This window comes from Ovis canadensis, chromosome 1 (genome assembly GCF_042477335.2).
Source record: "Ovis canadensis isolate MfBH-ARS-UI-01 breed Bighorn chromosome 1, ARS-UI_OviCan_v2, whole genome shotgun sequence".
Lineage (NCBI taxonomy): Eukaryota > Metazoa > Chordata > Mammalia > Artiodactyla > Bovidae > Ovis > Ovis canadensis.
The window spans coordinates 64,817,555-65,105,912 of NC_091245.1; the positions used below are offsets into that span (position 1 = coordinate 64,817,555).

At 38.6% G+C, this 288,358-nt stretch overlaps 2 protein-coding genes, 1 long non-coding RNA gene and 1 pseudogene across 5 annotated transcripts; 1 reads left to right on the plus strand and 3 right to left on the minus strand.

Moving 5' to 3' along the window:
* Positions 1–5,913: 5,913 nt before the first annotated feature.
* SELENOF (selenoprotein F) lies at positions 5,914–43,011 on the minus strand. Of its 2 annotated transcripts, XM_069596768.1 has the most exons (5): positions 41,755–43,011; positions 35,375–35,542; positions 20,681–20,744; positions 9,197–9,246; positions 5,914–6,772 (listed from the first exon to the last, which is right to left on the minus strand). In XM_069596768.1, the coding sequence occupies exons 1-5, from the start codon at positions 41,827–41,829 to the stop codon at positions 6,641–6,643; spliced, it is 489 nt and encodes a 162-aa protein (XP_069452869.1). In that variant the 5' UTR covers positions 41,830–43,011; the 3' UTR covers positions 5,914–6,640. The 2 variants fall into 2 exon arrangements, with proteins under 2 accessions (XP_069452869.1, XP_069452878.1); XM_069596777.1 differs by lacking the exon at positions 9,197–9,246 and having other exon boundaries at positions 41,755–42,284.
* On the plus strand, positions 42,368–227,137 carry HS2ST1 (heparan sulfate 2-O-sulfotransferase 1). Of its 2 annotated transcripts, none has more exons than XM_069596752.1 (7): positions 42,368–42,917; positions 189,981–190,219; positions 202,711–202,796; positions 214,365–214,503; positions 221,793–221,890; positions 224,264–224,421; positions 225,356–227,137. In XM_069596752.1, the coding sequence occupies exons 1-7, from the start codon at positions 42,794–42,796 to the stop codon at positions 225,580–225,582; spliced, it is 1,071 nt and encodes a 356-aa protein (XP_069452853.1). In that variant the 5' UTR covers positions 42,368–42,793; the 3' UTR covers positions 225,583–227,137. The 2 variants fall into 2 exon arrangements, with proteins under 2 accessions (XP_069452853.1, XP_069452844.1); XM_069596743.1 differs by having other exon boundaries at positions 225,353–226,276.
* LOC138443802 (uncharacterized) lies at positions 219,500–222,201 on the minus strand. Its single transcript, XR_011258308.1, has 3 exons — positions 222,055–222,201; positions 221,724–221,887; positions 219,500–220,615 (listed from the first exon to the last, which is right to left on the minus strand). It is a non-coding gene; the product is annotated as an uncharacterized lncRNA (long non-coding RNA).
* A 1,094-nt stretch (positions 227,138–228,231) lies between the features above and the next one.
* Positions 228,232–230,668, minus strand: LOC138428534 (POTE ankyrin domain family member A-like; annotated as a pseudogene).
* Positions 230,669–288,358: the final 57,690 nt, after the last annotated feature.

The following is a 288,358-nucleotide window of genomic DNA, read 5'->3' on the forward strand; positions in this document are numbered from 1 at the left end:
TTATACATAATGGAAACCTGAAGATGCCACTTGCTTTGCTCTACACTGATACTGAGCTATTGAAAATAATTCATAAGCAATACCTTCTCATTCTCAAATGCATCCACTTTAAAAAAAATGGAGGTATTAGATGATATTTCTCCTAGTTTACAAATAACTCTGTAAAGTTAGGATAAAATGCCTGGCTACACTGAGGACAGATTATACCCATCCCTGTCCTAACAGGCAAGTAACTCTGTAGAGAGATTACACTGATTTGACAAGAAGTATTTCTTCCAGAGCAGGCTAATTTACTACTCCCTAACTTTCCCTTCTGTTTGCACATCAGTTACAAAACATTTTTCCCACTATTGTTTTGCCTTTCAGAAACTTCTGTACCAACTGACATCACTGTTTACACTCAAAAGATGACTTTCTTCTTCCTGACATCTGTTAAGTCTTTTCCTGTAAACAGTGTTAAATGATTCATTTAATCAACTTTGATGGTATATCCTGTATACAGTCAAACATAAACACAATCTCATGTGTTACCGCTAATGAGGAAAACACCACCACTTTGACGAAGGCGCTTTGGCTATGAGGAGGAGCCTGTCAAAATTCTGTTAAAACTGAAACACTGTCAGTCGGACAATCTCTGAACATAGGTTGTATGTGCTTAATCGCTTCAGTTGTGTTCAGACTGTAGCCTTTCAGGCTTCTCTTGCCACGGGATTTTCCTGCTAGAATACTGGAATGGGTTGCCATGCCCTCCTCCAGGGGATCTTCTTGACCCAGGGATCGAACCTGAGTTTCCTGCGTTGCAGGAGGATTCTAAAGAGCCTGTGTAGTCTAGACTTATGTTGACCCTTTCCTTGCAAATCTTTCTAAGTGAAAGTTAATCATTAATGCACAGAGAATTGCAAGAGGTATATTAGATTTCTCTAGGGAAACAATCAATGGAATCTTTTCCCTTCTCTATTTGTTTATGCACAGATATACAAATATTTAAACCATTGAGTTCTGGGATGATTTGTAATGCAGCAATGGAAACTAGACCAAAAGAGCTTGGCTGGGATCTGGGCTGAGCTTTGGGATAAGATCGAGCTGATTCTGAGTGGATAGGCAAGGGGTATAGCTGGATAAAGATTTCACTCTATATGGAGAGAAACGGAAGAGTCCTGTATTGTTAGGCTACAATGAAGAGATATGAGTTTAAAGTAGATGAATTAGTCATTGTTCATAGGACTAGGTTAGGCAGGAAACACTGAGATCAGATCAGAGTCTGGGCTATAGGTCCAGATGTTCAAGCCAGGAAGGAAGAAATGGAAACATACTTCAGGCCAGGAGAATAGATTTCAGAATATGGAATGGCAGGTAAAACAGTCTTGTTGAGTCATATAGGTATTTATGATGTGGGAGATCAGGTGAAACAGGAGCCACGGACATGGGTCAAAAGCTTGAATGTAGGTGAAACCGGGCACAAGACCTCTGGTACTAGTTACAGTGGAGGTGGTGACAGAAAGACTGCTATGGATATAGAGTCACATAGTTTCGAGGCTGGAGCTCCGTGTTCCTTCCTTGGAGCTAGAATTGACTTTAATGCTCAATTTAGAGAGGCAAGGTAGAACGCTGGGTGTGGTGTGGACTAATAGGCCCCCCTATGAGTCTGAATAACTAGTGAATAGTCTAAGGATCCTTGAGTATAGATAACAAATAAAACATTGAAATCTCATAAAACTTAACATTTTAGCTTAGGGTTGTCTTTGTTGTTCTCAAAGCAAGTTGATGAGTGATTTTAAAGTGTAAATTATACACCAGATGCTCCTAAAGAGGCTATTAGTGCAGTAGGTAAAGCACTGAAGTGTTTACGCAGACATATTTTCTGAGTGTGCCCATGAGAGTTGATCTTACCGGATTTTGTCACTCCTGATTGAGGTGTTTTTCCTTTTCTGGTTTTATTCTAAAAGCAACTCAAGAGTGTGACCAAAGTCGTAAGACAGCACAGACCCTCCTTGCCTACCTTCCCAACCTCACTTCCTACTATCCTCCTCTCAGGATCACAAGTTTCCAGACGTTCTGACTTCTTGCATGTGTGTGGAAGTGCCTGACTTCCTACGAAGTCTGGGTCTTGGCACGTACTCTTCCCTCTAAATGTAAGGCATTTCAAAGTATTCTTTTCTTAAATAGCTTCCATTTATATTTCAGGCCTTGGTTTAAATATCACATCCTCCAGAGGTCTCTGAACTACTCGCTAGTCTCCTTTGTAATTCTGAGTAACTTTTTTCTTCATTGTTTGTACCATGATTGCAATGATATATCTGTACCTTTATTTAATGGTTGCCTCTCACACTAGAAGGTGATTTCTAATAGATATGGGAACAGTTAAGTTTTTTTCATGACTGCAACTGGGGAAGAGAAAAATAAGCTAAAATCCACTAAAGTGAGAGAAGGCACAAGAGGCAGGAAAAATTGAGAGATCGAAAGATTAAAAGAATTTCATTCTTCAATTCACTTTTAGTGGAGGGCATAGTGCTTATTAACACATCTTAATGTCCCCAGATGATAAGGGTGTAAAATGAGTACCCTTAATGAGAGATGAAGACTATAGATGTGCAATAATTAGAACTCTTGTACATTGCTGATGGGAATGTAAAATGGTGTAGCCACTTTAGAAGAGTTTGGCAGTTCCTCAAAAAGTTAAACATTGACAGTATATTACCCTACTCCCAGGTTATGTATCTAAGAAAAATGAAAACATCTCCACACAAAGTGATACATCAGTGTATAGAGCTGTTATTCATAATTACCACAAAGTGGAAACAACCCAGGTCTACCAAATAATGGATAAAATATGCTATATTCATATAAAGAACTATTATGCAGCCACAAAAAGAACTGAAGGACTGATACATGCTGTAATATGAATGAATCTTGAAGACATACTAAATGAAAGAAATCAGACACAAAAGGCACATATTGTGATTCTGTTTATACAAAATGTCCAGAATAGGCAAATTCATAGAGAAATCCAGAGACAACCTGGATAGGTGTCTAGGACTGAGGTTGTTTGGGTGTGGGATTGACTACAGACAGGTACAGAGTGATGAAAATCTTCTAAATTAGATTGTAGTGATGGCTGGATAATTCTGTAAATATACTAAAAAGCCAGTGAATTGCATACTCTAAGTAGGTGAATTTTAAATATGAAATGTCTCAATAAAAATGTTAAATTAGTTAATCCTCATTACTCACAGTAGTTATTATGTGCTATAAAGTCACTGCAAGCACTTAACTGGTGAACACAAAACTATTGCTTTTAGGGGATACAGAGGGTTAGAATCCTGGAAGCCTCTGGTCACATTTTTGCTAACTTATCAGTACATAACCTTGCTTTGTGTTTTTGTTTAAAGATACCTTATTTAAAATACATTGCTTATTTAAAATATATTACTAACAATGAACTCATGGCCAACAGCACTGTAACTCAAGCCTGAACAAAACTTACCTAAAACGAATTTTTTTCCCAGAAGGCACATCGCAGCTTTCTTGCACTTACTAGGAACACTAGACAGCACTTTAGTACTACGCTTGAGAGCCATTCTTAAGAGTGAAATCATCAACAAAAAGCCCAAAAATGCAAAATATGTGGCATTAAATCGACTGTGAAAAGGATGCTTGTTCACAGCATGAGCTGAAGCAAGGCAGAATGTCACTTTGTCTGACCTTGGCTGGGAATGTGTGCATTGGGGCACTCAAATTTTTCACTGCTTTCCACACATCCATGGCCGACTTCAGAAGTGCCAAGAGTATTGTGATTGGGTTACAATTAAATTTCAATGAGCAGGTGAATTTGCAAATACGGAATTTGTGAATAGGATCAAATTTAGCTTAGTCTTTCTACCAAAACGGTTTTTAAAAAACATTTTGAATTTTAAGGTCTAAACTTCAGTCTTCTCATAATACTAGATAAAATGTTATACGTATTCGTAGTCTGTTTCAAGACTAGCTAATAGAAAAGAACTAGTTTTAGAGGTCTCAGATCATTCTTCGTTTTATTCCTTTAGCATTTCTAGGTAATCATGTTTCATGCTACTGATTCCTGGGTTAAAGACCAGTTTGAAGGCAAAATGAAAATGTTTATTTTAATCAGCAAAAGTCTAATTTGAATTTATCACAAACACATGCGATCTTCTCCTAGAAAAAGTTGTCTGTCACCAGGATATAATTAGAATATACTTTCATTTTTAAGGAAAAGAAATACTTACCTAGTTGTGCTCCTATCTGTAATCTGTACTCCTACTTTCTATATATTTGTAGACACGCTTTCACATGGTAGCTACTGCCAATTTCCAAAGTTTTTCAGTTTGCTTTAAAAAATATTTTATGCATTTTATTAACTTTAATTTTAGATTGGCTTTCAAGTCTCAAATCCTCTTAAAACAGGAAATGTCAGCTTTTGCTCATAGCTCCTTAAGAGGCTTTTGCCAAATTCAGGAATTTAGAGACACATTTTAACTGCTTTACGTTATAAGTAACAAAATGTTGGCATGGGGAGCAAATTTATAAATATCAAGTGACTATTACATATCCATATCTGTGAACTTGAATAAGCTTAATCAAATGTCAAAATTTGGCTATAAAATGGTACTATTTTGGACCAGTATTTATATACCCTCTTCTTGGTAATCAAGATTTGTTTCTCTAAAAAGGTTTTAGCTGTTGATTGGAATTGGTGAAAAAGAGTTGGAACTGGCTAATTAACTCAAACTTCCCAATTAAAATAGTGGAGCTTGGTAGATAAAACATTTATTCATCAACTCAAGAACTTAAAAGTTTTTCAAAGTTTAAGGTTCTTCAGTCTCTTTTGATCTCTAATAACAACTTGGATACAATAGAGTTTTCAGGCTTCTCAATGCCAGATAACTCATTTGACTGGCTCCTCCTGCTCAGAGAACAGTCCGATTAGGTTTCTGTGCCAACCCCAGAAGTTCTGAAGTTTCACCCTTTCTATCCAGCTATTTTTCTGTATGTGGCAGCAACTCCTCTCTTACTGGTTTTTCCCCACTTTGCACGATTGGCTTCACTTCATTTTTGTTCTGAAGTAATAACCACCATTTGTTGTTATTTAGTTGTAAGTCATGTCCAACTCTTATGTGACCCCACAGACAGAAGCCCACCAGGCTCCTCTGTCCATGGGATTTCCCAGGCAACAATACTGGCGTGGGGTGCTATTTCATTCCCCAGGGCATCTTCCCGACCAGGGATTGAACTCCCGTCTCCCGCATTGGAAGACAGATTCTTTATCACTGAGCCACCAGGGAAGCCCAATAACCACCATTAGGGATTAGTATATTATCCAGAGCCTTGTACTATCAAAGTGATGGCTCTCTACATTACTATGGATGACCAAAAATAGACCACAGCTTGTATGCCAGGACTTACAGTATTTTTTCATTTTCTAGTTGGCTTTTAAAATGTCTTAAAACGACATGTCACAAAATGCCAGTAAAGATTAACAACTGACCTGTTAAATATTCTACAAACATTTCCTGGCAGAGCTGTCTTTAAAAGAATTTCAAATACCCTTCATTAAGACAGTTTAAGAATTTATTCTAAGATTGAGTTAATACAGTAAGATTTTAGACCACTTTAATTTAGTAAGAGGTGTAAGTGACCTAAAGTCATTTGGACGAATGCTGGTCTTAGTGAACCATCTTTAAGAAGTCACTTTAATCACACAAAAGACTAAGCAAAGTCATTTTTAATAGCTCATAAAAAAAGAGGTGGTATTTTAAGAGATATTCCTTATATAATAAGGTAATAATGAAAATGTGTTCGTTTTAAGTGTTTTTTGGATTGAAACAGATTTATATGAAAATAAAAATGTACTGAGAAATGTGTCATTTTTTAAACATGAAAGATTTCAAATTCAGATAGATTTTTGAAACTTTTTATTTATATTTTGGTCTTACAAATGATCATTTTTAAATTGACTTTTCCATAAGAATGTAAAGCACAAAAATCTGCTAAATATCAGGTCCACACAAATCCTCAGGAAGGTTTTCTGTGTAGGCTTCATTAATGCAAATCTTTGTGTGAATATTTCACTCTTACTGTAGATCTTGAATCTGTTTTACAATAATGCAGCCATAAAGTTTTTATGCAGTGCATTCATTATAAACTATACATTTCTATTAAAAGGAAGGCTGGGTGATACAAAAATATGAGAGGATCTGGGGAACAGGCAATCTGTTGAGGTTCGGTATGTCTTACTTGCTTTCAAGATTTTTGTCGTTACTCTCAGAGAGCACACAGCACACGAAGCACAACAATCATCTCATTAACCTCCCTAATTTAGAAATCTGCTGTTCATGAAACTGACCAATTATCACAAACTATCACCTGCACAATTAACCACAAGTCTACTACCAGGCATTCTGTTACTAGTGGTATCAACAAAGGAAGGATGGAAACTTATAAAAAAGGGTTTTGTTAACTTCTTACCTATCATGGGCTGTGCTGCTGCTTGAACTTTTAATTAGATGTTTAATGCCTCACAGTAAAAGACTGATCAATGGAAGAAAGCAAAACTAAATTATTTTCTAGGTGCTATAGTATTTCACTGGACAAGGTAACAGAAGGATAGGACAAAATTTAAGATTTATATGCGTTCCAACTTCTCACTCAGGAATTCTTCTACACTGTCTGTGTTCCATTTGAGGATGCTTAGTTCTTCAGCAATGTTCCCACTGTCGTCCAAAAGCTTTAACACAGGGTCTGAACCGCGAACATACTACAAAAGAGAGGAATATAATTTTCTGCTTAGGAGGAGTCTTTTCATGCTTCAACCAAAATCCAAACCAATTCAACCTAGCTTAACTAAATGTAATAATAATAAGCTTCTAAACTCTTTTAGGGATTTCATAAAAAATAGGGGAAAAAACCCCACACTTTACTTTGAAGAGAAACACTTGCTGGTATCGAGACAGTTTTACTTGGGGTTTAAGCTTACTTTTGAATATAACAAGTGTTTATTGCATACATGAAGAGAATGATAATTAAGAGCAATGTTAAAAAAGACTGTGCCTACCAATTATCAGATAATTCTGCACTGGACTTTCATTTGATTTCTTAAACCAGAAAAAATTAATTTTGTTGTAAATAGTTTATAATTTGGTTGAATTCCTAAAACTTCAGACCTACCTAAGTGGCGGGGTCCAATATTTCACCAGAAGGCTCTGAGGAATTCTTACTTTGGGTAAATGGGATAACAAACATGATCCCATTCATTAAGCGATCAATCTTCAATGCTAAATTAGGGACTACATAACTAGAATGTAGCAGTGATGATAAAGGGAGCTCTGAGAACTTAGCAATTATGCTTCAGTTTTTCTAGGTTTTCTAGGGTTGTGAACTCAGGAGATGAAGACAAGCTCTGATGTGATTATTAGCATTGGGTATATTCTCAACCCATTTGTGGCCCTCTAAGCTAATGAAGCAATAACATTACTACTAAAAACTTTTGGGTCAGGCTATCTACATAGACTGTGCTTAAAAACTTCATTTTTTAATTAAAAAAACCTCAGTCACAAAATTAGAAACTACATAGAACACAGCTGCAAAAATATTCAAATATTAAATCAAACCCAACAATGTATAAAGAATCATATGCCATGACCAATTTGGATTTGCTCCAAGTATACAAAGCTGGTGCAATATTTGAAAATGAATTAATGTAATCCACTATTACCAACAGGCTAAACAAGAAATCTTGTATCAACAGATGCACAGAGAGCATCCTGTCACATGCTACAACATGGATGAACCTAAAAGACATCACGCTAAAGTGAAATAAGCCAGTCATGAAAGGACAAATACTGTATGATTTCACTAATATGAAGTATCTAAAGCAGTCAAAATCATAGAAACAAAGTTGGTTGCCATGGGCTGGGGACAGGAGAGAGGGGAATTAGTATTTAATGGATACAGAGTTTCAGTTTGGCAAGACGAAAAAATTCTAGATCTACTGCACAACACTGTGAATATACTCAACACTACTGAACTGTACTCTTAACATTTAACTTACCATCTTAACTGCTTTTAAGTTTTTAATTTTTTGACTGAACAGCATGTGGGATCTCAGTTCCCTGACCAGAGACGAAACCTGTGTCCCCATGGGGTCTTAAGTGCTGGACCACCAGGGAAATTTCTTAAAAAAATTTTTTAACCGTAATTAAAATTTTAAACAGTGAGCAAAAGATCTCAGATTCACCACAGAAGATATACAGATGGCAAATAGCATGTGATATGATGCTCAATTAAGAAAATGCAAATGAAAATGAGATAACAACACACTTTTTAGAATGGCTAAAATTCAAACACTGACAATAACTAATGTTGATGAATGTGGATCAACAGGAACTCTCATCTATTATTAAGGGACTGCAGCATGATATAGCTACATTGGAAAACAGTTTAGCTTTGTAAGAAGTGCCCAAAAGTCTTACTATGATTCAGTAATTGTGCTTCTAGGCAATTACTCATGTAAGATAAACTTATGTCTACATAAAAATGTACACAGCACTGTTAACTTGCTAAAACCTGGAAGCGACCACCATGCCCTTCCATAGGTGAATAGAAAAACAAACCATGATATAACAGAATATTGTTCATGTTATTCAGCATTAAAAAGAAATGAGCTATCCAGCTACAGAAAAGACACAAAGGAAATGTAAATGTATATCAAGTGAAGTCTGAAAAAACTATCTACTGTATAATTCCAATTATATGATAATCCGGAAGAGCCAAGACTACAGAGACAGTCAAAACGTTAGTGGTTGTCAGGTGTTTGGCAGGGGGTGGGATGTGGAGCACCGGGGAATTTTGGGAACAGTGAAACTTCTGTATGATACTATAATGGTGGATATATGACATTATGCATTTGGTAAAACTCCTAGAACTGTACAAAGAATTAAGTCCTAATGCAAACTATGAAATTCACTTAATAATGTATTAATATTGGTTCATCTGCAAATGTACATCAATGCAGGATGTTAATAAGGTAACTGGAAGATGGGGATGGGAGTATATGAGAACTCTAGAATCAATTTTTCTATAAACTTAAGATTGTTCTAAAAAATAAAAGTTAATTTAAAATGAGTAATTTTTTAATTAAAAAAAATGCTGGGAAAAAAGGATCACATTAAAATTACATTACCTTGATTTGCAGTCCTTTGAATAGTTTGGGTTTATCACTCCTGACGAAAGCTTCAAAGAAAAGAAAAATAGATTCAAATTGTTCACTTTCAGATACAAGTGACTATAAAGATCAATATAGAAAGGAGAAATAAACGCAACAAATAAAAAAATTAGATTCTTTTCTATATGGGAAAACCAAGGAAGTTAAAACACCTACAAGTAGAAAGACATCCCATTTTCTTCAATGGAAAGACTAAATATTTTAAGATGTCATTTCAAGGTAATAAAAATCCCAAATTACAATAGGATTTTAAGGGCTTGACAAAAATGACAGCAAAACTCTGTGAGTATATAAGGGTAAATGTTTGAGAATAGAGCAGTTTAGAAAAAGTAAAATACGGGAGAATTTGTTCAACTGTTATTTAAGATACTATGTGATACTTATTATCAGAATGGATAAGACAAAGAAACAGATTAGGAAATCTAGAGAGTTAAAAACACCTCTATTTTTATATATGGTAAAGCTATCAAGCCAGACAGAAAGAAGAAAAAGATGATGTATGCATGCGTCTGGGAGTGTGTGTGTGTGTATTATGCAATAAATACTTTTGAATATCTATTGTATACCAGACAGCAGAGATAAAGCTATATAAAACAGACAGGACTCCTGCTCTTACGGAGTTTATAGTCTGGTGGGGAAGAAAGATGCTAAACAAGTAACCATATAACTGATAATCTGAATTGTGATTAAGTGTTTTAAAAAAAGATTCGTGTTATTACCATGACATTTAACACAGACAACCTGGATAAATAAAAAATTTTCCTACACATGATTCTAAAGAAAATGATTTATAGATGTGCCTCTATAAAAATGGAAACACATATAGCAAAACACCACTAGAAACAAAGTTAAAAAAGTAAAGATGACAAATTGGGAAAAATTATTTCTGACAGTATATAAGAGGGCTCCTATTAATAATAATAGAAAATACTAGGTACTAGAATGAACTAAGGACAGGAACATGTAATATACAAATACGCAAGTGGTCACTAAACATTTGAAATAAATGTTCAACCTCAGAAAATAATCCAAGAGCTGTCAAAACAATCAGGTAACCTTATTTGGAGTGGCAAAAATTAAAAAGAATATTTAAGGTTAGAGAGAGGGTAGAGAACATTTTGCAGAGGGTTAGCTGTGGGAGAAATATAAATGGATACGTCCTTCCTGAAGGGTTTTTAGCAAAAAGAACCAGTCTTAAAAATGTGCCTACTCTTTTAGACCTGTAAGTATCTTTCTCAGAATTTCTTTATACTGAGGAAACAATGACACTATATAAGGCAAACACAGATACGAGGTCCTGCTAACCAAGTCTGGATCTGAAAATAATCTAAGTGTGTAAAAGGCTATTGGTTAAATAAATTAACATGGACCTCACTCACATGTATATGTGTTTCATACACATCCAATCATTTAAAAATTGTATTAATCTATATTTAGTGATATAGACACAAATGCATATAAAGGTTTATAGATCAGTTTGTTTTCCATTGTTAAAAAAAAGACAGGTACATTGTTTTTATATATTTACATTAATGTATTTATATATTTATCTGTAAATATATATTTGCAAAGGAAAAAGCTTGGAAGCATTCAAGGAACTTAAAAAAAAAATTAAGTGAGAAAATACAAAATACTTAGCAGAATACACCTAATAGTTCAAAACAATAACTACTATTTTAATAGGAGTTATATCTAGAGCACAGGGTTTGGGGAAGTTTTTAAGTAAATATCTTCCTTTTTGGGTTACTGCTGATCTACATTTTACCAAGTCTTTAGTAATGATCATATCTTAACTGTCCAAGTTAGAAAATTTTACAATATATTAAAAAATATACAAGCAACCTGTTTCATTTAGATACCAGACAGTTCTTAATACCAGCTCTATAATGATTTGCATTAGTTTCCAATTAGATTTTATAGTGACAGGCATGCTTTTGAGAACTTATCTTTTTTTTTTTTTAACTTATTTGGCTGCACTGGGTCTTAGTTGTGGCATGTGGGATCTAGTTTCCCGACCAGGGATCAAATCTGGGCCCCCTGAATCGGGAGTGCAGTTAGCCACTGGAGCGCCAGGGGAGTCCCAATAACTTATTTTTTAAACTAAGAATCAACTAGCAATAGAACTGTAGACATGTTTCACTATGAAGATCTTTATATATGTGCATCTAGAACAACAAAACAAAAATTAATAAATACTTTTTCTTTTCAAGGTGTTGCAGAACTGTTGGAAGAGATTTAGATATCCCATCTGAATTTCCCCTACTGTATTTAGTTCAAAATAAAATTGATTCTACTATTCTGGCTTATTAGAATGTCTTCTCTATTACCTTCATCCTTTCAGATTTGTCCAAATACTCCTGACTCCCCAAATGAAAATGAGCTTATGATATCCTGTGGGTTTTATACCATTCCTTTGGCAAATGCTATAATGCACACCTGTGCAAAGCATTATTTAACACAGTTTGTTCACAACTACAAAAAAAATATCTCTAGAGAAAAGAACTACTCAAACATTTTTTCGTATTTATAACAAAAGGTATAACTTTGTCTTTAAGAAATTTTTAACAGGCTGGAATGAGGAATAAATTTAAAAGAAATATTAAGATGAGTCACTTAATGACCCATGGAGAGTGAAATAATGACTATTGTCATCTGTTCTTTTCTCTTCTCTCTGCTATGTATAAATCCACAAGCTCCTAATTTTGAACGAAGGAAATATCCGTTAAATACACCGTAGTGGCAAAACACATTTTACAGGTGGTAAACTGAACTTTAAAAAGATAGTTGAATATTCACTATATACACACAGCACTAGGACAGACTATGTGAGAATATGAGACTTGCAAAACACATTCCAGAGTAACTTATGTTTCTACTTTACTTATTTTTAAAATTTTTTCTTTTCTTTATTTTTGGCTGCACTGGGTCTCTGCTGCTATGTACAGGCTTTCTCTAGCTGTGGAAAGCAGGGGCTCCTCTCTCCCTGTGGTGTGTGGGTTTCTTATAGTGGTGGCTACTCTTGTTGTGGAGCAAAAGCTCTTGGGTGCACATCAGAGTAGTGGCGCGTGGGCTCAGTAGTTGCTGGTGCTTGGGCTCAGTAGCTGGGGTACATAGCCTTTGTTGGCCCTGCAGCATGTAGGATGTTTCCAGACCAGGGACTCAACTGGTGTCCCCTGCACTGCACATTGATTCTTAACTACTGCATCACCAGGGAAGCCCTCTGCTGTTCTAAAAATAACTAAATTATATCAGTTTGAAGATTCCTAGAGATTAATTCAGTCACTATTTCAAGAAAATGTTCTTATGCCATTTAACTATTTGTCAATTACCAAGGCAGATTTGTAAATAACAATTTAAAGTGATCAAATATACAGAAATGATTAGAAAACAGGTTAAATGATTCAGTTTTGTTAAGATTCTTATCAGCATGGCATTTGTGCAGCTGCTTAGAAGTCAGGGTAAATATCTGCTACATACACTGCTTAGAAAGTCATAGGACTCTTCTTATAATCCAGAAGCTCTTCAAAGTTAACTGAAGAGTATTAAAAAATAAAAATCTATCTTCCAAAAGAGGTTAAGTGGGGATGAGGGGTAATAGGAAGGATATGTCTAGAAATAAAAAAAAGTTTGAACTATTATTTTTGAAATCACAAACAAGTGAAAATATAGAAACAAAATATACTTTGCTAGATATAATGATGTACCTTTGATCACATTAGAAGCAGTCATACAATGTACTCTATTGGTTTAAATATTTAATAAATAAAGGCTTACAGGGGTACAATTAAGATTTGTGAAGTGCCATACAAAGTTACCAGAGAAGGTGATGGCACCCCACTCCAGTACTCTTGCCTGGAAAATCCCATGGACAGAGGAGCCTGGTAGGCTGCAGTCCATGGGGTCACAAAGAGTCGGACACGACTGAGCAACTTCCCTTTCACTTTTCACTTTCATGCATTGGAGAAGAAAATGGCAACCCATTCCAGTGTTCTTGCCTGGAGAATCCCAGGGACGGGGGAGCCTGGTGGGCTGCCGTCTATGGGGTCACACAGAGTCGGACACGACTGAAGTGACTTAGCAGATACAAAGTTACATGGAATGATAATTAGGTATTTTACTGTTGATTAGAAATAAGTACATTTGAATCAATATATATTCTAAATAAAAAAGTCATATCATATCCAGAAACAATAATACAAAGAGAAGAGCACCAGCAACAACAACAAGAGAACTGAATTCTCAAGTGCACTCAATGAGAACTACTGGGAATCCATGTATTTCTAAGATAAGAAAATTTACTATTGTATACAAACTATCTGGAGTGCAAAATCATGACTTATTTTGGACCTTCCAACAAGACAATTTAAAAGCATTTAAAAACATCCAGAGAATGGCAATTTAAATAATTAAAAGAATCTGAGAAGACTGGAGGTACAATAACGAAGGCAAGACAAACTAAAAAGATGATCACTTTTCAGATCAGAATAAAAAAGTCAGAAAAGGACTACTGAAGAATATATACTCATAAAAGGTATTTAACCAATGTAAACGTAGGCTTTTAACCAGATTTGCACTTGTCAAAAGTGGAACCTCCCTTGAATTGGATAACTTTAGTAAATACACTCATTCTTTCAATAAATATCTGAATTCCTCTTAATATGAGGTACAGTGTTAGGATGATTCGGAGTGTATTAGTGGTAAAAAGTTTAAAAATTGAACTTTACGGAATTCCTCCAGAAAAACCTCTATTTCTGCTTCACAGACTATGCTTAAAGCCTAGTGTGGATCACAACAAACTGAAAAATTCTTGAAGAGATGGGAATACCAGACCAACCTATTTTGCCTAGAGAAATACCAACAACCTCAGATATGCAGATGATACTACTCTAATGGCAGAAAGTGAAGAGGAACTAAAGAGCCTCTTGATGATGGTGAAATAGAAGAACAGAAAAGCTGGCTTGAAATTCAGCATTCAAAAAACGAAGATCATGGTATCTGGTCCCGTCATTTAAAGGCAAATAGAAGGGGAAAAAGTAGAAGCAGTGATGGATTTTATTTTCTTGGGCTCCAAAATCACTGTGGACAGTGACTGAGGCTATGAAATCCAAAGATGCTGATCCTTGGAAGGGAAGCTATGACAAACCTAGATAGTGTAATAAAAAGCACAGACATCAGTTTGCTGACAAAGGTCCGTATAGTCAAAGCTATGGCTTTTCCAGTAATTGTGTACGGATGTGAGAGTTGGACCATAAAGAAGGCTGAGTGTCGAAAAATGGATAGTTTTGAATTGTGGTGCTGGAGAAGACTCTTGAGAGTACCCTGGACTGCAAGGAGATCAAACCAGTCAAATCTAAAGGAAATCAACCCTGAACATTCACTGGAAGGACTGTTGCTAAAGCTGAGGCTCCAATACTTTGGCCACCTGATGTGAATAGCCAACTCACTAGACAGCTCCTGATGCTGGGAAAGACTGAAGACAAAAGGAGAAGGGGGTGGCAGAGGATGAAATGGCTAGATAGCATCACCGACTCAATGCGCATGAATTTGAGAAAACTCTGGGAGACAGTGGGAGATAGAGGAGCTGCAGTCCATGGGGTTGCAGAGAGTCAAACATGACTCAGTGACTGAACAACAAAGTTTGGCAGAGGCAGAAGACCAGCAAAGCAAATAAATACATTAAAATATTATGCGGGAAATGCTATGGAACACAATGCGGACAGTGAAAAATTCTGTGCAAAAGTAATCCCCAAATAATGTTTGAACTGACTTTTGAATGAATAGGGGTTCATCACAAGAATGGGCAAAAAGCATAAGTCAGGAAGAACATACAGTGTGTGCAAAGACTTAGAGGTCAGAGTTCAGAGAACTGCAAGAGTTCTGCATACAAACTAAAGACATAAACCTAGAAAAGACAGTCCATGTCATGATAGGTCTTGTTTATGATGCTGAGTTTGACATTTATTCTCTATGTGGTGGGGAACCACAGAGAATTTTAAATAAGAGGTTCACATAATCAAATCTGTCTTCTGGAAAAGGTCTTTTCAGTAGTTGTGTAGGAGAGAGAATAGAAGTAAGAAAAGGGAAAAAAACAGGTAGGCCAGATACCAGGTAACTAATTCTTTCAGATAAAGATGCTAAGGGCTGATTAAAATCACAGAATAGGCCAAAGGAGTAAGATATGAAGGTTAATAAGGAGGAGGAAGAGACACAACTTGGTGACTAGCTGGGTATAAAGTATGCAAGAAATATTAATCATGAGTCTTGGGTTTCATGCTAATACTTTTGCTTGATGATACTGCCATTTGTGGAAATAGTGAAGACGACAGTGTAGTTTTAGAGAAGAGGATTAATTTAATTTTTGAATATGCTGGGTTTAAGGCCTCTCTACTAAAAATATAAAAAGGCAAAACGACTGTCTGAGAAGGCCTTACAAATAGCTGAGAAAAGAAGACAAGAAAAAAGGCAAAGGAGAAAAGGAAAGATATATCCATTTAAATGCAGAGTTCCAAAGAATAGCACGGAGAGATAAGCAAGCCTTCCTCAGTAAACAATGTGGAAAAGACTAGGGATCTCTTTAAGGAAATTAGAGATAACCAAGGAAACACTTCATGCAAAGATGGGCACAATAAAGGACAGAAATGGTATGGATCTAAAAGAAGCAGAAGATATTAAGAAGAGGTGGCAAGAATACACAGAAGAGCTACAGAAAAAAGATCTTAACGACCCAGATAACCACGACGGTGTGATTACTCATCTAGTGCCAGACATCTTGGGAGTGTGAAGTCAAGTGGGCCTTAGGAAGCATCACTAGGAACAAAGTTAGTGGAGATGATGGATCTGCTGATCTATTTCAAATACTAAAAGATGATTCCGTGAAAGTGCTGTATTCAATATGCCAGCAAATATGGAAAACTCAGCAGTGGCCACAGGACTGGAAAAGGTCAGTTTTCATTCCAATCCCAAAGAAGGTCAATGCCAAAGATTGTTCAAACTACCACACAATTGCACTCATTTCACACACTCACAAAGTAAGGCTCAAAATTCTCCAAATGAGGCTTCAATAGTAGGTGAACTGAGAACTTTCAGATGTACAAGCTGGATTTAGAAAAGGCAGAGGAACCATAGATTAAATTGCCGACATCCAATGGACTACAGAAAAAGAAAGGGAATTCTAGAAAAACATCTACTTCTGCTAATTGACTACACTAAAGCCTTTGACTGTGTGGATCACAACAAACTGTGGAGAATTCCTCAAGAGATGGGAATACCAGACCACCTTACCTGCCTCCTGCAAAACCCACATGTAGGTGAAGAAGCAACAGAACTGGACATCGAACAGTAGACTGGTTGCCCCTTGGGAAAGGAGTATGTCAAGGCTGTATATTGTCACCTTGCTTTTTAACTTATACACAGAGCATACAGTGTTAGTCGCACCTCAGTCGTGTCCAACTCTTTGCGACCCCACGGACTATAGCCTACCAGGCTCCTCTGTCCATGGAGTTCTCCAGGCAAGAATACTGGAGTGGGTTGCCATTTCCTTCTCCAAGGGATCTACCTGACCCAGGGGTTGAACACAGCTCTCCTCCATTGCAGAAAGATTCTATACCATCTGAGCTACCAGGGAAGCCCCCAGGGTAACTGTATAATGGAATATTATTTAGCAATAAAAAGGAATTAAGTTCTGAAATACACTACAATATGATGAATCTTAAAAACACATTAAGTGAAAGAAGTCAGTTACAAAAGACCTCATATTATGATTCCATTTATCTGGAGTCAGAAAATCCACTGGAATAGAAAACAGGAATAGTGGAATAGTGGCCACCAGGGGCTGGGAAAGTGGAAATGAGAAATTAAAGTGTGTGTCCTTCAAACTGTGGGCAGGACTGAATGGAGCTATCTTTCCTTGTTGAGGTCAGGATCCCTGTCTCTTCCACATGGAAGCACAAGAAAATAAACTCAAAATTTCTAAGAAATTGATCATTCTAGACCTCAATTATAAAGTAAAAAGCAGTTCTATTGTCAGCCCAGTATCTGCACCCACCAATCAGGCAGTCCTTTTCTCAGGAACCCCTTTGGACCACTTCAGCCTCTAAGATAATGAGGCTTCCAAAATATGGATTTTTAACAAATTCAAACAGTTGTACATCATGTGAAATGCTGGGCTGGATGAAGCACAAAGTGGAATCAAGACTGCTGGGAGTAATATCAATAACCTCAGATATGCAGATGACACCACCCTTTTGGCAGAAAATGAAGAGGAACTAAAGAGCCTCTTGATGAAGGTAAAAGAGAAGAGTGAAAAGCCTGGCTTAAAACTCAACATTTATGAAATGAAGAACATGGCATCCAGTCCCATCACTTCATGGCAAATAGATGGGGAAACAATGGAAACAGTGAGAGACTTTATTTTCTTGGGCTCCAAAATCACTGCATATGGTGACTGCGGCCATGGAATTAAAAGATGCTTGCTCCTTGGAAGAAAAGCTATGACAAACCTAGATGATGTGTTAAAAAGCGGAGATGTTACTTTGCTGACAAGGTCTGTCTAGTCAAAGCTATGGTTTTTCCAGTGATCATGTATGGATGTTGACTATAAAGGAGGCTGAATGCTGAAGAATTGATGCTTTTGAGCTGGGGTGTTGGAGAAGACTCTTGAGAGTCCCTTGGACTGCAAGGAGATCCAACCAGTCAATCCTAAAGGAAATCAATCCTGAATATTCATTAGAAGGGCTGATGCTGAAGCGCCAATCCTTTGGCCACCTTATGTGAAGAGCCAATTCATTAGAAAGACCCTGATGCTGGGCAAGATTGAAGGCAGGAGAAGGGGATGACAGAGGACAAGATGGTTGGATGGAATCACTGACTCGATGGACGTGAATTTGAGCAAGCTCTGGGAGATGGTGAAGGACAGGGAAGCCTGGCATGGTGCAGTCCATTGGGGTGCAAAAAGTAGGACATGACTGAACAACTGAACAACAACTAAAAACGTAGGCCACAATCTATAGAACTGTTAGAAAAGCAGAATCTCGGGATACAAACCCAATTTACAGAATTATACTCTGCATTTTAACAAGACCCCCGGGTGACATATATGTATGTTGGTTTAAGATACTATGAGACCACCTAAGTGGAAATGTCAGTTCAGTCTGAAGTGTGTGATAAACAAAAGAACAGTTTGAGTTAAAGTCATAAATTGGGAGTCACCAGGTGAACACTGCAGCAGAAACCGAGGGAGTGGGACACTGTTTAAGAGAGTAAGAAAAAGGGAAAATAAGAACAAGACTGTGACTGACCCCAATATTTGAAGTTTGGGTGGTAGATGAGATGCCAAAAAAGGAGAATAAAAAAACTTGTTCACACAAGTGAAGGGAAGAGAGAGTCAAATGCTAGAAAGTCATTGTTATTCAATTCTCAAAACAGTCCAATAAGGTAGATATTAACTGATTTTATACCACCTATTAACCCATTTTATAAATGAGTAAATTGATGAAGCTAGTGCTAATCAATTGGTATTCCTTCCAGTAAAACTCAGAGGTAACATAATCCTAGGCATCACTCAAGAAGTGAAAATCTATTTGCTATCTCAGTTGTACATTATTTTAAAATTCCTTTCTGTATCCAAAGATTTATGATTCTAATATAGAGGCTGGCAAACTACAGTCCACAGGCCACAGTGGCCTTCCTGCTTTTATAAATAAGGTTTTACTGGTACACAGACATATGTATTCATTTAAATATTTTCTATGGCTGCTTCTGTACTACAAAAGCAAAGTTCAAAAGCTGCAATGGATATACCGTTGGCTTTAAAGCTGAAAAGTATTACTATCTGGTCTTTTAGAAAAAATGTTTGTTAAGACCTACAAAATCAGGGGAAATTTACATTTTTTGTTTTGGAGAGAGACAGACTGCAGACACATCCTTATCATGGTAAGACTCGTGTATAAGAAAGAAAACAGACTTAACATCATTGCTTTGATGCCACTTAAGTGATAAAACACAAGATCCAACATACAATGAGAAATTTTTATACATACAGACTTTCCTACTTAAACAACCATAACATGGAAAACCAGAGTATTTTAGGAAGTATATCTGGAATTAGCTAAGACATGATTTGGGACTTCTTTTCAGCCCACGAAACCTGAGCTGATTAATGTGGATAAGACATTTCAAATTTTTAATCCTTCTCTCTTCTAGAATAATTTAACATTATTTTTTCCTTCTGTTTCATGACATGGCTAATTAAAATTAAATAAACTTAAAAAATGTCCTAGTTTCTCATGGGCTCAGAAAATATTGATGATTAAATATGGCTATGGATTAAAGAATTATACAATCATTTTAATTTAAATTAGTCTGTACTAATTAAATATTTATACACAGAATTAAAAATTTAATGTTTCAAAAGGAAAAGACAGTATGACCACATATATCCACAAGTTTGATAATCTAACTATACATAAGAAATATATATATAATTAAGTTGTAATCCAAAGATTAATAAACTATACTCAATCTTTTAAAGACTGAACTAGCAGCTGTAGAAATTATTATCATGGACATGATAAAACCTGACATCACAAACAGAAGCGCTAACTGCAATCTACTCTTGACCTCATGAAAATCTGAGTCACAAAAAATTATTAATAAGACAAGTCAGTAAATATGAATAATCAATATAATTGAAAGTAAATGTCAAAATATTTTAGGAATAAGAATGATCACTTTATCATTCAGATAACTGATATTAAAAAAAGCTAAAACAACGCTGGTACAATTCTGAGTTTAAGTGTTTGAGGCAAGATTAATCCTAAGAGCAAGGAATTTTCTCCCCAAGTTGTTATATTCTGTGCTATATCAGAAGATGTTCTTATTCTAATAAAGAATGTATTTAATTAGATATGCATCTGCTCTGGGTCTCAAATAAAATATCCCCAAGTCAAATTGTTTGATTACATTTCTGTGCCAACAGGAACAATATTTTATTATAAATAATTCTAGGCCAGCAAGAAAGGGCATGTGTTAACATGGGCAATTTTACATAATACTAAACCCCCAAATTCTCTTGCTATTGAGTAAACAAGTCAAGAAACCGCAGGAAAGGCAGCAAAAACAAAAACAGAATGAGGTATACAAATATAGATAGCACTTATGCTTTCCATCAAAAAAAAAAAACAAAACTTCATTACCTTCATAAAACTGATTTTCAAGTGACATGCAAGGATGCAACAGAAAATGTCCAAGTCTTTTTGGAGATACAAATCTCCATTACTGTTTGCTGTCAACCAAAAGAATACACTTTCACAATTATCCTTTCACATACTTATCTTTAATTCCTATGAAGATACACTTGTATGATTTCCTTTCTTCTACACCTCAAGTTTTATGGTATTTAATTTTCTTCTTGATTATTTTTATACTAGAGTTAATTTTACACACCTTGGACTTGAGGGAACCTCCCCAATTTTCATCCACAGACTTCAAGAATAGCTCCTGCATATAGCTGCAAAAGAAAAAACAGAAGTTTAAAAGACCAGTAAAAATTTTTAAAATGTAGCTATAAAATAAATATAAAATTTCATAATATAAACATTCCAGTGAAGCAAATATATATATATCAAACAAACATCAGAAGAGAAAATGAAGGCCTAAGGGTATTAAGCAGTAGAGGTATTCAAGCCCTTCTTGGAGTACACTCAAACTTACTAAAAAAGACTGAGGAAGATATGAAGACTTGACAATGAACTTGAATAGGTAAGCTGTTCTAGGAAGTTTTTAACAGAATTTTAAAGATTTCCTAGTTTTTCTTTTAAGGATGCTAAGGTGAATCCAGCTTCCCTGGTGGCTCAGAGGATAAAGCGTCTGCCTACAATGCAGGAGACCAGGGTTTTATCCCCGGGTTGGGAAGATCCCCTGGAGAAGGAAAAGGCAACCCGCTCCAGTATTCTTGCCTGGAGAATCCCACGGACGGAGGAGCCTGGCGGGCTACAGTCCACAGGGTTGCAAAGAGTCAGACACTACTGAGCGACTTCAGACCCCCAGACACATGCACGCACGCACACGGTGAATCCAGGTATGTATCCATCATCTATTCAACAAAAATATTTAATGAGAATTCCTTTTGGTTGTCTTTAAAATTAAGTGAACAATGTTTTAAAATTAAATAATACAAAACCCCAATCAATACCTTTAAAAAGTAATTAGAGTACTATGTAAAGATATTACTGAAAATTCAGTAAAATCTCATTACAAAGAACTTAAATGCAAATATTTCCCTTAATGAAATTCAGCTGAAATGAATTCAAAGGTAAATGTTGCTTTATTATCTACACATTCTCTTTATAATAAAAAGCTTATTATAAAAAACTCAAATGCAATGATTTTATTGCAATGAATTCAGTTGAAATGAATTTAATAGTAAATATCACTTTTTTGTAGCTGTAGAGCATTGTCCATTCTTCTGGTAGTGACTTGGGAATGCTGTGACTCTAAGACAGGCAATTATAAGAACATACTACATCCATTTTACTTCTTAGCTTTTAGTCATTTTTTTTAGTTGTAGGTCCAAGAGCTAAAGATAAATTTTACTTTTCAAGTTCTAAAACAGCACAGAAATCATGTGCGCTATAAATTCTTTTTTCAGACACTAAAAAATAAAAGCACAGAACAGAAATTTAAAAAAATCACCTTAATTCCAACTCCTCCTAACATAATGACTTCAAAAAAACATTCTGGTGATTCTGGGTTGGATCAATAAAGTTCTTAAGTTTTTGAGAGGCACAGCTACCTGAATTTGTTTTCATTCACACTACTCATGGACTGTCTGAAACACTGATGGATTTCAGATTAAGAACTCTGATGATCTCTAAGATTCTTAAACAAGATTTAGTTAATCTTGGTTAGCTAATCCCATACCCCAAATCTTTAAAAGTATAAGGCCATATTACCAATGAGATTGTAAGAAGATTCTAACACCACTAATCAATAAAGAAATTAAACGAAAACCACAGTAAGATACCACTTCACACTCATTAGAAGCTATTATAAAAAAGGCAAAACAAGTGATTGAGCAGGATGTGGAGAAAATGGAATCCTTGTGCACTGCTGTTGGGAATGTAAAGTGGTACAGCCACTATGGAAAACAGAATGGTGGTTCCTTTAAAACTTAAAAATAGAATTATATGATCCAGCAATTTCACTTCTAGGTATATACCCAAAAGAATTGAAAGCAGGGGCTGGAATAGTTACTGTGTTATTATTCACAACAACCAAAAGGTGGAAGCAACCTAAGTATCTACTGACAGATGAATGGCTAACCAAAATGCAGTATACATACATACAAAGGAAGGAAATCACGACACGTGCTGCAACAGGGATGAAAACGGAAAGCATTATCCGATGATAAGGCCGCCACAAAGGTATAAATACTATAGGACTGCACTTTTATGAGGTACTTTGAATAGTCAAATTCAGAGACAGAGAGTAGAATGGTGGTTCTCAGAGGTTGGTGGGTGGTGGTACGGAGGAATTATTATTTAATAACTATGTTTCATGTTGGGAAGATGAAAAAGTTTTGGTGATAGATGGTGATGAAGCTTGGACAACAACATGAATGCACTTGATGTCACTGAATCGAACACTTAAAAACAGTTAAAATACTTAATTTTATGTACACTTTACCATAATTTAAAAAATAAGGCTATATACAAAATTGGTTATTAGATTTATCTTCTGTTTCCAAGTTTATGATCTCTTGGAAACTCTAAGTGGAGATTCCATTACCTTATATGATGGCATTCCTCTATACCATTGTTTCCCTAAATTCTTCGTATCATTACACAGCGAAAACAGTAACAACTGTTTGGAGCACTGGGGTAAAAGGAAGTTGCTGCTTAGAATTGGAGATGACTAGCCAGAGAAGCCGGTGGCACCCCATTCTAGTACTCTTGCCTGGAAAATCCCAAGGACAAAGGAGCCTGGTAGGCTGTAGTCCATGGGGTCGCAAACAGTCGGACATGACTGACCGACTTCAGTTTCCCTTTTCACTTTCATGCACTGGAGAAGGAAATGGCAACCCACTCCAGTGTTCTTGCCTGGAGAATCCCAGGGACGGGGAGCCTGGTGGGCTGCCGTCTATGGGGTCCAAGAGTCGCACACGACTGAAGTGACTCAGTTGAGTTCCCATTTGGTTGTCCCAAACGACTGAAGGATCCTAGCACTCTTGTAATCCATTTTCTGCACCACAAAACATGAACTGATTAATGAAAAATATTAGAAACATATTTTTAAATGACTACACAAGCTCAGATGTGAGCTTCTCAAGGAACATTTCAAATGCTTAAAGCATTAATTTGTGATGCTAGTTTGGCATTTTAAGGATTTGCAGTGTTCATAGGAACATATGTTTTTAGTGGCGAATAAATGCAGTAAATCAACTACAAATTGTGGTAAATTTTCAATGCCTTATCATCATAAGAATCTTTGGCAACACATACATTCACATACAAGGAAATACATGCTACTCAGAGTTTATCAAGGGTACGAAGTATGAAAGGGTTAAAAAAAAGTTAAAATTTGAAACTTCCTGAATTTCACCTTTAGCATTTTTACTTTTTAAAGTAACATAAACATATAAAAACTGACGTTCAAACATTTGTGGAAAAATACCAGTTGAAGAAAAATCAAAGAAGCAAGTTATATAACTTCTATATAGCAAGTTTTTATTTTGCTTATATTACCAACACCAAGTTGGTAGGCCTCTCTTCTATATGCACTAAAGAGAAGCCTTATTTGCACAGATAACCTAACTCTAGACACTATTCCATTAGGATTATATTACTCTGGCCCTAATAATTTAAATGGAAATATACAGCCACCTTTAGAAAAATATGAAAATGATGCACAAAACTGCATTTCCCCTTTTGGCATCCATACCTATTTCCATATTACTTATTGCCACTTTTCCTAAATTTCTGATAGCATCCTCCAAATGGGAAGTGGAAATATCTAACTACTTCAGCCCTATAACTAATTCACCTTATTTGTAACAGGATTTTTGAATATTCCAATTTCCCTTTCATTTAAAAAATAACTGATTTTTATTATTCTTAAAATAAATTTCAGCTTTGCAGTTAAATAATTTTTTGCAATTTAAATATATTTTGAGCATTACCAAGACTATTATTGATAAGCTACCAGTTTAAGTTCTGTACATTTCATATATTTTCCTAATATTTTGAGACAATGTACTTCCTTCACTGTTCAAAGACTTCCCTGGTAATTTATTTACTGTTGTAATATACTGATTTCTTTCCTACCTGACCAACCTCTTGTTACAAAATTTTAGTTAGAGCCTATAATGAGGTTTCTCATATAAAAAAACAGCCTAAATATTTGTGGTGATAACTTTGCCACAATTAAAGTTTTACTATGTAGCTATAAAATGGATCAGATTAATAGTAAGACAAAAAAATCAATCTACGCTATTTTCTACCAGATAGCTAGATTCCTAGGTAAGTTAAGGCAACATATGTGAGTTTTGTAAAATTTCCAAAGAATTTTTAAAAAGTATTACATTAACTTTTACTGCCACCATCATACCACCACCAACCATTACAACAAATCTATAAACCTTGTCCAAGTCAGAAATATTTTGCTACTTCTCAACACTAAATAAATACTTTTGTTGGTGATGGTATCAATGGCTCTGAAGAAACATTACAGTGAGAAACAAGTTATTAAAAATAAGTCAGACTACCAAATTTTCATACAGCATGGTATTGTTAAATTAAACAAGGAGGCTATCACACAGAGGTAGTTCTAGGACATGAGTGACTTATGTAACCAAAACAAAACCTAAGCCTATAAATGCTTTAAACTTAAGAAATAAAACCTAAAATTCAGTTCAGTTCAGTTGCTCAGTCGTGTCCGACTATGCAACCCCATGAATCGCAGCACACCAGGCCTCCCTGTCCATCACCAACTCCCGGAGTTCACTCAAACTCATGTCCATTGAGTCAGTGATGCCATCCAGCCATCTCATCCTCTGTCGTCTCCTTCTCCTCCTGCACCCAATCCCTCCCAGCATCAGGGTCTTTTCCAATGAGTCAACTCTTTGCAACAGGTGGCCAAAGTATTGAAATTTCAGCTTTAGCATCAGTCCTTCCAAAGAAATCCCAGGGCTGATCTCCTTCAGAATGGACTGGTTGGATCTCCTTGCAGTCCAAGGGACTCTCAAGAGTCTTCTCCAACACCTCAGTTCAAAAGCATCAATTCTTTGGCACTCAGCTTTCTTTATAGTCCAACTCTCACATCCATACATGACTACTGGAAAAACCATAGCCTTGATTACATGGACCTTTGTTGACAAAGTAATGTCTCTACTATTTAATATGCTATCTATGTTGGTTGGAAGAATCATTGGCGGCCATACATTTTTATTTTTGAAATCCTCTTTTATTTAAAGCAGAACTTTAGAAAAAAACTGAAAGTAGCACTGATGAAAATGACTTAATGTTAGGTTAGCCAAAGGAAAAGCTTTGACTGCTAAACAGAATTCAGATCTGAGCAGCAACTATTTCATTGGTCTTGTGAAGCCCTGAAAGAAAGTATAAGTGAAAGTGTTAGTTGCTCAGTCCTGTCCACCTCTTTGTGACCCCAGAGACTGTAGCCCACCAGGCTCCTCTATCCATGTGGATTCCCCAGGCAAGAATACTAGCAGTAGGTTGCCACTCCCTTTTCCAGGGGATCTTCTTGACCCAGGGATGGAACCCAAGTCTCCCGCATTGCAGGTGGCAGATCCTTTACTGTCTTGAGCCACCAGGGAAGTCTCTTCTGAAGAGGAGTTTAAAAATAAGGAAGCATGGCTATAAAATGATGAAATCTAAGTATTATAATATTTGGAGATCTTAAATGAAAAAACTATTATGATAACATCTAAGTATATGCGACCCACTCTTAATTACATCACTAGTGGTAAAGAACCTCCCTGCCAATGCAGGAGATGAAAGAGATGTGAGTTCAATCCTTGGGTCAGGAAGATCCCCTAGAGAAGGGCACTGCAACCCACTCCAGTATTCTTGTCTGGAGAATCCCATGGACAGAGGAGCCTGGTGGGCTACAGTCCATAGGGTCACACACAGTCAGACATGACTGAAGCAACCTAGTAAACACAAATGTTGTTTCTTAAAGTCAACTTTACTCATTTCACATACATCTGGAGAGGAAAAATATATTAAGCAGAAGTTATTTTTTTTTTAAAGCAAAATTTAGTCAGTTAATTCTCAGAGAAAATGTTTACAACTAAAACTATGTCTAGGGATCTGCTGATGTTATGAATTTTAATTCATTATTTATCAAAGTCATTCCTATATTTTCTAATATTTTTTAAAGTGCCTGTAATGCTAGAAACAAAAAGCTACAACTACACATGAGCAAATAACTAGAGTACTAAATATTTGTGATCTTATATAAGCTTTTGTCAAGATATCAGTTTAAGTTACCTTAAGTGTATAAGGCAAACGGTATATTTATTAACACTTTCATACACACTCTGACTGATGGCATTCTTGTACAGGAACAATGAACGAATACAAAGGATTAGGGAAATAAGTTGGGTTTTACAATTTTATCAAACCAACCTGGTAAATATAATGCTCTAAAATCATTTGCCTGAGATCAAACTATTCATTTTTAGGTGCTTTCTACCAAACTCCGCAAAAATATAAAACAATGACTGTGTCTAAGGAAGCTTCCCCTAAGTTAAAAACAAGCTAGGTAACATCTACCTTAAATTAGGCTCTGAAGAAAATAAGAGTATGCCGAGGGAGTCTTTTCATAAAGATACAATCACTGTTCCACTAAAAAGCTCAACGAAAATGTACAAAAAAAAAAAAAGTTTCTCTGACATCACCACAATCTAAATTAGACCATTCTAACTATGAAATCTGAGGAAAAGAACAAGGCTTCTTTCAATATTGTGATTAAGAAACCAAATTTGCATATACACCTAAAACAAGGAGGATTTCATCACCAAGAAGTTGAGACTGTAACGATCAGATTTCCACCTAGAAGTAAATATATTCACAGATACAGAGCACACACATTCCCTTGCACACTTCAGCTATAAGTATGAATAATTCAGGGTATAGTTTGGGAACAATATATTCAATTCTAATACCTAGGGAATATCACACAATGTAAAGAATAATGACACAATGCCACTATATTTCCTGAGGCCAAAATATCCAGAGAATGGTAAAAATGACCCTAAGCTTGAATATCTTAAAGGTAAACAGTTTTAAAAACAAAACCAACTAGCTCCTTGGTAATATGTATAAATAAAGAAAATGGCAAACAATTTAGTGTAAGTACTCAATTAAAAAAAATCAATGTTATGTATAAAAAAATTCAATAATAATAAAAAATTAATTTTTGCTCCTGTTTGCAAAGTATAACCTATATTTCTGTTAATCTGAAAATCTGAGATTGAGATCCTGTTAAAAACAGTTCAATATCCATTCAATAGTCTCAAAAAATGAACATAAATGTGCCAAAATGACTCTGAGGTAGTTATGTCTAGGAATGTGGCTCTAAGACAGCCTGGAGATAGATTATCAATTACTTTAAGGATTTATTTCCCTTTTAAATATTACAATCTGCAAATGTGACAGAATGTTTTAACATGCTTAGAAGCAGATCCTGATGTGTAAATATCTAAAAAAAAAATTAACTACACTTATTTTTCATATTAAAGATAAAGCAGGAAAAGCTGCTTTTCAAAAGAAAATTCAATTCTTTGTGTGTTTCCATTACCATCCAACAGTGAACACCACTGTCATAAAAAAGGAGGCAATTATTATCATGTGCAAGAAAGATTACAATTATATGAAATAAAAAATAAGAGCAGCTCAAATGAAATGATTTCTATTAAAATTAATCACCTAATGTATTTTCACTTTAAAAACAGATACCAAAACAGCTGCAATAATTCAAAAGTTAAACAGTATACAAAAATGAAGAGCAACAATGTGAAATTAGAACAAAAGAAACTAGGCCAGTCTACACATTTTTACTTTTTGCTTACTCTCTGAAGAGTATACTATCTATCTATTTTAGAACTTATTATGGTAGCGAGATAAAATTCATGGCCTGCTACAGTACAACTTAACACATCTATCTCCAAAAAGAAAACTGAAAAGGCAGTTTGCAACTAAGGGATGTATACTTTACTAAAAATTATCCTCTGTCACTGTCTCTTTTCCCATCCACCATCATTGCCTTTAGGGGCTACCTTGTTCAGTTCAGTTGCTGAGTCGTGTCCGACTCTTTGCGACCCCATGAATCACAGCATGCCAGGTATCCCTGTCCATCACCAACACCCGGAGTTCACTCAGACTCACGTCCATCGAGTCAGTGATGCCATCCAGCTATCTCATCCTCTGTCGTCCCCTTCTCCTCCTGCCTCCAATCCCTCCCAGCATCAGTCTTTTCAAATGAGTCAACTCTTTGCATGAGGTGGCCCAAGTACTGGAGTTTCAGCTTTAGCATCATTCCTTCCAAAGAAATCCCAGGGCTGATCTCCTTCAGAATGGACTGGTTGGATCTCCTTGCAGTCCAAGGGGCTCTCAAGAGTCTTCTCCAACACCATAGTTCAAAAGCATCAATTCGTCGGCGCTCAGACTTCTTCACAGTCCAACTCTCACATCCATACATGACCACTGGAAAAACCATAGCTCGATGGAATTCTTTCGTAGCCTTGTGTTGAGGTTAGCAGTTTCTGAGATTAAAAACACTGGAAAGTCTCCTCACTCTTCCCTTCCACATTTCAATCCAGTTAGTCAATAAATCCTGTATTTATTGCCTAAATCTATTTCAGATCTGTCCCTTCTCCATTTTTACTACAGTGTGTTAGCTTAAGCTCCTTCCTGCACCTTTCCTTTGGAAGCTGGCATCCTAAGTTCTTTCTCTGCCAATAGTACTCCTTTCTGCTCTGTCAACTATCATTCACAACACCAACAAAAGTTATTAAAACACAAATCTGATGTCAATTTACTGTTTATAGTCCTTAACTGTCATCAACTGCCTATAGGGTAGAGTTCAAACTTCTTATCAAGACACACAGGCCCTACTTACGCACCTATTGTTCTCTCTTTTCATAATAAGCTCTCTGATTCATCTTAGATGGCCATCTCTCTCATGATGACTCTGTTCCTTTTCAAATACTTTTCCTTCTGCCAGAGATGACCTTCTCCTAATCACTTTCCAACTTATCGTAAGCATCAGCTTCTACATAAGCAAGGGGTAATGTTTACCCGACCTGGCAAATGGTTATATCCTTTCTTCTGTGGTGCTTTTATACCATTTGTTTACAGAACTTATCTCTGTGAATTCTTACTGTTTTTAGTTCTTCTGTTGGTCACTTCCATAGTGATTAACATGGTTGTATTTATAGTTCTTGATTATGCCAATTTTAAGAAATTTATTGATTCCCCTCCTCCTCCTGATTTTTAATTTCTAATTTTTTTTTAGCAGTTACATTATTGGATATTATGTTTTATCCCAACAGAATATCCTGCCAAACGCATTCCAGCAGTCCAATTTCTAAGTCTATTTCTTCGAGTCCTCTAGGACAGTGACTATTGTCTTATTTTGGCAAAATATCTTATTTTGTCTCATTCTCAGAGCCTACAGTATGAAGTAATATTTAGTATATAAACAAAGTTTATTTTGACTCTAAAGTAGGTATGTCTAAAAGAAATGCAGTTATAAGACAGCCTGGAAATTGATTATGATTATCTTAAGGGTTTATTTTCCCTATAAATATTACAATCTGTAAATGTGACAGAATGTTTTAACATGCTTAGACAGAAGCTGATTCTGATTTGTAAATAACTAAGAAAACTGACCACATTTATTTTTCGTATTAAAGGCAGATGAAATGCCCCATATAGAAAATATAAAAAATAAATTTAAACTATTTTCAGTTTAACTGAATAACTGCACAAAAGAAACTTTTAAACTTTTCTTACACAAATATATGACATACATGTTTATTGTCACTTGTTAGCTGTATGACTTTAGGCAAGATCTCCTTGTCTCAAACCTAGCTATGAAATGGAGATGATAATGATACTTACCTCATTGAGTTGTTGTAAGGATTATATTAAGTTACTTCATATAAAGGCTTTGAAGAGCACCTTCATATAATAAGAACTTAATGAATGTCTGAAGCTATTATTAATTACTGATTTCTTACACTCAATTTGAACCGTTGCTAAACAGTTTAAAAAAAAAAGAAAAGAAAACTGTCTGAACAGTGTTTTTATATTAGAATAACCTGTTGAATTTGTTTCCTTTGAAGAAATCAGTTCATAGATTTGATGCTACACACACTACGAAAGTGAATCTATTTTAAGCAACGGTGAAATCTCTTTAGTGACTACAATTTTACACAGTTAGCTTAACCTCCATTTCATCCTTCTATGCTTTACACATCAGTAGCATTCAGCTTCTGATAGGCTAAAGCTTAAAATTTGCGACTGTTTTGAATAATGCTGTTTAAGCTGACTTCTAAATTACTCTAAAGTTGGCTACAGAATTTCATGTATTATTTCTTAGTAAAAAGAGCCTTATTCAAGGGTGAAAAGTTATGAAATATTGTAAGCTAAAGGCTGAGGATTCAGAAACATAAAAAAAATAGTACTGAACTTCAAAAAGCATAAAACACTGGGAGAAAGAAAGTCAGACATCAGATACAATATAATGGAGTTAACTGCAAATCACAGGCATGGTTAAGTGCTTTGGAAATGCAGTGGTGGTTGGTGGTTTAGTTGCTAAGTCATGTCTGTCTCTTGCAACTCCATGGACTGTAGCCCGCCAGGCTCCTCTGTCCATGGGATTCTCCAGGCAAGAATACTGGAGTGGGTTGCCATTTCCTTCTCCAGGGGATCTTCCTGACCCAGGAATCGAAACCAGGTCTCCTGCACTGCAGGCAAATTCTTTATTGACAGAGCTTTGAGGGAAGACCTAGGTGTAGCTTAATGTAACTTGGAAGTGGCAATGGTGGTGGCTAAAGAGGAGAAATTGGGTAACACTTCCCAGCAAAGGGGACACTTGAGCTAAATCTTTAAAACAGCTTAAGTAGAAGTGGTTTACTCTAGTAATTGAGGGGAAAAACCAGTCTGTTCTTTACCTAAGAGCACCTCATCCATCTGCTCCCTGGTGTAACTTCTCACATGGCTACTGTGGCAGATTCTGTGGCAGTTCTTACATTATTCCATAATCCTGGCTAATAACTGGTTAGTGACCCAACCTGAGCTAGTAACAACCCTTGTCTAAAATACTTCAAAAACGTAACAGGAGAAGAATTAGTCCTTTTCTTGTGGGAAAAGTTGTAAAATACAACAAGCAAGAACTGGCAGTTGTATGTTTTCCACCACAAGCAAAGAGTCAGTCAGTAGTAAACAGTTCCTTCCATTCCATTAAGATTCTATGTACTAAAAGCAGAAGTCACTTACACTACTTAGTAAATGTTAACAGCACCAAGATTTAAACATTTTTCTTTCATTAGTTTACCGTTTTTTTACTTCAAGTTACAAATTAGTATACAGGCTTTCCTGGTGGCTCAGCGGTAAAGAATCCACCTGCCAATGCAGGAGACAGGGGTTCGATCCCTGGAGAAGAAAAATGGCAACCCTCCCCAGTCTTCTTGCCTGGGAAATCTTGTGGACAGAGGGGCCTGACGGGCTACAGTCCATGGGATTGCAAAAGAGTTGAATATGACTTAGTGACTAAACAACAACAAATTAGTATGCTCTTAATAATTCAGTCAATATCCTTATGAGTGTTTATAAATCGTACTTAAGTACACAGTTATGAGCAAAAGTAGTTAAAACAGTAGTAAACGAGCTAACCAAAAAATCTTGTTCTAGTCATATTTGTGATGTTTACCTAGGTCCTTTACGATCAAAAGTGAGGGAGAAACAAGACCAAACACAAACAATATATAGGAATATCTACTTGCAGAATAAGGCATTTAGAAGCTATTTTCTGCATTTATTGGGAATACATTTTTTAAAAGCAAATTTTATGTTTTTGCCTATCAAAGGCTAAATTTAGCTTGACTGAGTGTATGCATTTGAAAAATGATTAGCTTTATCCCTGAACAGACCTATAAAGCACGCAACTAAGACAGAACCAAAATGAGTATTCAGGTAACATTTATTTATTATAAACTGCCAAGACAGTCTTGCAAATAAACTACAAATTTCCTCTTCTACAAAATTTATATTCCCAATGATTTACACACAGCCATGTTTAATTATTTCTAATATTTTTGACATAAGGTACTAGTCTATAATGCAAATTCAATCCCCAAATCTAGAATATCTCCTGGAAAAGGAAACAGCAACCCACTTCAGCAACCTTGCCTAGGAAACCTCTTGGACAGAGGAGCCTGGTGGGCTACAGTCAATGGGGTCTCAAGAGTCAGACATGACTTATATAGACAAACTAGTCTATATATTGCATATTTTTACTTTTGTTAAAGTAGAACTAAATTAAACTATAATTTCAAAATTAAGCCTTAAGCCAGAGTTGAATGAGACAGAAAAGCTATTGCTTATATTGTTACCTATGATTCAGTTCAGCTCAGTATAGTCACTCAGTTGTGTCCAACTCTTTGCGACCCCATGGATAGCAGCATGCCAGGCCTCCCTGTCCATCACCAACTCCTAGAGTTTACTCAAACTCATGTCCATTGAGTCAGTGACGCCATCTAACCATCTCATCCTCTGTCATCCCCTTCTCCCACCTTCAATCTTTCCCAGCATCAGGGTCTTTTCAAATGGGTCAGTTCTTCGCATCAGGTGGCCAAAGTACTGGGAGTTTCAGCTTCAACATCAGTCCTTCCAATGAATATCAGGACTGATTTCCTTTAGGATGGACTGGTTGGATCTCCTTGCAGTCCAAGGGACTCTCAAGAGTCTTCTCCAACACCACAGTTCAAAAGCATTAATTCTTTGGCACTCAGCTTTCTTTATAGTCTAATTCTCACATCCATACATGACTACCTATGATTATGTACCAATAATCCAGAGAGCAGTACTGCACAGATTAAATTAAGCATACCACTTTTATATAAGAATATGGTTTATATCTACATGGAGGCTTGCCTGACCTGCCATACTTTTATATTTATACTACTATTTTAAGTGTTTTGGTTTCACCAGGCCTCTTAAAGAAAATCATTCACTGATTTTGTGAAACACTGTCCTAGCAAATACTTAATGAGAGTACATCTTATAGATTACAGGCAAGGAGTTGAGAAAAAGCAAGTACAGTATAAAAGGTATATTAGGATACAGGCTCACTTGCACTTATATATAATAAACATTTCAGTTTGTGTGATTAGTTAGGCATGTATTAAACAGTGGCCTATTTCCCCACGGATAATGCTGAGCTGTAACTGCTGCAAAATGTCAAGATATCAAACACAGCTCAATTAATAATGAAAACTGAACAGGAATATGATTAATTTGAGAAGTGTGTGACTGAAGTTTGGTTCTACTAAAATTATATCACAGGGACTTCCCTGGCAGTTCAGTGATTAAGATTTTGCACTTCCCTTACAGGGGGCATGGGTTTGATCTCTGGCTGAGGAACTAAAATTTTGTATGTGGCACGGTGTGGCTTAAAACAAAAAACAACAAACTCACAAAATTTGTGAGAAGAATTACTGAGAAAGGACAATTAAGTAAAAACAGCTTTTATATGCACTTAGTTTATAGTTTAGGCATATTTGATATCAGTCAAAGGCTAGACTTTCTTAGCTTACCCTTGATTACAAAGGGGGTGTGCGATAAAGATTTCTTTTAAAACACCCCTTGTTGTTCAACCCATCTCAGTTTGGTGTCTCAGGAAATAATTATTGTTGGCTGAGTGGCTGTACAGACCATAGAATAACAGCTTAAAGATGAGAGGATGAGTCACACTGTAGCCACTTGTCTCATGTGAATGTATCACTGAAGACACAGAACAGAAAACAAGGAAGGAGCCTACTAATTAGGTCCTATGTCTTAAGTCTATTTAAAATCAAGTTTTAAAAATCTGTTTAGATTTTACTTACTTGCAATAAAGACTAACTTTTATATATGGGAATCTTCTAAACATTAAAATATATTATGGGTATATGTGAACCAAGAAAATGAAAGCCACTGTAGACATGGAAGCCACATCTGGGACACAGGAACTTCAGGTTTTTAGCTGAGAAATCAAGCTTAACTTTCGGTTGAACACTGACATTAAAGCGTGTCTGCTTGTTTTTCTTACAAACCTATAAAACTGTACTCATTGTTAGAAATAAACCTTTACTATCTAATAATGAGAAGATACTATTTGAAAGCTTTACAAACCATAGTGCCTCAAACAGGATTCAATAAGTAAAACTGAAAGAATATTAAAAGGAAACAAAGCAAAGAGATGTTGACATTTTTTCTCAAACACAGGGACTTCGTTAATTCAGCTTGATTTGGATGATATAAGTGACCTTTTCATGATAATTTTTAAATTAATCTACAGGTCTAAGGAAAAGATTTAAAAATTGAGCAAGTTTACTGTTAATTTGAATAGTGGGTAAAACCATAGCAGATTTTACTGGATACCTAGTCTTGGTTGTCTTTAGGTGTTAAAGGTGAGAGTAGGTATCAGGAAATATTAGTAACAGGTGTGCAAATTAATAGACCATATTCTTTAGTTAACCATACAACTTACTGTTGACAATTATGTGCATGTAATAGGTGCTTTACTTTCATCTCAAATTTCATTGTAAGACTGGGTTCTTATTGTGACTGAATAAAAACATCTAGTTAATTATTCTTTGGCTTCATGTGGCCAAAAGGAAGGAAGACTGGACAGCACAGCCACGGTAGGATGGTCTGTTGGTCTACAACCATACTTTTCCACCTCATTTGCTTTGACTGATCTAATGCCCCAAGCAAGAAATCAGTTGAGTTTCTAAAACTACAAAATGTAGAAGCTAATGACTTCTTTGTAGTTAGGTTCATTAAGCAATTTAACATTTTACCTCATCTCAACTAAATCATCTTATGGAAGAGAGATACTAGAAAGCAGTACCTTTTTAGTTTCAAATTGTGCTTCTTCCTGACAGCACCCTCTACAGTCAGGATCCAGCTGCAGAAGGTTGAACTGTCCAAGCAAATCACAGGAGCTGCAGAGCAAGTTGCTGGAGAAACCTAACTCTCTGCAAGACTCTGAGGAAAACTCTGCTCCCAATGCAGAGACCTGAAAAGAAAAAATAAGGGGGAAATTCATTTTTACGTTACAAAGCTTCCAAAAAGAACAAGCTAGAGTTGTCAAAATCTAACACACATACTAGAGACTTACTGAACGCCTCATTTGGAGACAATTGTTAAATTATTTTTAAACTCTATAACCTTATGAGTCTTTGGTTCTTCCCATCTCCCATTTTTTTTTTTTCTTAAAAACTTGTCATATTGCAGCTTGGCTTAAACATGGATTCACAAAAAAGATCATATATTATTTCTTTGTGATATACATATAGATATATCTTGCAGAAAAATGAATTTTCATTTCAAGAACTTAGGATCTGCTTGCCCTCTCCTCCTTCTGCTATGCATCTCCTAAGTGTTCCCCATTTCTATTTTTAGTTCTCTCTTTGCATATTTTCCATGGAGAACTATGTCTTTTCCATGGCTTCAAATATCCATTTATTAAAAACTCTCATCTTTTTTCTTAAGTGTCAAGCTTCCAACATCTTCTCATTTAGATATATAGACACTGCAAATTCAAATTCTCCAACAGTGAAACATCTTTTAAAAATCTATTCCTTCTAATGTATTCATATTCAGAATATCTTAGCAAAATGGTCCCATTTTCCCTGACTACCCACTTGTCCAGGTCAGTCAACCTAGACTGCACATTCTTCACCATTCTTAGAACCAAAAAAAGCAGAGACATTACTTTGTCAATAAAGGTCCATCTAGTCAAGGCTATGGTTTTTCCTGTGGTCATGTATGGTTGTGAGAGTTGGACTGTGAAGAAAGCTGAGCACCGAAGAATTGATGCTTTTGAACTGTGGTGTTGGAGAAGACTCTTGAGAGTCCCTTGGACTGCAAGGAGATCCAACCAGTCCATCCTAAGGGAAATCAGCCCTGGGTGTTCTGGAAGGACTGATGTTGAAGCTGAAACTCCAATACTTTGGTCACCTGATATGAAGAGTTGACTCATTGGAAAAGACCCTGATGCTAGGGAAGATTGAGGGCCAGAGGAGGGGACAACAGAGGATGAGATGGCTGGATAGCATCACTGACTTGATGGACATGGGTTTGGGTGAACTCCGGGAGTTGATGATGGACAGGGAGGCCTGGCGTGCTGCGGTTCATGGGGTCGCAAAGAGTTGGACATGACTGAGTGACTGAACTGAACTGAGAACCAATCAATTAAGTTTTGACAATTCAAAGAGCTCTCAAGCCTCAAGTCTCTCAAAGAACTCTCGAATCTTTTCCTGCCTCGGTGGCTTAAATGGTCAGCTAGTCCTACTTCTCATTACACCTCCAATCCCATTCTACTTTTCAGCTATAATGGATTCCTATAGTACCTAAAAATACAAAACCCTTACACAGACATACATTTATTTGCTCACATTTTTTTTTTGCTAGGCTCTTTTATACCTTTCCACCTTGTTAAATTCTACTTAATCCAAGAACTTGATCAGTATCAGTTTTCTTAGGAAGCCTTCTCTGAGAAAAAGCAGATTTCAATCTTTAGCCACTATCTTTTCTAAGAAATTTATGCATAGCTATAAAACAGCACACTCATGACACTGTAAACCTATGATTGTTTGATTCCCCAATAATACTGTGAACTCTCTTAAGGGCAAGCATTAAGTTATTTCTTTGTATTTCCAGCACTTGGCTTTCCAGGTGGCACTAGCGGTAAAGAATTTGCCTGCCAATGTAGGAGACTTAAGAGATGGGAGTTTGATCCCAGCGTCAAAGATCCCCTGGAGGACGGCATGGCAACACACTCCGGTATTCTTGCCTGGAGAATACCATGGACAGAGGAGTCTGGTAAGCTACGGTCCATAATGTTGCAAAGAGTCAGACATGACTAAAGCGACTTAGCATGCAGGCACATGCTAGTTCTCAGATGTTTTAAGCAGATGAATTGGTCAAAACCACAGACTCAAATAGGGGGAATTTCAGATTGACTGTAACGCATTGATCTCCTAGACAAAGAGTCTGCAAATTTTATGTAAAGGGTCCCATAGTAATTGTGTTAGGCTTGGGTGGCTATTGGAGAAGGAAATGGCAACCCACTCCAGTATTCCTGCCTGGAGAATTCCACGGCCAGAGGAGCCTGGTGGGCTATAGTCCACGCGGTCACAAAGAGTGGGACATGACTGAGCAACTTCACTTTCACTTGGGTGGCTATATAGTTTCTGTTGGAACTAGTCAACTCAGCTACTGTAGCACAAAATCAGTCACAGTAATAAATGAATGTATGTCTGTGTTCCAATAAAACTTCACTTACAAAAACAAGAATTGCTGGATTTGGCCCACCAGCTAACTAAACAAGTTGATAAAACCAAATGGCATATCTCATTGTAAAAAAACTTTAACTACTGCTGGCATACTCCTCCAAAATGCTAATCATCCCACTGGCCTTACATTAAGTCAACATCCTAATTTGATACCTTATACAAACATCCTTTACCTTATGTAAGTAATAGGGGACAGTATATATCATAATGTATCAAAATAGATCAAGTGTACCAGTCTAGCCAGAGGGACCTAAGACCCTTGCTCCTATACTAATACTTTGAATAGTTTCTTTACTTGTAAAGTGATCTGCTTGATCTATTTCACAGGTTAATTTCTATTTCTCCAAAGATGGCCACACCAAAATATACACATCATCCCAAATGTGACTGGCAGGGGCTTGTGACTATTCTGACAAACATGGTGTCAAGAAGTGATAATTATGTGATTTCTGAAGGTAGGCCATAAAAAAGGAAGCCATCTCTGCTTGATTAGGGCTTGCAGGTGCTGCGTCTCTGTTTCTCTAAAATACTCACCTTTTAGCCACCATGCTGTAAGATAGCCTAAACTATAGAGAGAATGTGGAGAGGCCCATGCAGAGAACAGCTGAGGCCTCCAGCTGACAAAGAGCACCAACTACTAGATGTGTGAGTAAAAAGCCTTCATACTTTAGTCTCAGGCTGAGGTCTGAGACACGGTGGAACACAGTCACGCTGTCGTGCCTGTCTGAATTGCTAACCCAAAGAATCTGGGTTAAAATGAACAGGTGATCTGTTTTGTAGCCATGGTAACTAAAACAGGCAATAAAAGCGGAATCATTTTGAAACAGTGAACTGCTAAACAAATGTAAGAAACTGTTACCAAAGCATGTTTTACAAAACAAGCATCTCTAATGAAAACTCATGGGATCGTAATGCTTGGTTTTATTCTGGCATTGACTGAGCACTACTGACAGGTAGAGTGAACATGCGAAACGTACTTGAGTCTGATGACATCCTGATTCAAATAGCAACTCAGAGCAACCTTACTCCTGAACAGGATTAATTACCACTTACTTCACTTCCCAGAGTTTGGCTTCCCTGGCAGCTCAGAGGTTAAAGCGCCTGCCTGCAATGCGGGAGATGTGGGTTCGATTCCTGGGTCGGGAAGATCCCCTGGAGAAGGAAATGGCAACCCACTCCAGTATTCTTGCCTGGAGAATCCCATGGATGGAGGAGCCCGGTGGGCTACAATCTACAGGGTTGCAAAGAGTCGGATACGACTCAGCGACTTCACTTCACTGCACAGAGTTTGGAGGATTAAAGGAGAAAAAGTACTGAAAGCATGTAGTATCCTGTCCAGTACACAGTGAGTACTTAATAAATGTTAGAATTATTCCTTCCACTGTGAAAACAAAAACACTCTATATTTAAATCATTATAATAGACATGGGTTAGAGGTAAGTGTAGGGGAGATAGAAGGTATCGTTAATTTCATGAATGAATCTTTTTTTCTACCATAATTCATTTTTTCCAGACTTGAGGCTTTGACTCAAATAAGAACATCAGAACATATTTTAAAGCACTTTATGACAAAAGGCTAAATAATAGAGGAGAGTTCAACTACAAATTACACCCACCCATCTTTTTATTACATAAAACTAACTGAATAGCATTTAAACGTACACAGTAAGGTCAAATATTACATTTTATTTTTTGTTTTACTGTTATTATTACTATTTTTGGCTCTGCCACAGTGCTTATGGAATCTTAGTTCTCCAACCAAGGACTGAACAGCGCCCTTGGCAGTGAAAGCACGGAGGCCTGGATGACCAGGGAATTCCCCTAAATTTTATAATAATTAGCCACTCTTGTAAGAAAGACATGGATTTTAAGGACAGGGTGGGATAACCCTGACTGGGTAACTACTTAACAGTTTACAACTTTCTCCAATTTTAAGTAGGATTGACAGGCTGAGAGACTATGCGTTATTCATTTATTTTTCTGGTGTTATTGAGTTCTTTAAAAACATGAGGGTTGTTGGTGGAGAAGCTGTAATAACTATAATGCAACATTACCCCTTTGGGCAAAAGTCTGGTATTGCTATACATTTTACTACACTTACACATTCACATGATTAGTTGTCTCTTTACTCAGAAAACTCACAGGGTTCTCACATAGTAATTCTGAAAAGAATAGTAATATCTCAAATCTGAGATAAAAGTAAATACATGGGTTTACAGACTAGCCCCAAGAAAACAAGTATCAGAAACATTATGACAAGCCGTAATGACAAGCTCTTACAAGGCACCAGATACTTTGTAAAGTGTTGCTAAACACTTCACATCATTATTTCATTTAATCTTATCCTCCTATGAAAGAGGAGGTATTATCCTTACCTTATAAAAGAAAAGAAAGTAAAGTCCCTCAGTCGTGTCTGACTCTTTGCGACTCCATGGACAGTAGCCTGCACCAGGCTCCTCCATCCATGGGATTTTCTAGGCAAGAGTACTGGAGTGGGTTGCTATTTTCTTCTCCAGGCAATCTTCCCAACCCACGACCCAGGGATTGAACCCAGGTTTCCCACATTGTACACAGACGCGAAAGGCACCAGCGAAGGTATAAATGAGACCAAAAGAAATCAACAACAGAAACTGCTCAACAGACACATAGAATCATGAGAAATCATTATTTTAAGCCACTATAGGGGGTGCTTACACAGCCACAGATAATCAAACAGTTAAAGAGCTAATGAGATCGGAAGAAGTCAACTTGAAATGTTACTCTATCTTTTCATGGTGGTGAATACAAATTATCTAAGACTGACAAAAAATTCTTGAGTACAAAGTTTAGACAGGGGTCTTCCAATAATTTCTAAGGCACCAAATGACTGAATAATGAAGTATTATAAAGTTAATGAGAAGAATCCACCTTTTATATAAGGCTGTAAAAGTAAACAGGCAAGATCTTTAAACTCCTTAATGAAAGAAAAGCCCAGGTGTTTGCGGAGGCCTTCCGTATAGACCCTCAATCCTCCAAACCTTGAATAAATTAATCAAACCAGATTTCTAGGAGAATACTCAGCAGACTCAATACAGAGAACACTTGAAAAATTAGGCTGATAAAAGACACTTGTAAAAACTCCAAGTATGATGCCTATTAAAAAGTTTTATTATTCACAGTTGAACGAACTAAAAACTTATAATAAGTCGTTTGTGAGTGAATAGGAAAATAAGTCGAAACTAGCCTCTTCCCATTCAAATATAAAGAAGGTATCTCTTCTGTTAATGGATAAAAACGAAAAAAAAAAAAAAACTTGGTTAGACAACGATCGATTTTAAGCGAGATGAAAGCTATCATTTTAGAAAATCAATTTCAAGAATAAATTATGTTTTAGTATGGCGTAGTTCCTTTTATTGCAACAGAGTTGTTTAAAAACCACAAATGATACTGAGGTGTACCCAGCGGCCTGTGAGTGCCAGAGAACAGAGGTAAAAGACTAAGAGTGACTTACAGGGACCACAAACAAATGACAAAAAGAAGTAAAAAGGAAGTGTACCCTGGACCAAAGACTTGAGGGCTTTCCTCTAAGACTTGAAAGGAAGCTTTGTCATAAAGACGACAGTTCCTTGCATTTCTGCTAATTTAAAAACAATCTTCATTTCTTTGCAAAACTTAGTGCCTTTCCCGCCCCTCACCCCTCGCTTTTACGGTGTGTCTTACAGACTGTATTCAAGAAAGTCTCAGGTCAGAAGAAGGAACTGCTAGAAACCCAGGGTGGGGAAAGATAATCTTCAAACGCGGAATAAAGCCACGTCGCACGCCAGCAGCAGCAACCGCTGGGGGAGCCCACCCGTTTCAGCTGTGTTTCCCAAAAGCGACCGAATATTCCCTCTTCCTTAGCGCAATCCCTGTCGCTCGCCCTGGGGCTGCAGCAGAGGTGACCTCCACTCACCGTTTGAAGCACGGTCGCCAGCAGCAGTCGCAGCCCAAACGCCGGGCCAAGCCATCCATCCGGCCGGCCCGCCATCTCCGCCACCTTCCGTAGGTCTCCGGCTGCCCAGAAGACCCCTCTGCTAGGGGCGTCTACTCCAGTGCCTGATCCAAAACAGGCAGCTAAAGGCCGCTGCCATCAAGTCTCTTATTCTGAGGAGACGGGCATTAACTACGGGCATATGTAAGCTTAAAGGTGAGCAAAAACTTTACACTTGATGTAAATATGAAGTCACTGGGTCCTTTCGCTAACTCACATCAGGCATCTCCCTAAACTCCTCAAATCTGTGCTTCCCGGGCTCCTTCTTTTCATTCACGACATTTCCTTAAGCAGTCAAGAAGCCCCGCCTTCGCCAGTTTCGGCCTGCCTCCTTCTCCAAGTTTACCCAATCGAGTGCCGATTTGGTTGACACCTACGGCAAAGGAAACCAACCGTGACACGCACCAAGAGCGAAGCGCTGGAGTTCTTCGGCCCAATAAGCTCAACCGAAAGGGAGTAGAGGGCGGAGCCTCTGGTTGCCGAGCAGCGTACGTGGAGGCGTGCGCGTGGAGGCGGAGAGGGATGGGTAAGGGGCGGGGCCGAGGGCGGCGCAGCCGCAGCCGCAGCGCTGGCGGAGAAGCGCGCGTCCGCGAGCGAAGGAGGGAGGGAAGGAAGGAAGAGAAGGAGGCGGTTAGGCAGGCGGGCGCGGGGGTCGGGGACTGAGGCAGTAAAAGGAGGCGAGAGCCCGGCAGCTGCTTCGCTCTGTGTTTGCTGCACGGGCTTTTGGAGGGAGTCGGCCGTGGAGTCGGTCGAGGAGAAGCGGGCACCGGCGGTGTTGCTGCTGGCGCCTGGGGGCGGGGGACTGGGGACGCGAGAAGGGGGGTCGCTGCGGTGGTTCTCTCGCTGTCGCGCTCTTCTTGCCTTTCTCCCGGCTCCGTGGGCTCCTCCCGGGGTCTCCCTCGCCCCCGGGGCCCCGATCCCCGCCCCCCGCGGTATGTCTTGATCCCGAGCAGCGGGTTTCATGGGGCTCCTCAGGATTATGATGCCGCCCAAGTTGCAGCTGCTGGCGGTGGTGGCCTTCGCGGTGGCGATGCTCTTCTTGGAGAACCAGATCCAGAAACTGGAGGAGTCCCGGTCGAAGCTAGGTGAGGAGCCGGGTCACTCCGGGCTGAGTGGTGTGTGGAAGGGGCCAGGCTGGGGAGGCACTGCAAGCCAAGCAAGTGGGCGTTTATCTAACCTGATATCTGGCTTGGAGGCTGGAGGCTGAAAGAGAACACAAGCCGAATTCATTTGGTGTGAATTAAGCTTGGGTGGTATGCTGGGCTCACGAGGTCAAGGGGCAGAGGTTGCAAGGTTGGACTTTCCCGAGCCAAAGGGATACCCTGAACTAGGCATTTCACGGGGAGAAAGCAAGAGAATATCGAATTCGTTGGGGAGTCAGTACCGACAGTTGGAGGAGACCGTAACGGTCAGGCTTGCCTGTTCTCTTGGAAGTCAAACGGAAAGCTCCAGCAGTGTCAGGCAAGGGGTTTTCTAATTTGAGATGTGGGCACCTGGATACTGAATCTTTTGGGAATGGGGAGGTTCGCGAAGGGACAGATGGGCTGAAATGGAGGGGAGATACTGGAATGATGGTGTGTAAAAGAAATACATTGTAGTGAGTTGCACTCGTGCTGGGGGCAGCAAGGGACCGCGCAACTGACGAGAGAAATAGACTGTCCAGGTAGGACAGAAAAGCAAATAAAAAGCTCCCAAGAGGTTCTGAAACGAGGTAACCAGGCATTTAAATTCTTTTTTAGTGGCGCTAAACTGGTATTTTGAGCTTAAGAAAGGAGTTGTATGTGCATGTTGCTTCGCGGCAATGTTGGTGTAGTGAATTTAGAAGGGGAGGAAACGTTGAGGTGGAATTGCTATAATGAAATTTAAAGTTAACGAAAGGAAGAGTGCAGCAAGTTTACCGTATGGCTAAGTACCTTAAAGAGTTAAAAGATGTTACTTTAATTGGGGGGTGATCTGAAGTACAAAATGTTGGAGTGTGCTGTTGTGAAAGACCAGACGAATGCACAGACAAGTACTTTCAGAGCAGTAAGGAACTGTGGCATTTGGGAAGAGTGAATGGGGAGGGAGTGTTAAAAGAATGTCAGCAATACATTTTGATTTTAAAATGTACATGGCGCTTAAAAATCAGCCCAAGAGGCTGTAATTTGGATATGGAAAATAATGTTTAGTAAGTGTATTTTATACACTTTAACTGCCGCATCATTTAAAATAAGTTTCGAAATGCAAAGGATAAAATAGAAGCTTTATAATTTAGACTCAGAAGTAACGTATGCTGCTGTGATGATTAATGTTTTGGAAAAATCTATCAGAAAATAAGTGTAATATTACAAATAGTAGCTAGCCATTTGCAATTTTGATACTTTGAAAAAAGCACTGGAGACAATTTTAAAGTGCAGTTTATCAGAGAACAGCAAATAAATTAACAAGTGCAAATAAATTTGAAGATAGGGACAATTCCACTCTTCAACTCTAAGGTAAAACTTGCCCTGTATAATTTTGAACAGATATCAAATTTATTTTCTATGATTTTATTAATATGTATAGTATACGATGGAAAAATATTCACTTTAAATTTTCAAGGTTGGCCAGTATACTCTTTTTGTTTGTACCCGATTAGCAGCATTCATGGTCATATTCTAGTCTGGATAATGATCCAGCTTTACAGAAAGAAAAGACTCCTCCTCAAGAAAGTTGAAAGTTATATTAAATTAAAATTTATATTTATTCTTTGTTGTATTGCTCTTTGAATTTCTTATACATATTATGGTGGTTGGGATAACTTCAAATTTTAATTTTCCTTCCTTGTCTAACATTTTTTCCCATAATAATTTAAATTGTTTTCTATAGGCACAACCTGAATGATTTTTAAAATGTAGGAAGCCAGAGGTAGTGGCTCGGTAGATAACATGTTTCTTTAAGACTTTTTACAAGAAAGAAACTCTTACATTTTGTTAGAAATAGTAAATATGGAATAAATGAAATAATTCTTGAAAAGGAGTCTCGTACAAAAAGCTGCTGCTGCTGCTAAGTCTCTTCAGTCGTGTCCAACTCTGTGTGACCCCATAGACGGCAGCCGAGTAGGCTCCTCTGTCCCTGGGATTCTCCAGGCAAGAATACTGGAGTGGGTTGCCATTTCCTTCTCCAATGTACAAAAAGCTAGAAGGAGCTAATAATAGAGATGTGGAATTGAGTGAGTGATAGTTGCTAAGTCATATTTGACTCTTTGAGACCCCATGGACTGTAAACCTGCCACACTCTTCTGTCCATGGAATGCTCCAAGCAAGAGTACTGGAGTGGTTGCCATCTTCTTTTCCAGATGTAAAATTATGACAAATAAAATGTATAGCTTCACATCAGCAGTCTTTTGACTTAAAAAAAGTCTTATGAAACGGCCTGTATTAAAGCAGATGTCAGTAATCTTCCTTAGGAAAGGAACATAGAAGGAGACATATTTTGACAATCAGACTCTGTACTAGACCCTTTCATATTTGCTATTCTTATTTGATCTTCCAAGAACACCATAAAAAAGCCATTTTTACAGATGTGGGAACAAGTTCAAAAGTTATATAAGTTGACTACATACCTAATAAGTGGCAAAGTCAGTATTGGAACCCAGGTATGTCTGATTTCAAATCAAGTTCCCCTTTAATTATACCAGGCTGCATGGGACTTTATATTGACATTACACTAAGATGTAGTGGTTTGAATAGAATTTTTAAACTAGCACCAATGTTTAATTGCATTTATTGCTAAGGATGAATATCATTCTTAGAAAATTCAATTTCTGACACAAAGGAATTAGGTTAGTGTAATGTCTGTTGCTTGTTTATACCCATGTAATGAACATAATTGTATTATCTAATGAAAGGACTGAAATAGATAGCTTACTTTTGCTACGGGGGGGAAAAAAGATTGTCGTTTTCTGTACGTGTAAAATCACAAACAATAAAAGCATTTTTATTTTGCCATCAGAAAAACTTACACAGTTTTCACTTTTCAGAAACTTTAGTCGTGTCATCTGTCACACAGAATTTTGACTTAAAGTGTTGTCAAATTTATTACATTTTGCATTTATGGCTTAAAAAAACCCTTAAACATCATTAAGTATATCAATAGGAATTCCTAAAAACCAGTGTCTCATAATAGAGTTATTTTTTTTTCCAATGAATATTAAATGACAGTATACGTAATACTGGCTTTGCATCTTGCTTTTTTCATTTAATGTCACAGAACATCTTTCCAGGTCAAAAAATATAAATTTGACTTACTCATTCTAATAGCTGTATAACATTCCACAGTATGCATGAGTCATAAATTCTTAAGCCATTATGTCAATAATGAACACTCAGTTTATCCCCCTTAAACGCTTTTTTTTTAAACTGTTTTATTTCTTGGTATTATAAAAGTGTTACAAGAAACATGCTTATATTAGTTTATTTAATTCTTTATTTGTTGGTACTATTTTCAGTAGGATAAATTCTAATAAGGGATTACTGAGACAAAAGATATATATATATATATTGTAGTTTAACAGATTTTAAAATCTGTTACTTCCCTGAAAATTTATTTCCCAAGGGTTATAATAATCTGTACTGTCAGCATACACACAAGTGCAGGATATTGTCAGCTTTTAATTTTTGCTAGCTTTTAATTTTTTTCTAAAGCTGTGAAATGGTATGTTGTTGTATCAATTTATGTTTCCTTGACTTCTAATTAAGTTGAACATAATTTACTGGTTCATTTTCATGTCTGTTGGGTAGTATTTCATCTTACCAATTTTAGGGTTTGAAAAGGATGTTAGGTGTAGTAATCATTTATCTGTCGTGTCTTGCATCTATTTTTCTCCAGGTCTGTCATTTGTCCCTTGACTTTATGGTGTATGGAGGTTAAAAATTTTATGCAGTCAAATCTCTCAGTTTAGGCAAGTAGGTGCCTTGCATTGCTTGAGGAGTCTTCCCCCAATCAAGATTATGTTATTATTCTCTATATTTTGTTAGTGTTCTACAGCTTATATTTTTATGTTTAGCTCTTTAAAGCATCATATGTTTATTGTAATTTCTCTCAGTGAATGGCCACTTATGGCAAATATTATATTAATAATTCATCTTTTTTTCCCTCCTTTCTATGTTACAGTTCTTGTTTTAGTCACATATTAAGTTTTCATATTTCTTGGATAAATTTTGGACTCCATTATTTTCCACTAATCAGAGATTCTTTTGGTCTTAGGGACTCATATATAGGCTTCAAGGCATCTATGAATTCCCTGAAATTATATACATATCTTTTATCAGATTTGCAAAGGATTACACAATCCCCTTAATGGTAAGAATCACTGAATTGCAGTAAATGGTTTATATTTAATGGAGTGAGTGTGTTTTTTGTTTTAATATTAACTTATTACAACCTGCAACTCGTGAGTTAAATTTAGGATGCAAGCATATTAATATTAATGTGGGTGTTATATTACAAACTTATTAATGTGGGTATTACATTGAGAAAAGTATTAAAATCTATACAAACTTAATTTTTCTAATGAGGTATAGAAAATAACATGGAGTCAAAATGAAAATTTGCTTAGGTTACTGCTTAGTTACTTAGCTGTTAGAACTCTGGTTGTCAGAATTTGTTGCTTTTTCTCAGTAGTTATTTCTGAATGTCAAGAGCACACTACTGTTAATTTTGACTGATGGAACAGTCAATGAAATTTTTGTTATATAAATGTCAGAATTATGTGGTTGATAACTTTATTTTTTATAGGACCTAAGCATTTAAAATAATATTTTTTGTTCATATGCTTGTAAGACCACTAAATAAATGAATGCTTTAGGACCTAATGTTTTCAATGAAGACAGTAACTCAGAATGGATTATGTAGCTGTCTTCATTGGTCAAAAGTATGTTAATCTTTTATGTTCTTGAAACTCTCCTTAACTAATGAACCAGCTTTCAGGGCCAAGCTTTGGACTTATCTCTTTGGAATTTGGTAGGTTTTACAAGTGCCACTGTTTTTTTTTGTTTAGTCGCTAAGTTGTGTCTGACGCTTTGTAACCCCATGGGCTATAGCCTACCGGGCTCCTCTGTCCATGGAATTTCCCAAGCAAGAATACTGGAGTGGGTTGCCATTTTCTTCTCCAGGGGATCTTCCCGATCCAGGCACTGAAACCATGTCTCCTAATTGGCAGGCAGGTTCTTTACCACTGAGCCATCAGGAAAGCCCACCTGAAACCATACATACTTATAAAATGTTCCCAAGAATGATAGATTTCTCTACTTATAAAATTGTTTGCAAAGTTTACAGTAGTTACTGTTTAGAGGACTTAACAGTTTAATTGGAATGCCGTTATTCTAGAATTGCTAATTGGTGTCTCACTTATTAGTCCCAGATAGGATATCTAGTGCCATAGAGTAGTCAGTCAACTGAAATGGTTGATTTCAATTAAAGTGATACTAGGCTGTCTCTCTACCTCTCTAAGCCTTCTAAGAGCTTTTTGGGCACTTAGTGAAATTGAAATAATAAATATTCAAACACTGCACTCCAGAATGAGTACTTTTGAGAGATGTTTCTATAGATGGACTTTATAATCATGGTTCACTATAGTCCAGTTATTTATAATTATCTGGCCAACTATTAGTAACTGTGTTTATGTACTTTGCCATTCTGCCTATTAATTATAGATTAACTGCCTATTGGACCACTTGTGCACCTGATCCTGTTTCCTCATCTACTTAAAGGTGTGGTTCCAGAAGTTTTCCCTCATTCTCCTGTAGTCATCATTTCCTCCCTTTCTGCTGGATTCTTCTCATTAGCATGTAAACATGCTATTATTTCTCCCAACCAAAAACAAAATGATATTTTTCTCTTGATTCCTCTTGCTCAGCCAACGTCTGTTTCATATTTCAGCTTCCCTTAGCAGTAAAACTTAAAAATTGTCTATTTTCACTGTTGCTAATTGCCACAATCACCAGTGACTTCCCTAAGTCCTACAGTTTTTGGTCTTCATCTTACTTGACCAGTCAGCAGAATTTGACAGTTGATCACTTCCTCCTTTTGAGCAATTTTCTTCACTTGGCTTCCAGTATATCATACTCTCGGCTTTCTTCCCCCCTCAGTGGGTCATTTCTCTGTCTCTTGTGTTAGCTTCTTTTTTAGCATTCTCTTCAACCCCTTTGACATAAGAATACCAAAGGGCTGAGTCCTTGAAACTCCTCTTTACTCTTCCTTAGTTGGTGACCTATGTGTTGACAACTTATGTATTTCTGGTTGAGACTTGTTTCCTAAACATTAGATTTGTGTAGATTCATGTAATTGAGTTGCCCACTTGAACAATTAATAGACTTAAATTCAGTGTGGTCAAAATGAATCTTCTGATGTTTCTGTTCAGTGCCTCAGTACCCCCTATACCCCCCAATAATTTTATCTGACCTTTATTTCAGTTGATAGCAGCTCTATCCTTCCATTTGCTAGTTAACTTGACTTTTTCTTCTCACACTCTACATCTAATCTTTCAGAAATATCTTGTTAGCTTTACCTTCAAAATATTTCTAGAATATGACTACTACTCAGCACTTACACTCTTATCACCTAATTCAGGATACTGTAGTCTCTTCCCTGGATTACTGCCGTGTCTTAACTAGTCTGTTTGATTCTGCACTTGGCCTCCCTACAGACTATTCTTAATATAACAGCTTGGTGAGCCTTTTGAAATGTAAAAAAATCATGTCATTCCTCTGCATAAAGCTCTTTAGAAGCTTCTTGAATTAGAGTAATGATAGCTGTTTTTAAAACAAAGTCCACAATTTTATTGGCTAAACATAGTAAATGACTCTTTTCTCCATCATGTTTTAGGTGATCATTTTGGTGGATGGTTTTCCTCTTCATGAGTTATTCAAGGTCTTGGGTACTTTCTGTTATTAGTTATGCCATCCTCTGGTTTGGAGTTCTCTGCTGTCAGCCTGGGGAAGAAGCAAGAGAAAGGTGAGGCGGTGCCCCTTTCTCAACTTTTTTGACCTCTTTTACCCTCAGTCTATTGATGAGGTTTTGTTGTTGTTTTAGTTGCTGAGTCTTGTCCGACTCTGTTATGACCCCATGGACTGGCCCACCAGGCTCCTCAGTCCATGGGATTTCCCAGGCAAGAATGCTGGAGTGGGTTGCCATTTCCTTCTCCGAGGGATCTTTGCACACCAGGGATGGAACCTGTATCTCCTGCACTGGCAGGCGGCTTCTTTCCCACAGAGCCACCAGGGAAGCCATGGGTGAGGACTAGTTATAATCTCCATGCAAAGGTGGTAGGGGGAATGGAAAATGGGTTTTTCAGTTGGCAGTCACTTTAACATTTGTGGCTATGTACTATGGAAGATGGGGGCGCACAGTTGAATCCTTTGAATCCTTTCAAGTATTTTGTGACTCAGAATATAAACTGCCTTGAGTAATGTTCTTTGTGAACATGAGAAATGTATATTCCGTTGTTACAGGGTGGAGTATGCTATAACTATCAGGTCGAGTAGTTCCAGTCTTCCATATCTTCTGTATCCTTGATTGTCTTTCTGCCTACTCCTTTCATCAGTTATATAGAGAGGGATTTTGAAGTCTCTGGTGGTGACTGTGGGTTTATTTGTCTTTAGAGTTCTGTTACTTTTTGCTTCATGTGTTTTGAACTACTGTGAGTAGTTGCATGAATGTTAGGACTGTCATATCTTCTTGATTAATTAACCCCTTTTTCATTATGAGATGATGCTCTTTATCCTTAGTGATATTCTTTGCTCTGAAACCTACTTGGTCTGTTATTGGTCACTTCAGTTTTGATTAGTTTTAGCATAGTGTATCTTTCCCATTCTTTTAGTATAATATTAATCTGTTTGTGTCTTTTTCCGCCCTTCATGGATCCCTCCTTGTGATGAAGAGGCTTACATAACTCCGTGAGGCTATGAACCATGCCAAGCAGGGCCACCCAAGATGGATGGGTCATGGTACAGTGTTCTGACTAAATATGATCTACTGGAGGAGGGAATAACAAACCACCCCAGTATACTTGCCATGAGAACCGCATGAACTGTATAAAAGGCCAGAAAGATATGACACCAAAAGAAGAATCCCCCAGGTCTGAATTTGTCCAGTAAACTACTGGGGAAGAGCGAAGGAGAATTACCAATAGCCCCAGAATGAATGAAGCGGCTGGGCCAAAGCAGATACGACACTCAGTTGTGGATGTGTCTGGTGATGAAAGTAAAATCCTATGCTGCAAAGAACAGTATTGTATAGGAACCTGGAATGTTAGGTCCATGACTCAAGGAAAATTGGACATGGTCAAACAGATGATAAGAATAAACATCAGCATCCTAGGAATCAGCAAACTAAAGTGGATAGGAATGGTCGAATTTAATTCAGATGACCATTATATCTACTACTGTGGGCAAGAATCCCATAAATGAAATAGAGTAGCTCTCATAAGCAACAAGAGTCCAAAATAAACAGTACTTGGTTCAACCTCAGAAATAACAGAATGATCTTAGTTCATTTCCAAGGCAAGCCATTCAATATCACAGTAATCCAAGTCTGTGCCCATACCACTGATGCCAGAGAAGCTGAAGTTGATCAGTTTTGTGAAGACCTAGAAGACCTCCTAGAACTAACACCTAAAAAAGATGTTCTGTTCATCTTTGGGGACTAGAATGCACAAGTACGAAGTCAAGATACACCTGGAGTAACAGGCAAGTTTGTCCTTGGAGAACAAAATGAAGCAGGGCAAGGTTTAACTGAATTCTGCCAAGAGAATGTACTAGTCATAGCAAATACCCTTTTTCATACAACACAAGAGATGACTGTACACATGGACATCACCAAATGGTCAATACAGAAATAAAATTGATTATGTTCTTTGTAGCCTAAGACGGAGAAGTTTTATACTAGTCAGCAAAAACAAAACCTGGAGCTGACTGTAGCTCAGATCATCAGCTTGTCATGGCAAAATTCAAGCTTAAACTAAAGAAAACCAGGAAAAACACTAGGCCAGCCAGGTATGACTTCTATCAAATTCCAGATGAATTTGTAGTAGCAGTAATGAATAGATTCAAGGGACTAGATCTGATTAATAATGTGCTGAGGAACTATAAACAGAGGTCCATAATATTGTGTAGCAGGTGGCTAACAAAACCATCCCAAAGAAACGCACAAAGGCAAAGTGGTTATCTGAGGAGGCTTTACAAGTAGCTGAAGAATGAAGAGAAGTGAAAAGCAAGGGAGAGAGGGAAAGGCACATCCAATTAAATGCAGAGTTCCAGAAAAAAGCTGGAAGAGACAAGAGGGGCTTCTTCAATGAACAGTGCTTAATAATAAAACAACAAAGGGGAAAGACTAGATATCTCTTCAGGAAAATTGAAAACCTCAGGGGAGAATTCTGCCCAAAGATGGGCACAATAAAGGATCAAAATGGTAGAGACCTAGTAGACGCTGAAGAAATCAAGAAGAGATGGAAAGAATACACAAAAGAACTATATAAAAAAAGATCTTAATGATCCGAATTATTATGATGGTGTGGTTAGTTACCCAAAGCCAGACAGTGTGGAGTACAAACTCAAGTGGGCCTTAAGAAGCACTGCTGTTAATGAAGCTAGTGCATGTGATGAAATTCCTGCAGAACAGTTCAGATCCCTAAAGGATAATGCCATCAAAGTTTTGCATTCCTTATGTCAGCAAATCTGGAAGACCCAGCAGTGGCCACAGAACTGGAAAATGTTGATCCTCATCCCAGTCCCCAAGAAGGGTAGTACCAAAGAATGTGCTAACCATCGGACAGTTGTACTCATCTCCCATGCTAGTAAGGTCATGCTTAAAATCTTGCATGCTAGGTTTCAGCGTTATGTGAACTGAGAACTTCCAGATGTCCAAGCTGGGTTTAGGAAAGGAAGAGGAACTAGAGATCAAATTGCCAACATTCACTGGATTATAGAGAAAATGGAAATTTCAGAAAAATACCTGTCTTTGTTTCTGACTGTGCTAAAGCCTTTGACTATGTGGATCATGACAAACTGTGGAAAGCTCTTAGATGGGAATACGAGACCATTTTACCTGTCTACTGAGAAACCTGTGTGTGGGTAAAGAAGCAGCAGTTAGAACCTAGTATGGAACAACTAATTGGTTCAAGATTGAGAAAGGAGTATGACAGGGCTATCTGCTGTCACCGTGTTTGTTTATATGCTGGGCACATCATGAGAAATGCTAGGCTGAAAGAGTTACAAGCTGGAATCAAAATAGGTGGGAGAAAAATCAGCAACCTCAGATAATGCTGGTGATACCACTCTTAATAGAAAGAGAAGAGGAACTAAAGAGCCTCTTGATGAAAGTGAAAGAGGAGAGTGAAAGAGCTGGCTTAAGACTAAATATTAAAAAAAAACTAAGATCATGCATCTGGCCCCTTTTGCTTAGTCACTCAGTTGTGTCCAACTCTTTGCGACTCCATGGACTGTAGCCTGCCAGGCGCCTCTGTCCATGGGGATTCTCCAGGCAAGAAGACTGGAGTGGGTTGCCATGCCCTCCTCCAGGTAATCTTCCTAACCCAGGGATTGAACCCAGCTCTCCCTCATTGCAGGCAGATTCTTTACTGATTGAACCACCAGGGAAACCCGCTGGCCCCATTACTACATGGCAGATAGAAGGGGAAGAGGTGGAAGTAGTGACAGAAAGGTGGAAGATTTCCTCTTCTTGGGCTCCAAAATGATTGCAGATGGTGACTGCTGCCATGAAATCAGAAGATGATTGCTTCTTGTTGGGAAAGTGATGACAAACCTAGACAGTGTGTTGAAAAGCAGTGGTATTACTCTGCTAAGGTCCATGTAGTCAAGGCTATGGTCTTCCCAGTGGTCACGTATGGTTGTGAGAACTGGACCATAAAGGCAGAATGCCAAAAAATTGATGCCTTTGAACTGTGGTGCTGGAGAAGACTCCTCCTGAAAGTCCCTTGGACAGCAAGGGGTTCAAACCTGTTAATCTTAAGGGAGATCAACCCTGAATATTCACTGGAAGGACTGATGCTGAAGCACCAGTATTTTGTCTGAGGCTCTAGTATTTTGGTCATCTGATGTGAACAGATGACTCATTGGAAAAGTCCCTGATGCTGGGAAAGATTGAGGGCAGGAGGAGAAGAGGGCGTCAGAGGATGAGATGGCTGGATGGCATCACTGATGCAGTGAATGTGAACTTGGGCAAACTCCAGAGGGTCAGGGATACCTGACATGCTGCAGTCCATGGGGTCACAAAGAGTTGGACATGCCTGGGCAACTGAACAACAACAAAGCATGATACATTGTTATTTTTAAGCAATCAGTTATCTTTTAAAAAGATTAAAACATTTTTTAGAGAACTTACTCATACATGCGTCATTCCTGATGCTTTCTGTTCCTTTGTGGAGGTGCAGATTTCCATCTGGTACTCTTTTCCTTCATCCTCAAGGGTGTCATTTGAAATTACTTGTACTGAAAGTCTGCTTGGTGATGAACTCTTTTTGCTTTTGTATGTCTAAAAGGTATGTATTTACCGTAATGTTTATAAGAAATTTTTGTTAGGTATAGAATTGTAGGTTGACATTTTTTTCTTTCAGTACTTTAAAGCTGTTGCTCCATTGTCTTTTGGCCTGCATTCTGTGTGATGAGAAGTCTGTCATTGTTCTTATCTTTGTTCAGCTGTTCATAATATCTTTTCTTTTGACTGCCTGTAAGATTTTCACTCGGTTTTAAGTAATTATGGTAAGCCTTGATGTAGTTTCTTGATTTTTTTCTTGTGCTTTGGGTTTGTTGAGCTTATTGGACTTGTGCGTTTATAATTTTCATTAAATTTGGAAAAATTTGGCCATAACTATTAAATACTTCATATAATTTTTATGTACTTCTTTTCCTTCAAAAATTCAAGTCACATATATATATATAGTCTACATTTAGTTGTCAATGTTTGATGACATTTTACTTATTTTTCCCAGTCTTTCTGCTTTTTGGTATTTTTTAATTACTTTGTCTTCAATCCACCAATCCTTTCTTCTGTGTATGTAATTCTGCTTTTAATTCCATTCAGTGTATTTTTCATTTCAGTTATTTTTTCCGTTTCTAGAAGTTCATTTTGGATCTTTAAAAACAACAGCAACAAAGAACTTCTGTTTGTCTCTTTAACATGCTTTTTACTTTATTTTGTTGAACACATGATATATTGTTATAATGACTCTTTTGATGTTGTTTACTGATTCTATCATCTGTGTTTTTTCTCGATATTTTTCTGTTGGTTTGCTTTTTTCTTCATTGTGGACCATATTTTCCTTTTTTATATGCTTGGTATTTAGGTGTTGGATATCTTCAGATTCTTAAACATACTCTAAGCCTTGATTTGGGACACATTCAAGTTTCCTAGAAACAAACAGTTTGATCTTTCTAGGGTTGCTTTTGTGTTTGTTAGATGGGATCAGAATATATGATTAACTTTGCCCTACCACTGAGGCAGTAACCTTGCAGTTCCTTTCAGAGTACTCCACCCAGTACCCTGTGTATTTTATTTCCCCACTCTGGCTAGTGGGAATGCTGCTTGAGTGAACCCCAGAAAATTTTCCACCTGTGTCTTTTGGGTGGCCTCGGTTAGTTTCTTCACGCATATGCACTGATTGGTACTTGGCTGAAAATTCTCTTCTTGCAGCTTTGTCGTCTTTAGTATTCTGCCCAGCATAAGCCAGCTGCCTTGGCCTCCCTGGACTCCCAATCCTGGCCCCTTAACTCAGGGAGACTTTTGGGCTCTGCGGTCCCCTTCTCTGTACTCTAGCCTGGAAACTCTCTTTGGAGAGGCATATGACTCACTTCATTTCCTTTCTCTCTCGCAGTGACCCCCATCCTGTACAGATTTCCTGTCCAGTGACCAGCGTCTGAAAGCCTTTTGTTATATATTTTATGTATTTCAGTTGTTTCAGGTGGGAGGATAAATCCCCTGTTACTCCATCTTGGCTGGAAATGGAAGCCAGGTGGCCTAGTTATCTCTGATTGTGTGTCCCTAGGTTGACTTAGGGGAAAGTAATAAAGTTGGATAAATTGAATTATATTTGACAACTAAAACTAATATTATAAATTTAAGGGTGAAATAATGTTTTATTTTTTCTCTATTTCCTCAATTTCTAGCATGGTATTGCACACAGGCCCTTAGTAAATTGTTTGTTCCAAGTTAGAGGCAAGTCTTATTCACAATGGCTGGATCTCGTCACATCCCCATTGAAGTTTCAAGTGGATGTCAGTTAATTCTTTTGCTTGTTATCAATTTTACTCTAACTTCAAGAAACCAGTTCTTACTGCATCCCTTTAGATACAGCTGAGTCCAGTGGAGGCTCTTTCAAACTGGGCAGTGAAGTCTCTGACTCTGGAAGAGCTTTCTATTTTTCCTGTCAGTATGCTTCTGGAACTAATTGGTCATATCCTTGCTGGGGTGGGTGGATGTATAGTCCTCTTCACAGGCTTCTTTTTTGTATTCCTGTTGTAATACCCCGATTGCAAGCAAAACAGTAGAGAAGGAAATTTTAAGGGACGTTGATGCCAGTAGTAACTGTAATCATTGTGTGTGCTCAGTTGCTCAATCATGTCTCTTTGTGACCCCAGGAACTATAGCGCCCCCAGGCTCCACTGTTGATGGGATTACCCAGGCAAGAATATTGAAGTGGGTTGCCATTCCTTCTCCAGGGGATCTTCCTGACCCAGGGATCAAACCCACATCTCCTGCATTGGCAGGATTCTTTACCACTAGCACCACTTGGGAAGCCTGGTCATTATGTTGCATCAACAGAAAATGGACCTAGTTTACCTTAAGATGAACATTATTATTATAGTTACCAGATTTTCAACTTTGCATGAAATAATTCTTGCTAAAGGTAGTTAGGTTGTACGAAATCCCTATGGGTACTATAAAATATCAGGGACAACCATTTTTTTTTAAACTGGAGAAAAATTGCTTCATTGTTTTGTTATTATTACGTTAGTTTCTGCTGTACAACAGTGTGAATCAGTTGTAAGGATACATAAATCCCCTCCCTCTTGAGCCTCTCTTCCACCCCTCCACCCCCAGTCCCCCCCATCATCACAGAGCACCAAGCTGAGCTCCCTGCACTATATGACAGCTTCCCACCAGCTATCTGTTTTACCCATGGTAGCATATATGTGTCAGTGCTACCTTCTCAGTTCCTCCCAAGCTCTCCTTCCCCTGCTGTGAGGAGCAACCACTTTTAATTGAAATTGTTGGATTCTCCTTTTGGGAGATAGTGGTTTGAAAATTTGAAAGTCAATTTGGTACTTATGTAGCAATTTAAAACTGGCTTTAGAGGGAAAGAAATGCCCATTTTTCTAAATTCCAGTAGAATTTAGAAGTCATCCATTGTCACCTTATCACATAGCACCTTATATATTTCCATTATTTATTTCTTAAGTTTGTAACATAGCTGAAAATAAGTGACTTGTACAGTTAAGCACACAGAAATGAATTTAGAGACTCATCATATGTTGTCTAAGTTGGAAAATACCTTAAAATTTTGCTCAGTATGGTTATGGAATGAAGCAAAGGGGCTATGCAGGTGTAGACTAGCTCTTGGCATATTTATTTCTAATTATATATTATGCTTGAGTTGGTTAATGAATGTAATTTAGGACTGTTATTGGTTCATTGATAACATCCTCCTGTTATATATTCTCTTTACGCTTTGAAGCAAAAGAGTATAGGAAATGAACTGATCAATGTAGTTCTTTTTTGTGGTAAATAAGTCAAAAGGTTAGTATCCCAGTCACCATACTTGTCTTTAAACAATGACTCTTGTATTAAGGTTTCTGTTGCTATTGTGCTTTCAAAATAATACCTTGTTACAGTATACTTTTAGTTAATGGTAACTTTAAAAAAATAAAGTCTTAAAAAAAAAAAAAGCTAGTTGCACAGCATAAACATTGTAACTAAAATCATAATTCAAAAAATTCTTCAATAAAGAGAGTTGTGGGACTTCACTGATGGTCCAATGGTTAAGACCTCGCCTTCCAATGCAGCTGGTATGAGTTCAGTCCCTTGTTGGGGAACTAAGATTCCACATTTTGGGGGGCCAAAAATCTAAAACATAAAAAACAGAAGCAGTATTGTAACAAATTCAATAAAGACTTTAAAAATGGTCCACATCAAAAAAACAAACCAGAGTTGTAAATTCTCTCTATTGTTTTTTTTTTTTAATTTCCCAAACAGCTTGGTGATTAATTAGGACTATTTATGGTTCTTTAGATTTCTAAGATATGTAACGTAAAGGGACAATATCTTAAAAATTTAGTGATAAATATATTTTGGGTATTTAGAGGAATATTGGAGCTTTGAGTAAATTAAGTTGTTGGAGTTAAATAAAATCAATAAAATCTTCCTTCAACCTTGTATTTGTTAGTAATTTCAGCTTTGCCTGTGTCTTACTGAAACTAGTTCAGCAATCAGTTTTGACACAGTGGTTCTTAAATATGACTGAGAAATTCGTGATTATTTTGTATTTGAATGTTAGAAAGCTGCTTCCAGTTGCCAGCATTTTTTAATTTCATCATATACACGCATATCTGTAATACAATGTTGCATGTTCCCAATCTGGCGAAAAACCAACTCGGTTCAATTGTTTCCTCCAAAGAAGAGCTGATTAGAAAGACTGACTTGATGTATCTTACGGTATGTTTTTGTAGACAACTTCTTCATTTTGTTGAAGAGGAAAGAATAAAAACCATTCATTTTTGTCCTCTAGAACATAAATGTCTTCTTTTCATGTTTTGAAGGTTAAAACAGAAAGAAAGCAAACTTGCGATGCTATTTTAGTGTCTCAAAATAGGTTTCCCAGCGAGGAAAATTAGGGGTATGTATGACTTTTGCTTCTGAACCTGGGAGTTGTTAGTGATGATAGTTTTATTTGGCTCAGGATGAATCTGTCCAGGAACCTGTCTGATCCATGAGATGTCATTATGTGCTGTTTTTCTTTTGCCCTTGGTTGGAACTCTGTGACTAATTAAGCCTGTGACTAGTTATAATCTAGTCTTGAACATGACCACTTCCCTTTGGTCTTTTTTTTTTTTACTTGTTTAGATCTTTCCCTGCTTTGCCCTTGAACCAGTGTTTCTTATATGGTTTTCTCCCTTTCCCTATCAATGGCAAGTCATCATGATCTCTAAACCTACTGTATCGGACTGTGTACTGAGCATATTTTAAGTGTTTTATAAATATAGAACTTACTTAATATGAAGGATGCTTATTCTACTATCCTCAGAGTTACTAGGAAGAACAGTTAATCCTCAAAGGGTGTAAAGAATATGAAAAGGTTTGTAAACTATAAAAACTACAATTTAAGTTGTTATTAATAGTGATAATAATACATTTGCTTGCTCTTTGATGTTGTCTTTTGGTTGAATGTAGTTTCGACTTTACATTTCTTCGTGCTGTAGGCTTATCTCAAAGGATTACACTTGTCTGATAATGGTTCAGATAAATGATGATGTTACATGAGTTATAAATTTGACATTCAGTTTAGCTGTTCATTTCTTTTCTCTCTTAGGATGAAGTAAAAATCACCAGCAGTTCATATCATTATTTTCTCTTAAAGGTATAAGTCTGTTTACTTTCATATAAATTATAGAAAAGCCCTGGCCTTTTAACATGACCAGACTTTCTTCCCTCTTTCTTACTGATCCTTGCCAACTTTGCTGTTTAAAGGTACTTTTTTAAAAAGAATGTTAATTAAATTTGGATTGTGAGAGGAATTTCAGTGTGTGTGTGTGTGTGTGTGTATGCACATATATGTATAAAATTACCCCTTAGATTCTAAGTACTTTTCTTTTTGAAAAGCGTTAATGATCAAACTAGTGAAGGAAAAAAAATGTATTTTTCCACTGTGGGAGAAGTTTTTTGTGGTATTTCTTTTATTGTCAGTTTTCCCACAGTGATTCATTGTCATCTTCTCAAATAGAGGGAAAACACCTGTTTTGTATCCCTAATTTTAACTTAGGAATTTCAATTTTTTCTTTTTTCTTTTCATTCAGATGTAGAATAGAATAGAAAAGGTTGTAGTTTTCTACTAATTGCTGGGATTATGAGAATCAATTCTTGGCTCCTACACAGCTTCAAAGGTTTTTTTTTTCCTTAACTCAGGTCAACATTATTTGCCACTCTGTGATCAGAAAATCTTGTAGGCCTTTGTGATAGAGGTTGTGAGAAACAAACTCTAGTGCAATCACCTCTTTGATCATATATTATTGCTTTTTCTTTTTTTCTTGCATTAGCATGCTATTCTTAAGTATTGGTCAACATTGCTGAAGGTTTGATATAAAATTGTGATATACAAGTTCATGAATAAGCAGTGATTTTTGATTTGCATATTATAGTAGCTTTTATGTTTATGAAACATAAGACTTTTAATTTTGCTAATTGGCAGTGAAAATATTTTGACCAAGATGCTGCATTTGTTAGGGGCTCTATTTACTTACATTTTAGCTGTACCTTTAAGACTTAATTTATTTCTTAGTGAGGTTGCCAATCCCGAATTGAGGATGATAGAATTGAAGAACTCCGTAAACCTTTTGCATTTCACCTAACCTTCCCCTATCCTCATATGGTGTTACTCTCTTTTAAAAATGTTCTTTGAGAAGAGAGGTAATTCTAAATAAGAATACTAAGTCTTACTTAAATAGTGTTGAATATAGTTAAATGTTTGCAGTTGATTTTCTAAATTTGAGTTATATTATACACTTTTTCCACATTTATTATTCATTGATCTTGTCCTGAAAAATTGTTGAGGAGATTTCCAGATGTATATGTAATACAGAATGAGGGAAGAGGGCAGAATGAAGTAGGAGAGGTATTTGTGTAAATATTAACTGCCATTTTAGGTTTCTTAGCCCATTTTCTTTTGGACAGTTTGGGAAAATTAGGAGTCTAGTCATGAGAACTGAGACCAGGATATTGTAGCAGAAATTATTTGTAATAATGCTGTTCTTACTGGGAAGCTCCAACTACAATTTAAGTTTGTTTCCAGTGTAAAATCCATCAAGGTAGAACTTTACATATTGATTATTAATTACATTTTGACAGAGAATTTGAAACCATGTAATAATTTGAAGAGAAGTTTGTTTATGATATATAAGTAATCTTTTTCTTTGATGGTTTTTAATTTAAGAAAATCTGATAAAAGTTGTTTATGGCTGATTAATGTAGCTGCTTAAATAAGAAAAATGTGGATTGAGTTGACATTTCTGAACTACAGCATTCATGTGTGATTTAAATTAAGTGCTGTTAGATTAATATTAAAGTCTAATGTGAAATTGCCAGAGCTTAAATTAAAGATAGTTTTGAAGAGAGCTGGTATCTTTTTTTCCCCCCAAGCATTCTTCTGGTAGTCCATGGTATAGTACATAAAATTAAACCCATTTATTTTATATTCAAAGCAATCGATCCTTCATGCTCTCCTTAGATGCTTTGTTATAAAAAATGTAATACGACTATTTTCATAATTTTCCCTAGATAGTAGTTGGCTTTTTAATTTGCTTCATAGTATTTTTATGTATGCAATAACTTTTGTTTTGAGATAGTCAGAATCATTTATCTTTTGGGTTTTTTGCCTTTAGTTATATGTCTTAAATGAAAATGACCCGTGTGTGAGTGGAAATCTAAAAACCATTGTTAATTTTCAGTTTGTTCAGATTTTTCCCTATTGTGAGAATGGTGGTAATGATTTATAAGCACTTACATGTCAGACCAGAAACCCTTAGTAATATTTTATAAATTGTGACGTAATTTTATTCAGTTATTTGTTGGCTTTTATTTTTCAGTCCATTCTTTTTGGATTTTAAGTTTGTAAGGGTGTAAGGAATATGGTATGCTTCCGGGCCATCGTTACACTGCTTTATCTTAATAATTTTTGTGTTAGGGTTATACTACTTTCAGTTCTTAACAGCCTTTTAGTTTTTAGGGTTAATCCTTCCTTTATGGTTCTTTATTTTATATGTCTATTTATTATTCCAGTTGAACCTCTGAATCATGTTATTAAGTAAAAGAAATAAGCAAAACTGCTTACGATTAATAATATGATTAGAATGATAGAATTATGTTTGGACTTCCCCATCTGGAAAGTTATTTCTTTGTTTAGTCAGGTCTTCTTTAACATTTTGGAAGTTTCTACATTTTTTTAGCATGTTATTTCTTGGAAAGGGGTTACATTTTTAACCATGGTTGCAGTCTTCAGCAGTTTTCTTAATTCTGTGTCATTCTTATATTTGTCCTTGTCAGGTTGTCTTTCCTGTTAGCTTGTGCCTATGTATCCCTTTCAAATCTGAGCTGATCAGTTAGTTTTAGTAGCTGCATTGCTTTCTTTGGGCACTTTTGTCTACTGCTTTAGCATTCACTGATACCTTCTCTTCTGTCTTTCTCTATTTATTTCAGATACTTCATTAGGTAGAAGCTGTGAATACCACACTTGTGCTTCTAGATCTTAATGTGGTAAATCCTTTAAGAATGCATTTTGTTTTTGTCGTTAACCTCTTCTACATGTATACTCAAACAGCAGTCATTCTCTGACATATACCTAGGTCACTTGTTAAATGATTTTAGCTTTGTATTCCTTATACGGAGCTGTTGCTCAGTAATCTTCTGTTACTCTGAAATCTTCTGGAAGGAAAGGTGAGATTGTATGTTAATTTCTTCTAGTCAGATGAAAGGTACATTGGTGGAACAGTGTGTCTAAAGTGTTTTCTGTTTTATTTTTAAAGATAGACTGTATGTACAGACATCTTTTTTTCAGAAGTTCTGCACTAAGTTAATAAGAAACTGGGTGTGCTTATTTACTTGTAAACAGCTTGAAAATTTGAAATTAAAGTGTATATAGACTTGTATGGGAATGGGATATCTTCTAGATTTGATTAGTGCACTGTTGCTTAATTTTTTAATGAGAATCTTTTTTCTTAATAGTTAAAATATCAATCATTTTCAGTTAAGTTGCTGTGAATAATTCTTGTCCATTTCTCTTCAGTTTTTCGTTCTCTTCCCTATTGAGTTCTTTATACTTGCTCTCTTTCAGCAGGGCTTTTTTTTTTTTTTTTGGAAAGCGACGACTCCCTGCAAAGCTTTTGTGGTACCCCAGTTATGAAAAACAGTGGGATAAATGTTCACATGTTATAACTTCCCTTTTTTTGGCTGAGGTGGGGTGGATTAGTAAGACAAAACAGAACAGCGGAACAGTGAATGTTGGCAAGTTTTCAGATTTGTTTTTTTTTGGTCTCAGTCACCTTGGCTCAGTTAAGTAACTGCTTATGAGTTAAGTTTTTCAGTCTTAGAAATAAGGAGTTGAGAATAATGTGTGGGTAACTGATTAGTTTCCATCTCACAAAGATGTTGGATGGCTTGATTCTTAGGGAGTCTAGGAAATGTCGAAACAGTATAAATGTGGTCTACCATACAACAAAGTAGAGGCTGGTAGAAGATACTTCTTTTAAAGAAGAAACTGTGTTTGAATTTCTATATGGTTTTTTCCTTCTAATACTAGTTGGTACCTGAATATATGTAAAACTTAAGTGTTGGTTTTTTAAATATATATATATATATATATATAATTGTGAAGTGTTTATGCAAGTAGATTCAATTGAAATTTCTTGCTGTTTAAAATGTGTAGGAGGGCTTCTTGAGGTTTGCTTTCAGATATGATGTTTTCTCACTGATAGGGATGGATTTTCATCATTATCGCTTGGACTTTTATTTTCGTTAAGGACAGGCGTGTATAAGCCTTAGGAAAAATACATGTTTCATCTCTCACTTATTTCAGGGTATAGACTAGTTGCAGGTGTGTGCAATCATCAGTTGTATAGAAAAGTGTTTTCATCCCACTTCTATGGCTTATCTCTTGTATTTGATGGATTTGCAGTGTTGGTTTTTGTGATGGAAAGTTCACTTGACCTCAAATACAGCAGGATCATATGCACAAAAGTTCCTGTCTGTTGTACCACAAAAAGCAGACTGCTTAGTTTTTTTTGCTCCCTATCATGTGTGTTTGTGATTTAGTGGGGTACCAAAATCAGGTTTATAATGTTAGAATCTTAGAGTTGTGGTTCTCAACTTTAATTACTTGTGGGAATTACCTTGGAAACATTAAAAAATGCTGATACCTGGGTGCCACCCTTCCAAGTTTCATTTGATTGGTTTGGGGTGTGGCCTGGGCCTCAGTTCCCTCAGTGATGTGATTCTCTTGTGCAAATGAGATTGATAAGGTTGAAAGACTGTATTCTAGGGACTCATTCTGAACCTACTCAGTTCAAATATATAATAGCTTTTTGTCATTTTTTTAAGCTCCTCAGAATTCTTGTCATAGTTATAACACTAATATGAATATTTTAAGTTATGTTTTTGAGTTTACCATGGTCACCTTAAAATTGGCACTGTTACTGCCTAAATTTTGAACGTTGGTTACCAGATTTGATCAAAAGACCAAAAGGCTTAACAGTTAGCTTTAATAGTTAATTGTTATTTCCTTCAAACTATAAGAAATAACAATATATGCTGATAAATAACTGTTTTCTTGGTCAGCCCCACAACTTATATAATTCAGGGAGATGAATAAAATCCCAGTTAGTCCATTTACTGCTGGCATTATTTTTTTCACAGGATTTTGTAAATACACTGTGTGTATTCTAGTCGTTTTTCCCTCAGTCTCAAAATCTGACAGAATTTTGAAGTTATGTGTGTGAACATTACTAAAAAAGATTCATCATTCTAATAATTACTGCTTACTAAAGGTACGTGTTAAAGAACTTCTTCAGGTAACTTCTCATATTATTTTCAGATTCAGTAGGCTATAGTAGGAAGTCCAATTAGATTTAAAGTTATATTTAATGTTCTATTCAGAGTAATTGATGTCACTTGGGTAAAGGTTGTTGGCAGTCTTATTTCAGCATATTTGGCTATGAGAAAATTAAACTGAAATTCTCATATGATTTTGGAAAATGATGACTATTAAAAACATATCAAAAGGTAGAAAAGCTCCTCCCAGGATAATCAAAAGTTTGTGGCCCAAACATCTGTGATCTGCTGTAGAACTGGAAGGAAAATGATATTAAAGATAATTTTAGAAGTCTCTCCAAAGACAGTTATTGATACAGGTAATTCTTGGCAAAATAATGTCATAATTTGTATTTGGATGCCTGTTTTCTGGAATCTTTCCTACTCCACACTCCCAAGATTTACCTTCGTATGAAATGTGTAAAATTCCCAAACTATGTCTTCTTTCCCTTTGACCAAAATTGCTTATAGCTATAAAGTTTTCTGTGGGTCGGGGGGTGGGGGGTGGGAAGCAGTGCATGGGAGAGGTAGAACAGGTGAGTTGAGAGACAAAGTAATTTTTATAATTTCCCTCCCAACCATATACTTAATTTATAGCCTGTACACACCACTTGGATTTATTCAAACAGTAATGTATTTTCACATTCATAATAAAGCTTTAGAGATAGGTCAAAGCCTCTGGTACTTTTCACTGAACTTATTTCCCTCTGTTCTTCTGTACAGATAACCACTGTGTTGGGTTTATCTTTTCCAGAAATATTTTCATAAACCAAATATTTTCATAAATCTCAAGTAATAAAAGAGATAAAATTTAGAAGAGAAATGTTTATGAGCGGAAACTTGATACCCCACTGGAGGTTATTAATTAGTGATGAAACCAATTCTGCATATAAACTTTTTTCATCTTTTTGTATATGAACATTCAGTACTGATTGTTTAAAGACTTTCCTGTTAAAAAATTGTGAAAGCTTGAGAACCTAAACTTTAAGGAGACACACAGGATTAATTCTGCTTTGTTAAAATCTACTAATGTGATTATGGCTTGTTGACAAGGAACATTGGATGAACAGAATCCAGTGTTTATGAGACTAGCTTGTTGGCAGGCACAATTAACGGTGCCCACACCACTGAAACCAGCCAACTCTTTTATCTTTAGTAAATTCTCTGTCAAATAAGAGATCAATCCCTTTAAATTTTAGATAATGAATAGAATTCATTTAGACTTTAATTTACAGTGCACAGTTAAAATAGGTTATTGTTGATTGGATTATCTTGGTTCTACATGCTGTCCTGTCTGGTTCACATGAAAGGACTGAAGTAATGCTAGAGAGGGTGGAACAAAGATTGAACATCTTTTTAAAGTTCAATATAAGAGTAAATTATTTTAGAAATAATGGAAATATTTTGTATTATTTATAAGAGAATCAAGTGCTTTTGTGAGGGCTATATTTCTGGGCACTAATTTAGGTATTTATTTGTGGGAAATGGAAAATGGAAAAGGATCTGTATATGGGCTGAAGACAGAGATTTCCTACTTCAGGCTGGGGCAGTGATTAGCTCCTACTCTTTCCACACACCTCCCATTCATCTCAGAAGAATGAGCTTTTCTCCACTGATAAGGTAAGATTAGTGTCATACTCTATTTAAAACAGCAGCAAAATAACCTTTCTCTTATTCCACTCTTCCTGCCCTCCCAGTTGGTTTCCCTTCTAAACTCTACTTTGACTTGAAAACTGGGAGTCATCCTTGACTTTTTCCCTGTATATACAGTCAGTCATCAAACTTAGTGGCTTCTACTTCTTTGCCTTTTCTAGTCTTATATTTTAGCCTTACATTTTATAATAAGCAAGAGATGTTTGAAGTTTCTTCCAGCTTTAAAATACTATGGTGACCCTTAATATCTAAAATTAACTGTTAAAGTATAGTATTAAAACCTTTTTAAAGAAATATTAATAATAACTTTGAATAAAAACTACAGATTTTAGATCAGATTCCTCTTAAAAGTATCCTAAAATGTCAGAATAAAAACATGTAGAAATTTGTGCTTAGTGTGAGTCTTAGTGTTAAAATTACATATGAATCATTGAATATTTATCAGTAGAAGTTAAATGTTTAATATTGAGCTTTACATCTAACTTTTTCTGAAGAAACAACAAGTTCTTACTGAATATGAAGAGTAAATTTAGTATCTTAATCAGTCAGCATCCAGGTAGTTTGGGACTAGACTTTTCAACCACTGATGCTGAGATAACCTGGTATGTTCAGTTCAGTTCAGCTCAGTTGCTCAGTCGTGTCCTACTCTTTGCGACTCCATGAACCGCAGCACGCCAGGCCTCCCTGTGCAACATCAGCTCCCGGAGTTTACCCAAACCCATGTCCATTGAGTCAGTGATGCCATCCAACCATCTCATCCTCTGTCATCCCCTTCTCCTCCTGCCCTCAATCTTTCCCATCATCAGGGTCTTTTCAAATGAGTCAGCTCTTCGCATGAGGTGGCCAAAGTATTGGAGTTTCAGCTTCAACATCAGTCCTTCCTGTGAGCACCCAGGACTGATTTCCTTTAGGATGGACTGGTTGGATCTCCTTGCAGTCCAAGGGACTCTCAAGAGTCTTCTCCAGCACCACAGTTCAAAAGCATCAATTCTTTGGCACTCAGCTTTCTTTACAGTCCAACTCTCACATCCATACATGACCACTGGAAAAACCATAGCCTCGACTAAATGAATCTTTGTTGACAAAGTAACGTCTCTGCTTTTTAATATGCTGTCTAGGTTGGTCATAACTTTGCTTCCAAGGAGTAAGTGTCTTTTAATTTCATGGCTGCAGTCACCATCTGCAGTGATTTTGGGACCCAAAGAAATAAAGTCAGCCACTGTTGTCCCTGTTTCCCCATCTATTTCCCATGAAGTGATGGGACCGGATGCTATGGTCTTTGTTTTCTGAATGTGGAGCTTTAAGCCAACTTTTTCACTCTCCTCTTTCACTTTCATCAAGAGGCTCTTTAGTTCTTCTTCATTTTCTGTCATAAGGATGGTGTCATCTGCTTATCTAAGGTTATTGATATTTTTCCTGGCAATCTTGATTCCAGCTTGTGCTTCCTTCAGCCCAGTGTTTCTCATGATGTACTCTGTGTATAAGTTAAATAAGCAGGGTGACAATATACAGCCTTGACACACTCCTTTTCCTATCTGGAACCAGTCTGTTGTTCCATGTCCAGTTCTAACTGTTGCTTCCTGACCTGTTAGCAGGTTTCTCAAGAGGCAGGTCAGGTGGTCTGGTATTCCCATCTCTTTCAGAATTTTCCACAGTTTATTGTGATCTACACAGTCAAAGGCTTTGGCATAGTCAATAAAGCAGAAATAGATGTTTTTCTGGAACTGTCTTGCTTTTTCCATGATCTAGCAGATGTTGGCAATTTGATCTCTGGTTCCTCTGCCTTTTCTAAAACCATCTTGAACATCTGGAAGTTCGTGATTCACGTATTGCTGAAGCCTGGCTTGGAAAATTTTGAGCATTACTTTACTATCGTTTTGAGATGAGTGCAATTTTGTGGTAGTTTGAGCATTCTTTGGTATTGCCTTTCTTTGGGATTGGAATGAAAACTGACCTTTTTCAGTCCTGTAGCCACTGCTGAGTTTTCCAAATTTGCTGACATATTGAGTGCAGCACTTTCACAGCATCATCTTTTAGGGTTTGAAATAGCTTAACTGGAATTCTATCACCTCCACTAGCTTTGTTCATAGTGATGCTTCCTAAGGCCCACTTGACTTCACATTCCTGGATGTCTGGCTCTAGGTGAGTGTGAGTGATCACACCATCAGTTTGTACCCAGTGATAACAATTTAAATTCAAACCTTTTATTTCTGAAGACTTCCTACAAAAGATATCAAAAGTTACTTTGAAAGATTTAATGTTGTCATTTCTTTTGGGAGGATCCTAAATTATGAAAAGAGACTCTCTAGGTTGGCCTTAATGCAAATATTAGAAAATTAAGAAAAAGTTTTAGTGGAAGGATATGTCTGAGAGAGATTATAGGAAGCATAAACAAAATTTTGAGATTAGGTACCTTCAGAAGTTTTGACTTTTAAGGTAGGGAGTAAAGTTGAGTATATAAATCAAAACAGTGCCAGAATGACATAACTTTGACCCAGTGATTTAAAAAGCGAAACATTATTAAAAATTGATTTTTTTAAAAATGTGGGAAGCATACTTGCTTGAGCACTCTTGTGAGGCTTTCTCTCCAGCATAGCTATTAGGAACCATGCAAAACAATACTTTTAATTTCCCAGGCTTTTTTCACAAATTCATTAATTCAAATAGTCTTGAAGCAGCTCCTGTCTATATTCTGGACATTCTGGATATTCTGCTGTCTTTGCCCTGCTTTCAATATAAGTTTAGTTTCACAGTGAAGATTTTTTTCTTTTAGCCGATTTGTAATGTTTGAGTTGATAGTTTCTACTTTCTATAAAGCCAGCACCTGTTCTTATAGTCATCTAAATTTTCTTAGGCGTTAGTAATTTGTTTCCCTTTGAGCCCCAGCTGCAAGCACCCAGGGGTCTGACAGACTTTCTGAAAGGAGTAGGTATTTGAAGTTCTCTTGAAAGGGAATGGGATTTGATCAGTAGTTCTAAGAATGGATAAGAATTTGCCAGGGAAAATTCAGGCAGATCAAAGGTATGAACATAAGGCACCTAAGGTATATTCAACACTTGAGATGTGATATGGCATGTTAAAAATGTTCAATTTTGTTAAAAAATAGTGGGATACAAGCAGGAGGTTAAAGGAAAGATCATGGAATATCACACATTTCATTTAATAATATTACCTATCATTTATTGAACATTTAAATATGTCCAAGTTTGCTAGGCCATTTATGAAATAGTCTAATTTAATTCTTACAAACAGTCCTGTGTTGGCTTTTAACTAGGTTGAAAAGGCTCAAACAGCTAATAAGTTAGATTTGAATCTACATCTCTCTTAAAATATGCTTCCATCTTAGTACTCTGTAGGTAAAATTGCCTTGCAGTGACCTGTAGATTTTATACAAGAATTTTGCAACATCTTGAACTTCTTATAGACTAGATGACATATTGGCCTTAGGGAAGAACCATGATTATTAAAATGCCTAGCTTCAGAAGAACTTCAAATATACACTGCTACACTGCTTCACATATACACTGCTATAAGAACATGAACATGAATTGATGTCCCACAAAAGGAGACTGTTTTGGATAACAAAATACCCTCTTGGTAGCCAAGACTCTTAAACAAACAAACAAACAAAAAAACAAGAAAATCTGAGACAAGTGGTCAGACTGGTATGTTCAGGGATACCCTCATTTGTCTATCCACAAATATTTGACAGTTTAGGTCTGGGCTGATAAGGATCAGGTTTTAATAGTGTGTCTAACTACCTCTTAGCTCCATGAATTTAGAGCTGACATGTATGTATTTGTTTTGTTTTCTAACCTAGAGTTAGCGTTGTTTGTATATTAAAGGGGTGTCAAACTATATTTGTTATTGTTGTTCTAATAGGTGAATATCTTCCATTGAATCACAGCAATTTTAGTAACTGGTAGCATGTGAGTTAAAGAATTTTACAGGTGAAGGGATCTTAGTAATTGTCCAGTGGAGTCTTCTTAAACAGATAAGGCAAATGAAGCATGGGAACAAGATGATGTGACTGAAGTTAGTAGATGATGTGACTGAAGTTAGTTATTTATTTAATGCTGGTAGAACTAGAACTACAACTACTTTTATCAAATTGTACTACCTCCAGTGTTTATAAGAGGGTGTTGTGTAGATTGTCACCCTAATGATAGAAGTCTCTTACTGTTTATGAGGGTGGACTCCTAAAGCATTGGTTTTACCTGGGTGAGATGTAGGTTGCTATATATCAGACTCTTCTGGGTATCTTTCACAAAGTGCATATATTGACTGCTCTTTGAATACCACTTGGCTAGAGAGTCCATCATATCAAGAGCATCTTTAATCATTGAGCATATCTCTGTGGCTAGAAAAATGGAAAATATTACTGTGTTTTGGAAGTAGGTATCTAGAAAACAGGTAGCTGAATAATCTAATGGTACCTTTATAGACAGATACCATAAAATTATCCTTTCCAGTGCTCATACAAGACATTTGATTGGATTATCATATATTGCTGGAGTCCAGCTCCAGCAGCCAGGGATTCAACCTGAAGGGAGGGACGGTGTCGGCGAGTAACAACACAGTCTCTCAGTTTTCTTGGACTGCACATTTAATTCAAGTTTAAGATTTTGTTTTATACTTTTACAAAAGCATTAGGTCAGCGGTTTGATATTTTCAGTTCCCCCTCACCCAGATTTATTATATCCATAAATCATTGTTGCCCCTCAAACAGTTCCTGCTTCAGTGATTCTCTGGGAATCAGCTTTACCATCTGTTATCTACTTCCTCTTATGTGTCCTATAGTTCACTTGTGATTACATTGTAACTCATGCTAGATTCCTCAGTTTATTTCTTATCTTTCTAAATCCTGTTTGCCCCTAGCATCCTGAGCTCACTATCTCTTAAAAAGGCTTCTAGCTCTAGTATCTCTAAAATTCCTAACCTCTATAAGCTATAGTAAAATATGCTAACATTACAACATTTGTTAAATCTTTAACTTCTAACTATTTTAATTATTTCTAAGCCCTAAATTCAGTAAACTCCTTTGCCATAAACATTTTCCTCACAAATAGGCTTCAGATAGCAATCCCTCCCATGGCCTCAAGCTGTGGCCTATGTGCTCATCCTGAACACTCTTTTGTAAAAGTGCTTAAACAAATGTCAATGATTAACTTTATGGATTATTCTCTGAGCACAGCTGCAGGCTTTGTGCCTTCTCATGCTCCTCTCAAGAACAATAAGCACCTTAATATTCCTTTTCAGTCAACTCAGCCGAGGAGAGGAAAAAACAAGTCAGAATCACAAGGCTTAACTCCTTCATCCCGGTCCGTGCCTGCGGGACAAAGAGAGGGGTTTGGGGCCGTGCCTCCATTTTGTCAGTAATGCCTACACGGCTCCCGACAATATATGTTCTGAAAAACTAAGAAAAAAATTAGACTTGTGAGACCTTTGACTTTTCCACGTGATTACTTTTATGGATATACAGATTCTGAGATTTCATTGTAAACCAACGGATTAGCCTGCCAGAGTTTCATGGAAGCTGGTAAGAAGACGTATTAGCGTTTTTGCACGAGTTTGCTGAGCTCCACCTGCCATAGGTGACATGAAGTAGGCTGGATGACATCTGCACATGAAGTGGGTGCCATTATTGGAGAGGAGCCCTGAACTTAGGGAGTACAAATTTTGCTTTAGAGAAAGGCACTCTGTCTTCCAAGGCTATTAAAAAAAATAAAGTTTCAGAAGTGTGACCTCTTTATTTATTTTTGTTGTTGTTGTTGTTGACTTTCTTTTTATTTGAAGAGATAACTTTTGTTGTTTGCATGTTACATGCCCTTGTAACTATAATAACCAGAAAGTTAACTCTGTTAGTTTTGATGAAGGGTGTTCTGGTTAATTGGATTTTCTTTTAAAATATTCAGATTCCTTTATTCCAAGAGAGCACACCTGATTCCTTTATCTCCCCTCTCTCTTTCTATCTTGGAACAGTTTCCCTCTGTTGTTTTGTTTTATTTCAGCAAATACTTGTGTGCCTGTCATGGACCAGATACTTGTATGCTAGCAGGTTATATACAATAGAAGATTGCATGTCCTCTATCCAGAATTGTTACATGCCACCTATTTCTGTTTTTATTTAATCCTCACACCAGTCCTACAACAGCTGAGGGAAGGAGACTTATAGGCTAAAGGTTTAGAATGGTTTTCCTGGGAGAATGAAAAATGTTCAAGGACTTTGGAGAAGACAGATAATAGGCAAAAGAGTATTTCAAGAAGAGTAATACATGTGAAGGTCCAGGAGAGAGAGAGAGAAGGTAGAATAGTGAGTACTTCATGATACTGATACTCACTTTTTTTTTTTTTAAGAGTTTCAAATTCAAACCTGTTGAGGTCTTTGCAAATTGTATTCTGTTAGGGAGTGAGGTTCTGCTTTTATGGATCTCAGTGGGTTGTGCTTGTCACATATGAAACCTTTCATGCAGACTCTTAAAATCTCTTTTGGGAGGGGAGGATGGGGGAGGGGGAGAGATTTCACTATATATCTTTTAGTGTTAGAATGCTGCAGTATTAAAGTATGAGTTTTTGGATAAGATTGCCTATGAGTTTGCTGTTTAAAGGATAGTTTTCATTCCTGTATAGTTGTATATCAGTTAAAGAATTTTCAAAATAGCTTTATTCAATCAGACCTCTATATTTGCCTGTTGACCAGAATTGTGGTTTGTTTTTCATTTGAAAGGCTTATCACTTGCTCCAGATACAGTGTGGTTCGTATTCTAAAGTTATCCATGACATTAGAAATTAAATAAAGTTTCCCTATGCCATGTATTTTTAATCAGGCTAGTAAAGAGCCTGTTGGACTATAGTCCATGGCTTGCAGAGTCAGACTTAGTGACTAAGCAACAGTAAAGGTGTTGCTAACTTTTCTAAAACTTCTAGCTGTTAGAGGTTTTCAGTAGCTATTGATTTCTTCCAACTAATGCTTTTAATGTAGTATTAAAATTTTTAGCATATTAAAAAGTGATTCAGTTAACAGTTTAGCTGACCCTAGTTTTTCTAAGTGTATTTTGTTAAAGAGAACTCTGCTCTTATTACAGGGTTAATTTAATCATAAAACCTGTCTCAGAAAGGTGTACTCTCAATTAGAGGGTCATCGTGAGGATTAAATGAAGATGTGTGTAAATTACCTTATGTAATATAAAAAGTTCCCAAATGATAGTTACTATTACTCTTGCCATGTTATTGGTTTTTAAAAAGTTTGCATTGCATGTGTTTGGGTTTAAGTGGCAAATGTGATAAAAAGTTGAGAGATTGGGCTTCCCAGATGGCATTAGTGGTAAAGAACTTGTGGAGACATGAGAGACGTGAGTTAAAACCTTTGGTCAGAAAGATCCCCTGGAGGAGGGCATGGCAACCCACTCCAGTATTCTTGCCTGGAGAATCCCCATGGACAGAGGAGCCTGGCGGGCTTCAGTCCTTGGGGTGGCAAAGAGTTGGACACGACTGAAGCAACTTCACATGCACTCACACTTCTAATACAGTACATTAGCCACGTATATGGTAATTTAAATTCAATGATATGGAGAAATTTTACTGGTTACCAAATGATCAAACTTAACATTGTAGCATGATCTGATGTTATATGCATCTTGATGTGATGCACCAAGAAGACTAAAACTTCACTTGTGTGAAATTTCTGACAGTTTTAAAAAATGATAATTTAATGAAGAAAAAAAAATCAAGGGAATCCAAGTAGGGGATCTTCTCTAGAACAATTGGTAAATATTAGTAAAAATATTCTTGAAAAAATATTGGTAACATGAAAGATTAAATAAATAGGGCAACTAAAGGAGACTAAAGAGACACTACTGTGTTGTGTGCTGAGCCCATTTTATATTGGATTGTAAGATAAAACATAAAGGACAAATTTGGACTGATTGGACAAATTTGAGAATGGATGGTAATAATAATAATAGATGTTAATATTATAATGACTGTGGAAGAAAATGCTCTTGGAGGAGTACATATTGACATATTTAGGGGTGAAATGTCATGAAATATGCAACCAACTTGAAAATGGTTCAGCCAAAAAGAAAAATAGTGTGTATGTGTAAAAAGAGAAAGCAAATGAGATAGAATGTTCACAGTTGGTCAGTGTGGAATACTCAACCTTTTTGTAATGGTCAGAGAGTTTTATCACTACCACCCCTAACCCAGGAACTAATTTTGCCCTTTTGGGGTCACATTTCCCCCACTGATACTGAATGATCTCGATGAAGGCTGTAAGGGTGCTCATCATCATATTTTCTTAAACCTTTTTTTTTTTTTAGGTTTGAATTTTTTAAAAATATAAAGTTGGAGTATAAAGGGTTGCTTCTTATTTTGTCTGTTTAGCAGACAATTCCAGGGAATTCCCCTGTCTTTTCTGCTTTATGATGGCAATGAAATGGATTTGTGAAGTTTCAGTAATCCCAGGGACACGAGAGCCTGATAGGCTGCCATCTATGGGGTCGCACAGAGTCGGACATGACTGAAGCGACTTAGCAGCAGCAGCAGTAGTCCTTTCAGTGGAAAGTGGTACTGAACTGAACCTCAGATGAGGAGTTGGAAGTTGATTCAACCAGTGAATAGGAAGGCAGACATTTCAGGCAAAGAAACAATATACATAAAAGTATTTTAGTTTATATGTTACATATATGTTTGTATCTAGTTTATATGTTTTGGTGTTTCACCAGAATTTATTCACCGTAGATTATTCAGATTTGTTCTTTCCTTTTAGGGCAAATTGCAGTGCATGTAAGAAGTATTTGTACGTCAGTTCTCTTAATAGCACTTTCCAGTGACTTCAGATGCTCGGAGTCTCAACAGGTAGGCAGCTGCAGGTAGAATCAATTAGGGGTTGCCTGTTTCAGCCTTTTTAATGTTTTGTTGACCACCTAGATTCAGATATGTTTTGTAGCAAATAATATTTGGGTAAGGTTCTGAATTGGGATTTTAAGATAAAAATACATTTAGTTCAAAATAATGTCTCCATGAATACTTGGTCAATAGGCTTGCTATATTGGTTAGTTATACATTATTAAACTAATTATAAATATCTTATATACTTTAAGTAAACAGTATGTGTTTAATCCCCCTTCTCTAGGAAATTGATTCACTAGTAGGATTGGCTGTATCAAAGACCTAGTCTGTTTTTTTTCTGCTGCTTCTTATGTATGTTGAAAGGCATTTTCAGGCTTCCTCCATGGATATCTTAATGGAAAATAAAACAGATGAAAAAGGAATATGGTTTTAGGATCAGGGTACAATATAAATTAGAAAGTTAAGACTATAGTAACGGAACACATGTTAGAATTCTTGAACATTTGCTAAAGCCGAGCTGGAAAAAATTTTTTTTGAGTTAAAATTTACTTACAGTAAAATGTATAAATCTTAAATGTACAGCTTGAGGATTTGGGGCTGGGAATTTGATTCTGAAAATTTCCTTCTATCTGAAGCCAAAAATAAATAGCACTAGTTCCTTGGAGGGGGCAGAATGTTTCCTTGTGCATATTTCTGAAAGAAACTTCTTGAATGGAATCTCATAAAGGGAGTATTGAGTGATGTGGGTGGGTTTCACAAAGCTCTTGTCTTACATCCTCCTTAGTGAAAGCTGATGTCATGATTCTTAGGTGTAATTTTTATTGGGGGTGAAGGTTTGGGACCTAAATAAGTAGTCCTTATTCAAAAATAAAACTTAGAGCATATCAAGAAATGGTTGATACATCTCTCTCTCTTCTGTATGTTTGTATACATACATACATGCACACACATTCTCTTATATATGTATGTATAAAGGTTTGTGTAATATTATATATACATATATATATATAATTTCACTAAATCTCTTTGTTGATAAGAATTGGGCAAGGAAAGAGCTTGAGTACAATTATTTTGGGTTATCAACTAGGAGTAAATTTATTGCTTTAAGAAATAAATACATAAGTAGATAATTTCCTTTTCTGGAAATTCAAAATTTTAAAATTTCCCTTTTGAATCCAAAGTTGTCCCACGTTCAGAGGAAAGTAGGCTATTAGAGAATCTGCAGGTAAAGCCAGGATTGTTCTGAGAGAACCATTCTTTGTCTGATTTAGTGTCCTCAAAGTTCTTTAAAACATAGATGGCCTAGATATTTCTGGCTGGAAGATACTTCAAACAAATATTCCCAGTTGGTCATCATAGCTGTAGAATAAATGTCAGTAATACTCCCATAAAAATCTGGTGTTGAGCACTGTGATCCTACTGAAAGAGAATTGGTGGTAAAAGGAAATTTTTTTCCTTCAGATTATCTTCTTTTGATGCCTTTACTTCCTGTCAGTTTCTATGATCCTACTTTTTGTTCTGCTGTCTTGAGTTATGATTTGGGGGAAAAAAAAACAAAAAACTGTCCTTTAGGTGGAAAGGATTGGTGTCTTTACAGAATGCCACAAAGATTTTCCTGCAAGGAAAAATACCTTTTTTTTTTTTTGGTGGTATTTTAGTGGAAAATTCTTAAAGAGATGGGAATACCAGACCACCTTACGTGCCTCCTGAGAAATCTGTATGCAGGTCAAGAAGCAACAGTTAGAACTGGACATGGAACAACAGACTGATTCCAAATTGGGAAAGGAGTATGTCAAGGCTGTATATTATCACCCTGCTTATTTAACTTATATGCAGAGTGCATCGTGAGAAATGCCGGACCGGATGAAGCACAAGCTGGAATCAAGATTTCTGGGAGAAATATCAGTAACCTCAGATATGCAGATGACGCCACCCTTATGGCAGAAAGTGAAGACGAGCTAAAGAGCCTTTTGATAAAAGTGAAAGAGGACAATGAAAAAGTTGGCTTAAAACTCAACATTCAGAAAACTAAGATCATGGCATCTGGTCCCATCCCTTCATGGGAAATAGATGGGGAAACAGTGGAAACAGTGAGATATTATTTTTGGGGGCTCCAAAATCACTGCAGACGGTGATTGCAGCCATGAAATTAAAAGATGCTTGCCCCTTGAAAGAAAAGCTGTAACCAACCTAGACAGCGTATTAAAAGGCAGAGACATTACTTTGCTGACAAAGGTCTGTCTAGTCAAAGCTATGGTTTTTTCCACTGGTCGTGTATGGATGTGAGAGTTGGACTATAAAGAAAGCTGAGATCCAAAGAATTGATGCTTTTGAACTGTGGTGTTGGAGAAGACTCTTGAGAGTCCTTTGGACTGCAAGGAGATCCAACCAGTCCATCCTAAAGGAAATCAGTCAGAAATATTCCTAAATATTCCTAGAGGAAATATTTAGGCAATATTCCTAAAGGAATATTCATTGTAAGGACTGATGTTGAATCTGAAAGTCTAATACTTTGGCCAGTTGATGCAAAGAACTGACCCCTTGCAAAAGACCCTGATGCTGGGCAAGATTGAAGGCTGGAGGAGAAGGGAACAACAGAGGATGAGATGGTTGGATGGCATCGCTGATTCGATGGACATGAGTTTGAGCAGACTCTGGGAGTTGATGATGGACAGGGAAGCCTTGCGTGCTGCACTGCATGGGGTTGCAAAGAGTTGGACACAGCTGAGCAGCTGAACTGAAACTGTAGTACTCACCTCCTTTGTAAATTATCCTGGTTATACTGCTGCATGGTTTTTTCTTTTTATGCTTTAAGTAACATTTTCTTGTTAGTTGAGGCCTCCGGATAGCTCAGTTGGTAAAGAATCCTCCTGCAATACAGGAGACCCTGGTTCAGTTATTGGGTCTGGAAAATCCCCTGGAGAAGGTATAGGCTACCCATTCTAGTATTCTTGGGCTTCCCTTGTAGCTCAGCTGGTAAAGAATGCGCCTGCATGTGGGAGACCTGGGTTCGATCCCTGGGTTGGGAGAAGGGAAAGGCTTACTCACTCCAGTATTTGGCCTGGAGAAATTCATGGACTTTATAGTCCTTAGAGTCACCCATATATCTTCACTAATTGAATTTGAGGGATTACTGAATGTATTCAGAAAGTATAGAATAGAACTTCTCATCCTTGAATCTTTGGACAGTAAAAATGAATTATATTTAACTTTGAAATCATTTATGATATTGTCATTTGAAATTAAAGATGAATAATGCTGTGAAAAGATCTACCACATTTTTGTTGTGTTATGAAAGGGATATTAACCTAAATTAACAACAGTTGTAGGTTACAAGTTGTATGTACAAAGTGAATCTTTAGGTGATAAATTATGAACATTTATAGTTTAAGTTTTTGAGTAAATTTTGTCATCTTAAAAATCAGTGACAAATTGTGAAAGAAAAAGATTCCTGACTTTTATTCAAATGCTTTCCTTGGATTAGATTAATTTGAAAACCTTATAAGGGTAAGTAATTAATTGGCCCATTTTATAGAGAAGAAAGCATGTCTCTCATTGGATAAATGGCCCACAGTCACACACCTAGTAAGTGATGGAATCAAGATTTAAATCTTAATCACTCTGTGATGCTTCTCAAAATTTGTAGTTGACGGTATTATGATATGTTACTTCCTACCTTTTTTCTGACACTGAATTGTCAAGGTATCTGCTCTTTCATTTACTTTTACTTTCTAACCCCAGATTTTTTCATTTTAATGATGATAAAATCTAGAGGAAATAAAAGAAATGTTAAGAGTTAAATATATTAGGTTAAAACACCATATCTGTGTATATTAGCTGGGTGACCATGGGCCAAGGTACTAACTGATTTGATTCACTTCTTTAAAAAATTATAATAAGGAACTAATAAGGTGCTTCTTATTGGTTTCTTATTAATAACTCAGTGTTTGTTGAAAAGATTACAAGTATACTATTATTAGAACTGTTGCCTTGAGGATATTAAAGGTTTAAAAATAGGTAACAGCTATTGCCTTCACATTTCTAACTGAAAAATGAAGTATTTAGTAAAACCTCTTTGATTGTATTAAACATTCAAGGAAAACAGTTAATATCAGTTGTCTACAATGTCTTCCAGAAAACAGAAATAGAGGGAATATTTCCTTATTTAATGATGCCAGCATTATCCTAATAACAAGACTAAAGATTTTAAAGGAAAACTGTAGACCAATATCTCTTAATGAATATTGATGTGAAAATCCTGAAATTAGCAAGTTGAATTTAAAAGTGTTTAAAAAATTGTATGCCATGATCAAGTGGGATTTATTCCAATTGTACAAGGCTGGTTCAACATTTAAAATGCAATTTATGTAATCTATTACTATTAACAGGCTAAATGAGAAAAAAATCATAAGATCATATCAAGAATTGCAGAGAAAACTCTTGATAAAAACCAGTACCCATTCATGATAGAAACTCTCAGCAAACTAGGAATGAGAGAAATTTTCTTTGACAAAGCATATCAGCAAAAATTCCTACAGATAATAGCATATTTACTAGTGAGATAAATGCTTGCCTATTAAGATCAGAAAAAGGACCATGATGTTCTGACTACTACTATTCAGCATCATCCTGGAATACCTAGCTAATGTGGTGGGGCAGAAAAGGAAATAAAAAATGTGCAGATTGAGAAGGAGTAAATAAAACATTTACAGATGGTATAATGGTCTATATAGAAAATATCAAGAAAATCTTCTGGAAATAAGTGATTATGGCAGTGTTGCAGAGTATAAATTTCATATACAAAAGTTTATTGTTTTCTTACGTAGTAACTGAACAATTTAAATTTGATGTTAAATAAGCAGTGTCATTTACATTATCACAAAAAATAGAAAAAAATTTAAGTAGGTATAAATCTAGCAATTGGAATTTGAAGTTAAAAAGTGAACATCATTTACATTAGCAGCCCCAAATTTGAAATTCTTTATATAAATATTATTTAACAAATCGTGTACGAGATCTGTATGAGGGAAAATGATAAAATTCTGATGAAAAAGATCTAAATAAATAGAAAGATATTCTATGTTCATGGTTAGGAAGACTCGGTAGTTAAGGTATCATTTCCTCTTCACTTGATATTTATCATTGTTTAGTCACTAAGTCATGTCCAACTCTTTTGTGACCTTATTGACGAAACCTGCCAGGCTCTTCTCTCCATGGAATTTTCCAGGCAAGAATACAGGAATGGGTTGCAATTTCCTTCTCCTTCTTCAGGGGATCTTCCCAACCCATGGGTTGAACCTTCGTTTCCTGCATTGGCAGATGGGTTCTTTACCACTGGGCCACTTAGATTCAGTGTAATCACAATCTAAATCCCATGAAGTTGTTTTGTGGATATTGACAAACTGATTCTCAGTTTATGTGGAGAGAAGACCCAAAATAGCAAACACAGTATTAAAGATGAACAAAGTTGGAGGACTGACACTACTGGATTTCAAGACTTACTGTAAAGCTGTGGTAACCATGACAATATAGTATTTGGTGAAAATGATAGATAAGCAAATCAGTGAAACAAAATAGCTCAGAAATGGACTCACATAAATATAGTCAACTGATATTTGAGAAAGGAGCTGAGATATTTCAGTGGAAAAGGACAGTCTTTTCAAAAAATGATGTTGAAACAACAGGATATTCTGATACAAAAAAAAAACTCTGTACACAGATCTTACATCTTTCACAAAAATTACCTCAGTGTGAATCATAGACCTAAATGTTAAGTACAAAACTGTAAAGCTCCCTGAAGATGATAAAGGAGAAAATCTTAGACTACCATAGGTTTGGTGATGGCTTTTAGAGACAACACCAAAAGCAGAATCTATGAAAGAAAAAATTGAGAACATGGACTTAATTAAAATGAAAAACTAATGGTCTGTGAAAGATACTGTTAAGAGATTGAAAAGACAGTTGTTGCAATGTGCATATACGATAAAGGACTGGTACCCAAAATATACTAAGAACCTTTAAAATTCAACAGTAAGGAAATGAGCAGTTCAGTTCAGTTGCTCTGTCATGTCCAACTCTTTGCGACCCCATGAACTGCAGTATGCCAGGCCTCCCTATCCATTGCCAACCGCCGGAGTCCACCCAAACCCATGTCCTTTGTGTCAGTAATGCCATCCAACCATCCCATCCTCTGTCGTCCCCTTCTCCTGCCCTCAATCTTTCCCAGCATCAGGGTCTTTTCAAATGAGTCAGCTTTCCGCATCAGGTGGCCAAAGTATTGGAGTTTGAGCTTCAACTTCAGTCCCTCCAGTGAACACCTAGGACTGATCTCCTTTAGGGAGGACTGATTGGATCTCCTTGCAGGCCAAGGGACTCTCAAGAGTCTTCTCCAACACCACAGTTCAAAAGCATCAGTTCTCTGCTCAGCTTTCTTTATAATCCAACTCTCACATCCATACATGACTACTGGAAAAACCATAGCCTTGACTAGACGGACCTTTGTTGGCAAAGTAACGTCTCTGCTTTTTAATATGCTGTCTAGGTTGGTCATAACTTTCCTTCCAGGGAGCACACGTCTTTTAATTTCATGGCTACAATCACAATCCACAGTGATTTTGGAGCCCAGCAACCCAGTACTGAATGAAAAAATTTTCTGAATGATTTTCTCATCAAAAAAGATGTACAAATGACAAGCAGATGAAAAGATGCTTAACAGCGTATATCATTGCTGCTGCTGCTGCTAAGTTGCTTCAGTTGTGTCCAACTGTGTGCGACCCCATAGACAGCAGCCCACCAGGCTCCGCCATCCCTGAGACTCTCCAGGCAAGAATACTGGAGTGGGTTGACATTTCCTTCTCCATGGCAGGAAAGTGAAAAGTGAGAGTGAAGTTGCTCAGTCATGTCTGACTCTTAGCAACCCTATGGACTGCAACCTACCAGGCTCCTCTGTCCATGGGATTTTCCAGGCAAGAGTACTGGAGTGGGTTGCCATTGCCTTCCCTGCATATGTCATTAGGAATTTGTAAATTATAAGAAAAGTTCACCACTGTAAACCTACGAGAATTATGAAAATTCACAACAGTGACAGTAGGACTTTGCTGGTGGTACAGTGGAGAAGAATCCACCTGCCAATTCAGGAGACGGGGGTTTGGTCCCTGGTCTGGGAAGATTCCACATGCCATGGCGCAACTAAGCCCGTGCACCACTGCTTCTGAGCCCATGCTCTAGACCTGCAAGCTTCTACTACTGACGCCAGTGCACACAGAGCCTGTGCTCTGCAACAGGAGAAGCCACTGCGTGAGAAGCCCTCACACTGTAAGGAAGAGTGAACCCCGCTTGCTGCAACTAAGAGAGCCTGTGTACAGCAACAAAGACTCAGTGCAGCCAAAAAGGAAAGAGAAAAAGAAAACCACTGACAACAGCAAATGTTGGTGAGGGTATGGAGCAACAGGAACTCTCATTTATTGCTAGTGAGAATGCAAAATGGTACAGACATTTTGAAGGGCACTCTGGTGCTTTCTTTCAAAACTAAACGTGTATTCATACCATATGATCTGGTAATCACACTCTTTGGTATTTAACTCAGATGTGTTGAAAACTTATGTCTACACAAAAACCTGCATATGATTGTTTATAACAACTTTATTAATCAAAACTGGGAAGCAACCAAAATGTCCTTCAATAAGTGGATGGAAAAACAAACTGTGGTACATCTACCTAATGGAATATTGCCTAATATTCCAATATACAGTATAAAAAGAAATCAGCTATCAAGCCATGAGAAGACATGGAGGAACCTTATATTTAGCATAAAATCAGTTAATTAAAAATAATCTCCTTGGACTGTACAAGCTACACAGTGAGCCTTGGGTAAATCCAACAGTGTAAAAAGTAGTGAAAGTGTTAGTTGCTCAATCGTATCCATCTCTTTTCGACCCCATGGATGGCAGCCCGCCAGGCTCCTCTGTTCATGGATTCTTTGGGCAAGAATGCTGGATTGGGTAGCCATTTACTTCTTCAAGGGATCTTCCTGACCCAGGGTTGGAACTAATTTCTCCTGCTTTGCAAGGAAATTCTTTACCATCTGAGCCGCCAGGGAGGCCCAAATCCAACAGTGTAAATGATTCTTAAAAATGTAATGTTGAATGTAAGAAAGCAAGGAAGAATTCTTAAAATATGGTGAAATTGTACTATGTTGTTTTAGGATGGGTGCATAGATGATAAAACTAAAGAAAACCAGGCAATTATTATTAAAAATCAGGATACATTTTATCTTTAGAGAAGGGAGATGTAAGGAGGAACACTTGAAAGGATTCTGTGGTACTATTTCCCACTTCGGTGGTGTATTACACAGTTGTTCATACTTTACATTATATGGTTTTTCTTGAGATATATATTTTTTATTGAAGTGAAATTTCCAATTATTCATTTTAAAGTATACAGTTCAGTAGTATTTAGTGTGTTTATAATGTGCAACCAACAGCTGTCTCGTTTCAAGATTATTTTATCTCATAAAAACACCCCATAAAAACATATCCATTAGGTGATTACTCTTAACGCACCCCTTTTGCCCAAACCCCTTGTAACCTGCAATCTGATTTTTGTCTGTGCATTTGTCCATTCTGAATATATCATAAAAAAGAATCATGCAGTATGTGACCCTACCTGTCAGACTTCTTTCACTTACCATGTTTTTGAGATTTATCCAAGTTGTGATATGTATCCACACTTCATTCTGTTTTATAGCTGAGTAATATTCCCTTGTATATACATACCACAATTTGCTGATCCATTAATTCATTGAGGAGCATTTAGCTTTCTACTCAGATAATTTTATATTTAATAAATATATTAAATTCATAACTCTGATATAAACATTTGAAGCTTTTAGTTTTCCACACTATACTGTATGTATGATATACAAGACAATGAAAAAGTAAGGAAAGGAGAAAGATCTTATTGGGACCATATTACTGTATCATCAAGATACAAAGATGAATTAAGCATAAACTTTGCTTCCAAGATTTTTAAATGTAATTAAGCATGTAGCATTTTATTGTAGAATTACAAAAGCAGTAATAGTGCACATTTTAAAGAATTAAGGCTCAAGAGATCTTCATGACCCAGATAATCATGATGGTGTGATCACTTACCTAGAGCCAGACATCCTGGACTGTGAAGTCAAGTGGGCCTTAGGAAGCATCACTATGAACAAAGCTAGTGGAGGTGATGGAATTCCAGTTGAGCTATTTCAAATCCTAAAAGATGATGTTGTGAAAGTGCTGCACTCACTATGCCAGCAAATATGGAAAACTCAGCAGTGGCCACAGGACTGGAAAAGGTCAGTTTTCATTCCAATCCCAAAGAAAGGCAATGCCAAAGAGTGCTCAAACTACCGCACAATTGCACTCATCTAACACACTAGTAAAGTAATGCTCAAAATTCTCCAGGCCAGGAGAATTTTGGAATCTCCAAAATGGCTTGGAATCTCCAAGCCATTCTTTCTTCCAAATGTGCCAAGTGGGCCTTAGAAATCAAGTGGGCCTTAGGAAGCATCACTATGAATAAAGCTAGTGGAGGTGATGGAATTCCAGTTGAGCTATTTCAAATCTTGAAAGATGATGCTGTGAAAATGCTGCATTCTCATATGCCAGCAAATTGGGAAAACTTTGGTTTGCTAATATTATATTGAGAGTTTTTGCTTCTGTGTTTATCAGTGATACTGACCTGTAATTTCCCTTTCTCATGGTGTCTTTGTCTGGTTTTGATATCAGGGTAATGCTGACCTTTGAAAATGAGGTTGGAGGCGTTCCTTCCTCTTCTATTTTTAGGGAATAATTTAAGAAGGATACATATTTACTCTTCTTTAGTGTTTGGTAGAGTTCACCTGTGGGCTGCCTGGTCCTGAATTTTTTGTTGGGAGTTTTTAAATTACTCATTTAGTTTCATTGCTGGTAATTGGTTTATTCAGGTTATATATATATATATTTTTTTGTTGTTGTTGTTGTTGTTGTTGTTGTTTTCTTTTAATGATTCAGTCTTGGAAGATCGTCTTTTTCTATACATTTATCCATTTCTTTTAGGTTGTCCAATTCATTGGGATATGACTGTGACTAGCAGCCAAGAGTCGGACACGACTGAGCGACTTCACTTTCACTTTTCACTTTCATGCATTGGAGAAGGAAATGGCAACCCACTCCAGTGTTCTTGCCTGGAGAATCCCAGGGACGGGGGAGCCTGATGGGCTGCTGTCTATGGGGTCGCACAGAGTCAGACATGACTGACGCGACTTAGCAGCAGCAGCAGTCTCTTACGAGTCTTTGTATTTCTGTGGTATCAGTTGTAACTGCTCCTCTCTCACTTCTGATTTTATATATTTGGATCCTTTCTTTTCTCACCAGGGGAGCTGGGGAGTGTTGCATCTACCACTGGAGCTCTATAGTTTCCTTGATGTGGCGAGATAGTGCTACATCACTACAGGGAGTATCTCCACACACCCCCACCTCGCCAGCTGAAGTTTTTAGATTTGAAAAACTACTCTCCTTCTCATACAGTCTTGGCACCTTTTAAAACTGCTTTCAGGGCATGAGAGCCTTTTAAGAGGAGATTTTCAGTTTCCTATAGTACTTTGAGACCCTGGGTATCAGCATCTGGTTTTCTAAGCCAGACATTTTAGAAGTTTGTCTATCTGGTATAGATCCCAGCAACTGGGGTGCCTGATGTGGTGTGCCAACTCTTCACCCCTCCGGGGGAAGTACCCGCCTAATGAGATCCCTTATTGCTATGTGTAGCCACAGATGAAAGGGTTTTGGCAAGAGTGTTTCTGTGCTGCTCTTACCCATTTTGATGCGGTCCTCTATCCTTTCTTGTAGCATAGGTGTTCATCTAGTTCTCAATTTCTTTTCATAGAGTATCAATCCATGTGTGTGTGCTCAGTCACTTCAGTCGTGCCTGACTCTTTGCGACCCTATGGACTGTAGCCTGCCAGGCTCCTCTGTCCATGGGGATTCTCCAAGTAAGAATACTGGAGTGAGTTGTCATGCCTTCCTCCAGCGGATCTTCCCGACCCAGGGATCGAACCCATGTCTCTTAGGTCTGCTGCTTTGGCAGGCAGGCTCTTTGTCTCTAGTGCCACCTGGTTATGTCTGTAGGAGGAAGTAAGTTCAGGTTCTAACCACGTCACCACCTTGAACCCCCAGTCTGTTGCTTTTATTGTTACATGGTTAGTAGGAGAGATATGAATACTAATATCTTAATATATAAAGGATGAAAAACTCTACCGTGTGCTTAAAGCTGCCTTTTTTAGCAGTCATGATGGATTTATACTGATACATTCACACTAGAACCCCTTTGGAATGCCATATATTTGTAGTATTACTGATAGTGTTTGTAAAGTTTTAAATGAACTAAATAGCTAAGGTTCTGTGAGTTTGGGTCATACTTTAATAGATTCCCTTAATCTCAGTCTCATTTCAAAAAGAATTGTATGCATTCTTCAGTGATACAGTAAGATAATGTAAATGGCTAAGGAAATTTGGGTAACTGGAGCATAAAGTATATAAGTAGTCATAAGGATGAAATGATATTCAAAAATGTATGCCATGACATGCAACCTTAAAAGACTCAGAAAAAAAAGACTTAAAAGCCCCGAGTTTTCTAATGGCCAGTGAAAAGAGGGATTAGTGTTTAAAAGAGAAGTGGTGGGTTTTTTTGGCCAAAAAATACTTCAGTTCAGTCCAGTCGCTCAGTTGTGTCCGACTCTTGGCGACCCCATGAATTGCAGTACACCAGGCCTCCCTGTCCATCACCAACTCCCGGAGTTCACTCAGATGCACGTCCATCGAGTCCGAGATGCCATCCAGCCATCTCATCCTCTGTTGTCCCCTTCTCCTCCTGCCCCTAATCCCTCCCAGCATCAGAGTCTTTTCCAGTGAGTCAACTCTTCGCATGAGGTGGCCAAAGTACTGGAGTTTCAGCTTTAGCATCATTCCTTCCAAAGAAATCCCAGGGCTGATCTCCTTCAAAATGGATTGCTTGGATCTCCTTGCAGTCCAAGGGACTCTGAAGAGTCTTCTCCAACACAACAGTTCAAAAGCATCAATTCTTTTAAGGGTCTAAATAGTTAAGTGCCTAAATTAGAACAGCTATTCCTTCTGTAGAAGAGGATTATGAAATCACACATTGCTAAAGGTCATAAGTTTTGTAGTTTCAGTTTTTAAAAAATTGGAGTATAGTTGTTTTATACTGTTGTGTCAGTTTCTGCTGTAGAGCAAAGTGAATAAATCATAATATACATATCTCCAGGCTTCCCTTCATCTGCCTGCAATGCAGGAGACCCCTGTTTGATTCCTGGGTCAGGAAGATTCCCTGGAGAAGGGATAGGCTACCCACTCCAGTGTTCTTGGGCTTCCCTGGTGGCTCAGGAGGTAACGAATCCGCCTGCACTACGGGAGACCTGGGTTTGATCCCTGGGTTGGGAAGATCCCCTGGAGGAGGGCATGGCCACCCACTCCAGTATTCTTACCTTGAGAATCCCCAAGGACAGAGGAGCCTGGCACACCAGGCTGCAGTCTATGGGTTGCAGAGAGTCAAACAACACCCTGTGCCTAAGCATAGCACAGCATACATATATCCAGGCTTCCCAGGTATTGCTAGTGGTAAAGAATCTACCTGCTAATGCAGGAGACAAGAGATGCGGGTTTGAGCCCTGAGAGGGCATGGTAACTTACTCCATTATTCTTTGCCTGGAGAGTCTTATGGACAGAGGAGTCTGATGGGCCACCGTCCATAGGGTTGCAAAGAGTCAGACATGAAGCTACTGAGCACGCACCTACATATGTCCCCTCTTTTTTGGATTTCCTTCCCATTTAGGTCACCACAGAGCTTTGAAGAGTTCTCTGTGCTATACAGTAAGTTCTCATTAGCTGTTTATTGTATACATAATGGTGTATATATGTCAATCCAGTCTCCCAATTCATCCCACTGTGCTCTTCCACTTGTTATCCAGAAGTTTGTTCTCTATGTCTGTGTCTCTATGTCTGCTTTGCAAATAAGATCATCTATTAGTATATGTAGTTTCAATTTTAAAATGAAGATATATTTTTATTGTGGGTCACTCTGACATCTCATATTGGTTCTTTATGTTATGCTGTCCAGTATTGTTTTTAAGCTACTTGTTTTATGCTAAATCTATTGTATTTTTGTGAATACCAAAGCCATCTCTCACGATTCACACTGTTTCTCAGTTCAGTTGGGGTTGTTATTGTTGACGATGGAGGCTTCAAGAGACTGTTCTAACTTGTGCCTTCTTATTTTGGAGAATTTCCTTCTGCTTGCCAGTGACTCTAATCTTAGCCTCTTTATCCATTGTTTGGCCTTTTTGTGCTAGGTACTACTTTAACATTTTCAGGCTTTTTTTTGTTCTTTCAGCTCACTCTGTTTGCTGGCTTATCTCTGCTTGACTCCTTACTGCTCAGCAGTTCTCACTTGAGGCATGGCATTTCTCCTTAAACCTGTGAATCTCTGAGGGGTCTTTCTCTGAGGAAGGCGCCTTAGTACTTAGTTTAACATATGTGGCTTTCCAGAATAGCTCCTCACTGCCCTCTTCTGGCTGTGGCTTTAGTTTGTCATTGAGCATGCTTTAGTTTTTAATCCTTAGAATTCTAGCAATATTTTGGATAGATTAGTGGTTCTCAAGATTAGTTGCACATTAGAATCACTTTGGGAAGTTTTTAGAAAAAAGTACCAGTTCCTGGGCTTCACTTGTGAAGATTTTGGTTTAATTGATTTTGAGGGTGTGTTTGGCAGGGCTGGGTGTTGGTGTTTCTGGATCTTGTTTCTAATTCTTTAAAGCAGTCGTCAACATTTTTGGCACCAGGGACTGATTTTGTGGAAGAAAATTTTTCCACAGACTGAGATGAGGGTTAGGGATGGTGTGGATGGTTTCGAGATGATTCAAGTGCATACATTGAGTTTATACCACTGATCTGATAGGAAGCGGAGCTCAGGTAATGTGAGCAATAGGGAGTGGCTGTAAATACAGATGAAACACCTTCTCCTGTGCAGCCCAGTTCCTAAGAAGCCAGGGACTTGTACCAATCTGTGACCCGGCAGTTGTGAACCCTTGCTTCCGATGATTAAAATCTCTAGCTAGTGATTAAAATCTAACCACTGGTATAGATGCCCCTTGGAATCCTTTACAACTTGAACTACTTAGATATAGTCCTTATGTTTTTAGGTATCATAGTGGATTAAAGAATTTAAATTGAGGAATGTAGGTCTTCAGAAGAGGCATGGATTAGATAAGGATATGATGTGGATAAGACTTTATAAGATCTGTATAATATCTCCTAATACTAGAAGAAGTTTTGGAGTGTACTCTCTTCTATCATTTTCCTGCATTAAGATTCATATCTCAATTTTCACTTCCTTTTTTCTGTCTCAGGGGTTCAGCCTGAGGCTTCTGTCTGGATTTGGCCGTTGGAAGATACTCATACTGATAAGTGTAGGGGGAACCCTTATACTTCTTAGTTGGGTTAGAAACCTGATGGGAAATATATATTTATCGCAACTTTTTAAATGAAGTTTGTAGTTAAATACCAGTTGTAATTAGCATCTTATTAATAATGTCTTCTCCAGTAATTACATTGTTAAGAATACTTTTGGTATCTCTTGTTTTCACATTTCAGCCCATGGTACAAATTTCTCTTATCTGTTAAATCTCTATTACTAAACTTAAATTTGGGTTATTTTTTTTAAATAATAGAATGTATTTAACTTTTTAGGGATTTAGGATTAGCACTCTAGTGTAAAAGGGAGTTATTTGAATAAGAACCTCTTTTTTTTTCCAGAGGAAGATTATAGTAAAATTTATTGGTTTATTTGTTAAAGCATATACTGAGAACTTATCTAATTGATTCTTTTGATTTTTTTTTTAACCATTAGGATTCTTGAAAATACAGTACTAGAGGTAACATTTTAGTGTTAGCGAACACTTGTGACATTTGCTAAGTTTATTAATATGATTATAGTTCTTATTTTAATCCTCAAATAAGTTTTAGGATCTTTAGGTTTTTTTAAGTGGCATATTGATGGTGACTGCAGCCATGAAATTAAAAGATGCTTACTCCTTGGACGAAAAGTTATGACCAACCTAGATAGCATATTGAAAAGCAGAGATATTACTTTGCCAACAAAGGTTGGTCTAGTCAAGGCAATGGTTTTTCCAGTGGTCATGTATGGATGTGAGAGTTGGACTGTGAAGAAAGCTGAGCACCGAAGAATTGATGCTTTTGAACTGTGGTATTGGAGAATACTCTTGGAGAGTCCCTTGGACTGCAAGGTGATCCAACCAGTCCATTCTGAAGGCGATCAGCCCTGGGATTTCTTTGGAAGGAATGATGCTAAAGCTGAAACTCCAGTACTCTGGCCACCTCACGCAAAGAGTTGACTCATTGGAAAAGACTCTGATGCTGGGAGAGATTGGGGGCAGGAGGAGAAGGCGACGACAGAGGGTGAGATGGCTGGATGGCATCACCGACTCGATGGATGTGAATCTGAGTGAACTCCGGGAGTTGGTGATGGACAGGGAGGCCTGGCATGCTGCAATTCATGGGGTCGCAAAGAGTCAGACATGATTGAGCTACTGAACTGAACTAACTAACTCATCAATATGTGACCATTTTATTGTGTTTCTTTTACTGTGGGATTCATTTATTCAGATGTAGCCTTTGCATGATACCCAAAGCAAATATATGCATTTGGTAGCAGAGTTTGTGAAGTCCCGGCAAAAACAGTGGATATTTGAATGGTTTTGGCTTAGGTCATCTTCAGCTTACCTGTTTCTTTTGTCTTTGAAACATATGTGGTTTCTCTGTTTCTGTGGGTTGTGTAAATGTCTTTGATGTCTTTGGTTTGCTTTAAAAAAAAAAAGCAAAACTCAAACATTTTGCTGCTGTATTTTAAGATTTAAGAAATCATATATTTGGAAATTCAGTTTCAAACCTGTTAAAAATAAGTGTAAACTAATTTTAATCTCCTCATTGCATAGAGGCATGAATATGAAATCATTAGTACCATTCAGCTAATAGTATAGAAAAATGGGTTTTTTGATGAAGAAATTGAATACAGATATTACCATCAAATTTCTCTTTGTATCAGTTTCACATAAATAAGTGTTATCCAAATATATGATTTTTTGAATATGTGTATCCTTTAGGTAGAAATGTCTATTTTTCATGGTTGCTGACAGGAAATACTAAAAAACTCAGGTAAATATCTCCTCCCCCAGACTCTCACTATTTAAAGTTCTGGTTCTCAACCTTGGTTCCACCTAGGATTACCTGAGAAATTGACAAAAATATTATGCCTAAGCCCTGTTCTCAGAGATTCTGATTTAATTGGACTAGGCTAAGGATGACTTTTAAGCTAGAATTCTGGGGTTGGGAACTGGGTGTTGGTATTTTTGAAAGCTTTCCAGGGGCTTCCCCAGAGGCTTTGTTTTAAAGAGTCTGCCCGCCAGTGCAGGAGGCAAGGGTTCAGGCCCTGGTCTGGGGAGATCCCCACATTCCGCTTAGCAACTGGGCCTGTGTGCCGCAGCTGTTGAGCCTGTGCTCTGGAGCCTGGGAACCGCAGCTGCTGAGTCCGTGCGTCCTAGGGCTGCTGATGCTCCACGGCAGGAGAAGCCGCCACACGTGCAGTGCACTGCAACTAGAGAGTGGCCCTTGCTTGCTGCAACTAGAGAAGAGCCCACGCACCAAGGAAGACCCAGCACAGCCAAAAATAGATAAATGAAAAATTATTAAAATAAAAAAGCTTTCCAGATGAGTTTTAGTATTCAGCCAAGATTAAGCACTATTAACAGTTGTTATAAAATTTGTTGATCATATCAGAGTTCTATGAAAGATCTCTGTATATTATTTTTCTTTGTTTTGAGTGAACATTTGGAATCGATGTTTCAGGCAAAGATTAAAAACAAAGCACAAGCTCTGCAGAGTATTGACTTTGTAGTCCAATCCAGCTAAGATAGTAACCTAATTTTTTTGCAGTTAGTCTCATGGCCTAATGGGAGTTTTGGTCCTGGAATCACATGGGCTTAAATCTTGGTTCCTTCCCTTTCTAGGCATTTGATTTAGGGTAAAATATTTTATCACTTCACCTCTAAAATGGAGAAAATAAAACTACCTCCATTATGGAGTTATGGATTAAATGGATTGACATATGTGAAGCACTTAAAACAGTGCCTGGAACTTAGTACGCATTTGAAAATTATTAGCCATGGTGATTGTGATGGTATTGATGGTGATAATTATTAGTTTTGATTACAGTTTTAACTATTAATCATCCTCTATTTTTAGACATATTATTTCCAAGTTTTAAAAATTATAAATAATGCTGATAACCATTTTCATAAATGTTTTTATTTAGTTGAAGTATAGTTGATTTACAACAGTGTGCCAATCTGCTGTACAGCAAAGTGACTCAGTTATACACATATATCCATTCTTTTAAAATATTCCTCTCCATTATGGTTTATCCCAGGATACTGAGTATAGTTCCCTGTGCTGTACATTAAGACTTTGTTGTACCAGACTCCCAGTCCATCCCACTGTCTTCATCTTCCCCCTTGGCAATCACAAGTCTGTTCTTTGTGTTCATGAGTCTCTTTCTGTTTTACAGATAGGTTCATTTGTGCCATATTTTAGATTCCACGTATAAGTAATACCATATGATATTTGTCTTTCTCTCTCTGACTTCGTTTAGTATGATAATCTCTAGTATCTGTGTTGCTGCAATTGGCATTATTTTTTTCTTTTTTATGACTGAGTACTATACGGACAGAGGAGTCTGGTGGGCTCCAGTCTGAGGGATCGCAAAGAGTTAGACATGACTGAATGACTAACAGTAAAAGTATTCTATTGTATATATGTACCATATCTTTATCCATTCATCTGTTGATGGACGTTTAGGTTATTTCCACATTTTGGCTATTGTGAACAATGCTGGTGTGAACATAGGGGTGCATGTATCTTTGTGAATTATAGTTTTGTCTGGATATATTCCCAGGAGTGGGGTTGCTGTATCATATGGTAATTCTATTTTTAATTTTCTGAGGAACCTCCATACTGTTTTCGATAGTGGCTGTACCAATTTATATTCCCACCAGCAGTGTAAGAGGGTTCTCTTTTCTCCGTGCCTTCTCCAACATTTGTTACGTGTAGACTTTTTAGCGATGGCCATTCTGACCACCTCATTGTAGCTTTGATTTGCATTTCTCTAATAATTAGTGATGTTGAGCATCTTTTCTTGTGCCTACTGGCCATCTGTATGTCTTCCATGGAGAAATGTCAGTTAAGGTCTGCCCATTTTTTAATTCGTTTTTTGTTGTTGTTTAGTTGTGTGAGCTGTTTGTATATTTTGGAGATTAAGCCCTTGTCTATTGCATCATTTGCAAATATTTTCTCCCATTCTCCAAGTTATCTTCATTTTTTTATGGCTTTCTTCACTGTGCAAAATCTTGTAAGTTTGATTATGTCCCATTTATTTATTTTTGTTTTTATTTCTATTGCCTTGGGAAACTGACCTAAGAAAACATTGATAAGATTTATATCAGAGAGTTTTCCCTATGCTCTATTAAGTCTTTAAGCCATTTTTAGTTTATCTCTGTGCATGCTATCAGTGTTCTCACTTCATTGATTTACATGCAGCTGTCCAGCTTTACCAGCACCACTGTTAAAGAGAGGTGTTCTCATTTTATAGTCTTGCCTGCTTTGTCAGTTTGGATACCTTTTATTTATTTTTCTTGTCTGATTGCTGGGGCTAGGACTTCCAATATGAAAAGTGGTTAGGAGTGGGGATCCTTGTCTTTTTCCAGATTTTATTAGTTTTTCATTGTGGAGTATTATATTGGCTGTGGGTTTATCATAAATGGCTTTTATTATGTTGAGATATGTTCCCTCTATTCCTGCTTTTATCATGAACAGATGTTGAATTTTGTTAAATGCTTTTTCTACATCTTTTGAGATGATCATATGGTTTTTGACTTTTGTCAATGTAGTGTATTAAATTGAATGATTTGTGTATGTTGAGCAGTCCTTGTGAACCTGAGATGAATTCCACTTGGTCGTGGTGTATGCTTTTTTTAAAAATATGTTGTTGGATTTGGTTTGCTAATATTTTGTTGAGAATTTTTGTGTCTATATTCGTCAAAGATACTGGTCTGTAGTTTTGTGTGTGTGTGATGTGTTTATCTGGTTTTGGTATCAGGTGATGGTGGCTTCATAGAATGTCTCGAAGAATGCTCCCTTCTCTTCAGTCTTTTAAAAGATTTTAAGAAAAATTGGTGTAAGTTCTTTTGATGTTTGGTAAAATTTGGCAAATTTTTTTTTTGTGAAGCCATCTGGTCCTGGATTTTTGTTTGTAGAAAGTTTTTTGTTGTTGTTGTTACAGATTCTACATCATTTCTAGTGATCAGTCTGTTTAAACTGTCTGTTGTTTCTTCATTTAATTTCAGTGGATTATATGTTTCTAGAAGATTGTCCATTTCTTCTAGGTTGTCAAATTTGTTGGCATATAATCGTTCATAGCATTCTCTTTTGTTTTTTGTTTTTGCATTTCTGAGATATCTGAGATTTCTTCTTTTATTTCTTATTTTCTTTGTTTGGGTTCTCACTTTTCTTCTCGGTGAGCCTTGTCATAGTTTTGCCAATTTTGCTTACCCTTTCAAAGAACCAGCTCTTGGTTTTGTTGATTTTTTCTATATATTTTTTTAATCTCTTATTTATTTCTTCCCTGATCTTCAGTATTTCATTCATTCTGCTGACTTTAGGTTTTATTTGTTCTTCTTTTTCTAATTCTTCTAGGTGGTAACTTAGGTTATTTATTTGATATTTTTCTTGTTGTTTGATGATGAAAGCCTATATCACTGTGAACATCCCTCCAAGAACTGCTTTTACTGTGTCCATGGATTTTGTATGGCTGTGTTTTAATTGTTGTTTGATTTAAGGTATTTTTAAATTTCTTTTTTGGTTTCCGTGTTGACTTATTGGTTTTTTAGTGGCATGTTATTTAGTTTCCATGTTTTTCTTGTTTCTTTCCTATGGTTGGTTTCTAGTTTCACGCCATTGTGGTCAGAGAAGATGCTTGAAATAATTTCTATACTCTTAAATTTGCTGAGGTTAGATTTGTGCCCTAGGATGTGGTCAATCCTAGAGAATGTTCCATCTGCATTTGAAAAGAATGCATGTTCTGCCTTTTTTTTTTTTTTTGAATGTAGAGGCCTAAAAACATCAATTAAGTCTAACTGTTCTATTGTATCATTTAGGACCTCTGCTGCCTTATTGATTCTGTCTGGAAGATCTGTCCATTGATAGGAGTCGAGTGTTGAGGTCTCCCGCTATTTTTTCTCCCTTTTTGTCTGTTAGTATTTGTTTTATGTATTTGAATGCTCCTGTGTTAGGTACATATATGTTGATGGGTATAAAATATTTTTCTTGTATTGATCCTTTAACATTAGTTTCCTTTTTTTTTTTATCTTTCTCTATATCCTTTGCTTTATTGTCATAAATTTTTGTAAATTTCTCCAACTCCTTGAAGTAGTATTAACTCATTAATCTTATTTGATAAATTAGGGTTGGGAGTAAACATTAAAAGGAACTTCTGAGAACTATCTCTCTTGAAAATTATTTGTTAAGTTGATGTGGTTATTTTTATTTCAGGTTTGAATTTTATGTGGGGACACTAATTGGTCCTTAGAAAAATGTAACAACAGTGTCTTTTTATAATATAAAAAATTTCACTTATTTTGAAAGTGAAGGTGTTAGTTGCTCAGTCAGGTCCAACTCTTTTGACCATGGACTATAGCCTGCCAGGCTCCTCTGTCCATGGAATTCTCTAGGCCAAAATATATATATATATTTTGGAATATATATATATATATATATGGAATGTATAGCCTTTCCTTTCTCCAGGGGTTCTTTCCTACTCAGCAGTCAAACCCAGGTCTCCTGTGTCACAGGCAGATTCTTTATTTACCATCTGAGCCACCAGAGAAGCCCTTACTTTATCTACCAATTAAAAAAAAAATCACTAGTCTGTATTAAAGAGCTCGTGCCAAACATAGTTCCAGGCCTTTTGCTTGTGTTATTACATTGATATTTACATAAGAAGTGTTTACAGATGAAGAAACTAAGGTATAGAGAAGTGAAATAATTTCCTCCAGATTATGCAGCTGATACAAGGTCAGCCAGGACCTAAAGGTCAGTTTGATTTCATATTTTGTACTCCAGAATCACAAGTATAAAGGGCATTTTTCGTACTTGACTCACAACAATTTTATTTTGATTATGAGGTTTTTGTCTTAAAGGCCTGCTCATAAACAAAGTTACATTAATCTATTAGGTTTAAAATTGTCTTTCAGCTTTAAAATTATCTTTAATTCTATATCCAGTTACAAGTATCTAGTTAGGTTCCTCTGAAATCTTAAGTAGTATTTCTTTTAAGAATGAATTTTCTTTCTGAAGGAAACCTCTTAATTGTCTAATGGAGCCCATTTCTCTAATTCTAGCTTGCTGTAGAAGCTTTATAAACAATTGTGTATGTGTACAAAGATTCCAGGTTGAGGGAATGTTGCAGCTGCAAGTCATTCCTTCCTTCTCAGTTAATTTCATATGATTCTTTTCACTTCCAAGATTGAGATGATTTAATGGTGTTTTTTTCTTTAGATTGTCATAATAGTGTTATATTTTAAAACATTATAAACAAGTAGATTAATTATATAGATACTATCAAAATTTAGAATTATGATCAGGTGAAGTGGAGGAGCTAATTTTATAAATTTAAAAGCCTAATCTGATAAATTTTTCTTTGTTTATTTGGCTTTAGGTTTTTAGCTCTAACAGTTATTAAATCTGTTTACTAACAAGACTGACAGATAAAATCTTTTAATTAAGAGTATTTATTTATTGGTATGTGATACACAGGAAAGGAAATATAATCAATAATACTGTAATTTGTCTGGTGACAGGTAACTAGACTTATCTTTGTGATCATTTTGTAATGTATAAAAATACTGAATCACTGTGTTGCACACCTGAATCTAATATAGTATTAGATAATTCAGAAAAAGAGAGTGTTTAAAGAGACAACATTAATATTTTATAATAGAATGATTAGGTCTTATTTAGGTTATTTGTTCTACCAATGGACATTTTATAATTAATAGTGTATTAATGTAGAATTACATCAATCATATTTATGATTAATACAATTTCCTGTGTAAGCAGTCTAAATACTGAGAAAAAGTTGAAAGAAATATAGGTCAATTAAATGCCATTTAGTATTTACATGTTTCTCTTTTATGGAAAAGACCCTAACATAGCTTCCCTGGATCACTTGAGTAGATTCCTGATGTAAACTTGGCTAGTTGCATTTTCTTACTCAGGGATTACTTATAAAACTAACTTTATTCATTCATTTAGTCAGCAAAAGTTTATTGAGGGCACATTATATGACGCACATTGTTTTAATTGCTAAAGATATAGTGGTAGAAAACCTGTTCCTGTCTTCCTGAAACAAATAGATTGTGGTTTGACATAGAGATGGTGGCATCCAAGAGGGAAGGCCCGTAGGCTACTAAGTTCTACAGAGCTGCCCTGGATCTTCCATACTAAAGCCTGATGATTTAATTCTTCAGTTCTGGGCACTACTCCAGTCTCCTTCCAGCTTTCCTATAAAGCTGACTGACAGCCTCTCTCCCAATCTTATTTTCAATTTCTTCAGATTTTTTTTTTTAGAATCAAAAGAGCTTAACTAATACATAGATCAGGTGGGGTTTATGATAGAATCAACTTTGGTCAGATGGCTGCTCCTAGACCCACCAGACTCCTAGCCATGAAGAGATGGGATTTTAATACAAATGGTAGCTTCTTTACAATTTCAACCTAGGGAAATGGGCATTTCATAGCAGGAAGTTTGCACTCTTTTGTTCTCTGTAGACGAAGCAATGTCTCTAACAGTGTATGTTCATCATAGATGTTGTGCTTGGCTGTGACTTCCAAAGTTTATTCCATAGGATCATGTCTTTATTAAGAACTTGTGGAATTTGTGCAAAGAGAAGATCTAGTACTTAATAGTCTGAGGTTGAATTGTTTGTTCTTGAGAGACTAAAAAGACAAAAATATTCTGGTCTTAAGATATGAAAACTATACTTTTCAGAGTAACTGATTTTGTGTTTTGGACTAGTTCTTTCAAAATTTGGGGCTTCAACTTTTTGTATTTGTCATAGCTCACTATTATATCACAAATAGCTTGAGGGCAGTCACTGTCACTACAGTCTTTGCTATCTTACATAGAGATGATGTTCAGTAAATCTTGACGTGATTTGAGTTGAACAAAAATTGACCATATATATTATAGTTTCATCATAGGTGTGGTTTAAATGTATTCATTATTGCAAGATTTTGAAGTATGTTGAACTGTGATCATTATTGAGGCTTCAAAGAACAAAAGAGCTTTATGTGGGGTCTTAAGAATTGCATTTTGAGACACGGATATGGGCAAAACCGAAAGTGTATTCTGAGAAAGACAAAGAATTGGGCTTATAAAGACAAAACCCCTAAGTTTGTTAAAGTTGCCTGATGAGATTTTTGATTGACTGTGATGCAAGTCAGGAAATATTTGTCCTTAAGGAATCATGATGAGTTATTTTGGGTTAGGGGTCTGATAAGTAGACAGGCTGTCATGAGTTATTTTAGAGTGAGGATCTGGTGAGTATCTTGAGGACAGTGAATGGTTAAAGATCAGATTCTGTCCAGACTGAGATGTGCATAACCCACACTTTCTCATTGCCTCCCGGCTCCATTGTAGAGAGCTCTCTTGGCAATATCCACCCCATTTTTTATGTTCCTTTCACAAGTTGCAGGAAAATATTCAAGGTCCCTCCTTTGTTAACTTTTTATTTTGAAATTATTTCAGACTTAGAGAAAAGTTGCAAAAATAGTGGCAGAGTTTCTGTGTGTCACCAACTTCATCTGGTGTAAACATTTTGCATAGGGATTGTATAGTTATCAAAATTAGGAAATTAACCTTGGCGCAATAGTGTTAAAACTTATAGGCCTTATTTGAATTTCACTTGTTTTTCCATTAGTGCCCTTTTTCAGATCAGGATCCAATTCAGGATCCCACATTGGATTTAGTTGTTATTTCATCCTTATTATCCTGCAGTCTGCAATAGTTACTCAGATTTTCTTTGTCTTTCATGACCTCGATTTAGTTTGTCCAGTGTTCTCTCTTGTTGTTCAGTGGCTAAGTCTTGTCCGACTCTGTGCAACCCCATGGACTGTAGCTTGCCTGGCCTCCACTCTCTTCTGGAGTTTGCTCAAATTCATGTCTGTTGAGTTGGTGATGGTATTTACATCTCATCCTCTGCCTCCCTCTTCTCCTCCTGCCTTCAGTCTTTCCCGGCATAAGGGTCTTTTCCAGTGACTCAGCTCTTCGTATCAGGTTGCCAAAGTATTGGAGCGTCAGCATCAGTCTTTCCAATGAATATTCAGAGTTGATTTCCTTTCGGTTTGAGTGGTTTGATCTCCTTGTTGTCCAAGGGACTCTCAGGAGTCTTCTGTAGAACCACAATTCGAAAGCATCAATTCTTCAGTGCTTAGCTTAAAAGGTGTCCAACTGTTATGCCCAAGTCGCGAAATCTGCCAATGACCACCAGGGAGCCGATATCCGATGCAAAAGCAAGAGAGTTTTTATTACCAAGCTCGAGCTGGGGCTCCCACCCATACCTACACAGTAGCTATAGGGAGGAGCCCTGAGCTCTGGGTTACATTGCTTATATAGGGTATTATCGTGCGAAAAATTTAAAAAATGGGAGTCTCGGGGTCTGATTGGTCACCTTCTGGTGAAGGGTTAGGTGTTGAGTTCTGATTGGTTCTCCTTTCTGGGGCTTGACTCGAATTTCCCGGGCTGGCCAAGGGTTCTGATTGGTTCGCAGGTGGTGGGGTGAGGTCAGGGGATTTCCAAAGGCTCTTTTCCCGGAACCTTACAAAATGGAGTAGCTTTGATTCTTCACAACTCTCACATCCATACATGACTACTGAAAATACCATAGCTTTGACTATACACATCATTGTTGGCAAAGTAATATCTCTGCTTTTTAATATTCTATCTAGGTTTGTCATAGGTTTCCTTCTAAGGATCAAGTGTCTTTTAATTTCATGGCTGCAGTCATTGTCTGCAGTGATTTTGGAGTCCCAAAAAATAAAATTTGTCACTGCTTCTACTTTTCCCCTTCTATTTGCCATGAAGTGATGGGGCTGGATGCCGTCATCTTTATTTTTTTTAATGTTGAGTTTCAAGCGAGTTTTTTCTCATGATTAGACTGAAGTTATTTATTTTCCAAGAATCTAGAAATGATGTGTGCCTTTTATCTTGGTATTCATGAAGTTAGTATGGCTTATTTACTGACAAAAATGATGTGTATCTTTTTCCATGGTGTGTGCTTTTTATCGTGTTCGTGAAGGCAGTATATCTTTCTTACTAGTAATGTCCATCTTGATCCTTTGGTTACAGTGGTTTCTGCTGGGTTCCTCCACTGGAAAGTTACTGTCTCTCCCATTGTTGTTAATAAATTTCTTGGGAGATACTTAAATAACCTCCAAGGACTCTTTATCTTTCTCTTTTCCCTTTAAACAGTGATTGAGACCTAGTGCTTTATCATTCAAAATGGACCTTTGTTTTTCTTGAGTCCCACGTTCAGGTCAGTTTCCTTTGATTCATTTTTCAGAGGCAAGGTATGCAAAAATGCTAGGAATGCAAAAATGAAGACGATTGATTTCAAATCCTCATTTTGAATCTTGGAGTTACCTGAAACTGTGCAAGTTGCTTAACTTCACTGAGCCACATATTATCTCACAGAATTAATAATGGGAATAAATATGAAATTCTAGAAAAGGCAAAACTAATCTGTACTGATAGTATATAGCGTGCCTGGGGCCATGAGTGAGAAATTGATCTCTGAGTGGACTGAGGAAGCTTTTTAAGGTACGGAAATATGTTATATCTTAATTACTTTTCCAAAACTCATCCTAGTGTACATTTTTCTTAAGTGGATTCCAAGTCCTTAGGATCTTCTTTGGTTTTCTTTGACTCCAAAGCCTTTGGTTTTCTTAGAATCTTTCAACTTGGTTATTCAGTGGGGGTATTATTGATTAAGAGGTTAAATTGACTGAAATAAGCTTCTTGAGACTCTTTGAGTACAGAATTTTATCCTTCCCTTTGCAACTCCAGAACTGCGTGGATCCTGACAGGATCCCAGAACTTCTTATTTCGTAACCTGTTAGTTTTTAAGATTGATTTTGTTGGTTCACCTCTGTGTATATGTGTGTATGTATGAAGTATATTTATTTATACACATATAAGGAGGCTGAGAGCTGAAGAATTGGTAACTTTTGAATTCTGGTGCTGGAGAAGACTCTTGAGAGTCCCTTGGACTGCAGGGAGATCAAACCAGTCAATCTAAAGGAAATCAATCCTGAATATTGATTGGAAGGACTGCTGCTAAAGCTGAAGCTCCAGTACTTTGGCCACCTGATGCAAACAGCCAACTCATTTGAAAAGACCCTGATGCTGGGAAAGATTGAGGGCAGGTGGAGAAGGGGGTGACAACGGACGAGATGGTTGGATGGCATGACTGACTCCATGGACATATGTTTGAGCAAACTCCAGAAGATAGTGAAGGACAGGGAAGCCTGGTGTGCTGAAGTCCATGGAGTCACAAAGAGTCAGACACAATTTAGTGACTAAACAACAAAGTGTTTGTGTGTGTGTGTGTGTGTGTGTGTGTATGTACACCTTACATTTAATTTATTCTCTCCCAGAGTACTTAAAGACTTTGATGGAGAAATTTTTACATGTGTATTTTAAAATCTTGTTGCTTTCCATATAATTTAAAAATCATATCCTATGGAAAGGAGATCAGTGTTTTGTAATTCTGGCTTTTCTTATTTCTTACTAGGAAAGGAAAGAGTCCTGTTGGGATTGGTGGTGTTCAAAATGCTAATTAGCCATGTACAAAAGGCAACTTGCTTTTGTTTTTCCCAACTGAAGTAAACTTGGTTGGTAACTCTTCCCCTAGAAAGATCAAAGGCTGAAAGGATAAGCACAAACAATGACATACAGTTTTTTTAGATAGTAATACATTTAAATAGAAATTCCGAATCTGTAATAAGCTACTAAATAATAGACTGCTTCAAGACAAGGACAGAGCTTTTGACTCACACTTGTAGTCAGTGTTTAATAAAAACTTTTTTGATGATATGAAGATGGCCTTGAACTGTGCTGGATAAATTACAAATATGTATTCTGCTTAAATTTGAAGAAAAAAGATTTCAGGATTGGGTTTTTAACACAGTTTTATCTGAGATTTAGGTTCATTTGTAAGTTACTGAATATTTTATACCTTTTGCCAAAATTGTATTGTTTTTTAAATGTAACTTATGACAATAGATCTTTATGGAAATATTATTGGTAGAGAAATCTTACAAATTTTGTTTCCAGATTATATTCCTGTAGGAACCTTACTATTTTAGGGTATGATAAAAGGGCTAATAGATAAAAAATACCATGCTTCACTAGCTGTTTCTACAGGCTGTATATTTTGATCAAATACTTTGGAGGATTTAAATAGCTCTCATGAGATGTAGTTTGCAAACCAAAACTTAAAATGCCATGTTAGATTTTTTTGTGCTGTCCTGATTCTCTAGAATAAAACCAAAATACACTTATCAAAGACATGTTGAGATTGGACTCTAAGAATGTAATTTAAATATCTGTATTTGAAACATCGTTTGGCATGATATGTTTTAAGCTTCTGTTTCTGTTCAGTAACCAATAATTGTTATACATACTAAGTTGGAAATCCTCCTGGTGATAGATTTTGATTGAGAACTTGTCATTGTAGCAGCTGCTTTAGACCTCATTTATATTTAAATAGGAGAAAGTGATCTGCTTAGAATTTTAAAAGTTGTTGCCATGGCAAAGTGACTTGCTATCTCATCTTTTATCTTTGCCATTGAAGTGATCTATCTGGTTGCTCATTCCCAGGAGTGGAAAGGATGAAGTGTGTTGGAAAGCTTTCATTAGGACAATGATGAAGGCTTCCGCACACAACTGAGCGACTAAACTGAACTGAACTGAAGTCTTCCTAATGGGATATAAGTTAGAGACACTAAAGCTTTCTGAAACCATTGGCTTTGTTAGGTATAATTAGAATTGATTCTTCTCAATTAAAACAGGCAAGATAAAGCTAGAACATTTTTAAAGGAGAAAAATGTGAGCCTAATTTAACATTACTTTTGATTAATTCAGTGAATAACATACCAAAATTATCTATTATGAAAAGGGTTTTATTTGAATGAGTATTATTTTTAGAGCATGAGACAGCATTGAGCTTTATAAAATTGTGTATCCATACTTTTTTTAAAGAAAGTGACAATGCCTCTTGTGCCCATGGCCACCTGTTCACTTGAAAGCCATATATCATAATCTGGCTGTTGCGAGTGATTTTTGAAGACCAACTGAATATTTGGTTTTGTGTTACTTCTTTCCTATAGAAAATATAGTAATTTAACTCTTGCCAGACTAATAATTATCTGCCCAAACCAAAACCTAGTCTTTTTCTTGTTCTTGATGATGTAGAATTGCTGGAGAAAATCTCACTTTATTGTGTGCCTCTGAAAGTAACATTTTTTTATTCTGGAAGTCTTTCCTGGCAAATGACTGTTTGCTATTTGCCATTACCTTTAATTTGTGTGATTTTGACTCTTAATATACAGATTGAGCTATGTGCAGTGTCTAAGTGCATCTTGAGGCTAACAGACCAAATTAACCTTTGATTAATTTGAAGTAAATATTTTGCATTATACTGACTTAGCAGCCTTTTTGTTTTTGCTTTTTTAAGTGTCAGCTTTGTTAATTTGACAAATTAGTCTCTTAACGTCTTAAATATTAACAGTTCTCCAAATAATCACTTGTAAATAACCCAGAGTTTATGAAATCTTATGCATTTCACTGGTCATATCCTCATACATACTTAAAGAGTGATGAAAAACTTAAATAATTGCTTCTAAACTAGAAAAGCACAAATTATTTGTGATATATATATCTCAGATTTTATATACTCAATACACAAAATATACACAATTGCATAAATTTTAAAAGTACATATATAGTAAAATGGATAAAATTCTTGTTACCATGGGGCTTAACAGCTTTAAAACATACTACATATTTGTAATGTCATGTCCAGAGAAAGTACAGCTATTAGAATGACATTTGCTGAGACAGAATTATGATTTCTTGGTTATCTGAGTATGTGAAAGACCTTCTAATAAAATATCAAAAGTCTTGTATTTAAATGCGGATATTCACTTAATACTTATAAAACGTTTCAAATGGGAAGGCCCTTTAATCTCAAGCCTAAAAGAAAGCCAGGATAGTGTCATCAGTTTATCAAGTTTTGTCTCCATTCTCTTGGTCATTTGGATAGTTATACATTGGTGCAAAGGTAGTTGTGGTTTTGCATTGTTGAGCTTTGCTGTTGAGCTTTGCTGTTTCATATTGGAATACATTCCTAAAGAAGTATTGGTTATGTTATACATCATATTAATGCTCATTTCTCACTGTGTTTTTTTGCTAATGACTTATTACTTGCTGTTTATATTTATTTTAGACTAGGGAAATGATGTTAGACAAAAAGCAAATTTTGAGTGATTTTCTTATTTGAGTTCAAAATGGGTCATAAAACAGCAGGGACAGCTTGCAACATCAGCAATGTATTTGGTCCAGAACATTTGGCTGATGAACATATAGTGTAGTGGTGGTTCAAGAAGTTTTGTAAAGAAGATGAGAGCCTTGAAGATGAGCTCAGTGGCTGGCCAGCAGAAGCTGACGGTGACCAACTGAGAAGATTACTGAAGCTTATCCTCTTACAACTGCATGAGAAGTTGCCCAAGAACTCAGTGTCAGCCATCCTATGGTCTTTTGGCAATTGAAGCAAATTGGAAAGGTGAAAATGCTTGATAAGTGGGTGCCTCATGAACTGATTGCAAATCAAAAGAATTGTCATTTTGAAGTGTCATCTTCTTTTTTTCTGTGCAACAGTGAACCATTTCTCAGTCGGATGGTGACATGCAACGAAAAGTGGACTATATAGGACCCACACGACCAGCTCAGTGGTTGGACCAAGAAGAAGCTCCAAAGCACTTCCCAAAGCCAAACTTGCACCAAAAAAAGGTCATGGTCAGTGTTAGGTAGTATGATGCCTGTCTGATCCACTACAGCTTTCTGAATCCCAGCAAAACTGTTACATCTGAAAAGAGTATAAATTGGGGAGATGTACCAAAAACTGCAATGCCTGCAGCCAGCATTGCTCAGCAGAACAGGCCCAATTCTTCTCCATGACAACATCTGACCACACAACCAATGCTTCAGCAGTTGAATGAACTGAGCTATGAAGTTTTGCCGTATCTGCTATAATCACTGACCTCTCACCAACCACCGTTTCTTTAAGCATATCGATAACTTTTTGTGGAAAAATGCTTCCACAGCCAGCAGAATGCTGAAAATTTTTTCCAAGAGTTTGGTCAAATCCTGAAGTATGGATTTTTATGCTACGAAAGTAAAACTTATTTCTTATTGGTAAAAATGTGTTGATTTTAATGGTTCTTATTTTTATTAATAAAAAACACATCTTTATGATGTGTTTGAGCCTAGTTATAATGATTTAAAATTCATGGTCTGAAACTGCAGTTACTGTTTTGGCAGCCTATATTCATTTGAGACAATGAATATAGTAGTTGAAGGTAACACTAATTTCCTATTTTTGAGACATGTAGAAATGTAGAAGTATACATCAGAAATTGAAAAGTAACTGAAGAAAAGTTCAGAGCATTGTGTTCATACACACATAAAAGCTCATAAAAATCTTTGAGAACTCTATATTCTAGAATTTTTAGAGAATTTTAAGAATTTATTAATTATGACATACCTTGTATGTTTTAATAAATAATGTTGGTCAGTTTCAAAGGGTGGAGCAAATTCCAATGTGCTTGTACTAGATTTTACTCTGATAGGTGAGGGCTTCCCTGGTGGCTCAGAGGGTGAAGCGTCTGCTTGCAATGCAGGAGACCTGGGTTCAATCCCTGGGTCAGGAAGATCCCCTGGAGAAGGGAATGGCAACCCACTCCAGTACTCTTGCCTGGAAAATCCCATGGACAGAGAGGCCTGGTAGACTACAGTCTATGCTTGTACTAGATTTTCTCTGATAGGTAGGGAATACCTGATATTATTAATAAAGGGCAGTTTTCTATTCTGGTTTCTTCTTTTTAGGTCTAGAATATCAGTTGTGAAATCCTTGAGAAATATTCTTTTTCTTACATGCTATTGGATTAGCCTAAAAAATCATTGTTTCTTCTGTACCAACTTATGGAAAACTATGAACAAACCTTTTGGCCAACCCAATATTTCCATATAATATATGATATTAAAAAGAAATGAGAGGCCTCAAATGAAGTCACTTGTGCTAACCCCCATGTCAGCAAACCAAAACTTACCTAACCTAATTGCAGTTATAAGCCTCCCCCAGGAATGTAATCTTAACTGGTCGGTTTGGAACCTTCTGGTCAGCCTGAGTGAGATAATCTGCTACATTGCCCTTTTTCGTTCTTCCTAGGTGGATTACCTAAGTCTGAAATGATCCACTGTGTTCCTCTTCTGCCTTTTGTGTAACTCCTTGGAGTACCTTTCTACTTGGTAGATAGAATGCTACCTTGTGTAGAAATAAAATTCAACCAAGTAATAACCATTTTATTAGGCACATGATAATTACCAGGCACTGCTTGAACATGTGACCTTTAAATTTGTAAAAGTAGATATTACATACATGAAAACTGGAGCCTTAGCCATGCTGTATTTTCTGAAGACACAAGTTAATATTAATGTGTTTCAGGTTTGAAAAAATGGTTACTAAGAAACCAAAGATAGAATTTCCAATAAGGCCTACAGTTAGATATATTCATAGAATTCTGATTCATTCATAGAATGTTACATCCCCTCCACTCACATTGAAATCAGAAGAGTGGAAGTAAGGTCATTGATTAGGGCTTGAAAACAAAGGAAAATGAAAGATTAAGCTATCCTCATGGGGCTTCCCAGGTAGCAAAGTGGTAAAGAATCTGACTACCCATGCAGGAGACTCAGGAGATGTGTGTTTGATCTTTCAGCTGGAAAGATCCCCTAGAGTAAGAAATGGCAATTCACTCCAGTATCAGGAAAATTCCATGGACAGAATAGCCTGGCGGACTACAGCTTATAGGGTTGCAGAGTCCAGACGCGACCGAGCACATGCACACAAGATATGCTGAGCTTAATCCTGTTTTCTTATGGAGTTTTAGTAGCTTTATTTGAGTTAAATGTGTACACCATTTTTACAGATAATAGTTTAATGGAATGTGATTAAATTATTTATTAAGTATCCATGAACATTTGCAGGAAATTAAAAGATGTATAAGACTCCCACAGTTTCCCATATGTTGATATCCATTCACTCTGTCTTACTAGTATCCTTAATTATCAGTTAAATTATTTTACCTATATATTCGATTGGCCAGAAAGTTGGTTTGATGTTATGAAAAAGCCTGAATGGATTTTCTGGCCGGCCTAATATTTTTTGTGTGGAGATAGTTATCAAAATGGTCATTGAAAGATAGGTATATAGAGACACCTCTGTCTTAGCTTTGTCCATTAATTCATATTGTAAATTGGCATTCTGGTTTATAAATCAGGTTCCTCTGTGTTTGCTTATATGAATTAGTTCCTCAAAGTTGTTCTTGGTTCATCTTAAGCTGATTTTGTTTTTGCTCCAGTCCCCTTTAGATAAAAGTGTTGGAATTTGTTCATTTAAACATATTTTGCAGTGTTTTTTTTGATATTTCTGGTCAAATAGTTTGTAAAAGTATATGCATTTTATGTACACTTTTGACATTAAATGATCCCAACTCCAATCTTGGTACATATTTACAATTGATTTTTTAAGTGTGTTTGAGGTTAAATTTCCTCTAAATAAATAAATAAAACATCCTACATTGTTTGCTTGACACAATATCTGAGACTCTCAGTCATGCTAGCTTAGGAAAACTATCTGTAAAAGAACATATTTTCAAGAGCGAAAGCTTCCAAAACCTTTTATAATATTTTATCTCATGTTTGTTTCCCCTTACTCTGCCTTAAGTCATGCTACTATTAATGGTTTTTAACATCCATTACCACATGTAGTGACACATTTTTTTTTCTTGTGAAAATGTTTAAGATCTACTCTTAAGTAACTTTCAAATGTACAATATAGTATTGTTAACTATAGTCAACATGATTTCCCCAGGACTTAATTATTTTATAACTAAAAGTTTGTGCCTCTGGATTTGTACTTTCACCCATTTCACTTACTCCCTCTACCACAGCTTAATAATTTTGATCTGTAGCAGCCAAACAAATCGATCATTGCTGTTTACCTAGAAGGCAGGCGCTGACATTTGTGTGTATGTGTTTGTTTTTTAAAGAAAGTAACACAAATCATTCAACCTTTATAAATCATCTTAAATTTAAGGACTTTGCCTTGGCATGTTGAGGTGTGCATTACCTGTTTGTAATGTGTTGATAAATTTAGGTTTATTTCTTCAAAACTGAAAATCCTCTCCCAGATTTTTCAGAACAGCCCTAATTTCATACAGAGATTATTATCTCTGAAGTATTTACTGAATATTATTTCACTTCTCAATTTATTTTTACTGAGTGGTTCATTTAATATGTGATTTAAGTTTTATATCATTTAATGGGTTTTAAAAATGACTATGTAAATATGTATGCAAATTCATAAAACAAAATTCTTTCTTGGTCCATGTTTGTTACAGTTATTTTAGCTACATACTTGGTCAATTTTAGGGTTGAAGTAGTTTCACCAGATTATTATCTTACTGTTAAATAGTTTTCCATCCTAAGTACATTGATACTCAGCAAGTCTTCTGATTCTCTTTCCTGTGGTAGGCATAATAATGGTACCCCAAGGATGTCTGCCCTAATCTCTGGAATTTGTTTACATGGCATAGAGAAATTAAGAGGAATTAAGAGGAATTAAGGTAGGAGGTGAAATTAAGGTTGTTATCAACGGACTTTAAAATAGGGAGAGTATCCTGGGTTATATAGGTGGGCCCAGTATTGGGAAGTCCTAGTATAAACACAAAGATCCTTAAATGTAAGATGGAGGCGAAGTGTTACTGTCAGAATTGTGCCATGTGAGAAAGACTTAATGTCTATTGCTGGCTTTGGAGATAAAACTGGGCCATGAGCCAAGGATTGAGAGCAACCTCTAGAAGTTGGAAAAGGCAAGAAAATGATTCTCTGGAGCCTTGGGACTCTAGAAAGAAACACAGTCCTGTGACACCTTGATTTTCACCCATTGAGACTAGTTTTGGACTTCTCATCTCCAGAACTGTAAGATAATAAATCTGTGTTGTCTTAAGCCACTATATTTAATGGTACTTTGTTATGGGATCTGCAGAAAAATAATACATCTGAGTCCAGTGACTTACACTTTTTGTTACTCACAGTAGGTCTAGTTAGAGACTCCTTATTCTCCTCTAGACTACTTTTTTTCTGTCAACTTGATAGTCCTTTGATTCTCTTCTGTTATTAGGATTATATTGGCCAGGGTACTTAGTCTCAGAAGAATCCAATGCAGCTAACTTTAGCACAGACAAATTTTTGAAAGATTGTCATATAAGCAGTTGTTGGGAGGGCTATAGGAACAGGCTGAGCTTCCAGGAAGGGCTCTCAGAACCACACTGCAGTCTAAAGAGCTGCTTCCTTTGTTTGATCTGAAAGCCACAGAATCTGGAGGCTGCTCATGGCATCTGGTCCCATCACTTCATGGCAAATAGATGGGGAAACAATGGAAACAGTGACAGACTTTATTTTCTCAGGCTCCAAAATCACTGCTGATGGCCATCACAGCCATGAAATTAAAAGACTCTTCCTCCTTGGAAGAAAAGCTATTGACCTATTAGGTATTGTCATAGCAAGACAGCATATTAAAAAGCAGAGACATTACTTTGCCAACAAATGTTGTATAGTCAAAGCTATGGTTTTTCCAGTAGTCATGAATGGATGTGCAAGTTGGACCATAAAGAAGGCAGAGCACTGAAGAATTGATGCTTTTGGACTGAGGTGTTAAAGACTCTTGAGAGTCCCTTGAACTGTGAGGGGATCAAACCAGTCAGTCCTAAAGAAAATCAACCCTGAGTGTTCATTGGAAGGACTGCTGCTGAAGCTGAAGCTCCAATTCTTTGGCCACCTGATGTGAAGAACTGACCCATTGAAAAAGACCCTAATGCTGGGAAAGATTGAAGGTAGGAGAGAATGGGACAACAAAGGATGAGATGGTTGGATGGCATCACCAACTCAGTGGACATGAGTCTGAGAAAGCTCTGGGAGATGGTGAAGGACAGAGAAGCCTGGTGTGCTGCAGTCCATGCGGGTTGCAAAGAGTCCGACATGACTGAGAGGCTGAACAACAAGGACTGCTGTGGCATTTTTCCTCTGCCATGATCTAAATCTTACTGTGACCCACATTGCCATTAACTGTCTGACCCTACCATTACCTTTCTGATTTCATCTACTGTTCTTTTGTCACCATTCACTTTAGTCTAGAAACATTGTCTTCTTACTGTTCGTAGACCATATCAGGCATGCTCCTAATATGGAGCATTTGCTATTCTTTCCCCCTGGAACCTTTGGATGATTTACTTCCTCACCTTCAACTCTGGTTAAATGACACTATTGTAGGAAGACTTTCCCTGCCTACCCAGTTTAAACTTGCAATCCTAACCTATCTGAATACATCCAATCCTCTTAGCTATGTTTTTCTCCTTAATATTTATCACCACTTACTATACTTCCCTGGTGGCTCAGACGGTAAAGCGTCTGTCTACAATGTGGGAGACCTGGGTTCGATCCCTGGGTTGGGAAGATCCCCTGGAGAAGGAAATGGCAATCCACTCCAGGAGTATTGCCTGGAAAATCCCATGGACAGAGGAGCCTGGTAGGCTACAGCTCACGGGGTTGCAAAGAGTCGGACATGACTGAGCGACTTCACTTTCACTTTCACTATACTATGTAATTTACTCATTTGGATAGAAAAAAATTGTTTGCTTCATCTCAATAGAGAAATTACTTTGCTCTGTTAACATATCCCTGAGAGTGACTGTAAGTGCTGAAACATTATGGATGCTTAAATATTTATTGAAGAAATGAGTACATGTTCCTGAAAATGCCTTTGGTTTTGCAGGTACTGGAAAGACTATTCAGTATGCCCTCCCTTCTTTTTGTCTCTTGAGTTTCTTTGATTCTAAATAAGATTTACACTGAATGTAGCTTTAATATTCTTTAATCTCGGTTAAATGATTATTATTGTGAAATATAAATAGCTTACTGGAGTGTTCCTTTGTGCTACAGGAATTATTTTCAGTTTTACTTATACTACTGTATTTACTGTTATATGTATGTTTCATGACCATCTAAATCTTCCAATTTAACAGAATATGAGGTAACTTTTCAGTCTTTGCACACAGTTATTAGTATTGTATAAATTCTAATGTTCATTGTGGATACAATAGAAATCTTTTTACTGATGTGATTTGTCCAAAAATATGACAGAACAGCTGAACTTAAATTCTAAAAGGTATTATTTTTGCAGACGGACCATTATTATTAGGTGCAGATATCTTAAAAAATTGTTTGCTTAGCCCATAGGAAAAAAAAACAAATATGCTTGACTTATATTTCATAGTAGACATGTGAAATGAACTCGCTGTTTAACCAGAGGTCCATTATTCAGATGTAGGTGTTTAAAAAAAAAACCAGAACCTCTCTTTCATGTACCTGTTATCTGGCTTTATGTGTTTGTTAGCATTTCGTGACTAACTCTTTGCAATCCCACGCACTGTAGCCTGCAAGGCTACTCTGTCCATGGAATTTTCCAGGCACGAATACTGGAGTGTGTTGCCATTTCCTACTCCAGGGGATCTTCCTTACCCAGGAATCAAACCCATATCTCCTACATCTTCTGCATTGGCAGAGAAATTCTTTACCACTGTGCCGCCTGGGAAGCCCATCAGTGAGTAGTAATTAGGGTTTAGATTAGTTTTACAACTTCTTAGGAGCTGAAGAAAAGTCTGTGACTGCTAAATTAGAAGATGATGATGCAGATTAGAGAATTTTGTTTGTATATTTCAGTTTTTTCAATTATACTGTATTATCACAGATACTTAATTGAGTAGATTGTAAGAAATACCAATGCTTTCTCCTTGGTTCTATATTAAAATTCAACTCTCAAATAAAAGTGATGATAGTGGACATCTTTGTGTTGCTTCTGAGCTTAGAGGGAATGCTTTCAGCTTTTCGTTGTTGAATATGATGTTAGCTGTGTGTTTGTCTTATATGACCTTATTATGTTGAGAAATGTTCCCTCTATGACCACTTTTTGGAGAGTTTTTTTGTTTTAATCAAAAATTGATGTTGAATATTATCAGAAGCTTTTCTGAGGTGATCACATTTTTTATTCTTCATTTTATTAATATTGTGTATCACATTGATTGATTTGTGGATATTGAAAAATCTTTGCATCTCTAGGATAAATTTCACTTGATCATTTCAATGTATTGTTGGATTTAGTTTGCTAGTATATGGTTGAGATGTTTTGCATTCATGTTCACTAGTGGTATTGGCTGTCCTAGCCACAGCAATCAAAGAAGAAAAGGAAAGGAATACAAAGAAGTAAAAATTATCTATCACTGTTTGTAGGTGGAATGATACTACACTAAGAAAATCCTAAGGATGCTACCAGAAAACTACTAGAGCTTATCAATGAATTCAGTGAAGTTGCAGGATACAAAATTAATATACAAAATTTAGTTGCATTTCTTTACACTAACACTGCAGTATCAGAAAGAAAAGGAAACAATTTCATTCACCATCCCATGAAGAACACCTAGAAATAAACCTACCTAAGGAGGTGAACCATGAACTTCCAGATGTTCAAGCTGGTTTTAGAAAAGGCAGAGGAACCAGAGATCAAATTGCCAACATCTGCTGGATCATCGAAAAACCAAGAAAGGTCCAGAAAAACATCTATTTTCTGCTTTATTGACTATGCCGAAGCCTTTGACTGTGTGGATCACAATAAACTGTGGAAAATTCTGAAAGAGATGGGAATACCAGACCACCTGACCTGCCTCTTGAGAAACCTATATGCAGGTCAGGAAGCAACAGTTAGAACTGGACATGGAACAACAAACTGGTTCCAAATAGGAAAAGGAGTACGTCAAGGCTGTATATTGTCACCCTGCTTATTTAACTTATATATAGAGTACATCATGAGAAACACTGGGCTGGATGAAGCACAAGCTGGAATCAAGATTGCTGGGAGAAATATCACTAACCTCAGATATGCAGATGACACCACCCTTATGGCAGGAAGTGAAGGGGAACTAAAAAGCCTCTTTGATGAAAGTGAAAGAGGAGAGTGAAAAAGTTGGCTTAAAGCTCAACATTCAGAAAATGAAGATCATGGCATCTGGTCCCATCACTTTATGGGAAATAGATGGGGAAACAGTGGAAACAGTGTCAGACTTTATTCTTTTGGGCTCCAAAATCACTGCAGACGGTGATTGCAGCCATGAAATTATAAGATGCTTACTCCTTGGAAGGAAAGTTATGACCAACCTAGATAGCATATTCAAAAGCAGAGACATTACTTTGCCGAATAAGGTCCCTCTAGTCAAGGCTATGGTTTTTCCAGTAGTCATGTATGGATGTGAGAGGTGGACTGTGAAGAAAGCTGAACGCCGAAGAATTGATGCTTTTGAAGTGTGGTGTTGAAGAAGACTCTTGAGAGTCCCATGGACTGCAAGGAGATCCAACCAGTCCATTCTGAAGATCAGCCCTGGGATTTCTTTGGAAGGAATGATGCTAAAGCTGAAACTCCAGTACTTTGGCCACCTCATGCAAAGAGTTAACTCATTGGAAAAGACTGTGATTCTGGGAGGGATTGTGGGCAGGAGGAAAAGGGATGACAGAGGATGAGATGGCTGGATGGCATCACCAACTCAATGGACGTGAGTCTGAGTGAACTCCGGGAGTTGGTGACGGACAGGGAGGCCTGGCGTGCTGCAATTCATGGGGTTGCAAAGAGTCAGACACGACTGAGCGACTGAACTGAACTGAACTGAAGGAGGTAAAAGGCCTATATTCCAAAAACTATAAGACATTGATGAAAGAAATTGTAGACAACACAAACAGACAGAAAGCTATACTGTATTCTTGTATTGGAAGAATCAGTATTGTTAAAGTTACCATACTACCCAAGGTACTTACTTTACAGAGTCAATGTAATCCCTATTAAATTACCAATGACATTTTTCACAGAGCAATAGCAAAAAATTTTTTAATTTATATTGAAACACAGAAGACCATGAATAGCCAAAACAATTTTGAGAAAAAAGAATGGTACTGGAAGAATCATGCTCCCTGACTTGAGATTATACTACAGAGCTAGAGTAATCAAAACCATATGGTACAGGCACAAAAATAGATGCATAGATAAGTGGAACAAGATAGAAAGCCCAGAAATAAACCCATGCACTTATGGTCCATCTGCCACAAAGGAGGCAAGAATATACAGTGGAGAAAAGACAGCCTCTTTAATAAATTGTGCTGGGAAAAGTGGATAGCTACATGTAAAAGAATGAAGTTAGAACATTCTTTTACAACATATACAAAAATTAAAAGACAAATTAAAGACCTAAATGTAAGACCGGATAGTATAAAAGTCTTAAAGGAAAACATAAGCAGAACACTCTTTGACGTAAATCACAGCAAGATCTTTTTTGATCCACCTTCTCAAGTAGTGGAAATAAAAGCAAAAATAAACAAATGGGGCTTACTAAACTGAAAACCTTTTGAATAGCAAAGGAAGCCATAAAAACAAAAAGACAGGCTATGTACTGGGAGAAAATATTTGCAAACAATGTGACTGACAAAGGCTTAATTTCCTAAATATACAAATGCTCTTACAGCTCACTATCCATGAAAATAAGAACAAAAAGACAACAAGCAAAAATACCCAAACCCAATCAATAAATGTCCAGAAGGCCAAAATCAACATTTCTCCAAAGAAGATATAAAGATGGCCAAGAGGCATGTGAAAAGACTCTTAACATCACTAGTTATTAAAGAAATGCAAATCAAAACTCCAATGAGGTATCACCTCACACCAGTCAGAATGGCCAACATTCAAAAGTGTACAAATAATAAATGCTGATGAGGTTGTGGAGAGGATAGAACTCTCCTACACTGTTGGTGGGAATGTAAATTGGTTCAGTCACTATGGAGAAGAGTATGGAGGTTCCTTAAAAAACTAAAAATAGATTTGCCATATAATCCAGCAGTCCCACTACTAGGCATATCTAAGAAAGATATATGCACCCTTGTGTTTATTGCAGTAGTATTTACAACAGCCAAGACATGGAAGCCACTTAAATATCTGTTGACAGGTAACTGGAGAAGGAAGATGTGGTGTATGTGTGTTTATGTAGGTATACATATATATGTGCATGCATATATACAATGGAATACTATTCAGACACAAAAAATAATGCAATAATGCCATTTGCAGCAACGTGAATGAACCTAGAAATTATCCTAATAGTGAAGAAAGAGAAAGATAAATATCATATCACTTATATGTAGAATCTAAAAATGCTACCAGTGAATTTATTTATAGTACAAAAGTAGACTCATAGACTTAGAAAAGCAACCTTATGATTACCACAGAGGAAAGGCGGATGGGGGAAATTAGGAGTTTTCTATTAACAGATACTACTGTATATAAAATAACAGCAAGGACCTAGTGTATAGTACATGGAACTATAGTCAGTGTCTTGTAATGATGTATAATGGAAAAGAATTTATAAAAGAATAGAACATATTTATAAGTCAGTCACTTTGCTGTACACCTGGAACGAATACAACATTGCACATTAACTAAAAACAATCTTTTTGTCCTTTATGTGTATTCTCTGGTAGAAGGAACAGTCTGCTTTATCCTGTTTGTTTTGCTAAATGTTGTTTCCCCTGTAAGCGGTACTGATCTTTATAAACCAGGAGAATTAATGGTACGGAACAGGTTTATTCCAGATCTCCCTAAATCACCTACATGGACCAGATATTTAATCATTCAATGTCAAAAGCTATATATTTCCCATACTAGTAAGAGAAGAAAAGAGCACCAACTGTCTTTCCCTTGTTTCCATCACTATTTTGAAGAAGAGTGATATTAACCTGAACAATATCTCCACATAGGTATGGCTTATGATATATAAAGAAAGCTTGAACCATGATTTGACTGTATCAGGGCTCCTGTGAGGAATCATGGGGGGATCTCAAGGGTTATTCATATAAGATACACTGAAATTGATAGATCTACTTCATATTACTTGGAGTCCATACACTGACACAAAAGGTCCTGTTGGTAATTTATGCAGCCATACTTCAGAGAAGGCAATGGCACCCCACTCCAGTATTCTTGCCTGGAAAATCCCATGGATGGAGGAGCCCGGTAGGGTGCAGTCCATGGGGTTGCTAAGAGTCGAACACGACTAGCAACTTCACTTTGACTTTTCACTTTGATGCATTGGAGAAGGAAATGGCAACCCACTCCAGTGTTCTTGCCTGGAGAATCCCAGGGATGGGGGAGCCTGGTGGGCTGACGTCTATGGGGTTGCACAGAGCCGAACCAACTGAAGTGACTTAGCAGTAGCAGCAGCCATACTTAGATCTAAAAACCAAGAAGAGTGTTTGAGGGATGGGGTGGAGGAGAGGGGAAAGTGGTTTTTGCCCCTGTATCTGCTACATGCTTATTTAGTGTGTGCTCAGTCACTTCAGTTGTGTCCAACTGTAGCCCACTAGACTCCTCTGTCCATGGGATTCTCCAGGCAAGAATACTGACGTGTATCTAGTACTCAGACCAAAATTGTTTTCCCTTGTGAAAATACAGGAGTGTTTTATTTTGTTTTGTTTTGTTTGCTTCTATTTATATATTTACTAGAACATACTATTTTAAAGTTTTGTGTTCTTGTCTTTATTTCTTAATTAAAAGTTGGTTATATACCCTCTTTTTAGGGGCTTATAAATGCAGTCTTACTAATGTATATGCTTACTCTTTGATCCATCTGGATTCTATATAAATCATGTCCTTGTATATTAACAGTACTTAAACACACACACAACTACATTGAAATTTACAGTTTATAAATGTAGTGTTTTAAGAACTATGTTAAGGAAAGACCTTAGTCCCATTTCTGTGTGAATTACATTACCTGTGAAGCATCATTGCACATTTATATAAATGTACATTTGCCAAATTATACCAAGTGGGAAAACTTAATCATTTCATGATCATATAATCTATTCAATATGACAGGATTTTCTCCTGATGCAATTTGGTAAACTGGTGTTCATATAGATGTAAAGTAACATTCCACAGAATAGGCAGTTTTATCTTTTTTCAGTGCTCTTCAGTTGGGTGTATGTGAATGATGTGTGGAGAACTGGATGAGCTACATGTTTTCTCTTCAGTATGGGCAACAAAATTCCTTTGCTTTATTACATCTTGAGGACCCATAGTGACCACAGCTCCAGATTGACTGTTAGCCAATTCTAGAATACTAAAGTACTTATGATGATAGGAACTGTAATATGAGATTGAAATTTTCAAGACAAAGTATCTCCCACACCCCTTTTTGGAGAATTCAGTTTCTTTAAAAATCGTTTAATAGTAGTGCTGATTTCAGGGGAATAATGTGAAAGTGACCTGTAATCTGACTGTGACATGTATGAGTTTGTGTTGGGGTTGCAATGATTAAGCCTAATGCCAGGACAAGTAAAGCTGATGCTTTGGACTCTGTTTTTATTACAAAGTGTAAGCTGTATTGTTTCTTGAGGAATTAACAAACTGACAATGCACACATTTCTTAGCACTCTGATGTGCAGTATTTTGTTCATGTATATTCAGTTAATGTAAAGTATGTACTTTTGTTAAATGAATTTTTCTGGAATTCTCTTAACTGAGTAAGGGTACTTAGAATAGGAATGTGAATATTTCAAATATATATTGGAACAACTATAGTATATCAGTAACTGTGCTAGATACATTCTGGAGATACAGTACTAAACAGGATAAAAAGCTTCCATTCTGTTCAGGGGTAGCAAAAAAAAAAAAGAGAATTTCATAGAGTAATAAGTGCTATGAAGGAAACAACAGAGGATGGAGTGATAAGGATTAGGGGAGTATTTTAATTCAGTGCTCATGGATGGTCTCACTGAAAATGTGATAATTAAGGTGATGAGAGGGCACTGGTGATGTCTAGCTTCTTAAAATGGTGAGCTAAATTATTTAGATCAACTTTTTCAGTGAAATTAAAGAAATGCTGGATAAAGCATATTTTTAAATGCTTTAAAAATACTTAAGCTCTAAAAATATAGCCAGCCACTTTTTGCGTAGCATCCTATAACTTAATAGGACTGGATGCTGAGCAGACAAGGAGAATAAAGCGAAAAAAGAACTTTTAAAGAAATAACTGAGAAGTATGGCCACAGACTGCCTTTCATACATGTGTGTGTTCCAGGTACATGTCGCCCAACTTGGCTGGAAATGGTCCAATCTTCTGGTGTCCCCTAAAGCAAAATTTAACTTCTGTAGCTGAAGCACGTTATCTTACAGTGAACCCCTACAAATACATTTTCAAGCAACAAGTGAAAGATAAGGCAAATGAAGAAACAGACAATTGAATGGAAGCAGTGGAAATGAACAGCAGAAGCAGAACTTCATAGACTGCAGATACTGAAATTATTAGACACAGAATTAAAACAACAATGCTTACAAGTTATGGCATATCTGCATGGAAACCATGAAAAGCAGCACAGCATATTTGTAAAGGAACCAAACTAAATTTTTAGAAATGAAAAACACAGTAAAAAGATAGTGAGCCGTCTGGTTCTGGCATTGTCAGTTAGCTTGTATCTAGTGAACCCTCCTATTGAAACCATTATGAAAGTTGGGCCGTGTCTGTAAGACAACCAGTTGAAGGCCTTGGAGAGCAACCAGTGTGAGCTGGACTTGGGTGGGGAACTATGATTCCTGAGAAAAGGAAAGCTTTTGAAGTGATCTCTGTATCTGGTTTTTTCCTTGAAGGAATTTTCCAGTTCTCAGTGCTGGATAGAACTCAAACAGAAGTGGCAGTTTTACTGGGCTAAGGTTACAAAGAAGCTGGGGTCTGAGACCAAATGCTAGAGATGAGAGAAGTACGGAGAACTGAACAGTCTACATAAAGTACCCACATATGAACTCCCTCAAGGGTAGTAGTTTAATAACTACTAGACCTAGGGCAGGATACCGGACATCAGACAATGTTGACTGTGAGGATACAGAGCTAAGCAGAAGTTTCTACAACCTTGGGGGAGACGTATTTGGATTCAAGTCCATCAAAAACTAGTAAGAAGCACACTTAAGCCATTAGCTAATATATAAGTGTGTGAAACTATACTCATCTGTGTGAATATAGTTTAAGAGCTAATGAATTTGTTTAAAGAAATATAAAAACAGGCCAGACATTGTGATCTTATATCTTATAAAATATAGAAGAGTTAAGCTGTGTCCCAAATGCAAATGCTGGTTTGAGTAGTGTATGAAACAAAACACCCTTCAGTCATAACTGTGCATTATCTCAACAGTACGGTGTATGATGGGCCTACTGACCTTTTATTTGCTGTACCCAGTTGCTCCAGAAAGTGAGAAGTAGAGGTCAAGAATACCACTGTGTTGGTCTATATATAAGTCTTTAAGTCATGTTTTTAAAAATCTAGCCAAGTTTCCAATTTATCTTTCTTCTCATATGCAACCTACTTTTAAATGCTTGAGAAGATTTGCTGTAAGCACTAGAATGTCCTCAGGATTGACCAGCACAGTTAATGCATGACCAGATGCATTCAGCATTCACAGGAACATACAGCATTCAGGAGCATGTTTTTTTTACAGGTCAATGAATTTTCTACAGAGCTGTTGCTGAGAATTAGTTTTTAAAGTACCTTCTCTAATATGCTTGTCTAAGTCAGTAAGTCTCTTGTACTAGAAAATTTCCAGGCAATACATAAAGCAAAACACTAAATGAATAGTTACTTTCTCAAGTGACATAATGTCTCTCTTTTACTTACTGTATCACAGAAGCACTAAAGTCATTCCTGTTTTTTTTTTTGAAAAGGATTTATTGATTTATTGTTTCTTTTAAAAATAAGATTGATTTTATTGGGTCTTGGGTCTTGAATTTTCTTAGGGTTTTTTTTCTTTACTTGCATACACGCAAACATTTAATACAGCTTTGAAAAAGTGTTCTTTCTAATTAGAATTAATTTTTGCCATGTTTCAAACATCTTGTATTGAACTGTAAAGTGAAACTCACCAAGTATTTTATTGCTTTCTCAAAAATCTAATCTCTTGGTCAATTTTTAGAAATTCACCTGCTGCTGCTAAGTCACTTCAGTCATGTCCGACTCTGTGTGACCCCAAAGATGGCAGCCCACTAGGCCACTCTGTCCCTGGGATTCTCCAGGCAAGAATACTGGAGTAGGTTGCCATTTCCTTCTCCAATGCATCAAAGTGAAAAGTGAAAGTGAAGTTGCTCAGTCGTGCCCGACTCTTAGCGACCCCGTAGACTGCACCCTACCAGGCTTCTCCATCCATGGGATTTTCCAGGCAAGAGTACTGGAGTGGGTTGACATTGCCTTCTCCGGAAATTCGCCTAAAACTTTGCTATTTAAACTGTGGTCCTTGGAATAGCATTCTGTGGCCATCACCTGGAAGCATATTAGACATGTAGAATCTTGGGCCCTACCCTAGATTTACTGATTTGTAATCTGTATTTTGATAAGCTCCAGTGATATCTATATACATTAAAGTTGGAGACGCACTGATCTAAAAGCTTATTTCCTAATGTTTATATTTAATCTATCCAAGTCTTAAAGGTAAAGAGCCGTATACAAAGCACAATTAAAAATCAAGGTATTTTAAAAGCTTTCAAGGGTATCTTGGAGGCTGATATGATTTGTACTTTCTAAAAAAATAACAATTTTTTTCCTAGTGATTGTCCTATATCATTTTATTATGCCTTTTTTTCCCCCTTATCTAGTCTCACATGTTTAGCTCTCAGCTCTTTGCCATACTTTTTAAACTAATAATCAGCCCTATCTTTTTCACCTGGGCTCTTACATTTCTTACATTCATCATGTCCTAAATAGATGTATCACCATCCTTCTCAAACTATGCTTTCTTTCTTAACTTGCTTTTGTTAATTACCTATCTGTATCAGACCCACTGAAGTCTCCTGTTTTCTGAATCTCTTCATAGCTTTTCTTGTGTTCAGTGATTTCCCCCCTTTCTTTATTGCTATAACCCCTTTTATCCCTTCTATAGAGATGGAGATGGAATTCACATCTTCAACATAGCTCCCTGTTTCTGTATTGCTTCTGTTGTTGTTCAGTTGCTCAGTCATGTGTAACTCTTTGCAACCCCATGGACTGCAGCATGCCAGGCTTCCCTGTCCTTCACCATCTCCCAGAGTTTGCTCAAACTAATGTCCATTGAGTCAATGATGTCATCCAACCATCTCATCCTCTGCTGCCCCCTTCTCCTGCCTGCAGTCTTTCCCAGCATCAGGGTCTTTTTCCAATGAGTTGGCTCTTCAGACCAGGTGGTCAGAGTATTGGAACTAGCTTCAGCGTCAGTCCTTCAATGAATATTCAGGGTTGATTTTCTTTAGGATTAACTGGTTGGTCTTCTTGCTGTCCAAGTGACTCTCAAGAATCTTTTTCAGCACCGTAGTTGGAAAGCATCAATTCTTCAGCACTCAGCCTTCTTTATGGTCCAACTCTCACATCCATACATGACTACTGGGAAAACCATAGCTTTGACTATATGGATCTTTGTCAGCAAAGTGATGTCTGTGTTTTTTAATATGCCATCTAGGTTTGTCATAGCTTTTCTTCCAAGGAGCAAGCGTCTTTTAATTTCATGGCTGCAGTCACCATCTGCAGTGATTTTGGAGCCCAAGAAAATTAAATCTGTCACTGTTTTTATTGTTTCCCCATCTATTTGCCATGAAGTGATGGGACTGGATGCCATGATGTTCATTTTTTTGAATGTTGAGTTTTAAGCCAGCTTTTTCACTCTCCTCTTTCGCCTTCATCAAGAGGCTTTTTAGTTCCTTTTTGCATTTTGCCATTAGAGTGGTGTCATCTGTATATCTGAAGTTATTGTTGTTTCTCCTGGCAATCCTGATTCTAGCTGGTGCTTCATCCAGCCCTATATTTTGCATGAAGTACTTTGCATATAAATTAAATAAGCAGGGTGACAATATACACCCTTGTATAAGTAAAGTTTCCGGCGGAAACCAGTATTTGGAATGCACCTTTTTTAATTAAAAAAAAAAATTATTCTTGATCATTTAGTTGAAAATAGTATGCTAGCAAGTCTGTCTTACCAGTTGATGACTGGATATTAATTTTTAAGTTTCTGTCTTTTACAGTTAACAAGGTTTCCATGTTATGCAGTAACTAACTCTTAACACATTTTGACTCACCAAAAACTAAAATTAACTGAAAACCCCTGAAATAGAATGGTTCTTATGAAGCAAATAATCAATGTCCTCACCTTTAGGTACCTAAGAAGAATAATTAATATTTCCATAAGATTGCTTAGCATAAAATGGAGAGACAGTTATTTCTTAAGGCTGAATAAGATTATATGGAAAGTGGAAACTAACACATACTAATTTAAACACAATTTGGGGATAGAAGTTAAAGATCCTGACTCCTTTATTTTATATTAAAGAAAACTGAGACAGGAGTTAAATGTTTGCCTCTGTTCCCTTGTGGTTCAGATGGTAAAGAATCTCCTCGTAATGCAGGAGACATGGGTTCGATCCCTGGGTCAGGAAGATCCCCTGGAGGAGGAAATGACAACCCACTCCAGTATCCTTGCCTGGGAAATTCCATGGACAGAGGAATTCCTGGCGGGCTGCAGTCCATGGGGTTGCAAAGAGTTGGGCACGACTGAGCGACTTAACATTTCACATTTCACATGCCAAAATAGTATGCAGAGCACATCTCTCAGCTTTTGGGTTTCAGTCTAAACTCCAGAAACTTGAGAATATAAAGTTTCCAAATTATGTTCACTTTCAATTTGGAATAAACAGTTAGCTTTTGGGTTAAATGACAACATTTGGCATCAGACTGTGCACGTGGGTAGTTTTAACATGAAGACTTCATGTTCTAAAAGATGATCCAAGAGTAGGAGGTACTTAGTAGTTTGGGGTTAATGGATTGTTGGGAACATTTAAAACTGTGCTGAAAATCTTGTAAGATTTTGCCAAGTTTGACTCTACATTTTTTCCCCATCTTTTTCTTTATGTATGGCAAACATTTAATCTTTTATAGCTTTTGTATACTTCAACTGTATAATAGCACAGTGCAAATATATTCAATTTTGTCTTGGGAAAATACTCCCCTGTTTTCTGGGTTAGAGCTGCTGGAATAATTTTAACAATTTTACCCTCCGTTGTTTTTTATTGAAGATGAGCCCCGTACTACTGGTGGCTCATGTGGTAAAGGATTCACCTACAGTGCAGGAGACCAGGGTTCAATCTCTGGGTCAGGAGTACCCCTGGAGAAGTGAATGGCTACCTGCTGCAGTATTCTTGCCTAGAGAATTCCATGGACAGAAGAGCCTGACGGGCTATAGTCCATGGACAAGACTGAGTGACTTTCACTTTTCACTACTATTTTAAAGATATTTAAAATAACAGTAACTCAGAGTCAGAATTAATATCTGCAATATATTGGTTTCCAGAATTTTTTTCCTTTGTTGTTACTGGGTTTTTGGTGGTTTTTTTTTTTTCGCTCAAGGTAGGTCAGCCTTTATTAGTGGGGTGAGTGGGTTGTGGGGACAGTTCCCATATGAGCATAGGACACTGAAGAAGAAAAGCTTCAGCCCTAGCTGGGGAGGGGGTTTCTGCAGTCGACATCAGCACAAGCCTGAATCACAGTAACTCCCACATGAAGATGGTCATCCAGATCCTCCACCATCTAGACATATGGAGGGCCAAGGCAGTGAGGGGTTCCCACTGAGCTGTACATAGGAAGTTGGTTTCAGTTATAGTGGGGGAACTTTCTGTTTTTATTCAAATGGGCATAACCCTGATAATCTTAACTATATTAATGTAGGGAATGGGAAAAATAGATGAAAAGCTGAAGTAGGAATGTTTTTTAAAAACTTAATTTCCTAAAATGTTCAAATGTTTAGAGAGGACAATCAGGAAAAGAGGGTTGCTGTATACGAATACCTTTGGATTTACTATGAATAGGCTATTTCTCATAATATGTTGTTCATCTTTTTTGAACCAACTTCCTTTCTCTAAAACATAGTCATATAATCTCTGAGTTGAATTTTGTTAGTATTGTGAGTTTCAGATCTTTTTGGAAAAAAAATCTGTTTAATGTTTGTTTTATACATTTTCCTTATCTTGTCCCTTTTTATATGGGTTCTCTGTCAGGAGGAAAAGGAGGAAACTTGAAATTAAATTTAATGTGACTTTAAGTATTTACTTTTAAATAATTAAAGAAAAATCCAAAACAAGCTCTGAAAATTTAGAGGAGGAGCCTTTTAGAACTTTAGGCTTAGAATTAAAAAAAAACTTAAAACATAAAGTATAATTTAAAAAAGACTAAGGAAAGTTATTTATTATGATATCAGTTCCTATTTTCTTTTTATAATACTTCTAGATCTTTTGGTAGGTGACAACTTTGTGGGTAGCTATTATTCAGACTCTTAAATATTAAGTCTGTGTATCTCATTTAATCTCAGTAATATTTTTATTATATAAAATTCTTACTGTTTTCCTTGCTCTTTCAACAAAATATTAATTTCTTTTTCATTTTCCACTGAATACTTTGTGTGAAGTCCACTTTTTGGTCACCAAAGATCCAATTCTTGTCAGTACTCACTGACAAGAATTGTTTTACTTCTTTTGGGAATAATTGCTCAGTAGACTGGAATGTAGACTAACTGCTCTTCAGACTTTTTAGTAGAGGAACTTTATAATTAAAATCGCTTATGGAGGGAATTCCCTGGTGGTCCAGTGGTTAAGAATCTTGCAACACAGGGGATACAGGTTTGATGCTTGGTCAGGAAACGAAGGTCCCAGATGCCACAGGGCAGCTGAGCCTGTGTGCTGCAACGAGGGAGCCCACATGCGTTAACTAAGACCAAACTAATTAACTAATTAAACCTTCCATGGATGCTTAGCGTGTATGAATGTAAGGTGCATAAGTATAGTGTTGTCCTTTTGAAGTGGTAGCTGTAGAGGTGGACTTTGAGCCCTAAGAACTTGTGTAAGCAAAGATGAATGTGTGACCCAGGCTCCTTGGGCTCCATGAATCCCAGCCCAGACTGTGGAATGAATCTTGAGTTAGTGATGAGTCAGGTGAAGAAGGATCTTTGGCAAGGGAAAGCAAAATGTTGCTGCCTCAAGTTTTGAGGAAATGCTTGGTTATGGTTGATTTCTTAGAAGTGGGACACAGGTTAATCAAGAGCTGTTTATGATGTTTTATTTCTGTTTTGTGTTAGATATGAAATTAGTTGAGGAAAAAGTTCAGGAGAAAAAAACAGAATAATGTGTACCCAGTTTTGAAGATAGGAACACCATCAGTGTTTGTGCTAGATGAGATTTTATATGCAATTAACCAAAGTTTAAAAATAAGTTGTGAATGCATGCAGTGTTCATGAATAAAAGCTAACTTTTTCTCTTCTCATGAAATAGCATGGTAAAGTTAAGTAATGTGTGTGTACATTACCGTTGACCCATTTGATTGAAGTGCTTAGTGGTGCATATTCTAGTTTTGTCTTAGAACAAAGATAGTTTTGTGATTTCTTGTATGCTTGTCTTGGATTTTACTTGATGCTGTTACCTTTATAGACACTGTCAAGTATGTGTTTGTGTTTTAGTCATCAGCCTTTTGTGTTTTTAGTGACAGAATTCTTAGTGTGGGAGAATATGTTTGTTTGTGCCACCAAACATAGTTTCCAAATAACTTTTTGCAGTTCATTTATTGATCAAAAAATATTTATTGAGTGTCAGCCGTAAACTGTGATTATATGTTATTATTGACTAAGGAAGTGGTTCTCTGTCAGAGGAGTACATCTTATAACAAATATTGTTTACAAGCTTTTGTAAAGGAATATTTACTTCTTATTGGAATCACTGTCATCTGAAGAATGACAAAATAGATGGGTGTATTCTATGAATTACATACACAGTTTGACCTGAGAACATGTAAGAAAAAATATTCTAAATAGGAACCCCCCTCTGCAAGGGATTCAGGTGAACACTGGGTGCTGTAGAGCTTCAAGTTTTTCAAAGACTATCAAGAGATGGAATAGGAGTTAAAAGCCACAGTTTACCTTCTCAGGTTTAGTCACTAAGTTGTGTCCGACTCTTGCGACCCCATGGACTATAGCCTGCCAGGCTCCTCTGTCCATGGAATTTTCCAGGCAAGAATACTGGAGTGGGTTGCCATTTCCTTCTCCAGGGGATCTTCCCAACCCAGGGATCGAACTTGAGTCTCTGGCATTGCAGGCAGATTACTGTCTGAGCTTACCCTCTCAAGCAATATTGAAATTGACTCCATATTCTTTTTGATAGGTGGGCATCAGTCTTCTACTAAAAATTTCTGGAAACAGTAACATAAGTAAAGGATAATTAATTTTAATTTTAAGTGACTATCATGATTGGAAAATTCCTTATCAGTTGAGCTAAAGGTGTTTCTTATTTTCCATTCTTTGATCTCAGTTTTGACCTCTGGAGTTAGCAGTTTAATCCGGATCTAATCTGTCCTTCCATATGTGGCAGTTGACATGTTTGAAGGTAATTATGTTCCTTCAGTAAGCTTTTTTTTTTTTTTTTTAACATCTAGTGTATTTCTTTTACCATAAAACTCAAATTTAGAAGAATAATTTTATAATGTATGAATTCTCTTTTGCCCACTTAGAGGCAGACTTCCATATATGTTGGCTTTGTCATTTTTCTTGAGCTTTTCATGGTTTATGTATTGATAGTTTGAGAATTTTGGGGGAGTATCTGATCCTGTAATTTTCCTAAATGTTCAAATAGATAAGTCCTGATAACTTTTTAGGCAAAGAAAGTATTTTAATCTATTTTTATGTATTTAAAAAAACTGACTTAAAAACTATTATATTTAGTGATACAGTGAGTATTAAGGTTTAATCTTTAAAAATTAATAAAAGTCAAAATTGAATGATATTAGAAATTCTGTGTTTGAATAGATGTCAGTGATTTACTCCAGTTGGCAAAATTTTAACACCATACATAATTTCTCTGTAGCAGTCCTTGTATTCAATAATTAGAGATTACATGAATATTTGTTTTTGTTAGTTTTCATTAATGAAGAAAACAAGGGAGAAAAGATTCTAGGAAGATGCAGAGTAACTATAAAGAGAAGAAAACCATGGTAACAAAATTGTGTTGAGGCATTAATAGCAAAGTTCTATATATTTGCCTCTGATTTTTTTCCATCATACTCAATCATAGATTGAACAATAGAAGTGAGATAAACACTTTTAATACTCTTCTTGTTATTGTTTGTTGGGTATGTGAGATTTTGATTACTTCTGTTGTATGTTTAAGAGTTCTTATGTTAGAACTGAGATGCTTCTAAATTTAATTAATGAACTATATTAGTTAGTTAATTATAACTTAATTAGTGAACTATGTCACATGCCAATCTTTGTTCTCCTCTAGTCAGATTACAAAAATTTAGTGTGTTTGGAAGGATTCTTCTCCAGCAAAATACATTTTTATTAGGATATTTTAGTATGAATGTAACTACAGAGAAGAGTAGATTTCTAGTAACAATTTTGTGACCAGTGTAAAAGTACATTACTGTTGCCTGTACCTCTTCCCGTATAAAGAAAAATATCTTCTTTATTTTTGAGTGAAGAGAAAGATGTATTTCCAGAGTCATTTTTATGTAAAAATGTGATCTTTCATAATATTTTAAATATTAGATTAAACAGAAAGTCTTGTCTAATCTCTATTATTAAAATGAAATTTTAAACAAATAGTTTCTTGGAATTCTTGTGAGTACTGACAAGTTTTGTAACAGGCTGTTCAGTGACCCAGTGAGATCTGGGGATGTGTTTACTGTTTTCCTTGTAAAGTTTTCTCTTACCTTAAAAGGTACCACTAATGCCTAGGGATAGTAGTGAATTAATGAAAAATGTAAACCCTGACTTAACACACTTAGCTTATTTTTTGCTGCCAAAATATCCAGAAGACATTTAGTAATGCTGTGAGCCATTAGGAGTTGCTGAGGTAGTTCACTTTTTATGGTATGGGCTTCCCTTGTGGCTCAGACGGTAAAGCGTCTGCCAGCAACACTGGAGACCTGGGTTCGATTCCTGGATCGAGAAGATCCCCTGGAGAAGGAAATGGCAATCCACTCCAGCACTCTTGCCTGGAAAATCTCATGGACAGAAGAGCCTGATAGGCTACAGTCCATGGGGTCGCAAAGAGTTGGACACGACTGAGTGACTTCACTTTCACTTTCACCCAGATATACAGGGAATCCCTAACTAAGGGCACAAATAATGCACGCATAGCATTAGCCTCAAGAGAGGCTAGTTTGCATATACAGGCAATGCCTGCCTTCTGATTGATTAGGCCTGTTACCATGAGATTGTATTTATTATAGTCAACACTTCAGTAATTCTTTGCACAAATGATTAATTGTGAAATGATTATTGACTTTAGTTAATTAGAAAGTTCAGGATGAAAATTCTGAATGGAATAGATTGAATCGTTTCATTATATTGAGTTATACAACTTGAAATTATTAAAACTTAAAATTACTACCTAAAGTTGTCATGCTATGAATATTCTAAAAAAGTCTGAATGATTTTAATCAGTTCTAATAGTAACATATATTAATCTGAAATGAATTTTCAGATATTTTGCTAAGAAAGATACTGGCTTAATCTCTTAATTAGCAACATTTTTGTCCACCAGTAGCCTTTGAATTAAAGATGTTATTAATATGCTGTTGTATAATTATTCTAGTCTTTTCATTGTATTTTTGTCAGTATCTTTAACTCAAAAATTTTTTTTGCCTCTGTAGTGTATACTGAGTGAAATAGCAATCTTGTAAAAGAGAAAGCATTTTAAAGGAGGGGTTTTCAACTAAGTAGGTAATGCTGTTCTCTGCAGTAGGAAGGTTAAATTCTTTCCTAACAACATAAGAGCTTGTTGGTCAATAAATTCTGTATGAATTGTACCTAAATAGCCTCATAAGTGGAGAAGGAAATGGCACCCCACTCCAGTACTCTTGCCTGGAAGATCCCATGGACAGAGGAGCCTGGTAGGGCTGCAGTCCATGGGGTCGCTAAGAGTCGGACACGACTGAGCGACTTCACTTTCACTTTTCACTTTCATGCATTGGAGAAGGAAATGGCAACCCACTGCGGTGTTCTTGCCTAGAGAATCCCAGGGATGGGGGGAGCTTGGTGGGCTGCTGTCTCTGGGGTCACACAGAGTTGGACACAACTGAAGTGACTTAGCAGCAGCAGCAGCCTCATAAGGGGCTTCCTTGGTGGCTTAGCGGTAAAGAATGTGCCTGCAGTGAGGGAGACCTGGGTTTGATCCCTGGGTTGGGAAGATCCCTTGGAGGAGGGCATGACAGCAAGACTCTAGTATTTTTGCCTGGAGAATCCTCATGAACAGAGAAGCCTGGCGAGCTACAGTCCATGGAGTTGCAAAGAGTTGGACATGACTGAGTGACTAAGCACAGCACAGCGACCTCTTAATTTATATCCTTCAGCCCTTGGTCACACCAGAAGTTGATGGAAGTCATTTAGGAACTCAGATTCATCAGAATTTATGAGATTATTTTGTTCTAGCTTAAAAAAAAGTTATATCTAGAATAGACTTTCATACATATTACTCTTACACACATATATCCATGTAAAAATCCTCAGTGCTCTTACACATATATTCATGTAAAATCCTAAGAGTACATTGTGTATGTATGTGCATCTTTCCATCTTTAGATCTTGTAGTTCTTGGTTTCCTGGCACATGAATAAAGAGATCTACCAAGTTTAATTTGTAGATCCTGCCAAGATTCCCACAAAGATGAGCTTGTACCTTTGGGTATTATAAAGAATACACAGAAGGACTTAAAGAAGTATGAGGCAGTTATAGTGGTGCCCATGCACTGCCATCATAGCAAGTCTTGTTAAAATGTGATAGAAGAAACTACTTCTTCCATTTAACTTCTTGGCTGTTATGTTCCATTCAGTTTTTTGTTGTTTTTTAACCTCAAAATACTTTGCACTCATCTGACATCTCCAGTGACACACAGCTACACAGTATTTTTTCCATTCTAAGCCTACTGCACAGACTTTTCAGTGGTTTTTTTTTTTGAGTAGAATGTTAATGGTGTGACAGTTTATCATTTATGCACAATGCTGCTGCTGCTGCTGCTGCTGAGTCACTTCAGTCATGTCTGACTGCGTGACCCCATAGACGGCAGCCCACCAGGCTCCCCCGTCCCTGGGATTCTCCAGGCAAGAACACTGGAGTGGGTTGCCATTTCCTTCTCCAATGCATGAAAGTGAAATGTGAAAGTGAAGTCGCTCAGTCGATGCACAACACTAATGCACGCCATATCCTCGTGGTGCCCATATCCTTGCTTCTCTTTCATTTAAACTTAATGCATAGAATTCTTCTTTAAATGCTATATTTAGGACTTTTTTTGTATATACTTGTGCATCCATTTTTAAAGTCACCAACAATCTCAACTGTGTTTTTATTTTCAATAACATAAAATAGTATAAACCATTCTACCTTCTAACCTGATTTGCAAAATTAACCTAAGTAAAACTTGCTTCTTTAAGTTGTAGCACATAATGGCTAAAAACGGGACTCAGAATTCTGAATTGTGGAGAAAGGAAAATAATACTGTATCAGAAAAAGGGTTAGTTAAAACAGGCATTCTTGGGCCCTGCTTTAGGTCTACTTTTCCTAACAAGTTGTTTAAATCAAAGGTCTCCTGCATTAAATCTCAGAGAAACCAAGTCCACATATTTAAAATCTTCCATAGATAGAATCAGCATAATGGGGTGGCTGAGAAAATAGACAAGTTCAATAATTCTTATAGGGAAATCTGTTTCATTATTTTTCTTTTCATAACCCATGCTTTTAAGGAAAAATAATGACAAATTGCAGGCATACACCATTTGTTAACCGCTCATATTTGAAAATTGATAGTTATATCTAGCACTGAAACAAAAATGAATGTGATTGCTTCTGCCATGTTTTGGCAGAGCATTTATTTACTGTAATATTTTGAAATATAATTGCTGAGCAAAAATGACATGCTAATACCTTAATTGCATTTACTGTACTATCAGTTATCTGTAAGCTACAACACAGTTCTTCAGTGAATTTTCTAATTCGGCAGTTAGTTCATTTTTGGCCCAGTACCTAAATTAATGTGTTGACAAGGCTTTAAAAAAGGTAAATAGGTGAATTTCTTAGGAAACAATGCAGAGTAAAATTAAAAAGACTGAATAGTTGTAATTTATGTTTGGCTGACTCTGCCTTAAGGTAAGGCAACACACGTTTATAGTGAAAATTTCTCGTAGCTAATGTTAATCTAGGTGCTAATTCTATAACTAGCCAAATGGAGGAGTTTCAGATTAGAAAACAACTCTGTTCAATATTACTAATGCCCAGCTGCCTGGTACTACCAAACAGTTGAGTTCAGTGTGTTCTGTGTGTTTACATTTTCCCACCCCCTTCAGTTCAGTTCAGTCTCTCAGTCGTGTCCGACTCTTTGCGACCCCATGAACCACAGCACGCCAGGCCTCCCTGTCCATCACCAACTCCCGGAGTCCACCCAAACCCATGTTCATTGAGTCGGTGATGCCATCCAACCATCTCATCCTCTGTTGTCCCCTTCAACCATCTCATCCTCTGTTGTCCCCTTCTCCTCCTGCCTTCAATCTTTCCCAGCATCAGGGTCTTTTCAAATGAATCAGCTCTCCGCATCAGGTGGCCAAAGTATTGGAGTTTCAGCTTCAACATCAGTCTTTCCAGTGAACACCCAGGACTGATCTCCTTTAGAATGGACTGGTTGAGTCTCCTTGCAGTCCAAGGGACTCTCAAGAGACTTCTCTAACACCACAGTTCAAAAGCATCAATTCTTTGGTGCTCAGCTTTCTTCACAGTCCAACTCTCACATCCATACATGACCATGGAAAAACCATAGCCTTGATTAGACGGACCTTTGTTGGCAAAGTAATATCTCTGCTTTTTAATATGCCGTCTTGGTTGGTCATAACTTTCCTTCCAAGGAGTAAGCGTCTTTTAATTTCATGGCTGCAATCACCATCTGCAGTGATTTTGGGACCCCAAAAAATAAAGTCAGCCACTGTTTCCCCATCTATTTGCAATGAAATGATGGGACTGGATGCCATGATCTTCGTGTTCTGAATGTTGAGCTTTAAGCCAACTTTTTCACTCTCCTCTTTCACTTTCATCAAGAGGCTCTTTAGTTCTTCACTTTCTGCCATAAAGGTGGTGTCATCTGCATACCTAAGGTTATTCCTGTCTCCCTACTCTCCCCAACCACTGACCTTGTCCCTACTGTTAATGGTGGAGAGGTACAGAAATTTTTTTCAGCTTTTATAGATAATGACTTTTTTCTTAATTACTATTTATATTTTATAGACTAGAAATTAGGAAATATTAGTAAAATCAATGACACTGGTAAATGTAGAGAAATTAGTTTATAGAGCATATCATGTCATTCATATTCATACTGGTGACCTCTTCTGAGTTACTGCAAAAAAAAGCTGATAGTAATGCAGAAAAAATGTCTTTTTCCTCCTCTTTTCTTTTGCTAGAGTACCTTTCAGGAGATAAGGAACCAGTAGAGAAATTTAGATTAACCAATTACTTTGTATTGCACATTTTTATATCTCATGTTCTGCTCTTATATTCATGTGGATATAATTTGAAAACATTTTGAAGTTCTAAACCTTTGCAGTAAGGTTTCTTGTATTTACTATTTAAAATAAAAGCACATAAAATAGACTTCCATGCTTTCACTTTGGTAAGAGTAATAGACATTTTCTTATTTTTGCTGTTAGATATTTGTCTTTTGTATTGCCCTCTATAGGCCAACTTGCATTCTGCATAATACTTAGTTATATACTGTAGAATGTCATTGTGGTAATGTGAACTGATTTCAGTATATTGTGTGCATGTTTAGATGAAATAATCTTCCTAGTCCTGATCAGAAAGGAGGTATAGTTACATAATGCTAATCAAGCATTTGTTAGCATTTGGAAAGGTCAGTACTGTAATTTTAGTGGCTACATGTATTATCTGTCATACAAATTTAGCAACCAGCTGTCTAAAATACAAATCACTCTACCCTGGAAATTGTCAGGGTTAATTATAAGCCCTTATTGTCCTTTAAAAAGCATACCTTATGGTACATCTTAATATATTTTGGGTCCCATTTCATTTGTTGATTGTGGAATTTTGCTTTTTAGCATGCCAGAATAGTTCTATGCATTCTTTTTTCATTTCCTCCACCTGGTTTGGGTATGTTGAATTTGTTATTTTTAATTTTAAAAATTATTTTTGAGTTTTGTTTGGTTTGCATTTATTTGGTTTAAAACCAACTGGTAGATTTGGGAAAGTAGTCTCTTTCAAAAGTGTTTTAAAAAGCAAAATCATTCATTCATTCAGCAGACTATCGACTGTTTACAATCTTTCAGGTCATAAGATGTTCTCTTGAGAAAGGTTGATTGATAAATACACAGTGTAAGTGCTATAGTAGAGGTTTGTACTAGTGATTTTATATGTAATGAAACCAGGTTCCATTTTAAACTGTTTTGAGAATTTGATAACATTATAATGGTGACCCATTCCTTAGACTGATTCATTAAGAACTTACCAACACAAGCAGTGAAACAGTATTCTCACAGTACAAGTTTTTAGTACATTTCTCTTGTAAATGGAAAGTGCTTCTTTTATCCACACAGATTAATGGGATTGTTGAGCTGAACATTATCTCATTGGAACAAAGTCCAACAAAGCCTAAAGTGACTGGGACTTGGTATTGATTTTTTTCAGATCTTCTGCTCATCTTTTGCTAAAACAGAAAACAGTGCTTTTGCTTCTTGATTAGGTTCTCAGGCAGTTTCCTAAGATTAGAAAAGAAATTTGGTCTCAAGATATTAGGTATAGACAGAAGGCAAAGTGGGAAATTTGTGATAGAGTAAACCTTAATAGGCCACATATTAAATAGATAGCTTTTTTCCTTAAAAAAAAAATCCTTGATGATTTCTGTTGTCAGCACATTTCAGGTGTTGTGATTGTAATAATAAATGCTGTGTTTAGTTGCTACAGTAATTGAAACAATTGTTGGTTTACTTGGTGTATTCTTCTCTCTAAAATTAAATCATTAAATTCCAGTTCTCATTTTGCATCACTGCAGAATATCATCTAGTTAATCCAAAATATTTGTAGACATTAAAAAAATTTTGAGTAATTTTTTGTGATTTGTTTTACTTTTAAATGCTATTTTTAAACATTTATAACTTGCCTGAATACATAGGATTTGAGGCAACTTACAGGAGGAAACACTCTGAATTAGAAAAAAACATTAGAATAAAAGATAAAAAGAGTCCACATATGTGCATTAATATATGATACTTATTTTTCTCTTTCCAACTCACCTCATTCTGTATGACAGAGTCTAGGTCCACCAACACGGGGGAACGGAGGAGTGGGATGAATTGGGAGATAGGATTGACATATATACACTGCCATGTGTGAAATAGATAGCTAGTGGGAGCCTGCTTAAAGCACAACTCAACTTGGTGCTCTGTGATGACCTAGTGGGTGGGATGGGGAATGGGGGGAGGGGACATCCAATAGAGAGGGGATATGTGTATGCATATAGCTGATTCACATCATTGTACAGCAGAAATGAATACAACATTATAAATTATTACAGTTATACTCCAGTAAAAGATAAAAGGAAAAGACTGAACATGTGTGTAAGCCACGAAGGCCACATTACTTAATGTAGAGAGATTTTAAGAAAATAAAAAAGGGGCCTAGAAATTTTAAAGTGGCTTTTGTGTTAATAAGTTATTAACAATGCTGTATTTTCTGCTTAGAATTAGAAACATATCCTTAACAAATATTTGCCACCTAATATATAAAGGACCTTGGATTCCAGGATGTGGAATTACAAAATGATATTGAGAGAATGACAGGCTGTGTGTTAGTGTGCGTGTGCCTGTCTGCCTGTCTGATGTCCTGTATCTAGGGTTATATTAGCTACTTTGGGAGGATTGGTACAGAAGATTGATGCGAGGTACAAAAAAAAATGAAATGCTAGCTGATCAGAATGTTAGTTCAACTAGAATATAGTATTATAAAGACTGGTAATTTTTACCTTTTTTATTAAGTAAACCAAAAATAACTAAGTATATTAAAAAAAAACCACATGGTTTTTTTGGCATGATAGTAAAACTGAGATGTGAGATGTGATAAAATAATGGAACTCACAGATTAGAAATTATCAATATATGAATATTGTTATATGAATATTATTGAACTATTAATAATGTCTATAAATCTATGTAACTAACTTATAAATATAAGTTAAAGATATATAGAAATATAGATATGTCTTTATAGTTAGACAGTGTACTTTTATATGTGTTGTCTTATTTAAGAGAATGTTGGATTTAGAATAGAGTTTGATAGTTTGTGTATGGTCCCAAGTTACTTTTTTTTCTCTTAATCAGAGAATCCCTGCCAGCGCTTAAGAATTCATATCCTCAAGCTTCATGATGGTTACTCTGTTCTCAATAAATCAAATTGTTGGCTTAGATACTGAAATAGTTTGTTTCTAAAAATTCCACAGAGGCCTTTGACTCTGCTCACTTAGATACCATCCAGAATCTGGGATATTTGTTCCTATCTCCTGCCTCCCACCCTCCCCTCACCCGTGTCTTATTTATAGTTTTCCTTATTTGTGGTTACTGCACAGTGAAAATGAGCCTCAAGCTCTTCTCAAGTGGATAACTCTTATCAAGCAAAATAAATTTTCCTTCCCAGTTTCTCTCTGCTCAGATTTTATGTATGCTTCCTTATTACGTATCCTAACTTACCTTAATAGTAACTGGACAAAGTCTCCATTCTGGATAGTAGTATTTCCACTCTGGAAGTTGTGTTTGCTCACAGTTTTTCTTCTAGTGAAATTATACACTTTAGTTCTAGCAACCTTGAACCACCTGTTAGTAGTAGGCCTACAGCAGGCTCTTTGCCTTTTCCTGAGATAGTTTGTAGATACTCCAACAGATACGTCATGAACATAGTAGTTGGTTTTTATATTTGATTTTTGTGATTTTAAAAATACATGAGATTTATTCTCTAAACAACCTGTTAAATGTGAAGTACATATTTATAACTATGATAACAATGTTGTATAGTAGATCTCTCATCTTGCATAGCTGAAACTCTGTGCCCATGAAACAACAGCTCCCGTTTCCTTCTCTCCCTAGTCCCTGTCCTTCTCCATTCTACTTTCTGCTTTTATGAGTTTGACTACTTTAGGTTCTTCATATAGGTGGAATCATGAAGTATTTGTCCTTCTGTGGCTGGCTTATTTCATAGAGCATAATGTCCTCCAGATTCATCCATTTTATTGTATGTATAGGGTTTCCCTTTTTAAGGCCAAATAATATTTCATTATATATATATATATATGCGATGAATATATATCACGTTTCCTTTGTCTATTCATTCATCAGTGGAATCAAAGGGCATTCAGGTTGTTTCCACTCTCAGATATTGTGAATCATATTACAATGAATATGGAAGTGCTAATATCTCTTTGAGATCCTTACTTCAGTTCTTTTGGTTAAATACCCAGAAGTAGAATTGCTGAATCATTATGATACTTCTGTATTTAATTTTCTGAGGAATCTTCATACTGTCTTCCATAGAGGCTGCACCATTTTACATTCTCAATCAGCAGTGCAAAAGGGTTCCAATTTCTTGACATATTCATCAGCATTTAAAAAAAAAAAGCCATACTAACAGGTATGAGGTAACATTGTTTTATTGTGGGTTTTGATTTGCATTTCCCTGATGATGAGTGATATTTAACATTTTTTCTGATACATCTTATGTTTTTTGTATGCCATTTGCATATCTCTTTTGGAGAAATATGTATTCAAGTCTTTTGCCCATTTTTAAATTGAGTGTATTTTTGCTATTGCATTGTAGGATATTCTTACATATTTGGGGTAATAAATTACTCTTATCAGACATATGATTTGCAAATATTTTCTTCCATTATTCTGTAGATTGTCTTTTATTTTGTTGTTTCTGTGCTATGCAGATTCTTTTTAGTTTGATGTAGTCCTCCTCTATTTTTGCTTTTGTTTCCTGTGCTTTTCGTGTGATATCTGAGAAATAATTGCCAAGACTGTTGCCATGAAACTTTTTGCCTTATATTTTCTTCTAGTTTCATGTCTCACATTTAAGTCTTTAATACATTTTGAGTTGATTTTTCTGCATGTGTAAAATAAAGATCCAATTTTATTCTTTTGCATGTTGATAATCCAGTTTTCCTGGCACAATTTGTTAAAGAAACTATCCTTCCCTATTCTGTAATCCTAGCATTCTTGGATCATTCGGCTGTATATGTGTGCTCTATTTCTGGGCTTACAGTTCTTTTCCATTAGTTTATATGTCTGTCTTTATGCCAATACCATCCTGTTCTAATTAGTTTTAGAATATGTTTTGAGATTGGGAGATGTGAGTCCTCCAGCTTTGTTCTTCTTTTTCATGTTTGTTTTGGCTATTGGGGGTTCTATTGGGAGCTATTTGGGTGATTCCATATAAATTTTAGAATTGCTTTTTCTATTTCTGTAAAAGATGCTGTTGGGGTTTTGATAGGGATTGACTTGAATTTGTAAATCACTGAGTCATTTTAATAATATAAAGTTTTCCAGTTCGTGAACATGGGATGTCTCTCCATTAATTTGTGTCGTCTTTAGTTTTTTTCCAACACTGTTTTATGGTTGTCAATGTACAAGTCTTTTTGCTTCTTGGTTAAAAGTTGGGCAAGACAGAAGTGAGTTCCTCAAGTTTTCTTTCTATAAAGTCAGAACTTTGGATGCACACTCCATCTCCCACCCTTACCCCCAACCAGGAGAAATTCCAAGCCAGGGTATTCTCCTGAGCCTAATCTGTTCTGACTTGGTGGAGGAACTGTTGTTGGTACAGTGAAGCTTTCCTCTTACCCATTTTGCTGCAGTTGTTCTTGGCTTTGTGCTGCCTGGCGTACTGCAACTTCTAAACTGGAATTTGGAAATCTTATAAAGGTATTTTGGTCTTTATGTTGTTGCTAAACTGGTGTTTCTACCAAGGAGAAAGAAGTGGACATAAAAAAACTGGAAGTGGTTGTTTGGGGCTTGATTACTAAGAGCTTTGTTTGTGAACCTAAGGAGTTTGGACTTAGGACATTGAGAAGTCTTTTAAAACTAGTATAAAATAATAACCACCCTCACTTTCTCTGTTCATAAAATTCTATCTCCCTTGTGGAACATGAACAACAATTAACAATTAATGCATACTGTGTTTAGGGGAACCAATTGCAACATCCAAGTTGGGAGATGAAAAAAAAAAAAATGAGACCATAAGCTAAAACATTTAAAAAATGGAAGGTAAAAAGTTGAGACCATGTCAGTGGCCTTGAGGATGGAAAGATAGGCTTTGACACAGATTTCTGGGATGAAGCCAAGAATTAATAGCCAAATCAAAGTGGAAAGTGGGAGATACTAAAAAGGCACCCTATTAGGGCCATAGGCAGTTGGTAGAGGCAGGAAAATGAAGGATAAAAAAGCAACAAAGTAAAAAGTAGATTTTTAAAATATCAGATAGACACAACAGAAAAACTCAGTTCTCTTGCTTCCTCTAATTCTCAAATTGTATAGTCTTCATGCTAAAAGAAAACGAAATTAATTAATATTTGAGCCAAACTTAATTGAATTATATGCTTGCTAAGCCTAAAAGCATTTATTATATTACAATGCCATCCTGCCTGGCTCTGCTCTTTAAAGTTCCTACAGACATCTACTTGTGTCTCACTCCCCATAGTTACTGCATCTAAGACAGTAGATGGGATGAAATACAGAATGAGTTCCAAAGCTACAAAGAAAAAAGTCTTGTCCTGTGAAATTTGTTATTTATTTATAGTTCAGAGTTTATTTTCATAGGGAAATTGCGTTTAATGAACAGTAACAGCTCACCCAGAAAACTAACTGCTCTTGATGTTAATTATACAAGATAGATAGAAACCAGAAACTTTTTTATCTTAGGCTTATATCTTAGCTCTTTTCCCTTTGTCATCTTGAACAAGTTCCTAAACCTCTCCATGGTACAATTTTTTCATCTATAAGAACAGTAGCTACTTTGTAGTGTTATTGTTAATATCTTTAAGGGAATTTTTAGGCAGGATGCTGTCCTGGTGATAACCAAGTGAAATAAATAATTACCCTCCTAAAAGTATATTAGGATGTGTGGAAATAGTGACAGTCTGATAACCTAGGTATTTTTTCAGGCTTCTTCAAATCTGTTCTAGAGATATATTCTTATTAATGAACAACAAATCATTCTGAATGTAAAACAGAGATCCTGAACTTTTTCTTTTTGTCAAGTCAGCAGGGCACCCATTCCATTATATTTTTGTTTAGTTATTAACGTTTACTTTTTACAAAAATTATATCCCTAGTGTTCTTAATACTATTTGAAAGATTTAATTCTATAAACATGTTCTTTCATTTCTCAATTTGTTCAACAGTAATAGAATTTGGGCATTATTTTATAGGACAGCCATCTGTCTTATCTAGCAAAATCAGCATAATTTAAATCTTAATATGATACTGAGCACCTCTATCAGGGTTGACAAGAATTTTTCTTACTTGGTAACAGTACCATCCAAAGCCAAAAGTAGTTTATCAAAATGACAGATTTAGGTCTCAAGTATGGGCTTGGAGGAATTGATGCTGTAACTTTCATCTTTATACCTGATTTTGGAGGTGCAAGTAGCATACCTAGGACATCTGAATTTATATTTTTTTAGTGGCTAGGAAGGGCTCACTTGAATTCTTTCTTAATTCGTGTTTTGTATCTACATAATAACATAATTATCAGGGTGTTCCTTCAGTGTATGTGCAGTGCATTTATTCATAACTGGTTCTTACCTCTCCACAGTGTTGTCTTGTGGTGCTTTCAGAGAATAGAAACTGCCAGTGATGGTTGGATGGTTTCCACATTTCTCTTCTTCATTTGGGGATTTCTCCCCTATCATAGTCTACCTTTTTATTGACACTAGTATTGAAATAATAAATTTTTCTATTAGTGTCAACATTCTGTAACTCAGCAATACCTTCCTTTGGTATCATTGTTTTTTTGTTGTTGTTGTTGTTAGATAATTTCTGGAAGGGCGTGTGGAAGAAAATACCTAAGGTGTCCCATCTTATTCTACGTTAAATTGCCTGGTTTGGAGTGATACAGTTTTGAATTTGAAAATTCAAAGCCATGAAGAGTCATTTAGCTCTTTTTCTCAGTGAGAATGTAGGTTTTTCTCGTTATTACATCTTTGTTTAACTCAGAATGTAAAGCCAAATGTGCCAGCCTACTCCAGATAGAACCAGTTAAAAAATAGAAGTTACCATTTTAGAGAATCTTAGCTTCTCGTTGGTGATACTTAATCTTGAAGTCATTACCTTTCATCTCTCATTATAAACTTGGATGGGGGAGGTCAGTTTTAGGGCAGATGGTATAATGCAGTTGCATTCCAAATTAATCAGTCAATTAATTAACAGATTCATCATTCTTTCTTACCCTCTTTTTGTTCTTTCCTCTCCCCCTCACTTCCTCTCACTTTTTCCTGTCCTCCTCTACTTCCCTCTTCCCTCTCTTCAGTAGAATTCTTTTTTGAATAAAATATTATAGAAACACAGCACAATCTATTCTTTTACACTGTCCGTTTCAGAAAATAATATGGCTTATACGCTATTGGCACGTAAGGGAATGATGTCGGTACAATATGGAAGTAGAATTGCTTCATAGTGGTATTTCCCAGCACGTCCAAATTGTAGCAATTGAATAAAAAACAGACCAAATGTTGAAAACTGCAGCCCATTCACTTCTCATTCTGCCTATTGGTTCTGTTTGAAAACACACTCTATCTTAGAAGTATTTATTCTCTGTGTTTCACAATTTTCGTTCACTTTGCCCCTTTTTCCATAACCCAACTGTTTCTTATATCCCCTTCTGTCAAGCACTCTTTACTTCTGTTTTACAAATAATGCTGTATATTTACTAAAGTGATTACTTACTAGGAACTTAACACATCTTTTTATTAGAGTTGTTGTGCCTCTTAGTTCTCTGGTTCAATTTGCATAGATTTTGAGTGGCCTGTACTAACCCTGCTTTTCCTCCAAGTCCAATTATTTATAATGTGTGATTTTGCAGAATGCAAGGCTTTTCCTGGGAGCTATAGTCTGCCCTCCTTATCTATGGGCTCTGCATCTGTGTGCATTCAGCCAACCAAGGATGGGAAAGACGTCTGAAAAAAAATTCCAGAAAGTTCCAAAAAGCAAACTTGCATTTGCAGCATGCTGGCAACTGTTTACATGATATTTACATTGCTCTAGTTATTATAATGTCTCTGGGCTTCCCTGGTGGCTCAGAAGGTAAAGCCTCTGCCTGCAATGCAAGAGACTCAGGTTCGATCCCTGGGTCAGGAAGATCCCTTGGAGAAGAAAATGGCAACCCACTCCAGTATTCTTGCCTGGAGAATCTCATGGATGGAGGAGCCTGGTAGGCTGCAGTCCATGGGGTCGCAAAGAGTCAGACATGACTGAGCGACTTCATTTCACTTCAGTTATTATAAGTAAGCTAGAGATGATTTAAGGTCTTTAGAAGGATGTGCAAAGGTTATATGCTAATATACCATGGCATTTTATATGGTGGACTTGAACATCCTCAGGTTTTGATATCTAGGGGGGTCTAGGAACCAATCTGCCAAGGCTGTTGAGGGAAGACCTCATTACCTTGTATTAATAGCTTGAGTGCTTGTATATAAACATAGGAAGAAATGGCTCCAATTTACAAAGAGGACTAGACTCCAACCTTGTCTTCTCTCACTATTTGCCCCATACCAACATGCCCTTTTTGGCTTTTTAGGTCAACTTCTGTATAACTCTGAAGAAGATAATTGATGGGTCAGATGGTAAAGAGTCTGCCTGCAATGCAGGAGACCCAGGTTCGATCCCTGGGTGGAAAAGATCCCTTGGAGAAGGAAATGGCAACTCACTCCAGTATTCTTGCCTGGAAAATCACATGGACGGAGGAGCCTGACGGGCAGAACCTGACGGGCGGTTCATGGGGTCACAGAGTTTTACACGATTGAGCAACTAACAGTTTCACTTTTACACTTTTGTCTCAAGAATAGGCAACCCATCTTCCTTCTAGGCACTCTAAAGACTCTCCTTAGATACATTTGGGTTACTTAGAGAATACATACTTGGGCCAGATCATCCTGGTGTTCTATTAAATTACTGAGCTGAGCCTCAGTTTTACACTTGCCACTTTTTTTTTTAAGTCTTTGGAAGAACCAGCTTTGTGAATCCCTTTATTTGCCTGAAAACTATTGTTGAGGACATTGTTCATTATATAATCTCACATATGAAAATCTTTAAGAGTTTAAGGAAATTATCTTCTTTCAGAATACTTTTGAGACAAGGTATGTGTTGGTGTAAAGATGGTGGAGATTTTTGATTGCCAGTTTAGTTTCTTTCATGGTTATCGTTTTTCTTTTCTCAGGTTTTCTTTCTTTGACAAAGGAGGTGGAGATGTCAGTTTTTGCCACATTTTCTAGATACTTGGTCATTTCCCGTGATATGTTGTATTTAAGGTGTCTACAAGTCTGAAATTTAGGAAAGAAGTTAGCCTGGAGATAAAGATTTAGTCATCAGCGTGGGAGTGAATAAAGTTTCTAAGCCAAGATTCTAAAATTGGGAGTGAAAAGAACCAGGAACAAAATTTTCATTAGTGGGTTCTATGTCTTCTTCTCTGTTTTAAATTATCATTTTATTCATTTGTATCCTAGAGTTGAACCATTATAACCATTATATCTTAGAGTTGTATCCTAGTGTTACACCTACTCGGCAAGGAGAATATTCTAAACATTAACTGCTCTTGCTTGGCTGTGCTTGGCAAAAGGGAATGGAAACATTACGTCAGCAAAAGGTTTCAGTGAGACCTGGCAAAAACAGTTCTTTGCATAGTAACTAGATATAAGATACATGTTTTTGTTCGTTTGTTTGTTTGTTTAACTAGTGTATCCTTTCCCCTGTCTTAGCCTAAGTTTCAGAGGGAAGACAGGCTCCAAGTCAGAAACTTCAGATTTTGTATTTTGTATTTTATTAATCTGTCCCACTCAAATGCTGCTGCTGCTAAGTCGCTTCAGTCGTGTCCGACTGTGTGCGACCCCGTAGACGGCAACCCACCAGGCTTCCCCGTCCCTGGGAGTCTCTGGGCAAGAATACTGGAGTGGGTTGCCATTTCCTTCTCTAATGCGTGAAAGTGAAGTCGCTCAGTCGTGTCCGACTCCTAGCGACCCCATGGACTGCAGCCTACCAGGCTCCTCTGTCCATGGGATTCGCCAGGCAAGAGTACTGGAGTGGGGTGCCATTGCCTTCTCCCCAATCAAATGAGTCAAATACGAGTGGTTGTTCCTTCATTATTAGGGAAATTGAGGTTCAAGGAACGAATTCTGTCTAAGGTTTCCCACCCTTGACTCTTTCACTTACATGTTTAATTTTAGTTTTCAAGGTGAAATGTACAGCAGTTTGGAATTGTAGCTGAGTGCTACACTCATCAATTTGTTACCTCTCAACTCTATAGTTACCCTTCATTGACTGATCTGGAGAAAATGAGGTGAACCCTTGAGATGTTTTTCCTTTGCCTGCCAGCACAGTGTCAGGTTTTGTCAGGTTGAAGGTGCTGGCACAGTCATGCTGAAGGAGGAAGGGGTCTTTTCATGGTTCTGGAGTGCTTGCAGCTTCCCTGACTTCTGCAGTACGTGATGTCAGCAACACCTGGTAACCAGGAGCTCCTTCCTGCACGCTGTAACACTCCGACCTCTGCACACCTGGCTGTTTAGTGGCGGAGTTCCTCTGCTGCTACTGTTGTTGCAGTTACAGTGTTGACTTCTGCAGTACATGCAGCCAGCAGCTTCTGGGTGGTTTCACAATGGACTGCTTACTGAAGACACCTCCCCATGAATGGCTTTCCTTATTCCGACAATAGAACTTAGGAAGCCATGGGATGTGGGGTTATTTTCTGATCTCTCTATTTCAGTCCTGGGGGTAGTGGTTATTTCAGTCCTGGAGGTAGTGGTTGCTCCTTATATCTGTTATGTTTATATTCATTTATGTTTTCTTTACTTCCTAGTAGTCAGTCTGCTGTGTGAACTTATGTTGTGTGGTTAATAGTTTAGATGTTCATCTACCAATGAGTTTTAAAAAACCCTCCATGGAATTAAAATCACTTGGCATTATATAGTACTGGGCATAAATTTATTAATTTTTTTGTGATTTTATAAAGTAGGTTGTAAGTATCATCTCCCTATTTCTAAAGAAATTAAAGCTCTAAAGTTCGAAGAGTATTCCTTAATACCTTTGGATATTTCTTAACTTAATGATAACTTCACTAGAACACATTCAATCTGTCACTTGATCTGTTTAAACTTTTGTACACAATACCAGGCATATATCTCCTCTTTCCTTCCCTGAACCCTGCTGCCACACCTCACAATCTTGACTAACTTTGTGAGGTATACTTTCATATTTTCTTTTTCCTTGAAAGCCACAGTTCATTAAGTCAAAAGCATTTATATTCTTATGTCACATTAGCATGTCTTTAGCTTACTAGATAGTATTTTGTTTTCAGTTGATTGCAAATGTTGATTTCTGTTTTTTCAGTTTGCAAAACTATATGACAGGAAATCAGTAGCTAAATATCACTTTATGATTTCCATCTGTTCAAGTACAATAGTGTTTATAGCACAGTCCAGATTGCAGTGTGATAGAAATGTCCTATTATAGCAGATAGACTTTTAAATGATCATTATATATTCTAATGAGAAAACATTTTTAAGCAAGTACTTCACTTAATTTCAAAGCAGAGTAACTGAATGCTACAATTTGATGACAGCATCTGCTATTCAGTGTATGTGTGTGCTGTCAACAATAAAACCTTTTTTCTGACTTCCATAGAAATTGATCAGTTTGCTCACATGGATACTAATAATGGAAGCTGAACAGTCAGGGAGACAAAGTTCTTTTGACTATCTTAAAAAATTTTTTTGTATTATTATGGAGAGTATCATACATTATTTTGTGTGGCTTAACTCTGGGGGTGGGGCTGTTTTGAGATGTTTATTATAATTTTTGCTAAATTTTTTTCTGAGAGTATGTTCACATTTATTAAATAGAAATCATTTTCCTTATCACATGGAACTATAGCCGTTTCAAATCTCTTTGACTGGAAAATTGAGGGGCAGAAGAAAGATGAAAACGATGGTCCTTATTGTGTCATAAAGTATTGGGCAGTTCCATGGTGTTTAGTTCTCACAGAGTGTGTTTGCCTCTAGTCCACTGTTACAAATGTGTCTCCTGTTCTCCGGTCTGATCAGCAGCTCTCTGGTCATTTACGAATTTTTTTCCTACTCCACTAGATGCAGTGCTGAAGTGAATCAGTGTGCTATAGCACTCTTAATCACAACACAGCACTCAGTTTCCTGAGTTTCAAACTTTTCAGATACTGTAGTTCTTAGTTTGATTAATTTTTAGTTGGCCCTTGTTTTATTGTCTGCATTAATTTACTAGGGCTGCCACAGCAAATTCTCTCAATTTGGGTGGCTTAAACACAGGAATTTATTTTCTTACAGCTCTGGAGGTTAGAACTGAGATAAAAGTGTTAGCAGCATTGATTTTTTTCCCTGAGGTCTCTCCCCTCATCTTTACAATATCTGTCTTTTCCCTCTGTCTTCAGGAAGTGCTTGTCTGTGTCCTAATCTCCTCTTTTTAAAGAGATCCCAGTCAACTTGAATTAGGGCCCACCCAGATGACCTCATTAGGAGAAGGCAATGGCATCCAACTCCAGTACTCTTGCCTGGAGAATCCCATGGACAAAGGAGCCTGGTAGGCTGCAGTCCATGGGGTCGCTAAGAGTCAGACAGACTGAGCGACTTAACTTTCACGTTTTACTTTCATGCATTGGAGAAGGAAATGGCAACCCACTCCAGTGTTCTTGCCTGGAGAATCCCAGGGACGGGGGAGCCTGGTAGGCTGCCATCTATGGGGTCGCACTGTTAAACACAACTGAAGTGACTTAGCAGATGACCTCATTATACCTTAATTACTTCTTTCAAGACTCTTTATCTTGAGAGTCCCTTGCAAGGAGATCAAAAAAGTCAGTCCTAAAGGAAATCAGTCCTGTATATTCATTGCAAGGACTGATGCTGAACCTTCAATACTTTGGCCACCTGATGGGAAGAACTGACTCATTGAAAAAGACCCTGATGCTGGGAAAGACTGAAGGCAGGAAGAGAAGGGGACAACAGGATAAGATGGTTGGATGGCATCACCAACTTGATGGGCATGAGTTTGAGCAAGCTCTGGGAGTTGGTGATGGACAGGGAAGCCTGGCATGTGGCAGTCCGTGTGGTTGCAAAGAGTCGGACACGACTGAGTGACTGAACTGAACAAGCCCAGTCACATTCTTAGGTACTGAGGTTAGAACTTCAACGTACAAATTTCAGGGGTGAAAGGAGACAGCTCTTTCTTCTGCCTTCTCTGCTGTTCTACACTGCTGATCCCAGGTGTGTGAGTTTGTCCACACCAGCCAGTTTTCTAACTCCAGACACCAACTGGGTGTTGTAACATTCAGTTATGATACTGATTACCCGGAGTTAGCATCAGTCATACAAGTCTGCTTCCACTCACCTTCTTCTTGCCAGTCAGAAGTTCACTTGTCACTACCCGTGCTGCTAACCAAGCATCTGTAGATTAAAGCTTCCCACACCCACTCCTCAGGTTTGATAATTTGCTAGAATGGCTCACAGAACTCAGAAAATGTTGACGTACTTGATTATTGGTTTATTAGAAAAAGGTATAATTCAGGAAAGCCAAATGAAAGAGATGGATAGAGTAAGGTACAGGGGAGGCATTGGAGTTCCCATGCCCTCTCCAGGTGCGCCAGCCACCCAGCACCTCCATGTGTTCAGCAGTCTGGCAGGTCACCAAAACCCCTTTGGTTAGGTTTTTGTTTGTTTTAATGTAGACCTCATTCCATGGGTATGAGTGATTAAATCATTGGCAGTTATCTCCAGCCCTCCCCAGATTCCCCTGACAACCAGGCACCCATCCTGAGGTTGCCTAGGTGCTTTCCAAAAAGCACCTCATTAACGAATACTCAAATGTGGTTTTAAAGGGTTTATTATGAATAACGTAAGAGACTCTTTTCGCCTTTATGGCTCTGAAGCTGTTTCAGAAATAGAGGACAAAAGACCAAATGTTTTAACAAAAGATGCTCCTTTCATCCTTTTCACTTAGGGAATTATAAGCGTTTTAGGAGCTCTGGCCAGGAGCTGGGGTGAAGACCAAATATTTACAGTTAACTCTTGAATAACATGGGGCTTCCCTCGTGGCTCAGATCCCTGGTTGGGAAGATCCTCTGGAGAAGGGAATGGCTACTCAGTCCAGTATTCTTGTCTGGAGAAGAGTAAGTATTCTTGCCTGGACAGAGAAGCCTGGTGGGCTACAGTCTGTGGGGTTGCAAAGAGTTGGACACGACTGAATGACTAACAGTTTCACTTTTCACTTGAACACATGTATTTGAACCTAGCGGGTCCACTTATATGGCAGTTTTTTCCAGTAGTGAATGATAAAACATTACAGAATTCATGGTTGGTTGGACCATGGTTGCAGAACTGAGAATACAGAGGAACCACAGAAAAGAAAGGCCAACTTTGTGTTATATGTGCATTTTCAACTGCACAAGGATCAGTGTCCCTAATCTCCATGTTGTTCAAGGGTTGATTGGATTTAAATTTATCATATATAAATTATATTATCACAGGGAGGACACAGTTAAGCCGATAACAAGATTTTAGACTTCATATAAATGAAGTGTGACAATAAACAGTTTTGAGTATCATTCTGTAAAGATACACCCAAGAGTTTTCCTCTCCTACACAAGCCCCAGCTTTAATATTAGGTTCCACAGTTTTGAGTATCATTCTGTAAAGACACACCCAAGAGTTTTCCCTTCCCCCACAAGCCCCAGCTTTAATATCAAGGTCCTTTGTTTCCTAACTGCAGCTTGCTGCCCGTTTAGGGTGGCTTTATTCCCCCCTCCCTCCCAAATACTGGCTAGGAAGTTAATTAAGGGGTAATTTAAAGGATTTAGTGGAGAGTTTACCTGAAGGTTTCCACTGATTTGTTTTTAGTAGCATGTTCTTTCATTGCCTACAAATAGATTCCTTGTAGGCCCATCCTACCAGCCTTACAGATATGTCCTCCTCCCATTCCTAGCATACTTGTTTTGAGTCTGCAAGAAGCACACAATCTAGACCTTGTTCAGAGACTACATGATATTGAGTCCTCCTTTCAGCCAATAATTGCTTGCTCTACAAAAATTCCAACTTCTTTGATGAATCCGTATTTGGGATAATGAAGAATTACAGCCTTATAAGCCAGAGTACTCAGCTTGCTTGTCACATTCATAATTTTCAAACAACAACAAAAATCTGAAGTTGATAGTTGGCATATTATTTTTGTGTAAATGGTGATAAAGATCCATCAACTCCATATATTTCAACCAAAAGTTGTCTTTTCACTTACACCAGTAAGAAAATGGTGTCCTCTTTCATATAATATGTGGAGTGCAAGATCATAGAACTGTCCATAGATAGCACAGTTTTGTGCTTTGAGATAAACAGGATTTCCAAAATTCTTTGAAAGATTAGAAAGGAAAAATAGTAGAATGACTAAAGTCAGTAGGTCTGTTTTACAGAGATTATTTTAATTTGATGAACTAGTTTCATTAAGTAGATAACATTTTTATTTGTTGAAGATAATTTTTCTTCATACTAAAAATATAATTTAAATGCAAGCTAACTCTGAGATACTTTTTATGTGTTTGCATGCTCACTCAGTCATGTCCAACTCTGTAACCCTATGGACTGTAGCCCTCCAGGCTGTTCTGTCCATGGGATTTTCCTGTCAAGAATTCTGGAGTGGGTGGGTGCCTATCATATTATTGAGTTGGCCAAAAAGTTCCCTCTGATTTTTCCATGTTACAGAAAACCCCCAAAAATTTGCCAACCCAATAAGATTTAAAATATTTCCATTACACCACTTTAATGGAAAATTAGACACCCTCGTACATTGTTATGAGAGTGTGCAGTCAGGTTTTCCATAATTTGGCATGTGTTCCTAAAAATCACTGCACTAGGCAAATAGGGCTTGCAACAAAATGTGTCTTAGTTATGTCTCTTTAACAGCTTGCATGATACCTAGTTCTTCCTAGGTACAAAATAAGGATATGTTGAATGGAATCAGTGAGTGGGTCTTTAAGCATGCATGTCTATAAGAAAATTTGATATACAAAATTACAAATGTAAAACAGACTGAGGATGTAAAGTATTCGTGTTACTGTTTTCTTCAAACAGTGGGCATTCTCTTATACTTAGGGCATTATTCTGTTTCTAGGGTTTTGATTTAAATGTATCTTTTGGGTCATACTACAGGGCCCTATCCTTTGAGAAACTAAGTGGTGAAGAGCCACTGGAGAAATTAGAGAAAGAGAAAACAGGACAAAGGACAGAAATGTTAAATCTTTAATATTTTAAGAGATGTCATTAGTAGGCATTAATTTAAGTTCAGTGTTTCTCCAAAGGACAAAAATATGGTTAATGGATATAGAAGATAGAGGAAGACAGATTTCAGACTAACTTGCTAATAGCTATTAACAACTGAAAGAGCATGGTTATAAAGGCATTTGGTAGCAAAAGTTGATACAAAGATTCCTGTCAGAATTAATGGTGAAAAGGAGAAATTTATAGTCCTTTTTTATCATCAAGAAGATTAAAATCTGAATTTGAATGCTGTGCTACTATTGTAACCTTGGGCAAAAAGTAACTTTTAAAATTCCTCATTTATGAAACAAGTATAATATATCTTAGAACAGTGCTATAAGGATTAAGAAAAGGTAAAGTACCCAACACCATGTTATATTGAGCTCTCAATTAGGGGTCACCATTGTCATTAAAATAGGAACTCTTTTCAAATGTCAGCAAATTTGGAAAACTAGCAGTGGCCACAGGACTGGAAAAGGTCAGTTTTCATTCCAATCCCAAAGAAAGGCAATGCCAAAGAATGCTCAAACTACTGCACAGTTGCACGCATCTCACATACTGATGGGTAATGTTCACATTATCCAAGCAAGGCTTCAGCAGTACATGAACTGTGAACTTCCAGATGTTCAAGCTGGATTTAGAAAAGGCAGAGGAACCAGAGACCAATAGCCAACATCCACTGGATCACTGAAAAAGCAAGAGAGTTCCAGAAAAACATCTATTTCTGTTTTATTGACTATGCCAAAGCCTTTGTGTGGATCACAATAAACTGTGGAAAATTCTGAAAGAGATGAGAATACCAGACCACCTGACCTGCCTCTTGAGAAACCTATATGCAGGTCAGGAAGCAACAGTTAGAACAAGACATGAACAACAGACTGGTTCCAAATAGGAAAAGGAGTACATCAAGGCTGTATATTGTCACCCTGCTTATTTAACTTCTATGCAGAGTACATCATGAAAAACACTGGGCTGGAGGAAGCACAAGCTGGAATCAAGATTGCCGGGAGAAATATCACTAACCTCAGATATGCAGATGACACCACCCTTATGGCAGAAAGGGAAGAAGAACTAAAGAGCCTCTTGATGAAAGTGAAAGAGGAGAATGAAAAAGTTGGCTTAAAGCTCAACATTCAGAAAATGAAGATCATGGCATCTGGTCCCATCACTTCATGGGAAATAGATGGGGAAACAGTGGAAATAGTGTCAGAGTTTATTTTTGTGGGCTCCAAAATCACTGCAGATAGTGATTGCAGCCATGAAATTAAAAGACGCTTACTCCTTGGAAGGAAAGTTATGAGCAACCTAGATAGCATATTGAAAAGCAGAGACATTACTTTGCCAACAAAGGTCCATCTAGTCAAGGCTATGGTTTTCCCAGTGGTCATGTATGGATGTGAGAGTTGGACTGTAAAGAGGGCTAAGTGCCGAAGAATTGATGCTTTTGAAGTGTGGTGTTGGAGAAGACTCTTTGAGAGTCTCTTGGATTTAAAGGAGATCCAACTAGTCCATCCTAAGCGAAATCGGTCCTGGGTGTTCATTGGAAAGACTGATGTTAAAGCTGAAACTTCCAGAATTTTGGCCACCTGATGTGAAGAGCTGACTCATTAGAAAAGACCCTGATGCTGGGAAGGATTGAAGGCAGGAGGAAAAGGGGACGACAGAGGATGAGATGGTTAGATGGCATCACCGACTCAATGGACATGAGTTTGGGTAGACTCTGGGAGTTGGTGATGGACAGGGAGTCCTGGCGTGCTGCGGTTCATGGGGTTGCAAAGAGTTGGACATGACTGAGCAACTGAACTGAACTGAACTTTTCAATACAGTGTTATTTTATACTGTTTGGTTTCTAAGGTTAGTTTGGTATTTTTGAAAAATGTCCCTTTTTCCCCAGATACTGGTATCCATAGCTGATGTGCTGATACAATTAAGATACACAGCTCTGTTAAAACTAGTCCTCTCTGATAAATTTCAGTTAGTTGTATAGTTCCCACTGAAGCCACTGTTGTTTGTTAACCCTTCCTTTTCACTAAGATATGTTCTTGTCTATAAGGAATATTTGCAGTTGTTCTAAAACAACTTACTACTTACTTATTTTTTTTTTAGTTTTTCCTAAGTAACAGAAGTTAATTTATATCTTGAGGAAGATATTAATTCTTCAAGTGACCTAAATTTAACCATCTAATACTTATACATTGTTATTCCTTACTTTATTAATAAGAAAGCAGAAAGTTAATGTTTTTGTTCCCATAGTATCCTGAATATAAAATGGTGCTGTAATAATTGTAACTGATCTTATGTATGGGACATAGTGGAAAGTGTCTTGTATTGAATGTTGGTCCTTTGATTCTCTGTTCTTGTAAACTAAGAATAAGTTTTTTGTTTCTCTAAGCTTCTGTTTTCATCTGTAGAATGAAATGAGTCTAGATCAGCAGAAATATACCCCCGTGGGCTTGGTTATGCCCCAGCTGTAAACCAAAACCCAGTAAGTCAGTCAGAATCTCTGAAGGTGAATCCAAGGTGTTCACGTTTTCTAAAGTTTCCCAAATAATTCTCATGTGGAGCCTGGGTTAAGATCTACTGAACTAGATGATCTCAAAGACAGTGCTACTGAGTGTGGTTCACAGACTCTCTGCCAGTCTTTGAACTATTTACTACCAGTCCACAAGGATATGTGGAGCTTGTGCCAGAATGCAAATCAGCTAAAGCATGAGTACACTATTTAATTTGGCTGATTTTTTTTTTTTTGTAGAAGACTTGATTAAAGAAGTAGTGAATTTAATTTACACTCATGCACAAGGTCCTTATTTGGTCTCAGGTGGGCACTTTTAGTAGCACTTCTCTAAGATCTTTCCTAGTTCTTTTTTCTGTTACTGAATACTTAATATAAATTTGTTTAAAATATACTGATTTAAACTACGATTGAAAGAGGAGAGTGAAAAATTTGGGTTAAAGCTCAACATTCAGAAAACGAAGATCATGGCATCTGGTCCCATCACTTCATGGGAAATAGATGGGTAAACAGTAGAAACAGTGTCAGACTTTATTTTGGGGGGCTCCAAAATCACTGCAGATGGTGACTGCAGCCATGAAATTAAAAGACGGTTACTCCTTGGAAGAAAAGTTATGACCAATCTAGATAGTATATTCAAAAGCAGAGACATTACTTTGCCGACTAAGGTCCGTCTAGTCAAGGCTATGGTTTTCCCAGTGGTCATGTATGGATGTGAGAGTTGGACTGTGAAGAAGGCTGAGTGCCAAAGAATTGATGCTTTTGAACTGTGGTGCTGGAGAAGACTCTTGAGAGTCCCTTGGACTGCAAGGAGATCCAACCAGTCCATTGTGAAGGAGATCAGCCCTGGGATTTCTTTGGAAGGAATGATGCTGAAGCTGAAGGAAGCTGCAGTACTTTGGCCACCTCATGCGAAGAGTTGACTCATTGGAAAAGACTCTGATGCTGGGAAGGATTGGGGTCAGGAGGAGAAGGGGACGACCGAGGATGAGATGGCTGGATGGCATTACGGACTCAATGGACGTGAGTCTGAGTGAACTCCGGGGGATGGTGATGGACAGAGAGGCCTGGCGTGCTTCAATTCATGGGGTCGCAAAGAGTTGGACACGACTGAGTGACTGAACTGAACTGAAATATTATTTAAGATGATAATGAACAGAAGACTATTGCTTAGCTAGTGGAGATGACAAAGTTTGAAAGGTTAAAAATGTGTGACCATTTTTTAAAGAACACATGAGAGAGTTTAGGTGTTGGTCAGAAATGGCAACCCACTCCAGTATTCTTACCTGGAAAATCCCATGGACGGAGGCGTCTGGTAGGTTACGATCCATGGGATTGCAAAGAGTCTGACACGACTGAGCAACTTCACTTTCACTTTCTTTCACTTTTCTTCTAAGATGGAAAATGTTCCACTGTACCACCATGATATTATAATTCCAATATTTTATGGCATACTTTACTGCTTCAATGCACCATTTTCCTTTTATGGTTACAAGAGATAATTGAATTACCCATGGTTAATTATTTAAAATGATTGCAAAGCAGGTTTAAAATGTAAAAAAGCCCTATTTAAATAAGACTCCAGTAATTATAGCTGGAGAAAATTAAGAAAATAATTGCTCTTAAATGTATTAGTTAATCAGTAAACATTGTTCTGCAAATAGCTCATACCAAAGGGTTTGTTCATGAGTGGATTGAGAGTATCAGGCTTATGAGAATATTTTCAGTATCATAAACATTTAAATTGATTATATGATATAGAAGCTTATAAATTTATAAACTTCTTTGTTTTTGAAGATAGCTTATAAATAGTATTAGATGAAAATTAATCTGTTTTGAAATAACTGTGCTATTTAGGTTCTCTTTCCCTGCCCTGCATATGTTAAAAGTCAAAAATGGGCTTGAATATTAAAATGCTAATTTAATTGAAGGTCTAATTTTAACTGCTAACTTTTAAGACAAAGTTAAGACATCTTTATTTATGTTATTGATAAATTTGAGGCTTTCTTTTTTGTTATTTTGATCCTTTTATAGATTATTATAACAAATTATTTTATCTTAGAGCAAATATTCATAGGTTATTCTATATTGGCAGTGACAGCTTTTAGTGGCAGAGGTTAATTTCCAAAGTAATCATTATTCTCTTTATTCATGGTCCTGCTTACTATTTATCTAGTCTGGGTTCTTATTTTTAATAAAAAGTGCATTTGGCTTTTCTTTTCCTTTTATTGCCTTTTTTTTTTCAATTATTTTGACAGTGAAAGTAGTCCCAATAACAGATATTCTTGGCCTAGAAAGCTATGAAATGTATATATGAAAGACCAGTATAATTAAGCTTTGAATAGGCTCCAGATTAACTCCCACAGATTTTCTGGATGAACAGCTGGTTCAATTTGACCATCTGTGATTACTGCCCTTTATAAAAATAATTTCCTTCCTTTCATCTGACTCATTCCCAATCTTTGCTTTTTTTCTAATCCATTTAATGTGTTGTAAACCCAGTCTTCTAATCATGATGAGCCTCTGGGTTGAAAAATAATGATGAATGCCATTATTTAAATGTTTTAATAAATTGTGGAAGCTGAGATTATATATATTTTTGAATTATTATGGACATTTACGAGATATACATAATAGTAAGATTAATCCCTATACCACTAAGCTATTGCAACTAATCAGCTTACACAGAATCTTGCTTCTTCTGTACCTCCCCCACTGTAGCATATCTCAGACGTCATATCATTTTATCCATAAATATTCCTGATGACTGATACAAAATTGGCGAACTAGAATGGATGAAGTCCAAAAACCCCTTTGGGTACTCAGAAGTAATAGGTAATAAAGAATGTTTGCTAGAAGGGAATATGAGTTTTCTGCTGGAGTTCCAAGACTGTCACACAGTTACTACTCAGACTCTTCGTATCAGAATGAAATGCCCTCCCAGTAGCTCCACAATAGAACTCTGAACTTATCTTCTTTCTCTGACTCTTCAATGCAATTTTAATTTAAAATGGTTAATTTTTTAGTTTGTATAATGCCATTGTTGTACTCTGTTAGTGGACTTACAATTCCTTATAATGAATAGCAATATTCAGTACCACAGTGAGCAATTATGAGCTTAAGTCTAACAAAGAATTGGAAAAGTGGTTTATCAGTTGAGACACAGTAGCTGAACAGATTGTTTTACCTGTCTAGTGCGTAGTATTTGGCAAATATAAAAGGATTAGCTTTCAAAGATAAAGAGGTAGTTCTTAATCTTGATCAAAGTAAAAATTGAGTAGACCACCTACCGTTTAATTTGTTTGAAAGTGTTAAAACAAAAATTGAATTTATGGTAATAACAGCTTAATGTGGTACCAGTGAAGGTCATAGTAAATTATGCCTTGATAAATGAAAATGTAAATTCTTTATATTGCAAATGTTAGTATTACAGGAAAATAGCCAATATACATAATATACTGGGAGACGAATTATTCAGGAGCAGTTACACATTTTTTTTTCATACATCTCCTGTGTGTCCACCATTAATTATAGACACCTTATAAGCTGTACATTTCATAATAACCTTGCAAGTTTGCTGCTGCTTGTATTTTACAGGTGAGGAGTATGAGTATGACCCTGTTACTCAATTAATACTTTTTTGTGTAAATCTTCATCTTCCCACAGGATGTAAAATTCAACTTCCAGTACTGTTGTAAAACAGATTGTTCAGGAAAGTGAATATCTTACATTTGTAGCACAGTTGGTTTAATTGGGAAGATAAGAAATACATTCACAATATAGTTGATATTTAAGATGGGCTTTGAAAGATCAGTAAGTTTCTAATAGCTGTCAGAGGGAGGATATTCCAAGTGGAGTGAATACTGAGCAAAGGCCCAGAGATGTGAAAACATAGACTAGGTGATGGAGACTGAATAGTTTGGCTGGAAGATTTATTTAGGGAAGAAGTGGGAGATAATACAGGGATTAAGTACTTAGATATTTAATTTTTTGTAGAATTTTGTTTTTAATTCAGTTGATGAACTAACTGTAAAATTATCTTAGATTGTTTAATCTTGAATATTTGTTTTGCAAACTCCTTGAAAACAAATTTTATTTGCCGAATGAGTGAGTGAATGAATGAATGCTGATCTATAGTTTTTAAGGAAAACCTTGGATATATATTCAATATGTGTTTTAAACCGCAGTGAAGTATGTGATTTTTGAGAGATTTTTATCTGAATGGTTAAATTGAAAGGTTTTGATTCTAAAGAGATAAGCTCCAGTTATCTAGAAAATCCACTTATATATGTCACTTCATTTCCCAACAATATTTGTTAAATGAAGTATTACTCATTTTGGTAATTGAAATGTTTTTCCTATTCCAGTGAAATGAATAATATAAATGTATTTGTTTCCCTTATTGTCTAATTTAATCACATTCATGGATATACTGACATTTTCTTTATGAGCTTTAAACTTTTGCTTTTTTGTCATTTGAATGTGCTCATTTTCTAGTTGTAAAAGAGGTACCTGAATGTTTGCTAATTATATTATATTGTGATTTGTAAATGTCTTGGAGATAGTTCTTTTTTGCTTCAAAATGAAAAATATCTCCCTGTGATGTGTAATAACCATTGAAGATTGCTAAGTTGGTTTGAGTTCGGTAACTGTTATAATTAACTCACTGTATCTTGCTTTTGAAAAACACAAGTTAAAAGGGAATCTATTCTTTCCATTTATTCTGCATGTTTGTATGAATAAATGTGGTCTGATAAATAAGTTGTCTTCAGTATTTTTCTCTTAACATTTTAGAAATTAAAAGAATACAGAAAAGTACAAAGGAGATAAATCACTGCTGTGAGAATTATTGGATATTAACAGGCATATTTACTTCTAGTCTTTTAGATATAGCTACATTTTTAAAAATATTTCTTAAAATATATGTAATTTCAGATAAAGCTGAAGTTTAATTTGACACCATCCCGATTCTCATCTATTTCTCTTTTGTGTACGTGCTAAGTCTCTTCAGTCATATCTGACTCTTTGCAACCCAGTGGACTGTAGTCACCAGGCTCCTCTGTCCATGGCATTCTCCAGGCAAGAATTCTGAATTGGGTTGCCATGCCCTCCTCCTGGAGAAGGCAGTGGTACCCCACTCCAGTACTCTCACCTGGAAAATCCCATGGACAGAGGAGCCTGGTAGGCTGCAGTCCATGGGGTCGCTAAGAATCGGACACGACTGAGCGACTTCACTTTCACTTTGACTGTAATGCACTGGAGAAGGAAATGGCAACCCACTCCAATGTTCTTGCCTGGAGAATCCCAGGGACAAGGGAGCCTGGTGGGCTGCCATCTATGGGGTAGCACAGAGTCAGACACAACTGAAGCGACTTAGCAGCAGCAGCAGCAGCAGCAGCAGCTCTCCTCCAGGAAATCTTCCCAACCCAAGAATTGAACTTGCATCTCTTACATCTCCTGCATTGGCAGGTGGGTTCTTTACCACTAGTGCCTCCTGGGAAACATTTCTCTTACAGAACTAACATAACTGTTATATATGGGATATATATTCATCTAGTATATTTTGGTAAATATTTTTATTCATACCTATGTAACCATAGGAAAAATAGTTTTATTTATTTGCAGAGATGTTTATCATAGTGTATTGTGATTCTATAGTTTGCATTTTTCACTCAATAGTTTTAACATCTAGCCCCGTTGATATTTCTAAATCTAGTTTTTTTAACTACTGTGTAGCATATATGCACTTATTTATTCTGCTAATGGACTTTTGGCTTCTATCTAGTTTTTTTAAAACAAATTATAAGCAGTTCAGCTGTCAATATTATGATTCATGTTTCTCTGTACACACAAGCAAATGCTTTTCTAGTAGGTACCTAGAAATAAAATTGCTTGGTATAGGGCTTACGTTGTTATTTTGCCAAATTGCCCTCAGAGTGATAGTACCAGTTTTTACTCACAACATATTATGTGTCTTTGTGTGTATGTGTGTAATTTTTATTTTTAGTAAAATAGAGATCCTATTGTCTCTATTCTTTTTGTGGTTTCTTTTTTCATTTAACATTTTATTGGGAGCTTCTTTCTTGGTCAGTATGCTATTCATTCATCTATTAGAATTTGATTTTGGATATTTTTATGGGAGAAGAATGCAATGAAAAACTTTATAGAATTAGTGATCAATATATTTTAACCAATGGAAGTTTACCTATTAATAGCCATAGACTTAACTATACTTCCTCATAACATTGCAGTTTAAAAAACTGTCAAATTGTTTGCTTAGGTCATGATCATCCATTTGATCAAGATGGCTTTGGTCTCTTCTTTGAAAATATTCTGTGTCCTTAACACTCAGCGGTTATCTCATAATGAGTCTTTTACTACTAAGGAAAATAGTGAAATGTATCAGTGAATGTACAGATGAGCAAAGTCCATCACCCATATCAGTGAAATAATTATTTTAAGTGTAATGAGATATTTGACAGTTCATGTATTTTATTTTGAGTTTGGGGTCCCATCCTGGAAACTCAACATAAATGTATGTAATTTATTTACTCTTATATATTATTTGAACATCTACCATTTGGGTTACTGTCATGACACTATTTTGAAATTAAATTTCAAGTGAAAACAAGTTCAGTAAAAGTAATTGCAAGTTAGAAGGTGGAAGCTAAGATTATTGTACGTGACATATTCTGAAAGTTCAGTTCAGCCTTTCAGTCTTGTCTGACTCTTTGCAACCACATGGACTACAGCACACCAGGCTTCCCTGTCCATCACCAACTCCTGGGGCTTGCTCAGACTCATATCCATTGAATCGGTGATGCCATCCAACCATCTCATCCTCTGTTGTCCCTTTCTACTCCTGCCTTCAGTCTTTCCCAGCATCAGGGTCTTTTCTAATGAGTCAGTTCTTCACTTCAGGTAGCCAAAGTGTTGGAGCTTCAGCTTCAACATCAGAATATTCCAATGAATATTCAGGACTGATTTCCTCTAGGATTGATTGGTTTGATTCCCTTGTAGTCCAAGGGACTCTCAAGAGTCTTCCCAACACCATAGTTCAAAAGCATCAATTCTTCAGCACTCAGCTTTATGATCCAACTCTCACATTCATACATGACCACTGGAAAAACCATAGCTTTGACTCGAAGGACCTTAGTTGGCAAAGTAATGTCTCTGTTTTTGAATATACTATCTAGGTTGGTCATAACTTTCCTTCCAAGGAGTGTCTTTTAATTTCATGGCTCAGTCATCATCTGTAGTGATTTTGGAGCCCAGAAAAATAAAGTCTGTCACTGTTTCCATTGTTTCCACCTCTGTTTGCATGAAGTGATGGAACTGGATGCCATGTTCTTAGTTTTCTGAATGTTGAGCTTTAAGCCAACTTTTTCACTCTCCTCTTTCACTTTCATCAAGAGGCTCTTTAGTTCCACTTCATGTACTGGAAAATATGGTAAAAACTAGGGCTAGGAAAGGTCATAGAGATTATCTAACCCTAACCCTCCATTTTATAGATTAGGAAAAATTCTGTTGAAAGGTGTCAGCCAAACATGTTGGGGAAAAAAGTTTCAATAAAGACTTTAGTGCTCATTATTGTTCTTTAGCATCTGAAAAATTCCATAACTTAATGTACCAGTTGTTATTAGAATATTTTTTATGGCCAAAGAAAAGAGACCAGCTAAATGTTCATCATTAAGGTTGATTGAATAAATTATGATATGTCTACACTGAAATGCTTTGCTGCTTAAAATAAAAAAAAAAGGAACAAGGAAGATCTCTATTTGGGAAAATCTTTAAGATATATTTACATTTAAAAGAAACAAAGGCAAGGTATATATTCTAATATTGGTGTCAAAGAGAAAGATATTTAGTTGTTCTAGCTTGTATATACATAAAATGATCTCGGAAAGGATAACAAATAATAGTGGTTACATATTGTGAAGGGTGGAAATTGGGTGGATGGATACAGGACCTCTTGAGACTTTTTGTTGCATAGTCTTTTGAAAAATACTTCTTTATGTTTGAATCACTTGAATATATTGCTTTTTTCCTTTCCTAGTAATGTATAAATTTAACATAATTCCAGTTACATACAGTTGTAAATTGTTTTTAATTTTCTGATGGATAGAATATTTGGTAAACGTAATCATGAACCTTTTTTTAACCCTCATGGCAAAAAAATGTACAGTATATTATTGTTAATTATAATTGTTAACTATAAGCATAATTTTACACCTGATCTCTCCTAGGACGTTTTTTTTTTAAATCTTGTATAACTGAAATAAGACTTACTGAACAGCAGCTCCCATTTCCTCGAATTCCCTGGCAACCACCATCCTCTTTTCCTTCCTACCAGTTTGACTACTTTAGATGTCTCATGTAAGTGGAGTCATGTAGTGTTTGTCCTTCTGTGACTGTTTATCCTTTATTTTATTTAGTGTAACATCCTCCAGGTTCATCCATGTTGTCACATATGACAGGGTTTCCTTTTTTCATGGCTAAATAGTCTTCCTGTGTGGGTGGGTTTTGGTGTGTGTTTACCGCACATCATCTGTTTTTCTGTCTTTGGACATTCAGGTTGCTTCTACCTCTTGGGCATTGTGAATCATGTTGCAATGATCATGGGAATACAGGTGTCTTTTTTTCCATCCTGATTTCAATTCCTTTGGATAAATACCCAGAAGTGGGGTTGTTGGAACATACAGTGTTTCCGTATTTTTCTGAGGAACCTCTATACTATTTTCCATAAGTGGCTACATCACCAACAGAGCACAAGAGTTCCATTTTCTCCACATCTTCGTCAACACTTATTATTTTCTAGATTTTTTTTTTCTTCATAATGTTTATTCTATCAGGTGTGGATACCTCATTGTGGCTTTGACTTCCTTTTCCCTCATGATGAATAATGTTGAATGTCTTTTCCTACACCTGTTGGTAATTTGTATGTCTTTTTTGGAAAAATGTGTACTCAAGTCCTTCGCCCATTTTGTATTTTTGGTGTTGAGTTATAGGAGTTCCTCATAAATTGTGGGTAATAATTCCTTATCAGATATATGGTTTGTAAATACTTCCCCCTATTCTAGGTCACATTCCTTTGCTGTGTGGAAGTTGTTTAGTTTGATGTTGTCCTGCTTGTCTCTTTTGTTTTTGTTCCTGTGCTTTTGCTGTTATATATAAGAAGTCATTGCCAAGACCATGAAGATTTCTCATATTTTTTTTTCTAGGAGTTTTATGATTTTAATTCTTATATTGAAGTCTATAATCCATTTTGAGTTGCTATCTCTTTTTATAGCACTTATTTTAAAAATAGGCATGGAAAGTCCATTTTCTTTTTATGCTTTTAATATTTTGGGGTAGTTAGATTTTTAGCTATGCTAAATACAGAGGAAGTGCTCTCTTGCATTGCCCACTAAACACATAAGACTTTTTCTTTCAAAACAAATTAACTTCCTGATAAAGAGAGTTTGTATAGTATTTAGTTTTGCTGGAGTATCAAAATGGTAAATATATTGAAATTATGTATTTATGTAGTCACCACTGCATAGATTCAGATGGGCTATATTTTATAATACCGTATGTTTGGTAATATGTTAAATAAAATAGTGTAAAAAGGATATGATTAATAGGAATTTCCTTCCCAGATTTTTTTTAAAGCTTAATGCCACATGAAAAATTAAATAACTACATGTTTGCTAAAAGCAAGTCTGAAATGTGCTGTCTTCATGGTGGCCATTTAAACTGGAGGTGAAGGAATTCCCTGGTGGCCAAAAAAAAAAAAACAAAAAATTGAAGGTTAAGATTATTGTTATTATTTCATTCTCCTCCTTCCCCCTACCCCTTTCAAGATTAAATTTTGCCCATGGAATAGCAGACCCATTTTGTATAAGGGTATGCATGTAACAAATTTTTCCATATAGAAAACAGTTCCATTAATTATGTCATCAACTCAAAATATGCTAAAAGAGAAAGAAATGATATGAGAAAGGCAGTATCTTCATGATAATTTAAGTACTGCTTTGTGGAGAGACAGGCTTATGGGAAGGGATAATAACCTGGATCTGTATCCTTATAATTAATTCTGTTTCCCATTGATGATTCTGCATAGAAAGCAAGAAATTCTGAAAATCTGAGAACTCTTAAACCGTTAAGGTTAGCCTTGTATATAGTCTATGTGGTTAATTTATAGGTGACCCTAAGTTAAACCTTTAATTTGAACCATTTTATGAGATCAAATAAAAGTGCTTAAATGACTGATTTAATCAACATAATTTTTATTCTAAATTTATTATATTTAGATTCATTTTTTCCTCCTATTCGAAGAACCAACTAACAGCAATTTGGTATTTACTATATCCTAAAGTAGTCAGATGTATAAGTAAATAAAGACATATTCTGTGTTGTTAGTCTGTATCCTGCATTGTGTGTGATCACTTGGAACAAAAATGATATCCTTTTCATTGAAAAAAGTGGATGTGTATGTTTATATGCATAAAAACTGCTTTTAAAAAGGATGTTATGAAATGTATCAGGTCTTCGTTTCTATATGTCAGCTTTACTATCTATCAACAAATGTGTATATATAGCCACAAAATACATGAATGGAAATGTATTTCTTTAAATTTTAGTTGGTGACTATATTTGTGCTATAATACATTCTGTGAGAATAAATTTTCTTTGGATTCCAAAAGTAATATTTATTTTAGAAAACTTGGAAATAGCTGAAAAACACCCTTGTATTTTTAAGTCTTAGAACAACTTAGGTAAAATGCTTTAAAATTTATGTAGCACCATTGAAAACTGAGCTTAGAAAAGATCTTTGGTAAACAATTAACAGGCAAAAACACTCAGCAGGAGAAGCGGTATTAATAGCACTATTCAGTCATATAATTTTGAAATGTGGCATTACTTTTGTTATGTGGAACTAGAACTAAGAAAATAAAGAGCAGTTAAAGTCATTGCCCACATTTTTGGACATTACAGCTCTACTTGTTCTTAACTTTCTAGTTGACACCATTATCATTGCTGTCATCTTTTTTGTATTTATTTTATTGATTTCCAAGAATGCAAACTTAGAAAAGTAGGAGCTAGATACCAGGCATGAAATTTCAGAATATACTTCTGTCTTACAGAAGTGAGAAATGTTTTTGAAGCTGCATCTAAAAATCTCCACATAGGTAATTGTTTGTACTGTTCTCCTTTGAAATGGGAAATGCTTTGATTATTGCCAAAGGTTGTTATTTGAGTAGTGGCAATCTTTTGGTTGTCTTAGTCTCTCTAAGAAGCTATTTGTATAGATTTGAATAAGCTGAGGTAATAAATCAGAGTAAAGAGAAATAATAGGTCAGGTCAGGTCTTTTTTTAAAGGAAGCAATTATTTGTTGCCTATAGTGTCTTCATCAGGAATCCAATTTGTAGCTCTCCTTAATCCATATTATCTTTGATTCCTATTGTTCAACTCAAGAAGGGAAAAGAGTGACTTTCTTTGTCCCTCAGTACCGATAGACATCAATATGTATATCCTTGGTGTGTGTACTTTTCAAAGCCTATACCAGCTGCAACTGTTCCAAATAAAAGTTTTCAATAATAGGGGAAAACTATCATGTTGGTAAAGTTAAGGGAAAAAAGGCAATATATGAAAGTGTTCATGTTATGATCACTGTTTAAAAAGTATGGAAAAAAGATAGTAAAGAAATGTTTGCAGATATTCATAGGGTTACATTTGGATGGGGAGATTATATGTTATTTTTCCTCTTCTTTCTAATGGCTATAAATCTGTCTTTTCCAGGAGTTTGTTACCTTTTCCATTAAATAAAAGTGAATTCAAAAGGCCCTAGGAACCCTTCTTATTCAATGAGAATAAGCCCCTATGTTCTGTTTGATGCATGTAAGAATTTTACCTTAATTGTTTTAAGTCAAAATATATGTGTGCATTTGTTTAAATATGGGTCTACTTATAAGAGTTTTAGAAAGCATGTCTGTAATAATTTATATCCACTTTGAGCTTCTATAAAATGTAGTAAAGAAAATTAAGACGTTAGCAAAGCAGTCTAGATCTCTAGATTTTTTTTTTTTTCAAGTCTTTTGTGTTGTCTTGCTAATATCTGATCTAAGAGCAATTTCTGCTGGGTCTTCCCACTCTTCCAACTTGATTTTTACAAAAGCAACAACTCTCTCGTTTTTTGCATGCATGTATCATTGATTTTGATGCTTTTGAACTATGGTGTTGGAGAAGACTCTTGAGAGTCCCTTGGACTGCAAGGAAATCCAACCAGTCCATTGTGAAGGAGATCAGCCCTGGGATTTCTTTGGAAGGAATGATGCTGAAGCTGAAACTCCAGTACTTTGGCCACCTCATGCGAAGAGTTGACTCATTGGGAAAGACTCTGATGCTGGGAGGGATTGGGACAGGAGGAGAAGGGGACGACAGAGGATGAGATGGCTGGATGGCATCACTGACTCGATCGACGTGAATGTGAGTGAACTCTGGGAGATGGTGATGGACAGGGAGGCCTGGCGTGCTGCGATTCATGGGGTCGCAAAGAGTTGGACACGACTGAGCGACTGAACTGAACTGAATCATTGATTTATGCAATTATACAAATATAACTGGTATAAAATAATTTGGGAACAAACAGTTAACTGAAAGGTGAACTTAATGAAACTAACACCTTTGTTTAATATTATACAGTATGTATTCATTGTGGGGGAGGGAGACAAGGTCTGGCTTCTTTAACTTAGTGTGATGATACTGAGATTTATACATGGTGTATTTATATATGAATAAGTCTTTCCTTTTTATTGAGTAGTAAACCATTGTATGAATATACCTCCATTTGTTTAGTTATTTACTTGCTGATGGACATATTGGTGTTTCCCATAAAGGTGAATGTTTGGACACAACTTAAATGAATATATATGTTGTTATTTATTTTCCTTGGGTAAATACCTAGGCGTGGAACGACTAGGTTTTATTGTTAGATGTATGTTTAGCTTTTAAAAAAACTGCCAAACTTTTCTAGAGTGGTGGTCCTCTTTTGTATTCCCACCGGCAGTTCATAAGCATTCCAGTTTCTACACATTCTTGTGAAGATATGATATTGTCAGTTTCTAATTTTTGCCATTCTATATGTGTGGTATGTCATTGTGCTTTTAATAATTTTCCATAATGATGAGGAATTGCGAACACCTTTTCACATTGTTATCTGCATTCTGTAGTTCTTCTTTGAGGAAGTGCCCAAGTCTTTTATCCATTAAAAAACCACATTGGTTGTTTTCTATATATACTAGATGCAAGGCTTTTCTTTGCCATATATTTTATAAATACGGTCTCCCATTCTGTGGCTTTCCTTCTGATTTTTGTGTCTTTTAATTTCAGTGAAGTTGAGTATATTGATTTTCGCTTTTGTAGTTCTTGTGTTTTGTGTTTTTTTTTTTTTTTTTGGTCAAACCCAAGATTGCTAGGATTATGTTTCCTTTAGAAGTTTTATTATTTTAGTTCCTACATTTAGGTCTATGATCCATTTTGAATTCCTTCTTGAGTATGATATAAGGTAAGATGGAAGGTTCCTTTAAATTTTTTTTAATGTATGGCTATCAAGCTATTCTGATACCTTTTTTGAAAAAAATGATAGGTTCTATTAAATTGTTATACTAAATAACTTTGTCAAAAATCAATTGATCATATATGTGTGGTTGTATTTTTGGATTTACTATTCTGTTTTGATTTTGATGTTTGTCTTTACACCAGTATCATATACTGTAACTTGATAATAAGTCTTGAGATAAAGTAGTAGAAATCCTCCAATTCTGTTCTTTAGTAAAATTGTTCTGGCTATTTTAGATCCTTTGCATTTGTATAAAGATTATAGAATTATACCAGATATTTATACCAAAAAAGCCTGCTAGGTTTTGATTGGAATTTTATGACATCTTTATGTACATTTGGGAAGAATTGCCTCTTAACAACAATCTTTCACCTGTGAACATGATGTACTTTTCTATTTAGGTCTTATTTACTTTTCTTTCTCAGCACTGTTGTATAATTTTTACTGTAGAGGTCTTGCATATCTTTTTGAGAATTTGTCCTTGTTAAAATACTGTTTCAAGTGGTCTTTAAATTTTTTTAAAATTTCTGATTAGTATATAGAAATAAGTTAATTTGTATATACTGATTTTGTCTTGCTAAACTCAAATATTAACTCTAGTAGGTTTTCTGTATACTTTGTAGGGGTTTCTACACAGACAAGCATGCTGTGATAAAAGACAGTTTTACTTCTTGCTCCCTAATCTGTGTGCCTTATTAATTACTTTTTCTTTCCTTACTGAATTGGCTAAAGTTTGTAGGCCAGTGTTGCACAAAATAGGTGAGAGTAGACATTTTTGCCTTATTTGCATTCCTAGGGGAAAACATATAGTCTTTCCATAAAGAATGATGTTGGCTGTGGGTTTTTTAAAGATATTCTGTTATAATTTTGAGGAAGTTTTCTCCTATTCCTAGTTTGCTGAGATTTTTATCATGAATGGGTGTTAGATTTTGTTGAACATTTTCTTTGTATATATTAAGGTGTTTTTTTCTTTTTTTAGCTTGTTAATATGGTGAATTTCATTGACTTTTGAATGTTAAACCAACCATATGTTTCTGAGATAAACTGTATAGATGATAATTACCTTTCTATATATTGTATTCACCTCTCTAAACTTTGTTAACTTTTGCCTCTGTGTTCATAAGGGATTTGGTCCCTAGTGTTGTAATATCTGTCTCATTTTGCTATCAGAGTAAGGTTGGCTGCATAGAATGGGTTCGGAAGTGTTCTCTTCAGTTTTCTTTGAGTGTGTGTGGACTGATATTTTTCTTTAATGTTTGGTAAGATTTTCTAGTGAAGCCACCTGGGCCTATTGTTTTTTCTGTGGGAAACCTTTTTTACTTTGTTTTGTGGGGGGGGGGGGTTTATCTTCAAATTTAATTTCTTTAGTATATAAAAGGTTATTCAGTTTAGTTATCTATTCTTGAGTGAGCTTTGTTAAATTTTGATTTTCAAGGGATTTAGCCATTTCTTCTAAGTTGTTGAGTATATTGGCATAGAATTGTTATATAATATACCCCATTTTCTGTTGTGACTTCTCCTTTTTCCTGATATTCATAATTGTGTCTTTTCTCTTTTTTTTTGTATTTAACTAGAGGTTTATCAATTTTTATTGTATTTGCTGAAATAACCAGCTTTGGTTTTATTGATTTTTCTCTGTGTTGTTTTTATGTTTTCCATTTCAGTGATTTCTGCTTTTGTTTACTCTTCTTTTTCTATTTTCTTAGGGTGAGGCCTAATCCATTGATATTGACCTTCTATTCTAATATCATATCATAGTATTAGTTTTTCTCTGAGTACTGCTTTAGTTATATCTTACAAATTTTGGTATATTTCATGTTTATTAGGTTCAGAATGCTTTTCTAATTTCCTTTTAGATTTTTCCTTTGTCCTGTAGGTTGTTGTTTTTTAGTTGCCCAGTCGTGTCCAACTCTGCGATCCTATGGACTGCAGCATGCCAGGACTCCCTGTCCCTAACCGTCTCCTGGAGTTTGCCCAAGTTCATGTTCATTGGATTGGTAATGCCATCCAGGTATCTTATCCTCTGACACCCTCTTCTCCTTCTGCCCTCAATCTTTCCCAGCATCAGGGTCTTTTCCAATGAGTCTTCTCTTCCCATCAGATGACCAAAATGCTGGAGCTTCAGCTTTGGCATCAGTCCTTCCAGTGAATATTCAGGGCTGATCTCCCTTAAGATTGACTGATTTGATCTCCTTGCTGTCCAAGGAACTTTCAGGAGTCTTTATGGATCACTGCCTTGTGGCAAAGAAGCTTACATAACTCAGTGAAGCTCTGAACTATGCTGTGCAGGGCCACGCAAGATGGATAGGTCATAGCAGAGAGTTCTGACAAATTGTGAAGGCACACCACCCCGATATACTTGCCCGAACCACATGAACTGTGTAAAAGGTCCTGAGGATTACTTGAAGTATATTATTTAGTCCAAATGTTTGTGGGCTTTTAAAATGTCTTTTTTGTTATTGATCATTTAATTCTGGAGTAATCAGGGAGGATACTTTGTATGACTTTAATCTTTCACATATATTAAGTATTGTTGTATGACTCATAAACTTGCACTTGAAAAGAATGTATATCAGTCTTCTCTATTGTTCTATAAAGGCCAGTTGACCCCAAATTAATTGATAGAATTGTTCAAGTTTTCTGTATCTTTACTGATTTTCTGACTACATATTCAATTAGTTATTGAGAGAATAATGGTGATATCACTGATTGTACCGAACCTGTGGATTTGTCTGTTTTGAGTTTTTGTGTGGTTTGAAACTCTCTTATATATGCACGAATATTTAAGATTGTTATTCTATTGACCTCTTTCTTATTATGAAATAATCTTTTTTATTCCTAGAAATATTTTTTTCTCTGAAATCCATTTTGTGTTAATACAGTCAGTCCAGTTTTCTTTTGAATTTTGTTAACATGATATATTTTCTGCCATTTTTTAAGTTCATTTATTTCTTTCATCTTATAATGAGTTTTTTGTAGGCAGGATATAGTTGAATCATACTTTTTTTATCCAGTCTGAAAATCTCTGTCTTTTCATTGGGGTGTATAGGTCATTTACAAATATTAATTTTTGTAGTTATAAATAAGGATTTGAGAATTATAATTATCACATCTTATAATGTAGCCTTGTTCCAAAATTTTAATTTTCCTTTTTAGACTCATTATTTCCAGTTTATCTTAGGCCTCCGCTGTACCTCCCTATAGCCCCGGCAAAAAAAAAAAAGCCAAAATGGAGAAACTAACTGGAACTAACTCAAAATGGAGAAACTAACTAACTGTAAGAAATACAGTGGCCTCCAAAGATGAGAATTGATGCTATGGGGAATTCTTCCCTAATGTCTTAGTTATGTACGAAATGGAGAATGATACCTATAGACTCATAAACCAGAGTTAACAAAAATGTATTAGCTAGGTTCCAGTGTTGTTCTAGGATACCTTGTAATATCTCCAGTTGCTTTATCTTTCATGTCATTGAGACTCATTTCACCCTCGGAGCTTTTTAAAAATATTTATTCCTAGTACTTTCCCAGACATGCAGAAGCTATTATGCCCTGGATTCTATTTAAGATAACTTAACTCTTCTTATGACTTTTGGCTTCATCTAGACTTGAAAATTATAGTCCTACCGTGTTATTTAACTCCTTTAATCTTCAGCTTCCATGCTCCTTATCCTCTCTCACATAGTCCTGACACCATTAGAGGAAAAAAACTCTGAGGATAAGATTTGACACACTGAGAATATCAAACCTATAGCAAAAAGTGTGATATGTATGGAGCTTCAGCTTTGACCATGCTGTGTGTAACATTGATTGCTATGTTCAGTTCAGTTCAGTCAGTTCAGTCATGTCCGACTCTTTACGACCCCATGAATCACAGCACGCCAGGCCTCCCTGTCCATCACCATCTCCCAGAGTTCACTCAGACTCAGGTCCATCGAGTTGGTGATGCCATCCAGCCATCTCATCCCCTGTCGTCCCCTTTTCCTCCTGCCCCAAATTCCTCCCAGCATCAGTCTTTTCCAATGAGTCAACTCTTCGCATGAGGTGGCCAAAGTACTGAAGTTTCAGCTTTATCATCATTTCTTCCAAAGAACACCCAGGGCTGATCTCCTTTAGAATGGACGATTAGATCTCCTTGCAGTCCAAGGGACTCTCAAGAGTCTTCTCCAACACCACAGTTCAAAAGCATCAGGGTTCAAATCATCATATCACATTCTCACTTCTTTTAAAAAGTAGTTCTTTCTTAGATTGCTTCTGTATCCATTAATTTAATAACACGACACCACCCTTATAGGAGAAAGTAAAGAACTAAAAAGCATCTTGAGGAAAGTGAAAGAGGAGAGTGAAAAAGTTGGCTTAAAGTTCAACATTCAGAAAACAAAGATCATGGTATCTAGTCTCATCACTTCATGGGAAATAGATGGGGAAACAGTGGAAACAGTAGCTGATTTTATTTTTCTGGTCTCCATAATCACTGCAGTTGGTGATTGCAGCCATGAAATTAAAAGATGCTTACTCCTTGCAAGGAAAGTTATGACCAACCTAGATAGCATATTCAAAAGCAGAGATATTACTTTGCCAACAAAGGTCTATCTAGTCAAGACTGGTTTTTCCAGTAGTCATGTATGGATGTGAGAGTTGGACTGTGAAGAAAGCTGAGCGCCGAAGAATTGACGCTTTTGAACTGTGGTGTTGGAGAAGACTCTTGAGAGTCCCTTGGACTGCAGGGAGATCCAACCAGTCCATTCTAAAGGAGATCAGTCCTGGGTGTTCTTTGGAAGGAATGATGCTAAAGCTGAAACTCCAGTACTTTGGCCACCTCATGTGAAGAGTTGACTCGTTGGAAAAGACTCTGATGCTGGGAGGGATTGAGGGCAGGAGGAGAAGGGGATGACAGAGGATGAGATGGCTGGATGGCATCACTGACTCGATGGACGTGAGTCTGAGTGAATTCTGGGAGTTGGTGATGGACAGGGAGGCCTGGCGTGCTGCGATTCGTGGGGTCGCAAAGAGTCGGACACAACTGAGCGACTGAACTGAACTGAACTGATCCTGTTTTAATTAAGAAAATTTATGTAATATCTATTCTATTCTGGGTAATGGTCATCACCATTTTTTTCCAGAAAGAAGGTAGTTTTTATAAAAAAAAAAAACTCTTTGAAGGAGATGGGACACCCACCCAGCCTACCAGAACCAATGCCATGAGTTAAAGGGTAAAACATGTCCTGACTAGAGCATTCTCACAACTAGTTTCTACCAGGAAATTGAGTAGCATTATACAGAGCATGGTCCACTGGAGAAGGGAATGGCAAGCCACTTCAGTATTTTTGCCTTGAGAACCCCATGAACAGTATGAAAAGGCAAAATGATAGGATACCAAAAGAGGAACTTCCCAGGTCATTAGGTGCCCAATATGCTACTGGAGATCAGTGGAGAAATAACTCCAGAAAGAATGAAGGGATGGAGCCAAAGCAAAAACAATACACAGCTGTGGATGTGACTGGTGATAGAAGCAAGATCCGATGCTGTAAAGAGCAATATTGCACAGGAACCTGGAATGTCAGGTCCATGAATCAAGGCAAATTGGAAGTGGTCAAACAAGAGATGGCAAGGGTGAAAGTCGACATTCTAGGAATCAGCAAACTAAAATGGACTGGAATGGGTGAATTTAACTCAGATGACCATTGTATCTGCTACTGCGGGCAGAAATCCCTCAGAAGAAGTGGAGTAGCCATCATGGTCAACAAAAGAGTCCAAAATGCAGTACTTGGATGCAATCTCAAAAACGACAGAATGATCTCTGTTCGTCTCCAAGGCAAATCATTCAGTATCACAGTAATCCAAGTCTATGCCCCAACCAGTAACACTGAAGAAGCTGAAGTTGAACGGTTTTATGAAGACCTACAAGACCGTTTAGAACTAACACCCAAAAAAGATGTCCTTTTCAGTATAGGGGACTGGAATGCAAAAGTAGGAAGTCAAGAAACACCTGGAGTAACAGGCAAATTTGGCCTTGGAATGCGGAATGAAGCAGGGCAAAGACTAATAGAGTTTTGCCAAGAAAATGCACTGGTCATAGCAAACACCCTCCAACCACACAAGAGAAGACCCGACACATGGACATCACCAGATGGTCAACACCAAAATCAAATTGATTATATTCTCTTCAGCCAAAGATGGAGAAGCTCTATACAGTCAACAAAAACAAGACCAGGAGCTGACTGTGGCTCAGATCATGAACTCCTTATGACCAAATTCAGACTTAAATTGAAGAAAGTAGGGAAAACCGCTAGACCATTCAGGTATGACCTAAATCAAATCCCTTATGGTTATACAGTGGAAGTGAGAAATAGATTTAAGGGCCTAGATCTGATAGATAGAGTGCCTGATGAACTATGGAATGAGGTTTGTGACATTGTACAGGAGACAGGGATCAAGACCATCCCCATGGAAAAGAAATGCAAAAAAGCAAAATGGCTGTCTGGGGAGGCCTTACAAATAGCTGTGAAAAGAAGAGAGGCGAAAAGCAAAGGAGAAAAGGAAAGATATAAGCATCTGAATGCAGAGTTCCCAAGAATAGCAAGGAGAGATAAGAAAGCCTTCTTCAGCGATCAATGCAAAGAAATAGAGGAAAACAACAGAATGGGAAAGACTAGAGATCTCTTCAAGAAAATTAGAGATACCGAGGGAATATGTCATGCAAAGATGGGCTCGATAAAGGACAGAAATGGTCTGGACCTAACAGAAGCAGAAGATATTAAGAAGAGGTGGCAAGAATACATGGAAGAAGTGTACAAAAAAGATCTTCATGACCCAGATAATCATGATGATGTGATCACTAATCTAGAACCAGACATCTTGGAAAGTGAAGTCACGTGGGCCTTAGAAATCATCACTACGAACAAAACTAGTGGAGGTGATGGATTTCCAGTTGAGCTGTTTCAAATCCTGAAAGGTGATGCTGTGAAAGTGCTGCACTCAATATGCCAGCAAATTTGGAAAACTCAGCAGTGGCCAGAGGACTGGAAAAGGTCAGTTTTCATTCTAATTCCAAAGAAAGGAAATGCAAAGAATGCTCAAACTACCGCACAGTTGCACTCATCTCAAACGATAGTAAAGTAATGCTCAAAATTCTCCAAGCCAGGCTTCAGCAATACATGAACCGTGAACTCCCTGATGTTCAAGCTGGTTTTAGAAAAGGCAGAGGAACCAGAGATCAAATTGCCAACATCTGCTGGATCAAGGAAAAAGCAAGAGAGTTCCAGAAAAACATCTATTTCTGCTTTCTTGACTATGCCAACGCCTTTGACTGTGTGGATCACAATAAACTGTGGAAAATTCTGAAAGAGATGGGAATACCAGACCACCTGACCTGCCTCTTGAGAAATCTGTATGCAGGTCAGGAAGCAACAGTTAGAACTGGACGTGGAACAACAGACTGGTTCCAAATAGGAAAAGGAGTACGTCAAGGCTGTATATTGTCACCCTGCTTATTTAACTTCTATGCAGAGTACATCATGAGAAATGCTGGACTGGAAGAAACACAAGCTGGAATCAAGATTGCCGGGAGAAATATCACTAACCTCAGATATGCAGATGACACCACCCTTATGGCAGAAAGTGAAGAGGAGCTAAAAAGCCTCTTGATGAAAGTGAAAGAGGAGAGCGTAAAAGTGGGCTTAAAGCTCAACATTCAGAAAACGAAGATCATGGCATCTGGTCCCATCACTTCATGGCAAATAGATGGGGGAAAAGTTGAAACAGTGTCAGACTTTATTTTGCGGGGCTCCAAAATCACTGCAGATAGTGATTGCAGCCATGAAATTAAAAGACACTTGCTCCTTGGAAGGAAAGTTTTGACCAACCTAGATAGCATATTCAAAAGCAGAGACATTACTTTGCTGACTAAGGTCTGTCTAGTCAAGGCTATGGTTTTTCCTGTGGTCATGTATGGATGTGAGAGTTGGACTGTGAAGAAGGCTGAGTGCCGAAGAATTGATGCTTTTGAAGTGTGGTGTTGGAGAAGACTCTTGAGAGTCCCTTGGACTGCAAGGAGATCCAACCAGTCCATTCTGAAGGCGATCAACCCTGGGATTTGTTTGGAAGGAATGATGCTAAAGCTGAAACTCCAGTACTTTGGCCACCTTATGTGAAGAGTTGACTCATTGGAAAAGACTCTGATGCTGGGAGGGATTAGGGGCAGGAGGAGAAGGGGACGACAGAGGATGAGATAGCTGGATGTCATCACCGACTCGATGGAAGTGAGTCTGAGTGAACTCCGGGAGATGGTGATGGCCTGGGCTGCGATTCATGGGGTCGCAAAGAGTCGGACACGACTGAGCTACTGAACTGAACTGAACTGATTTTCTACATATTTAAACTACTTAAAATTAGTGTAAATTCCAAATTAATAGAGATACTAATAAATTAGTCACATAGTAAAAAAGACTGTTTTCTCCACCTATCTTGTTAATAAACCAGTAGAAATATTCTCTAGAGTATTCATTCTCAAAGTATTCCTGGATCATCATGTCGGCATCACCTGGGAACTTGATGTGAAATTATTGCACCCTGAATTAACAACTGGAGATGGTAGGGAATCTGGAATCTGTATTTTAACAAACCCTGCAAGTGATCCTGATGCTTGCTCAAATTCAAAACCACTGCTCTGAATATGATATATATCAAGCTCCAGTGAAATAATGGCAGGTTTTCAGCATCACTAATTCTCATTTTCAAACAGCTGCTGCGTAGGTTTTAGCTAATGATCTCCAAGCCCAGCTGGAGTTGATGCCTAGTTACTCCATATTCTTTTTACTTACTAGTCAACGGAGCACCAGGTGCAGCTGTTGAAGTGTGAAAATAATTCAGCTTTGTAGACAATATTGGCATTTCTTTCTTGATTTTGAAAATGCTTTCATCTTTTTGGTATGGTGTTTATTTCAACAATCAAAGCTCATCTATTTTAATAGCAGTTTAAACTTCTGCTAGAAGTTGAGGAAGTCTCTGAATCTTCCTGCCAGTTTAATATCAAAATTAATATCTTAGTTGAATTACAAAGCTTATAAAGTAAATTTGTTGCTTGAGGGAAAACAACTGATAATACTTGTTGCCCAGTAGAAAATTTGAGAAAACTTGTATTTGTCACTATGAGCTTCCCAATACTGAGTATTTTGATGAGATTGAGGGTGGAGTTGTATAATTAGACATATTGCCTTTGGTGGATCTGTGTAACTCCATAAACCAGTATTTTTTAAGTGATGGTACAAGGTAGATCAATATACAGTGCATAGAAAGTTTACTAACACGGGTCATCACTTGACAACTAGCCTTTAGAAGTAACACTTGTTGAGTTTTAGTGTAGTGTCAGACAATTACCAGAAAATATTAAAATAATCCTTTTCCAGCTGTTGTGCATTGTGCTCAGTCGTGTGCAACTCTTCGCAGCCCCATGGACTGTACCCCTGGGGCTCCTTGTCCGTGGGATTTTCCAGTCAAAAAGACTGGAGCTGGTTTCCTTCTCCAGTTTCCAGCTGTGGATCTGTACAAAATCTGTGTGTCTGATTGCTTCATAGACTCCATCCCAAATACTATATGGTAATATTTTGGATGGAAAAGCAGTTATGAGAATCCAGTTATCTTCCATTGTTAGACATATAAAAATATATGCAAAAATGTTAAAAAGTCATTCTTTTTACTAAATTTTGTTTTTTGGAAAATGGTATTTTCACAGAACTGTCATTTTTGCTGACATGCTTTATTATATTACTATTTTTAAATTAAATAAATATTTTCAAGTTTCATAGTTTTCATTTCTCATATGATATTGGTAGATCTAACCTACGCTAATGAAAACTCTTTGGAGTTCCTAATTTTTAAGTGTATAAAGAAGGTTCTGAACTTAGTGAGTTTGAGAATTGTTGACTTTCACGTTACAGTTCATATCCCAGTATGGTGATTAAGATGCTGCGTTTTGGCCTCTGCCGACTTGTCTGCTTCATGTTTTACTTTGTCCCTACCCATTCTTTCATATTGTAAACTTATCAAGAACCACTTTTAGGATCTGAATGCATCATGCAGTATTATACCTCCAAGGGTTTTGCTCAAGTTTTTCTCTCTGCCTAGAATGCCTTTCTTTTTCTACTCAGGGGGTACTTCCTTTCTCAATCTTCTTTGTGAATCCTTTCTTAAGCATCCCATTTATGGGACCCCCATTGCATCTTATAAAATTTTATTATAATGCCATGCCACCAAACTCTCCAGGCTTATCTCTAGGACCAGATGAATTATAAATTAATAGGTTCTTTGTAAATATTAATGGAATTAGTTAATGAGTCTAGTGTGAAGAACTAGGTTGTAAATTATCACAATATTCTCATTACTTAAAGCATAAAGTACAGTATCAATCTTCTCATTATCTGAATTTTTGCCATAATCATAAGAGGTACATACTTAGTCTTTCTCAAGGTAGGCATGAGTTTGGGCAAACTCTGGGAGATGGTGTAGGACAGGGAAGCCTGGCATGCTGCAGTCCATAGAGTTGCAAAGAGTTGGACACTATTGAACAACACTGAATAAGACAGAATTATGGAAAGAATGTATCAGCATTCCACTTTTTCTTCTTAGTTAATTGTCACCAGCCTGCTTCTATCTTTATTTTTGCTCTATCCTACCTTGTTAGAGGCTCAGTGGAGAGAATCCTTCAAAAGAATCTGTATGCTAGCAGGCAGGCTTCCCCAGTGGGCTCAGCAGGTAAAGAATTTGCCTGTAGTGTGGGAGGCACCAGAGACGTGGATTGGATTCCTGGGTCAGGAGTATCCAACAGAGAAAGAAATGGCAACCCGCTCCAGTACTCTTGCCTGAAAAACCCCATAGACAGAGGAGCCAGTGGGCTACAGTTCGGGGGATTGGAAAGAGTCAGACACGACTGAGCAACTAAGCGCAGGTATTTCCCTAGTGGTAACTGATGCCTGATGTCCTATAGTTTCAGCTCTCATCAGTGCAGAAATCCTATCTACGTCTTTTGGTGGGTCCTCATGAAGCGCCTCTGGGGCTTTTCCTCTAGGCTCAGTAAAGAATCTGCCTGCAATGTTGGAGACCTGGGTTCGATTCTTGGGTGGGGAAGATCCCCTGGAGAAGGGTTTGGCTACCTACTCCAGTATTCTTGCCTGGGAATCCCTTGAACAGAGGCGCCTGATATGTTACAGTCCATGAGGTCACAAAGGGTTGGACCCGAGTGAGCAACTAAGACACATGAAGCCTCTAGATGAGTACCTCTGGAGATTGATAGCTTCAGTTCAGTTCAGTTCAGTCACTCAGTCGTGTCCGACTCTTTGCGACCCCATGAATCGCAGCACGCCAGGCCTCCCTGTCCATCACCAACTCCCAGAGTTCACTCATACTCACATCCATCGAGTTGGTGATGCCATCCAGCCATCTCATCCTCTGTCATCCCCTTCTCCTCCTGCCCCCAATCCCTCCCAGCATCAGTCTTTTCCAGTGAGTCAACTCTTCGCATGAGGTGGCCAAAGTACTGGAGTTTCAGCTTTAGCATCATTCCTTCCAAAGAAATCCCAGGGCTGGTCTCCTTCAGATTGATAGCTTACCTCCCCCTAAACTGCACGTATCTTTTCTTTGCACTGCCAGTTATTTAAAAAGCTCATTCCATCTTGAGACATAGTCTATCTTGTCTTCTAGAGTGATTCTGTAGAAAGGATGCCTCCTTTTCATAATAACTTTTCAAATATTTCAAGATCACTTCAGTACATTTATGGAATTTCTCCTCTCTACTTAAGTGTTTTGGGTGTTTTAAAAGCAGTTTTTTTGTGTGGCATGTGTTATCTAGCTCTTTTCCATTCTGAATGTACTTTATTATTTGTGTATGCCTGAAATGATACATCATAATACATGTGTGACATAAATTTCCTAGGAACAGTGCCTTCCTGTGATTTAAGTCAGTAATGACTACATTTTGGTTAGGCTTTGGTATCATTGAAGTTTTGGGTTCTGACTCTGTTCCTCAAAACTCTTAACTAATCTGACACTACATTTCCATATTATTACCTTATAAGTAATAGATATAGGGTTACTTTAAGAATTAAATGAAGTAATACATGTTTAAACACATAGCAGCATTGCTTCTGGCCCATAATAAAGGCTCAATAAGTGGAACATATGTTACTTTGATAATTATATGCTTATCAGTATAGCCTAAAATTGTCATAGTTTTTTTTTAGCTGTTTTACACTACTGTTGTTAAATAATTTTTAATTTATTTTTAATTGGAGTATAATTGCTTTACAGTGCTGTGTTGATTTCTGCCATACAACAGTTACTTTGCCGACAAAGGTCCCTCTAGTAAAACTATGGTTTTTCCCGTAGTCGTGTATGGATGTGAGAGTTGGACTATAAAGAAAGCTGAGCACTGAAGAATTGATGCTTTTGAACTGTGGTGTTAGAGAAGACTTAGGAGTCCCTTTGACTGCAGGAAGATCAAATCAGTCAGTCCTAAAGGAAAGCTATCCTGAATATTCATTGGAAGGACTGATGCTGAAGCTGAAACCCCAATACTCTGGCCACCTGATGTGAAGAGCTGACTCACTGGAAAAGACCTTGATGCTGGGAAAGATTGAGGGCAGGAGGAGAAGGGAATTACAAAGGATGAGATAATTGGGTGGCGTCACCGACTCCATGGACATGAATTTGAGCAAGCTCTGGGAGTTGGCGATAGACAGGGAAGCCTGCTGTGCTACATACAATTCATGGGTCACAAAGTGTTAGACACGACTGGGCGACTGGACTGAACTGAATACAGCAGTATGGATCAGCCAGTATACATATGTCCCCTTTCTCTTGAGCCTCCTTCCCACCACATCCCACCCCTCTAGGTTGTCACAGAACACTGTTGGTTAAATAATTTTATAAACAGATTTTCCTAGTGTGTTACTTGTCAGCTTAGTCACTCTGCAGGCCTTTATGGCTTCCCAAAGGATCCATCTCTATATTTTGAAACCCAGTATCTTTTCAAGGCTCAACTTATCCAGTGTGTCTTTCTCCATAAGTTTTTTACCCCAATTCTTGGTTTCAGAATTAGTTTGTTCTCTGTTATGGCATTTATTTGATTTTGTATAAGATGTAAATTTAAAATACGAATAGATTACTTGAGAAGTGTATAAAAAGGTATGAGGGATGTTTGAGATGTCTTGGTAAAACTTGAGAAAAGGGAAAAGAATATTGGTTGGAATCCCCATTTCCTGTCAGAATATTCATTTCAAGTGACTGAAATATGTACAGAATGAAGTCATCTCACTCATGATTTTTAACTATAATATTCTATATTTTAAAAATGGATACTTGCAAAAAAAGTGGTGCTTTTATATAATATCCTGCTGTATTTAGTTATGCAACCCTACTCCTTCCTCTTATTGAAGGAGATTAAATCTCAAATGACAGGTGTAATGTGGAGCACAGGCTCTAGAGTTGGACTGACCTGAGACCATATCCTGACATTAGTATTCAGCTTACGATCAGTTAGCTTCTTTGAGAATCAGTTTCCTCATCTAGATGAGAATAATAATATTGCCTCTTAGGGTTGTTTTAAGAATCAGAACTTGAGATAATGCATATAAAATACTTAACACAGAGTATGCATGTAAAGAATGATACATTTAAGACACATAGTGAGAATTCAGTGTTAGCTATTAGCAATATTATATTTCATATAGGTGTTAATGCATTTTTCAGATTGGTAATATAAAGGAAGGTTGTTATAAGAATTTAACATTTTAAAATTTGTGTAATACGTGTAAAAAACCAGCCAGTATAAATGAGCCATGTTCTTTTAACTTAGTAACCTTAGCAATAAAAAGAAAATAATTATATTGGTAGGTATCAGATTGTTGGGATATTTATCAGCTACTTTATTCTTACCTTATTCTTATTCTTATTGCCTTATTCTTATTCTTATTACCTTATTCTACCTTATTCTTACCTAATAGATCCTCTTAAGAACATTAACCAATAAATTTTTAGTCGTAATTCATTAGTGAGATGAAATTTGGGAAGAAAATTTAATTTTTATTTTGTAATATATTTTCATTAATCTTGAGTCAATATATAATTAATGCACAAACAATAAATATGTAAGGCATGTATTTACAAGGGTCTAGAAGAGTCCTTGTATGTAGGGACACAGGTCTTTTTACCCCTTATATATGTTTATTCGTAAGTATTTTATTCTTTTCAGTTTAATTGTAAATAAGATTGTTTCTTTGAATTTTCTTTCTGATAGTTCGTTGGTAGGGTATAGAAGCGCAAGTGATTTCTATATACTAATTTTGTATTCTGCAACTTTACCAGATTCATTGTTGAACTCAAGTAGTTTTCTTTAGGGTTTTCTATTATTATATGTCATCTGCAGTCAGTGACAGTTTTACTTTCCAATTTAGATTCCTCTTATTTTTCTTGTGTGATTGCTATGGCAATGGCTAGAACTTCTAATACTGTGTTGAATAAAAATGGGGAGAGTGGGCATCCTTGTATTATTCCTAATGTTAGAGGAAATGCTTTCAACTTTTCACTGTTGAGTGCAGTGTTAGCTGTGGGCTTGTGTATGGCCTTTATTTTGTTGAGGTATATTCTCTATGCCCACTTTCTGGAGAGTTTGTTTTTGTTTTTCTAAAATCATAAACAGGTGTTGAATTTTGTCAAAACCTTTACCTGCACCTATTGAGATGATTATATAGTTTTTATTCTTCGGTTTGTTAGTGTTTATCACATTAGTTTGTTTGTGGCTGTTGAACCATTCTTGCATACCTGATATGAAGTCCATTTGATCATGAAGTATGATCATTTTAATGTATTTTGTATTTGTTCTGCCAATATTTGTTGAGGATTTTTGCATCTAAGTACATCAGTGATTCTGGCCTATAATTTTCATTTCTTGTGATACCTTTATCTGGTTTTGGTATCAGGGTGTTGCTGGCCTCAGAATGAGTTTGGAAACATTCCTTCCTCTGCAGTTTCTTGAAATAGTTTAGGAAGGATAGATGAAGCTGGTCCTAATGCTAAAGCAGGCTTGCTGGTGTGAGTCTCGGAGTATTCTGGGGATTTTGCCTGCCTACTGGTGGTCAAAGCTGGGTCTCTGTCTCTGGCAGTGAAGCTCTGGAAGGTCTGGTGCCTTCACACTGGTATGTGCAGCTGCATTCTGGGCCCTGTGGTGGCTAGGTTCATGTTCAGGGACTGCTATGGGCTCAGGGGTGTTAAGGTGCCCATCTGCTGGTGGGTGGAGCCGTGTCCCACTTGGTTAGTTGCTTGGCCTGAGGGGTTCCAGCACTTGTGGTTGCTGGGGGGTGGAGGGAGCTGGGTCTTGACATTAATAAGCTAGAGGGAATATTCCAGAATGGCGCTTGTCAACACCAGTGTCCCCATGGTAGGACAGGCTCCCCAAAATGGCTGCCACCAGTGTCTTTGCCTCAGCGTGAGCTCCAGTTGCCTCCTGCTTCTCTGGGACACTCTCCAAGATCAGCAGGTGCGTCTGACCCAGGCTCCTCACTGCCATCAGCCCCGATTCCAACAACAGACAAGATTTTGTGTCTGCCCTTTCAGAATGGAGTCTCTATTTCCCGCAGTCTTCTGAGTCTCCTGAAAATAAGCATCACTGATCTTCAAAGCCAGATACTCTGGGGGCTCATCTTTCTGGTACACGATTCTGGGCTACAGAGCCCATTGTGGGGCACAGACCGCTTATTCCCCGGGGGAGAACCTCTGCAGTTGTAACAGTTCTACCGTTTGTGGGTCACCCAACCCAAGGGTTGAGGTTTTGGCTCGACTACAACTCCACCTCTCCTGTCCATCTCCATTATGGTTGCTTCTTTATACCTTTAGTGCAGAAGATCTTTTCTGGTAGGTTCAGATCTTTTTCATCAATCTGTAAGTAGTTGTAAGTTTGATGTGCTTATGAGGGGAAGTAAGCTCAGGGTCTTTGCTGTCCTGGGAATTCCTCTTACTTTATTTTCATTTTTATTCACTTATGTATTTAAGTTTCCTTGATATTTCTTTCAGTTTTGTTTTCTGTTTTTCTTCTTGCCTCTTTTCTTTTCTCTTCATTCCTATAAATTACTTTTACACTTACTAAAAGTTACAGTTTGATTTATCCATAGTGTTTTTGAGTTTAAAACACTTGGAGTGTGTTTCTGAGTGTACAGCATTTTTTTCATGGTTACTTTATGTGTTACATCATATAAATATCACTTGTCACAGTTTACTGGTGTCATCAGTTTACCAATTCAGGTGAAGTGTAGAAACGACCTCTATTTACATACTTTCATTATCTGCCACTTACAACATAATTGTACTAAATATTTCTTCTGCATACATTTAAAATCATATCCCACAATGTTATAATTTTTGCCTTATATGTCAAACATATTTTTGAAAACACAAGAAGGACAGTTTATTGTTTTTACCCATATATTTATTCTTTCTATTTTTTTGTTCCCTTTTTTTCCCTTGTGTTTTAAGATTTCTTCTATGTTTTTTTTTTTTTTCCTATCTAGAAAACGTCATTAATCACTGTGGCAATAAATCATTGAAGGTTTCTTTCATATGAGAATATCTTGCACCCCTGCATTCTCGAGGATGATTTTCTCTGGGTTTAGGGTTATTTTATTTCACCATGTGAAAACCTGGGCCACCTCCTCCTGGCTCTTTGACCTCTGATGAGAAATCTGCAGTTACTCCAGTTTTTTCTATAATAGGCTTCATTTTCTCGGGCTAATTTCAAGCCCCTTTTTCTTCATTTTTAGTTTCCAGAAGCTTAATTATGACATGTCTTGTCTTGGATGTCTTTGGTGTATGCCATTTGGAGTTTGTTCAGCATCTTAAATCTTTGCCTCCTGTCAGATGTCAGGTTTTCAGCAATATTTCTTTAAGAACTCTTTCAGCCCTGCTTTCTTTCTCCTTTCCTTCCAAGACTCTGTGACCCCAATTTTAGATATTGTTGTTATATCCCACAGTTCCCCAAGGTTCTGTTGCTTTATTCTCCCTATTATATTCTCTCATTGTTATTCTGATTGGATAATTTCTTTTGTTCCATGCTCCAGTTCACTAAATTTCCTTCCTTTCCATTCTACTGTTGATCCCATTCACTGAGCTTTTTATTTGGGTTTTTTTTCTTCTTTGAGTTCTAAAATTTCCATTTAGTTATTTATGTATTCTATTTCATTACTGAGCTTATTTTCTGAGGCCTTCTATTTTTTCATTTGGTTCAAGCTTGTTCTTGAAAGCATTTTTATCATGACTGGTTTAAATCTTTGACAATTCTAACATCGCTGTCCTTTTTATATTGTCATTTCTTATCTCTATTCATTGAGTTTGAGATCTTGTTGGTTCTTAATATGCTGAGTACAATTTGATTGAAACACGGATATTTTTATATTATGTTGTGAGACTTTGGATCTTTTTTCCTTCGGTTGAATAAAATATTCTTTAAATTCTATAGTGTTTTGCAGTTTTCTAAAGTTTCACACACATGATGTCATATAATCCACAATAGCCCTTTTCTCCCCCAACACCTGTATAGCCCCTCCCCTTTCCCTCTTATCACTGGTACCCACTAGTTTGTTCTCTGTATTTGTGGGTACTCTGAATCTTATTTAAAAATACCTTTTGTTTTAGTTGACTTTTTCCAGTACTGCTCTGACAAGGGAAGAGGTTGCTGCTTTGTTACTGCAAAGTGGAGGTAGAAGTTCAGGTTCCCAGATAGGCCACCATCAACACCTGGTGAGCTCATTGTTACCTTGGGCAGGGACAGGAGTGGCCTCATTACTCTGAGTGATGGTGAGCGTCCTGATTCTCTACTAGGTCTCCTCCAACAGCACCAAGTGGGGAGGTGAGGCGGCCTCTCATCACTCCTGTGTGAAAGCGGACATTCTGATTCCTTGCTTGGTCTTCACTGACACTGCACAGGTGCCTTGTTACCTGTTGCTTAGGGTAAAAGTCCTGGCTCCCTACCTTGTCTTCTCTGACACCATTCCACCAGAGATACTGGGTACCTGATTACAGCCTTGTGAGGGTAGAAGTCTAGGCTAGCTGCTTGGCCTGTGAGAATGGAAGTGGGGCCACAGTTTTTTCTGTGGTGTTTAGCTAAAGTAGAGTGATTATTGTCCAAAAGCTTTTTGTCTTTCCATGCTGTCCTTTTCTTGGTATTCTGGCAGGGCTTTTGTTGGACGTCTTTTTATATATGCCTGCTCCTGGGTTGCCAGCTTCTGCTACTCCAAGACTGAGATATATAAGGCTAAAGAAAACTTTAGGAACTCACCATGTTGTTCCTTGAATCTTAAGGGCTCTAACTAGTCTGTTTTCTTCTCTCCAACTTTTAGAGTCTTACGTTTGTCATATATATAATGTCCAGGGTTTTAGTTGTACTTCATGAGAGGAATAGCAAAAACATAAGTTTACATCATCTTCCTTGAAGTAGAAGGTGGTCTCAGCTCCTTTTTATAGGATGATCCAGTTAAACATATGTGTAAGTTTTTTTTAAGTAATTAATTTATTTAATTTTGACTGTGCTGGGTCTTTGTTGCTGCACACAGGCTTTCTCTAGCTGAAGCAAGTGGGAGCAGCTCTCTAGTTGTGGACTGCAGGCTCCTCACTGTGGTACTTCTCTTGTTGTGGAGCATGGACTCTGGGGTGTGTGGGCTTCAGTGGTTGTGGCACACGAGCTCAGTAGTTGCCCTGTGGTATGTGGAATCTTCGGACCAGGTATCAAACTCACATCCCCTGCATTGGCAGGTGGAATCCTAACCGCTGGACCACCAGGGAAGTCCACTTGTAAGTTTTAAGGACAACACGTGTGTCTCTTGCTCACTGCCTGGAAACCACATAAGAAAGCATTTACTAGTGTTGAGAGTCCAGCCTTTAATCATCCATATTGGAATTTATTTTGTCAGTCCCCATGGTGATTGAATTCAAGGAAGCTAACTCAGGCTAAACATATTCATAAGAAAATGATGTATACAATTGGACAACCAATTTGTTTGATTCATAATAATTACTAAATCCTACTTCTATGAAGATCAGATAGTGCCTGACTAGACAGTTCATTCACAGTAAGTGGTGCTGGAAAAAAAATCAGTTAACCTTTTATTCTTTTGGTGCACCTTTGTTGCTTCCTACTTCTCACCGTGTGCACATTTTATGGGGAACAAATTATACTTCAGAACAGTATTTGGGGATTTACACAACTGAGGATTTATCCCTAGAAAGTGCAAAGGATACACTTTAACTCAGGTGTTTGGTAGCTCCAAGCTCTTAGTTCCTGTCTGGCTCCGCAAAAGGCATAATTACCAGGGAGTTCTGACATGGCAAATGTGACAAGGCACCCTCCCTGTGGACATTTCTCTAATCGTCACTGCCAATTTCCTCTATGATTTCTTTTTGCCTGCAATTCTAATTTTGTGAGTAACCTCTTATTTTCAATATATATACTAATACCTTTAGGCAGTTTACTATCAGGCCTTGATGTCTGTGAACCTTTTTTTTTTAATTTGAAAATAATTAACTTGGGGTCATGGAGCCACCTGCCCATGGTTGGGCTCTAGGAGGAAGCTCTGAAATGTACACATCAGCCGTTCTAGAGACCAGATCTATTGCTTTCATCATATCCTCAAAAGACCACAAAAATCATCATGAGCCACTATTGCTTGGACAGTTTTGAGCATTGCCTTCGTAGCGTGTGAGATGAGTTCCATGATGCAGTAGGTAGTTTGAGCACTCTTTGGCATTGCCTTTCTTTGGGATTGGAATGAAAACTGACCTTTTCCAGTCCTGTGGTCACTGCTGAGTTTTCCAAATTTGCTGGCATATTGAGCTTAGCACTTTCACAGCATCATCTTTTAGGAGTTGAAATAGCCCAACTGGAATTCTGTCACATCCACTAGCTTTGTTCGTGGTGATGCTTCCTAAAGCCAACTTGACTTCACGTTTCAAGATATCTGGCTTTAGGTGAATGATCACACCATTGTGGTTATCTGGGTCATGAAGATCTTTTTTTGTATAATTCTTCTGTGTATTCTTGCCACCTCTTCTTAATATCTTTTGCTTCTGTTAGGTCCATACTGTTTCTGTCCTTTATTGTGCCCATCTTTGCATGAAAGGTTTCCTTGGTATCTCTAATTTTCCTGAAGATCTCTAGTCTTTTTTTTTTTTAGGAAATGTCAAATATATAGTTCATAAACTTTAATACACATAATGAACCAAGTATAATGATGAATTCTAAAAACATGCTAGTATCATACTCTATATAGAGTTTTAGCACCTTAAAAAAATTTTTTTAATCCCTAAACTAAATAATAACTTCTTTTAAAGAATAGCAAAATCTGTTTCTTTTCCAAATACTGAGTTCAGAAAAACTAGTGAAAGCATTCAGCATTATTGGTGGTTGTTGTAGCCATTAAAAGTAAAGGTAATTTCATATATTATCTGGGCTGCTGTAGGAAATAACCTCTTAAACTTCTGTCCGCGCTTAAATGTCAGCAGTACCGTTTTATTTCCCATAGTGGAAAAGGGAGAGTCAGGACATAACAATACCGTAATAGTTTTGGATTGTGGTGACAGTTTGGGGTTGCTTAGAAGATACAATTCCTTTAAAATTCTTGAATATACTTATATTCTTAGGCTTTCCATAAATACATGCTGAATTTAGTGAGAGAACTTGCAAATCCTGTGTAGATGCTTGAGCATCATACATTACCTCGATTACAGATTCATTTGTAAACTATTGTAAATTTTGAAAAATATTGTGCGTTCTGAACATGCGGTATGTGGTTCTTAAAAGTCTGTCCAGGTTTCTTTTTCTGTTTCTTCTTAGCCTTTTTCTATTGATTGTCTGTTTTTCTTGTTCCTTAAATGTTGATATTTCCCAAGATTCTAAGATTAAATTCTCTTTACATGCTATATGTTCTGTAATATCTGTGTAGTCTCGTCATTCCTGTGGTTTCCCAGATGTCTTTCTTCTACATGAATGTTTATTCTCAAGCACTCGAGCTGTGTGCCCAGTTATCTACATCTCCTGGGTATCCTAGGCAGTCCAACAATATGTTCCACATTAAGCTCATCTTGTTTTCTCCATATTCCCAACCAACTCTCCCCCATGAGAAAAGATACGTGTATATGCATAGTATATATTCATATGTGTGCTTCTCTTCCTGTTTTGGAAAGCCCGCTGCTAGTAGGGCTTCCCTGAAGGCTCAGTGGGTGAAGAATCTACCTGCAGCTCAGGAGACATAGGGAACATGGGGTCTATCCTTGGGTCAGGAAAATCCCCTGGAGGAGGAAATGGCAACCCACTCCAGTATTCTTGCCTGGAAAGCCCATGAACAGAGGAGCCTGGTGGGCTCCAGTCCATGGGGTCGCAGAGTCAGACATGACTTAGCAACTAAACCACCACCAGTAAGCAGCAGGCTTGGAACTTCAAGTCTTCTGAAGGTGAATCCTCAGCTCAGAGCATGCTTTATAATGTAGTGGCCATATCTTCTGAATCAAAATTTAAGATGCATAGTCAAACAATATTTGAAGCCTGAACTTGTTACTGTAATTATACCACATTGCTTTTTTATGTCATTTTACTAAATTGGTGCCAGTATGGTAGATGCTAATACACATAAAATGTAAAATTGCAATTATGTGTGTGTATGAGATGTGCATTATGAGGTATATATACATACATCATGTGTGTATGTGTGAGGTTTGACCTAGTTAGGGAGATTGGATGATGCTTCCCTTGCAAGTGATGATTAAATTGAGTGTGAGGTTTGGGGAGTTCACTAGGCAGAATTGGGGTAGAGGGAGAATGAATGAGAGTTCCAGGCAGGGTAAGATAGCTTGCACAGAGATCTAGTGGTAGGAGGGTGCATACTGTGTGTGAGCAGTTGTCTTTGTGCAGAGTAATTTGCAGTCTTGTTACCCCTCTCCCTATTTCTTCCCATATTCTTATTTCTTAATTCTAAAGAATATTTGAAGTTGAAGCTTATATTAAATAGAGAATAGTATGGCTCAGGAAACTCAAAACAGGGGCTGTGTATCAACCTAGAGGGGTGGGATGGGGAGGGAGTTTCAAAAGGGAGGGGAAATATGTATACCTGTGACTGATTCATGTTGAGGTTTGACAGAAAACAGTTCTGTAAAGCAGTTATCTTTCCATTAAAAAATAAATAATAAGAAAAAAATTTTTTAATGTAACTTTCTTTTCAAACTGCTTGGTGAACAGTCATTTGAATTAGAGACACCATGGAGTTTAATTAATAAACATAGCCAGGACTTATCTGTAGTTTAAAACACCAAAATGAAAAAGGTTTTATGATACCATCTTTCCTCTTGTTACCTAAAATCACACAAGGGTTTATAATCACTGCCATAGTACATTCTGATAAGGAAGGGAGTTATTACATCCTATATACTTCCCAGGTGGTGCAGTGGAAGGAATCCACCTGCCAATGCAAGAGACACAAGAGATGCAGGTTGGATACCTGGGTGGGGAATTCCCCACTCCATTTCCCTTGGAGTAGGAAATGGCAACCCACTCCAGTAGTCTTGCCTAGAGAATTCCATGGACAGAGGAGCCTGGCAGGCTACAGTCCAAGGGGTTGCAAAGAGTCAGACACAACTGAGCTCACACACAACTACATCCTAAGTAATAAATTTCTAAGTAATTGCCTAAATTATAAGTGATTTTATTTTCTAAGTGTATTTTTACTGTGAAGTTTAGTATTCCATGTAACCTGTCTTTATGTGTTTGAGAATTAATTCAGGCTATAAAAATTCTGTTGGAATGAAAAGTATATTTTGAACTACATGGAAGAACTCTAATCTGTTGTATTCTAAACTCAATGACTGTTTTTTCTTTTTTTCTTTTTTAAATTTTAAAATCTTTAATTCTTACATGCGTTCCCAAACATGAACCCCCCTCCCACCTCCCTCCCCATAACATCTCTCTGGGTCATCCCCATGCACCAGCCCCAGCATGCTGTATCCTGCGTCAGACATAGACTGGCGATTCGATTCTTACATAATAGTATACATGTTAGAATGCCATTCTCCCAAATCATCCCACCCTCTCCCTCTCCCTTTGAGTCCAAAAGTCCATTATACACATCTGTGTCTTTTTTGCTGTAAACTCAATGACTATTTTTCCTTCTGTTCTTCATATGCATGAGTATTATCTCTCCAAGATAATTCTGAAGTTTTGGTTCTTAAAACATTTCTTTAGTGGTTCTTAACCCCATTTTTGAGTAGGAGAAGTGTGTTCCAGGAATAGGGAATTATTTTCAGTGTTTTACAACTTCCTTTATAGTGTCTTTCAAAACTAAGTTCATATTTTTCTTTGCAGAAAGGGCTATTGCACGACATGAAGTTCGAGAGATTGAGCAGCGACATACCATGGATGGCCCTCGGCAAGATGTAGCTTTAGATGAGGAAGACGACATGGTGATCATTTATAACAGAGTCCCCAAAACTGCAAGCACCTCTTTTACCAATATTGCCTATGACCTGTGTGCAAAGAATAAATACCATGTTCTTCACATCAACACTACCAAAAATAATCCAGTGATGTCACTGCAAGATCAGGTAAATACCACTTGGATTAATAATGTTTTCTGACACTAACTCAAGTTTTGTATTTCAAGAAGATAAAGCATTTTAAGGGATATGTATGCTGAGCCCAGTGGATTATAAGTTTCTTGGAGAAATGGATCAACCAAACTTGTCTATAGTTTTACATTCTTCACAGTATTTAGTACATTTCCTTGCCTACAATATGTATTGAAATACTTGTGAAATAAATGAATTAACAGCTTGAAGTTTTGAAGAGAAACTTGATACTCTTCAGTATGCTAGCCCTTTAAAACTGTGAAATATTTTTAGCAGATGCCCTGCAATAAAAATCATTATATTGTCTCAATTCATCACTGAGAAATCTTTATTTGATGAATACTTGTATTCTATATGGTTCAGTTTTGTGACTAGACTCCTGAATTTAATCTTACCTTCTTTCATGTAAGTATTAGCTATAAACTTCTGGAGAACAGGGGTTATGACTTGTATTTTTAATATAATCTTGCCTTTCAAGTTATTGAGACTCTTTTTTAAAAATTTTTTATCAGAGTATAGTTGATTTACAATGTTGTGTTAATTCCTGTTGTTCAACAAAATGAATCAGTTACACATTTACATGTATACGCTCTTTTTAAGATTCTGATCCCATGTAGGTCATTACAGAGTATTGCGTAGAGTTCCCTGTGCTCTACAGTAGGTTCTTATTAGTTACCTATTTTAGATATATAGTAGCATGTTTTGTGTCTGTCCTGATCTCCCAATTTATCCCTTCTCTCCTTACCTCATGGTAACTGTAAACTTGTTTTCCACATCTATAACTCTTTCTGTTGTGTAATTAAGTTAATTTGTATCCTTTTATAAAAAGTGCTGCAGTGAGCATTGGGGTGCAATATCTTTTAAGGTGTTAAGAATCTTTAGATAAACAGATGGATAGATAATTTATGAAATGGTTTTAAGAAAAGTAGAGGAAGTTATCTCAGAAACTGAAACTGACTCCCCTCTTTAGCAGTAGCTTCAGATATTTCCTTTACACCTGGAGTTCTTACTATAAGTATAGTTCTTTCCGCAGATATTAAAGGGAATAGGAATTGAGCCCCATGATAAGAAAAGATAATATTTGAAAATACTATATAGGATCAAGTACCATATTGGGGTAGCTTATTAGACAGGTATTTGTGATAGTCATGTAGTTAAAATGTATTTATCTGTTCGAAAATAGCTGACCTTATTTTATTGTCACAGAATTGCTGTTATCCCACTATTTAGCGTAGCTTTAATCCTCTCATTGAATTAAGAGAATAACATTGACACACGGTTAGGTACGCTTTCTTACTAGAGAGCTATTTGTAAAGGCTAATTATATATGGCATATCATGTCCCCATATAATTCTTGGCTCTCTGCAGTATCCTCAATTACTCTCTTCTATAGAACCAAAAATCTACGCTCATCAGCCAAATTAAATAACTCTTTTGTAAATGAGAAGAAACATGAGCTTATTTAGCTAAGTGGGTCATAAAAACTATTCATTATGTAATTTTGTATATCTCAAGGGCAAGTGTCCTAAATTATCAAATTTTATACAGTGTGTGCTGCTGAGTCGCTTCAGTCGTGTCCGACTCTGTGCGACCCCATAGACGGCAGCCCCGTCCCTGGGATTCTCCAGGCAAGAACACTGGAGTGGGTTGCCATTTTCTTTCTCCAATGCATGAAAGTGAAAAGTGAAAGTGAAGTCGCTCAGTCGTGTCCAACTCTTAGCGACCCCATGGACTGCAGCCCACCAGGCTCCTCCGTCCATGGGATTTACTAGGCAAGAGTACTGGAGTGGGGTGCCATCGCCTTCTCCGATTCAGTGTGTAGTAGATTTTAAATCTGCATGATTACTTTTCAGAATATATCTTGGTTTACAAGGAGCATTTCTTAATACTCACATAATATTTTACATTTCTTCAGTAATACTGTTTAGAAAAATAGAGTTAATTTGTTCAAATTTTTCTTTGCGACCCCGTGGACTGTAGCCCACCAGGCTCCTCTGCCCATGGGATTCTCCAGGCAAGAATACTGGAGTGGGTTGTCATTTCCTTCTCCAGGGGATCTTCCCAACCCAGGGATTGAACCCGAGTCTCCCACATTGCAGAGAGACGTTTTACCATCTGAGCCACCAGGGAAGCCCATATAATACTACAACATGGATTTGCTTGTTTTCTCAGGACGAGGTCCAAGTTAAACATTTTGGTTATACATTTTGGTGAGAACACAACTTGATGTTTTCTTTGAATAGTTCTCATAGTTCCTGCAACTATGTTTTATGTTTCCTAGTAAATGATAAAAAAGCTCTTTGAAAAACGTAGCCTTGTTTTTCATTTCTTTGGTAATTCCCCAAGGAATGTAGCATAATCTCAGTATACATCGCATGCACAATAAAGGAAACTTGAAAGCAGAGCTGAGGAGTGCGTCTGCTGCTGTTGCTGCTAAGTCGCTTCAGTCGTGTCCGACTCTGAATACGCATTAACTGTTACATAGGGAATGCTTTTATATCAAACCAGAAATACTCTGTCTTTACCTCTTAAGATTTTTCAGAAGAATGATTAAGCAGATAAAAAGTTTAGCAAAGTCTCCCATGCAAAAATGAATCTAGGAAAGAGCTGGAGATATTAAAGGCAAATATTAAGCAGACTGGACTGCTGAGATTGGAAGATGAAAGAACGGAAGGCACAATCATCTATTATATCCCTAAATATTTTTACGAGTAAATTGGGCTTTAAATAGAAGATCAGGACAACAGCAGATTTAATAAAATCCTCATTTTTTAAGTCTCACTTGAGTTAGATACTGATTAGAAACTATTTCTCAGAGAAGAAAGAAGAGCAAAATAGGTCATTTATTAATTCTTATTTAAATAATAGGGCAGTTCAGAACAGCTCACAAGGACAATAAAAATATGGTGTTAAAGTCAAGTATTATACAAGATGATTTTCAGGAAATATTTTTGAAATTATTTTCAAGGTATCTAATATTCAAAAGTTTACATTTAGAGGAAGCTTATACTAGGTTGAAAGTAAAATTAAAATGCTATCTAATATGTCATGCAAAGGGAAAGGAAATAGCACCTATGACTTGTTTGAAGAACTGTTTCTATTCAGAAGAAAGCATCAGTTAAAAAAAATTTAGATCTGGTGTATTAGAGAACATTTTGTATATTAAGCCACCCCTACCTAATTAACTACAGATACTGAACTACCAGCGGACATTCTGAAATATGTCAGCTGGTGATCAAGGCTATTCTTCCCCTTTGGCCCCACAAATACGTTTTAAGTGTTGTTCATTATGTAACCCCTTTGCCTTTAAGGTAGTGTCTGTGCATCTCTTTTGCTGCATAAACACACACACACGCGCGCGCACGCGACAAGCTATGAAAAGGAAAACAGAAGTTTTATCTCATCTAAATGCAACTGGAAAAATGTACCAGTACATGATGCCTATAAATGTCTTATGCATTAAGCTTTGGCAGATTTATATTTCATGGGCCGGGGATGGGGGGAAGGTCTAAGTCATTATCAGATATATCATAGCTATAAGACAACTTTCTAACACTGGACACAACTATGAGAACTATTCAAAGAAAACATCAAGTTGTGTTCTCACCAAAATGTTTAACTTGGACCTCATCCTGAGAAAACAAGCAAATCCATGTTGTATAGAACATATACATCTAGGACAAGTGTCCTGAACTATTAGTGTCAATGTCATAACAATCAAAAAGGGCAGGGGGGAAGGGGAGTGATGAGCTAGAGGAAACTAAGGAGACATGAAAACCAAGTGTAAATTATGACCCATGATTGGATGCTTGAACAAAAATGTCTGCTACTTTGATTCAGAAAAAAATTAAGTGTGTGTGTACATAGAGAGAGGGGAGGAAAGAAAGAGATAAACAGAAGTGGCAAAATGTTACCAGTGACTCTTGGTGAAGAATGTACAAATATTGGCTACTATTCTTTCAACTTTTCTGTAGTTTAATAAGAGTTTTTCAGAATTAAGAGGTTGGGATAAGAGGAACAGTTGGAACAAGGAGATTAGGAGGTAATCATTTGAGAATATAAGGCACGAAAGGACTTAAGTGGTAAGTATGAGGTAGATTCAGCCGTGTAGGTTATGTTTTTGAGATGGGCTTTACTCTGTTAATGGACAGGAATCAGCAGGAGACAGGGAATCGGTTCCTCTAGTTGGAAAATGAAGTTGACTCTAGTACACAAAAGTATCTTTATATTACGGAACATCTTGTCTTTAAAGTAACAAATAGGTTTAAATGGCATCATCTTTTATGATTCTTCTTTATTCTTGTCTGCTCTCATATATTTATTTGAGATAAATAAATCTCTGATCTGATCTGGTCTGATCATATTTAACCCCTTTCTGGAATTATCCAGAATTTGTATTCTCTTACAGGACAGTATAGTATTTTTTTTTTAAATTTACTGTTAAACCAACTTCTGGCTATTTGCATTAAAGCATATGGTTTTATATTAATAGTAGCAAATACTGATTTTTCAGAACAACACTTTAGGTGAATGCTTCTCAACTTAGAATGTGTATACTGAACACCAGTTGAAGTACAGTTTTTTATTCAGAAGGACTGAGATAAAGCCTGATACTTAATTTCTGAGAAGCTTCCTATTAATGCCCAAACTGATACTTCTGGTCCTTGACCCACAGTTTGAATAGCAAAGATCACATAATTCTCAGTGAGGTGATGGAATCATACAAGATGCGAATTATAATCTTCCCAGGATGGTGAGTTACTTATCTTTAAATTAGCATTCCTACCTCCCCAACAAAATCTAAATTCCTTACCTGGGCCAACAGGTCCTCCTTCTTGATCAGACACTTGCCCATTGGCCATTGCTTCAATCTTTTATTTGCTGGCCACACTGAACTTTTGATTCATTGAATGCACCAAGCCTTTACCGCTTCAGGGCCTCTGTACTTAACATTCCCTCTTAGAATGCACTTCTCCTGGCCTCACAGTTGGCTTTATATTACCTGTTAAGGTTTCAGCTTATTGACATCCTCATAGCAAAACCTTAGTTGGCCATCCTATTTATTAAATACTTCTTTCAGGTTACTAGGTACCATTATTCTTTCACTGTCTTTCCTATTACCGATTTATTTATTTCCTGTCATTTTCTCTATTATAATTTAAGTTTCTTAAGGGCAGGGACCTTGTCTGTCTTGTTCACTTTGTATCCCTGGGCTTAGAACCATACCTAAAACATAGTTCGGTTCAGTCACTCAGTCGTGCCCGACTCTTTGCGACCCTTTGGACTGCAGCATGCCAGGCCTCCCTGTCCATCACCAACTACCAGAGTTTACTTAAACTCATGTCCATTGAGTTGGTGATGTGATCCAACCATCTTATCCTCTGTCGTTGCCTTCTCCTCCTGCCTTCAATCTTTCCCAGCATCAGGGTCTTTTCCAATGAGTCAACTCTTCGCAAGAGGTGGCCAACGTATTGGAGTTTCAGCTTCAGCCTCTGTCCTTCCAATGAATATTCAAGACTGATTTCCTCTAGGATGGACTGATTGGATCTCCTTGCAGTCCAAGAGACTCAAGAGTCTTCTCCAACACCACAGTTCAAAAGCATCAATTCTTCAGCACTCAGCTTTCTTTATAGTCCAGCTCACATCCATACATGACTACTGGAAAAACAATAGCTTTGACTAGACAGACTTTTGTTGTCAAAGTAATGTCTCTGCTTTTGAATATGCTGTCTAGGTTGGTCATAACTTTTCTTCCAAGGAGTAAGAGTCTTTTAATTTCATGGCTGCAATCACCATCTGCAGTGATTTTGGAGCCCAAGAAAATAAGTCTGCCACTGTTTCCACTGTTTCCCCATCTATTTGCCATGAAGTGATGGGACCAGATGCTATGATCTTAGTTTTCTGAACGTTGCATTTTAACCCAACTTTTTCACTCTGCTCTTTCACTTTCATCAAGAGGCTCTTTAGTTCTTCTTTGCTTTCTGCCATAAGGATGGTGTCATCTGCATATTTGAGGTTATTGATATTTCTCCCAGCAGTCTTCATTCCAGCTTGTGCTTCATCCAGCCCAGTATTTCTTGTGATGTACTCTGCATATAAGTTAACTAAGCAGGGTGACAATATGCAGCCTTGATGTACTCCTTTCCCTATTTGGAACCAGTCTGTTGTTCCATGTCCAGTTCTAACTGTTGCTTCTTGACCTGCATACAGATTTCTCAAGAGGCAGGTCAGGTAATCTGATATTCCCATCTGTTTAAGAATTTTCCACAGTTTCTTGTGATCCACACAGTCAAAGGCTTTGGCATAGTCAATAAAGCAGAAATAGATGTTTTTCTGGAACTCTCTTGGTTTTTGGTGATCCAGCGGATGTTGGCAATTTCATCTCTGTTACCTCTGCCTTTTCTAATACCAGCTTGAACATCTGGAAGTTCACGGTTCACGTACTGTTGAAGCCTTGCTTGGAGAATTTTGAGCGTTGCTTTACTAGCATGTGAGATGAATGCAGTTGTTCAGTAGTATGAGTATTCTTTGGCATTGCCTTTTCTGGAGAAGGAAATGGCAACCCACTCCAGTATTCTTGCCTGGAGAATCCCATGGATGGAGGAGCTTGGTGGGCTACAGTCCACGGGTCTCAAAGAGTCAGACACGACTGAGCGACTTCACTTTCACTTTCACTTTCTTTGGGATTGGAATGAAAACTGACCTTTTCCAATCCTGTGGCCATTGCTGAGTTTTCCAAATTTGCTGGCATATTGAGTGCAGCACTTTCACAGCATCATCTTTTAGGACTTGAAATACTTCAACTGGAATTCCATCACCTCCACTAGCTTTGTTCGTAGTGATGCTTCCTAAGGCCCACTTGACTTCACATTCCAGGATGTCTGGCTCTAGGTGAGTGATCATACTATCGTGATTGTCTGGGTGGTGAAGATCTTTCTTGTATAGTTCTTCTGTGTATTGTTGCCACCTCTTCTTAATATCTTATGCTTCTGTTAGGTCCATACCATTTCTGTCCTTTATTGCGCCCATCTTTGCATGAAATGTTCCCTTGGTATCTCTAATTTTCTTGAAGAGATCTCTAGTCTTTACCATTCTATTGTAGATAGTCCATATTGTATTGTATGTATTGTAGATACATAGTAGATACTCCGTAATTTTTTGTTGAATGAATAAATGAACAAATGAACCTGCCTAGGTTCTGAAGGTAATTCTTAGCTGAGCTTGATGCCTTGGTGGTAAATCCTGGCAGAAGGAGTACCTCTGATTGATAGTAGTAGGATTGAACAACACAGTTCTGAGCTTTAGTACAGATAGTTTACTATGTTCTTTTGCTGCTGAACCTTTCTTATATGGTATCCAATTATTACTCATTTTTTCTCTTTGTATAGAAAACTTCCTCTCCAATTTAGTCTCATAAAACTACCCACGGCTGTACAGTGAATGTTTATTTTAAGTATGTGCATGAGTAGGAGTTTGGTATATATAATTACCCAAGTTAATAGTAATGTTCACTCAATAGATAGTAATTACAAAGTTGGAATTTGACCAGGATGTTCAGGATGACATTCCTACTTTTAGATAGTGAAAACAAGTTCTTTTGTGATCATATTTAATCATAATGTTGAGATTACTCTTATTAAGAATATAAGTCTAGATATAGTGTTAGTGAGAGGGTGCTTTCTCAGCTTTTCCTATTGCACTGGTTCAATTCTGGTTCAACTAGCAAATAAATCACAACACCACTCCCTACATTGCTTGTGTTTTCCCTAAAGGCCTCTTCTGATTACTTGCTAGCCTAACTCTGCTTAAGAGTTATAAAATCTGACAAAAATCACAGTTTAAAATTTGCTCCAGGCTAGCCATAAAACATCTCTTTTTCCTGTGTTGTTATCTAACTACTATTTCTGAAACACCTTCTTGCTAGCCTTTTGCAGTCAGAGTATGGAAAATCTCTTTGAATAAACTTGCTATGGTGACTTTATTTCTTTTCCCCAAGAGTTTTCAGCGTTTTCAGATTCAGCCTCATTTGACACTATTAGTTTAGCTCCTTTTTGCCCCCTCTCTTTATCTTTCATTAGTGCCAAGTATCGTAGTCAGTAAGACTCCATAAAATGAACTGAGTAGAAGCTTGCCCACCTGATCTACGTCCCCCCTTACTATCTATCTATCTACATCTCCCCTTACTATCTCCTCCTGTCTATCCCAGAGCTTTATCTCACAGTCTTGGGCAGAATGCACCACTGTAGAGGAAAACCAGAAGAAAAACTGAAAGGCAAGTGGAAGAGAAGAGACGAGAACACAGAAAGTGACAGGGCAGGGCCTGCAGCTAGACTGATGAAAGGGCGTAAGCAAATATGACCGATGAGAGACAGGGAAAATTCTGGAGAACTCAGAGGATAAAAATTAAATGTGGCTAAATTAATACTTTGAAAGGAAAACTTTTAAAAAGTATGTTCTTCAGAGGGCATTAATTAGGTTTTTATGTCCTGGGAGATTACTTTTGAAAAGGAGATTAGGATGGTGTAGAATTTCAGTCATATATAAATGACACTTATAAATGCTCAGACTTTTCTCCAGATTAGTGTGAACTACCACTTTAACCTTATTGACAGTATTTATTTACTTAGCACTTTTTGCTTCCCTCTGAAGGGAAGGTAAATCTCAGCTCAGCATCTTTGAATTTATTGCAAATCAGCCACAGCTTTATTAATGAGATTTTAACAGATTGCCTTAGTTAAATGTTGATTAGATGAAAGAAAAAAATACATTCACATATATATTAAGTTTGTAGCTTTCAGTATTCTCTTAGTTGGAGATTAGAGGAAGATTCTGTGTGTTTGGAGACTAGCAATAGTAGAGTGTAGGGAATTCCCAGATGGTCTGTGCTCCCAATGCAGGGGGCATGGGTTCGATCTCTGGTTAGGAACTAAGATCCCACATGCTATGCAACATGGCCAAAAAATTAAAAAATTTAAAAAAAGACTGTAGAGAATTTAGCAATGTACCTGAATATGCCTCAGAATGTATTTGGTATAATAAGATTCAAAGTCCTACATTTAGCCTGGGTCTCTTAGTTTTGACCAGCATTGTTCAGCAACCCTTGAGGTTACCCAGGACAATAAAAAGGCAAGACTAAGTCAGTGGCCATTGTCAAAAAATGGTTATTCAGTACAAGAGATAGTGCACAGAGTAGATTGGAAGTTGAGATTATAATGAATGTAAGCAGGAAGATATACAGTTGAGAGAGATATATCAACAGAGCTTTGAGATCTTGGAGATTTGACTGTCTGGATCTCAGGGATTTCCTGAGCATTGGACAGAACCTGAAATTCTCAGTGTCCTAGTCTGTTGATCAGTATTATGATGTCAAAGATATCTGTCTGCTTCTCTTTCAAGTCTTCTAGTCCCCAGACCTCTCCAACCTTGTTTAAATTGGACAATAATAGATTAAAGAAATTAGCCAGTGGTATAGAAGGATGCTGCTGCTGCTGCTGCTGCTGCTGCTAAGTCTCTTCAGTCGTGTCCGACTCTGTGCGACCCCATAGACAGCAGCCCACCAGGCTCCGCCATCCCTGGGATTCTCCAGGCAAGAACACTGGAGTGGGTTGCCATTTCCTTCTCCATGCATGAAAGTGAAAAATGAAAGTGAAGTCACTGAGTCGTGTCCAACTCTCGGCGACTCCATGGACTGCAGCACACCAGGCTCCTCCGTCCATGGGATTTTCCAGGCAAGAGTATTGGAGTGGGGTGCCATTGCCTTCTCTGATAGGATGATTGGACCCAAAATCGGAGCTATGTGGTTCTTGGACTTCAGTTTCTGTAACATAAAGAGTACAAAATATCGAGGCCCCTTCTACCTCTAAAGTGCTGATTCTGCAAACAGGAAAGTTTGAGATCGGTGACAGCAGTGGATGCCTCTTGCCTTGTTCTGTTCTGCCTTCACCAGAGTACCCTGAGTCCAATGGAGGCACAGCCCTTTTATTTATTTTATTACTTTCTGTGTTCCTTGGAATGCTTTGGTTCCAGAGTGCTTCAGGCATCACTGTGTGGGCAGATGGGGGAGACTGAGTAGGCGGGGGCATCCTGTTTTATATGTTGTGGTAGCTTGTGTGTGTGTGTGTGTGTGTGTGTGTGTGTGTGTATGATCTGTATATGTGATAACATTTATACCACTGTTTTAGTTCAGCATACTTTTTTTTTTTCCATATCATGAAAGCAATAGCTGAGAGAGTATATCCTTGTTAAAGAGCCTCTATAGACCTCAGGCCTCCTTTGCAGGCAGTACAGAACGAGCTTCATGTTGATAAAACCAAGAGCTGGGTCCTGGGTCCACACATGCTAAAGGCTTGCTCCTCAGTGTCACCTGCTGACCTGGCCATGCTGTGGAAACTTTTTAGAAGTGCAGAATCTTGGACCCCACTCCAGACCTGCAGAGTCAGAGTCTGCATTTTAACAAGAGGTGGTAAAATGCAGGTGATTCATTTGCACACTGAGTTTGGGAAGCCCGGTAGCAGTCCAGGTCTCATCCAGCTTCAGGGCTTTTCACCTCACATTACAGAGCACGCAGCAGATGGAGTGTGTCTTCAGGAGAATTTAGTTTGATCTTGACCATCCTTTGGAAGGGTGGAGGGAAAAAGGATACTTGAAGTTTATACGTGTCTTTCATCCCAGTGTACTATGATCCTCTAACATTTGGCTTATATAACAGTGTTTTCTTAGGTTTCAATCTGTCATTCCCTTTCATTTCCCTCTTATACCATCACATCCATTTAAATCTCAGCTTCTGAAGAGCTCAGCTGTAAGTATCTTAAGCACCCTTGAACCACCATCTCCCATTCCTAGTCTCTTTGTCTTGTATTTCTTCCTCATTTGGGACTGAAATACTGAAAATTATTTTCACAGAACCAAAAGCTTATATAATTCACCATTAAGTAGAAATTATAAGGGTTTTTCATATTCAACATGTAAACTTTTTTAAGGATTCAGTTTATGGATTAAGTAGTATTTTATTTTCTGTTTCTTTTTCATTTGCCATTTGATATTTTTATTCTGTTTGATATCTTGAAGAACAAATAGGAAAGAACCTGAAATCTCAAGTCACATGTTTATTTGGCTCATTCGTTTTGGTGGGGACAATTTGTAAATATCTACTGAAATAATATAATTGTGTACTCTCTAATACAACATAATTTTGTTATCTACATCCAATTTTCAGATTTTAATAATGTGTGTGTATGTGTAAAATAATAACATAAGGTTCTTTTCATTTCCCCTCCAAAAACTCCATTGTTTCTAACTCCATTGTTAGTATTTGAGTTATAAATTGAGTTATAAATCCTCCTTCCAGAATCTTCCATCTTGCCTTAGTTCACATCCTCTGACATAAGGCTGCTTCTGCAGTTTCCCTACTCTGTTCCTACCAGTGGGCCTTATCCAGGAGCCATCATTCATGGCTATTAATTTATTGACTAACCTGGTAAGAAGTGCTCCAGAATATCACCATGTAACTAACTATTATAAAGTGTAAGTGAAGGACTGATGAATTGTCAGAAGTAGGCGATTGACAGTTCTGTGTCAGGGGCTGAGGTCGCAGCTTACAGGGGCTTTCCCTGCAGAGGGTGGTGGGCCGCCACCCCCAGCCATCCCCACACTGTCTCTAGTCTCCAGAAGAGATTCTTAACCACTTGCTGTTGATCCTGCAGAGATTTGATTATCAGAAATTTATATTATTTTTCTTTGAAGAATTATGTATCATAATTCTTATAATTCTGTTTTGTAGTTGGTTTATCAAGTTCTATATTAACCAGTTCTTGAAACTTTAATATTTATACTTAAACTGTTGTATTAACTAATATTTTGTATACTTTTAATTCTAGTAGATTAAAATAGTAATATTTAGATATTTTTTAAAATTTATCTTTTAGCTTTTTTATCAACAAGTTGATGATATCTGCTCAACCATATGATATCTGCTCTTAGTGGTTTAAAGTCTTCTGATACTCATCTTTTCTTCACTCATTTGGTTTTAGGATTAGTTGATATTTGTTTTATTTGTTAGTCATTAGAAATGTGAATTTTTATGAATAACGAGTCTCTAGGAAGAAGAGATTTGCATAGACTATCCCCATATTGAATTGCTACCTGCTTCAGCTTGTGTGTTTGTATACCCTCCCCCCCACTATATAAATGTACTCACTGTGCAGTATTGTAAATGGTTGCATTGTGCAATTTTGTTTTCAAGATCCTCTTTCACTCTTTTCTAAGAGTGGTGACAGTAGCTTCTCTATGATGCATTAGTAATTACAGGTCACACTATGCTTTTCTTAGTTGAAGCCTGTATTTCAAACTCCATAATTGTCAAAGTGGTGTGATCAGCTTTAAATGCCTAAATGAAAAGTATTTTGCTATCACAAAATTTTATTTTCTTTAAATTGTACTTAAGTAATGAGTATGTTCTCCTTTTTTAGGTGCGCTTTGTAAAGAATATAACTTCCTGGAAAGAGATGAAACCAGGGTTTTATCATGGGCACATTTCTTATTTGGATTTTGCAAAGTAAGTTATACCCAAAATTATACACAAAAGAATGCTTTGTACTTTAGCAACCTAAGAAGAGATAAAGTTATTAAATAATTGTGATTTTGATTTTTAGAAGAGCACTGGCTTGTGTTTGCCGCTTTAGATATGGAATGTAAATATGCCTTCTAGTGTTTTACTGCCCTCTAGTGTTCATGAATTGATGATTGTCAGATTAATTTTAGAAATTTAAGGTAGATAAATTTAGGTAATGCCCTTTAAATTTATTTATCATTATATTTCTGCTTCATGTGCAATCAAATAACACTATTTTAGGAGAGTTCCAAGTTTTAACCTAGAAGCCAGTCGAATTATGACTTACCACATCATTGACTGAGAACAGAGAAAGCAAAGAAGCCATTACTCACTTATTCATAACCTGAAGTGTCTGCTTCTCAGCCAAGACACACTTCCCCTTTGACTACCTTGTTTTAGCTTTACAATTGAGTTATGAAAAGACTTTTTTTTTAAGTGATTTTTCTTTATAGTGATTTGCCTGAAACTGGACCTAAATAACTCTAATTTTCCATGTTTTGGGGGAAGCATAGGATCAAGGTATTCCTGTCATAACTCTTTCCAGAAAAGTTAATAAAGTATAGGCCTTTGTACAGTATCCAAGCACTATGTGCCTCCCCCTAGAGTTTGTGCCACAGTAAGTACTAATCAGAAGACTGATTAAAAGGAATATTCTAAATATGTATAGTTTGGTGAATCTATTTAAATATTTTTTTGTAGCACATAGAGTATTATTGTTGGAAAACCTCAAAAGCAAATCTATCCCCTAATAAAACTATTCCAAAAACATTAAAAATGTTTTTAAATATTTTTTGTTAGGTGGACCAGTTTTAATGTTTTTATTGAACTTGTTAGAGTATTGCATCTGTTTTATTTTTTTGGCTGCGAAACGCGTGGAATCTTACTTTCCAGATAAGGGACTGAACCCACATTCGAAGGCAAAGTCATAGCCACTGGACTGCCAGGGAGGTCCCCTACTTTTAAATTATTTAATCTTAGATGTGCTTGCTCAGTCATTTCTTTAGCAGTCATGACTTCAGAGCAGTATATCCCCTTGTATTTGACAACTTCAAAGAGCATTCTGTGTAAAATCCAAAAGTTAAATTGATGTCCCACTATCATTTCAACTTTTCAAATTTGAAAAGAAAAACAGTTGAATGAAATGTTGCAGATTCACATTGATAATAAATCTTAACTTTCTTGGAAAGCAAGTAATTGAAAGGAATCTCCCAAATGTTACACACATGAAACAGCATATTCTCGTTTCTGGTTCCTCCTACAGCACTCAGGGTCTTTCAGTAAAATATTAGCTTTAAAGTTAGATGTGCATGTTTCTGTAAATTATTCATGCAGCAGTATTGAAAACATTCTATAGGCAGCTTTAAAATAAACTAATTATTTTTCTTTGCAGAGGGACTGAACCAATTTCATAAACTTCATTCATATGCATATTCCCTCAGGGCTGCATTATCCTTCAATTGAATGTTTGTTACCCTTTCACGTAAATGATTTTTTTTCCCCCACACATAGCTTGGCTTCATACTTGAGGTTTTCATTATTACAATAATATTGAGTACTTTTGCTTTTGGCAGAAGTCTTCGAATGAAGCTCTGGTGTATGCTAGGGTTCTTACAGTTGAAAAAATACAGAGTTCTTGGAAAGATTAATCTCATGTATTAAATACTGATATGAACATTTAAGGATTTGAATATTTTCATAATATGTTTCATTTTATTGGAAGCAAAAAGTATTGTGAAAAATTTTGATAGACCTTTACAAGATTTTAAACAAATACCTTAAAAAAATCAACTAGAGAAAATGTATTTTGATGTATATAGTCACAAACTATTTTAGATATAACTAGTATCTTTTAAAATGATTTTTAGTTTGACTGTCATACTCACCACAAGTAAGGAAGAGAGGAAAGAAACATCACCTTACCAGTTTTTAAAATACTTTATTCTTTAAAACGTATTCCTGACCAGTGTAGTACCTTGTGGAGTCCATTAAAATACTTGCCTTCAAGAAAAAAGGGGTCAAATTCGATGAAAGAAATATGTAATGACATAGCTTTTCAATTGCCTTAGCAGAAACACTAAAAAGAGTACAAACCCAGGAAACCTAGGCAGTAAGATGGACAAATAAAAATTGAAAAGTGCTTTCTAATTTAGACTGATCACAAGAAGCGCACATTTTATTTTTAAACCCATATCTGCTCAAGCTATATTTTGGTTATGTTTATCTGGTTTTGTTTAGAACTTTAGAATAAGAACAGAAATATCTTATTGTTATAGTTGTGTTCCTGTCCTGTCTTGTCTTAACCTTATCTCATTCCTTTTTGTCTTAATCCTATTCTTATATTTTTAAGCACATTTCCTAGTTCTTCTTTCCATTTTTCTATTTAGTGTTTAATTACTGTTTTTAATTGGTGGACAAACCATTTTAAAATAATGTAAAATAATTATGAATTTAGAAATTTTCCAGTGGAAAGAAAATTGTATAGATTAAGACATTTTCAAAATGTCCTAGGTTACATACAGGCAGTATAAAGTTGAACAAGTTGGAGTTCTTATTCTCAGTGAGTTCACTGAAGCCCCCTTTTTTTCCCTATAATTATCAATTCATTTTGGTTCATTATAAACAGTGAAAATATTCAGATTATTCTCTGTTTAAAATTCATACCACTCGTTTATCAGCAGTATCTACTACTCCCACTTTGATTTTCTTCATATTTTGCAAAGAAAAATATTTAAACATCTTTCAAAAGCCTTTTTCAGACTATTTTCCATTATCAAGAATAATGTCCAGCTGAAACTAATGCTGGTTTTGATCAGACGCTGCTGAGAATTTTTTTTTTATGATCTAGCTACCTAGGGTCATATGTCATCATCCGGGCTCAGAAAGATATTTGGACATTTTTTTAAATACAGCAGTCAGTTTTATTCAGGCCCATGTGAGGTGTGTACTGCCTTTGTTGGTCATCCCCAGGAATGAGTATGAGCTGTCATCACCATCATTTTGGTTTCACTGTATCACCCCAGTTGTCTTTTTCACAACAACTGAGATGAATCAGTAAAGAAGCAGGTATGTCAGGATAAGAAACAAATAATTAAATGCTTCACTAGAGAGTAATAAAATGTTAGTATTTTAGGCCAAGAGTTTATAATATATAGATTCTGTGCGATTGTCCCTTTTGCCTTGTATTTCTCTGCTGAACCAGTTGAAGTTTGTACCACTTTCTACATCTTTTAGCAAAGCTGTCACAACACTGTAGAAACATTTAAAAAATTATTTTAATCATTCTAAGTAATATGTGAGAGTTGTCTTTTTACTGCTCTTATATTCTAGCTCTTTCTGTGACATCAATTGTGTAGATGCTAAGAAGAAATCTCTCAGGTCTGCCGTGCCATGCCAAGTCACTTCAGTTGTGTTAAACTCTTTGTGACCCTGTAGTCAGATCTGCAGTTAAATCTCCCTTAGTTCCTTCCTAGCTCAGCAGTCTCAGACACATGACTTTAGATCTTCAGTTTCCCGTTTGTGAAATGAGGATAATTAACTACTTTATGGGTGGTTGTGAGTATTAAAATGTAATAAGAAACAGTTCATTTGTGACTCACACAGAGCCATGTTAGCCAGTCCCTTAAAACTCTGACTTTGTTCAGTTACTGTGATGTCTTACTGGTGTTTTCTTCTCCCTTTTTGAGTTTGTGCTGACCCTCCTTATTCCCAACTCCTAATCAGGAATTGCCCAAGATTCTGTCTTTGCCTCCAATATTGTCATTTGAGAAGTTTACCCATTTTTATTTATCAAAGCGTCCAAAGAAGAAACTTCAGAGTCATTTTGAATCACCCTTTTCTTTGCCACATGGGTCTAGCCAGTCACCAAATCTTTGTGGATGGCTTCTTAGTGTCCTGCTTTTGATGCTCATCCAGTTGGGCGCTTGTGTCAGTGGTTAGCTCCTTTCTGGGGAGTAAGGATGGAGGCAGAACGATTTCTGTCCACCCACCAGTTTCTGGATACTTGGGTTTTCTCCAGCTTTTGCTGATTATGAGTAAAGTTGCCAGAACATTTGCTGTAGGTTTTATGTGGACACAGTGTCTTCATTTCTCTTGTGTAAAACCTAGAAGTGAGATTGCTAGATTGTAAGACACTGCTAGCAGTTTTCCCAGTGACTTTATTATTTTGCTGTGTATCCTCACTATCATTTGGTAGTGTTAGACCACCCCTCCTATTTTAAAAAAATTGCCCCATTTTAATAGATGAATGCTCATTTCAAGAAATAGTTATTTAAAAAATCTTTTGTTCTTCATATCATTGTCAGTGGGACCAATAAATACCAACAGGTTATTCACTATTTTTGAAACAAGACAATGGGAATTTACTGTAGCAGATTTTGGAGGTTTCTAGGAATGCTTTAGGGATAAGAGAGTCCAGAATAAATGGGTACAGTCCTCCCTTGTTATTTACAGTTTCCACATCTGCGAATTCATCTAACTGCAGATCAGCTGTGTATCAGTGTCCCTTGTGTGAGACTGCTACTTAACTTGAAATGTTAAATCTAGTGTGAAGCAGAAATCTCAAAGTGTAATAAGTTCATGAAGACTCTTTGAGCCCTCCTTCAACTTCATCATCTTCTAGTTGTCAAGGTTCCTTTCAGATGTTCTGAGTGTGCACTTTTTCTTTTAACTATTGTTGATGTTCATTCATCTGTCCAGGCTATATAGAGTGTGGGTGTAAAGAAATGTTCCTGGTTTGTCTTCCTTATTGTTATACCATGTATTCTACACATGGACATCACCAGATGGTCAACACCAAAATCAGACTGATTATATTCTCTGCAGCCAAAGATGGAGAAGCTCTATACAGTCAACAAAAACAGGACCAGGAGCTGACTGTGGCTCAGATCATGAACTCCTTATGACCAAATTCAGACTCAAATTGAAGAAAGTAGGGAAAACCGCTAGACCATTCAGGTATGACCTAAATCAAATCCCTTATGATCATACAGTGGAAGTGAGAAATAGATTTAAGGGCCTAGATCTGATAGATAGAGTGCCTGATGAACTATGGAATAAGGATGGTGACACTGTACAGGAGACAGGGATCAAGACCATCCCCATGGAAAAGAAATGCAAAAAAGCAAAATGGCTGTCTGGAGAGGCCTTACAAATAGCTGTGAAAAGAAGAGAGGCGAAAAGCAAAGGAGAAAAGGAAAGATATAAGCATCTGAATGCAGAGTTCCCAAGAATAGCAAGAAGAAATAAGAAAGCCTTCTTCAGCGATCAGTGCAAAGAAATAGAGGAAAACAACAGAATGGGAAAGACTAGAGATCTCTTCAAGAAAATTAGAGATACCAAGGAACATTTCATACAAAGATGGGCTCGATAAAGGACAGAAATGGTCTGGACCTAACAGAAGCAGAAGATATTAAGAAGAGGTGGCAAGAATACACGGAAGAACTGTACAAAAAAGATCTTCATGACCCAGATAATCATGATGATGTGATCACTAATCTAGAGCCAGACATCTTGGAATGTGAAGTCAAGTGGGCCTTAGAAAGCATCACTATGAACAAAGCTAGTGGAGGTGATGAAATTCCATTTGAGCTGTTTCAAATCCTGAAAGATGATGCTGTGAAAGTGCTGCACTCAATATGCCAGCAAATTTGGAAAACTCAGCAATGGCCACAGGACTGGAAAAGGTCAGTTTTCATTCTAATTCTAAAGAAAGGCAATGCCAAAGAATGCTCAAACTACCACACAATTGCACTCATCTCAAACGATAGTAAAGTAATGCTCAAAATTCTCCAAGCCAGGCTTCAGCAATACATGAACCGTGAACTCCCTGATGTTCAAGCTGGTTTTAGAAAAGGCAGAGGAACCAGAAATCAAATTGCCAACATCTGCTGGATCATTGAAAAAGCAAGAGAGTTCCAGAAAAACATCTATTTCTGCTTTCTTGACTATGCCAAAGCCTTTGACTGTGTGGATCACAATAAACTGTGGAAAATTCTGAAAGAGATGGGAATACCAGACCACCTGACCTGCCTCTTGAGAAATCTGTATGCAGGTCAGGAAGCAACAGTTAGAACTGGACGTGGAACAACAGACTGGTTCCAAATAGGAAAAGGAGTACGTCAAGGCTGTATATTGTCACCCGGCTTATTTAACTTCTATGCAGAGTACATCATGAGAAACGCTGAGCTGGAGAAGCACAAGCTGGAATCAGGATTTCCGGGAGAAATATCACTAACCTCAGATATGCAGATGACACCACCCTTATGGCAGAAAGTGAAGAGGAGCTAAAAATAAAAAGCCTCTTGATGAAAGTGAAAGAGGAGAGCAAAAAAGTTGGCTTAAAGCTCAACATTCAGAAAACAAAGATCATGGCATGTGGTCCCATCACTTCATGGGAAATAGATGGGGAAACAGTGTCAGACTTTATTTTTTGGGGCTCCAAAATCACTGCAGATGGTGATTGCAGCCATGAAATTAAAAGACGCTTACTCCTTGGAAGGAAAGTTATGACCAACCTAGATAGAATGTTTAAAAGCAGAGACATTACTTTGCCGACTAAGGCCTGTCTAGTCAAGGCTATGGTTTTCCCAGTGGTCATGTATGGATGTGAGAGTTGGACTGTGAAGAAGGCTGAGCGCCGAAGAATTGATGCTTTTGAACTGTGGTGTTGGAGAAGACTCTTGAGAGTCCCTTGGACTGCAAGGAGATGCAACCAGTCCATTCTGAAGATCAGCCCTGGGATTTCTTTGGAAGGAATGATGCTAAAGCTGAAACTCCAGTACTTTGGCCAACTCATGCGAAGAGTTGACTCATTGGAAAAGACTCTTATGCTGGGAGGGATTGGGGGCAGGAGGAGAAGGGGACGACCGAAGATGAGATGGCTGGATGGCATCACTGACTCAATGGACGTGAGTCTGAGTGAACTCTGGGAGATGGTAATGAACAGGGAGGCCTGGCGTGCTTCAATTCATGGGGTCGCAAAGAGTCGGACACGACTAAGCGACTGAACTGAAACTGAACTGTATGCTAATACAGTCAGAATAAGGTTTCTTACCAACTTGCTGCTCAGATTATATTTTTTCCCTTTTGATCATCATTTAACATGACAGATTCTTACGAAATATGTTCTTCTCTTCCTAGAAAGATTACGTTCTCGTGGGTCAATAATAGTTAAGTTTCCTGGAGTGAAGATGAGTTTTCCACTCTTCCGTCTGAGCTCTCCTGAGGAATTGCTCAGATGACTGGCCAGGGTTAAAGCTGAGTCTACAACTACAGAATGTGTGTTTCCACTGGTATAAAACTGCCTGGTTGGCCAGAGACGTAAACGTACAAACTTGTTTCCTAACTGGTTGAGCTGAATGGCCCAGTGCTGTTTTATCATGCCTGTTTTCAGTTATAATTCTTTGCTTCCATGTCTACATGCCCATACTCTGACTTATTAAAATAACTCTTATCCATTTTCAGAATAAGTTCACATAGATTATCTCATTAAGAATTATGTTTCACACAGATAAATGCCACCTAAAGCCATGCCCCAGAAAGTCATTTCCCAGACAGCAAGAAGAATTTTGTCAAATGCCATATCCCTGTTTCACTTCTACTTGGTAAGAATCACCGTCTGTTCCACATTTCAGGGACTAGGAGAAAAGAGGAGGCATTGGTAGAAGATATTCTGGGAGGAGGTAATTCCCAAGGGGATAGCTAGCTCAGGTGGATCAGTGGCTAATAATAGAGATGATAAAGGAGGTATCCAGGGAATCTCACAATCTAAGAATGGGGTCATTTACCACTGTCCTGCCCTTTCCTGTTATAAGACTCTTGGCTCTCTCAATTAAGGTAGCAGGTATGTATCCCTAATGCCTCCCAACCCTCTTCTCACTGGTGAGTACACTGTTCCGCAGAAAGGCCTTTATAAGTAGCCAATTCACAACAGTTCATTCGCCTAATTCTAATATCCAACACCTGTCTGACATCATGCTAAACATTAATAATAAAGCTATGAAGCAGAGAGAAAGTCTTCTTCCCTTATGGAGCTTCTGCTCTGATACCTAATTTGATAATGCCATAATATTTGCAATAATACTGTTTCCTTTTCTAAAAATTATAAGAAAAATTTTACTGTATCATTGTTGATTGTATAGGTTTATGAGTTGTTCATTGAAAAAATATACCCCAAGCTCTGATCAACCAATTCACAAATTAATAGAATAATGTTTTACCAAAAAGTTCTCTGTTCAGTCCAGTTCAGTCACTCAATTATGCCCAGCCCTTTGCAACCTCATGGGCTGCAGCATACCAGGCTTCCCTATCCATCGCCAACTCCCAGAGCTTGCTGAAACTCATGTCCATCAAGTCAGTGATACCATCCAACTATCTCATCCTCTGTCATCCCCTTTTCCTCCCACCTTCAATCTTTCCCAGCATCAGGGTCTTTTCAAATGAGTCAGTTCTTCACATCCAGTGGCCAAAGTATTGGAGTTTCAGTTTCAGCATCAGTCCTTCCAATGAATATCTGAGACTGATTTCCTTTAGGATTGACTGGTTTGATCTCCTTGCAGTCCAAGGGACTCTCAAGAGTCTTCTCCAACACCACAGTTCAAAAGCATCAATTCTTCCAGAAAAACTGTAACTTTGACTAAATGGACCTTTGTTGGCAATGTAATGTCTGCTTTTTAATATGCTGTCTAGATTGGTCATAGCTTTTCTTCCAAGGAGCAAGCGTCTTTTAATTTTCATGGCTGCAGTTACCATCTGCAGTGATTTTGGAGCCCAAGAAAATAAAGTCTATCACTGTTTCCATTGTTTACCCATCTATTTGCATGAAGTGATGGGACCAGATACCATGATCTTAGTTTTTTGAATGTTGAGTTTTAAGCCAACTTTTCCACTCTGCTCTTTCACTTTCATCAAGAGGCTCTAAAGTTCTCTGTAGTTTTCGGTATTTTCATATGTACAAAGGATTTTAATGACTTAGACAAATGGCTATTTGAGAAAAAGGACTGGAATTCAACAGAGTTGACCCCTTTTTACACACAAAGCATTTCTTATAGAATCCAACCTGTTTGTAAATTAGCAATGTCCTGTTCAGTTAATAATTCAGAGGCTGAGAGAAGCAAGTTCTATCTCGGCATCTTACTTTTTTCTCTTCTCTGGTCTCTTTTCACTACTTATTTGCTAAGAATTAGTATAAAATATTTATAGAATGTTTGTGTGTGTGTATAAGACATTGTAACAGGCAAAAGTAAGCGGGAAATGTGAAACTGGTTAGGTTAGGTATGTGCTTTTTCGGTGCCTTTAAAAAAAGATTTTAGTAAGAAGGGAAATTTAAGTTATAAGTCCATGGAGTCCCAAAGAGCTGGCCGTGAGTGAGGGATTGGGCATGCACACAGATTGTTGATTACAATTACCATGCTGTACATTAGATTCCACATCATGACACTTCTCTGCTGACTCAGGCTCCCTCCTGATGCTTCTAGTGCCCTACAAGGCCCACGTGGTCTACACTTCCCCCACCGTCACCCCCACTTCTCTCCACTCTTATGCTCTGTCATGACCCCCTTCCTGATGCTGCCTCAGCCATTTTGACCTTGTTGATTCTCAAAAATGCCCAGCACTTAGCTGCTTTAGGGCCTTCCTGCTTGGAAGTCTTATATCTTCCTGAAGCACTTTCTCCCAGATATCGACGGGGCTCTCTTATCACATAATCATAGTGCTGTGGTGGTTTAGTCTTGTCCGATTCTTGCAACCCCATGGACTGCAGCCTGCCATGCTTCTCTGTCCATAGGATTCTCCAGGCAAGAATACTGGAGTGGGTTGCCATTTCCTTCTCCAAAGGATCTTCCTGACCCAGGGATTGAAACAGGATTGAACCTGGATCTCCTGCATTGCAGGCAGATTCTTACTGACTTAGCTATGAGGGAAGCCAAATACAAAAAAAAGGCAATAATAGTGCTGCCTCCCTGGAAAACCCTAGTTTAAATTGTACTGTCCCCCTTCTCCCTGTTCTGTTTCACTGCATCATTTGTCTCCTTAGTATTTTTACCATTAAGATATTTACTTATTTATTAGTTTACATTCTGTCTCTCCCAAGTAGAATGTTAACTTTGGCAAGACGAGGAATTTTGTCTTTTTTTTCCCCATTATTGTTTTCTTAATATTAAAATAGTTCCTGGCAAGTATTAGATACACAAAAAAGTACTTTTTTGAATGAATTAATAAAAAGAATAGGGAAGTGCAAATAGCATTCTAGTTAAGGAAGACAATGAGCAAAGGTGTGTATTGAGAACTAGAAGTATGATATATTGGTGGGAGGGGATTGGGGGCAGGAGGAGAAGGGGCCGACAGAGGATGAAATGGCTGGATGGCATCACTAACTCGATGGACGTGAGTCTGAGTGAACTCCGGGAGTTGGTGATGGACAGGGAGGCCTGGTGGCTGCGATTCATGGGGTCGCAAAGAGTCGGACACGACTGAGCGCCTGAACTGAATTGAACTGAGAAGAGGTGGACCTAATTATAACTGATAGATGATTTCTTATTTGTGGAGAGTTGAAAATAAAGTTGGATCAATAAGGTGGGTCCCAAGACATAAGGCAAGCAGATGTTAACAACCAAGCAAAGGAGTTTGGGTTTGATGTCAACATAAACAGTGGTATCTCAGGTTCCTAAGGAGAATGATCTAATCAGTGGTGTTTTAGGAAATATCAGTTGAAAATTGGCATGAAGGTAAATTGAAAGGGAGAGAGATTGGATGCAAGAAAACTAACTATTATTATTAGTTACAAAGCCACCAATTATCGCAGTACTCTGAGCAAGAGGCCTGCGAAGAGGGCAGTTGTGACAGGAAAGGAAGTGATCAAATCTGTGGAAAACCTACAAAAGAAAAGTCAGAAGAACTTGGTAATTGTGTTAAAAAATGAAGAATAAAGGAAAGTGGAGAGTTGCGGTAACACTGAAGTTCAAGGTTGAGATAAGTGAGGATATGAGAACAGGAACCAGCGAGACAATTCTAGGGTCTACAAGGAATGCTAAAGTAAACATCCTCTGTGTTCCATCAACTCTCTTCATTCCCTAAGGAATGAATAATGCTGAGGACCTAATGTCTTTCACTTCTATCTAGTTTTTAAAATTAGCACCACAGAGGGTAAGCTCAAATGGTCACTTGTATGAATTTCTGCTGTGTCCATAAATAACAGTTACCTAGTTTGGTGGGCCAGAAATGAGAACTCACTGCTATATAAAATTGAAATGTTTTATGTAATTCTTGCTAATAAAATTTAAGACTATTTGTCATTCAATTGTCTCCCATCTCCTGTATCTTCATTTGTAATTTTAAAATTCTTACTACTTTATTGTAGTATAAATAGTCATGAAATATTTCTGAATCTCCACATACTCTATTTAAATTATTTCATATTTTTTCCATACAGAATTAATACCTCAAACTTATAATTTCAGGACATCCCAGACAGAATGAAAGTGTTGATTTCACCATTTAAATTTTATTCTGTTTCAGATTTGGAGTGAAGAAAAAGCCTATTTACATTAATGTCATAAGGGATCCTATTGAGAGGCTAGTTTCTTACTATTACTTTCTGAGATTTGGAGATGATTATAGACCAGGATTAAGAAGACGAAAACAAGGAGACAAAAAGGTAGTATTTTAGCCTCAGAATTTTTATAAAGATAATTGTTTATGAATTGCATGCAATGAACAGTGAATGCTTTTGAAATTTATTAGTAATTGTAAATATATTACTTGCTTATTGTGGAACATTTCAAAAGAACCAAAAAAAGTATGAAGAAGCAAAAATAAAACTATTTTGGAGTGTATATTTTGTCCTTTTAGAAAGTATTTTACCTTTGTTTCAGGGCTGAATATTTGTTTTATTATAGTCCTATTAACAGTTTTCTGTGAGCTTACTATAGCTATTCATGAATATGACATATTTGATACATACTTTGATTCTCTAAATCTTGATGTTAGAAGTTGACACTGATTTGTGTTCATCTGTTTGGGGACCCTGTTTTGCTAAAACAGCTATTTTTTTCAGGCAAGATGAAAACTATAGCTCAACAGAGTTCTTACTTATCAGGTTCAGATTTGAGTTGTCTTCTATTGAAGTGAATCCTCCAGAGCAGCCCCAGACTTGCTTTCCTAAGAAACCAAACTCTGTCACTTTTTTGGTGGAACACCTTTGTTGGGACCACCCTGCTCACAGGGTCGCCCAACACATGGGAGATGCAGTCTGACAGAGGCTGCAACCACCCTCTCCTGCCTCATTTTCTCCCCTGAAGTGCCCAGTGCCTCAGCGTGACATGTCACATTCCTCCAATATGTATTAATCCTTTTATACTTTTTGCACACGTTTCATTCCCTGTGTTTAGAATGTCTCTCCTTCAGTCTGGAAAACTCTTTGTCCACCTTTAAGATTCAGCTCAAGTGTAACCTCTTTCATAAAGTCTTTTCTAACAGATAGCCACGTCCTTTTCAAAGCTCCCAGAGCACTCCATTGGAGAAGGCAGTGGCACTCCACTCCAGTACTCTTGCCTGGAAAATCCCGTGGACAGAGGAGCCTGGTAGGCTGCAGTCCATGGGGTCGCTAAGAGTCAGACACGACTGAGCGACTTCACTTTCACTTTTCACTTTCATGCATTGGAGAAGGAAATGGCAACCCACTCCAGGGTTCTTGCCTGGAGAATCCCAGGGATGGCGGAGCCTGGTGGGCTGCCATCTATGGGGTCACACAGAGTCAGACACGACTGAAGCGACTTAGCAGCAGCAGCAGAGCACTCCATTCATGTCGCTATTTTTTACATATTTATTTTGTGGTACTTGAATTATTCGTTTACATATATGTCTTCTCCAGAATGCTGTGAACTTCCAGAAGCAGAGACTATACTTCATTCACCTTTGTTGACACCACATCTACTATGGTGCTTAGGTCGTCTCTAAACACTTAGCAAGTGGCTCAGTGAGGGAATTCTGCACCTTTTAAACCTAGTGTTGCATAGCAGTGATGCGTGATACTTGATGTATTATAGTAATTAACATCCAACAATTAATGTTTTCCTAAGTTAGCAGTGCCCTCTGTTGCATAAGAAGGCAGTGGAATTTTTTTGTTTTATATTTACCTTTTCTTTTTTTAGAATTTGCTATTTCTTTCCTTGGTCTCAAAGCTTTAGGCAGAAGGTACTTATCCAAACAGTACCCTTTTTTTCCAGTGGACACTGAAAAAAAAAAAATCTCTTACTATTATTTAATCTTCTAGAAAATATATATACTTATGTTACTAGGGAAAGCCTGCACAATTTTGTAAACTCTAGTAATATAACTCTTTTGTGACCTAGTACTTCAAAATTTATCAGTAGTTATTTCTAAATTCACTTCAATGCCAACTGCTTCATTTCTTTTTTTAATTTTAGCCCCATCATTTATACTAGCTCTTACTCAGTAATTGTCAGTATCCATCTCCCTCCTTCAACTAAAGGAGTGTTAATGTTGGTAAGGAAAAGATTCACGGTCACATAGGTTCCTACATCCACCATTTGTCATGTCAGCTCTGGATACCATGGTTTTGTGGTTGCTATCCTATTTCATTTGGGGAATTAGGTAATAATACTACTTAATACAGCCAACAATAATAGCTCACATCTATTGAGTGCTTATTGTATATCAAGCTCTTTTTTAAGCCACATACCATGTATCATTTCAGGCGGTCCATACAATACTTTTATGTGGTAGTTGCTGTTGCTTCTCCATACATTTTAAATATTAGAGCAGTAGGGCCTACAGATGCAGCTAGGCTTTTATCTAAGCAGAAGTCAAGGGGGAGCTCACTCTCAACTTCCAATTTTCTGTAGAAAATGTGAAGCAAGATATTTGTAGAAAAGGGTTTGAATGTAAATGCCATCACTACCAAGCATCAAATTTTGTTTAATTATTGACCTTCAATTATAGGAATTAAATATTTAAGCTAACAATCTAAATAATCTAGTTGTTTAAGTGAAGAAGGTGATTATAACTTTGTTTCTCTAGTATGCTGAACTGAGTTTTGTGGGAGAGGAAGAGATCTGGACTAGAGTGTTTTTATTTCGTTTGTTTGTTTTTATTTTGTATTTTAAGACCTTGAAGTTTTATCGGAGTAAAACATTTATATATAGAAAATTTCATTTCTGAAATGTGGCCCAAATGTTTAGGAGGAGGCTAATAGATGTTAGCAAACCAATGGGAAGATTCTGGTGGCCAGCATTTGAGTGACTGTCAACTTCTGTAATGTGATGTGAGTAGAGAAGCCCAAGGGCTAGCGTCACTGTTGGAGTCGGTGGCGCAGTTCATCTTGATTAAGACCTCGGCGGATTCACTCACGTTTTACATAGTAAAGATGGTTTTGAGTTGTGTTAACTTGATTTCTCTCACTTGGTTTACTTTTTTCATCACATATCTATAAAGAAATAGCACAGGGACTTCCCTTGCAATCCAGTGGTTAAGGCTCTGCTTCCAATGCAGGGAATGTGGATTTGACACCTGGTTATAAATGATAAAAGAAATAGGACTTGTGTTGTACACTAAGATCTGGCACACTCATGTATGTTCACCAATTTCTGATTGTTTATAGTTACTTTTTTCATATATCTTCCTTGTTATTGGCCTTCTTTGTGTTGTTTCTTTTAAGTTGGTAAGAATGAAACACCTCTGCCAAATGATAAGAAGGAACTATAAAGGAGGCAAAACCCAAACTATTTTTCCACTTTTATATTGTCTAATAAAATGTGTGGTAGGTGAATTAGGGTAAATGCTAAGCTTTTAAAACAAAGAAATTCAGATGTTTAGATAGATTTTTTTTCTGTCATACATAAAGCCTAAAGGTGAGGGGCCCAGGATCTTAGAGCAGCTTAGCTCTGCACTGTCATTCAAGGAGTAAGGTTCCTGCCATATTGTTACTCTACTGCCCTTCAGGGGTTTGCCCTTATGTGCTTGGTTAAATTGGGGGTCACCACAGCATCTGCCTTCTAGCTTGTGGGAAGGAGGAAAGTAGAGGCCCACCAGTTTCCTTTTAACTAAGTGACCCAGAACTTGCTCACATTACTTGTGCCCCCAGCTGACTGGGAAAACTTAGTCCTATGGCCACACCTAACTGTAGGAGAAGCTAAACATTGTGACTGAAAGAAGGGAAGAATGGATTTTGGTGGTAAATCTGTCTCCCAGAGTTGGCTAGCAGATTTTAAAATGAAGTGAAGTGAAGTGAAGTCGCTCAGTCATGTCCAACTCTTTGCAACCCCATGGACTGTAGCCTACCAGGCTCCTCCGTCCATGGGATTTTCCAGGCAAGAGTACTGGAGTGGGTTGCCATTGCCTTCTCCAGGAGATCTTCCTGATCCAGGGATTGAACCTGGGTCTCCTGCATTGTAGGCAGACGCTTTACCGGCTGAGCCACAAGGGAAACTTTTTAGCAGATTTTAAGCTACTGGCCAAAAGTAAACTTGAAGATTATCAGCACATTTGCTTTGTCTGAAAAACAAATACTTTCAGCAGTTTAGAACACAGGAAGTAGGAGTTGGCTAACTTGAGAACTTGGATTAAAATAGCAGTCCCACACGCTTACTCATTAATCAGTTTTGATTCCAACAGTGGATATTTAAATTCCCAAATTTTGTCTATATAGTGACTCTCTGGAAACTTGTAATACTGCAACCTCTTTTAATACCCTGATTTATTACATTTAAATAAAATCTTTCTAATGTCTTTGAATTTTACACACACAAAATGGTGGTACAGTTTGTGAGTTCACCCACAATCACCTTAGTAATTCATTTCTTTTTTTATCTGAGACTATTCAGACAGAGGTATAATGAAGCAGAGCACCTCTTCTGAGTTTCAGAGGCACCATACTATGATTTGGGATTCATTTAAAATTGAATAGGCATGGAATCAGAAACCTTCTGATATATCACCACTTGGTTTATTGGAACCTGGAACATGGTAGAGATAGATACATAGGTTTTGTTTTTATGAGCTACAAGTTGGCATAAAGGATAATAAAACCACTTTTTAGAAAGTGACTTAGACCAGCAAATTTAAATAGACCATCTGGTAAATTTCAGAAATAATATAATGGCCATGGAAATGGGGTTGATTGAGTCTTAAGTATAAAACTGAGATGTTTTCATTTAAAAGAATAGAGTGATGGGTGTGTGTGTGTGTGTGTGTGTGTGTGTGTGTATGGGGGAAGGGAAATCCTAAGATAATTTTGGAGAACTTTAAGGAACCGCCAAAATGCTTCATGAAAAAATGTTACCACCCCTGTCTTCATCTCAACCAGAATTGTGCCTTTAAACCTCATGCAAAATCTCCGAAGTGCAGTCTTCCCCAGCCATTTACAAATATTGATTGTGCAAACAACTAGTGTAACAATATATTGTATACTGTGGAGGACACAAATCCATAGTGCATGATCCCTCCAGGAAGTTTTTCTGTAGTTTGGAAGAGTGAACATAATATTTTTTTTTCAAAGTACATGAAACAAGTTCTTTAGATAAAGATGTCTATATAGATATACATACCTGATCCTAATAGTTGATCCTGTTACAAGGCAGTATATAATTAATTTACATGAGTTTAAAAGAATGAGTGACCTGAGGCCAGAGTAGTCATTGGAAAGATAGCGTCTTGTATATTAGATTAGTAGAGGAAAGCACTTTCAGAGGAAGAAAATGTATTTAGCAAACATATATAGATCTGCAGGAACATATGACTTGCTTGAGAAATTGTAGAACAGGTTAATCTGGTAAAGAAGTTATACATAGAGATAAGACTAGCACATTGAAGTCAGAGTATGAAGCACTCTTTAAAGCCAGGATAAGGAGTTTGTGTCTTCTTTCTTTGAATATATTAGAAGCTGTTGACGTTTTCTGAGTAGAAGATGTAAAAGTGACTACTTAGACTATCTGGTGGTCTAAGAGCAGATTGAAGGAAGAGAGGAAACAGAACCTGATTAGAAAGTGATTGTAAGGATGGAGAAATGGCATTGTGAGATCCTGATGAAAGTATGATTGGGGGGAAAAAAAGATGGAAAGATTACCTCAAGGAAGTTAAGTGAAGTAGAGGAAAAATTAAGAAATGTTCTGAGATCTTGAGTCTGAATTACAAGGGGCAATGTTGTCGTATTGCCAGAAATACAAAATATGAGGTAATACTGGAAACTCAATGAAAAGGCACACTAGGTATCAGAAAGTACATAACAAGTGATTCATCTAGGGGTACAGATTTGGAAAGCTTCTGCCTGGAAATCATAAAGTATTCCAAGGAAGTGTGAATAAGCTAAGGAAGGGTGTGGGTAAGAAAAGACATCTGAATTTCCATACTTGGTAAAGGACCAAAACATGCCTTAAAAGAAGATAATGATAGTTCTTTCAGAAAGGTACAGAGAAGCAACAAAAAACCCAAAAGGGCAGTGTTCAAAGAAATAGACAAATGCTATGGAGGTCAAGGAGAATAAGAACCAATAAAGCATTGTATTTGACTGTTAGGGAGGACAGGTGGGGAGAGAGACAGACAGACATGGATACATCCCATTTATTGAATGGTTATAATGAGCCAGCCAGTCTTTGTGGTAGATTGTTTTACATCCATCATTTTATTTCTTCTTCAAAATAAGACTATGTCCTTGGTTTTTAGATGAGGAGACGAACACAAAACTTAAGTTTTCTGGCTCAAAATTCAAGCCCAAGTCATAAAACTTTTTCCTATATCATGGTAAAGGCCATCTGTAAAAGAAATGAGCAAGTCAATTGCGGACTGTAGTTTGCTGTTGCCTCTTAAATGTTGCCAGAATAAAGATAATTATCCCACTATTTCTCTATTCATAGTCAGATCTAAGGATTTGGCGTCCTATTCTCAATAGAGTTTTGGTTGAAAGGGACCTTTGAGTTTATCTAACTTTATATGAAATGTATTAGAAAGTGAGGTTTAGAGGCCGTAATGACTTACTCAAGATAAGGTCAAAGCTGGTTCTAGAAACTCAGAAGTCTGGACTCTGGACGCATTCTCTTTCTACTCTTTCATACTCTCTTCTCAGAAGTAACAGGTGGTATTTATAGACGACTACTGCAACAGCCTGAGCTCCTAAGTTTGGCATCGTAATATCATTTCAGATAGATAAAGCCTACTATAAAAATGCCTGTGACAGATAGTAGTAAGTTCTCAAGAAAGTGAAGCTGATTTAATTTTAGACCCATAACCCGTGAGTCTCTTTCCCTTTTCATTAGTTTGTATGTGTGCTCAGTCATGTCCAGCTCTTTGCAACCACCTGGACTGTAGCCCACCAAGCTCCTCTTGTCCAGGCAAGAATACTAGAGTGGGTTGCCATTTCTTACCCCAAGGGATCTTCCTGACCCAGAGATCAAACCCACATCTTTTGCGTTTTGGGAAGCCCTTTAATTAATTGAGTCAGATGCATTTGGAGAGGGGGCCATATCAGTCGTAAGTATCTGGGGTCACTTTTGCTTGTACAATGATGTTTTTGTTCGTTTTAATGAGGAAAGAGGGAAAGACTTAAGTGTAGTTCTACTTTATATTATTTTCAAATAATTATTTCCTGAAGAGTATCTTGAGGCTTATTTAATTTTCTTTGGTAAGGGGATAGAAAATATAAATACACAGATTCAACATAAACCAGTACTTAATTTCAAGGACAAGTTGTTATCTGAGGATGTTCCATTCTTATGGTAAAAGAATTCTTAGAAACATTGGTGTGAAACAAAAATATGAGAAAAGCCATATTTAACTTTGCTCAGTGTCTCAAGTATGTTTTGTAACCTATCACTTTAAGTCACTATCTCATCCAGCTCTGCTGCCATTGATTTAATAACTTACCACATTAAGATAATTGATAGGTGAAGCTCGGGTTTATGGCTCACATGTTCTGCTCTGTATTTTTTCCAGACCTTTGATGAATGTGTAGCCGAGGGAGGCTCAGACTGTGCTCCAGAGAAGCTCTGGCTTCAAATCCCCTTCTTCTGTGGCCACAGCTCGGAATGCTGGTAGGGAGATAAAGTTAGCCTTAATCGATAACCTACTTATTTTTCTCCATAATCTGTATTTCACAAAGGTGCGTGCATTAGTCAAGGGCTCAGTGTAAGGAAGTTCATGAAAGACCAGACCAAAAATAACATGTAATTAAGTAATAACCTAGTTTTTTAGTTACCTTAAAAAGATTCTTCATGTATAAGATGCTTGCCATGATTTCTCAGATGCTGGTTTTTAAAGATTTTTGGTATTATGTATATTGCTATATTCTAGCAGTGTTCTTAATTAGAAGTCAGAAGTCCTTTCATAAACGTCGTTTTCTCCTAAGCTTGTTGTTTTAGCCACCCATTTTAGATCAAGAAGAGGCTTAGTGGGTAAATTATTTACCTGATTTTACTGTTAAACTGATTTGACTTTGTGAGAAGCCAAGGTAAAAGAAAAATGTTTTATCTTTAATAGAGTTTATTTCTTCAGGATGTGCTGAGTTTTCAGTTTATAAAAATAATGGTATGTATTTATTTGTTCTAGTCCATCATTTTAATAGGAAAAGTAGAAAAACAAGAAACACATGCAGTTAGTGTCTTCCTTAAAACCATGAGAGACTCAAGGAATGCCTTCTGTTCTTTCCATCATCGTTTGAAATGTAGCGTTCGGTCACTGTGAACCTTAAGGTCTTACTCAATATCAACACATAATAGAGTTGACCCTTTGAACAACACAAGTTTGAACTTTGAGGGCCCACTTAAGCACAGATTTTTTTTTTTTTTAATATGTGTTACAGTAGTGCATGATCTGTAGTCCTGCACTACTGAATCCTTACATATAAAGCTGAGGATATGGAGGGCTGACTGTAAGTTATACACAGACTTTCAACTGGGGAGTGGGAGATTGGGTCTGATTGGCACCCATAAACCCTCTTGTTCAAAGGTCAACCATAATAATATAAGAAGACTTGGATGCTTCGAAAGAATGTCTTCTCAATTTTTAATCATTTCCTTACAACAGGAATCAGTAAATTACAACCAGGACACCAAATTTGGCCCAGTACCTGTTTTTATAAATAGTTATTTTGAAAGACAACCATATCTATTTGTTTATTGTCTGTGGCTGTTTTCACACTGCAGAAGCAGAATTAGGTAATTGTGACCAAGACCATATGGCCTGTGCAGCCATCTTGGGCTTTACTCTCTGGCTCTTCATAGGAAAAGCTTGCCACCCCCACCTTAGAACAATAATATATTTTTCTGTTGGGTGTTACTGAGATTTTAATTGAACTTCTTTAGGGACCTTAGAAATCAGCTTGTTTACTTCTCCAACCAGCCACAGTCCCTTAGCCATGCAGTGTGGAATCTTAGTTTCACAACCAGGGATTAAACCTTTGCCCTGAGCAGAGAAGGAACAGAGTCCTAGCTGGACCTCAAGGGAATTCACAAGTGTTAGTATATTTTTGTTGGTTTTTTTTCCTGGCTGTATCCTGTGGCTTGGAGAATCTTAGTTTCCCAACCAGGGATCAAATCTGTGCCCCCTGCAGTGGAAATGTGGAGTCTTATCCCCTGGATCACCAGAGAAGTCCCCACCCCAGCTTTTTAATGGCTGAGAAAACAAGTTTAGAAGGGTGAAAGACACTTGCTCAATATCATACTACTTAAAGGCAGAGCTTGGAATCAGGATTAGGAAATGTCAATGCTGAAAAGAATCCAAAGGCATAGTTTATTTAGGGCCAAATTGCTATTAACAGTCAGTAGCTGACAATGTAAAAATTAAAAGATCCGTAGCAGAGCCATTTCTTAAGAAAACATAAATTCGTAAATTAAATGAAGATAACCACTACACAAAATTGCTTAGACCTTCCTAGAGAGCTCTTAAAATGAGTGAAGTTTAGAGTACAGTTGACCCTTGAGCAAGGCAGGGGTTAATTCCAGTATAACTTACAGTTGGCCTTTTGTATTCATGATTCCTTGGATCTGCAAATTCAACCAACCATGGTTCATGTGGTATTACAATATCTACTATTGAAAGATATTTGCATATAAGTGAACCTGTGCAGGTCAAACCCGTGTTGTCCAAGTGTCAACTGTAAACAAAGATTAGATGCACTCATACCTAAATCAGATGGGAGGACACATAAATATACATATTTTTTAACTGTTCATATTGTGTCGCCTAGTAAAATTTGAATTAGCCCTGCATGGTTCAGCAGAAATTGGAGACAGAGGCAAAGGAAATTAAGAACAGGTGTACCTCCCGAAGGACATTAATAAAAGGGCATTAAGGCTTTGAATGAACACATGTTTATCTGTTTTTGCCATAATATACAGTGTCAAAGTCATCAAAAATACTTAGCAGATTTTACAACCGGGTTTTTTATTCTTTTTCTTTGGTTTTAGGAATGTGGGAAGCAGGTGGGCCATGGATCAAGCCAAGTATAACCTGATTAATGAATACTTTCTGGTGGGAGTTACTGAAGAGCTTGAAGATTTTATCATGTTACTGGAGGCAGCTCTACCCCGGTTCTTCAGGGGTGCTGCAGAACTCTATCGTACAGGTATATAAAGGATGGGTTTGGTTTTTGTTTTTTTTTAAGCTGACTTTAACTTTGCCACTTGCAAAATATGTATTATTTGAAATCTGTTGAGTAAAACTCCAGAAAGGCAGGTATATTGTCCATTTCTCCTCACCATTTTCAATACAGAACAATACATGGCACACAGATGGTGTTCACTAAATATCTTTTGAAGGAATAAATGTGCGTGAGATGATAATTAAACGGCATTGTGGGTATAGTGGAAAGATACAGACTATAGTGCCAGCCTTAGAAATTGTGTGATACTCAGTAATGATGGCCGTGCATTCCACCCTTTAGACGTGTCTGGTGCCATTTAGGTAGGGGCAGGATCGGAAGACTGAATCATGTTGGTAATGAACCTGTGCTCTTGTCTGTTATAATGCTCCTAAAAGTATCTTTCAGTAGCCTTGATGGTATTAAAAATCTGAAGGTGACTGTGCTAGTCCAGTCTAATCCTGATTTTTTTTCCCATATTCTTTGGTAATATACAGAGGGACTCTTTTTTTTTTTCTAGAGTATGCATATGCCCAGCTTTTAATACGTAGATATACAGAATAGAGGTTATGAGAAATCAGTCCAAAGTTTGAAAATAGATATTTTATGTCTTTAAAAACAAACTAGTCAGTACACCAAGCATTTGAGAGTATAAAATGTACAGTGACCATCTATACTTTACCAAGTGGCAATTCTTTCTTTTATTATTTGACATCTCATTAAATCTCTAACGAGGATAAAGATTTGTCTTATGAAGGAACAAATCACTGATTAGGACACTGTTTTTGCCTGAATGATTTTAAGAGGAAGCACTTATGTTACCTGCCTTCCATATGTCATCTCTTAAAATAAACAGGCATTAATTTTTATGTGTGTTCTCAGAATTTATTTATCTTTTCTCTTTTGCCTTTGTAAGTAGGAAAGAAATCTCATCTTAGGAAAACCACAGAGAAGAAACTCCCTACTAAACAAACCATTGCAAAACTACAGCAGTCTGACATTTGGAAAATGGAGAATGAGTTCTATGAGTTTGCACTAGAGCAGTTCCAGTTCATCAGAGCCCATGCTGTCCGAGAAAAAGATGGAGACCTCTACATCCTTGCACAGAACTTTTTCTATGAAAAGATTTACCCTAAATCGAACTGAGTATAAGGCGTGACAGTTAGATTCTTGAACTACAACTCCAACCTTGTCTTTACCTTAGTTCTCAGCTCCACAACTTGGATTGTTGATGGGTATATAAGACACTTTGTGTTAGGATACAGACAGTGACGTCAAGGAAGTAGATTCTGGCTGATACGTCAGTGGTCCAGGAAGTTTAAGTTTCAGCCTATTTTTTTCTGGTTAAATTTTGGTGGGAGTTATAACCTCCTGCCCGGACAAAACCTACACATCACCTAAAACAAATACCTAGCAGGTTTAATTGAAGGCTAGATGCAGCTACAGAAAAGTTCTGATACTCTGTTTTTGATAAAGCATCTTTTTCAACTAACCATCAATGAAGATGAACCCATCTGCTTCTTCGCCTGGAGGTTTGGGCTGTACTCCTCTACTGGCTAGTGTTATTAACTGTTTGGCAGTGTGTGCTTTGGTTTCAAATGTTTGATCATGGTTGCTAAAAAATGTTTTTGCTGTAGTTGGAATTGCCCATATTTATGTGGGTCATTTTAATTTTCTTTTAAAAGATGATTATTGGTGTTAAAAACTAATTTAAATCATTATTAATACTGTAAAAAGAAAGCAGTATTTCTTATTCCTGTCTCCCCAGTATCTAAGATTGGGGAAATACTTCAGAGAATGTTGACATTGCCTAAAGTTCTTTTTTTTTTTTCCACAAAAATAGTTTCCTTTAAGAAAGATTTTTTCATCATGTTTAATGGGAAAAAAATAATATGTAATATAAACAGTCCTGTAGGGAAATTTTGACTGTTTATCTTTTAGATCATATATTTTTTCCTCAAAATCTGTACATATTCTTGTGATGTTTTCAAAAGTAGGTCCTGATACAGATTGTCTCATCTGTGGGTCCTAGAGGAGACACTCTATGGGATCCAGGTTCAAATTCAGCAGCAGCTTCTTCTGGTTCTTCAGTTATATTCTGATCTCTGCCTGCCTTTCATTAGTTCTGTCTAGTTTAATTGCCAGTGACTTTCTAACCTTTAGTTCTCCCAGGTAGAGTTGCTTATGTTTTCCCAATTCTGCTTTTAATTAGAAACTTCTTAAAAGGTTTCCATCTTGGAGAGTTCAGATTCCAAGTCTTTAATTCTGAGTTCCATCTGACTTCTTTGGTTCAGTCACTCAGTCGTGTCCAACTCTTTGCGACCCCATGGACTGCAGCACGCCAGGCCTCCCTGTCCATCACCAACTCCCGGAGACTGCTCAAACTCATGACCATCGAGTCAGTGATGCTATCCAACCATCTCATCCTCTGTCGTCCCCTTCTCCTCCCGCCTTCAATCTTTTCCACCATCAGGGTCTTTTCCAATGAATCAGTCGGTCAGAGTATTGGAACTTCAGCATCAGTCCTTCCAGTTAATATTCAGGACTGATTTCCTTTAGGATTGACTAATTCCTTTAGGATTCCTTTAGGATTGTTGAATTCCTTTAGTATTTCCTTTAGGATCTGACTTCTTATTCAAGCATTATTCTAATTTCATGATTGCTCTAAGTTTTCTTGAGATGCTGCTTGTATCTACAAAAATAGGTTGACTTCTTTTAGATTGCTGCTAAGTCACTTCAGTCGTGTCTGACTCTGTGCAACCCCATAGACAGCAGCCCACCAGGCTTCCCCGTCCCTGGGGTTCTCTAGGCAAGAACACCGGAGTGGGTTGCCATTTCCTTCTCCAATGCATCAAAGTGAAAGTGAAGTCGCTCAGTCATGCCTGACTCTTAGCGACCCCATGGACTGCAGCCCACCAGGCTCCTTTGTCCATGGATTTTCCAGGCAAGAGTACTGGCCTATCTTGCTCTTTCTTCAGTCTACTGTTTATACTGCTCTGCTTGACTGTGTTCTGTCATATTCATTTCTATATGACTTTGGAGGTTCACTACTTCTTGCTCCGACTTCTTTTTATTCTTTTCTAGTTTTTCACATTTCTTTTGCATTACTTTCATAGATAATAACTCCTGTCGAAGAACTTGACTCTTTGTATCAGGTGCAGACATTTTGAAGATGTAGTTTCTAGCTCTGCTGTAAGATCATCAGTCGAACTTAACAGGTTTTTCTGAAGCTGTTCAATTTTGCCTGCTTGCTTTTTGACCCGTGGTTTTAAACTTGCATTTTCAATTTCAAGCTTTTGGATGTGATCCTGTGTTTTCTCAGCACATCTCAGGGCCTCTGTATGTTGATCCTGTGCTTTTTGCATCTGACTTGTGAGTTGACATAATGTCTTCTTTAAATCCTGTGGCTCATCTTCTAAGTTAGCACAATAATGTGAGTCACCTCCAGTGAATCCTCTGACATAGACTCGAGTTCATTTCCTTATTAGCCATTTCTGTCTCCTTTTGTTTGGCAAGATCGGGATTCCATCCTGTAAGATCCTTGCATTCCATTCTCGAGAAGGCTGCTTCTGATGTCATTTTGCAGCTTTACAGCCTGATTCAGATAATTTCTCACAGCCTTAGTTTTATTTCTGATTAAGCTTCCCTGGTGGCTCAGAGGTTAAAGCGTCTGCCTGGAATGCGGGAGACCCAGATTTGATCCCTGGGTTGGGAAGATCCCCTGGAGAAGGAAATGGCAACCCATTCCAGTACTCTTGCCTGGAGAATCCCATGGAGGGAGGAGCCTGGTAGGCTTCAGTCCATGGGGTGGCAAAGAGTCGGACACGACTGAGCAACTTCACTTAGTTTTATTTCTAGTGCTCTGAGAGTGAATTCAAGTTGTTTTATTTCAACTTCTTACCATATCTTACCAATCTTCTTTTCTTCTTAACTGCTCCCTAATTTTTTCATAGGACATACCAGACTTCTCTTCTTGCTCTAAGGTGAACTCAAGCTGAGGAGCTGTCGTTCCCACTCCACTTTCTGTTGCTCTGTGATTTCACTTTTTTTGTTTCTTGACAGCTCTTTCTATAGCCCTCTAACCTTACTTTCCATTTTAATTTTTCCTCTAAGTAGTTCACAGTGGCTTTTTTAAAGTTCTGTTAATCTTTCATAGAAAGAATTGCACCCCGAATTTTCAGTAAGCTAACAGAATCTTTACACCCCATGCCAAATTGTTCACGTAGCAACACGGAATTCAACTCGCCATCCTTGGAAGCGGTTTTAGATGACTGAATTAAGTCATCAAGGTCATCCACAGAATTCGTTTGTTCTTCAACCTTGTTCTGTTCACTAGATATTTTCTTTGCAGGCTTGCCATTATCCTGATCCACTTTACTTAAAATACTGTCATCATTCACATGCAGCAGACCACCAGTCAGTGAATCGGTCATTTCAGACATTGGTGTGAAGTGATGTCGCTCAGTCGTGTCCAACTCTTTGCAACCCCATGGACTATAGCCTACCAGGCTTCTCCGTCCATAGGATTTCCCAGGCAAAGATACTGGAGTGGGTTGCCATTTCCTTCTCCAGGAGATCTTCCTGACCCAGGGATTGAACCTGGGTCTCCCGCATTGTAGGCAGATGCTTTCTCCTCTGAGCTACATGCCCTCTAATCACACATTATTTTGGTGTCCATTTTTCATTGTCCTTTTTCTTTACTTCCTTCATATGCATGCTAGGATCGCTGCTATCAGAATCTTCATTCTCTGTAGCAGGAAACAGCTGGTTGCTATTTTTTTCTACTCTTTCTCTCCTGAATGAATCCAGTCTTCAGCAGCATCACATACATTGTCAGATACTTGCATTTCACTACTTTTGTTCTGCTGCTTTTCTTCTTCAACCTTGGTTTTAAAATCTTAAGACTTTATCATCTGATGTAGGCCATAAATCAACACCAGGTTGGTTTGTTGGAAAACCTGCTTAAAGAGTCTTCCTCAGAAATCTCATCCACTGAGTTGCTATTTTCAGAAGGTATCTCTTTTCTTTATGGTCAGTAATCAGTTGGTGAATAATAACACCACTAATAACAGCACATTCTTCAGCAGTCCATCCAAAGACATCTTGAGAAAAGATGTTAACACTGTGCTGAAGAAGACTGACTGCATTTGACTCATAACTGACAGCAAACATGAGGGCTGTTCTTTTCTTCTTATCAAACACATGTATATTTGCTTCTTTCTTTACTAAAAACTCCACCATTTGCTGTTTCCTTTCACTTATAGTAAGTAACAGTGGTGTGAGGTCATCCTTGTTCCTGGCTTCTGTTGTTGGTATCGTATGAAAGCAGCTCTGCTGCAAGTGACATATTCTGGCAAAACGCAGCATAGTGGAGAGCAGTGCTGCTGCTGACATTGGTGACATTTGGGTCGGCGCCACGTTCCAGCAAAATAGTTGCAGACTCCTCCGCTTGGCATTCTGCAGCCTTCATCAGCACTGTCCTCTTTTCATTGTCACAGAGTGAGTTAGGAAGGTATTTTCTCTCCAGGAGGAGAGTTACCCTCGCTGAGTGACCATTGGCACAGGCCAGGTGGAGGGCAGTCCTGTTCATCTTGTCCCCATCATTCATGTCGTTATATCCGAGCTGTACTTTGGCTACATTGCCTATGCTTTCAGCTTTGAGGATTTTTCCGAGGTCCTTCTCTTAGATGTGGTACCTGGGCCTGGTGTCTTCTTGGACCTCCCAGTCATTGGAGAAGGTTTCCAGCTGCTGCCCTTGCAAACAGTTTGAAGGCTGGAAAACATCTTTCTGTTCTCTTGCATGTCTACAAAGATAGCATCTTGGAAATTGACTCCATGAGGCTAGAGGTTATATTCCTCATCCATCCTGAGGAAGAAGAAATAGGAGTAATCCTGGACCACAGTGTGGGAGTGACAGGAGAAGTAGCCCTGGCCAGTGAGCTTGAGCCTGGAGCCTGCGGGCACCTGGAACATGCTGCCCCACCCCTGGTTGCACAGCATCTTGATCTGTGCCCACTAGAAGAGCCCCACATACTGCTAGGGCAGGTAGGTAGCTATACAGGCCATGCCGCTCCTGGTACAGCGCCAGCACGTTGGCGTACACAGTGATCTCGGCCAGCTTGGTACAGCAGCCCTTGCTCAGGGGTCTCCCTTCAGAGGGCAGCTGGCAGCTGCTGGAGGCCCCAGGCCAGCCAGCCAGGCAGAGCCAGGCAAGCAGCAGCGGGTGCAGCATGCTGGGAGCTGCAGTGGCGGGGGGTGGGTGAGGGGACTGGCAGGGTGAGTGTTGCGCCCAGGGCACGCTAGCTGGAGCCCCAGAAGCACAGTCCTGGGCACTCTGCTCCGTGCTGCTCTCTCCTCCACCACCAGGATCCACCCTGCCTAAAGTTTTAGTTAAGGCTTCCACATACTAATATCAAAAAAGTAAATTTAGTGTTTGTTTCTCCATGGGTTATTTGTAAAGCTGTAAACTGAGATATCGGTGGCTCCATATTATATCTCCATTAGTGAGCTGTGGTATGGGTAGGATTTTCCTACTTCTGTACTTTTCCTTGTAGACTATTTTTACTAAGGTGCTTTATAATGTGTTTTAAAGCATTGCATTTACAAAAAAAAAAAAGGAAAATGCTGTAAATATTGCATATTTTATGTATTTGGACCAAAAGGTTATAAGTAATTAGACAAGTGATTTTGCACCAATTTTATTACGTCAAGTAAAACCATCAGATCTACTGTTCTTGTATTTCTCATTTAACTTTACTGTTAAGACATCACTGAAATGAACTTCAGTAGCCTTTCAATTTTGATACGAAGTACATTATTGATAATTGGGGGCAGTAGTTATAGTGGAAAGAGTACTGGACGAGGAGTCGGAAATGTTGATTTCTTGACTTGCTCTGCCACTTGTCAGCTGTGTGACCTTGAGCAAGTCACTTAACCTCTCTCTGCCTCAGTTTCCTCATCTTGAAATGAGGATATAATACCTGCTGTACCTACCTCACAGGGGTGTTGTGAGGATTAAATGAGATGGCATGTGAAAGCACTTTGGAAATTGTAATGTTCGATATAAATGTAAAGTTTTATGGAAACATCTTTAACATATAGTTTCATATCATTGGTTTTTTAACAAAGAAAAGAGAAAAGTTCACTTATAAGCTGATTGAAGAAAAGTTCATCTTGATATGAGTTTGTGTTTAATAAATATCTTCTCAGTGTTTTATCTTCCCTGTTTCAACAACTATTGAAAATTGAAACACCTGTGAACTCTTACAGATTCATGAGCAGCTGCTTGAGTTCAGGAGGTTGTTCCCTGTTTGCAAAAAGATTTCATTAGCTGACTCAGGGCAGAGGAAAATTTGCTCTTCAAATGTGGAAGACTTTTCTGTTTTTATTTTACATTACCATTCAGAAATGGTAGCTATTTTATACCTCTGGTTTTTAAGGTATATTTTGCAGAATTTGATTTCCCTGTGCATTCTTTACTTTCTTCTACTTCTTGGAGTAGCAAAGGTAAAGAATTTTGGAAACATTTTCTAAAAGGGTAACCTTTAATATGTTGAGTTTAAATAAATATCCCCTAACAAGGCCTCACCAGACTATGTTAAGCATTTCAGGCAGCTTGCTTTAAAGGTTGTTGATTGTATGGGAGGAGGAGAGAGTGCAAGTTATCAAAAGACATTTTGGACAAATTTAAAGAAAAGCTAAAAGAAGTTGACAGGAAAAGTCATTGTAACACCCTTCCCTCCCCACCCCCCAGCCCCTCCCCCTGATAATGGAACAATATTAGGAGTATATCAACAGGCATACTTTTCTTTTTTGACTTTTTTGTGAATTTAATATCTTTTGCAGGCATTTGTTGAAAATATATACAAATGATTTCCTTGCCCAAAAGTAAAACACCGCCTTGGGATGGGGCATCTGACATTTATCTGCTAAGGAACCCTAGGATACAGGTTATTCTCTGAGTCCAGCTAAACCTTAAGGTGCATCAGCTCTTTTGGGTAACTAGAGTTACCTAGATAGATCTAGGGTCAAAAGATTCAGAGAGTACGTACAATTTCAGACTTTGCAAGCCATCGGTCTCCATCACAACTACCCAACTCTGCCATTTTAGTATAAAAGCAGACAACACATAAGTGATGAGTTATGGCTGTGTCCCAATAAAACTTCATTGCTGAAACAGGTGACAGGCCAAATATGGACCATGGGTTGCACTTTGCCAACCCCTGAGGCAGGTTATTATGTATAGAGAAATCACTTTTGAATCTGTACCCTACTGGCCTAAAAGAGTTTATATACTTCCAAAACAGCTCCTAACTTATATCCAAAGAATAGCTTTCTGATCCAGGCAGTCTCTCCCACAGATTCATAAACTTTCATAACTTGGATTGCTTCCAGGTGAGCAGGTTTTCTTTCCTAGTTTAGCTGTTCAGAATAGGGGCATTTATGCTATCATCTTTCAGGGTGGGTGAGAAGTATCCTTCCTGGAGACTGAGAAAGGGTTAGATTTAATCCCATGTGGTCTAATATAGTCCTAGGAGCCTGACAAGTGCAGAGTCCTTATAATACCTAACTTTATAATCAAATAAACAGAACCACTGAGATGGTAATGTATTTTTTTAAAATGGCAAGTGTGATTTTTCTTTTTCAGCCTCTGCGCTTTTTTCAGTATTTTGAAAATAGGGGAAAATTTTTTTTTATACAATACAATAGCAAATTAACCACTTTGAATTTTAAAAGATAATGTTATGTGTGTATGTGTGTGTATATATATATCTATATATGTTTATTTCCTAAAAGAGGGAAAAGTACCTTTTCGTTCAACTTGTATCAACTCCTGTTTTCTAATTGCTGTGAAATGGCAACTATTGATAAATTATTGTGACTTTTAAAATTTAATGGAAAGGACATATTTTGGTTTTACCCAGCTTTAATCTGTAAAGTATCACTTAAATATATCTGACAACAACGCATATAGTATTGCATGGGGATTACTTTTCTATCATCCATACACATTTGTGCAACTTTGAACATACTGGGTGCTTCTGAATTCCTGATGATTGGATTTAAATGACTGAAAATCAGAGAAAAACTTACTGACTTTTAAACTTTGCATTTTATTTTCTATTTTTAAAATTCAGTTAATGCCTATAATTTGAAGTCCACTGTTGCTCTTTCTCAATATATGTCCTATCAGAGATTCCTAAAATTGTGAGTCCCATCTGTGATTTACAAACAGTATTTTGATATTGCAGGTGATTTGCTCATTGTATTTGAATAGTTAGAAAGAAAATAGTTTGTAGACAATGATTCTCTTTTTCTAATAAAATGAAATAAAAATTCTAAAAGCACTAGAGAATTGAACTAAAGGCTGGTTCCCAAATGCATAGCTGGTATTTTAATTTCTATTCGAATTCTACATAGAGAACATCTGTGTAAACCATCTCTCTGGTTTTTCCCATTGATCATTCTCAAACACACCTATGGCCCTAAAATCCTTTATTATGAGAGGCACCCGGTATTGTAACCTTTTATGAAGTTTGTTTTTTAAGAGGTCCAGGTGCTTCTACTTCATAAGTTGAAAATGTGCCTCTTCATAACTTAGTGCTGTGCTTTGAGAGGAAGTAAGGCAATTGCTGTTAAATTTTTGCATCCATTCACCCTGTGCAAAGCTGCTGGATGATATCAACTAAACTGCTGCTCAGGCAGCCTTTGGAGGGGGAAAGCACCCCATTTGAGACGTACTGCCAATTCAACTCCTCTCGAGTGGAGCTTGCTTTCTGATTTACTGGAGAGGGAATTGTAAAGATAGAAATGGGCAATCAGTTCATCAGCTTTATCCTGTAATTTAAGTTCATGCAGCTTTGTGACCTTTGCAGTACTATTTATAAAAAGGACCCTGATGGTGATGATCTCTTTTAAAACCCATTCCTGGTAAGCCTATGGTTTAGACACACTGGTGCTGTCTATCTGATTTTCAGACAGCTTCTAAAGCTTTCTACTGAGACTCAGGTGTGTGAGCATCTCTAAAGCAGTGTCGAATGTAATTTTGGCAAACATGGATTGTATATTTTGACTTTCAGTTTATAATACATAAGACAGCTGAAGAAGAGTGCCTTTTCCCCCTCACAATCCACGTTGGAAGATGCTTGCTTCTTCCTCTGTCTCTGCTTTCTCTTTTTCTCCCCCTCTGCTGTTCACTTGATTCATTTACACAATACTGTTTCCAAGTTGAAACCATTTTGTCACATCTGTTGGAGAGATAATCACTCCTTTTCCTTAACATTTGGCCAGCTCTCTGTTGTTCAAGTGTTTCCGTTGATTACCTGATGAACAAGCTATAAAATAAACACTCAGTGGGAAGGGGAAAAATGGTTTGGTGTCCTGTTTTAATATTTTCTTCCATGGCCTTGATGCTGAAAGAGATTTTTCCAAGTGGAGTGCGTGTGCAGTGTCATGAACTTAACCTTCAGATATCACTGCCAGCAGAGAGGTACGTGTCCTCCCTGGTCTGTCATGATTTGGGGGTTTATTTGTGACTTGCAAGCTGACAGGCCTTTGCTGCTTTTTGTCTTGTACTTCATTCAGTTCAGTTCGGTTCAGTTGCTCAGTCGTGTCCGACTCTTTGCGACCCCATGAACCGCAGCACGCCAGGCCTCCCTGTCCATCACCAGTTCCGGGAGTTCACTCAGACTCATGTCCATCGAGTCAGTGGTGCCATCCAGCCATCTCATCCTCTGTCGTCCCCTTCTCCTCCTGCCCCCAATCCCTCCCAGCATCAGGGTCTTTTCCAATGAGTCAACTCTTCGCATGAGGTGGCCAAAGTACTGGAGTTTCAGCTTTAGCATCATTCCTTCCAAAGAAATCCCATTTCAGTACTTCATTACTGGTACTGAAATTTCAGACAGAAAATTTACAAGGTATACTTAGGATATATGCATAACTAGAAGGAAAAAGGGCTGTCAGAATAAAAAGGGAATTTGAAAGAAAAAGTTAATCTGGTTAACATTTTCTGCACAGTTTAGACTTGTCTGTAATATTTCTTTGAGAATACCCATGTCTGCTGATTCTCTTTCACTCTTAAAGGAGAGACTCTCAATTAACAGTTTTCCTGTTCTCAGCCCTGGCTCAGTTGTTCCAAGCAAGTATTGTATGATACTGGGTTGAGTAAATACCCAATTCAGTAATACATTGTCTAAACAGGGAATTTGGTCTTCACTCACAGAGGCAGAACAGGGAGCATGAATTTGAGAGTCAAATGGACCTGCGTTTAGCAGTGTAGCTAATCAGTGAAGAGAACAGTATTTTTGTTGTAAAGGTTGGAAAAGGAAGATATAAAGTGCTGGCCAGGGCAGACCAATAACTGGTAGGGCTTTTATGTCCTGGGTTAGAATATTGTCAAGAAGTTGACAATATTGCCCTTCTGACCCTGCAGAATACTAGTATTGTGGCTTTAGAGAAAATGTGTTTATAAATGTTTTATAAATACTGCTGAATTTTACTTTTTTATTGACAGCCCACTAATGCCTTTTTTTTGAACTTATATCCTATAGCATAGCTAGTATTGATTATGATACCTGCTGTTGTTTACATCTACAAATTTTCTGTGAGAAAAGGGGGGTTGCTGATTGTCCTAAAGGAGAACTTGCTTGTTCCAGAAATGGCTGTTCACATATTATTATTATTTTTTTTTTAGTTTTTTATTTTTTAAATTTTAAAGTCTTTAATTCTTACATGCGTTCCCAAACATGAACCCCCCTCCCACCTCCCTCACATATTATTCTTGAACAGTGTGGACTGTAAAGTAGCACATACATAAAACTCAGGATACCTGGAGTAATTTGCGTTCTTTGGCATTCTTTCAACAGAAAGGAAACTATCTATCCTCTAAGAAAAGAGCACATTTGCCTTGGCTATAAATTCATTAATCATTTTAGAATTCCACATTTTTAGGATATCTGAAAAATAAACTATGAATCCAAACTGACATATTTTCACCACACTCTTACCATCACGAGCTCTTTCTTAAAGCAGCAGTTGAACTTACTGAATTTTCTTCCAGTAGTGACAGGTGCCACAATACAAATTCCAAGCCACTGTCCGTTTGTTTTCTTGCTGTGAAGGCATCTGCCCACCAGTTGCCCTACCTTGCCTCCATTATACCCTGTCTCACCTTTGTTACCACAGAGCCCACGGGTGGCACCTTGCAGCAAAACACAGTAACAGCATCAACAACAAAATTGACTTTAAATTGCAAATTTTTCTACTTCAGGAATAACCAGTTGAACAAATTTAAATAAATAAATAAACTTGTTATACAGTCACAGTTCTCTTTGTGCGTTACTATATTTCTTCTAGTAGCATGAAACTAAAAGTTTAAAAACATGTCAAGGGCCTATGTAAGGTAAAATGGATTTCTAGATAATACATTTAGTTTGTAAGACCTGTGAGGAGACACAACAGGAAAAAATATCTTTTTTCCATCTTTCACCTGTTCCGTACTATGAGAGAGAATACTAAGCCCCTTGAATAGATTATTTTTTGGTCTGAAAACAGTGACAGTGGGGATTCGTGAAAAGATAATCCTGAAGAGTTGGCTAGTTGTTTCTCTCTTCACGCCTTTTGGTCGTGTTCATTCAAAACCAGATGACCAGCTTGGTGAGATCACCATATGGTGTTTTGTAAACTTTAGTATCTTTGCTTTTTACATTGAAAACTGAGGTCTCAGACTTCATTTGATTTCCCATACATCCATACGAGTCAGTGCCTGCCTCCTTTCCCCCTAGTCCTTCATCATATATATACTGCTTCTGGAGATTCTCCTAGCCTGACAAGTAAAAAGAAAGAAGCAGTCACAAGGTATAGAGAATTCTACGGCTACCTGTGAGAAGGAGGCAGTTTGTATGGTGGTTAGAATATGGGCTCTGGAGTACCACCGCTTACTAACTAACTGATCTTGAACAAATTAACCTCCCTACATCTGAATCTTATCTGTAAAATGGGCCTAACACTAATTAACAGTTTGAGGATTAGTGAGATATGTATAAACTTAGTACTTGGTTCCTGTTATATAGTAAGCTCTAAAGAAGAGCTGACATTACCTGCTAGGATAAATAAAGCAAAAGAGGAGGAATATCTATTCGGACATGCTGTCACGGTGTGCGTCCATGAAGTCGTCATTGACCTGTGCGTGTGACCTGAGGAACATGGGAGATGAACAAAACAGGCATGACTTTTATTGATAAGAGACGAGGTGAAGAAATGCCAAGCATCGTGCAAAGGTCTCTTTCCTTTCTAAGAAACCACCACCTTTTGTTGTTAAGGATTCATAGAGAAGGGCATGGCAGCCCACTCGGGTATTCTTGCCTGGAGAATCCCAGGGAGAGGAGCCTGGCAGGCTACAGACCACAGGGTCGCACAGAGTTGGACACGACTGAGCACGGCACCGCACAAGGAGTCATAACCCGCCTCTCTCCCCCAGACCTTTCAATACACTTAACGGCTTCATCTCTTGGTTTTAGCCTTGAAATAGTAGAAGCACCGCATTGCCCAAGCAATCAAGTTCTAAACATGCAGTACCTATTACTTAACTCTAGAATGCACTTTCATCTTGATCTCTGTGACAGGCTTCATTTCATGACACATCTGTCCTCCCACTTCTCTAGATCCCTAGTTGGGTTTGTGGGTTAAAATGCTAAGGTTTTACTCTGGGAGGCACTGTTGATCTTTGTTGTAATTTTTGGTTCTATTATATCTTAATTCCAAAGTCATTTCAACAGTGAGAAAGACAAAGCAGTGCTTTATTTGCAGTCTCAATCTAAAAAATGGGTTGTATTCTCAGAATTTACTATAAGCCAGTTGTTTGAAATCCATGTGGAACCAACATGTGGGCCAGCCTAACCCACAAAAGTTAAATATTAATGGAGTTATCCCTTCTTTAGAGCAGAGGAATCTGAGGGTAGTGTTCTATTGGGGAACTTAAAATTGAGTTTTTCTGCCATTTTCCCCAATGAGATTTTTCAGTCTTGAGCCCTAAAGCTGAGTGGTTCATATTTTAACCTGTGGGGCTTGTTAAGCAGAGGATGAAGCAATCACTTTTGAGTTTTGAAAAATAGATGCAACAATGTAGAAAATGTGCTCTCTGGCTGAAAGCTGGGGACACAGGACCTCTGAGGAGGTTACTGCAGTTGTCAAAGGAAGTGGTGATAACGTTAGGGAGAAGCAGATGGATCTCAGGGACAGAGGACCCAGCACTTGGTGACAGATGGGATGTGATTAGTAAATGGGGAGAGGGGGCAATATTTGGGTTTGCAAAACACTGTGTCTATACAGACGCTCAACATCCTTTGCCTTTGCCCCAGGTATGCAGTGGTGGTGGTTTTCCATCTAAAAGTTTATAAAATAGACCAGTGTCTGTCCAGAGAAGCTAGGACCACAAAGACAGGGTTCACTGTCTCACTAGTAAGTACTTCATTCCCGTGCCTCTTGGATCAGATTTTGTGACCTGGGTTAGAGTTTGGCAAAGAACTTCCTTCAAACACCCTACTGCCCTGTGGTTTGATGTCAGACATCTAGTGAAATACGCCAATCAACTTCAGCCTCGTCTCCTGTGACTTCCCTAGAACTGAAGCTTCAAAATTAAAGTCATGCCTAGAGATGTTTCACATCATTAGTGCTTGAGAGAGTTTACAGGGAAACAGAATTTTAGGGTTTCAGTCAAAGGTTTGGGCAACTGGATTGCTAGACCTGTCAGCCTATCGGTGATGCTGGAAAAGAAACAGGATGAGCCTGAAGAACAGACTGACTCTGCCCAGACTTTCTGCTAAGTACTACCTCTCCCCACCCCTCCCAGTAAACAGGAAACAATGACATGTATTTTGAACTGTAAGAATGTTAAGAAATTCCTCTCTCTCAGCAGTCCAGTGAGAGGCTGGAGTCGGGCAGGTTCAAAACATTATCCTGAGATTCTAGAACCACAGTTTCGCTCTTTCTCCCTCTCTCCTTTCTTTCCAGAGTTTAGGTAGAAAGTTGACGTCAAAGAAAGTCTGACACTAAATCAATTTGTGGTTTTTGAAAAGATTGTGCCTTTTTAAAGGAGCAAGTTGCATCTTTAACCTGTATCTAATTGTTAGAATCTGGCAAAGACAGACCTACAGTCCCCATGTGATCTGGCATCCAAACTTTGGTTTTATTTCACAAATATGGGCCAATTTGGTCTGAGTCAGGGTAATTCACATTGTATCCCTAGAGATTTACTTACAGTGTTTGTGGTAATAACATTTAATCTGTATCTGTTTTACAGATTCTGGGTGTTCCCTTAATAACACAGCGAGACAGATACTAAAAAAAAAGAATATAGAGTGTTTTCGGAGTCTTACATGTTAGAAACTGTTGTTTTTTAAGCATCTCTCAAAACTGACTGGTGAAGTATATGTTTTCTGGGTAACAGAGCTCACCAGTGATTTGAAGTGAGCTTCCATTTGAAGTGAGCAGCGCCTTTCTGAAAATGGCTGAGGGGAAATAAGTGACATTTTTGTTCAACCAAGAGTAACCGGAGACTTATTTTTCTTCCTTTAAAAGTAATTTAAATTCTCCAGGGGATTGGTAATTAGGTCTCCTGGCAGAGCATGGTTATCTGATCAGACTGTCATGCCCGTAAACACTGAAAATATAGGACGTTGATTTGTTCATGCTGTTTTTAAGGGAGGTGATGAGCTTTCAACTCCTTTCTTGCTCTTTCTCACTCTTTCTCTCTTTGTCTCTCAAATGGGGGCTTTTCAAACTTTAGACAAGAGCAACGTTGAAAAAATGGGCCGGTTATATTTTGCTTCTCTGTCTCCACCAGGCTAATGGCTCCCTATTTGATCATTTAAACACTGGTCCAAATCCAGATGGAATTAGATGCCCCTTACTGCAGTCAGACAGTCTGTAACGTTTGATACGGATCTTCTGAGTGGACAAGATGAGATTAGATTGGTCTCTCTGGGAGCCAACACTATTCATATTGTAAGAAAAGTTATCCTGGAGGCCTGAGGACTGCCAAGAGCAAAGGAGAAACAGAGCCCAGTCTTTTCCTCTTATCAAGATCCACAGTTGGTTCCACATTAAGCCGTGGCACACTCGATGGTAAAAGGATTTGAATAATGAATTGGGTCAGAAGCCAAGAAGGAGGTCTCTGCCACCCACGACTGGAATATGAATTTCATGTGTTGTAACTTTATTACCATTTTTTGTTTAACATATGACAGAGACGGAAATGTCTGGCATGGAGTCAGTGGCTATTTTTACTTATTGGGGTTTTTTTCATTTAATATCTATTGAGCCCCACAATATGCCAGTCCCTGCACTACCAACCTCCGTGGACTATGAAATTTAACCCTTAGAATAATCCTCATGTTTAATCCTTTACAATTGTATAGAATGTTATAGTTTATAAGGCACTTTCATATTTATCTTCACATAACACTGTCACCTCGGAGAAGGCAATGGCACCCCACTCCAGTACTCTTGCCTGGAAAATCCCATGGACGGAGGAGCCTGGTAGGCTGCAGTCCATGGGGTCGTTAGGAGTCGGACACGACTGAGCGCCTTCACTTTCACTTTTCACTTTCATGCATTGCAGAAGGAAATGGCAACCCACTCCAGTGTTCTTGCCTGGAGAATCCCAGGGACGGGAGAGCCTGGTGGGCTGCCATCTCTGGGGTCGCACAGAGTTGGACACGACTGAAGCGACTTAGCAGCAGCAACACTGTCCCTTAAAAGATGGGTATCATTGTCTTCATTTACAACTGAGGGGACTGACATGGCAAGAGGAAGAGGGTCTAGCCCATCCCCCATGAGTCTGGCTTCACCAGACTCTGATGTCCTTCCTGCTATGTTCCTGTCTCTCCAAGCAAACAAAGGCAGTGGTTTGTGGATAAACAGTGGCAGTGGTTCTCAGAGTGTAGTCCTATCCCTGGACCAGCAGCATTAGGATCACCTGGAAGCTTGTTGAAAGGCTAGTACTTTAACTCCAGAACCTTCTGAGTAGGGTCAGTGATCTGTATGCTAACAAGCCCTCCAGGTGGTTCTGACACTGACTAAAGTTCAGACCCACTGGACTAGAACACTGGTCCAAAGATGAAAGGGCAAGCTCACCCAGGTTAACCTGTGTAAGACCTCCCATAATAAACGGTTGTGAGCCAGAATGTTGTCTGGCTCCAACATTGTCTGTTTCGGGGTTCCTTATTGTAGTCTGAGGCTTCCCAGGTGGCTCAGTAGTAAAGAATCCACCTGTCAAGCAGGAGATATGGGTTCCATTCCTGGGTCGGAAGGAGGGAATGAGAACCCACTCCAGTATTCTTGCCTGGAGAATTCCATGGATAGAGAAGCCTGGCAGACTATAGTCCATGGGGTTGCAAAGAGTTGGACATGACTTAGCGACTATAACAACTATAGCCTATCTTAGATATTCCGTTTTGGTAAATTCCCTTCTGAAATATCCTTGGGAGACAGGCAGTTCAATAAGAAGATAAAGGTCTCTGGATGTCTTGTGGAGTAAGGCACAAAGACTGCCCCGTCTAGTGAGTTTTTGTTTTCTGAATGAGATGAACAGGAGGGATGGTCCTCAAAATGATTACTAGAATGTCCAAATCAGGATATCCAGAAATATACCAGAAGGTCCAAAATTCCTATCCAGAGTAAGCGTTTTGCACCTGGGTCTTTCCTAGCCCAAGTTCCTCGTTCACTCCCAATACTGCACTGTGATGGAGTTAATGGCAGCAGGGCTCCTTGCTCCCTGCCATGCAATATTTGTGCAGCTATGGCTTGAGGCAGTATGGGGGTACCTGCAGCTACTTGGAAATCCCTAGTGCTTTCCTCATCAGCTGAGATCCATAGCCTGTGGGCCCATTGTAGACTCTTCCAGCTGTGTGGAGTAAACAAAAGCACCCACCTATTTCTCATGAATTTCTTCTGCATTTTTTTTCCTCCTTGAAGCAAGAGCCCAAACCAAGGCTTAGACCATAGCTCAAAGATCTTCCAGGAGCTCAGAACTGAGCCCCACCCTGCATAGCAAGGCTATTCCTTCCACAGGCTCTAGAGACAGGCAAAGCGGCACCTTAGGTGCAATATGCTCTCTTCAACATGTTCTTTTTGAAAGAAGAAAAGTGCTGTCCATGTACAGAGCTCCTCCTCTGTGCTGGCACTCAGTGCTTTGCATGTGCGCTTTCGTCCTATCGACACTCCAAGGAAGATACTGCTATTAGCCCTGTTTTACAGATGAGGGACATGAGGCTCACAGAGGTCCACTTTCCCACAGTCACACGACTGGGAGGTGGTGGAGGTAGGATTCAAATCCAGGTCTGACTGCAAATTTCCAGCCTCAACCATCGTGTGACACAGGCTGTGACAGATGGGACGGCAGGGGAGGGGCTCTGTTTTGAAAGTCTTGCCACATGTCTATTTCAGCCTCTTTCCTACAGTCTCACAGGGCTTGGCACCAGCAGAAGTGGGACCCTGGAGCTATGGCACAGCCCATGTGGGCTACAGCTGCAGTTGTAACTCAGCAAAGGCCGCCTCCACTAGGGAGGCTCGAAACTAGGAGCTGGGAGAAGCACGCTTAGCCCACTTTCGTGCTTTGAAATGCTTCCTCTGAGTTTTTGTTTCTTGATATCTCATACCCTGGTCAATACATGGTAGTTTTTGTGTTGTTGCTTTTTTTTAACAATCACTTTCTCAATTTATTATTGTGTTCAAAATAATTTCTAGTTACAATAATAACAGATCAGTATTTGAAGTTAACCATGGCAGAGGGTTTCTATTAATCTGCTAGGTGATTTTTCATTTCATTTTTCATTTTTAACAACAAAAACATTTTGTATTGGGGCATAGCTAATTAACAATGTTGTGATAGTTTCAGGTAAACAGTGAAGGGACTCAGCCATAGATATGCATGTATCCATTCTCCCCCAAACCCCAGTCCCATCCAGGCTGGGACAACATTGAGCACATAACATTGAGCAGAGTTCCATGTGCTCTACAATAGGTTTTTGTTGCTTATTAATTTTAAATATAGCAGTGTGTACATCATCTTCCCAACATCCTTAACTATCCCTTCCCGCTCCCCTCCACCCCCACAACAATGATTTCATTTTCTAAGTTTGTGACTCTCTTTCTGTTTTGTAAGTCATTTGTAAATAAATGGTAGTTTTCTGTTGTTACTATTTAGTAGGAAGCAGATTCCCAGATTCAGTGTTAGGAAAATCACTGTAGGTCTGCCTTTATTTTTTTTTAAGTGTTTTGTTTGTTTGTTTTTGGCTGTGCTGGGTCTTAGTTGCAGCACGAGGGATCTTTAGTCGTGGTGTAGGGAAAGAACAACTAGGCAAGATGGTGGTGGTCAGGCCCTCTCACCCCATGTCCTCTCACTCTCTCCGTATGTTTTGTAAATAATGATGTACAGCTGAGATCATTTATAGCACTGGGCATATGGACCTGTCTAAGCACCACCTGAAAACTCCCTGTTGTTGAAGCATCAAACATTAGAGAATAAAGTATGTCTGCCTTGCTGCTGTGGAAAAAAAGGATGTCTGCAGTTCTTACGGCTCCAGTGTCTTCTCCCAGCTTCTTCCTATCTGCCTCCTAGCTTGTGCCTTTCCCACCCTGGATTCAGTGATCTGCAAGACGTGTGGCATGCTAACTCTTAATTGTGACGTGTGAGAATCTAATTCCCCGACCAGGGATCAAACCTGGGCTCCCTGCATTGGGAGCGTTGATCCTTAGCCTCGGGACCACCAAGGAAGTTCCTTGGTCTGCCTTTTAACGTGCAGGCCGGTCCCAGTCCTGGGTTCCTGGGCCAGCCTGGGGCCTCTTAAGAGTTCTTCTAGGTTCTCTGGTTCTGACTGGGACCCCAAGTGCAAACCTTGCCTTTGCCCAACAGCCATGATGGCAGGAGGTGGTCCAGGCTGCTCTGGGGAGGTGGGAGGTGGCAGTTGCTAAATCTTGCTCCAGTTGCTACTTGGAGCGAGCGTGGTCCATATCCACCCTGGGGACCCAGCAAAGTCTGGTTGTCCCAGTGTCTCTGCCCCCTCCCACACTCTCTCTCTTTACATACCCAGGGCCTTTCTGCAAAGTTGGGTGTGCAGATATCCAGGGCTAGTGAGTCTAGCCCTCTCAGAGTGGGTAGAGCTGGAAATCTGCAGTGCATACAAGTCCTGAAGCCAAAGGACTAAAACCTCTTCTGTGTGGGAGTCTGGCACCATGGGGAAGGGAGGGGGCACCTTGGCAAGTGCGCCAAGAATTCACTTGGTAGGTGGTACCTGCTCTGAACTCTCCAGAGATCTGAGAATCTGGTTATATCCCCTATTACAGCTTCTCCCATGCCACTGTGCAGTTCACCCCCTCACCCCACCCCCAACATTTCCTTTGTGTATCAGGGAGGTTTTCCAGCGCCTCCCCGGCTGACAGATCAGCCATGTGAGTCAGCCTGCGCCTCCCATTTAGTCACTTAGGCCTCTGGAGTCCGGGTGGCCCAGGCCTAATGCCAAACCCACTACTACTAATAGCAATACGATTATAATGGCTTTTATTCTTAAATTTCCTTTCTTCCAGGAGCCTCAAGTTCTTTCACAAATGCAAGAATTTTGCTGCAAGCCAAAAAATAGAAACTGAGAGAGAACATGCACCTTATTCCAATTCTATTTCTCCTTCAAGGCTTTGTATAGTTGCTTTGAAGGTGGATGTTAAAAATTTATAAACTTGAGTGGGTGGGGAGGGTATGGATGGGGAAAGGAAACCTGAGGCTTCTCATGGCCTCAGACCCCACCTGCTTTTCCATCTTCTCTTTCTAGGGCTTGGCAGCTCCAAGACCTTGGAACTCCATGTGGATGGTCTAGCAGGCTTGGTCTTGGGAGAGGAGATGAAGTTCAGTAGGATCACGTTTGCCTCTGGTGTCTCCAGGGCCCAGCTTATTGTTGTGTGGCTTAGGACAGGCAAAGAACTAGGAACCAGAGATCATCACTTCCAGTTCTAACTACCCCTCTTTCTTACCGGGGCAGGGGGTGTGGGTGGTTCGGGCAACATCTACCAGGTTTTGTTTCTTGTCTGTTGGTTTGGGGGAGAATACTAGCTAACTGTCAAGATTTGATCTGGTTCTAACTTATTCTCTACATCGATGACAAAATTGTCTTCCACAATTTGCTCCCTCCCTCAAAAAGTCTCAGCACTTCCTGCCACTGTGGGAAGGGGTTTCAGCTTCTGTAAAGAAGCATGTAGGACCTTCTACGATATGTCTGCTATGAGCCTCTTTCTCAGCCTTGTTTACCTCTGGCGCTCTCTCATAACCTGGGCACACGAGACCACTCAAACACACTTTCATGTTTTTGACCAGTTTCTTTTCTTCTTAATTCTATATGGAAATCCTTCTCACCATTCAAGGCCTGGATCAAATAGCATTGCTGGGGGTTCAAATTGATTGTTCCTGCCACTATAGCTGCACAACCCACTGGTTGTGCCTGTTTAGTAACAGTGATATGTGAAGCACACACTTTGGAATGAGACAGACCTGCTGTGTTGAGGGCGGAAAGGAATAGGCAGAGCTGACTCCATCCTGAAAAAGAAGGAAACTCCATCTTGCACTTTCAGTGAGCTTTGGACTGTGTGCCTGGTAGCAATGGGGATAACATACCCATGGCTGAACTGGCCTCCTGGAATGATAAACACCAGATTCCATACCAAGATTTCCCATCGCCAAAAAGAAGGTAATAATCTCCTTGTAGTCGGTCACCTTTGTAACTTTATGGCACCCGTTGGTGTAGGCTACAGTGTATAACCAGCTGACCCTTCTGATTATGAATCATGGCTGTAACCTGACTGTATCTCCCTTTAACTTTCCAGGCTAGGTTTAAGGAATTTGGGGATGTAGGCTTGAGCAGTGGAGAAGGAAATGGCAACCCACTCCAGTATTCTTGCCTGGAGAATCCCAGGGACAGAGGAGCCTAGTGGGCTGCTGACTATAGGGTTGCACAGAGTCAAACACAACTGAAGCGACTTAGCAGCAGCAGCAGCAGCAGCAGGCTTGAGCAGTACCTTTAGGTATATAGTTCAGTTCAGTGGCTCAGTCAGGCCGACTCTTTGTGACACCATGAACTACAGCACACGAGGCCTCCCTATCCATCACCAACTGCTGGAGTCTACCCAAACCCATGCAAATGGAAATCAAAAGAAAGCTGGAGTAGCAATACTCATACCAGACAAAATGGACGTCAAAACAAAGACTGTGATAAGAGACAAAGAAGGACACTCAGTTCAGTTGCTCAGTCATGTCCAACTCTTTGTGACCCCATGAACTGCAGCACACCATCACCAACTCCTGGAGTCTACCCAAACCCATGTTCACTGAGTCGGTGATGCTATGCAACCATCTCATCCTCTGTCTTCCCCTTCTCCTCCTGCCCTCAATCTTTCTCAGCATCATGGTCTATTCAAATGAGTCAGCTCTTCACATGAGGTGGCCAAAATATTGGAGTTTCACCTTCAACATCAGTCTTTCCAATAAACACCCAGGACTGACCTCCTTCAGGATGATCTGGTTGGATCTCCTTGCAGTCCAAGAGACTCTCAAGAGTCTTCTCCAACACCACAGTTCAAAAGCATCAATTCTCTGATGCTCAGCTTTCTTTATAGTCCAACTCTCACATCCATACATGACTACTGGAAAAACCATAGCCTTGACTAGACAGACCTTTGTTGACAAAGTAATGTCTCTGCTTTTGAATATGCTGTCTAGGTTGGTCATAACTTTCCTTCCAAGGAGTAAGTGTCTTTTAATTTCACGGCTGCAGTCACCATCTGCAGTGATTTTGGAGCCCCAAAAAATAAAGTCAGCCACTGTTTCCCCTGTTTCCCCATCTATTTGCCATGAAGTGATGGGACCAGATGCCATGATCTTCGTTTTCTGAATGTTGAACTTTAAGCCAACTTTTTCACTCTCCTCTTTCACTTTCATCAAGAGGCTCTTTAGTTCTTCACTTTCTGCCATAAGGGTGGTGTCATCTGCATATTTGAGGTTATTGATATTTCTCCCAGCAATCTTGATTCCAGCTTGTGCTTCTTCCAGCCCAGTGTTTTTCATGATGTACTCTGCGTACAGGTTAAATAAGCAGGGTGACGATATACAGCCTTGAGGTACTTCTTTTCCTGTTTGGAACCAGTCCGTTGTTCCATGTCCAATTCTAACTGTTGCTTCCTGACCTGCATACAGGTTTCTCAAGAGGCAGGTTAGGTGGTCTGATATTCCCATCACTTTCAGAATTTTCCACAGTTTATTGTGATCCACACAGTCAAAGGCTTTGGCATAGTCAATAAAACAGAAATAGATGTTTTTCTGAAACTCTCTTGCTTTTTCGATAATCCAGTGGATGTTGGCAATTTGATCTCTGGTTCCTCTGACTTTTCTAAAACCAGCTTGAACATCTGGAAGTTCATGGTTCATGTATTGCTGAAGCCTGGCTTGGAGAATTTTGAGCATTACTTTACTAATGTGTGAGATGAGTGCAATTGTGCGGTAGTTTGAGCATTCTTTGGCATTGCCTTTCTTTAGAATTGGAATGAAAACTGACCTTTCCCAGTTCTGTGGCCACTGCTGAGTTTTCCAAATTTGCTGACATATTGACATATTGCTGACATTTGCTGCAGCACTTTCACAGCATCACCTTTTAGGATTTGAAATACTTTAACTGGAATTCCATCACCTCCACTAGCTTTGTTCGTAGTGATGCTTCCTAAGGTCCACTTGACTTCACATTCCAGGATGTGTGGCTCTAGGTGAGTGTGAGTGATCACACCGTCGTGATTATCTGGGTCATGAAGATCTTTTTTGTACAGTTCTTCTGTGTATTCTTGCCACCTCTTCTTAAGGTTTTCACAAAAGTCAGTTGGGCTCCTTGGCTAAGAGCAGACTCTGCCTTGTAATAAACTTTACTCCGCTATTTGCCTTGTCATTCTGAGTGAGTTTGTTTCCCAGAACGTGTGGCTACAACAGTGTGACTTTTAGAAAATCATAAATCATTAACTTTCCTTGTGCTACGAAAAATAAAACCAAAGCCTACCTTAACTGGCGGGCTGCAGTCCATGGGGTCCCAAAGAGCCGGACATAAGCGAGCAAGTGAGCAACAGCAGCAAACTTCCCTTACAGTGCTGTGAGGACTGAATGAAGTCGTGTCTCTAGAATCACTGGGAGGAGAAAATTGTGGATGAACTGAAGGCCTGATGTTTCCTAATGTTGCGTTCCAGGTGCTGTCAGCCTGCCCATGTTGCCCACTGAGTGGTCAGCTCAGTCAGGCCTTGCTGGCCATCTCGGCACTGAGGCCACGCAACTCCAACATTGCGTCTCGTGCATAGTGGGCGTTCAGCAGACATTCCAGACACTGATAAAGCACTCGATTTCTTTGTTCCTCAGTTTCTCTCTCTAAACAATAGTGACAATGAGTAACCAAAAAGAACATTCTAGACTCTGAAGAAAACCTCCCGAAGCACTCCTCCCAGGACGGAGCCTGTTGTTAATTGGAAAATAAATGGCTCTCAGCTGAACAGACTTCTCCTTTCATGGGGCCCCCTGCAAGGCAGTGGCTGTTGGGGAGAGAGTTACACCTCCTTTGAGGATAATAATGACTGCCCCAAACTCCTTTGGAAGAATGTTGGAAGATAAATGAGATAATCCACCTGACAGCTTTGTGAGCTCTTATGAAAAAGATACCCTTGAAATATAGGATACAGGTGTGTCTGGCTTTGGTTTGTGAACTGGGGGGATTTTATGAAAATCTGCACCTACAAAACAGACAAATTAAGGGGTGAAAATTAGCATCACAAACAGCCTCTTGGCTTAAAAGACTCACAGCAGGATCCCTTTAAATAGCCAGCTCCCCTAGTGTATTTAAAATATGACTCAATTTGTAAAGAATTTGATTTACATATACCCAGTGAGGAACGCGTCTACTGCAGAAGGGGAGGCACATATGTTTTTTGTAATAAAGATTGATAACTGTGGGGCTTTAAAAATATAAAATATTTCTTTCTTCTCATGATCTTTAATCATGCAGTTAACACTTACATGGCTAGGAAGCTGCTCTGAAAACTGCAGATGTGGCTGTGGAGGTTGGGACAGACTCTTTGGAGCATGCTTCCCGGGGAGAGCAGGTGGGGACGGGCTCAGCTGATGCCAATGGAAATAGAGTGAGAACTGGCTGGAGCTCACATCTGAATGTGACAGGCTGTTCCTAATTGGGTTAAAGGCTTCCCAACTTAATAGAAGATTAGAAAAATCACCAAACAATGAATCTTTAATGTCTGAAAAAGTAAAAATCAGCCTTATGTAGAGGAGGGATCATATATAGCAGATGCAGAAGCCAGTAGATGTGAGTGAGCTCATTGTTCAAATGTCTTCTTTTGGAGAGAGAGAGAGAGAGAGAGCACACGCACGTGAGAGTGAGTGTGTGTGTGTGTGTGTGCGCGCGCGCGTGCATTTGTTCCAGCCTATGCTTGGCAGGGTTGAGTGAAGTATGCTAGTGGGAATAATGACCTCCCAAAGATGTCCATGCCCTAACCCCCAGTGCCTGTGAATGTGTGATGCTACATAGCAAGGGAGAATTAAGATTGCAGGTGGAATTAAGTTTGCTTATCACTTGACCTTAAAATCAAGAGATTAGCCTGAATTAGTCAGGTGGGCCCAGTGTAATCACAAGACTTCTTAAAAGATGGAAGAGGAAGAAAAATCAGTGTCAGGGGATGCAATGTGAAGAAAACCTCAACTTGCTGTTTCTGGATTTGTCAGAAGGGGGCCAAAGAATATGAGCAGCCTCTAGAGGCTAAAAAGGCGAGAAAATGGATTCCAGAGAGAAACGCAGCTTTGACGACACCTTGATTTTAGCCCAGTGAGACCTACTTCGGCCATCTGACTTCAAGAACTGTAAAATTATAAATCTCTGTTATGTCACTGTGTTCGTGGTAATTAGATTCAGCAGCCATAGAGGACTAATATGGGGGTGGGAAGGGACTGGGATAGGGTGGTTCTCTAGCTCACTGGGCCCCTCCTGCTGAGGAGGTAGGAGATGTACAAAACCTCTGAGTGATTTTGTGAACTTAGACAAAACGTTCAGTGGCTACAAGTCTTGTGCCTAGTACCACATTCTGCCCAAGAGGTAAGAGGCAGGGGGAAATGGGAACACTCTGGGCTGGCCCTTGACTCATCCTGTGCTCCACAGAAGCAGGGAAAAGACCTAGGCTTCCTTCTGCTGCTGCTGACTCTTCCAGTTAACTTCCTATTTGCAGGCCAGCCCTTTAAAGCCGATGGCACATACATGAACAAGTCCACGTTCTTCCTTTGTTTCTAGGCCCCTCTTGACCTCAGACTCTTCCTCTCCAAACAGAGCCCAGGTTCTAGTACACTAACCCTCTCAGAACTCCTCATGTCTCTCAACCCCATCTTTCCTCCCAGAGCAGGCAGGTGTGGCTGGCTGGCCTAACAGCAGGAAGCTCATTCCTATTGGAGGGGCAGCGAACACCAGTCTGCCTTTGAGATCTGCTGAACCACAAGGAGACTGCACTTCACTCTGTGCGTGCCTCCCCCCCAACCCCTATGGCAAATGAACTTCAGTGGCTCCATTACTGAGCATCTGACTGGTGGTTGGGTGGGGAAGGGAAGTAAGATCAACTCAAAGGAAAAGGAGTAGGAAGCCTCCTTTGGTTATAAACTCAGCTGCATCCCCCCAGCCAGCTTTTCCAGCAATAGAGCTGATGTTTTGATCCCTCAACTGGTTCTAAACCTACCAGGCAGAAGGGTACAATTAATTGACCCCAACAGTTACTCATGAGCAGAGTCTCTTTGAGAGACTCAGAGTTCTGAATTCCAGCATCATCTCGTGGGGAGAGAAATATGAGTGTGAATCTCTGCTCATTACCAAGTGTGTGATGTGCAGCAAATTAACTTCTCTTTCATTTTCTTCGTCTCTAAAATATAGTTTATAATAGAGCCTGGCTCACGGGATTGTAAGGATTAAATGAGATGACCCTGTAATAGTCACTAGTTTATAGGAATGGTAGGAGAAAGCAACTACTACTGTTACCATTAATTTTGTTGTTATAAAAGGATGGTAAAACAGACCCTTTCTGTGATAGTTTCAACTTAAGGGCCAATTTCTTCAGTTTTTCGTAGTGAGGTGCTGGCCACCAAAGCAGAACATGCAAAGATGACCCAGAACTGGTGTTCCAACAGGTCCCAAAGACCTGAGGAGTTGCATGGAAGGGTGGCCTGGAGTTGTCTTCCAGGACTAAGAGGAACTTCTGCAGAATCAGTGGGACCCCATAAGAGAATGGGTGGGGAAGGGTCTGCAGAGCATCAGAGGCTGGAGGTGGCCATAAGCATCTGGGCAGAGGAGGACTCAGGGTCTGGGTTAGCAGAACTTCAGGAGAGGACCAGGCTGTGAAGTCTGCCAAAGCCAGAACCCCTCTCTCTACCTCCGATCTTGAAGTTACATCCAGCTTGGGAAAGAAATTACAGAGCCACCCTCACCCTCACAGATGACCATGCCCAACCCAGGGGCAGTTCCCCTCCTAACCCCTTCCTGCCTGCCCATCTTTCACTCTCAAAGAGCCCTTGACCCCTTAGCCCCAGCTCCACCCCATCTCCCAACACTGGAAGCAGGAGGGGAGAAGTGAGTTGGTGTTTTCAATTGTTAGGTGGAACTGGACATGATTTCCAGACTGTGTCTCTTCCTGTGATTAGAAGTGACCAGAAACTTATCTCAGCTGAAAGGAAAAGCTCTAGGGCGCCTGACATTTCACAGGGATGCAGGGGACAATAGCCCACAGTGTTGGCCTAAATAGGTAGCAAGGCAGGAACAAATACAAGTATTTTCTAATGACACTCTTTATTTCTTACTTGTTAAAGATACTGATAATATTATTCATACTGTCCTCTTCGCTGTTTTTTATTTCTAGCTCCATGGATAGCCAGACAAACTCTTTTCAATGAGAGCTTCCACCTCCTACATTGTTCAAGCTCCTACCTTAAAAAAAAATACGTATTTATTTATTTTTGGCTGCACTGGATTTTTGTTGCTGTGGGAGGGCTTCCTCTAGTTGCCAAGAGCAGGAGCTGCTCTCTCGTTGCGGTGCACCGGCTTCTCGTCGCGGTGGCTTCTCTTGCTGGGGAGCATAGGCTCTAGGCTTGTGGGCTTCAGGAGTTGCAGCCTATGGGCTCAGTAGCTGTGGTACATCAGCTCAGTTGACCGGAGGCATATGGGATCCTCCCGGATCAGGGGTCGAATCTGTATCTCCTGCACTGGCAGGTGGACTCCTAATCACTGGACCACCAGCGAAGCCCCGAAGCTCCTACTAGGTGAACTTCCTTGCATCTCATGAAAACGCTTAGGAATTATTCCAAACTGCCAATTTCAGGCCTCAACTAGAGGCTGAAGCTGCTGGAGGTCCTCCTCCAAAAGGCCAAGAGAAGAAGGAGCAAGGAAAAGGAAGAGTTCAAAACCAAACCAAACCACAAAATAGCAGCTCTTCCTGTGGAAATGTAGTGCTTTCCCCCTTATTTTAATAATATAATTATCAAGGTTATCCAAATATTCATTACTGGAGTCCCTGTAGTTAGATTGTGGAGGCACATGAAAGCCATAACACAAAAATATTTGTTCATGGACATCCGCCATAAATTCCACGAAGCCCTTTTTGGTTCAGTCTTCTGATGACTGGGATATTATAAACATCTGACAGGACAATGCAAGCTATGCAAATCTATTTCAAAGTCAAATTTCAAATCTTGCAAAAGATCAAGAAGAATGAAGTTGGAAAATTGCTCAAATCATAGCAATGAAAAATAGGGGCATGATGGAGATGTACCAGTTAACAACAGCAAAAATTAAGAATCAGCAGAGATAGTGATCCCAGAGACACTTCAAAGGGAAACATACACCTATCAACCATTATGAGAAGCCTTTGAGAAAACTCATGAAGCTCTTGCATACTTTTGTATAAATGTCCCTTCAAGTAAGATTGGCCATAAAAGTAAAATACAAAGCCAAGAAGGCAGTGCTATTGTACAAGTATTTTGAAATTTTTTTCCCCAAAATGAATGGCTCGTTTTTTTCAGTCTAAGATTGTGTATTTGTAATTATAACTGAAATTGCCTTCAGTATAAGATTTTAAAAGCTTAATTTCATAATTTTGAGTTTTATTTTTCAAGTTCAAGCCCCAAACAACCCTTTCCCCCACCTTCTGTTTGTTGTAAATGTTCTCTCTTAAGTAGTTTCCTATTAAGAGGTTGTCCCAGAGTTATACAGTAATGAAGACTTTCTGCTCCTAAAACCCCAGACTGAAGTACATTCTTTGCATCTGGAGAGCTTCTTTGAGGTCAGAACCAAAGGAGACACTTGACTGACACCTGCATGACCCAGAGAGTCACTATGGGGAATCTCAGGAATCCCCACTATGAGATTTTAAGTGACACACGCACAAAATGTATATCCCTTGTATTATTATTATTTTTTTAGTGTCTGTTATTAGTGTCTTCTCTGCCTGGAAACCAAACTTCCTCCCTGTTCAGTGAAATACCAGGTGCTGGTCTTCCCCGCTGGAGGCCCCTTCCTGGCCTCCCAGCCCCTGACCAGCCTTAGCCTTGAAGGCCTCTGAGGCAGAAGGAGGATTCCAGCCCCAAAGAAATGAAGCACCGGACGCCCAGCTTTCCAGCCTCTCTGAGTGTTGCAGGAGGTGGGCATGGGGGAGGGGTTGCTTCCAGACTTTCTTGGGTGGGAAGAGACTTTCTCCTGTCTCTGGACCCCGCCTCCCTCCATCCCCTGCTCAGAGGTTTGGGATTCCCTGAGAAGAGAAATGATGAAAGGGGGTTTCCCGCATGCTCCAGTTCTGCTAACCACTGCTTCTTCAGCTGACACCTACGCCCTCTCCCACTCAGGACCCAGATGAGTCAGGTTCTTCTCTTCCTTGGGATGGAGGGAGGTAGGGGAAGCTTTGACTGCCCCCTAGAGGTCACGGTGTGTCCTGCACAGTCTAAAGGGCATGCTGCCTCTGCCCAACTTTGTGACCTCACCCACCTGAGAAGAGAGCCCCAGTCTAGAGCCACAGCTCAAGTGCTCAATGTCAGTTCCATTTCAGTTCCCATTCTGCTTGGTGGCAGACACTTATGGTTACTTCTAGATCGTTTTCTGTCCTTGGGGATTGTGTCCCTATTCTGGATGGTTTGTTAGCATAGAGGGAGGTGGTGGTGGTGACGGTGACAGGAAGTGGAGAGAAGGGGCCTCTGTCCCAGGCCATCTGTCCATGCCATCCTCCCAAGAGCCCCCTCTGTTCCTGGTCACCGACCCAGTAGGTTGGCAGCTGCACTGAGTCACTCCCTGTAGCAAGACCTGTACAGAACTGACTCATTTCTGCTACTTCCTGCCTCTTTTGAGGAACTGGAGGGATTCTGCCTCCTTCCCATAGAGCTCCTGAGCTGTGGGGCTCCAGGGAGCAGTCACAATCCTCTCCATCTGTGGGATCCAGGAATCACTCAGTTGCCGCTGCGCATGCAGGGCTGAGGGAGGGGCAGTTCCCCTGCAATGTTGCTATTCTGGGCCATCAGGGGAAGGGCAGAGGTGTCCTCTGTTCTGTTCCTGAACCACTCTGGTTTCCTTCATTCTCGTCCTGCATCTCAGAGGCAGGACCCCCGTCAAGGTCTTCTTATTTTCCCTCTGCTCTCCTTGTTCCCCATCCAGTCTGGGGACTTGATCATCTCACCGTGGGTTTCACTGAATCTTTTATATTTTCACATTTGAGTCTTAAAACCTAAACATTTGGATCTTGGTTGCCCTAGTTCCACTGGGACAACCTTCCTTCAGGATAGGAATGCCTCCTGGCCCACTGCCAAATGTGGGAGAGTCATTGTGAAACGGAAGTAGTAACTAGTGTTTTTATCAACACAGCATCCACCTCCACAACAGACGGACACATACCACGGGCCATGCAAATACAGACCTGTGCTGTGGAAAAGCAGAGCCTGTACTTCACGAATATGCAATTACAGGCTGTAAAGCCTAGAGTATTCCATTTTGTTGGTAATTTAAACCTGTAGGTACACCTCCTTGGCCCAACTCAAAATGTAGATGTTTTTTCCCTTTTGAGTCGGTCACTGGGAAGTTTCAGCTTTCTGTGAACATTCATTTGGAAAAGAATCTCAGCTTGTTGTGAATAGCTAAGTTTATTCAACATATAAATCTCTTAAAACCCATGCACTTAAATGCTTGTGGTTGTGTGGGATATTATCAGTGTCAGGGATGAGCAGAGTTGAAGGCATTTGGGGTCAGTCTACTTTCTTTAAATCTTCTCCAAACATTTTAGGTTTGGCAAAACCTGAATTGCATTTTGCCAAAACCCTGTGCCTGTAATTTGTAAACCCCTGTGTATTTTCAGGGAAATGTAGTCCATATGTTTCTGATTGATTTACACTTAACTCATCTAAACGTTGTTTTGCTAGTGTTATTTGATGTCCAGAGGGCCTCAGAGCCTGTTTATGTCTGTCTAAGCTGCTTCTTCCCCCATGAGACTTGGGAAGAATCTGTTTTGCCAAGAGTAAACTAAGTTGAACAGGGCAGTGCCCCTCCAACAGCCCCCACCCTGAACCTCCACATTTGGATCAGACTAGGGTTGTGTCTAAAATACAGATCTGAGGAAGCTGCATGGGGCTTTGAAGTTGACCAGACACTCAACACTGCACTAAGAGGAATCAGAGCCCAAAGTCTCCCCACTGGGCAGCACGACCAATAACACTAGCATCGAGACCAGCACTAGGCCAGGCCAACTTTCCAGCCTAGCCTGCCCCTAATGGCACTGGCGCTCAGCTGCCACCAGCCAAACCCCCTATCTCAATGGTCTCTTCTATTAGGACACGTTCTTGGAAGCTTCACTGAGAGGAGCAGGGAACAGTGAATAAAAGCTATCCACTGTCTTGCTAGATCGGAGATAATATTGTAGAGCAAGGCTGTGGTTTTCAAACAAAACAAACAAAAGAAATCCTCAACGAGCGTCCCACATGACTGAAACTTAATTTTAATAGTCTGCATTTGCTTCGCAAATGAGTCCAAAAATTACCAAGCCACAAACACTGAAAGCAATCCTACCCACTGCCAGAAGAAATACACTGGGCAGAAGAAATCAGGCCAGCCTCCTTCTGCTCCACTGTGGTGGAAATGGGGTGAGGTGCTGCTGAAACTTAGATGGCACCCCACACTTTTGGTAACACGATAACTAGAAATGGGGACATAGTGCAATTCTATGCATGATTCATGGTTGAGGGACATAGCACTTTATTTTGGAGGAAGAGGTTTAATGTGCATTTCGGTCATGTTCAAGTGAAGTATATTTGGAATGAAGATATTAGATAAAGAGGAGTTGGTGGCTCCATAAAATACCATGATGGGTATGCAACTCTCTAGGCAGAGTTGCATCTCTGAGATTACTATGGCATTGACTTGGAGGTCAGCCTGAGATGCTCCTATTTCTTGTCGGACTCTGAAAGAATCTGGGAAGCCTAGGTTCTAGGTAAAGAGGATACAGGTATAGCAATTAACTGGGGGACACTAGGCTGACCCTGAAATGTGGGAGCAAGTTAGAGGCTAAGGACAAAGACAGCTCAGACACTCTACCTCCAGGGTTTGAGTATTTTGTTTTATTTTGTGCTGTCTTTTGTTGTTGTTTACTGATTAAGTTGTGTCTGACTCTTGCAACCCCATGAACTGTAGCCCTCCAGGCTCTTCTGTCCGTGGGATTTCCCAGGCAAGAATACTGGAGTGGATTGCATTGTCTTGAAGCTTTCAAAAAATCTTGATCACTGTTGTAGGTTGGTCTTGATTATGTTCTGGTTTAGCAGAGGGCCTGTGTTTATGCTGCAGGGGATCCAGAGGGAACGGGCCACAGTCGAGAGCAACATGACAAGTGACAAACAGGCCTGAACTCAAAAACATGGACATATTCCCGGGAGATTCTCAGAAATACTTGAGATAGGAAGGACTCTCTGAGACTGGCTTTGCAACCTCTGGCATGAATGCTGAATTAAAAGCAGAGAAGCCTTAAAGGCTGGAGAAGCCAGGGACATCAGCCGCCTGGGCTGCAGCTTCTCTTGGAGCCAATGGCGTGCTTGTCTGGACTGGATGTGACCCCTCAGGCCCGACTGTAGTTTCATCAACCACATTGCAGCCTGGGAAATCCAACTACGTTAACACGCTGGGACATAGTCCCTTGCAACCTTACAGGCTCCTTCGGTGGCTCTCTAAGGAGAAACTTCTTCCTGATCTTAGATTATAAGTAGTTTAACTTCTCCTTAGGGCCTGGTTGCATTTTATTTGTTTATTTGCTTTTTCTTTTTTTTTTCATTTTTAAGTTATAAAATTTTACATGACTTCGGTTGTGTCCAACTCATTGTGCCTCTATGGACTGTAGCCTGCCAGGCTCCTCTGTCCATGGGATTCTCCAGGCAAGAATACTGGAGTGGGTCTCCATTCCCTTCTCCAGAGGATCTTCCTAACCCAGGGATTGAACCCGTGTCTCCTGCAGCTCCTGAATTGCAGGAGGATTCCTACCACTGAGCCACTGGGGAAGCCCTATAAAATTTAAAAAATGTGGCAAAATACACTTAACATAGCATTTGCCATCTTAACCTTTTGTAGGTTTACAGTTCAGTGGCATTAAGTGCGTTCATCATGTCATGCAACCATGACCACTGTCCATCTTGTAACTGTTTCCTTCTCCCAGACTGCAGCCCTGTGCCCATTACACAGTAACTTCCTGTTTCCTTCTCCCCCAGCCACTGGAAACCACCATTCTACTTTCTGTCTGGATGAATCTGACTACTTCATGTAACTCATCAGTGGAATCATACAGTATTTATCCTCTTGTGACTCGCTTATTTCAAAGGCCTGGTTTGTTTTTCTCTTATTATGGTCACTGAATTCTCTAAAAAATTGGATCCTCCCTACGCCCACCCTCAACTATTTGTTTGATCATAGCAGCTAGAAAACAAGGTCAAATCTATGCCTGACTGGGATTTTTGTTAGAGTTTCATCTTTTATTCCACTTTCTTTTTATTTCTAACCTACTTGTTTATCATACATGGATTCTGCTTAAAGTGTCTCCAGTCCACTTTGAAACAAGGAAGGGCATACATTTAAAATACCCACAAGCAGGTGATGGAAAAATTTAGGGGATCGGACCAAACCCCTCAGTGAAGTCTGGTCTCCAAACCAGCAGGATGCTAGTCCATGTGGTTGGGTCCATCCTGCAGAGATGTGCATGGTGCTACAGCCTCCGGGAGCTTGGCAGGCCACTGCTGGTCTCTTCAGCAGCTCCCTCTTCTCTGAAGTCAGTGCATTCAGGCCATGGCTTCAAAGCCCAAGACCTTTTTTTTAAAAAACAGATGCACAAGCACTTGTACCACCTGTCTCCCTCAGGAACTCCACTTAGCACTTTCTCTCAAAAGTGAAAGATTTGCATGCTGGTGTAGGCTAGCCTCTTGGACAGGGGTGCAGAGGAAGTTAGGGAGTAGGCTTAGGGCTGAGCCTGGGGTTGGAGATGAGGGGTATGGCTTGAAGGAAGGAATGTCAAGGCTTCTTATTTAAAGCTAATGCTACTAAGTTAGGATCTGAGTTATTTTTATTGGAGTTATATTTCCACATGAGATATTTGTTGGCTCTGAGAAGTCTGTTTCTTTTGGCTCATCCTGGGCCCTCCTCATAAGCCTGAACCAGTGTGGATAGGGTCCACAGGGCTTCTCCTTATAACCGTCACCACCTTCAAACCTCCTTGATACACATTGTCTAACTTCAAGGAGGTTATCCATGCAGGCCATAAGCAGGACCAGTCTCCACAGGATGTAAGGGTTGAAGGGGGGAGTCTGTGGCCAGAAGACCCCCAAACACCTCTCTGCCACTCATCAGCTGTGTGGCAAGTCACTTCACCTCTCTGAAACTCCATCTGCTCCTCTGCAAACTGCGGACAGTAATCTCTTTTCCTCTGAACTATCGTCAGATTAAAAACACCCTTAATAACATGTTACTATTGTAATAATTCTTCTGGAGAACAACAGTTTATTATACATGATCACCTAAATTTTTAGGTGGCACCCAGCTCTTCTGCACCGATTTTATGTCGTGACCTAATTTTTTAAAGTCTCAGAGTTAGTGCTGATCCTTGAAAGGTTTTCTGGACCACTGGTTTCCAAACCTGGCTGCACATGCAGAGCTTTGAAAGGCGTATAATGTGGACACTAAGGAACCAGTGTTTTTATGTTGCTTTCCTAGTGGTTTGGCTTTGTCCACAGATGGGGTTTGAGTTGCTCTTGCCCTGATCCTCCCTCTGATACCAGGCAAGGATCTTGTTCTTTGTTTCCAGGTGAGTGGAAACCACTTTCCCATCCTATTCTCTGTAAGAACTGGCGATTACCAGGCACCCATTCCTCTGTCTCCCAGCCTGTAGCTCTCCCCTCCTTCGGGAGGTGAGTTCAGCCCTTTGTCTCTCCTTGTGATTCTCGGGGGCTCCACTCTAACTTCCTTCCCCACACTTTCTCGCATCTGGAGTTTGGGTTTATTTTTCTTCCTGCCTAACTACTTCTAATATACTAAGTCAATAAACAGATTCTCTGTGGTTACATATGGCAAACAGCTGAAATTTACAGTTGAGGGTAAAATTTCCTCATTTAGGGGGGAAAAATCATTTCACAGATTTAAAAAGTGGTCATTCTGATCTCTAGAGCAAATAAAAGTGTTTTATAACCTTCCACAAAAGCTTATGCCTTGATTAAATTTTTATTATGAATTATTAATTAGAACAAGGAAACACACAGTCCTAAACTTTTGCTTAAATTTGCTCCAGATTGAGATACAAACCCAAAGGTGGCAAGAAACCCTGAAGGGGAGGTTTAATGATGAGCGGCTCACATAAACTCTCCGAGCACTTTCATCTGCCAAAGGCTGCAAACCAGTCAGTAAACCAGCCCACGTGGCCAGGCCCAAACAGAGGCCAGTAATGGACCCAGAATCTTCAGCTGTCCTCCTGGGTTCTGTGTTTGGGTTTCATGGGGGTGTTGGGACTTTGGACACATACGCTATTCACTTCATGAGTGCTGTGATTAGAGCGGTGGGGAGTGGTAGGAAGCAGAGTAGAAAGGCAGCCTGGTGTCTGAGAGTTTGAGTCAGAGGTCAGGGGAAGCAGTCATCATGCTCAAGGTTGAGTGATGAACTCAACGAGGGTCACCCAATACAGCTGTGCAGGTGGCCTGGAGACAGGGGTCAGGGGAACAGCAATTCAGCTCATGTTCTCCTTGCCAAGCTTTGCCCCTTGCTGTAGGGCTGTGTCCACTCAGAGGAAGAGGCATCTTTTTCTGATTTGAACAAGGGAGTCATACGCTGGTCAAGCCTTGCTTGGAGGCAGATAGTATACTATGGGGTGGATAGGAGGGGTGGTCCTGCCTTCTTCCAGAAGAGGCATCTTTTTCTTAGAATACAGAGGGGTGGTTTGGGCACATGGTGACCTCAGATTTAACCAATAGATGTTAGGGATGCGAACATGAACCAGTGTCTTCAAGGAGCTCACAGTAACTCAGGGAAAAGGAAAGCAGAGTAGTACAACACAGTGGTGACAAATGAGGTCCTAGAGGTCTCTGCACATGACTACCCAACCAGATGGAACTGGACAGGAGAGAATCAGGGAAGCTCTCTTGAGGACGATGTCTCAACGAGTCTTGAAAAGTGGAAGAGGGTTGAGAACGAGGCTGCGAAGAGTGGAAAGGTACTGCAGATAAAGACAATGCATCATGGAAGCAATGGAGGGTGGAGAGAGGTCTTCCTGACCAGAAGGAAGGGACGCTCTCAGAGAAGACATGGTGACGCTGGGAGGCTCCCCGCCATGTGTAGCTGTGCTTCAAGCCATTGTCAAATATGAGAATCTTCTCAAAGAAGAGGTGAGACCCATTCCCTTTCCCCACTGGCCAAGGTTGGAAGGCTTGGGCAAACTGCCAAGTCCCTGACACTGTGCTTGGCACTTGATGTGCTGCGAGGCTAGTTTCTTCCCCTTCACCATTTCCTCCTGCCCATTCATTTTCAATACGAAAACAGGGGTAAAAGACATAAAGGTGTTGTCAGTGGTAAAGAATCCCCTTGCCAATGAAGGAGATGCAAGAGAGTCAGGTTTGATCCCTGGATCGGGAAGATCCCCTGGAGTAGGAAATGGCAACCCACTCCAGCATTTTTGCCTGGAGGATTCCGTGGACAGAGAAGCCTGGTGGGCTACAGTCCATGGGGCAGCACAAAGGTCAGACATGACTAAGCACGCATGCACACAGGTGTTTTTACTCAAAGAGGAACTAATAAAAACATGAAACAGAGGGTAATGACTTGGCTTTTGGAGATGGGCAGCCCCCGGGGATTCTGTGTCCCCACCTCTGAGCTGGCTTCGGAGAGCATGTTGAGGTTGCAGCAAGCAGCTGGCCTCCTTGGATTAACCACTCGGGAGGAAGAGAGGAAAGGACAGCTCTTCAGTAGCCCAGGAAGAAAAGTGTTATCTGGCTATCTTTAGGGGCTCACCATCTCTCTGTGTGGCTTTCTAGGCTTCCAGTCATACACAGAGGAGTCTGCACGGAGCCTGTGTGGCATGAGTTTGTCTCTTGTTTATCCTGAATTCAGCGCTCATGGAAAGTGGCATGTTGACAGCACTGCTTCCCAGCATGACATCACATAAATAAGTCTGAAGATACTGCTTTATAAGAACTGTGTAAAGATAAGAGAAATGGTAGGAAGAATTGAAGGATGTTGTTTCTTCCCCAATATCTGCCATGAATCACTGCTCACAGGGAAGACAGAGAACAGAGGCACTGGGGCCCCAGGCCCCAGAGGGCAGGAGGGCGTCGCTTTGGTGTGAGGCTGGGCTGAGAAGGAGGTGGGGGGCTGTGAGGAGGCCTGAAGAGTGGGGTGGCACGGTAGCCTTTCCTGGCATCTAGTTTTGTAATCCTCTGTACTGAGGAACTCCATCAGAGTGTTGCATCCACTCATTAACTAGCAGCTAATAAACGCTTATGGTGAGGGCAGCACAGTGGGGGAGCTCTGAGAGAAGACCCTTCTGTCACTACAAAGGAATGACCTCAACACCCTGGGATTCCTCTTTCCAGAAAAAGGCAGTTCACTTCTCCCTCAGCATCCTGGGGGACTGGTTCCAAGACTCCTGTGGATACCAAATATGTGACTATCCAAACCCTGGGATGCTCAAGTCTCTCATATAAAATGGAGTGATATTTGCAAATAACCTACACACATCTTCCTGTATAATTTAAGTCATCTCTAGATTACTTATGATACCTGGTACAACATAAATGCTATGTAAATACTTGTGACAAATTCAGGTTTTGTTTTTCCAAACTTTTGAATTTTTTTTTTCCCCAAATGCTTTTGATCCATGGTTGGTTGAATTCATGGATGCAGAAGACTGACAGCACTTTTTCCCTCTCCCCTCCTATAAGCACAGGGAAAATCAGCTCAGTTCTGTCACTCAGTCGTGTCCGACTCTTAGCGACCCCATGGACTGCAGCACGCCAGGCTTGCCTATTGATCATCAACTCCCAGAGCTTGCTCAAACTCATGTCCATCAAGTCTGTGATGCCATCCAGCCATCTCATCCTCTGTTGTCCGCTTCTCCTCCTGCCTTCAATCTTTCCCAGCATCAGCGTCTTTTCCAGTGAGTCAGTTCTTCTCATCAGGTGGCCAAAGTATTGGAGTTTCAGCTTTAGCATCAGTCTTTCCAATGAATATTCAGGACTGGTTTCCTTTAGAATTGACTGCTTTGATCTCCTTGTAGTCCAAGGGTTTCTCAAAAGTCTTCTCCAACACTGCAGTTCAAAAGCATAAATTCTTCGGCACAGGGAAAATATGGCACACGATTAGGGAGAAAAGACTCCTGAGAAAACAGTGCTTTATTCTTTTCTTATAAAAGTTCTTTCCTGGAATGTAGCTCAAATACAGGTCCCCAAGGGTTTCTCAGGTGGCTCAGTGGTAAAGAATCTGCCTGCCAGTGCAGGAGATGCAGGTTCAATCCCTGGGTCAAGAAGATCCCCTGGAGAAGGAAATGGCAACTCGCTCCAGTATTCTTGCCTGAAAAATTCCATGGACAGAGGAGCCTGGTGGGCTACAGTCCATGGGGTTGCATAGAGTTGAACATGACTGAGCAACTGAGCGGTGAGCATGCAATGGACACACAGATGCAGATGGATCCCCAAAAGTTCCCTGCAGGATTTTTTTTTTTTGTAAGAGATAGTGTCAGGTCAGGGCTTTAGGGCAGGTGATAAAGACTTTTGGGGGCTGCCCTGCTGAGCCCATTGCTTCCCTAATGGGAGCCTCTTCTTCAGGGCTGGGTGCGAGGGAGGTGGCCCCCAGTGATCTTGTTTGAGGAAGACTCCAGCCAAGGCCCAGCAGAATATTCTGGAAGCTGAGGAGTCCGCTGGTGGGAAGGTAGAAAAGTGGAAGGGGGGAATGGGCAGTAGATGCCTCACTTTGTAAAGACAGATGGAAAATAAAAGGTGTGTCCACAGCCCATGGAAAGTGCTTGATGGTCCTCTCTGCAGGGCTTCTTTGTGAGGTGATGCTCTCCCAGAGCCAGTCGGAAGGAGTTTGAGGATGGAGGGATGTGACCAGGGAATGAGAGAGAAATGTCAGGAAATGAGTTGAGGCTGGGAAGGGAACTGAGAAAGACTGTAAGTGAGGGACATGGTACTTCAGTGAAGGCTGTGACCTCTAAAACCCTAAAGGGTACCGGCTGGTTTGATTCTGGCCCATGAAGTGGCTCAATAGGGTCTTAGAAATTATTTAGCTTTAAGCCCTCAGTTCATAGTTAAGGAAACAGATCCAGAGTAGTCTGAACTTGCCGTTGGTCACATGGTAAGTCTGTGGCCCTGTAGGGCCCAAGATCTAAGCTGCAGTTCCTGGTCTTATCTTTGCTGGGGACATTTGAAGTTCCTTTAGCTTGCCCCTCTGAGGTAGGGGGAAAGCCCATGAAGAAAACTTTGACCTCGGAGTCAGATGATCTTGGGTTGGGGTTCCTACTTAACCAACATGTTTCCCCAGCCTTTCCAGACAAGGACAGGGCCCCAACCCCTGGTTTTCAGGCTGGTGACCAGCCAAAGGTCAGTGGGGAGAGGGGGTTTAAAGCTGATTTGGACCCTCTTAACGTGTCTCTCCCTTTGTTCTTTTCGAGGTGGCAGTTACTGGGCAACATAACTCTCGAGGATGAGATAACCTATCTCAGATAGGAAGGGTTTATCTCTGAGGTTATTGCAAATATGCCTGACTCCTTAATCTAGTTCTGTCCAGATCTGAACTGGTAGCCAGATAAACTGTTTGCTGCCTGATTTCATGTATTTATCAAGTCTAAACAGTGATCAGAGGCAATTATCCTCCCCCAGAGGCCAGGGGCTCAAGAGCTAAGCAGTGCCCTGCAGGCCTGGCTTTTGCTACAGACCCACAAGCTGTCACTCCAGCCCCTGCAGATTTTCTCTGCTTTCCCCACAATCCTAAATTTCAAAGGAGGTTTGATGTTCTAACTGGTCTGTTTTGGTGTTCTCTTGCCCATAACTGAGAATAAAATCCCATGGTTTTTATAGGTGGATGAATCCTTTTTAAAGCCCCTTTTGTTACCACCATGGGGTTTGTGAGCGCTAAAAGTGGGTTTTAAAGGACTAGAGAGACCTTAGATCAGAATTTGCTGATTGTGGAAGGGACCAACTGATGCTAGGCACAGCCCCTTCATTCTGTAGATGGGGAAGCCAAAGCACAGAGGGATTCAATGCTTTATGTAAAAGGAATGTGCTCTTTAGAGTTGGGTAGACCTGAGCTTGAAGCTTGGCTTTGACACTGACCTGCTCTTTCACCTTGGGTAACCTCCTGGAGCCCCTAACTGCCTCATCTATCATGTGGAGGTAACAATTCAGACCTCATAGCATTGTTGTGAGAAGTAAAAACTGGTTGCTCCCTGGTCAAGGTCGCGCAGATAATTGCAGGCAGAGCCAATATGAGAACCCTAGTATCCTGGCTCCCAGACCTGTCTTTTTTCCATTACACTGCAGGATTCTTTCTGGAGGTCTTCGATTGGCCATAAAATCAAAAGTAATAGTTCATTTTTGTCCCACCCAATTCAGTGTTTCTCAGAGGTAGCCCCTCCAGATGGTCTGAAGCTCAGTTCTTCTCCGGACTCTATACAACGACAGCATCTATATTTTTTTTCACAATGAATTAATAATTGACTTGCCATTGTATTTAGAGAAAACCGGATATCACCTCATGGATGTCTCATGGAGAGGGAGTGTCGTTTATTCCACTTATTCTGAAAATTTTTCTACTTAGTTTTGGAGGCAGCAGGAACAGGGATCTTGGGAAACTTTCTGCTCAGCCAGAGGATATTACTGGTCCACAGGATGACCAGTCTAGTTCAAAGTCGGGGCCTAACGGTGAAGATCCCAGGACTGGAGTCAGCCTGTCTTGCAGCCCTCGCCAGGCGTTGTCTCCGCCTCAGACACTAGGTGGCGCCAAAGACACATCCTCGCGGCGCAAGGCGCGGTCGCAGCTTGGGAGGACTCGCCTTGGCGCCGCGGAATTCTCCGGGTTTCCACGCAGGGTCAGGGTTCCTTCCGGCTGGCCACCTCTCGCCACAGTGTCCTCGCATCAAAAGGACGGCTACTTTCTGGGGAAAGGCCTAGGTTGCTGACCGGCGATGGGAGTCATGCCCCATTTGGTGTTAGGATCCTCCAGTTCAGCATTATAAACACCAAAGGGCTAAGCTTGTTTGTTCCTCATCCGTCGTCCCAACCCCACCTCCCCCACCCCCGCCCCTCCTGTGTCATTAACGGTTCATTTGCTTTGAGTGGCATCGTTACGAAGGTTGGGGGCGCTAAATATACCTCCCCATCTTTCTATTTTTAAAAGACTGCAGACGTGACACAAATTATGCTCGCATGACGGGCGCCTCCGAGTTGGCCTAGAGAGGTTGCCGTGGGGACTGTGGAGCAGGAGGGGGTCTGCCTGGCGAGGGTGTCACGTTGCTCTTCAGCCAGGTGCGTCCTGTACCCGTCTCCTCCGGCCCTGCCGCCGCGAGCGCCCCCTGGAGGCTGGCGGGGGAGTCGGGCACGGGCGCGGCCTCCACTTTTCCGTTCCCTTTCTTGGGATGCTGCAGAGATTCCCAGTGGCCTCTCAAATCGCGATAAAGTTTCCCCACTTTAAACGCGACTGCAGTCCTTTTACGTCCCGGTCTGCATCGTCCTTTCCACCTCTACCCGTTTCCTCTGCCCCATCCAGACAAATGGCTTCCCGGCCCCACCGGGTTCCCCACTGGTCCCAGCTCCCCGTTGTGCCTCCAGATCTCGGTTCCTCCTCCAAGGACCCCGTCGCGGGTCTTGACCCCTTGGGCACTGATCCAGGCGGGATTAGGGGCTCTTCCCCACACCATGGCGTCCCTCCATTCCAGAGAATCAGGAATTAAGCCACATTTGGTCCCTTTCATTTCTACTCAAGGCAGAAAGCACACTTCAGGTATTTTTTTGTGTGTGTACTAGGACCATCAGATCTGGTAGTGATTTGAGGATAAGGGTAGTTTTCTTTCTTTTTTGTTTCTTTTTTTCTGCCCCAGAAGTTGCCTTTTTAACTAGTAAGTACAGTGCCCTAGGAGGAGTGCAGGCCTGGAAAGCTGATGGCAATTTCAACTACATTAAGCTTCAGCGGTGAGGCCAAATGGAGGCTAGACAGAGCGTGAAGAGTTGGCAGAAGAAAAAGGGAAAGAGAGGACCAGGAGGGGTTACAGGAGCAAAGGCCCCGTGTTTGCAGGTCTTAGGATGTCGAAATTCTACCGCTGGCTCTGAGAGCCTTGGCATCGTGGGTAAATTACTTTACTTCTTGATCCTTGGTTTCCTGGCCTGTAAAATGGGAATACTACTGCCTACCTCATAGAGCAGTGGTGAAGATTGTGAACTAATATGTAGACAAAGTGCCCTCTGGGAAGATAAAGAAGGCTACAATATGATAGCTGGTAGCATAATCAAATTGAAGCCATTGCTTTAGTTTCTAACCAAACTGACTTTACAGACATCCAGAAGTATATGCTTTTCTCCTCTTGTTTGGGATAAGGAGTAACTTTCCCTGAATTTTGAGTGTATTCCTTTGTTTTATGGGCTATGATGTCCTCTCCTTGCTAGAAAGGAAGGGAGGGTAACTGGCTCCCCACCCTCCAAGACCCTTGAAGAGGAATTCCTGATGTAGCCATGTCACTGGGAATAAATGATGTAACTTGGGGGCATGTCAGTTTACTCAAGTGTACCATGGGGTTTTCACATAGGCCTCTCCCTTCCAGAAAATATTTTGGGACACCAATATTGGTGTACCATCTGATGGGAATGTTCCCACGTGTGGCAGCAAGTCCATGTCTTAGCTTCTGGTGAAAGTCGGGGTTTGTAAACTGAGCTCATTTATGAATAAATAGTACAAACATGATTGATGCAGCTAGCTGTCCTCTACTGCTTGTGACTCAGTTTATTCATGCTCTGCAAAAGATGGCTCCTTTGCTCACCGGCAGCCTTAAACAGTGTTTCATTAAAACTAGCTTCACGATTATTAAAAGACAGCCCAATCAAAAGCTATACATTCCTTCTGTATGTCTGTATACATGGAGCCGTATATATGATGTACATTTCTAAGTGGGTGTATGCGCCTGCATGTATGTGTACATATGTATTTGTGTGGGTATATGCTTAGTAATTTAATTCAATGGCACAAATTCTTGGGGAAAATACCCAGGAACTGGCTCCCTTTCTGTTGCTAGATCAGAGTAGAGGCCAGTTCCTGAGGGCGTGACGTCAGTGGCTTCTCACTGACTCCACGGTAGATTCCACAGAGCGCTGTCCCAGTGTTGAGAGTCACAGTCTTAGGACAGGCAAGTTTTGACTTGCTCTGCTCTCAGGATGTCCCTTTTCTCCTCAGCAGTGTTGAGGGGCTTGGGCTGGGAAGTGTTAGGGGGAAAGTGTCCTTGCAAAAAGAGACATGACCCTCCGGGCTTTCGTTTCTGGGGCTGGCTGTCTAGCTTTCCTAATGAACAAATATGTTCTCTTTAAGGAAACAAACAAAGCAAAAACATCTATTCATCTGGATTTTATTTGTTTGTTTTAAATACAAACAAAAGGAGAGAGGAGACGTGGTTATTTCTGCAGCAACTATTTCAAATGCAAGTTATTCCATCGCTCCAGGTGTTCCGATGGTGTTTGTCACCGTAGTACCCACGGGGCTAGTTCCGACCATTATATGGTAAGGCTTTCTTTCTTTCCAAAATTCCCAGCGTTCCTTTAAGGCCCATTTAGCTGCGGGTTTTGTTTATTCTCTCAGCAATCAGCATTTAAAATAAGATAAACAAGCATTTTTCCTGGTCTGTGAATCCCCACCGACCAGCCTCCACCTGCACACCTGAAGTCAATGGGCCCAATTGAATTTCTTGGTAACCCATATCCCCTTCAGAGACTGGCTCCCTCCATATACCAAGCTGGAAATAGAGAGCTTAAGCAGGGCAAAATGTAATTTTAAGAATTGCTAATGATGCTAGGAATCTGCAGTGCAATTAGCATCATTGAATTTGGCGCTCCTCCGAAGGCACAGAACTCCTTGCCATCCTGCAGTGGCAGCAGCGGCAAGCGCCTCCTTGCATGCCTGGGCGGCCGGGGGTGCTGGCAGCCGCTTTGCACCCAAGTAGGAGCATTTGGTTAGGCTTCCTCTCTCTCTCTCTCTCTCAGCTATTGACTCCTTTGTCTCTTTTCTGACTTGCAGAGGGAGGGATATATGCATTCGTTATATTCTTAGCACTCAGTCCCCCAGTGCGTGCGTGTGTTCATGCTAAGTCACTTCAGTCATGTCCAACCCTTTGCGACCCCATGGACTGTAGCCTGCCAGGCTCCTCTGTCCATAGGATTCTCCAGGCAAAAATACTGGAGTGGGTTGCTGTGCCTTCCACCAGGGGATCTTTCTGACCCAGTGATCAAACCCACATCTCTTATGTTTCCTGCGTTGGCAGGTGAGTTCTTTATCACTAGTGCCACCTGGGAAGCCCTCAATCCCCCAGTGGAGTCACTCTGTTTTCTAGGTAAGTGGGGTCCCTGCTTTGTGAATTCACTTTGCTCCCTTGGATTTCAGTGCTCCAGTTCAACCAGTGTTCCGCCTGTCCTGGAACCCCAGTAATTCTGAAGCTGTTAATTGGCACCTCACATCTTAGTGGTTGGGGCACCCTCCGACCCCACGTAACCACTGTAAGATATACCCTCTCTTTCTCTTTCCTTCTCTAACTTCCCTTTTTTTGCTGCTCTCTAAGGTTCAGAGGTAGTAGGAAGAGTTAAACGTAGCGATAGGAACGGAGCCAGAAGAAGAGAGGGAATGAGAAGGCAGAAAAAGAGAAAATGAATGATTGGATGCAAAATAAACCTTTGCTTGTTCATAAGGAAATTATTTTTGCTCTCAGGAAAAATAGTGTGGGCCAGGCATAGAAACCGTGTTAGCTGGCTTAGAGGTTGCTGAATGCAGAATTTGATCTTGGTGGGTCTGTTCAGTTTAGCAAAGGTTTTGGCTCTGGGGATCCTCTTTCAGATACGGAGGCCCAAATCAGAAGCACATAGAGGGGAGCTGTTCTTCCCAGATTCCAGATGTGTCTGTGAGACAACACATTCTGGGGCAAATTGATTTCACCCTGGGGAAACTGGAGATTTTTCAAAGTTATGTCTGCAGAGCCGGCTAATGCAATTCCCCATTAGTGCATTAAAGTGTGCCCTTATTAATTCAAACATAAAGGCAACAAAATAAGCTGTTAAATTTAAAATATAATACATATATAATGAGGAGAATGTGTGAAAGCCTTATTCAAATGAAAATACAGGAGTGTTTGAACTACTGAGGTATCTTTTGTATTGAATTATGAGCATATGTAATAGATTTAATTATTAATTTCCCCATTGTTCTATGCACACAGACAGGGTTCAAGGCACAGTCATTCTCTGGCTTTCATAGATCTAATTTGTATAATTATTGCCTGAATAAAGAATTGCTCCAATTCCTAGCTCTCTTTCTTTCTTCCCCCTTTCTAAATACTATTTCAATGCCGCATTCCAAAAGGGGAACACCTGCCACTTCTTCAAAGTCAGCTGATCATTTGGAATGATGGACGGCACGGCTGCCGATGACGTTCCCCTTTCAAGTCTCTTTGTCTAAGTGAATTATCGTGCATCCTTTTAATTTTATTGAACAAATTACATTTGTCAAGGTCTATCTTTGTAAATAAATGATAACTAGAGACACATGGATGCGTATTTCTGCTGTTCAAGGGCTCTTGTTCCATTTCTGGAAGCCAGATGAACATGGAACAAAGGAGAAACTTTCCTCTAAAAGCAATTATCTTTCTGCATTCCCATCAGTATAATTATATTGCAGGGAATTTTAAGAAGCTGTAGAAGTAGAATTGAATGCTTAAAACTGTGTTTGCTGAATTGCTATGCAAAAGTTGAGCAGGCTGTATTACATCACACGAAATAGTCTAACTCTCTTCTGGGCACATTTCTCCCAAGTTTAGAGTGGGCCGGAGGCTGGGGACAGTGTGAAGAGGGGGTGTCGGGGAGGTAGGTCAGATTTAGGGGTTCATGTGCTTCTTGAAAGGAATGTTTAATGACATTTCTAAACACTGAGGGCTGTAAGCAAGCAGACTGGAGATATACACAATGAAAGTACCCATTTCTGGTCTATTTGGAAAGCTTCTGATTTGCCGTTTGCCCTCTACCTGGAGCAGAAACCTACAAGCTCATTAACTAATCCATTAATGGTGGTGAAATAAGAAGGGGATTCTTCATGAAATCATGGGAGAAGCACATACACTGCCCCCCAAAGCAAGTGAGCAGCTGGTTTAGAGAGATATTGAATGTGGTTTGTGTGGCTACTGTGTCAATACTGCATGTCAACAAGGATCATTTCTTCATCACTGTCTCCCCCAGACTTTAGTGAAGTAAACTGTATTGTCTCATCATTGATGGCTATCCATCAGGCTCATCTCTCCCCTTCCCAATTTTTACCAAACTACCTGATGAACATTCAGGGCTGGCGGGGGAGCGCCTGTGTGAAATGAAGATGGAACATGCCAGAACCATGGGCTGGCTTAGGACTGGGCTGGCAGGCTTTAAGTTACTAGACAACTGAATGGGTAACATTTTAGAGATCCTGAAAAAAGAAACCCAGAGGCAGAGATAACCTTATATTTTCAAAGAGAGATGGGTACTGTAATGACCTATATGAGAAAATAATTTATATAAAAAGGAATGGACATATGTATATGTATAATTGATTCACTTTGCTGTACATCTGAAACTAATACAACATTGTAAATCAATTATACTCCAATAAAAAATTAAAAAACAAAATAAAAACAGGTGGGTAAAAGGGTGGGTTAAAAGCCAGGAAATAACATTTCTCATTCACAAGAGATTATGGAGCTGGGGAAGGAGCATGGGCCTGGTGGTTGGAATTAGGAGCAGGTGTTCATTGGAAGGACTGATGCTAAAGCTGAAACTCCAGTACTTTGGCCACCTCATGTGAAGAGTTGACTCATTGGAAAAGACCCTGATGCTGGGAGGGACTGGGGGCAAAAGGAGAAGGGGAAGACAGAGGATGAGATGGCTGGATGGCATCACCGATTCGATGGACATGAGTTTGGGTGAACTCCGGGAGTTGGTGATGGACAGGGAGGCCTGGTGTGCTGCGATTCACGGGATTGCAAACAGTCGGACACAACTGAGCGACTGAACTGACTTGACTCGGCCTCCTGCAGCTATTGGAGGGGTCTGGACCAGATGATCCGATAACCTATGTTGAGATTCTTGGTCCAAGACCATGAACCCCATTGTATGGGGGCATGGATCTCCATGGGAAAGTGGTGGAGGGAAGATCCAAGTACTGGGACTGAGTAACTAGAGCTTTATGAATATGTTGAAAAGGAAAAATGATTTATTTGCTCAACAAATGAGTCAAGTGTTTTCTGTCTCCAATTTCTGTGGCTGAGGTTTGGTTTGGCAAGAGCTGAAATCCAAGGGATCACTGAAAGTAACATGGTCAGAAAGTGGTAGGTCTATAAAATAGGCTGAAAATGGTACCGTGGGCATCTTTGTGATGGAAAAGACTCTTCTCTCAGGAGAAGACATAAGACTGACTGGCATGTGACTTGTGTCATTCAGAGCATTTCACCAAGCAGGCGGTGAAGGGGATGGGCGGAGAGAGCAGCATGTCTGAGTTAGTAATGAATTCAGTTCCCCCGCAAAGTTCCTGGTGCTGGAATAGAATGTTACCTCAGACATAGTCCCTGTTTTTGGAACCAGGTTGCATAAGCCTGATGGGGAGAGGTCAGGTAGGAACATCAGTGATTATCGGACAGAACGATAAGGGCCATGGCAAGGTTCTGGTGGCGGGGGAGGGGGTGGTGGTGTGCTATGTGAGCACAGTAGGGGAGCACCGACTCAGCCTGGTGGGGCTGGAGGTGGTCAGCAAAAGTCATGAAAAAACAGTGAAGCTTGAGTAGAACAGAAAAAGTGGGGGGAAGGGGAGTGGTAATGGAGGGAAGGATATGTGAGGACCAGTGACAGAAAGCAGCCAGGCATGTTCAGGAAGCTGCTAATATTCCAAGATGACTAAGAAGGAGGGTGCGAGTGGGCGAGTGGAAGAGGATGTACCAGACAAGGAAGAGTGTGGAGTCCTTGCCAGGAGGCAGCATTTTATGCCGCACATTATAGGAAAGAATTGAAGGAGTCTCACAGCTGAGTGAGACGATCAGGCTTGGGAAGGCTCACATGGGGAGTCAGGACAAGCCATTGGGGTCCAGTGAGAAAAGAGAAGTGAGAGCTCCTATTCAAAGCCAAGAAAAAGTTGTGCTGCCAAAGGTACTAAAGTATAGAGCTTTCCCCCTTTACTCAGTAGTCTCTCAACTTGTCATGCTGTTTGTTAGAAATTTGCCATTTAATGTCACCTTCTGCAGGCACAGAGATGCTTGTGTGGAACGTGCAGACCCTCCCGGGAGCCTGGGGCCCTATCTCCCAAGACTTTGGACACTGATGGCCCTCTGGTGGCTGGGCGTCTCCCTGAGGAGCTGCTAGGTGCTGCGGCCTCCTAGGGGTGGGAAAGTGAAGCCGGTCCCCTGCCCAGGGACCAGTGCCCCCAGTGGTACTGTGATGTGTATGTCGGGATTCTCTAGGCCTCTGGGCCTGGGGTGGTCACAAGGCTTACCTGCGCTATTGTTGTGTTTGTAGCTCAGTCATATCTGACTCTTGGCAACCCCGTGGACTGTAGCCTGCCAGGCTCCTCAGTCCGTGGAATTCTCCAGGCAAGAATACTGAAGTGGGTAGTCATTCCCTTCTCTGGGGATCTTCCCAACTCAGGGGTTGAACCTGCGTCTCCTGCATTGCAAGCAGATTCTTTACTGTCTGAGCCACCAGGGAAGCCCTGCCTGGGACAGCAGACCATAACCGGGGGCTTAGGGCACTGGCTCATCTGGGCCAGCCCTTCTGCCACCTCTCAGCCACTCACTCACCTGCCAAAGGCACTGTGGCTGTGTCAGCCTAGGGTGGAGATAGCTATCACCAAGTCCACCCCTGGATACCAAAAGGCATGCTGGCTCAACCCTGCCCCTCCTCACGACTATGCCTGGGCCCTGCTGGTGGCGGAGCTGGCAGTGGTCACTGGGAGGGCTTAGGGAGAAGGGAGGTGGGGCAGAGACTAGGGTGCCAGGTGAGTGAGTGGCCGAGAGGTGGCAGAAGGGCTGGCCCAGATGAGCCAGTGCCCTAAGCCCCCAATTATGGTCTGTTGTCCCATGGACTTCACTTCCAAAACACTAATTTATTAAGAATTTCAAGATGGCAACCACAGAGCACTGAACTTCAAATGTGGCCTTCTTCTGTGAAGCTGTAGTGCTCACTTACCCATGAAGCTTACTGGCAGCAAAGGGCTATAGCAGAGCCAGGCTCAAGGCAGGAAACCCATTAGGGAGGGACCAGAGCTGTCTGGGTGATGAGTCATGTGAACCACAGTGAAGGCAGTGGTGGGAATGGAGAGGAAGTGGAGATGGGGAACGCTAGGAGCACGGAGGTGGGCAAGTTAGTGGGATACAGGCTAACTTCCAGATTTCAAGTGTGGGCAATGGAACTTTATAAAATACATTCATCTTTTATCTTTTATAAAATACATTCAACTTTTATCATGTAATCCCTAAAATAGTCCTGTGGAATGTATATTTTCATTACTTCCATTTTGTGGTGGGGAAATAGCTCAGAGAAATAAGGTAATTTACCCAAGTGCCTCCAGTCAGAAGACTTGGGACTCAAGCCAAGGAATCTTATTTCCATTGCATATTCTATCCACTATAACATTAGGCCTCTCTGCTGCTCTAGATGACTCTGAACTGGCTTTTCGGTTCATTCGTTCATTCATTCGTTGCTTCATTGAGCAAATACTTATTTTTATTAAAAGCCTTTATTGAATTTTGTTACAATATTACTTCTGTTTTTTATATTTCTTGTTTTTTTTTTTTGACTGTGAGAAGTGTGGGATCTTAGTTACCCGACCAGGACTGAAACCTGTACCCCCTGCATTGGAAGACAAAGTCTTAACCACTAGACCATCAGGGATGTCTCCAGCACATACTCATTAAGTGACTGCAGTGTGCCAGGTGCTCATCTGGGAGCTGGAGATGCGTTGATAAGCAAGCCAGACAAGGCCTCCGCTCTCATGGAGCACGCATTCAAGCAGGCTCGGGTGCCAAATTTAATCAGAGATTCCCATGGGGCTTTGAAGGCTTGTAGAAGCCATTGTTTATTTTTCTCTTCTGTTTCTTGTCTGGGTTTCTAATGAATTAGAGTTTGATTAGCTGCAACAGAGCAATCATGACAACAGGGTGGGGAATAAAGTGTCCTTTCAACCACCCCTATCCAAAAGCTCTGTATAATCAGAAAAATCAAACCCTATTGCTTGTCATCTCCACCTGGGTTGTCAGAGGTCTGTCCCATTCTATACGTAAATAACTATGTTGTTTTGTTCTTTCACTAAAAGAATATATTATCTGTTTCAAATAACAAAATAAATCTCAGGCTAGGAGACTGGATAATCCTGTTGAAGGATAAATTTCACGGTATTAAATTGTTGCTGAGCCAATAGCAACGGTTCTGAATACTGTTCAGATGACTCAACAGCATGGGTCAGGAAGGCACCTAATTGCCTGGTGACTCAGCCTGTGCCTACGCATTGCACCGTAGAAGACGGCAGGAAGGCGTGTGGTGAGTGGTGCTAGGATGAACCAGTTTTCTGTCTTGGTGTACGGCCCCTGAACTAGACTGGCTGCCAGATGGCACAGGTGCAGGGACATGAGCATTCAGAGTGTGATGCAATTAAAGGAAGTTTGGAGACTGAAATCCTTTTAAGGGCCATGCTTTATCTGATAGGAAACAACATTATAAAAAGATTAATTACCGAGTAGTAGTCATGGAGAACCAAAATCATATTCTCGCAGGAGAACTTTCTGAGCCTTATGATGTCTCTGCGGCTTGTGAGAGACTCTAGGGGACACGAAAACCTGGGATCTCAGTAGGTGCAAGCAGTCTGTCCACTCCACGATGTCTTGGCATGTTCCTTGGGTTCTGAGTTGATGGCCAAGAGGGGGTTGCAGGAATGAGTATAGGGGTTGGTGTTAGAAGGCCTCACTGATTGTAGGTCTGAGGAGATGATGAATCAAACCAGGAGGCCTGCTGCAGACCCAGAGGCACAAAGGGGTCTGAAGACCATCCAGGAACTAGGCAGCCCTCTTTTGGGCTTGCCATCATCCTTCTGGGTCTGCCTTCTTGTGTGCCTGCTGTGTGATGCAGGCTTCTTCCTTCCCTGCTCTGTGGCATGGCTGTGTTTTCTCCTAGCCCCTCTCTGTAGGAACAGAAGCTTCCACTTAGCTAACACCTCAACATATGAAGTTTAAGTGCTTTTCAGAACATTTTATTATTGCCTGAGTGTTCATGAAGCAGCTTACCTTAGACTCCAGCTGGCTTCAAGAGGTTTGTGCCTGCCTTGTATTCCAGAAGAATCATGCCATGGGCCCAGCACATCCCTCACGTACTTCCCCACCCTTCCCCTGCCTCTCTCTCTAAGGAGTGCGATGCCACACCTGGGAAGTCCACGAGGGATCTTAATTTCAACCTTTGTACCACTGCATGGCCAATTTAAGGAGGGATATCATCCCTTTAAAATTTGTTTTTAAGTTGTATGTTACATGGATGGACTGTCCGCCAGGGTCAGGCATTGAGCACATAACTAGGCGAGTGAGGCTTTTCACGTTGCTTTGTCAGGTGAGAAACCTCAGGGACAACACTCTGGCTCCTTCCCGAGATGCTTCCTGATGTCAAGTTCTTAACTCCCTTCAGCAGCCAGGCCTCTGTATCTGCATCCGGGTTGCCATCAGGGTGTGATAATTTGGTCTTCCCAAGGAAAGTATATTCATTTATTAGCATCTTGTTAAAACTATTTAAATAGGTATACCAGTGTTTAGTAGTAATACTCCGTAAAAAAGTCATAAATCTTGAGCAAATTTGACCATTTATGATGCATCTTCAGAGACCCATATTAGTTTGTGTCGATGTTTAAGGGGGCAGGTGGAGAATTAAACATCAAAAAGACTTGATATAATAATAATAATAAAACCATGACAGTTTCTGTTGCCGTTTTCTCTTTGTACCTAATATAGCACATGTAACATAAAAACTAATGTGTGTAATAAGCTAGACAGGTAGATTAAACAAATACTAGAATAAAGAACTCTATGACAACAAACCACAGGGCATAGTCATAATAAGTGAGATAAATTTCATTCATGAAGAGATTTTGATTTTTGCCCTTTGTAAGAGAACTGTTAAGATAGGGGCAGCATCTAATCTTGAGTTGGGTAGATAGTGATGAGTGGTGAATCATGAACAATTAAAAAATCTATCTGTGGCTACATGTGGTGCACTTCAAGTCACCTTATTGCTTTGGACTGCAGGGGCAGAGGAAGCCGTTGTGGTGAAACAGACTGAAAACCAGAAGATGCCAAGCTCTCACATTCCTTTCTCCAATCTTGCTTCTTCCCTCCAGTTGCTCTGAGACCTAAGATTCCTTTCCCAAAGTTTTTCAGAGCTACAAAGTCCCCAAGGGGACTGAGTCCTGCCAGCCTCCTCACGCAGCGAGTGATGCTGGCCTGCTGCTCCCTGTTGGAGGGGGTGCGGGTCCTGGGAGAGGCCTGGCTGCTGCCCTCTCAGACATCCTGGTGACCTGTGGTCCAGTGACGGTGAGGCCCAGGGACGGGGTGGCTGTCGTCTTGGTGGCCGGGCTTCTCTGAGGCCCCGGGGATTTGGAGTCACAGCAGCCAAGAAGAGAACAGCCATGCTAGGTGTCTGGAGGGTCCTTGGATGGCAGCGTGATGAGAAAACCCACGTCAGGAGGAGCTGGCAAGGAGGGAAGAGTGGTCCCGCCACCCGAGGACTCGAGGAATGGTGCTCGGCCGAAGGTGTGTTTCCACCTGATTGGAGTGCAGGGTCTGTGGTGAGAGCTGGTGGGCCAGGCAATATTTGCACTTTGAAAGTCATCCTTCTGAAAACATGCTCCTCCCAGAGCCCTTTACCCTCAAGTGTGGCCTTGACTGTGTGAATCTAAACTATTCCGACGATATACTGATGGCACAGCACCATGTTTATTTGGAGTGTTGCCTTTCAGTCATCCTACAGATTCTCTGCATTTGCTGCAAAATGTTTTGCTACAAGCATTCTGAGAGAGATGGGAATACCAGACCACCTGACCTGCCCCTTGAGAAATCTGTATGTAGGTCAAGAAGCAACAGTTAGAACTGGACATGGAACAACAGACTGGTTCCAAATAGGAAAAGGAGTACATCAAGGCTGTATATTGTCACCCTGCTTGTTTAACTTATATACAGAGTACATCATGAGAAACGTTGGACTGGAAGAGACACAAGCTGGAATCAAGATTGCCGAGAGAAATATCAATAACCTCAGATATGCAGATGACAGCACCCTTATGGCAGAAAGTGAAGAGGAACTCAAAAGCCTCTTAATGAAGGTGAAAGAGGAGAGCAAAAGAGTTGGCTTAAAGCTCAACATTCAGAAAATGAAGATCATGGCATCTGGTCCCATCACTTCATGGGAAATAGATGGGGAAACAGTGGAAACAGTGTTAGACTTTATTTTGGGGGGCTCCAAAATCACTGCAGATGGTGATTGCAGCCATGAAATTAAAAGGTGCTTACTCCTTGGAAGAAAAGTTATGACCAACCTAGGCAGCATATTCAAAAGCAGAGATATTACTTTGCCAACAAAGGTCCGTCTAGTCAAGGCTATGGTTTTTCCAGTAGTCATGTATGGATGTGAGAGTTGGACTGTGAAGAAGGCTAAGCGCGGAAGAATTGATGCTTTTGAACCGTGGTGTTGGAGAAGACTCTTGAGAGTCCCTTGGACTGCAAGGAGATCCAACCAGTCCATTCTGAAGGAGATCAGCCCTGGGATTTCTTTGGAAGGAATGATGCTAAAGCTGAAACTCCAGTACTTTGGCCACCTCATGGGAAGAGTTGACTCATTGGAAAAGACTCTGATGCTGGGAGGGATTGGGGGCAGGAGGAGAAGGGGACGACAGAGCGTGAGATGGCTGGATGGCATCACTGACTCGATGGACGTGAGTCTGAGTGAACTCCGGGAGTTGGTGATGGACAGGGAGGACTGGCGTGCTGCGATTCAAGGGGTCGCAAAGAGTCAGACACGACTAAGAGACTGAACTGAACTGCACTGACAAGCGCAATGGCATGCATTATTATTAATTTTTTCTCCCTCAGGTCTTCTCTGTGTCACGTCCTGTAAAGTGATGATTATGATGGGGGTAACAGTGATGATGATGGTAGCCACAAATTTTACATAATGCTGATGACTTTTCAAACACTGACTCATTTAATCTTCATAAACCCCTCTTATTATTTCCATTTTATAGATGAGGAAATAGAGGCACAGAAGTTTAGTGACATAAGGTCACATTCTGGTAAGTACTGGAGCTAGGATTCAAATCCATTCTCTGACTTTGATGTCCATTGTTCTTAAACACTTTGCAATAGTGCACCCCACCTGCTTCTTATATGGTACAGGAGCACACATTAAAACTATTATTTAAAATGTCCAAAGGTTGTGGAAATTTGTGTCAGTCATAAAGTATTCCTATCCCTGCATGGATGCATTTAGACATTTATTGACCCCCTACCACCTGCCAGACCACCATGCTGGGGATAAGACTAAGACAGACATGAGGTTACAATCTTTCTGAAAAGTTAACAAATTAAACAAGAATCACAGTGATATGTGATGAAGATTATACTTAGTGAAGTATAAAATAGCAATAGCTATATTTATTATTTTGTTATATATGGCTAGGCAATGTTCTCAGTTTTTAATGGATTTTCTTATTTAATCTTGACTGCAACCTATTTTATCCCCATTTTATAGATGAGAAAGTAGAAGTGCAGCAAGGTTGTGTAACTTCTGAGTGATGCAGTTGTTTAACAGTGGAACCAAGACCACAGGAGAACATATCTGGGGGGAAACCCAGCCTGGGAATTAGAGAACCTGGTTCCAGTCAGCTGGTAAGCAGTGCTCATTGAGATAACGCTAAATGGGGGGCCCTGCATTCATTCATTCATTCAGAAGCATTTATGAGGCATTGTCATAGGCGAAACATCAAGGGAGGGGGTAGTGGTTGATGTAGCAAGAGATGGTTAATGTAGTGTTTGCAGTTAAGAAGATGCAGTCCAGTAGCCAATGCTGTATTAAGCACTTGAGGATATAAAAGATAAGAATTGCTCCTTGGTCTCAAGTTGATAGCATTCTAAGAGAGGAGTGGAGGCAGGCAAGTTGGCTTATGCGATGGTGTGGAGTTTGGCCTTAAGAAGGGGAAAGCTGTACCTCTGGCCCAGATTTCAGTACACTCGAGCTACGTGACTATAAACAAATTATAGTCTTCCAGAACATTAAAAACTAAGAGGTCAGAACCCTCATTTTATAGCTGAAAGTTGTTACAAGCTAGAGAAATGTTTGAAAACTGACAAATTCTGTGATTCCAGCCTGGAACACTCTATGAATCTTAACTTGCAAATGATTGTTCAGTTTTTTAATACATAAATAACATACTTGGCAGGGGCATTGGTGATCTGCTAGTATGGAAATGCAGCAAGTTGTTCTCCTTATTCACAGGTTCCAGAGGGGTTCCGGAATGTTCAGTTCAATTCAGTCACTCAGTCATATCCAACTCTTTGTGACCCCATGGACTGCAGCACGCCAGGCTTCCCTGTCCATCACCAACTCCTGGAGCTTGCTCAAACTCATGTCCATCGAGTCAGTGATGCCATCCAACCATCTCATCCCCTGTCATCCGCTTCTCCTCCCACCTTCAATCTTTCCCAGCATCAGGGTCTTTTCAAATGAGTCAGTTATCACAAGAGGTGGCAAAGGATTGGAGTTTCAGCTTCAGCATTAGTCCTTCCAATGAATATTCAGGACTGATTTCCTTTAGGATTGACTGGTTGGACCTCCTTGCAGTCCAAGACTCTCAAGAGTCTTCTCCAACACCACAGTTCAAAAGCGTCAATTCTTCAGTCCTCAACTTTCTTTATAGTCCAACTCTCAATCCATACATGACTACTGGTAAAACCATAGATTTGACTAGATGGACCTTTGTTGGCAAAGTAATGTCTCTACTTTTAAAAATATGCTGTCTAGGTTGGTCATAACTTTTCTTCCAAGGAGCAAGCGTCTTTTACTTTCATGGCTACAGTCACCATCTACAGTGATTTTAGAGCCCCCCAAAATAAAGTCTGTCACTGTTTCCATTGTTTCCCCATCTATTTGCCATGAAGTGATGGGACCAGATACCATGATCTTAGTTTTCTGAATGTTGAGCTTTAAGCCAACTTTTTCACTCTCCTCTTTCACTTTCATCAAGAGGCTCTTTAGTTCTTCTTCACTTTCTGCCATAAGGGTGGTGTCTTCTGCATATCTGAGGTTATTGATATTTCTTCTGGCAATCTTGATTCTAGCTTGTGCTTCATCCAGCTCAGTGTTTCTCATGATGTACTCCGCATGTAAGTTAAATAAGCAGGGTGACAGTATACAGCCTTGATGTACTCTTTTCCTGGTTTGGAACCAGTCTGTTGTTCCATGTCCAGTTCTAACTGTTGCTTCTTGACCTGCATACAGATTTCTCAAGAGGTGGGTCAGGTGGTCTAACATTCCCATCTCTTTCAGAATTTCCCAGTTTGTTGTGATCCACACAGTCAAAGTCTTTCAATAAAGCAGAAATTGATGTTTTTCTGGACCTCTCTTCCTTTTTCAATGATCCAGTGAACGTTGGCGATTTGATCTCTGGTTTCTCTGCCTTTTTTAAATCCAACTTGAATATCTGGGAGTTCTTGGTTCACATACCGTTGAAGCCTGGCCTGGAGAATTTTGAGCATTACTTTGCTAGCATGTGAGATGAGTGCAATTTTGTGGCAGTTTGAACATTCTTTGGCATTGCCTTTCTTTGAGATTGGAATGAAAACTGACCTTTTCCAGTCCTGTGGCCACTGCTGAGTATTCCAAAGTTGCTGGCCTAAAGAGTGCAGCACTTTCATAGCATCGTCTTTTAGCACTTGAAATAGCTCAACTGGAATTCCATCACTTCCACTAGCTTTGTAGTGATGCTTCCTAAGGCCCACTTGACTTTGCATTCCATGATGTCTGGCTCTAGGTGAGTGACCACACCATCATGGTTATCTGGGTCATGAAGATCTTTTTTGTATAGTTCTTCTGTGTATTCTCACCACCTCTTCTTAACATCTTTTGCTTCTGTTAGGTCCATATGATTTCTGTCCTTTATTGTGCCCATCTTTGCATGAAATATTCCCTTGGTATCTCTAATTTTCTTCAAGAGATCTCTAATTTTTCCCATTCTATTGTTTTCCTCTATTTCTTTGCATTGATCACTGAGGAAGGCCTTCTTATCTTTCCTTGCTATTCTTTGGAACTCTGCATTCAAATGGGTATATCTTTCCTTTTCTCCTTTACCTTTCACTTCTCTTCTTTTCACAGCTATTTGTAAGGCCTCCTTAGACAACCATTTCTCCTTTTTGCATTTCTTTTTCTTGGGGATGGTCTTGATCACTGCCGCCTATACACATCCTCCTATGCAGGATGAACCTGCATCCATAGTTCTTCAGGCACTCTATCCCTTGACTCTGTTTGTCACTTCCACTGTATACTTGTAAGGGATTTGATTTAGGTCATACCTGAATGGTCTAGTGGTTTTCCATACTTTCTTCCATTTAAGTCTGAATTTGGCAATAAGGAGTTCCTGATCTGAGCCACAGTCAGCTCCCGATCTTGTTTTTGCTGATTGTATAGAGCGTCTCCATCTTTGGCTGCAAAGAATATAATCAGTCTGACTTCAGTATTGACCATCTGGTGATGTCCATGTGTAGGGTCATCTCTTGTGTTGTTGGAAGAGGGTTTTTGCTATGACCAGTGCATTCTCTTGGCAAAACGCTATTAGCCTTTGCCCTGCTTCATTTTGTACCTCAAGGCCAAATTTGCCTGTTACTCCAGGTATCTCTTGATTTCCTACTTTTGCACTCTAGTCCCCTATAATGAAAAGGACATCTTTTTGGGGTGTTAGTTCTAGAAGGTCTTGTAGGTCTTCATAGAACTGTTAATCTTCAACTTCTTCAGCATTACTGGTTGGGGCATGGATTTGTATTACTGTGATATTGAATGGTTTGCCTTAGAAACAAACAGAGATCATTCTGTCATTTTTTGAGACTGTGTCCAAGTACTGCATTTTGGACTCTTTTGTTGACTGTGAGGGCTACTCCATTTCTTCTAAGGGATTCTTGCCTGCAATAGTAGATATAATGGTCATCTGAGTTAAATTCACCCATTCCGGTCCATTTTAGTTCACTGATTCCTAAAATGTCAATGTTCACTCTTGCCATCTCCTGTTTGACCAAGTCCAATTTACCTTGATTCATGGACCTAACATTTCAGGTTTTTATGCAATATTGTTCTTTATAGCATCGGACTTTACTTCCATCACCAGTCACATCCACAACTTGGGTGTTGTTTTTGTTTTGGCTGTGTCTCTTCATTCTCTCTGGAGTTATTTCTCCACTGATCTCCAGGAGCATATTGGGCACCTACTGACCTGGGAGTTCATCTTTCAGTTGCCTATCCTTTTGCCTTTTCATACTGTTCATGGGGTTCTCAAGGCAGGAATACTGAAGTGGTTTGCCATTCCCTTCTCCATGGGGACTGTACTATGCCATTTTAAATAAGGGACTTGAGCACCCGTAGATTTTGGTATCTGCAAGGGGGTCAGGGGTCTTGGAACTAACCCTCCACAGATATGGAAGGACAACTATATCACAAAACCTTCCTAGAGTCAGGAAGGGGAACCTTTAAAGAAAGACAGTGAAGCAGTGCAGAAAACACAAAGGAGATATTCCCAGCACTTGGGGAAAACTTGGGTGGGAACTTGGAGGTGGCATGAAGGAGAGTGGTGAGGCTGCTGGAAGTATTATTGGCCGGGGTGAAGGAGGGCTGCAAGAAATAGTGTGGGGCCAATGGACAGCATTTGGGAAGCTTGGGAAAGAAGAGGAGGAAGAACAGGAGGAATGTTTCCCTAAGCGTAAGCCTTTCTCTATTCATTAACACCAGACTCATGCCTTATGCTCATTATCTGCATAAAGGTGTCTTGGGCTTTCTGTATTATGCTTGGTTGCTTGCAGAAATGGATAAAGAGTGTCTGAAATAGGCATACATCAGAGATTTGTGGGTTCAGTTTCAGACCACCTCAATATAGTGACTACTGTAATAAAGCAAGTCACATGAGTTTTTTCCCAATACATATCAAAGTTAGGTTTACACTATATTATAGTCTATTAAGTGTACAATAGCATTATGTCTAAAAAGAAGTGTATACCTTAATTTTAAAAGTTTATTGTTACAAATGCTAACCATCATCTAACAACACAGGGTTTCCACAAACCTTCGATTTGTAAAAACCTCAATATTTGCAAAGTGCAATAATGTGAAGCACAATAAAATGAGGTCTGTCTCATTCTGCCTCATGATTCAGGAAACTGTGGTAGAGATGAGGCCTCCAAAGCCTCCTACCTGGACCAGAATTTCTATCATCTACTTGCACAACCAACCTGCACCATTCATCTGGAGCCTTTATTTCTTCAGCCACATTACACTTTAAAAAAATTATTTATTATTTCTGGTTGCACTAGGTCTTCATTAATGTGCATGGGCTTTCTCTACCTGCAGCGAACAGGGGCTACTCTTTGTTGCTGTGCACGGGCTTCTCGTTGTAGTAGCCTCTCTTATTGTGGAGCACAGGCTCTAGGCACGTGGGCTTCAGTAGCTGTACACAGGCTCAGTAGTTGTGGCTCCCTGCCCTTAAAGTGCAGGCTCAATAGTTGGTGCACGGGTTTAGTTGCTCCATGATATGTGGGATCTTCCTGGATCAGAGATCAAACCCATGTCCCCTGCATTGGTAGGTGGATTCCTATCCACAGGCCACCAGGGAAGCCTCCAGAATTTTCAACTGGGTGCTGCTCACCTGCTGGAGCTGAGGACAAGAATGAAGAGAGAAAGAAGTTTCCTCTTTCCTTTTTTTTTTAAAAATTTTTAAAATACTAATTTATTTTAATTGGAGTCTAGTTACTTTACAATATTGTGGTGGTTTTTATCATACATTGACATGAATCAGCCACAGGTGTACATGTGTCCCCCGATCCTTTTTCCTTTTAAACAGTGACTCTATGCTGAGCATCATTGATAGTGGAGATGGAATAAAGAGGAGGCAATGGGGGAAGGAAGGTGAAGATGCATATAGAAGGCGCCAGGGCCAGCTGCTCCCCTGGTTGATGCTGCTTTAAAAGCTGTGCTGGTCATTTGTGCGTCATTCAGGTCTGGACTGGACATGATTTTTTTTTCTCTCCTGTTCTTTTTGTGACACAAAAGCAACTATGGCTCTGATTCCAAGCACAGTCAATGAGCAGCTACCAAGCTGGGGAGGGGGCGGGCCCCACAAGTTATCTGTCCTGAGAATGGCATCTTGGCAATACTCCTCTGTCTGTCCCAGTTGGGGAGGAATGGACAGAAGGTCCAGCATATACAATTGATTCCGAGGGAAACAAGGAGAAAGTGGTTTCTTCTGGAGGACTTTGCCTTAAGCCTTGAATATATTCTCTCAAGAGTAGAACCTAGGTGTTTCCTCAGGCTGCCAGGGCATTTCAGTGTTATCTGAGAAGTACATAATAGCTATTTGCTGAGATAAGAATTACACCAGGCTTGGCATCTGAAGTCTTAGGTCTGAGACCCGGCTCTTTAACTTCCTAGCTACGGCTGAGTTGCCTTCTTCCCAGCATAGTAATGAAGGGCAAATGAGAAACGTTATGACAACACTTTAGAAAACAGTAAGGCTGTGCAAATATTTGTTGGTTTGTTATTGTTACCTAGCAATACTAAGGGATTGCCCTTGTCTAGGTTCCAGGTAAATAGCCAGGGTCTGTGTAACTGAAAGCTTGGCAGGTTCAATTACAACTACAAGAGTGAAATTAGATGATAGAGACTCTAATACGGGCTTCATCAAGAAGGCATAGAATAACACAATGAGCAGACCACACACAATTTTTCTGAACAGTTGCTTTGGGTGGTTAACACTAACTCCTCACCAGAGATTGGGTGAGAAAAATTGTATTTTATAGATTGTATTTAATCCCTCCCCCATCCTCAGCTAGCATCCCAGGTGGCACAGTGGTTAAGAATCCGTCTGCCGGTGCAGGAGACACAAGACACACTGATTTGATCCCTGGGTCTGGAAGATCCCTTGGAGTAGGCAATGGCAACCCTCTCCACTGTCCTTGCCTGGAAAATTCCACGGACAGAGGAGCCTGGTGGGCTACAGTCCATGAGGCTGCAACACTTAGTTGGACGCTGAGCACGCATGCCCACCACCATGCACTGAGCTAGCTAGCCCACCGCCAGCATTTTGCCTTGGGCATTCCTGGAGGCTCGGCCCCCTACTAGCTCCTTCTCCTCCTATGGGTTTAGCCACATGGGCTTCTTGAGAGTTGTCCCGCCTCAGTGGTCTTGCTCACCTTTGTCTACCGGGCCTGGTCCCAGCAGCTGACCCTTTGCTCAGTTTCAGTTCCTGTCTCCATCCTCTCCTTGGACTCCATGTTTCAGAGTCCCCCTTGCTTCCCAGGGCCCACTGCCCTCACATTTCCCCACCTGAGTGGGGAGGTGGGCGACTTGAGTTCCACCTTCCCACCCTGGGGTAGGCTGCCTTCTATCGGAGCGCATCTTTCCCAGCATTTGGACAGAAGGTCTTTTCATGGTGTTGGGCGTTTACTACCTGCACTTTCCGATGAGCAGGGCACTCCACTGCCTGTGTCTGTTCTTCAGCTTCTGCGAACTTCCGTGGTTAACTGATTAGTCATGCCGGAGCTCCCCCGGATTCTTACTACATTCTGCTGAGAACAGGGAGTCACTTCTTTCTGTCTGGGAGGGGACCTCTGAGTCTCAGCCCTGGGTGCTTTTCTTAGGCTGCAGATCACTGCTGGGGTCCCGCCAACCCTACACCATCTTCTTAATGCTGTCTCCTGTATCTTCCTAAAATAGATTTTTCCATGACCACTTGGGCCTAAGAGTCAGTTTTAAGCTCCCAGATTGTCCCAGGAAACTCACCTTGACTTCAAGGATAACTTTCTACCTGTTAGGCCACATCAGCCTTCACCTTTGCCTCTGTTTATGATCCCTTTGGTCTCTGCTGAGCACTGGAGATGTGGCTTCCATCTCAGGGCTCACCTCACCAGTTCCAGAGATCCCAGTGCTTCCAGTGCCAGGGACTGGGTCTGCTTATCCTGTCTGTCGTTTCCATGGTTGGAGCTGGGAAGAAAGAGCTTCTGGGCAAGATGCCACTAGCAAGCCTGTGTCCCTAAGAACAACAGACCCGTTTTCTCTCTGGTCGTTCAGAAATCTACTTCTCTCACAGCTGTGTGAAAAGAAGCCAAATGCCCATTCTTAATGTGCAACAACTGAGGCTCACATGCAAACTGCTGTTATCTCAGTGGGAGAGCAATTTGCAACCATTTAAAATCCTTTCACTCTTCCCTGCTCCTCAGTGTATGGTTATACACGCACCAGTCCATATTTATTAGTGCAGATGGTGAGAGTCTCATCATTGAAAGGGCTTAGAGCACAGGGGGAAATGGATTTTTGGCCTCACTCTGGCCTTATAAACAAGAAGGCTTGAATGATTTTAGGTTCCTGATTCTTGCCTCAAAAGAGCACAGTTTGCTTCTCTCCAAACACAAGAGGTTGTAAATTGGTAATTCATCTCCACCAAAGGCCACATGATGAGCAATTGTAGAAGTATTTTTTTCCTTGTTGTGCAAAAGAGGAACCCGACATCTGAGTGTGGGTTCCAGCTGGTATTTGCCTTTGACCGTTTGCAGCCCAAATGCAAACTGTCTTGGCGAATCCTGGCTCCATGTACCTCCTGCCCTTCACCTGCATTACCTCCGGGGCTATCACAAGGGGAGAAGTCAGCTCAGCATTTCCATGTGACTTCTTAAAAATTTTGTGTGTGTGTGTGCAGCTAAAAAATAAATCAGTTCTAATAAAAACATTTATACTATATTCTTTATTGTCAGCTAATCCTGCCTGAACTCATTAAATGGCAGTGTGTGGGTTATTTGCTGTCAGTGAAAT

Excerpts from the sequence above, each read along its gene's own strand:
- HS2ST1 (XM_069596743.1), top strand. The coding sequence starts at position 42,794 with ATGGGGCTCCTCAGGATTATGATGCCGCCCAAGTTGCAGCTGCTGGCG. Across the intron at positions 190,220-202,710 it reads TGATGTCACTGCAAGATCAG|GTGCGCTTTGTAAAGAATAT; the intron begins GTAAATACCACT and ends CTCCTTTTTTAG. Across the intron at positions 224,422-225,352 it reads TGCAGAACTCTATCGTACAG|TAGGAAAGAAATCTCATCTT; the intron begins GTATATAAAGGA and ends TGCCTTTGTAAG.